General features: G+C 44.9%; 3 protein-coding genes and 1 pseudogene across 3 annotated transcripts; 2 read left to right on the plus strand and 2 right to left on the minus strand.

Moving 5' to 3' along the window:
• Positions 1–2,778: 2,778 nt before the first annotated feature.
• Positions 2,779–22,981, minus strand: SUDS3 (SDS3 homolog, SIN3A corepressor complex component). The gene is made up of 12 exons (XM_049788905.1): positions 22,805–22,981; positions 18,579–18,648; positions 18,151–18,206; positions 15,586–15,657; positions 14,873–14,892; positions 12,954–13,110; positions 9,510–9,616; positions 8,627–8,677; positions 8,419–8,440; positions 6,932–7,037; positions 3,689–3,773; positions 2,779–3,206 (listed from the first exon to the last, which is right to left on the minus strand). The coding sequence occupies exons 1-12, from the start codon at positions 22,944–22,946 to the stop codon at positions 3,108–3,110; spliced, it is 987 nt and encodes a 328-aa protein (XP_049644862.1). The 5' UTR covers positions 22,947–22,981; the 3' UTR covers positions 2,779–3,107.
• An 8,199-nt stretch (positions 22,982–31,180) lies between these two features.
• Positions 31,181–230,501, plus strand: TAOK3 (TAO kinase 3). Its single transcript, XM_049788899.1, is given in 24 exon segments — positions 31,181–31,277; positions 46,018–46,153; positions 106,121–106,222; positions 114,070–114,275; positions 118,857–118,928; positions 119,748–119,849; positions 122,340–122,385; positions 124,171–124,267; positions 127,570–127,683; positions 130,232–130,323; positions 137,612–137,705; positions 139,471–139,552; positions 142,700–142,867; positions 146,973–147,179; positions 167,644–167,778; positions 179,271–179,507; positions 194,256–194,384; positions 199,780–199,983; positions 210,500–210,739; positions 213,693–213,710; positions 213,712–213,906; positions 228,141–228,292; positions 228,294–228,321; positions 229,627–230,501. Coding segments are annotated over 21 exon segments (2,694 nt in total). The 5' UTR covers positions 31,181–31,277; positions 46,018–46,153; positions 106,121–106,222; positions 114,070–114,155; the 3' UTR covers positions 229,789–230,501.
• LOC126031732 (uncharacterized) lies at positions 205,809–205,908 on the plus strand (annotated as a pseudogene).
• Positions 230,502–252,020: 21,519 nt separating the features above from the next.
• LOC126030656 (phosphatidylethanolamine-binding protein 1-like) lies at positions 252,021–255,410 on the minus strand. The gene is made up of 4 exons (XM_049788879.1): positions 255,225–255,410; positions 254,089–254,198; positions 253,061–253,161; positions 252,021–252,239 (listed from the first exon to the last, which is right to left on the minus strand). Exons 1-4 carry the CDS (start codon positions 255,357–255,359, stop codon positions 252,022–252,024), a joined length of 564 nt encoding a protein of 187 aa, XP_049644836.1. The 5' UTR covers positions 255,360–255,410; the 3' UTR covers position 252,021.
• Between the last annotated feature and the right edge of the window lie 32,948 nt (positions 255,411–288,358).

Raw genomic sequence — 288,358 nt, forward strand, 5'->3', positions numbered from 1 at the left:
AGGAGCTATTTCTGAGCAGACAGCCAGGAGTAACCCCTGAGCATCGCCGGGTGTGGCCCAAAAACAAAAAAAAACAAACAAGCAAACAAAAAACACCTTGGAGGAGCTCAGGGGACTTACGGGATGCCGGGGATTGAACTTGGGCCCTCCAGAAACCACACTTCTAAATCTGGAGGAAATTACAAAAAACTTCCAGGCTTGGAGGATAAGAGAAGAGAAAAAAACCAAAACCAAAAGTAGTGTGGGAAAAATAACAAACAAACCCAAGCTCCCTTCCACCCCAATCCCATGTTAGGTTAAAATAAAAACAAAACAATAATAATAAATAATAATAATAATAATAATAATAATAATGCAACCAACTTTACTCTACCCACCCAAAAATGTCTTAAAAGTCACTTGTATCTGAATACGGGATCTCACACGGAACTGTGTACAGTTTGATTTGCAGACCGGCCTCCTCTGGGATTTAACAGTGCCCCAATTAAAAAAGAAACACAACTTTTATTCTTTAATTGTTATTAAAGATACCCATTGATACTGATATCCAGACAAAATGCAGACATCCAGACTCTGGTAATGGCTACTGGAAGCCCAAAGTTTTCCAAGAATATTCTGGTGCAGGGGAAAGAGAAAAAAGGGGGAAAGAGAAAAAGAGGCAGAGGCCTGGACGAAGACCAGGTGAAGAGCTCACAAAAGCCCAATGGGGACAGGACAGACACTGGACAGGAGGCTGGTGCCCCGAACACAGTAAGGCCAGTGTCTAAACCCAAACTGCACACACCGCGGATATGAACTGGAGTTACACTGACAGGATCTGAGATCAGAACCACCGGGGCTGACCTATTTAAGGTCACCCCTGCAGGTATGTGTGGCCCAGACTGTAGGGGGACAAGGGACAGGAGATGTGACGCTTCACGGGGTAAAGTCGGGAACAAAATCGTCCGAAGTTAGACAGACAATGCACTGGGGTGGGCCTATAAGCTGTCTCAAGTTCGTTTCCCCACAGTCCCCCACACCCCAGCTTGTGTGTCAGTCACTGTCATGGTGAGGACCTAATCAATGTCCCCTTGTGGAAACTCAAGTGCCCTCAAGAACCAGAGGAAAAGGCATGCATGCCCGTCCCCAGGTCTGGGCAAAAATGCATCCAGGAAGGTCAAAAACTGGAGAATTTTAGGTGGTGGCACTTGGGGGCCCGAACCCCAGGGTGGGGTTCTCAGTATCACGCTTCCCCCAAAATGAATTCCAGTCAGGAAGACAAAGATCAGTAAGAAGCTCCCTGCAGTGACACAATCTCACTCGACTTCTGACAGGAGCTCTGACGATGAAGGTCCAGGAGCAAAGATCATAAAAACAAAAACAACAAAAAAGAGATAGCACAGCAGGTAGGGAGCTGGCCTTGCAAGTGGCTGACTGGGGTTCGATCATCAGAATCCCATATGGTCCCTCAAGCCTGCCAGGAAAGTAATTTCTAAGCACAGTGCTGCCAAATGAGTGCTGCGAAATGTGGCTCCCAAAACAAACAAACAAACAAACAAAAAACACATACAAAAAAAAAGAGGGAAACAGAGCTGGGCAAGTAGAACTTCGCCGCAATATTAGGTCCGGGGTTTGATCCCTGGCAACACCCCCCCCCCCCAAAAAAAAAAGGCAAGAGAAAAATACAAGAATAAAAGCAGCTGGACAAATTGTCTCATTTTATTTATGAGACTCCAACACCAGAAAAAGAAATAAAAAAACCAAATCTCTATTCCAAGGAAAGGTTTTGGTCGCTGCTGATTGTGGCTTTGAAGAAGGTGGTAACTCTGTTGTGACTCCTGGGATAGGAAAACGTGCCTTGGGGTCCCTTTCACCACTGCACAGGGGAGCAAAGGCTAAAAGACAATGGACAACAATTTCTTGGGGGGGGGGCTGATTACATACACTGGGACACTAGAGAGAATCCCAAGAGGTCAAATGAACCTGGCACCAACATTCCCGTGTGCTCTGCCAGCCAGCGGCCCAGCGGGGGCCACTCATGAGGGTGTGGACCCTGCTTCTTCCCACCTTCCAGGGTGTCTTTGAGAGCAGAGCCACTTCAAGCCCTGTCCAACCATGCAGACTTGCTAGGATCTTCCCCCTGGTGGCAGAAGTGGGCATGGAGGTGGCGGGCTCGGGGAAGGCCGAGTCCAGTGGTGATGGGTGGCTGGGGTCAGCGGTGTCCGCTTGCTATGTCTTCTGCTCAGCCGGGCATGCCCAGAGAGTTCCACGGGCTCTGAGTGGCCGGTGTGCCAAGGCCATGGCTGACTCAGGTGCCACCTGAGGTTTGAAGGAGGCACTTCCCATCTCCCCTCCTCTCTAGCATGGCAACCCCAACTCAGGCTGTGGCACAGACCAGCCCACCTACTTCAGAGGAAGAAGTGGGCACCATGGCAAGGTCCGTTGTTCTCTCCAGCCTCAACAAGCGCTAGGAACCTTTGTGAGATGTTGACTTCATCACATTATGGGGGAGCCCCTCTCCAAGGTGCCCCCTCAACCCCAAACTTCAGTGCAGGCCTCTCCCTGATGAAAAAAAAAATTAGTCCCTGTCATTCAGCTAGTGGCATGGTGGTTGGCAAGGGCCAGAGGTTGCAGAAGGTGCTTTTCTTTCTTCTTTCTGGGAAGGGCCAGGAGGAGAATTCATCTCCTTCTTCTCAGATGGGCAAACAGTAAACTGGGCTCACCAAGGGGAGGCAGTGAGGAAAGCGAGTGTGAGAGAGACAGACAAGACAGAGACAAACAGACGGTCCTTCAGACTTAAAGTTTACAAAAGAAAAACCAAAAATACAACAACAAAAAACAACAAAACAATCGAGTGCGTCCTCCAACTCCCGGATCCCCAAAACTTGGGCAGAGTCTCAGGATGATGGATGGGTGGCTGGGGTGGAGGGAAGTCGAGGCAGGAAGAGGGGGTCACAGGTTGAACAGACATGGTTGAGACAACGCTCGCCACAGTCCCCAGCCAACGAGTCATTTGTTTCAGTTCCAATTTGTTCCAGGAGGAAGAAAACCCAACCAACCCCAACCTGCCCACCACAGCCCATCACGCTGGAGATGGGCCTGGGAAGCCAAGGAAGGTAGCAGGTGGGTCAAGCCGCTGAGCGCCTGCGGATCACGAAGAGCCCGCGCTGGAGCTGCCCCAGGTAGATCCGCATCTTGGTGCTGTCACTGGTCTTCCGCACCCAGATCTGAGGAGGAGGAGGTGAGTTTAGGCAGGGTGGGGCCCTGGTCACCTTGGGGAGGGGGGCTCTGTGTGGAAAACCCCACGGTCTTCTTGAGCTCCAGCTCAGCCCTGGACCTGAGGACAACCTAACACGCACCCCCAACGCCCAATTTCTTCATGAGTACCCACACTCTCCCATCCTGTGCTATGCACATAGCAGGAGACAGATCCCCTGAGAGCTGCTGCATGTTATGGGGTACTGGCAACCCAGAAAAGGACAGGACATGCTCTAAGGAGCTCCCAGGAGCTGGACTTGTGGAGCCTCCCACTTCTGCTGTCACTGAGCCCCGAGTCTCCCCATTAGCCAGGAGCACATACTTCCCACCAAGCACACGGGAGCCCATCTGTCCCTAAGGCAGGCCAAGCCGGGGCTTCTGAGCGGTGGTGCTTGGCCCCACTTGGGGGTGGCACAGGGCAGAGGGCGGGCAGCAGCGTCTGTTGGGTTACCTCATTGGCGCCCACGGAGCTGATGACGCAGCTCAGCTTCTGGCTGTCCTTGGACTCCAGGTAGATGGCCTGGCTCTTGTGGTACCTGCGGGAAGGGGAGGGGGGGGGGGATTTCCCTGAGCATGTGAAGAGCAGCCCTTGTTCCAGGGGTAGAGGTCACCGAGATGGGGGGATAGGGCAAGAGAGAGAAAAAGCCAAACTCCCAACTCACGCTCCTAACCACTGGGCACAACTGTCCTCCCATCCCAAAAATAACTTCATAAAAATATACATTATTAATTCTTTTTGGTTAATTAACCCATTTTACAAGCTACAATTCAGTTCTTCTGGGAAAAATATCAAACAAACACTTTAAACAGCCTTAGAGAGGGGCCAGAGTGGTGAGGCACTCACCACAGTGGTGAGGCGTTTGCCTTGCACATGGCCGACCCGGGAGAGACCCGGCATCCCATGTGGTCCCCCGAGCCTGCCAGGAGTGACCCCTGAGCACTGCTGGGTGTGGCCCAGAAACCAATCAATCAATCAAGTTTGAAAAAATAAAGAGCCTAGAGAACAGAACAGGCCCCGGGAATCAAATTGATTTTATAACCTATTTCTAATGGACACTGACCTGGGAGTCTCAACAATGAAGCCCTTAAGCTCGGCCTCGGTATTCAACGTACTGGACTACAACTGCCACTTTGGCTGGCTTTGATGACAAGACATTTCCTTGTCTTGTCCTTGTCCTTATTCCTTGTCCTTGTCTTAGGGGGTGGGGTGGGGTCACAGAGCGAAACCAGGAGGGGACAGATTGATATTGTGGGGGGAATCTCCAGGGAACCCTGATTTTAACATTTCGTTTCCAAAAGCAGCCCGGGTCCATTTCTACCGTCAGCTATCACTGTTTTAAATAAGTTGGGTCCTGTGTCAGTCAGGGGGTGAAGGAGGGTCAAATCCATGGGAGCACCTGGATGACATCACTTCTGACTCAAAGGGAGAAGAGAGAGAAAGAAGGGGAAAAAACAAAACAAAACAAAAAAAAACCAGGGTCCAGAGTAATAGGATGTTTGCCTTGCAGGCATGGGTTTGATCCCGGGCAACCCTTATTGTCCCTGAGCCAGCCAGAAATGATTTCTAAGGGAAAAGCCAGGAATAACCACCATTGAGCACTGCTGGGTGTGACCCAAAAACAAATGACTACAACAAGAGCAAAAAACATTCATTTTTTCCCCTAACAGTTACTTTGACATGGCTTGGTAAGAAAGGTCATTAGTGGGGCCAGCGCGGTGGAGGTAAGGTATCTGCCTTGCCAGCGCTAGCCTAAGACAGACCGCGGTTCGATCCCCTGGTGTCCTATATGGTCCCCCAAGCCAGGAGTAACCCCTGAGCGTCACCGGTTGTGACCCAAAACCCAAAAAAAAAAAAAAAGTCATTAGCCCAAATCAAAATGAAAGGAAAAGAGGCCAGGTATGGCCCAAAAGGCACACACACACACACACACACAAAAAAATGTCAGCACACCTTTCAGCTAGCCAGAAAAAGCCCTTAGTCAAAATGCTCCCACATGATGGGGCCGGAGAGATAGCATGGAGGTAAGGCGTTTGCCTTGCTAGCAGAAGGACGGTGGTTAAAATTCTGGTATCCCATATGGTCCCCCGAGCCTGCCAGGAGCAATTTCTGAGCATAGAGCCAGGAGGAATCCCTGAGTGCTGCCGGGTGTGACCCAAAAAAACAAAACAATAAAAAGTTCCCACGTGGGGCCGGAGAGATAGCATGGAGGTAAGGCGTTTGCCTTTCATGCAGGAGGTCATCGGTTCGAATCCCGGCGTCCCATATGGTCCCCCGTGCCTGCCAGGAGCAATTTCTGAGCCTGGATCCAGGAATAACCCCTGAGCACTGCTGGGTGTGACCCAAAAACTACAAAAAAAAAAAAAAGTTCCCACGTGCCATTGGAAGGACAACCAGTGATTTTGCGGCTCAGCCAGGACTATTGAGAGAGAAGGGCAAACAGAAGCCTCCCCCACAAAGTGTCAAGGACCTCCAAAACGAGGCCAACAGCAAAGAAACATGGGCTGAGAATGGCAAGGCTAGGTGGCAGCCAGGGCTCCTGGGAGGACCCTCTGACTACCAGTGGGGACAAAGGGGACCCATGCGTGAGGATCCTCCCCTGTCCCCCAGACTTAAGTAGCAGGAAAACTAAGGGGAGGCCTTCACCCCCCCTCACTTGTTGATACCTCCACGCCCAACAAGGCAACAATCTGCCAGGCACTAGGATGGCACCAGTTTCCACTGGGAGAGGAAGGGAAAGAGACAGGAAAGAGAGAGAGAGAGAGATCTGAAGCCACGCAAAGGACAAAATGAACGTGGGGTGCCCGTGAAACTGTTAGTGATAAATCTCCTCATTTCTGAAGCCTGTTCTTGGGCGCAGGCTTGATCTTTAAAGGTTATTTGGTTTCGTTTATTAGATGGCATTTTTCATCCGATGCCAGCCTTCTGGCTGCCATGAGCAGTTATGCCCTGCCACCTAGTGGGGACTGGCTGCACTGGTGGAAGAAGAGGTGAACCCACCCACACCCATGGCCTCTCCCGGGCCCTCCTGGCCGGGACCCAAGTGACCAAGAACAGGCAGATTATGTCCCGAACTCGGACCTGGGCCCAGCTAGAGACGAAAGTGGCTTTGGCAGCTTCAAGGTTAGGAAATAAGGGGTCTGGGCTATTTGTAAGTTCCAAATTTTTCAAGAAATTTTCATCATTCTAGGGAGACAGCACAGTGATTGGTAGGGCGTATGCCTTGGACTCGGTCAATGTGGGACAGACCTGGGTTCGATTCCCGGCAACCCATAGGGTCCCTGTGCCTGCCAGGAGTGATTTCAGAACACAGAGTCAGGAGAAACTCCTGAGTGTCTGCAGATGTGACACCACCTCCCAAAAAAAACCCACAAAAGAGAAAAGGAAAGGAGAGGAGAGGGGAAGGAAGGGGAGAGAGAGGGAGAGAGAGAGAGAGAGAGAGAGAGAGAGAGAGAGAGAGAGAGAGAGAGAGAGAGAGAGAGAGAGAGAGAGAGAGAGAGAGAGAGAGAGGAGAGAAAGAGAGAGAGAGAGAGAGACAGACAGACACACACACACACTGAGGAGAGACACACTGGGGGGTGGCCTGGCTGTCAGAGGCCTGGTGAGGAGGACCCACCACAGCCACACTTCCCGGACTGGGAGGACCCCACTTTCGGAGCCCGTAGGCCAAGTGCACCGCCCCCAAGTGGCACTTACCACCGTTTATCATAGTAGAGTTTGCCCTCTTCTATCCGAGCCTCGAACCGCTGGGCTGGGGACTCCGAGGGGGTGACTGGCAAGTGCTCCGGGGAGGACGGGGATGCTGGGGGAGCCAAAGAGACTGTCAGCAAGCATCCTAAAACATAAATGTGTGCACATACACAGGCGCGCGCGCGCGTGCGCGCATACACACACACACACACACACACACACACACACACACACACACACACACACACACACACACACACACACACACACACGAAGTCTCCCAACTAACCAGGCTCTGGTTCAAGTGCTCCCCACAGGTCAGGGGGGAGAAAGATGATCTGTGTGGGCTGAACATACAGGATAATAGACCTGGGTTCAAATCCCTGACCTAGCCCGGCCCTCCTGAGCAGAACTGGGAGCAGGTCTGGAGTGGGTGTGGCCAAATAAAAAGGAAAAAAAGGGGCCGGAGAGATAGTACAGTGGGTAGGGCATTTGTTTTACAAATGGTCAACCCAGGATCAATGGTGGCTTGAATCCCGGCATCCCATATGGTCCCCTGTGCCTGCCAGGAGCAATTTCTTAATGCAGAGCCAGGAGGAAACCCCCTGAGCGCTGTCAGGTGTGACCCAAAAATAACGCCCCTTCAGAAAAAAGGAAAAAAAGAAAAGAAATGCTTTCATAGAGGCAGAATTGATCATCAATTTACAGGCCCGGAGTTGATATGTGGACATGCCACAAAGTTTCTTTTTATTTTTGTAATTATTGGGGTGGGGGTGGGGAAACAGTCCATATCCGGGAGTGCTCAGGGCTTCCTCCTGTCTGCGCTCAGAAGTCGCACCTGGCAGGCTCGGGAGACCATATGGGATACTGGGAGTTGAACCAGGGGTTGGTCCTGAGTTGACCACATGCAATGCTAACACCCTACCACTGTGATATCGCTCCTGTCCCCCCTTCTCCCACCAAGTTCCTGTCGACCGGGTAGAACTTGGTCCTCAAAGTGACCCTGAGACAAGGGAGGAAAAAGGGAAAAAAAAAAAAAAAAAAAAAAAAACCTCCCCAAAGCATGGAGAGAATAACAAGACCTCGGGTAGACTAAAGTAACTGCAGAAAGCAGGCCATACAAATCCTGGGGGGTCCCAGGGAGCCCCGAAAAGATGGGAAAGGAAACGAGAGGGGGGTGTCTGGCCAACCCAGGCAGGGCTCAGATGGACTCCCCGGGATTCGACTCAGGCTGGCCACAGGCAACTTCGGTGCCCTCCCTGCGCCATGCTCCCCCTCTAACCCCAAACTTTGGTGCCGATGACGACCCTCAAGCAGTAGGGGAAGATTCAGTATTTGGACATCGCCAAGAATACCTGCTTGGCATTTCCAACCGCCTGGCTAAAGAGGCGACACATATGCTCGTGACATCAGACTAGGCAAATGCTAACGACAGACTTCACAGATGCGAGGGACATCGAACTAGACAGAGGCTAAGAACGTCATGCACTTACCTGGTGTCTTTGGCGACTTAAGCTGTAAGAAAAAAAGCAAAGAGAGAAGAAGGAAAAAAAAAACTTAGCCACAACTCATTGGAGATGCAACGTAAGACATCAAAGTGATTCAAAAATAAAAAATAAAAATCGAGATATAATGAGCAGCTGAAAGTCAGTCGAGCAAAAACCCCAACCTGCAAGGTGCTTCCAGCCGAGCAACAATTACCCTGTTTAAGGTCTTCAGGTCCTCCATGATCTGTTCATCTGTTAACAGATAGTTGAGCTGGGGTGCCAGGAGTTAAAGGAAATGAATCTGCGAAGGATGGTTCCCCACAAATCAAACACAAGTAGGGGCCCGGAGCGATAGCACAGCGGTGATGCGTTTGCCTGGCACGTGACTGATCCGGGATAGGCCTTGGGTTCAATCCCCAGCATTCTGTATGGATTTCCTGAACCTGCCAGAAGCGACTTTCTGAATGCAAAGCCAGGAGGAACCCCAAGAGCCGCCAAGTGTGGTCCAAAAACCGAGTAATAATTAAAAAAGAAAAAAGGGGCCAGAGTGGTGGTATAAGCCGTAGGGTGTTTGCCTCGCAAGCGGCTAACCTAGGACAAACCTGGGTTTGATTCTGGGCATCCCATATGGTCCCCCAAGCCAGGAGCAATTTCTGAGTGCAGAGCCAGGAGTAACCCCTGAGTCTCACTAGATGCGGCCCAAAAACCAAAAAAAAAATTTTAATTAAATAATAAAAATAAAAGCTGTGAATCAACACAATTAACCAAAAACCAGAGACAAAACCAAACCAAAAATGGGGTAATGCCTTGCACAGACCCAAGCCTGGTTCCACAGCTGGCATCACAAAGGTTTCCCTGAAAACTCAAGAGTGATGCCCAAGCACAGATCCAGGAGTACCTACCAGAATACCGGCAAGATGAGTCCCAAACTCCACCCCCATCCCCCTGTCCCCCAAAAGGCCACCTTTAGCTCCTGGACCAAGAAGGGACCCTAAGCCTTCTCTGGTCAGGTCAGGGGGAGCCATTGCCTGTAGGACCGAGGCTGTGCCTAGCCCCCAGCCAGCTGGGCACAAGGGCCCAGAGTCCTGAGGAAGCAGGCAGAGGATATCGGGGGCGGGCTTTCTGCGCTTGTCAGGAATGGGCACAGGGTCGTTGGGTCGCCGCCGCAGCTTCCGGGTCATGATGGGCTTCACCTCCATGGAATCTGTCACGGGCCAGAGAGAAAGGACAACATGGGTCCCAGCCAGCCCAAAGCAGGACCAGAAGAAACCCAGGGGCCAGAGACGCAGCACAGCGGGGGTGGGGGTGGGGGGGTGGGATGGACGACACCTGCTCACCTGCCTTATATGCAGCCAAGCCCCATTCGAGCCCTGGCACCCTGGTTCCCGGAGCACAGGGCCAGGAGCAAACCCTGAGGGTCCAAAAGAACCAGAGATAGCACAGTGGCAGGGCATTTGCCTTGCACTAGGCCTGCCCTGGACGAACCCTGGTTTGACCCCTGGCATCCAATATGGTCCCCTGAGCCTGCCAGGGGGCGATTTCTGAGCTCAGAGCTCAGGAGCTGAGCACACCTGGGTGTGGCCCAAAAGCCAATACTACTGCTAACAACTACAACTACTTAGTACTTAGTAGTAGTAGTAATAATACTAAGTCTTAAATTCAAAAAGAATTTCTCTATCCTCAGGCCCTTCTCAGAGCTTCCAACCACCAGAAATGACACCACCGGGACTCGGGGGGTGGGTGGGTGTGCCAAAGCTCCTCGAAGCCCCCCAAGAAACTGACCCCGTGGTCTGTCCCCAGCTGCCCCCTCCTCCCTCCTTGGGGCCCTGGACATTGGCCAGCCTGCTCCTTAAAATAACCAGTGACCCCTGGGGAAGGTGATCCTCACTCTGGATTTTCCATCACCCCTCAGAAGCTCCCCAATAACCGGTCCACCCACTCACACCCCACCCCCGTGGGTCCCTCCTGCATGAGTCATTTCTAACAGGCGGCCTCTCTGCTTCCCCCTTCTGTCCGTCCACAGACCCCACACCCAGCCCTGTCTCCCAGGACACGAAGCACCCCGTTCTGCATGGTGCTCCTGTAAATGGTATCCCTGAGGCCTAGGAAGCCCCCCAACTTCTAGCCTCCCTCAGTGCCTCAGACCAGATCCAATGCCTTTGCCCAGTGTGGGCGGAGAAAGACAGAGACAGATAGGCAGGCAGGCAGATACAACTCAGCCACAGCACGCTACCTCCCCACAAACGGCCCAGAGTATTTCCACAAAGCCTCCTTTCAGGGTTCCAGAGCAGACACTGTCCATATATCCACCCATACCTTGGACCCAGCACACAGCAATGTGGGAGGTGCCTGGTGGAGGGGTGAAGCGGGGTCCTGCCCGGACCTCTCTTGGAGCCCTCAAGCCTGTCTGAGGGACCTGCTGGCCCCAAAGCCTACTCTGAGGTGTTAGAGGCATGGGGATGACCTCGCAAGACCTCAACACCAAACAGCCCCAGGGCCCAGATTCTGGGCCCAAAGAGGCAGAACTAGCCACCACGGAACTAGTGGGGTGTGGGGGAAACCAGGGTCCAGAAGAGCCAACTCGCTCCAAATGCCTGGCAGGTCGACATCTGTCCTGAATCTATGATCGCAAAAATGCACAATGGGGTGGGGGCGGAGCGACTGCACAGCGGCAGGGTGTTTGCCTTGCATGCGGCCAACCCATGATGGACTCAGGTTCAATCCCCTGCATCCCACAGAGTCCTCCAAGCCTGCCAGGAGCTATTTCTGAGCACAGAGCTAGGAGGAACCCCTGGGTGCTACTGGGTGTGGCCCAAACAAAAACCAAAAAAAAAAAGGTAAAATAAAATAAAAAATACACAAGGCGGGGCCAGAGAGATAGCATGGAGGTAAGCCATTTGCCTTTCATGCAGGTCATTGGTTCGAATCCCGGCATCCCATATGGTCCCCCGAGCCTGCTAGAGGCGACTTCTGAGCATAGAGCCAGTAGTAACCCCTAAGCGCTGCCAGGTGTGACCCAAAAACAAAAAAAAAAAAAAAAAAAAAAAAAAAAACCACAAGAAATACACAAGGGTAAATCCTGCTTCTTCCAAAAGAAACTCATTCTCCGATGACGACAGGCGGACCTTCCATGGGAATCTGAGGGTGGGCGGAACCCTCAAGGGAGCCCAGAATTTACATGGCTGAGGCCTGTGGGGGGGAGGGAGGGGAGAGAGAGAGAGAGAGAGAGAGAGAGAGAGAGAGAGAGAGAGAGAGAGAGAGAGAGAGAGAGATTGAGAGAGAGAGAGAGAGAGAGAGAGAGAGAGAGAGAGAGAGAGAAGGTAGACAGGCCCACGGCAGGAGGGGACAAGTGAACTCCCACGAGACCACACCCATGAGAACTACGTGCCAAGACCCCCCATGGATTTACCATTCTGGTCCCTTGCACATCACCTTTCAAGCAACTTCAGCCCAAATTCCCCGGGAGCTGGGCACCCCCCTCAGGCTTCCCTGCTGTTATGCCTGCCACCCACAGCCTCTGCGGAACCCTCACAATGCTCCTCTCCCCACTTTCAATCCCAGCTGTCTTGAGCAAGCCCTGACAACCATGGTCCACTGCCCTGAGCACAGACTGGCCAGACCAAGTGCCCTTTTTTTGGGGGGGGGGGGGGAAGCCACACCCGGTGACCCTCAGGGGTTACTTCTGGTTATGTGCTAAGAAATGGTTCCTGGCTTGGGGGACCATATGGGACCCCAGGGAGATAGAAACTCGGTCCGTCCTAAACTAGCACGTGCAAGGCAGACACCTTACCACTCCACGCCACTGCTCTGGCCCCATTTTCTTTTCTTTCTTTTTTTTTTTTTTGAACCACACCCAGAGGTGCTCAGGGGTTCCTACTGGCTCTGCACTCAGAAATCGCTCCTGGCAGGCTCTGGGAACCATGCAGGATGCCAGAGATCAAACCCGTGTCCCTCATGGGTCATCATCCCTCAAGGTCTTGGCAGTGAAAGGTCCCGAGGCCTGAGACAGGCACTCCAGCAGCAGGCCGTAGCGACACTCAGTTTCCTTTTTCTTTCTTTTTTTTTTTTTTTGGTTTTAGGGCCACACCCGGCGGTGCTCAGGGGTTACTCCTGGCTGTCTGCTCAGAAATAGCTCCTGGCAGACACGGGGGACCATATGGGACACCGGGATTCGAACCAACCACCTTAGGTCCTGGATCGGCTGCTTGCAAGGCAAACGCCGCTGTGCTATCTCTCCGGGCCCTTCTTTTTCTTTTTTTGGTTTTTAGGTCACACCCAGTGATGCTCAGGGGTTACTCCTGGCTATGTGCTCAGAAGTCGCTCCTGGCTTGGGGGACCATATGGGACACCGGGGGATTGAACTTGGGTCTGTCCAAGGTTAGCGTCCAAGGTTAGTGCAGGCAAGGCAGGCACCTTACCTCTAGCGCCACCGCCCGGCCCCTCAGTTTCCTTTTTCCTCAGCCTCTGGGTCCCCTGGTCCCCAGAGTGCCTCAGAAAGCTGAACCAGAAAGTGGAGAGCCTCACACACCCCACGCTCTCACCCCCCGTCAGCTCCATCGTCAGCTTCTCGTTCTCGATCATCTTCTTCTTCTCCTCCAGCTCAGCAATCAGGTTCTCCTTGAGCTCCACCTTCTTGTCCTCGAACTCCTTCACAGCCGCTTTCTTCTCCTTGATGTAGTTTCGCTCCACTTGCTCGGTCTGGGCAGGGAAAATGGAAAGCTGGGCGGAGCCAGGTGTTCCCAGCGAAATCAGGGAGGCCCAGAAGACTCCTCTTTTGGGAGCCCCCACCCCCAGCACTGTTCCAGCCAGTTCCCCAGCACAGACGATCCCCTGGGCACCCAGAGGGTCATTCTTGAGGGGAGTTAGGGTGCTTGGGCACCTCCTCTCGCCCAATGAAAATCCATGTCACGGATATCGGGAAGATAAAAAGTTGGAAGAGAGTAAAGAACACCCTATAGCAAAGGACATGACTTTAAAGGAAAAAAATAAAATATTCAGAGGAACTATGGCTATGCAAAATTCCAAGATACAGGCCAGTGCATCGCATAGTCAATTGGGCGTTGGTTTGCCTTGCACATGGCCAAGCCAGGACTGACCCAAGTTCATTCCCCCAACATCCCACAGGTTCTGTGCAAGGCTGGGTGTAGCCCCCAAAAAAACAAAGCAAAACAAAAATATAAAAAGTGCTTATCTGCTGAGGCTCTATTTTATCTTCTGGTTCTATTAAAAACTGGAGCAGGAAAAAAAAGAAAGAAAAAAACTGGAGTGAAACAAAACTGAGTAGCTCCCCAAATCCCCTGGAAAAATCTCTACTATTAAGATAAAGGAGAGGCAGAAAATAAACCAAATAGTTGTTTTAAGTAGATAAAGACAGGTGCCGGGGTGAGAGCACAGCGGTAAAGTGTTTGTCTTGCACTTGGCCGACCCAGGACAGACCCAGGTTTGATCCCCGGCATTCCATATGGGCCCCTGAGCCTGCCAGGAGCAATTTCTGAGCACAGAATTCTGAGTGAAGAGCCAGGAGGAACCCCTGAGCATCATCAGATATGAGCTAACCCCTCCCAACAAAAAATAAAAATCAAAAGATATGGGCCACAGCAATCACAAAGTCAGTTAGGCATTTGCCTTGCATGTAGCTGTCCCGGGTTTGATCCCCAGCATTCCATTTGGTCCCCTGAGCACTGCCAGGAGTGACTCCTGATTAACAACCCTTGGGACACTGCCAAGTGTGGGCCCCTAAAAAAACAAATAAAATGGCAAGGTACCGTGCCCAGAGAGACCACGGCATTATCAGGCCATGTGCAGGGGTGCTCGAGGGTTGCTGGTTCATTCCCAGCCTGCCTGGTATGCTGGGGACCACACCAGGGTCAAGGTAAATGCCCTCCCCACAGTGCTCCCACCCTGGGCCCCCATACTAGCTTTGGAGAGTGCCCTTGTCTATGACTATGCCCTGGGTGCCAGTCTTTGGAACCAAGGGGCCCTGGCTTCAAGGTCCTGGCCCGTCCACCACGCAGAGAAGAGCCCGGCTCAGAGCCAGCAGCACAGGGGGTTCCAGCCTTGCATTTTTGTCTTTGGTGGGTTGGGAGGGAACCCAGGCCCCTGTCCATGCCAGGTGTGGGCGCCACCGCTGAACTGCAAACCCAGTCCCTTTCTGGCTTTAAGGAGAGATCATAATGGACCTAACACCTCTCTCAACCCCCTCCTCTTTTTCTCTCTCACTGTCTCTCTTCTCTCTCCTCCATCTCTTTCCCTCCCTTCCCCGCTCCCTCTCTCTTACCCGTGGGTGTTCGGTCTTATTGTAGACTCTGTGCTCAGGGGATCACTCCCCCACCACTCAACCCAGACGGGCCACCCAATGACCTGAGGCAGCCGGGAGCTGGCTGCCCATTGGACCCTGCTCATTGGTCCCTCACCCCAAACCCCCCCACCAAGACCCCACACAAACCCAAGAGGTACTTACTTCCAGCTGCAGGAACAGCTCTGAAAGAGAGGAAAAACCCAGTTAGACTCGAGGGGCCACAGGCATTTGAGGGCTCCTAAGAGAAAGGAGGGAAGGAGAGAGGGAGGGAAAGAGAGGCAGGAAAGAGAAAAGAAAGAAAAAGGAGAGAGACAGAGAGAGAGAGACACACACACAGAGATATGGAGAGAGATGGTCCACAACGGGGAGAAATAGCACAGGTGTAAGGCATTTGCCTTGCCTAAGGCCAACACGGGACGAACCTGAGTCTGATCCTCAGCAACCCATATGGTCTCCCGTCTGCCAGGGGCGATTTCTGAGTGCAGAGCCAGGAGGAACCCCTGAACACTGCTGGGTTTGGCCCCAAAACCAATCAATTAATCAAGCAACCAATAAAATAAAGTCAAAAAAAAAAGAGAGAGAGAAAGCTGGTCCTCAGGATCCCACTTGCCCCACGGGCCAGCTTGCCCGCACGGCCACAGAGCCCCAAGGCAGGCAGACCCCAGAAGGTAAGGTGATGTAAGGAAAGCCCCACTCACCCCTCACCCCCTACCCTCGATAGACAGTCGAGGGGCACCAAGTGGGGCCCCGAGTCTGTGCCCCCCTTGAGGGACCAAGGTCTTGTTCTAGTTTCAGCAAGGAGGAAGATATCTGAGGGCCGGAGGAGAGGAGGGTCTCAGCCCCAGCCTGGCCTCCAGGCAATCCCTAAGTCTCACCCGCATTCCGGATCCGCTCCTTGTACTGCTGGTCCAGCTTCTTCATCCGCTTCTGATATTCCTGCAATGTCCCTGCATGGGGATATTTGAAATTGCGGTTACTCTTGGGGCCGGAGTGGTGGTGCAAGCGGTAGGTTTGCCTTGCACATGCTAAGCTAGGACAGATAGCAGTTCGATCCCCCAGTGTCCCATATGGTCCCCCCAAGCCAGGAGCAATTTCTGAGCGCATAGCCAGGAGTAAACCCCCTGAGTGTCACCGGGTGTGGCCCAAAAACAAAAAAAAAAAGACAAAACAAAAAATAAAATTGCGGGCCCGAAGAGATAGCACAGCGGCGTTTGCCTTGCAAGCAGCCGATCCAGGACCTAAGGTGGTTGGTTCGAATCCCGGTATCCCATATGGTCCCCCGTGCCTGCCAGGAGCTATTTCTGAGCACTGCCAGGTATGACCGAAAAAAAAAAAAAAAAAAAAACCCCAAAAATTGCAATTACTCTCAAAATCTGTCCACGCAGCACTTAGCGTCCCAGAATTTTCTAGCACCCAGTGACACAAACATCAGAGTAAACAACCAAGGGGCCCCCCTGCACCTTGCATGGAGGTAACTGGGTGTCAGCTCTTTCCCAGGGCCCCCCACACCCACCCCTCATCCGAGCAGGACTCAGTCACTTCCTGCTATAGCTTTGTTTGGCTTGGTTTGGGGGCCACACCAGGCAGGTGGTACTCGGAGGTTCCTCCCGGCTCTGTGCTCAGGAATCGCTCCTGGCAGGCCTGGGGGACCCTATGGAATGCCGGGGATTGATGCCAGGTCGGTCATGTGAAAGGCTAGTGCCCTTACCCGCTCTGCTATTATTGATCCAGCCCACCCCAATGCTAGAGTTAGTTTGAAGCAAGGAGCCTTCCTTTGGGGGGTGGGGGGAGAATAATCCCTTCTAGCACTTGAAGCAGAGGTTCCCCCCCCCCCCCCCCCCGCTCAAGTGAACCATGCTGCTCCCTGGAGGGCGTTGGATGGTTATGGTGGGGGCAAGGGGTGAAGAGAGGGGCAGGGGCAGAAATCACCTTGGTATATGTATACTAAAATACAACTGTGAAAAACTTATAAAAAAATTTTTTTTAATTTCAGAAAATTTCCAATAATCAAAAATAAAATACCGTGGGTAAGTAAATTAAGGGAATTTCGAAGGAGCCAGACGTGGGTTCGAACCCTGCTGTAGAATAGTCCCGTCCCGGGGCCGGGCGGTGGCGCAAGAGGTAAGGTGCCTGCCTTCTCTGCGCTAGCCTTGGACGGATCACAGTTCGATCCCCCGGCGTCCCATATGGTCCCCCAAGCCAGGAGCAACTTCTGAGCACATAGCCAGGAGTAATCCCTGAGCGTTACCAGGTGTGGCCCAAAAACCAAAAAACAAACAAACAAACAAACAAAAAGAATAGTCCCGTCCCCCCCCCACACACACACTGAAGCAGGGACAGCCCCCTGAGCAGGGCCAGGTGTGTCACCCCCAAACTCAAAAACCAGCCCATTCTGCTGAAGGGCTTTCTGTTCATTTACAAAGCGCTTCTTTCTCTAGGGGATCCTGATTTCGGGAAGAGGGAGCAAGAGGCCGAGCACGTCAGGGAACCATCTGGGCCGGCTCAGTGCTGGCTGCTCAACCAAGTCTCCAAAAACGGTAAAATAGGTGGGACAGGCAGCCAGCCAAGAGCCCAGCCAGGAGGCTCCACTGAGCACTTGCCCTATGGTAAGCATAGAAGTGAGTCCTTCACTTGAATTCCGTCTACAAGGTCTCGTGTGGCTCAGAGACATGGGACAACACGCAGGAGGGCCTTCAACGTCATATGCCTTCCCTCAACCACCATGCCAGCCCCAACTTCCATTCACCAGAAGCATGGAACCAGGATTAAGTCCAAGGACTGCTGGGGGGTGGTGGTGGTGGGGTGGCTCAAAGATAGACCAAAAGTTTCTAGAATAAAAGAAGTTAGGGGGCTGAAGTGCTAGCAAAGAAGTAGGACATTTGCCTTGCATATAGCCGACCCGGGTTCAAGTCCCCGGCATCCCAGAGCCTGCCAGGGATGACTTCTGAGTGAAGAGCCAAGAGGAATCTCGGAACCTTGCAGGGTGTGGCCCAAAACCAGAAAACAAAACAGAAACAAAAAAACACGCCAGAAAAAAAAAATCTCTTTTTAAGGACTGGGGGCTAAAAATAAAAAGAACAAGTCCAACCTCAGATGTTGTGGTTCACATTTCACTTTTGTGTTTTCTGTTTGTTTGGGGGCCATACCTGGTGGTGCTCAGGGGTTTCCCCTGGCTCTGCACTCAGAGATTGCTCCTGGCAGGCTTGGGGGTACAACTAGAGTGTGTAAACGTGCCAGGGAAATGCCCTTCCTGAGGTATTATTGCTCCGGGCGACGCATTTGACATCAAAGGGCCTATGGGGGATTTTAGGAAGGCCTGAATGTCTGCCCCAACCTGAAGCCGTTCCCAGGGACGAGGGCCACTGGGGCAGCCTGGATTCCGGCGGCCTGGACCATCAGAGATATTTCGGAGGAAAGACCAAACCGAGCCCGACACCCACCTTCCTGCAGCTGCTGCAACTGTCGCTTCAGGGAGGCCAACTTGTCCTGGTACATCCTGGAAGCCGAGAAAAAGGGGAAAACCAGTCAGATAGAGACAGAAGCTAGTCGGACCCCGCCCCGAGGCCAGCACCCCCCAATCCAGTGGTTAGGGGTCACTGTGGAGGCCTGAAAGGCAAAGACTCAAGAGTCAGCCCACACACAGGCCAGTCTGAGGAGTGCACTGGTGTCCACAAAAAGAAAAATTTTTTTTTGGCTCCTGGCAGGCTGGGGACCATGTGGGATGCCAGGGATTGAACCCAGGTCTGTCCCTGGTTGGCCACGTGCAAGACAAATGCCCCACCACTGTGCTATTATCGCTCCAGCCCCCAGAGACACTTTCTTGCCAGTTCTGTCGCCTCAGAACACAGATGGCGGAGGCCATACTTACTGCTCCTTCATTTCCACGTAATCTTCCTCATCGTGTTTCGCCAGGTCGGTCTCGCTGGCATCCTCAGTGTCTAAATAGGGCAGAGAAGTGGATTTGTTAAAAATAAATAAAACACACACACAATTCAGGGGTTCGATCCCCAGCATCCCACAGGATCCTCTGAGCACCTCCAGGATCGATTTTTGAATGCAGAGCCAGGAGGAAGCCCCTGAGTTATACAGCATGGCCCCCAAACTAGACATAGATAAATTAACAAATAAATAAAATCCCAATTCAGGGACTGGAAATATGAAGATTCAGTGGGTAAAAAAGCATCTACCTCTTGTACTAGGGCCATACGAAGTCCATCCCTGCTGGCACCCCACACGGTGCCCAGAACTCACCCGGGGTCACCCCTGAGCACAAAGCCAGGAGCGAGCTGGTTGTGGCCCCAAAACTAAGATAAAAAATAATGACATCAAATCCCAATTCAATGAATTGATGTTCAATGAATCGGTGTCACCTGGCAGCAACTTCCAAGGTCTGTCTCGGACCAGAGCGACAGATAGCACAATGGAGAGGGTGTTTGCCTTACCCGGGTTCGATCCTACATGGTTCCTTGAGCCTGTCAGGAATGATTTCTGAGCTCAGAGCCAGGAGGAACCCCTGAGTGCCTGCCAGGTGTGCTTCAAAAACCCCAAAACAAAATAAAACCAAAGAGAACCAAGTGACAACCAGAGGCAGATGACAAAGGAACCAAATAGAAACTATTTCAGAATATTTTCTACACTGTTCCCCCTTGAACAAGCCATGGGTCGGTCCATCATCCGAGACCTCGGTGTCACTTCAGCCCTGAAAGTCCTGGTCCCAGACAGGCATTCGAAATCGCTGTCAGGTGGTACCGAATCACTGAATTAGGATTCGATTTTATTCATTTTCTTTCATTTATTTTTTGGTCCTTGGGCCACACTTGGTGACGCTCAGGGGTTTCTCCTGGCTATGCATTCAGAAATCGCTCCTGGGGGCCGAGAGAAAGCACAGAGGTAGGGCATTTGCCTTGCATGCAGAAGGAAGGTGGTTCAAGTCCCGGCATCCCATAGGGTCATCCCCCCCTCCCAGCCTAAAAGGAAGACCCCTTGAGCGCTGCCGGGTGTGACCGAAGAAAAAAAGAGAGAAATCGCTTCTGACTTGGGGGACCCTATGGGACGCAGGGTTATTATTTTTGGTTTTGGGGGGGGTCCCTACAACAAACCTACACTCCAGAAAAACTGAAGCTTGGCTTTGGGCTCCCCCTAGCGGATAGGAAGGGGCAGTGCAGGTGGGATATCACCACACAGAGGCAGGTTCAACCTTCCCAAGTTTTGAATTCAAACCTGTCAGTTCCTCAAGTTGGAAATAATAATATAATAATAATATCATTAATGATACAATTATCATAACTGCCAAGGATAGAAGCCCCCCACTGAACACCCCGGCCTTGCAACATTCTATCCCCAGAAGCCACCAAGAGTTAACTTTGTGACTTTTTTCAGGGTGAGTAAATAGTAACAATTAAGACCCCAATGCCTTTTGCTTTGGCCCTGTAAGTCATTGCCTTTTGGTTTGATTGGGTTTTGTCTTTTGTTTGGGGCCACACCGGGCCCCAAGTTCAAGTGCTTTTTGTCTTTTCAAGGCTGTTACAGATGTGAAATGAGATACTGGCTACGTTCTGAAGACATGGCATCACTGAGGACCTCGAGTCCCTCATTATCTGTACAAGTAAAATCAAGGAGCAACGTCCCGTGTGGGGGACATCACAGTCCCGGGCAATCCCGCTGTGCTGTGTCCTGGTGATGTCCGCACAAACCAGCCTCCTGTCTCCTAGTGAAGGACTCTTGGTGGGAGACAGTCCTGATCTTTGTGTCTTGTGTGTGTGTCTGCCTCTGTCTGGGGCACACCTAGTGCTCCTCCAGGGCTGTTCCTGTCTGCACCGGCTTGCTCTCACTGTGCTCAGGGTCAGGAATCAGACCCGGCCCCCCCTCCACATGCCTCTTCTCTCCTCTCTCCCCTCTCCCCCCTCCCCCCTCTCTCTCCACACACACACACACACACACACACACACACATAACACACACATGAGACTGTCTCTGGTTCTATTTCCTCTCCATAATCTCTCATGAATAGAAAATTTACCAGTGTCAGGTGGACTCTTAGTGGTCCTCAGGCTCCCCCCTCCCTCCGTACTCCAGCGGGGAGGTGCATAGGGAGGAGGGCAGGAAGACATCTGGCTTCTGGTTTCCTCTTTGATTCTGGAGACCAGCTCTTGCCAAGTATGGGGTTTGGGGAGGCCCCATACCAGAACCTTTCTCCCTAGCCTGGGGAGTGCTGGGAGGCTTGGCAGGCCCCCTGCCGTCCTTGTCTTTTTCCCCTGACTCCAGGCCTTCCCTGGGTGCCAGCTCAGATGGCCAGAAGTGGGTTTATGCACTTAGTGGTCCTCAGGTTCCCCCCTCCCTCCGTACTCCAGGGGGGAGGTGCATGGGAGGAGGGCGGGCAGACATCTGGCTTCCGATTTCGTCCTTGATTCTAGAGACCAGCTCTTGCCAGGTATAGGGTTTTTCTCCCCTGGACTTCAGTCTTTCCCTGGGCACCAGTCTAGGTGGACTCTATAGGGGTCAACAGGCTTTCCCCCTATCTCTCCCTACTAATGGGAATGCGCTCTGGGAGGAGGGCAGGCTGTTCTAGCACTGGTTTAAATTGGGACAGTCAGTGGAAATTTTTTCTCTTTGTTTTCATATTGATAGTATTGTGTGCATATATTCTATATATCCATAATATCCATCTTGTATTGGGATCTTGATACTGCCCTACATAGCTCATTTCTAATATTTTACTGCCTCAGTCCCAACCCTTACTCCCCCCCCCATCCTCCCATGTAGGTGCAGCTAATGACATGAAGCTCACCACATAGAATGATAAGTGCAGTTAGAGAAATAACTACACTGAAAACTATCATAACAATGTGAATGAATGAGGGAAAAAGAAAGCCTGTCTCGAGTACAGGTGTGGGTGGGGTGGGGAGTAGGTAGATCTGGGAAATTGGTGGTGGGAATCCTGCACTGGTGAAGGGGGGTGTTCTTTACATGACTGTAATCATACAACTACAATTATATTTGTAATCACGGTGTTTAAATAAAGATAATAAAAAAAAAGAATATTTACCAGTGGCATTTTTAACTTTATTTAAACACTATGATTACAAGATATTCATAATACAGTTTTTGTCCACAGTAAGTTATTTATGATTGAGTTTCAGTCATACAATATATGATAACCTTCACCAGTGCATATTTCTCTCCATCAATCTCCCCAGTTCTCTCCTCTCTTTTCTCCTCTTCCCTTCTTTGCCTCCTCCTCTTCCTTTTTCTCCTTTCCTCCTCCACCTCCTCCTTCTTTTTTCCTCTTCCTCCTCTTCTCTCTCCCCTCTCTCCCTCTCTTTCACCGAACCCCTTCTCTGTTCTTCTCCCTCTCCCTCCCTTCCCTCCTTCAATGGGAGCCCTGGCAGAGATGCCAGCCAGGGGGCTACAGAGCCCAGCGCATGGTACGTTCTCCTAGCTGGGCCTGGCTGCTGCCCAAGACCTGGTTTTGCACCTGGGATGGTGGGGGGATCCTACGTCCCACCCACCCACCCACCTACCCTCCAGCGGGCGTCTGAAACGAGTCTCCTTTTTCCTTCTCAGCTCCCACCAACCAACCAACCAACCACCCACCCAACCAACCAACCACCCAACCAACCAATCAACCAACCACCCAACCAACCAATCAACCAACCACCCAACCACCCACCCAACCAACCCGCAGCAACTTCACCCCTGCCTGGCAGCAGGCTGCTCAGAGGAGGAGCAACATAAAGCTGGGGTCAGAGGAGAGACAGAGAATCCAGCCCTGGGAGATGGGGGAGCAGTCGAGCTGAGCTGGCAGTGGCGGGGTGCGGCGGGATCGAACCCCTGAGAACCCCTCATCACCCCACCGCGGTGCAAAAACCAAGAATGGCTTTGGGGGTGTCGGGGTTCGAACTTGCAAAGGGCCACTAGAAACATCCAGCAGAGCGGGGGGGGGGGGTGTCCGAGCCGAGGGGATAAGCAGCAGCAACTTCAAAAGCCCCCCAAAATACAAAACCCCTTCTCCCTGCCAAGGAGCACCCCACGATGCTCCCCACTCTCCGTGCTCCCCGCGACGGTGCTCCCCCACCCCACTCCCCAGGCACGCACCTTCGTCCGACTCGCGGCCCCGGCAGCTGCGCTCCTCGTCCTCCGCGCTCTCCAGCTCCTCGTCCTCCTCCGGGTAATACTCCGGGGGCGGCGGCGCTCCCGCCGGGGCCGGGGCGGGCGCCAACAGCCCCGCGGCACTCATGGCGCCCTGGAGGAGCCGCCGACTCCGGCAGGGAGACCCGAGCCCGACTGCGCCTGCGCCTGCGCTCGCGCCTGCGCAACCCGCCACGGGGGCCTCGCTCGCGGCGACCCCTGGGGAGCGGGCTGTCCGCCGCGCGCCTGTTTTTTCACATTCGGGGGGGGGGAGAAAGGCCTCGAGGCTGCTTTTTGAAGCGCTCTTGGACTTCGGGACTAAGTTTTTTTTTATAAGAGAATTGAAAATCATAGTTCGGGTGGATAGAGGGATTGAGGGGAGTGTGGGAGAGGCGCGCCCTAGGGAGAGGCAGATCTCTGGGCAGGCCCGAACGCTGCTAGGACCCCGCCGCCGCCGTTGCCGCCGTTTAAAGGAGACGCTCCCGGACATCGCCGCCAGGTGGCGCCTGGGAGCCGAAGTGCGCGGCTTCCTAGGGGGTGTGACTGTCCTGGCAGGTTGAAGCAAAGGAAAAGAGCCCCAAAACCCTATCCAGATGGGTTAGGTCACCTGGGTGCTTGTTCATCTCCACCCAGAGACCCCTTCAATTCTTCTCCCAAAGGCCCAGTGCTCAATTTAAGAGTGCCAAGGCAAAGATGCTCAAAAGTCCATCCAAAAGGGAAATTTTATTCCCCCATCTGGGGGTGTCCTTTCTGCTCCTGGTGATGGACTCAATGAACATTGCTTGTCCCCCTTGTTGTATAGATGACAAAAGTTGTCACTTGCCTTTAAAGAGTCAAGGGTTGGGGCAGCATAGAAGGGAAGGTGCTTGCCTTGCATACGGCCCACCCGGGGTTCAATGCCCGGCCTCCCACATGTGGTCCTCTGAGCCTGCCAGGAGCGATTCCTGAGCACAGAGCTAGAAGGAACCCCTGTGCACTGCCAGGTTTTGCCCCAAAATCAAAACATAAAAATAAATATATGATTTTATAAAGATATATAAACACAGGGGCCAGAGTGATAGCACAGCAGGAAGGGTGTTTGCCTTGCACACAGCCAACTCAGAACCGACCTGGGTTCAATTCCCAGCATCCCATATGGATCCCCAAGCCTGCCAGGAGTGAATTCTCAGCATGAGCCAGAGGTAACACCTGAGTGTCTCCAGGTGTGGCTCAAAACAAACACGAATATTTAAGTGATGGGCAGGAGAGTGGCCAGGGCACTTGCCTTTACCCAGGTTGCTACCACATTGCTTCCTATTCTTGGCCCCCCCCCCAAAGACAATATGCTTTTTTAGGCTTCAGACCCAGGTGCCCACTGTGCCCACTATAGTCCAGTTACCTCCTATTTCTTAGAATATGGCTTTGTTCTGGGGCCATATCCAGAGGCAGGGAATGCTCAGAGGAATAAAGCACATACTTGGCATCTGGGAGGACCAAATCCAATTAATCCCGATGCTGATGTACCAGGAAAATCTCTATTGCCTCCCCCCCCCAAAAAAAAACACAAACAAAAACACCAAAGAAAAAAGAAAAAGATGCTCTGAGCTTAGTTAAGCATTAAGGAACTACTGTCCTTGGAGCAAATGGGCAGCTGATTCCAGGAAGCTCATTGGGCTGGTGGCAGGAGGGAGCTGTGTGAGGGTGGGGAAGAAGGTAGATGAAATTCTGCGCTAGTTCGTTGGTGCACCCCTGGGACTTTGAGGGGACCACATCTTGGAAACACGTTTAGGGTGTCCTCTGTTCTGGTATGTGGAGCAAGAGAGAGATTAAAGAGCCCAAAGCTGTACACAAGAACCCCCACATTCAGAGCTGAGGAAATGGCTCAGGGGCTAGAGACATATTTTGCAAATGCCGCTGAGTTGACTGGTTGACCGATGCCCTAGGATGGCATGATGCATAGTTTTCTCTCTCTCTCTCTCTCTCTCTCTCTCTCTCTCTCTCTCTCTCTCTCTCTCTCTCTCTCTCTCTCTCTCTCTCTCTCTCTCCCTCTCTCTCTCTCATACACACACAGAGGTAAATCAGAGCTGTCTCTAGCCCCAGAAACCTGTTTAACCTTACACCATAGAATAGAGGATTACTGTTATTTTATTTATTTATCTATTTATTTTGGTTTTGGGGCCACACCTAGTGGCGCTCAGGGGTTCCTGGCTCAGCACTTAGAAATCACTACTATCAGGTTCAGGGACCCAATGGGAAACCAGAGATTGAACCCGAGTCTGTCTTGTGTATGCGTGCAAGACAAATTCACAGAGCTCTGGCACCTACTGTTATTATTATTATTTTATTATTATTATTATTAAGCCACAGCTGCAGCGTAGGGGTGTGTGTGTGTGTGTGTGTGTGTGTGTGTGTGTGTGTGTGTGTGTGTGTGTGTGTGAGAGAGAGAGAGAGAGAGAGAGAGAGAGAGAGAGAGAGAGAGAGAGAGAGATTAGAGACTAACCCAGAGCCACACACCAAGACCTGATTCACAGATCTTTGGGTCGCAAATGTTTCTGCATTGGCCCCTTAAAATCTGCTCGAAGCACAAAGAAATTACTCTGGTTCATCCCTCCTCTTGTTATTACTCCATGTTTCTGCCGTGCCATGCCCAGGGGGTTGTTGGCTTATTTATTTGATAGTTCTTATTGGGACTGGAGTGATAGTACACCAGAAAGGGGGTTAGCCTGAATTGGGGCAACCCATGTTTGATCCCCAGCATGGCATATGCACAGGGCTAGGAATAAGTCCTGAGCACCACCAACAGGCACACCCTCCATAAAATTCTTTTTTTATTTAATTTTTTTTAATTTTTGGTTTTGGGGCCACTCTGGTGACGCTCTGGGGTTGCTTCTGTCTATGGGTGTTTAGAAGAAATTTGGGGGTTAAGGGTAAAGTAAAGTTGTTTTCTTCTCAGCCTCCTCTTCCTTTCTCAGTGGCAAAAACACCCAGCAGTGCTCAGGGCTTATTTCCACTTGTGCATTCAAGGATCACCTCTGGCTGACTCAGAAGAACATATGGGGTGCCTGGGACTGAATCCAGATTTACCACTTGCAAGGCAAGCGCCCTACTCACGGAACTGTCTCTCAAGCCCCTCAGGGATCACTTTCAGCAGGGCTGGGGGAGGAATAATCTAGGGGTAAAACCTCAAGGCCCTAAGATTTTTTGTTTGTTTGTTTTTGTTTTGTTTGGGGGCCTCACCTGGTGGTGCTCAGGAATTACTCCTGCTGGTGCTTGGGGGTCCATATGGGAGGCAGTGGATAGAACCCTGGTCAGCCTTAGGCAAGGCAAACATCCTACCTCTGTACTATCTGTACTCTGGCCCCAAGCCCTACGGTTTTTGGGTTTTGTTTGTTTGTTTGTTTGTTTTCTTTGGGGACCACACCTGGTAGTGCTCAGGAATTACTCCTGTAATGTAATATGGGAGGCAATGGATTAAACCCTAGTCAATCTTGTGCAAGGCAAACACCCTACCTCTGTACTGTCTGTCCTCTGGCCCCATGCCCTAAGATTTGGGGGTTTTAAAGCATCCTGAAGTCTTAATTTCTCTCAGATTGCAAATTACCTCTGCTGGGGCCAGAGAGCTCTAGCTCCAAAGGCTGACTGAGTACTTTGCATGCAGGAAGTCCAGGAAGACCAGACCTAGCCTGGTCCCCAGGTACAACTGGGTGTGACCCCGAAACAACATAAAAAAAAAAAAAAAACAACAACCAAATGACATCTGCTAATGGTCACTCATTAACCATGAGGTCAGGAGGGAAAACCCATTTTTAATAAGGATAAACACAAGTGAACACCCGGACAGTGACAACTTCCTCCTTTTTTTTCAAAAGCTACTTTGCCAAGTGCCAAAGGGCAGACGATTTCTTTTGGGCCATTCCTGGCAGTACTCTGGGGACCTTCTAGGTGTCAGGAATCAAACCCGAGTTCCCAGCAGGTAGAGTTTGTGCCCCAGCTCTGGAAATGAGTTGTTTGTTTGGGAGTCATTCCCAGCAGTGCTCCTAGATTACTCCTGGTTCTGTGCTCAGGAATCACTCTTGCAGACAGTCTTGGGACAATATGTGGTGCCAGAGATAGGACATGCTTGGGACACGTGCAAGGCAAGTTTCTTTGTTTTTGTTTTTTGTTTATTTATCTTTTTTTTTTTTTTTTGGTTTTGGGGCCACACCCAGAAGGGCTCAGAAGCTATTCCTGGCTCTGTACTCAGAAATCTATCCTGGCAAGCTGGGGAGGGAGGGAGGGGATGGACCATATGGGATCAAACCTGGGTCTGTCCTGGGTTGCCACATGCAAGGCAAAGGCCCTGCGTTGTGCCATCTCTCTGGCCTCTAAGGCGTGTCTCTTTGCCTACGCCCTAACTCTCTGGCTCCTGAAGAAGTCCTCACCAACTCTACAACAGCATTTCTCAAACTTTTTTCTTGCTGACTTTGCTTCCCTTCTGGGCTCTTACCCCCACTGAAATTTCCTGGAGCCCACAATTGATAAACACTGCTTTAGAGAAACCTAGCCCCAAAAGCAAATACCTCTTTGGGCATTATTTTACCTATTATAGTTGTTTAATCACTTTTGGACTGTGCCAATTGAGTTTCTTCAAAAGCAAAATCTGGAGGCTGGAGATAGCACAGCAGTAGGGCATTTGCCTTGCACGCAGCCGACTCAGGAAGGTACTGTGTTTGATTCCTGGCATCCCATATGGTCCCGGAGCCTGCCAGGAGTGATTTCTGAGTACAGAGCCAGGAGGAACCATTGAGCCGGGTGTGAGACATATTTATGATATAGTATCCTATTATTATATTAATAAAATCATTTTATTTTATACATTATATTAATATATAATAAAATGTTGATATATTATATGACATATAATTAATATAGATTATATTGTTAGGGGAAATATGCATAGTGTTTGGAATACAAACAAATCTTTTTTTTTTCTTTTTTTTGGTTTTGGGGCCACACCCGGCGTTGCTCAGGGGATACTCCTGGCTGTCTGCTCAGAAATAGCTCCTGGCAGGCACAGGGGACCATATGGGACACCGGGATTTGAACCAACCACCTTTGGTCCTGGATTGGCTGCTTGCAAGGCAAACACCACTGTGCTATCTCTCCGGGCCCCCACAAACAAATCTTAACAGAAGTTTTTTTTTAAGTTCCTGAATCAGGGCCAGGGAGTTCATACAGCAGGTAGAGATCTGACAGTGAATGTGGGTGACCCACATTAGATCCTCCACATCACACATGGTTCCTCGAGCACCACTAAGAGTTATAAACCCTGAGCATAGCGCCAGGAGTCAGCCAGTCCAGCAATGCCGGGTGTGGCCCTCAAACAGAAACCAAGAAAATCATAAAGTGAGTGAATCAGTGGAAGGAAGAAAGCGTGACTCATTCACGCATTTGAAAGCCTGGTTTGGAATCTGGGCACCCTTACCCCCAGTACCCCCACACAAACTTGTGTTGAAGGAGATTTTCCAGGAGCTAAATCCTACATATTTGACAAAGCTTATGCTCAAAACATTGTTTTTCAGCTAAGGGGAATGTTCAGCTGGTTGAAGAAAATTCTGTATACACCGGAGGCCCAGTTTAAATCCCAGGACCACATGGTCCTGATCATCGCCAGGAGCCAGGATTGCCCCATTTCACCTCCAAATATGCCCACTTAAAAATGTGTTTCTTGGGAGCTGGAATGGTAGAACAGCAGTAGGGCGTTTGCCTTGCACGCGGCCAACCCAGGACTGACTCTGGTTCAATCCCCATCATCCCATGTGGTCCCCTGAGCCTGCCAGGAGCAATTTCTGAGCACAGGGCCAGGAGGAACCCCTGAGTGCTGCCGCGTGTGGCCCCTAAACCAAAAAGAAATGAAAAAAAAAAAAGGCATTCCAGCTTTGCATGCAACTCAAGAGCCAGCCTCATGGAGCACCAGAAAGGTGTGCTGAGCTATGCTATGCTGGCACCACAAGCTGACTTGCTGTCCCTGGTGTGCGTGCAATGAGATTTACCCTTCCACACTGCTCACCTTAACATCAAAGACGAAGGGAAACAGGGTGGGCACATTCAGAGACTGGATTTTTTTTTTTCAGGTAAAGTGATCCTGAAATGAACTGATATCTTTATAAAGTGCTCCATGGTGGAAGCCTGCAGACTTTAGGGCTGAAGGTGGAATCATTATCTTCAGCCACTGTCACACACACAAAATATCAACCTGGGCTCAGTGAGGAGTGAGTAAGGAGGTGCCCTTTCTCCCCTGGCAACTTTCTCTGGGCTCTGGGTCTCCTTATCACAGGTTGCACCCAGGGCAAAGCTCAGGGTGCTTTCAGAACTAAACCACCCATGAGGTACTGGAAAAATGGGGTGGAGAGATAGCAGAGTGGTAGGACGTTTGCCTTGCACATGGCCAACGCAGGACAGACCCAGGTTTGATCCCCGGCATCCCATATGGTCCTCAGAGCCTTCCAAGAGCAATTTCTGAGCTAGGAGTAACCTTGAGTGCCACTGGGTGTGGAATCCCCCTAAAATTAAAAAATGGTCAAGTGGGCCCGGAGAGATAGCACAGCGGCGTTTGCCTTGCAAGCAGCCGATCCAGGACCAAAGGTGGTTGGTTCAAATCCCGGTGTCCCATATGGTCCCCCATGCCTGCCAGGAGCTATTTCTGAGCAGACAGCCAGGAGTAACCCCTGAGCACCGCTGGGTGTGGCCCAAACAAACAAACAAACAAACAAAAAATGGTCAAGTAAGCAAGTAGACATGTCGAATCTTAGCTCAAGCTAATCAGGGCTCCTATAATGCAGAGGCAACTCCTTCCTACTGTTCTGATCAATTCCCCTAAGCTGAGTCTTTTAATATATAAAAAATATATTTATATATCATTATATTTTATATGCTATATTTATTTATAGTATTTATTTATACTGTCTATACTATATTTAGTTATATTATCTTTATTTATCATATTATAAATTGCAAATATATAATATATCATATATTTTAATATGCTATAGATCTATATTATTTATATTGTTTATATTTGGTATGTATATATTTATATATTATACATTTCATATATTGTGTATGTTGTAATATATGACACATACTATCTATTTATATTTATATTATTTATTTATTTTTATCTATTATCTGTATTTATATATTATATATGTTATAATATATAACAGATAAATTGTTTTGCGGCCACACCCATCAGTGCTCAGGAATCACTCCTGATGGGTCCAGGGATGTGGGATGCTGGGGATGGAACAGGTCAGCCATGTGCTAAGCAAGTACCCTACCCACTCTGCCACGGCTCCAGCCCAGAGCTGAGTCTTTTTCTCAAGGGTCATCCCCTGTCACTCAACAGACTGAAGTGGAATGCTCCTAGAGTAGAGGTGCAGAAGAAACAGAGCTCAGGCCTGGCAAATCTCTTTCCCACCCACCCTGGCTCCACCCCACAGTCCCAGGGCCAGCCTTACCCTGACCCCTTCCTTTAACTGTGCAGGCAAGAAAAGCCAACTTCCTGGCCCCAAGATCCCCAAAGTTCAGCTGCAAAAAACGTTTCCAGGGAGGAAGGACCTGAGCCAAGAAATACTTAATTTAGGAAGAACTGAAAAATTTTGGCAAGAACTTGGAATAAATGGATTTTGGAAAAATTCAATGTGCAAGCTGTGCAAGTCCAAGGGGGAAGTTCCAGGGAGCTCCCCAGAGGCTCCCTAGCCTGGTGGTCCATGCTGGCACCCCTCCAGAACCTTGACCTCTGGGACAGTTTCCCAGGGGGACAAAAGAAAACTTCTAGAGGCCACGAACATTTTTTTGGGGGGGTCACACCCGGCAGCACTCAGGGTTTACTCCTGACTACGCTCAGAAATAACTCCTGGCAGACTCGGGGGACCATATGGGATGCCGGGATTCGAACCACCGTCCTTCTGCCTGCAAGGCCAACGCCCTACCTCCATGCTATCTCTCCGGCACCCTGGCCACGAACTTTGACCCCCGGCTGGCCCTGGGGAAACTGACTTGGAAACTGACAGACAGACCTCACCCGCATTTCCGCGTCCGCGGAAGCCCCGCCCCTCGATGCCACGCCTCTTCCTCGACGAGCCAATCGCTCGCCGCCATCGACCGCTCGGTCAGCGCAGGCACGCTCAATCGAAGGTCTATGTGCGGCCCCTTCCCGCGCAGGCCCATCAGGCGCGACGAGCCGAGCGCCGGTCGGGGGCGTGGCCTTGGCGAGGCGGGGGCGGGGTTTTCTCGGCGGAGCCGCGTGTGATTGGCTGCCCCTGACTGGCCCCGCCCCTCGGCCAGGGACAGGGACAGGGACGGGTCCTGCCCGGAGCGGAGCCGCGACACGGCGACACGACACGGCGACCCGCCAGGCCCGGCCCGGGACTCGGACTCCTCCGATCAGAGCCAGGGTGCGGCTGACAGCCGGTCGCAGGTGAGCGTGGGGTGTGTGGAGGGCGCCCCGGGTTTTGGGGGGACCCCTCGCGAGGACTTGGGGACACCCCCAGGTGAACGTGTCTGCGGGGAGGGGACCCTGAGTGCCGTCGGGAACGGAGGGACCCCCGGGATAGAGTGGATCTTGCACCGGGGGACCCCGAGACGGGCCGGAATTGGGGGTGCTGGAGAGGGGGGGTGGGGGTCCTGGGGCCATGCAGAGGGGGACCCCATCCCGAAAGGACATGTGGGTGCAGATCCGAAGGGCTGGGGGTCCTGGAGGATGAGGGACCTCATCTGTCCCTCGGGACAGAGGGAACATGCAGGGGGACCCCCGAGAGGGAACGGGATTGGGGGTCCTGGAAAGTGGGGGACCCCTGGATGCGTGCAAAGGGGGACCCCACCCTGAAAGGGGCTGTGAGAATGGGTGCGAGGACTTGGGGTGGTTCCTGGAGATGGGGGGGTGTTTGGGAGGGAGCCAGGGACAGAGGGAACGTGCAGAAGGGAACCCCGAGAGGGGACAGGATTGGGGGGACTGGAGGATGGAAGAGACCCCTGGGTTTGAGCACAGAGGGACCCCACCATGAAAGGAGCTGTGGGAGCAGGTGCGAGGGTCTGGAGGGGTCCTGGAGGATGGGGGGCCATTAGGAGGGACTCAGGGGACAGAGGGTCCATGCAGAGGGGGATCCAGAGAGAGACCAGGATTGGGAAGTCTGGAGAGTGGAGCACCCCCTTGAGAGACGGGGGGGGGGGAATATTGGGTCCATACAGAGGGGAACCTCAAGAGGGACCTCGGAAGGTCCAAGAGGTGCAGAGGTTGGGGGTCCTAGAGAGTGGGGGTTTGTAGATCCGTGCAGAGGGGGACCCCCACCCCAAAAAGAGCTGTGGGAGCGGGCCCGAGGGGCGGGAATCCTGGAGGATGGGGGGGTCTTTGGGAGGGACCCAAGGGACAGAGGGTACAAGCAGAGGGGAACCCCGAGAGGGGCCGGGATTGGGGGGTCTGGAAAGTGGAGACTCCCAAAGGGACCCGAGGAATATCGGGTCCATGCAGAGGGGGACCCTGAGAGGGGCCTGGGGAGGTCCGAGGGTGACCGGGATTGGGGGTCCTGGAGAGTGGGGGAACCCTGGGTCCGTATAGAGAGGGGCCCCCTCCGAAAGGGGCTGTGGGAACAGGGCCGAGGGCCTGCCTGGGGGATCCTGGAAGGCGAGGCCCCCCAAGAGGGACCCAGGGTATATAGGGTTCATGCCGTGGCTGAGGGTCCTAGTATAGAGCGCATCCGTGCAGAGGGGGACCCCGAGAGGGGCCGGGATTAGGGGATCTGGAGGGTGGGAGGGGAGACCCCTGGGAGACAACCCGGGATATATCAGGGGGACCCCCGAGAGGGGCTCTGGGAGCGTGTCCAAATGGCTGGGACTCCTGGAAGATGGGGAACCCCCGGGAGGAACCCAGGGTATAGGCGACCCATGCAGAGGGGGGCCCCACCCTGGGAGGGGCTCTTGGGGACCGCGGGTCCGAGGCCTGGGGGTCCTGGAGGGCGAGGGATCCCCGGGAGGGAGCCGGCCAGTGGAAACGTGCAGAGGAAAGGCGCTGAAGAGCCAGGACGGGGGGGGGGGTTGGGGGGGTCGGGGGTCCAAGCTAGCCCAGACTGGGGGTACAGGGAGGTGGGACTCCTAGAGGAGCCGGGAAAGCGGGTCCAGTCTGGTCCGGGGTTCTGGGTGCGGGTGCCTCCAGGGTGGAACTCAGACGGGGATTATGTAAGGTGCCTCTGGACTGGGGGGGGCCGGAGCCCGGAGCGCGCTCGAAGGGTGCAGCTCCCAGCCTCCCATCACCCCACTTTCCCTACCTCGAGGTTCCCCCAAGCCAGAGCCGAGTCCACCCAACAGCCCAGCGGGGTTCCGGGCCGCCCTGCGCCTTGGCGCTTTTGCGCTTTTGCGCACAGACCCGCGCGCTCTTGAGGACCCACCACCAGGACGGTCCCCAGCCTTGAACCTCAGATCTGTCTCGGCGTCTGGGACACTTTCCCCCTTCCCTTGTGGGCCCCATCGGCAACGGGTTGAAGGAACATCTGGCGCAGCAGGGCTGGTCCCACTTGGATGCGCTGAATGGAGACCTGGAGATCCGGAGTCGCCCGCCCACCCCGTGCCACTTGGGTCCTGCGAAGAGGCGAACCCCGATTTCTATCGCTCACCCGCCACCATCTGGCAGGACCCCAGGACAAGCCAAAGGGCCAGATGGACCTTTGGCACCCGGGTCAGGCCGGGTCAGGACGCGCATGTGTCCATTTTATGCTGAAGCTGAACCCAGGATGGCCTGGCTGGTTGTTTTTAATACTTAGGATATGTCTGTCTGTCTGTTTGTTTGGGGGGATAAGGGTCTCAGAGGTGATACTCAGGGGTGACTCCTGGCTCTGTACATGGGGATCACTCCTGGTGGTGCATCTTGTGGTTTTTGGGTCACACCCGGCAGTGCTCAGGGGTTATACCTGGCTCCAGGCTCAGAAATTGCTCCTGGCAGGCACCGGGGACCATATGGGACACCGGGATTTGAACCAATGACCTCCTGCATGAAAGGCAAACACCTTACCTCCATGCTATCTCTCCGGCAGGCTGGTGGTGCATCTTAACCCCCTAATACTGTCCCTGTCTCTCAAAGGCTTTGTCAATGCTACCTGGACTACTTCTCATATCCGATTTTCAACTGTTGGGGTTTTATTCAGAGATTTTTGGCATTTAAATATGTCTTTCTGGGCTGGAATGGTAGGGCATTTGCCTTGCATGCGGGTAACCCAGGATGAACCCTAGTTCAATCCCTGGCATCAATTACCCCCGAGCCTGCCAAAAATAAGAATAAATCTCTTTCTCTCAAGAAATCTCTCTCTGTCTCTGTCTCTCTGTCTCTGTCTATCTCTCTCTGTCTCTCTCTCTGTCTCTCTGTCTCTCTCTCTGTCTGTCTGTCTGTCTCACTCACTCACTCACTCACTCACTCACTCACTCACTCACTCACTCACTCACTCACTCACTCACTCACTCATGGACATTGCATTTCTGTAGTCTCTTCTTTTCTTTACTTTTCTCTTTTGTTATTTCTCAGAAGTTCCCTAAAAGTGATAACTTGGAGGGAAAATCATAAGGATGGTGACTGTCGCCTCTGTTATTTAGACATTTACTTTGTTTCAGATCAAGGACATAGCTCAGAATCCTTTTGCCCTTGTGTAGCAACGGGCACCTTAACCAAAGAAATAATTAATTTCTCCAGGAACACATTGTGAAGATACTGGTACAATTGCCTATCTATATTCTAGGACAAAAAAATTTCTAAAGTAGTTTTCAGTAGATTGATAATAAGTGGAGTACAATGTGCCTTTTATTTATTTTTGAGATCACATTTTTTTAAAATTATTTGTTAAAATACATTACTTTTGTGGCTTCAGAGTGTGGTACTAGGTACTTATGAATATTCTATCAAGTTTATTTATTTATTTTTTGCTTTTTGGGCCACACCCAGTGACACTCAGGGGTTACTCCTGACTCTGGACTCAAATTGCTTCTGGCTTGGGGGACCAAATGGGACGCTGGGGTATCAAAATAAGGTCCATCCTAGATTGGCTGTGTGCTATCCTACCCTACCCCTGTGCTAGTGCTCCGGCCCCAAAATTCTACCTATTTTAAAACCAATTCTAAAAAAATCTAGATATAGAGAAGAGAAGATTAACTGCAGCAAATACAAGTTTCAACTATACCATAGGAGCCAGTGAGATAGCTCAGTGGGCAGGGTGTTTGCCTTATAGTCAGCTGACCTGGCATCTATTATTGACACCCCATAAAGTCCCCAACCCACCCTCTCCCTGTGATCCTTCAGCACAGAGCCAGAAGTCAGCCCTAAACACACTGGGTGTGGCTCAACCCCACCAATAAAAAATAAAATATAAGACATCATGATTTATTTTATGTATGAAAATTCTAAATTCAATTTTTTTCTGAAACACTCTAGAATTTAAGGAGCAATATGTTACCTCATGAGGCCTATTACATATGTAACAAAATAGTCTATGGAAAGATCTGGAATCTCACTACCCATCAGTTTACGTAATAATAGGAATTTTGAACATCTAAAGCTCTTCATACTTCTTAGCTCATTTCTGGCTTGTAGCATTTTATTTTTGTTTGTTTTGTTTGGGGGGACCACACCTAGCTGTGCTCCGGGCTTACTCCTGACTCTGAGCTCCGCCATCACTCTTGGCTGGGTTTTGGGGTACCACACGGGCTACCAGAGATGGACCCCAGGTCGACCTTACCTGCTATCCCATCTCTGACCGAAATTCCTTCAGCTAAAAGATAAAAATATTTGTTAGGAAAGAAAATGTTCTCATATTCCCCTGAGTGATTATGAAAACAGGCATTTCAGCCACATTACATTACGTTATTGACCAAAGATGAAGAAGGGACATTCATTGTCATAGTTTTGAGTGATAGAAGGGCCAATAATAATAATTATTATTATCTTTTGAGGGGGGTACATCCAGTGGCCCTCAGGGGTTACTCCTGGCTCTGTTCTCAGAAATTGCCCCTGGCAGGCTCAGGAGGACCACATGGGATGTCGGGATTCAAACCACCGTCTGTCCTGGATTTGCTGCATGCAAGGCAAACACCCGACCGCTGGCCTATCTCTCTGGTCCACAGGGCCAATGCTTGGAGAGGAGGTTTGGAGGATAGGAATGCTGCGGAAATTTATTTTCTTTTGATAAACCATAAGAGACTTAAAAGTACATCAAGTCATTACCATATGCTATTTAAGCTATATTTTTTCTGGAGGTTCTCAGGAATTTATTTCTGGCTTGGGGAATCTCTGGGAGGGTTTTCATGGGGAGATCTAAGGGGATAATATAATATTGGATGCTGGGGGTAGAGCCCTGTTCAGCAGCATGTAAGGTGAGTGCGTTACCAGCCCCTTAAACTGTGTCTTTTAATTTGTTTGTTTTGGGGCCACAACCAGCAACACTCAGGGGTTACTCCTGGCTCTGCACTCAGAAATCACTCCTGTCAAGCTCAGGGGAACCATATGGGATACCAGGGATTGAACCTGGGTCGTGCAAGGCAAACTCCCTATTGCTGTGCTATCACTTCAATCATTTCTCATTTTTTGTTTTGGACTAAAAACCATAATTCAAAAAGCCAACAACTCCCATATAAATGATTTTAGCCCCCACCAAGTGTGTGCCGTTGGTCTGGCCTTCTACAACTGTTCTTCATCTTTTCTTTTTCTTTTTTTTTTTTTTTTTGGTTTTTGGGCCACACCCTGTGACGCTCAGGGGTTACTCCTGGCTATGCGCTCAGAAGTTGCTCCTGGCTTCTTGGGGGACCATATGGGACGCCGGGGGATCGAACCGCGGTCTGTCCTAGGCAGCGCAGGCAAGGCAGGCACCTTACCTCCAGCGCCACCGCCCGGCCCCTGTTCTTCATCTTTTCACAGGGTGCAAGCTCTGCCCAGGAAACACAATGACCCATTTTGCACTTTCTTCACCACCTCAGCCAGGTACAGGCAGGCCTTTGTGATGTCGCGCCTACCTGGATATCTCACTCAGTTGAAAATCCGAAGCCAGCCTCAATAGACCTTCTCATGGCTTGCCAGTCTTCACCTGGGCTGCTAGTGGTAGTCCGAGAAGGCATAAAAACCCACTTTTATTTTAGGGTCGGAGTTGAAAGTCTTTCTCTTAACTTGATTCTTTATTTGGTCCTTTCGCAAAAGAAATGAGAGAGGGGGGGGAGTGAGAGAGAGAGGAGTGAGAGAGGAGAGAGAGAAGAGTGAGAGAGAGGAGGAGAGAGAGAGAGGAGAGACAGGAGAGACAGAGGAGAGAGAGAGGTCAGAGAGGAGAGAGGAAGAGCAAATGGCCATCGAAAAGTGTTTTGTGGCTCTTGTAAAATTTCTTTCCAGAAAACTTTATGTTGTTGATTTGCTTGTTTGCTTGGGCCACAACCGACGGTGCTCAGGGATTTCTCTTGGCTCTGCACTTGAAAGTCACTCCTGGCAGGCTCCGAGGACTAAATGGGATGCTGGGAATTGAACCTGGGTCTGTCCTGGGTGGGTGCAAGGCAAGCACCCTACCAATGTGCTATCAGCTCTGGCCCTCCAGGAAACTTCTTTTAGGGCCAGGATGTATTTCAGCAGAAAAGCACTGGCCTTGCCCTCTGGGTTCCATCCCTGGCACAGAAAAAAAAGGACAAAATTTGCATTTTATTTTGGAGTTTGGGGCCACACCTGCAAGAGTTTAGGGATTACTCCTGGTTCTGCTTGTACTTAGGGCTCACTCTTAGAGGTGCTCAGAGGACCCCATTCAGCTCCTGGGATCTAACTCAAACCTGTTTTGCCAAACCTGTGTACACCAAGTACCTCAACTCCTGGACTCTCTTTGTTCCAAGAAAACTTTTTATCTGGCAGTGCTCAGGGGTTCCTCCTGGCTCTGTGTTAAGAAATCACTCCTGGAAGGCTCTAGGGACCTATGGGATGCTGGGGATCGAACCTGGGTTGGCTGTGTGCAAGGCAAAAGCTCTCCCCACTGTGCTATCAGTCCTGCCCTAGAAGATTTATTTTAATCTCCTTTGAAGCTTCTTTTTAAATTCTTTGGGGGAGATTTCTGTCCCAGAGGACAATTTTGAATAAGGAGGGTTTGTGTCTTGGGGTATTGTATAGTGGCTTTCAACTCAGGTACCTGGGCTTGTGATATTATTTCATTGTCTCATGCATTGAAATTGTAGCTTTATTATTTTGAAGATATGTAAAAAGTTCGTTAATGTTTCTTTATTTTATAATCTTGGGTTGGGTCAGTGCTTCTCAAATAGTGGGGCGCACCCCCCAGGGGGCGTTAGGCTCTATAAAGGGGGGCACGTTTGACCTCAGCAAACACTGTTATAACAAGCTAAGCCCCGTGTGTAGGTCTCTGTGTGTCTCTGGAGCTGAGAGTTGCTGCTTCAAATCCCACTTCGAAAAGCTGTGCATTGCAAACGTGCTCATTGTAGCCGTTAATTCAGACATCACCTCTGATTAAAAAATCAGCTCAAATTATTTGATATATTTTTGTTTTTCAGGTTAAAGTTTTTTTTAAATAAAGATACTATTTACAGTCACACGGGGGGGGGGCACAAAAATGTTTTCTTCTTCCTAGGGAGGCATGACAGAAAATAATTGAGAAGCACTGGGTTGGGTAAAGTTGGGACCACACTCAGTGGTGCTCAGGGCTTATTCCTGGCTCTGTGCTCAGAAGTGATCCCCAACAATGTTTAGGACATTTAGGACATATGCAGTGCTAGGTGGGGATCCAACCAAGGCTGGCCCTCTGCCAAGTCAGGTACCTCTTCCCTCTGACTCTGTCTCTGTCTCTCTGTCTCTCTCACATACACACACACTCAAATTAAAAGAAATATATATTATTAAATTAAAAATTATTTGATCAGGTCCAGAGTGATAGCACAGTGGTAGGGCATTTGCCTTGCATGAAGCCGACCCTGGATGGACCTGGGTTTAATCCCCAGCATCCCTTATGGTTCCCTGAGCCTACCAGGAGCGATTTCTGAGTGCAGAGCGAGGAGTAACCCCTGACTGAGCACTGCCGGGTGTGGCCCAAAAACAAACAAAAAAAATTTTATGGGAGCCACCAGGGCTAGGCTGAGTAATATTGGGGTGAAGGGCATGACATTCTATGCAGGATATCAAACTCAGGGCCTTGCACATGATAAGCATGAACTTTATTACTTAAGCTATCTCCCAGGTCTTGTTACTCTTTCTTAAACTCACACTCAGCTTAGGTTTTATTATTCTCCCTCCTTTTTATTTTTATTTGTTTTATTAAAAAATGGATTTTGGTGGAGAAATGTATTTTGGTGGAGGGCACTTTGGTGGTAGGTGTGGTATTGGAATGATAGATGTACGAAATTCTTGTTAAACATACTGCAAATCACTGTACCTCAAATTAAAAATGGAAATGAGGGGCTGACACAATATTTCAGTGGGTAGGGTGTTTGCCTGATATTCAGTTTACCCAGGTTCAATCCCCAGCATCCCAAAGGACCAGTCTCCCTGAGCCTGCCAGGGATGATTCCTGAGCACAGATCCAGGAGATACCCTTGAGCACTGCTAGGAGTGTTCCAAAAAAAAACAAACAAAAAGGTAATCAATGAAAAGGGAAACTTATCTGTATATATGACTAGAATTATAGGCTAAATATGTTGAATTTATGTGCCAAAAAGTCATCTCAATTCTTTCCAAACTATGAGAACCAAATTGTCTGCTATTTAGAATGTTTATAATAGGCACTAAATAGACAATTTTGTTGTCAGAGTTGTGTGTGGTTCAAGTTACCTAAATACTTTACAGATCAATCTAAAGCTTTTTGTTGTTCTTGTTGTTTGTTTGTTTGAGGGGCCACATTCAGCAGTGCTCGGGGGACACTCCTGGCTCTGAGCTCAGAAATTGATCCTGGTAGGCTCAAGGGACCATATGGGATGCTGGGAATTGAACACGAGTCTTGCTTTTTTGCTCAGGAATTGCTCCTGGTGGTGTTTGGGGATCTATCTGGGATGCTAGGACTCAAACTTGGGTCAGCCATGTGCAAGGCAAGTCCCTGACCCACTGTGTCTCGTTCGAACCCCTTCCCCGTCTTTTGTCTCTTGTACAAATATCTTCTTCTGTCAGCATATGGCAATTCCTTGTTTCCATGTTACTTTTGAGCTATTTTGCAATTTGTGAGTGCACGGGGGCAGGTAGGGGTCTTATTTCTTATTTCCTGCTGCAAGGCCAAGTTGTTTCAAGACAAAGTATAGAGGAAGTGTAGTGTGTGTGAATTAAATGAGTGACTGTTGCATCTCTGGCCAGGAAATAATTAGTCTAGGTGTCTCTTTACCTTTGTGTCTTGTCTTGTACTGACAGCTTTTATTCCATCCAAAGGGAGTCAAGAAGGGCTGGGCCAGAGTGATAGCACAGCAGTAAGGGCATTTGCCTTGCACGCAGCCAACACAGGATGGACCTTGGTTCAAATCCCGGCATCCCATATGGTCCATTGAGCCTGCCTGGAGCGATTTCTGAGTGAAGAGTAACCCCTGAGTGTTGCTGGGTGTGGCCCCAAAACCAAAAACCAAAATAAAAAAAAAGAAGAATTCACACATAGGGGAATTGAGACACAGTGACCCACAGTCACCTAGGTGGGAAACTTGGCCACTGTAGCAACATGAATCTGCATTTTCTTTTGCTTTTTTTTTTTTTTTTTTATACCCAGTGCTCAGAGGTTACTCCTGGCTCAGTGCTTAGGGATCATTTCTGGTGAGCATGAGGGACCAGATGGGATGATGGGGACCAAGCCTGGGTTGGCAGCATGCGTGCAAGGCAAACACCCTACCCACTGAGCCATTCTTATGCCCCCGTATGTGCCTTTTTAAACTCAGCCCATCTTCCTCTCTCAACCTTCCAGGTTCCAAGAGGGAGCTAAGGAGAACCTAAGGGAGAGTCCAGGGAAGACGTTCCCGAATGTTGTGACCAACCCAGTGATCATCCATGTCCTTCACCTTTAAGACTTCCCCGTGGCCCGTAAAATTCAAACCCAGCCTGGTTTATCAGCCTGTTTTTCAGTTTCCATCACTCCAGGTGATGGATGTAAAGATCTATGTCAGGTCTGCATGTATGCAGAATATTCGTGTGTCCTTATCTTTTGCCTCCATCAGACCAGCCTCTTTAGGGGCCAAGCCCTCACTGATTTGCTATCTGCAGAACTTGGTTCTTGCCCCTTTTCTTCCCCAAAACACCCTTTTCTCCCCCATTTTTCAGGCTTACCTCTAATGCCGTCATTCAGGAGGCCTCCTGAAGGCCTTCTTCTTACTTCTCTTTGTTTGGAGTCACCCAATTATTTGTTTTGTACATTTTTCTCATTAGACACATATTTTCTTTAATATGATATAATAGAGCTTCTACTTGTTTTATCCTTTATCTTTTCTTTTTTTTTTCTTTTTTTCTTTTCTTTGGTTTTCGGGCCACACTCATTTGATGCTCAGGGGTTATTCCTGGCTACGCGCTCAGAAATTGCCCCTGGCTTGGGAGGACCATATGGGACACCGGGGGATCGAACCGTGGTCCTTTCCTTGGCTAGCGCTTGCAAGGCAGACACCTTGCCTCTAGCGCCACCTCACCAGCATCCTTTTCTTTTCTTTTCTTTTTGGTTTTTGGGCCACACCCGGTGAAGCTCAGGGGTTCCTCCTGGCTCTGCGCTCAGAAATCACTTCTGGCAGGCTCAGGGGACCATATGGGATGCTGGGGATCAAACTTGGATCTGTCCTGGGTCGGCCATGTGCAAGGCAAATGTCCTACTGATGTGCTATTGCTCCAGTCCCATGTTTTATACTTTTTCAATGTTAACCTTTTCTTTTTTTTTTGGTTTTTGGGCCACACCCGTTTGACGCTCAGGGGTTACTCCTGGCTATGAGCTCAGAAATTGCCCCTGGCTTGGGGAGACCATATGGGACGCCGGGGGATCGAACCGCGGTCCGTCCTATGCTAGCGCTTGTAAGGCAGACACCTTACCTCTAGCGCCACCTTCCCGGCCCCAATGTTAACCTTTTCAAAGTATTATTTTTTAAACTTTATTGATTGATTGATTGGGTCACACCCAGTGGCACTTCTGGCTCTGTACTCAGAAATCTCCCCTGGCAGGCTGGGAGAACATATGGTATGCTGGGCATCTAACCCAGGTTCCTCCCAGATCAGTCGCATACAAGGCAAATGCCCTACCTCTGTGCTATCTCTCCAGCTCTTCAAAGTATTTTGAATTTGAGGTATCCATGATGCATAACCTTCTGCCTCAGGTATTAGTGTAGTGTTTTGCCATCTATATATCAAACAAGATTTTAGTTGTTATTTTTTAGGATCCTCCACGCTGTTTTCACACAGTGAAGTGTACCAGTTTACATTATCACTACCAGTACTCAGGTTCCTTTTTACTCTATATCTTACATAATATTTGTCACTATTTTTATTTATTTAGTTTTTGGTTTTGGGGCCACACCCGGTGACGCTCAGGGATTACTCCTGGCTCTACGCTCAGAAATTGCTCCTGGCTTGGGGACCAAATGGGACGCTGGGGATAGAACCCAGGTCCATCCTGAGTCAGCTGCGTGCAAAGCAAATGCCCTACTGCTGTGCTATCACTCAGGCCTGATCACTATTTTTTTAATGATAATAATTCTGACAAGTGTGAGATGATAATTCACTATAGTTTTGTGTTGTAAAACATTAATTATGGAGTGCTGGATGGAGGTGGATGATGGTGAGAGGGATAGAGGGTGAGGCCTTTCTCTACCAGACAGGGCCACACGCCTGCAAGCCCCTCCAGCCAGCAGGTCTGCAGGTTCAGGATAGTGTCGAGAAAATCATCCACAGCAATAAGGTTTCAGGAGACATCAGCTTTATTCAGGGCCCTAGCCAATAGGTGTGGCTCCTATCACAACCTTTTACACTGGATTCATAATAAGTCCTGCATTCAACATGTTCCTTCTCCCTCCATCCTGCCAGCTCTCTCTTCCTGTATCTCTCTCAATCTCTCCTCCAAAAATTTTCCTCTTCCTGCCTCTGAGGTAATCTTTTTGTTACCTCCCAAAGAACCCTCCTAGAAATGGGCAGGTCTTACTATCAGGTAAGGTTACATAGGAAGATGAAAGTGGGTGACAGTTTTGGTCAACATTTTCCAGATATTATGCATTGTTAGCATCTTTTCATGTACCCGTCGTCCATATATCTGCTTTTGAAAACTGTCTCTATAGGTCTTTTGCTAATTTGAGGGGTTTGGGTTATACCTGGTGGTGCTCTGGCATTCTGTTGGCTCTGTGCTCAGGGATCACTCCTGGCAGATTTAGGGAACCAGGTGGGGGTGCCTGGGGTGCCTGCTCTTCTAGCCCTCTGGCCCCATGCCCATGTTTTGGGGTTTGTTTTGGGCCACACCTACTGTTCTTAGGGCTTACTCCTGGCTCTGTGCTCAGGGAATCACTTCGGGAAGGTCTCTCAGATTTGGGAATTGTACCCAGGTCAGTGGTGTGGAAGGCAAGGACCATCTCTACTGTACTATCTCTCTCTGGCACCCTCCTCTGTCCATTTTTATTAACGTCTTTATTTGAAGTGTTGGAAAATGAAACCAGGGCCACACTACATATGGCGTGAGGCACATTTTGAAATCAGATAGTTGTTTTGCGATTACGTGATATGCTTGCTTTATATATTTGGGGCATTAATTAACCTCTTAAGATACCTCTTAAAATGGCTGATAATGTCTCCCATTCAATAGTTGGTCTTTTTATTTTGTTGATGATTTGCTCTCCTTTGTAAAAAAAAATTAATTTTGTTTGTTCTTTGGGCCACACCTGGCTATGTTCAGGAGTTACTCCTGACTCTGCATGCTCAGAAATCACTCCTGGCAGGCTTGGGGGGACCCTAATAGGTTACTGGGAATCGAACTCGGGTTCCTTCTGGGTCGCCAGGTGCAAAGCAAATGCCCTAACCTCTGTGCTATCTTTCTGGCCTCTGAAATCAACTTCTTGGTGTTAAAAAGCATAATGTTTTAATTTCATTCATCTTAAATATCCATTTGAGGCTAAAAGATAGTGTTTAGATATAATTATTGCTCCTAGAGAAAATAGCAAGAATTATTCTAGGAACTTACATCCTTGTTTGAAATATACTTCTCTGAAATGATCTTCCACTTGGGGTCTGTGGATTTATTTTGGTTTTTCCTTAGGTGATGTGTTTAGTGAGTAAAGGATGGACACTGCCAGGAGTTACCCCCAGTTTGATACTTGGAAGCTTGTTTTCCTTTCTCTAAATATTAACCACAATAAAGTAAGACCCCCTGTCATTTCAATCAAAGATGATATTCACTTAAATCAGAAATAGAACATAGGGGCCAAAGAGATAGCACAGTGGTAAGGCATTTTCCTTGCACACAGCAGATCTGGGACAGACCCAGGTTCTGACGTATCAAATATTTTTCCTAGTGCTGAAAATTGAAATTAGGTTTTATGAAAGCACAGTTTTAATTACATATATAATATATAATAATATAATATAATATATATATAACATAATATTATATATAATATATAGTATAATATAATATATATTATATTATTATATTATATTATATATTATATATATTATATATATATATATTTGGTGCCAAAGTTGGCTGTGCTCAGGTATTACTCCTAGCTTTGCACTCAGAAATCACTCCTGGTAGACTTGGGGTTACAAATAAAAAGCTAATCCTAATATCACACCATATATCCACATGATTGTGTCTCAGTCTGGATCATATGGGGTGCAGGGGTTGAACCCAACTTTTTTTTGTTTGTTCTTGGGTCATGCCTAACATGAGTAACAGGGGTTACTCATGGCAGGCTTGGGAGACCATATGGAATGCCGGGGTTCAAACCCGAGTTGACCACATATAAAGCAAATGCCCTTCCTGCTGTGCTATAGCTTCGGCTCCTGAACCCCAACTTTGTTCAAGGCAAGTGCTATACCTGCAATACTATCTTTCCGACTTTTATTGCTTTTCTTAGATGCTGATATTAACCCTGATAATGTTAATTCTGATGTTAATTCGGGGTTATCCATTTTTGCCATGTACAAGTAATTGGGTCTGAAATGTGTTTTAAGCCTTCATTAAATAACTTAGTCACTGGTGGTGACTCATGGTGAAAAGTTTTTTGCTTTCCCTACAGGAACATTGGCCATTGGCCTTTTCAAAACATTGAAAACATAAAGAAAAAAAAGTCTACTTTCATTTCCCAAGTTCTAAAATAGTTATTTTAGGTTTAACATGGCAACCTCAATGATAATGATTTTTTGGGGGAGGGAGGGTTTGGGCCACACCCAGCAGCGCTCAGGGGTTACTCCTGGCTCTGAGCTCAGAAATCCTTCCTAGCAAGCTCAGGGGACCATATGGGCTGCCAGGATCGAACCTGGGTTGGCTGCATGCAAGGAAAACACCCTACCTGTTGTACTATCTTTTCGAACCCTATGATGATAATTTTTTGGGGGAGGGGCCACACCCAGTGGCACTCAGGGGTTTCTCCAGGATGAACCTGAGTTTGATTCCCAGCATCCCATATGGTCCCCCCAAACCAGGAGTGATTTCTGAACACAGAGCCAGGAGAAACCCCAGAGTGTCACCGAGTGTGGCTCAAAAACCAAAATAATAATAATAATGAAAATAATAAAAATAAATAAAAATCTATTGGAGAGTGTACAAACGACCACAGGGATTTTATTCTGGTCATTATTGACATTCTTAGCGCTTGGCCCCGAGAAAGTAATCAATCCATGTTTGTTGAGTGAAATCACACATGTTTTTCCTAGCACCGCCTCTTAGCTAAAAAGTAAAAGTCTGATGAAATGCATGTCCCCAGGCCTTTCAAATGAAGTGATCAGTGGCTTGAAAGCCAACCCCATCTCTACCCGACTCTTGGTCTAGCTCCAGGTGTGTTATTTAAGTTCTAATGGCTCGTACGTAGCATCGATGGGCTGAACCCCAATGCTCCTTCCCTGCTTCACTCAGAAAAAAAGGAAGGGTGAATAGACTCTAGCACCCCTGGGAGCCAATGGGCGTCAAAGCAGGAAGTACTTCAGCTAGTACTGCTGATTGTAATTGTGCTGCACCCAAACCCAAGCCACACTGTTTTTTTAATTTTTTTTTTTTATTTTTTATCAGCAGTTCCTTATTGGGGTTGCCTAAGATTTCTCGACTCTTCTTAAGATAGAAGTTTAACATGCATTTAAAACTTGGATTCAATTCGAAAATCATCAGATGAATGATGGTTCTGGGCCTCTTCCTCACGATCCAGCAATCGGTGAGTCATCCTTCTTTTTTAAAGTCCAACCCTCACCCCCTTTTCTGGCGGTAAACCTGTTTCTAGTCCACAGGGAAAGGGGGTGCAGGAGGGAGTGGAGGGGATAGAAATGTAAAAAATCATTTCAAGCTGGTCTGACTCGTCTTGGCAATTACCAGTTCTGATCTTTACATGAGGTTACAGCTACTGGATTTTATCATGAATGGTGGCATGGATAGAATTTCTTTTTTTTTTTTTTTTCTCTAAGATCTGCTGAGCTGAAATAAATCACCCTCTTCTCTCAGGACTAGGGAGAAAAGATCTAGAATATGTTTCTAGAATTTTTCTTCCACCCAAACGTCAAAATCTAATACTGTATAAAGTGTGTTTGAGGTTGACTGTTTGACCAGGAAGTACCGGTACCTTTTTTTTTCTTTCTTTTTTGAAGTCTCCTTTATAAAACTGTCTACACTTCCTTTCTGAGCATGGAAGGTGCTGATATAGGAGGGCATTTTTCTTCTGGCTTAAGCCCACTCGAGTTTTTTGGATCCAAAATGAATTAGGATGGTGTTGAAAAAAAAAAGGCCACCTCTGGGATCAGTCTAAGGACGGGTACAGGGGGGAAATGGAGTTTTGAAGTTTTTATTGGAAATGTAGGATGTGCCTTTGAGAAGATCAACCGTGGGTAAGCCCGGCATTTTGGTTTTCTGCGTAATGTTGGAGTGTAAGTCTGGCTTGGGTGTGAACATCGCTAATAAATTGTTGAATTGCAGGTAGATATTTATGGCTTTAGCTCAAAGTCCAGTGAAGAGTTAAACATCTTCCCGGATTGATCTGTTTAATTTATTTTAATTTGGAGTTTGATAATCTGCATATAAATAATGGGAAAAAATTCCCCTCCCCTTATTTTTTTTAATTTTTGCTTTTCCTGGTTAAGTAAAGTAAATTACTTAGCAATCAACAAGATATCAAAATCTGCTCAGAAAAAATGCTTGCTTATATGTTTGTTTATTTATTTAGAGGGTGGCCACACCTGAAGGTACTCAGGGGTTACTCCTGGCTCTAAACTTATGAATCACGCCTGGCAGGCTCAGGGGACCATATGGGATGCAAGGATCGAACCCGTGTCAGCTGCGTGCGAGGCAAATGCCCTCCCTGCTGTACTATTGTTTGACCCCAGAAAAGTGTTTTAAATATGAATTTTAGGTAAAGACCATATTTATTATGTATGATATAGCTTATGGATGAGTGACAGTCACACTTTCAAGTATCATTTCATCCTGAAGTTACACAAAATGGCTTGCTGTTCATTCTAAAGATCTTAAAAAATAACAGTGTCACTTCCTAATTTTTCCTTTCAGAAAGAGAATATTGGGTAGAGAGCAGAGCAGCTTCTTAAAAACATTACTACATGTGCAGACAGAAAATGAAAAGGCTTGTGACTACATTGCCTTGGTTTTTGCAAATCTTTTTTATTTTAATAAATTAGGCCGGTTACTCAAATAACAGAATGTTTAGCTACATCATAATTCTGGGACTTCCCTAACCCTAAAAATGGAATGTGAGGATACAGGAAAGTGGATAATTTTTTTGTTTAATGTCTCATAGTTTGTATGTTAATATTAAACGCATAATATTTTATCAACCAGGAAAAGGAGCGCAAGAGTTTGTTACTCTCTCTACAAGGCTCTTGCAACAGGTGTAAATGAAATGTGTCTGACATATGTCTCACTGTTGATGCTTTACATGTCATATGTATAAACAGAGGACTAATACCTATATATAGAATGCATTTCCTCTCAGGGAGCTTTGCAGTAGGTTTCTAAATGGGGGGTTCGGTTCTTTGTCCTACAGAAAAGAGAAAGATTTTGCTGAAAGTTTTTTTCTTTCTGAAAATTGATGATAAAGATGTCAAACGACATTATAGAAATGGCCTGATCTGTAGAGTTCCCCTCTTGTTGTCTGAATGTCAGATGGAACATTCCAGAAACATCCCATTCTGTACAGATGAGGCCGGGGAAGAGGAACTGGGTGGTGTCAGATTATTGTAAGATTATATGGTTGCCTGACAAAATGCTGTTCGTTGGCAGGAAACATGGAAGCTATTAACGGCGTTTTATTTGTGCACTTATCGCATCATTGATAACCGTTGGTGGTCTCAAAGGTGACAGGTTTTCAACTTGTGAGTGATTTGCCTTGTGCTTTTGCCTCACTCTTGTGTCCTTTATTCCTGGTCATATTCCTGATCTGCAGTGTGCAAAGGTCACACTGACTCATGGAAGAACAGGTGATAATAGAAAACAGAGGAGGGAAGACAGCACTCTAAAACCATACATGCATGCTTTGACTTTTTTTAGCTAAAAGTATGGCAGAGGGGTCAAATGATAACACAGCAGGGAGGGTGTTTTGCCTTGCACCCACCAACCAGGGTTTCATTCCCAGCATCCCATTATTGGTTTTCCCCAAAACCTGCCAGGGGTAATTTCTTAGTTCAGAACTAGGAACAACACCTGAACACCCACTAGGTGTACCTACCTACCACCCTCCAAAACAACAACAACAACAACAACAACAACATTGCAGAGATAAAATATAATAAAGTTCTATTCTTTAGACAACTTATATAAAGGACTAATAAAATGATCATCTCTTGGGAAGGAGTTTGTAGCTCTCTATTGTTTGTTCTGGTTCCCTTTGTAATTGAGACTGTGACTATTTGCAATATAAAGGAAGCTTTGTGGGGGGCAAATATGATCTCTCTTCCCAGATGCATAGGGAGGGAACTTCAGGGCAGAGTTATTTGCAGAAGTGTTTTCTGAATCTCTTTTGGTGGTTAGAAGTAGTGTTTCAGGGGCCGGGAAGGTGGCGCTAGAGGTAAGGTGTCTGCCTTGCAAGCGCTAACGTAGGATGGACCGCGGTTCGATCCCCCGGTGTCCCATATGGTCCCCCCAAGCCAGGGGCGATTTCTGAGCGCATAGCCAGGAGTAACCCCTGAGCGTCAAACGGGTGTGGCCCAAAAACAAAAACAAAAACAAAAACAAAACAAAAAAAAAAGAAGTAGTGTTTCAAACTTTTTCTGTGGGGGCCAGAGTGATAGCACAAAAGTAGGGTGTTTGCCTTGCACAAGGCTGACCCAAGATGGATGCAGGTTCAATCCCCGGCATCCCATATGGTATCCTGAGCCTGCCAGGAGCGATTTCTGAGTGCAGAGTCAGGAGTAACCCCTGAACACTGCTGAGTGTGGCCCTCAAAACTAATAAACAAACAAACAAACAAACAAACAAACTGGGTCTCTATTTAGCATCCCCAGATGAGTCCTCTGAATTTTCTGCTGAGAAAATATTTTATAATGAATTTGGATCTCACGGTCTAATTAGTCCTGACCTGACTGGTACAAGAAGTAACATTGGTGTGTGTGTGTGTGTGTGTGATTAAATTGAAAAGATACATTACATTGAATTATAATGCCATTTAAGGGGTTTAGTAAAAGAGGGAACAGTTTAATTTCCAAGTCAAAAGTTCACTCCATTGATAAGAACGCAGTGTTTTGGGGGATAAGAAAAAGATTAGAATTAAATCACAGAATCTTACCCATGTGTGTCATGATATATTATATATATCAAAATATATATAAATATATATATCAATATATCAATATATCAATCAAAAATATATATTTCATAAAACTGTTACCTTTTCCTAACTTTTTTTCTACACAGTGAGTTGCGTGTCCAGGTGGCTTATTTATTATCAGTTACTTTTTGTTTTGGGAACATGTTTGAGGTTGGAAGGGGGAATCTACTGATCAATAAAGAACATGCCAGATAAATATGTCTTCCAACTTCGTAGTAGTTTACTCATTTTGTGAGGTTGCATGCAACCTTTTTTTTTTTTTTGGTTTTTGGGTCACACCCAGTGGTGCTCAGGGGTTACTCCTGGCTGTCTGCTCAGAAATAGCTCCTGGCAGGCACGGGGGACCATATGGGACACCGGGATTCGAACCAACCACCTTTGGTCCTGGATCGGCTGCTTGCAAGGCAAACACCGCTGTGCTATCTCTCCGGGCCCTATATGCAACCTTTTTTACTCTCCCCAAACCTCACTTTCTTCAACTATGAAAAGACCATTAGCATAGTACTTAGCTAAAAAGATTGGAAGACTGGGGCCGGAGAGAGCATGGAGGTAAGGCATTTGCCTTTCATGCAGGGGGTCATTGGTTCGAATCCCGGCATTTCATATGGTCCCCTGAGCCTGCCAGGAGTGATTTCTGAGCGCTGCTGGGTGTGACCCAACACCCCACCAAAGAAAAAAGATTGGAAGACTAAGTGGGATAATGTATGTAAAGTCCAACTTTGACCACACTATTTTGGGTTGGGGTGAGGGTGTGGTGGTGCTCAGGGTTTACTCCTGACTGCATTCAGGAGGGATCAACTGTGTGAAAGGCAAGTGTACTGCCCATTCTACTATCTCTCTGACCCCTGGTTATGCTTTTGCTTTTTAGGCCTCAGCTCTCTGCTTAGGGGGGGGGGGGGGCAGGTAGCATTGGGCATAAGTGAGCCTGAAGAACAAAAAATAAAAAAAAGAAAAGAGAAAAAGAATAAGAGCAAGCCTGACTCCTGCAGGCAAAGTGTGTTATTAGCTTCCAGAACTATATCTCCAGCAGAGGCCCCACATTTTATTTTATTTTATTTTATTTTATTTTATTTTATTTTATTTTGTTTTGTTTTGTTTTGTTTTGTTTTGTTTTGACACACCTGGAGGTGCTCAGGGCTTACTCCTGGCTCTGTGCTCAGAAATCGCTCTCGGCTCAGGGAACCATATAGGATGCCGGGAATTGAACCCAGGTCCATCCTGCATCAGCCGTGTGCAAGGCAAATGCCTTCCCACTGTGCTACTGCTCCAGTCCCCAATGTGGTTATTTTTGCTGCTTCAGGAAAGCTCAGTTCTCTATGGTTCTGTTATAAAAATGATCCTGGGAGAGATATAAAGTGAGAGCTACAATCATGCAAAGATAATCAGGGCTATGAAATGGAAATATTTAGCAAATGCCAGAGAAGCATGTGACTAATGCTATAGAACTTAATTCCATCATCTGACTACTTTTTTTTTTTCAATGTCCTATCTTTCTATTCATCCTAAGAGCAGAAGAGTGAAACATAGGTTTGAATAATTACTTATCAGGGCCTGGGGAATTAGATCTACCAGATCTCCTGCCTTTCATGAGTCAGTTCCTGGGTTTGAACCTCAGCATCTTGAAACAAAAGCAAATAAATAATTACCAGTCCAGAAAGTAGGTTAATATAGACAAATCCAGTTTTACTGACATTTACTTACAGAATTTCTTCCCCTTTTCAGGAAAGCAACACAACAACGTTGATCTCTCAATTCATTCTCTCAATTTAGTGTATGTGTAATAACTCTGTGTGGTCTATGTCTAGTCATTATTTTCTAGTACTTGATAATATCAAGACCCTTGACTGCTAACATGTTCCATGTGTGGCCAGAGCATTAGCAGAGCACTAGGGTGTTTGCCTTGCACGTGGCTGACACTAGATGGACCCAGGTTCAATCCTCAGCATCCCATATGGTCCCCCGTGCCTGCCAGGAGTAATTTCTGAGCATAGAGCCAGGAGTAACACCTGAGCACCACCAGGTATGGCTCCAAAATCCAAATAAAATAAAGTAAAATTGAAATGTTCTCGCAGCACCTCTCCAATTTGGGCTCTATTCATCTCCTTTCTGAGTTGTAGTTTTCTTTGGTTTCTTTAGACCAATTTAGAATTTATATCTCAAGATTTCCGATCATAGGGCCAGAAAGATAGCACGGCAGTAGGGTGTTTGTCTTTCACAAGGCCGACCCAGGAGGGACTCGGCTCAATTCCTGGCATCTCATGTGGTCCCCTACACCCCCCCCCCCCCCACAAGCCTGCCAGGGGAGATTTCTGAGTGCAGAGCCAGGAGTAACCCCTGAGCACTACTAGGTGTGGCCCAAAAACCAATCAATCAATCAAGTTTAAAAAAAAGATTTTAGATCACACCTTCTTTAACAGTTATTTTTATTTATTTATTTATTTATTTATTTATTTATTTATTTATTTATTTATTTATTTATTTATTTATGTTTGGTTTTGGGGACATACCTAGTGCTGTTCAGGACTTATTCCTGGTAAGGCTTGGGGACCAAATGGGATACCTGGAATTGAACCCAAGTTTGCTACAGCGACTCATCTCTGAAATGGTTGGATGAACTTTGCTGACAGTTTGAAAAGCACCAACCCGAATTCTTCCAGAAGCCAATTTCCATGTTTTGAGTTCTCAGCAGAGTAGATCTGAAACTCTGCATACCTGAAAGCAATGAAACTGCTCCAAGCAGACTTGACAAATACCTACCTGGGCTTCCGGAGTCAAGTTCTAGTGTTTGAAATGGCCTGGCCTTCATCTGAAGTATTTCCCTCTTCACCTACCACAGTCACCCATCCAGATCTCCTCCTCCTTCCTGTTAACATTAGAGTCCAAAAGTCCATTTTATTTGCTGCTAAAATATATTTTTCAGAATCTCACCACCTCCTTCCTGGACTAGCAGAACCACCTGTCTTCATTTCCATGTATTTTTCCCGAGACATCCCCATGAATTTTTTAAAACTTTATTCAAGGTGTTTAAATAAAGATATTAATAAAAAAAACTTTGATTGATTGATTGGTTTCTGAACCACACTTAACAGTGCTCAGGGGTCACTCCTAGCTCTGCACTCTAAATCGCCCTTGGCAGGCTGTGGAACCAATATGGATGCCAAGCGTCAAACCTAAGTCCTCTCGGGGTTAGCGTGTGCAAGGCAAATGCCCTACCACTATGCTATCTCTCTTGCCCCCCTTTTCCCCTATCATATTAACTTGAATTCCTCTGCCTAACTGGCACCAATCTTTCTAGTTTGTCCCTCCACTGCTTTGCTTTGGGGCCACACCCGACATTGCTCTGGGCTTACTTTATAGCTCCACGTCAGGTGTCACCCTAGGTGTGTTCCAGGGACCTTCTGGGATATTGGGGATTGAACCTGGGTGCACCCTACCCTCTGAATAGCTGAGACCTGGGTTTGATCTCGCAAAACCAATCCAAATCAAACCCTCATCCTTCACTCTGCCTCCTCAGATTTTTATCTTTTCTTCAAGACCTCAAGTAAAGTTTACTTAATATTTGAGGCTTTTTCCTATATCTTTTAGCTGGTACTGTTTGGCTGCAGATTCCAAGGTGAATTATTTTTACATTTGCCTAAATCTGTGAACAAAAATGAATATTTCATATTGTTTGTTTGTTTGTTTGTTTTATTTTTTTTTCAGTGCTCAGGGGTTATTCTTGGCAGGCTTGGGGGAACTATATGGGATGCCGGGGATTGAACCCAGGTCACCTGCATGAAAGGCAAACAACCTCCCTGCGGTGCTATTGCTCAGGCCTCCCCAAAACCAACTTTGAATGACATTTGTCTGCCTCTGCTTTACTGCTCAATCAGCTCTTATCTTTTGAAACAGATGCCTCCTTTGTCTTGATACTCCGAAGTATGCAGGGCACACAGATGGAAACTTTAAACATACAAGATGCTGTTTGTATGGGAAAGTTTGAGGAGTTAGAAATGTCTAGTAAATGTCATAAACTTTGGATTTATGTTGATGCTTAATTGTCCGCTCTGGTAACCTAGGAAGTTAATGATACCATACGCTTATTTGTTCAGTTAAATATTTGCTGAGAAGGGGCCAGAGAGATAGCATGGAGGTAAAGGCATTTGCCTTGCAGGCAGAAGGTCAATGGTTAGAATCCCTGCATCCTACATGGTCCCTGAGCCTGCCAGGAGCAATTTCTGAGCATAGAGCCAGGAGTAATAACCCCTGAGCACTGACGGGTGTGACCCAACCCCCCCCCCCCCAAAAAAAAATTCCTGAGAATGTACTTGTCAGGCCAACATATTAGAACAATAACTTGTTCCTTTACGAATAGCAGGAAATTGAACTCTGGCTACTGTAATGCTAATGTGTCTGGTTAATGTGTCCACATAATACTAGAACAACAGGGAGAGGATAGAAGCACCCCCATATAATGTCAGTAGTCAGTAGAAAACTCTTAAACTTAGTTCCGGGCCTTCCTCTGTCTGGTTTTGGAGACCATCTCCAGCAGTGCTCGGGCATCTCTCCTGGCTCTGCTCTCAGGAGTCAGTCCCAGAGGTATTTGGGGGACCATGTAGGATGACAGAGATCAAACCCAGGTCAGCTGCGTGCAGGCAAGCATTTATGGGCTGGATACTCTCTCCAGCCCCTGTGTGCCCATTTTCAGAACTCTCATGCCATACAGCCTCTTACTGTGACTATTGGAATTAAATTCTTCTGAAAGTAAAATTCTCTTTTGTAAAAAAGACCTTACTCCTGGCTCTGTACTCAAGGATCACTGGGGGGAAGGTGGGCTCGAGAGATTAATTGGAATGCTGGATGCAATGGCAAGGACTCAAATGCCCTCTATTGTGCCTCTGGCCTCAGAGCTTTCAATTCAAAATTTTAAATTTGTTTATTTTAAAGGGGATAGCATAGCGGTAAGGCATTTTCTTTAGGTGAGAAGGATGGTGGTTTAAATCTCTGCATCCCATATGGTCCCTCAAGCCTGTCAGGAGCGATTTCTGAGCATAGAGCCAGGAGTAACCCCTGAGCGCTTCCAGGTGTGACCCCCCAAAAAACAAAACAAAACAAAACAAAAAAAACCCAAAAAACTATGACTGATTGATTGATTGGTAGGTTGATTGGTTTGTGGGCCACACCCAGTGGCACTCAGGGGTCACTACTGGCTCTGCACTCAGAAATCAGCCCCCCAGCAGGCTGGGGGACCATATAAGATGCAGGGAATTGAATTCCGTCCCTCCCGGATTGGTGGCATTCAAAGCAAATGACCTACTGCTGTGCTATCACTCTGCCCCAGAGCTTTCAATTTTTAAAAAATGTGTTGCCAGATTTTACTCAAATGCATTTGTGTGTGCATATGTGTGTTCAGTCCCAGGGCCTCATTTCAATAATACCACCATACGAAACCAAGTTGTTAAAAGGACCATTCTCTTTCTTGTTGTTGTTATTGTTTTGGGAGATACAGCCCCACATTGCTCAGGGTGTACTGCAGATTAAAGCTGGTATTTACTAAATAGCAGATAAATACTATTTATTAAATATTAAATATCAGCTACGTGGTGTGGAACCCCTATATATTGACCCATTTCAGGAATATCATGAAACTTAGGAATTATTGTAAATCAAAAAGTTCAAAACATATAATAGGAAATCAGAGTTTCGAATGGTAGATTATGGGGAACCATTTAGGAAAACTAAGGGTTAGTCCAGATATTTCCTATGGATGAAATCCAATGACACTTGACCCTTTGTGTTTAGTTTGATGGAGGGAAATAGGTAAATAAGATGTGGAATCACTTGTCAGAGCCAAGCAATGAAGCCAAGATACATTTGGGGCTGCAGAGAGAAGAAAGGGCTAAGACACTTGCCACACATGTGACCAGATGTGACAGTCCTTTTTTTAATTCTCAGTACCACATTGTGTCCTCTGAGTACTATCAGGAATGATTTTTTGTGTGTGTGTGGGGGGGGGGGTGTGAAGTTTGGGCCACACCCGACAGTTCTCAGGGGTTACTCCTGGCTCTGCACTCAGAAATCGCTTCTGGCAGGCTCAGGGGACAACATGGGATGCTGGGATTTGAACCACCATTTGTCCTGGGTCGGCTGCTTGCAAGGTAAATGCCCTACTGCTGTGCTATATCTCTGGCCCCAGGGATAATCTCTGAGCTTGCCACAAAGAGTGGGAGAGGGCAGAGAAGGGGCTACTGTGACAACGAGAGTTCGGAATGGCCACTTTGGGCAAGAGCTGGGTGCTGAAAGGGGATAAAATGATAGGCAAGTATATCCCTTCAGTGACAATATTGCAAGTCACAGTGTCTTAAAGGGGGTGAGGAAAGGGGGAGAGAGAGAGAGAGAGAGAGAGAGAGAGAGAGAGAGAGAGAGAGAGAGAGAGAGAGAGAAAGAGAGAGAGAGAGAGAAAGAGAGAGCAAGAGAGGGAGAGAGGGAGGGAGAGACAGACAGAGAGAGAGAGAGAGAGAGAGAGAGAGAGAGAGAGAGAGAGAGAGAGAGAGAGAGAGAGAGAGAGAGAGAGAGAGAGAAGAGAGGTTTATTCCCATGGGCAGGTGGGGGGAGAGAAGAGGATATCTGGGGACATTGGTGGCAGGAAATGTGACCTGGTAGGGTGTTGTATGTTGTATGACTGAAACTCAATCAGGAACAACTTTGTATCTGTGGGAAAAAATAAACAATAACTATTCTGTACAAACAACTTTGTAACCATGGTGTTTAAATAAAGTTAAGTAACAACAACAAAAAAGAACCAGGAGTAAGTTCTGAATACTACCAGGTATCAAAGGAAGGAAGGGAGGGAGGGAGGGAGCAAGGGAGGGAGGGAGAGAGGCAGGGAGGGGAAGAAAGGAGGGAGGGAGGGAGGGAGGGAAGGAAGGAAGGAAGGAAGGAAGGAAGGAAGGAAGGAAGGAAGGAAGGAAGGAAGGAAGGAAGGAAGGGAGGGAGGGAGGGAGGGAGGGAGGGAGGGAGGGAGGGAGGAAGGAGATGGAAGGAGGAAGGGGAAGGAAGGAGTGAAGGGAGGAAGAGGGAAAGAAGGAAGGGGAATGAAGGAAGGAAGGGGAAGGAGGGAAGGAAGGAAGAAGGAGGAAGGAAGGAAGGAGGAAGGAAGGAAGGAAGGAAGGAAGGAAGGAAGGAAGGAAGGAAGGAAGGAAGGAAGGAAGGAAGGAAGGAAGGAAGGAAAAATTCTACCTCCCCCCAAAAAAATGAAAAGAAATTTTCATGACTTTTCAAAGCAAGGCAGAAGGCTGGGAAAATTACGCAAAGGCTTAGACTACATGCTTTGTGTGCAGGAAACTGGGTTAGGTCCCCAGTAATTCTAAACAGTCTCATAATAATAAGTAAACAAAAGTCAGGCAGGATGTCATCAGTAGCGCAAGAAGTCACTAATATATAAAGATAGAAGCAATGGCTTTGGTTCCCAGGACGGAAGTCCTTGGAGATTAAATCTGGAAAGCCTGGATTGGATCAAGTGTGGTATGGGACAGCCTATATTTGGGGGAGGGCACTTCAGGAACATTGTGAATTTATTATTATATACTATAATATATAATACTTGTTATATATCATTTTGCCATATATAATAATTATAATATATAATGATATAATCTATCATTATAGTATATATAATCTGTATAATAATTATTATATGTTATAATATTATTGTGCAATTGTGAATGGCAATAAGGATTATTGCAAATCAATGATCTCAAATCACAGAGTAGAAGTTTTGGATTTCGAATAATCCATTGTGGGGAGCCTTTAAAGGTGTTTGTGCGGAAGGCCCTGACATATCTCAGAGCATGGGGAAAAATGATGACATCAAGAATTTGTAGAATGACTTAAAAAAAAAAAGCCCGAGGTTTGGAATAAAAACTGGGATCCGATCCGGCAGAAGGTTCTAGAACTAGGGCGTTCCAAAGGGAAAGAAGAAAAGCTGCTTGTGATTTTTTGAGGGCACAAAGAGCTGGGAAGAGAAACCTGAAAGCCTAAGCAAGAATCAGATAAGAGAAGGAGGTGCTAGAAGGGCCCCAAGCACAGTTCCTGGTGTTCAGAGGTGATAGGAGGACAGACTAGAGGAGAAGATCACACAGTCAAGGGGACTCTCAGAAGCTACAAAAGATTATGCCCCCTTAAAAATTAGGGGAGGATGGGCCCAAGTAATAACACAGCAGGGAGGGCATTTGCCTTGCATGCAGCCAGCTAACCCAGATTCAACACCTGGTATCCCATTTTTTCCCCAGCACCACCAGGAGTAATTCCTGAAAGCAGAGCCGGGAGTAAGCCCTGAACATCGCTGGGTGTGGCTTCAAAACAAAATCAAACAAAAACAACAACAAAACAAAGAAATTAGGGAAAGATATAACCTGAGAAGAATCCTTCTATATTCAGGGATTTGTGAGTTTATGAGTCCCAGGATATCATTTTTTTCCTCTTCTCTTCCATAAGGGACATCTTGGAGGTAAAATAAATTTCCTGGAAGCCAAAGGAAGATTTAAGAAAGATGAGAAAAGTGAATTAATCAAGTGGGGTGATTAATCAACGGGGGGGGGGCGAAATTAGGGCACTGCTGATACTAGAGAAAGGAAGAAAGTTTGTCCCTCAGTTGGTACTTGGAAATGGGCTTCCCTAAGGTGACGTGTGACGAGACTAATTTTACCTGCCGCTTTGCTAGGGCCAAGAGTTAAGTGTCTGCCTCTTGTTTCTATTCACATCTCAATAAAAACCCCAAAGACTTAAACTTGAACACTAATTTCAGTCCCTGATCTTTTTTTGTTTTTATTTTTGTTTTTGTTTTTGGGTTACACCCGGCAGTGCTCAGAAATCGCTTCTGGCAGGCTCTGGGGACCACATGGGATGCCAGGATCCAAACCACCATCCTTCTGCATGCAAGGCAAAGGCTTTACCTCCATGCTATCTCTCCAGCTCATCAATCCCTGATCTTAAGTGGCCAGAATCTGTTCTGGCTGATCAAGGAGAAAGGTGGGTCCCACCCATCTGTCCATCCAGCATTGAGCATTGCTCTGCAACCCACTTCTTGTTTTTCTTGTTTGTTTGTTTGTTTGTTTTTAGTTTTTTGTTTTTGGTTTTTGGTTTTTGGGTCACACCCGGCAGCGCTCAGGGGTTACTCCTGGCTCTACACTCAGAAATCGCTCCTGGCAGGCTAGGAGGACCATATGGGATGCTGGGATTTGAACCACCATCTTTCTTTTTTCATCAAGCAAGGCAAACGCCCTACTTCCATGCTATCTCTCCGACCCTGCACACCCACTTCTTTTGGGACAGTGTAGGTGCACCTAAGAACTGACTGAACATTTTCAGGGTGTGAGAAGAAACCAGGGTACCAGAAGAACACCTATACACACATGGAGAGAAGCACAAATTCTACAGAAACTGGCCCAAACCAGCATTTTTTTTTCTTTCTCTCTCAATATCATACTAAAACAATGTTGGATAAAAACATTATACAGAGAGCTGTGAATAAATGTAGAGAGGTTATTTTTGTTGGTTGGTTTGGTTTGGTTGGTTTTTAGGCCACGCCCAGCAGAACTCAGAGGTTACACCAGGCTCTGTGCTCAGAAATTACTCCTGGCAACTCTGGGATGATATGGGATGCTGGGAATTGAACCCAGATTGGCTGCATGCAAGGCAAACACTCTCCCTATTGTGTTATTGCTCTGGCCCCAAGTTTTGAGTGTTTTATTTTTTTTAATTTTATAATTTTATATAATTTTGTATTTTAAATATATTTTTAAATTTTTCTTATTTTTTAAATTCAATAAATTTTTTTGAAACACTTGTGATCTACAGAGTCCTTCATAGTTTAATTTCAGATATACATTGAGTCAGGGCTCTTCCCACCACCAATGTCAAACTCCCTTCACCCCTGGCCTGCCACTGTCACAAGGTCCCTTTGAGTTTAGATGGTTAAAGTTTAGGTCCTTTGATTCTGTTGTCATTGACTTTGGCTTGGATATTTAGTTCTGTCCTTATTTATTTCCTCGCCAGTGCATTCAAGACCATTCGCCCCTGGCCTCCAGCCTTTCTTTATTCATTTTCTTCTTCCTAGTTTTATAGAAAAATTTGAGAATATGTGGTAAATTAAAGTAATCCGTGTCCCAAGGTTCTATGATAAAGGTGGGAGCCTCAACTTAAAAGATAAAAATAAAAAAGTGTGTGTGTGGCAAGTTTTTTTGTTTGTTTTTGCATAGGCATAGCAAAATATGGGGAAAATAGAATGGGAAAACCTTTGGTCCATAAAGCATCCTGGCATAAGACCAACTTTAGGCTCCAGGCATACTAAGTTGTCTAACCCCAAAGTTTTGAGTTATTTTATTTAATTTTATTTTTTGTTTTTGGGTCACACCCGGCAGCGCTAGGGGTTCCTTCCTGCTCTACGCTCAGAAATCGCTCTTGTCAGGCTCGGGGGGACCACATGGGATGCCGGGATTTAAACCACCTTAATTCTGCATGCAAGGCAAATGCCCTACCTCCATGCTATCTCTCTGGCCCCAGTTTTGAGTTTTTTAATGCAAATCTTTTATCTTCTCTGAAAGATACCTTAAGCTGTTGTTTTCTGTGGAATAAAAGTTTGTTAGCAATTCGTTAGATAGTATAGCAGGAAACAGCAAGATCTAGAAACTAGCTCAGGGGTCTAGAGCACAAGATTTTATATACAGGGACCTCTGGTTTGATACCAGGGGCACTGCATGGTCCCCAAGTAGGAATGACCTTAAGTACCACTGGATATAGTCTCCAAAGTAATAAAGATGCACTTGAAGTAATGAAGCTCCTGTATAAGGTGTTATAGGCCTGTTATTTATGGTTCCTAAAGCTGGAAATTCTTCACAAAAAGACATGTTAGTAGATATGTAGATAGATAGATAGATAGATAGATAGATAGATAGATAGATAGATAGATAGATAGATAGATAGATAGATAGATTTGGGAGCTAAGATCTTCCTTTCTTGTAATATTTTTTTCCTCCTTCCCCATAAAATAATGCTACTTCCCCATGCTATTTGGAAAAAGTAGTAAGAAGCCACATTCTTGTTCTAACAGTGCAAGTATTCTGTCAAGAAACCCAGAATTGTATTGGAGGTAGAAGAATTCAGGAGCTATTTGGAATAAAGGTCCCCATGACTTAATAGTAGGTTTTTTTCTTTCCCCCACTCACTAGAATAATCAGCTGGTAGTTGCTGGCATCTGTCGACTAGAGCTTTAAAGAAGACACACTTAGCTCCATGAAAAAAGCTCGTTCTTGACTTTATCTACTCTAGAGAACACAATTCTCCTTCAGTGAGACTGTCACTGGCCTTGCCACTTCTATACCTGTCTATTCGGGATTTTGATTTTCATGTTGTCTTTTTAAATCTTTTGGCTCTGAGACCATTATTTGAAGTGGGGTGACTCTCATAGGAATTGGGAGTTAGGTTCCCTAATTTAATTCATCACATGACATTCATACCCTGATTTTTTTTTTAACTTTTATTTTGGTTTTTGGGCCACACCTGGGACGCTCAGGGGTTACTCCTGGCTCTGTACTCAGAATCGCTTCTGGCTCAGGAGACCTTGGGATGCTGGGGGATCAAACCATGGTCCATCCTGGGTCAGCTACGTGCAAGGCAAACGCCCTACCACTGCACTACCGCTCCGGCCCCATACCCTGATTTTAGATATTTGTATCTGTCCATAAAAAATGGTGATATTTGAAAGAAAAAAAATAAAGATCACTACTGGTATGTGCCCAAGGTAACCAGTAAGTCATTTGACTAGTGAAGAATTCTTGTCTGTTCTTGCCAAGGCCATATGTCAGTCTCTAATTTGATCTGTTCTGGTTTTCTTTTTTTTTTTTTTTTGGTTCCTGCTGTTCTTTATTATTGCTATTATTCAGTATTTATTCATATTCTTTTGTTATCATTTATTTCGCCAATTTTTTTCTCCAGATTGAACCTGAAAAAAAAATAGATATTTTTATTCCCATTTACTAAAAATTGTGCTTCAGATTTATATCACTATAGTCAATATGAAAGGCCAGCTTAGACACGTCTTTCAAAAAAGAAATATGATTCAGCTGGCTTGGCTTTTTAGTGTATACTTAGTTGAAGCTAGTTAATGAGTAGATGATGGCATAGACTAACCTTATAAAATTTTCTAAGTGGTACTTAACCAGGATGCATCTTAAACATAGAAATTAAAGTTTCAATTGCCCTTGACAAGGTGCATGTGCATTAAGAGGAAGTTGACTCTTGATCCTCGATTGAGTGATTCAATCAAAGTCAAAAGCATAAATACAAGGGACTCCCAGCTTTAAAAAAGAGTCTGACAGGAAGAAAAGTAGTGTGGAAAGGGAACTATTATTATTCACATTTTAAAATCCACAGGGCTGTTAATGGTATCACTACATCGTTGTCACTGTTATTGCTGTAGTCTTTGTCATAATAGTTCTCATAGTATTAATTGATTGTGATTTGTTTATTTATTTTGGGAGGTGTTTTGGGGCCACACCCAGTGGTGCTCAAGGTTTACTCCTGGCTCTGCACTCAGAAATTGCTTGGGGGACCATATGGGATGCCGGGGCTCAAACCAGCCTTGTCCTGGGTCAGCCTCATGCAAGGCAAATGACCTGGCACTGTGCTACCACTCCAGCCCCTGATTGTGATTTATTTTGAGTATTCATTTGCCATTGTTTTTTTTGTTTTTGTTTTTGTTTTTTTCTTTTTTTTTGGTTTTTGGGCCACACCCGGTGACGCTCAGAGGTTACTCCTGGCTATGCACTCAGAAGTCGCTCCTGGCTTGGGGGACCATATGGGACACCGGGGGATCGAACCACGGTCCGTGCAAGGCTAGCGCAGGTAAGGCAGGCACCTTACCTCCAGCGCCACCGCCCGGCCGCCATTGTTTTTTTATTTTTATTTTTATTTTTTTTATGGTTTGCTCTATGCCTCGAGAGAAGAGGGAGAATGTGGGGCCTGGGAGAAGCCCGCAAGTGATAAAAAAAAATGAGAAAGTTCTAATTGCCACCAGTTATTGAGCATATTGTAAAGTGATAGCCCTGATCTCACATTTCTTTGATGGCTTTTCCATCATGGTCAGAATATGAATCTGGGCTGCTGATTGGAACCTGGCTGCTCCCTGGGGAGCCAGGTGAGAGGGATGACAGGGGAGAATGTGGGTTTCTGTCTGTTCTGTGTATTCCTGGAGATTTACACACTTTTATATAATAACTGAACAAATCAGGCCCAAAATTGCCTTACCTGAATCTAGTGGATAATATTTACACTAATACCCTGCTTTCTTTCTTTCTTTTTCTTTTTCTTTTTTCTTTTTTTTGGTTTTGGGTCACACCCGGCAGCGCTCAGGGGTTCCTCCTGGCTCTATGCTCAGAAATCGCTCCTGGAAGGCTCAGGGGCACCAAATGGGATGCCAGGATTCAAACCACCATCCTTCTGCATGAAAGGCAAATGCCTTACCTCCATGCTATCTCTCCAGTCCCCGCTTTCATTTTGTTTTAAAGAAATCAAGAGCTTGAATTTTTGTGAAGTCAATGTAAACAATAAAAATAAACAAGTATACCGGGGCTGGAGTGGTGGTGCAAGCAGTAGGGTGTCTGCCTTGCACGTGCTAACCTAGGACGGACCTCAGTTCAATTCCCCAGCATCCCATATGGTCCCCCAAGCCAGGAGTGGTTTCTGAGCACATAGCCAGGAGTAATACCTGAGCGTCACCAGGTGTGCCCCCCCAAAATAAAATAAAATAAATAAAAGTATTTGAGGCATTTTACTGTCGTGTTCTAAATTTGCAAGGTCTTTGCAGGGCTCCTTGTGTTATAGAATTTGGAACAGAGGGGTGTTAGGGATATTTTTTTTAATGTGTTTTTGTATTTTGGAGGTCCCACCTGGCTGTACTCATGACTTACTCCTGGCTCTGTGCTCAAGAATCATCACTCCTGGTGGGGCTCAGAGGACCACGATTCAACCTAGGTTGGCTGTGTGCAAAGCAGTTGCCTTCCTCACGGAATTATTATTCAAATCCCTCAAGTTTTTTCTTTCTCAAGGGCTCAGATGACAGGATGGAGAGAAAGTGTCCTGGGTAGGGTGAACCTGACCATCCCAGTTTCAATTTCCAGCTCTGAGTCTGATTCCCCAAGCCTACGAGGAATGACCCCTGAGCACAGAGCCAGGAGTAAACTCTGGAAACCCCCTAGGTATAGCCCTACAAAACAAACAAGCTAACAAAATATGGAGAAAAGGAAAGAACGCAACCACGTTTGCACTAGAAAATTACCATACAGTTATATTTATGATTTATCACAAATACATACGTAGGAGTACAGAAATGAAAGGAAATACTTAGTTTTCCCCAGAATACAGAATTTTAATTTATTACTTCCAAAACACCAACATTTTTAGTTACTCAAGTTCTAACTTAATGCTAAAGGTTGGTTTGTACCTTAAAAGAAATAATTTCTGAGTAGCGTGAATGACATGTAAAATTATCATTTATAGTGATCAGAATATTAATAAATTGATCACTAGCATCAATGTTTTGTGACTGAAAAGAGCAGCTTGTTTCAAAGATTTTGTAATCAATCACAATTGCAAGTTGAAAGCTAATTTTGAATAACATGCTTATATTGGAAGACTCTGAAAAAAAAAAAAGAGAAGCTACAATTACAAATAAAAATGGAAAAAACACACATAAAAAGTATCTCTTCCATAGCCCAGGACATGTTTCATTACATGGATTTCAAGATAATAGTTTTATCAGCCATTCATCCAATAGTTGCAAAGACTTAAATGCACTCCATTGGTGAATTATATTTTCTGGTAAATTGGATATTTTTGGAGAACTTTGAACTTTCATTCATTTCAAAGGCCTTATTTATTTTGGGGGGGGGGAATCATATCCGGCAGCACTCAGGGATTACTCCTGGCTCTATGCTCAGAAATCGCTCCTGGCAGGCTCAGGGGACCAGATGAGATGCAGGGATTTGAACCACCGACCTTCTGCATGCAAGGCAAAATGCCTTACCTTCATGCTATCTCTCCGGCCCCTCAAAGGCCTTATTTTGAAGTTTTTTTTCAGTTCCTTACTTCCATGCAAATTGCCTTTCTAAAAGAAAGATGTCATAATTATTAATATAAAAAAACAGTATTAATAACCTAATTGTCCTCATGACCATCTAGAGTGCTTTCATGTAGATATTTAGTTTCATTTTTGGTCTTTCCAGTAGAAATCGATAAACTCATTTTTTTTTGGGGGGGTCACACCTGGTGGCGCTCAGGGGTTACTCCTGACTCTGCACTTATGGGATGTTGGGGATCAAACCCTGGGTTCCTCCTTGGTTGCCGCATGCAAGGCAAATGCCCTATCTCTGTGCTATCTCTCCACCCCCAGGCAATTCTTTCATATGCCTCTGCTTGGGATATTTTTCATTCCCATTTTCCCCATCTCTTCCTATAAAACTCAGCTCAAAGATTGTCTATTTGAAAGTTTCCAGTCCCCCTCCCACCCAGATAATACTATTTATTTCTTCTTTTCTTTTGATAAACACCTTTCATCATAATACTACCTTTGTGGTGTTTTCTAAAAATATTTGATGTTATCACTCTTGATATTATTTTATTCATCATGTATTAATGCCTGTTCCAGGCACAGTTTGGACATTGGAGATAGTGGCACCTCACACAGTCCTGGTCTCTTCCCCCATTCCCTGTCCAGGGAGGCTGCATTTGTTAAAACTATTAGTCAGAGGGGGCTGCAGTGATAGCACAGTGGTAGGGCGTTTGCTTTGTATCATCCCACATGGTCCCTGAGCCTGCCAGGAGTGATTCCTGAGCACAGAGCCAGGAGTCACCGCTGAACACTGTCTGGTGTTGCCCCAAAACCAAATCAAAAGAAAAAAAAAATCATCGTGGGGGCTGGATAGATAGTATAAAGGTCACCAATCCCAGTACTATTTCCAGTACTACATATGGTCCCCTGAGCACTACCAGGAGTGACCCCTGAGTGCAGAGCCAGAGGTAGCCCCCTGAACATTCCTAAGTGTGACCCCCTAAGACCCTCCAAAATAGAGCCATCTGTGGACAGTTGTGGCATCAGTGAGTACAAGGCCTCTAGTCAGGGTATTCACTGTAGGTTACCCACTTTCTTTTATTTTAATTATTTTGGGATTTTTCCTGGCTCTGTGCTCAGAAATTGCTCCAGGCAATCCATATGGGATGCCAGGGATTGAACCCGGGTCAGTCACGTACAAGGCAAACGCCCTCCCCACTGCTGTGCTATCGCTCTGACCCACTTTCTTGCTCCTTGTCTCTACCCCATGAGCATGCAGGTCAATCTCTCAACCCAAAGAACAACTCACTAGAGTTCTAAAAAGTGATCAGTGACAGGGAGGTCAAATGACACAGTGGAGCGTTGAAACGCTGGTGCTGTTGGTGGATGTGGGAGGCACCAACAGAGACATGAAAATCTTACTGCTCAGTCTAGTCTCAATCACGGTGTGAAAGTAAATGAAATGGTAAAATATCTAACTCTAAGGAACTCAAAAATATATATTTGGTTTTTGGGCTACACCCGGTGATGCTCAGGGGTTCCTCTTGGCTCTGTGCTTAGAAATCATTACTGGCTTGGGGACCATATGGGACACCGGGGGATCGAACTGCAGTCCGTCTTAGGCTAGTGCCGGCAAGGCCCATATCATTGGGTTACCACTCTGACCCTTATGTGTATTTTTAAATCTACTCTATCCATCTTTATCTTTTAATATAAAACTGCTTTACAATTTTTTTGCCCGATAATTCCAACGTCTGATTCATCTTCATATTGGTGTCAATTTGATAGCCTTTCTTTCCATTTCAATTTAGGATTTTTTTCCCATTCAATTTATGATCCTATTAGCTCTTAGTATGACACATAACTTTTATTTTTGGAATTTTATTTTTTAGTTCTCCTTTTTATTTTTCATTTTTCGGTTGTCATTGTCCACAGTGCTGTGGCACTCACCAGTGTCACACGCTTGATTGCCAGGCGCTGAAATCACATGCTTTGGTGTGCAGCTGGAGAGCCCCCAACAGTCGTGCAGGCCAGGATCTTTTTCAGCCCACATGGGCTGGTGTGTATTCCCGAGCAAACTCATGACCTCAGGAGTCTATGTAGGTGGTTTTGCACATGAGCTTTCCCAGGACCCCAAAAGTACCTTTTATGTTATATGTTGCATTATTATGCATATCATGGCTTTATATTTGCTTATTTTTTTCAGGGGGGGCTTAGGGTCAGGGAAACATTGAAGCATCACATCCTGTGACGCTCAGGAACTACTTTTGTTCTGAGCTCAGAGGTTATTCCTCTGAGTTATTTTTTTGGAGGGGTGGATATGAAGTGTTAGGGATCTAACTGGGCTTGGTTGCAATACAGATTCAGAAGCCCCTTGACCTCTAGATTTTACTCTCTCAATTGCGCAGAATGGCATGTTTAAAACTGTCAGTCCCATATCAATCCTTTACTTGTCATGTGTACTGTTTAGTTTTACTGTGTAATTTTGTGCTGCTTTTGGGTATGATGAATTACATTTTTTTGAGGGGGCATACCTGGTGGTGTTCAGGGATTACTCCCGGCTCTGCACTCAGAAATTGCTCCTGGCAAGCTCAGGGAACCATATGGGATGCTGGAGATCGAGCCCAGGTCTGTCCCGGGTGAGTTACAAACAAACTGCATTACCGCTGTGCTTCGGCCCCTCAAACTCATGTTTAATGTCTGTGACATGGTCAGAGGTTTGGTTGAATTTGTTGGCATTTTAGTTGAATTTGGGATGTTTCATTTCTAACCTGTAAAATTTGCTATTTTATAAAAGTCTGATCGCTATGTTATGGAAGTGTATTTTATAAAAGTATTATTCCGGGCCCGGAGAGATAGCACAGCGGCGTTTGCCTTGCAAGCAGCCGATCCAGGACCAAAGGTGGTTGGTTCGAATCCCGGTGTCCCATATGGTCCCCCGTGCCTGCCAGGAGCTATTTCTGAGCAGACAGCCAGGAGGAACCCCTGAGCACCGCCGGGTGTGGCCCAAAAAAAAAAAACAAAAACAAACAAAAAGTATTATTCCATTTTTTTAATTTGATTTTCAGGGCCAGAGCACTGGGTTCAATCCCCGGCTTCCCATATGGTCCCCCAAGTCTGCCAGAAGGAATTCCTGAGTGCAGTCAGGAATAACTCCTGAGCACTGCCAGGTGTGCCACCCCCCCCCCCCCCCGCCAAAAAAAAAATGTCACTTTGGGTGTCTATGTGGATTAGAGAAAAATGATAACTTAGTCCGCTTTTTAATGTTTTGTTTAAATAAAGAAACTTGGATTACTTGATCGAATTCTAGCACTTACCCTCAGCATTGTGCAAGAGACAGTGCATACAGTTCCCTATATGGAAAATAATATCATCAAGCCAGGGGGAATGACTATTTGATTAACAACAGCATAGTTTCTGTGTATGTTAAGGAAGGAGTCCAGCAAAAAAAAATGTCTAGTAAAGATTATTTATTCTGACAGAACTCTAAACTTATGCTAAAAAATAAAGTACAAGATACACGGGTTCTACTGCATTGTGAGTTGACCTACAGAAAAATTTTAGTAGTGGTACTTTAAAAAAAATGGATTAATAAAAAAAAAAATAACAAGAAAAAGAGACTCCTATGAAACAGGTTTCTTAATGGGGGAAACTGTGAAACAAGAGAAAAGTATTTTCATAACAGCTTTATTTGTAACTCAAGTATGAGGAAACAAAATATAATAGAAACTACAGTTTATTAGTTTATCTTTGGTTCTCAAAAAAGAAATTAAACAGGACCTGAGTGTGTGAGTTAAGTGGCAGACCACATGACTGGCAAATGTGAGACCCTGGTTTGGGTTCCTGGTACGGTAAGCCCTCCCCACCCCTGCCCTGAAATGGCCTTTGTGGGCGCCAGCTCATAACTTTGGGATGAACATCATAGAAACCCTCTTACCCCCAGCACTCTTGGGCGTGTCTGCTATAAAAAAACAAAGTTAGGGGCCGGAGCAATAGCACAATGGAAGGGCGTTTGCCTTGCACGCAGCTGACCCAGGATAGACCCGGGTTCAATCCCTGGCATCCCATATGGTCCCCTGAGCTTGCCAGGAGTGATTTTTGAGTGCAGAGCCACAAGTAACCTCTGAGCATTGCCGGGTGTGGCCCCAAAATAAACAAAAAATAAATAATTAAAGTTAATATAAGCCCTATAATTTGTTTCTAATTTCTGTCCTGTTTATAGGTATTATTGATGTTAAAAAGAAAGTCGTTGGGGGTCCAGAAGTATAGCATAGTGAGAAGGGCATTTGCCTTGCATGTGACCAATGTGGGTTCCATACAGTCCACTGAGCCATGCCAGAAATAATTCCTGAGCACAGAGTCAGGAGTAACCCCTGAGCACTGCTGGATGTGAACCAAAAGACAAACAAACAAACAAACAAAAACCAACCATCAACCAACATCAAAAATTGGACTGAAGGGCTGGAACAATCTCAGATCTTTGGCACTGCCGGGTTCCTTGAACACCACCGTGGGAAGAAGCCCCAATGCAAAGTGTGTCCTCTAATAAAAGATTGATTTATATGCATTATGATGATCATGTTCTACCTGTGTTGGTTTCAAAATGCTTTTCCTTACTATGACCGAATTCTAGTCTCTGCAGTATTTATTTATTTGTTGGTTTGGTTTGGTTTTGGGGCCACCCCTGGCAGCACTCAGCGGTTTCTCCTGGTTCTGTGCTCAGAAATCACTCCTGGCAAGCTCAGGGGATCATATGGGATGCTGGGGATCGAATCTGGGTCCCTCCTCTCTGCATTGCTTAATCTGATCCCAAGTTTGTTATAAGGTCAGAAATTATTCTCTTATTTTAGGGTACCCAATTGAGCCAGTCAGAGGGCTTTCAATGGTGCAGCCAGGGGCTCTTTCAATGTCAGTCCAGTAATCCAAGGTTAACACATTCTAGACTACATTCTTTTTTTTTAACTTTATTGATTGATTGATTGATTGGTTTCTAGGCCACATCCAGGGGAGGTCAGGGGTCCTCCTGGCTCTGCACTCAGAAATTGCCCCTGGCAGGCTAGGGGACAATATGGGATGCCAGGGATCAAACCGGGGTCCCTTCTGGGTGGGCCTTTTCCCTACCACTATGCTATTTTCTCTGGCCCTTCTAGGCTAGGCTACATTCTAAAAGGAATTGAATTGGAATGACTTCTTCAGTTATTGCTCCCTCTTAAAAAATAATAACACTAATTATCTATTTTATCTATTTCACTAAATTCTTTTATTATAAAAAGAGACTCAAGAGCGTGGTGTACCATATTTATGTAGCTGCATTGCTAGTTTGACTTGATAGTCCTACTAGGTGGCAGTTGTGCCAGATGAAACCAACTCCACATGCTTGTCCTTCACCCCCAAGGAAACAGATGTCTTATATTTAACAGGGTTTATGGCCGTTGCAGACTCAGGAACCCCAGAAAGATAAATGCATCTGTCAACCACAAGGCTGATTGTTCATCCAGATTTCCTTCTGTTCTTTGGGTCCACTTCTGGCTCTGACGTCTTCTCCTCCTTTCCTTTCATTTTATCTTTTCCTTTTTCAACTCCTTTTTGTCTCAGGGGGTTTCTTTTTCTTGCTTTATCAACCAACACATTTCATATGAAATTAACAGCAGCCTCTGGTGATCCAGCCTAGGTGCAGGCGGTCTGCTTCCTTGCATGCTTTCGCTTCCCCTCTGTCTGACTATCAGCTAAGACCAGATACACACAGGCATGGGTATCTGCCTATATCTGGAAAATTCCTTTTTTTTTTTTTATGAATAATGATAACCAAGTTGGAGTCCAGAACCTAAATATTATTCAACAGCAGAGAAAACGTTTTTAGCATATTTTAAATTTTATGTACATGTGGAACTTTTGGGTCAGCCACCAATAGATAGTTATATTGGCATGTTTAAAAATATACATACTGGGCTGGAGAGATAGCACAGCGGCATTTGCCTTGCAAGCAGACGATCCAGGACCTAAGGTGGTTGGTTTGAATCCTGGCATCCCATGTGGTCCCCCATGCCTGCCAGGAGCTATTTCTGAGCAGATAGCCAGGAGTAACCCCTAAGCACCGAGGGTGTGGTCCAAATACATACATACTCTTCTTTGTAGACAAAAGTGAATACTAACTTACATATTCTAACTTAAGCAAACTTCAAAAATTCTAACTTAAGCAACTCACTTTGAAACAATTTCATTGGTGACTTTAATGCGATCTTTATATTTATTTTCTCTTTTTTTATATATTTATTTTTGATCAACTTTTATTTTGTTTTTGTTTTTGGACCACACCCGGTGGTGCTCAGGGGTTACTCCTTGCTACCTGCTCAGAAATCGCCCCTGGCAGGCACAGGGGACTTTATGGAACGCCGGGATTCGAACCAACCACCTTAGGTCCTGGGTTGGCTGCTTGCTAGGCAAACGCTGCTGTGCTCTCTCTGGCCCCAATCAACTTTTTTTTTTTTTTTTTTTTTTTTTTTTTTAAAAGCTCAAGTGGGTTCTTTATTCTGGCCCGCCAGGGTCCAATGCTCATTCAGAACTGAACAGAGGCAAAGGACCCCCCAATCAATTTTTATTTTGACTTTTTATAGTGAAAGTCTTTCTTTTTCAATTTTGTTTTCTATCTTGACATCTCTGTTTATAAATAATTTGTGTGGGGACAAAAAGAGACAGGAAATGATAGTTCAGGTTTTATTTTTGGACGTTAGTCATTTTCTAGAAAGCACATATCATTGAACCCCTAGTTTATTTTTCCCTAAATGTTAAACATAGCCAAATGTTTTTCTGTGGTAGTAGTAGACTTGTTGAAATTCTAACTTAATGGCAGAGATTGATAATACATCATCACTTTTCTTTAATCATGTATGCTAAATAAAAGTCAAATAATATATTACTCTTTTTTGTTTTTCTGTTCAACCAGAGTTTCTTTTTTTTTTTTTTTTTTTAATTAAGCTGTGAGTGAAATGGCTTTCAATATAGCCACTTGATGCTATACTGATTAAGGTGATTTTTTTTTTTAACCATATCAGAGAAGTCCCTTTGATCAGATTTTTTTAATGGGGGGGCGGGTCACACCCGGCAGCACTCAGGGGTTACCCTTGACTCTCTGCTCAGAAATCGCTCCTGGAAGGCAAGAGCCTGTATGGGATGCCAGGATTTGAACCACCGTTCTTCTGCATGCAAGGCAAACACCTTACCTCCATGCTATCTCTCCGACCCCGCTTTGATCAGATTTGATTAGAATTGAGAGAATATTTTCAATTCAAAGTGCATTGGTTTTTTTATTTAGCTCTGTAGTCGGTAATTTAATACTAATCTCATTTATAAAAAGACAAAGGGAATATTTTTTCCTACCATAAGCCAAAGTTACATAACCATGTGTGTGTGTGTGTGTGTGTGTGTGTGTGTGTGTGTGTGCATGTGCACACGTGTGTGTCTAGTGATCAAATGAGGGTTTCATATATACAAGGCATGTACTCTACAATGATCAACATCCCTAGCTGTTGGGTTGGGTTTTCTTTTTTTTTTTTGTTTTTGTTTTTGTTTTTTCGGGCCACACATTTAATGCTCAGGGGTTACTCCTGGCTAAGGCTCAGAAATATGCCCCTGGCTTGGGGGGACCATATAGGACGCTGGGGGATCGAACCGCGGTCCTGATCCTTGGCTAGCGCTTGCAAGGCAGACACCTTACCTCTAGCGCCACTTCGCCGGCCCCGGGTTGGGTTTTCTATCCCTTGAAGACTGGGGATGTAGCTCACAGATAGAGTATATACTGTCCATTATGTGAGGGCCTGGAATCAACAGCCCCCCCTTTCTCTCTTCTCTCTCTCTCTCTCTCTCTCTCTCTCTCTCTCTCTCTCTCTCTCTCTCTCTCTCTCTCTCCCTCCCTCTTTCTCTCTATAACTTTATGACTGAAACTTTGTTAGTATAGAACATAGCACAAGAAAATGATTAATAGTGTAAATTATAGTCCTTTTCTATATATCGTTCTGATCAAAGTTTGTCATAGCACATTCTTTTTTTTTATCTTACTTTTCTTATTTTATATTGTAAGGATTCATCTATTTTTAGGCATTGATGGATTTGAAGGGGGAAGGGTCACACCTAACAGTACTCAAGGGTTACTCCTGACTCTGTGCTCAGGAGAACAGTACTTAGAAGACTAAGAAGTGTCAAGACTAGAATTGGGTTTGGGTGCCATATAGTTGGCCAGGCAAGTAAGTGCCTTAAGCCGTGTACTTAAGCCCTCTATGGCCCCTGTTTTGTTGAATTTTTTTTTAATTTTTATTGTTTTGTTTTGGGATCTCTCCCTAGGGTGGTCAGGGATTACTCCTGGCACTGCACTTGAGGAATCACTCCTGGCAGAATTGAGGGACCATATGGGATGCCAGGGATCGACCCCAGGTTGCTTACAGTGGAAGGCAAATGCCCTATGTGTTGTGCTATCTCTCAGACTGCAATTCTGTTGAATTTTTTGCTTGTTTGTTTTGGGGCCATACCTGGCAGTGCTCAGAAGTTCCTCCTGGCTCTGCGCTCAGAAATCACTCCTGGCAGGCTCGGGGGACCATATGGGATGTCCAGGATCGGACCCGGGTCCATCTCGCATCAGCAGTGTGCTAGGCAAATGCCCCATTGCTGTACAATCACTCCAGCCCCAGTTCTGTTAAATTTGAAAAGTTGGAGAATGAATTCAAATGTTACAAACTGAATCTCCAATTTATGGGCTACCATTCTTCCCCGGCTCCTGAAACCTCACATCATGCTTCAAGACAAGTTTCAGGACCCAAATCTCTGTCTTCAGTTCTCCAGTCCTATAGGTGGTTTTTATTCATCACAACCTGTCGTGCTCACTCACCTCCAGCCATTGAGTTAAAACTACATCTTGCTTCCAAAAATAAATGATTTCTGTTGGACTCCCTTACTCATGACCCCTTTCACAGGACATGGGTTAGCTATGTTTCATGGATGCAGCTCTAGGCAGGATTTCCTTGAGGATAGAGGTGCTCACATATCTGTAATTGCAAGTTCGCTACCTGACGTTTAGCCAGGCAGATAATGGGTAATTAAATAACTATTTACTGAACAAATGAGTAAAACTACTGGGGGAAAAAATCACTTCGTTTCCTATTTCTTTCAACTAGAAGCGCCATAATAAGTCCCTTTTACTCAGACATTTGTCATCATGATTAACACTACCCGTCTTTAGATAAATGGAAAGTTTTCATTATTCAGTTCCATTTTAAATTTGCATCTGGCGAAATGAATTCTTCAATAAGAGATCTCTAGCTTTCCTCAAAGTAAAAAAAAAAAAAAGCTCATCTATCCAAAGGAAATAATTAACGTGCCATATTATCCATTCATGTGAATTTTGAAATAGTCGGATTGCTCAGATTTTGAATGTTATAAGCTGCAGAATTTGCTGAATGCTAGGTGAAATTTTGAGCTTGAATGGGAAGCAGGTTCTCATATTTTCCATCCCACTGGTTGGGGATAGATCAATAATTTATTGGTCAAATTGCTATTCTGTAAATTATGCAATCTCTTTGAAAGTGAGTTTTTTTATTTTGTTTCTTTTTTTTGACCTTAGATGTTCTTGAAAGTTTTTGTTTGTTTGTTTGTTTTGTTTGTTTTGCTGCACCCAGCAATGTTCAGGGCTCTTAGGCCATATGGGATGCCAGGGATTGAAACCAGGTCAGTTGCATGCAAGGCAAGTATCCTACCCACTGTACTATCTCTCTGGCCCTATAGAAGGGTTGGAACACAGGTTGGCCACATGCAAGGCAAGCCCTCTACCCACTGTACTATCATTCCACCCCCAAAGTAGGGTTTGTACCTGTCATATGGAGTAAATTCATGAAATTGGGAACATTATAAGTCTTAGTTCTTCATGTGATTTCTTTCTGGCTGGTAGAATGAAATTTTACAAATGGAACTGCTGTTCAGGAAGATCATTGTGCGATCCCAGGTGCCTACAAAGCAGAGCCCCAGTTCACAGGGTGCTGGTTGTGGGTCTGGAGGGAGGGAGGGAGGGAGGGAGAGAGGAAGGGAGAGAGAGAGAGAAGAAGAGAGAGAGGAGAAAAGGAAGGAAGGAAGGAGGGAGGGAGGGAGGGAGGGAAGAAGGAGGAAGGAAGGAAGGAAGGAAGAAAGGAAGGAAGGAAGGAAGGAAGGAAGGAAGGAAGGAAGGAAGGAAGGAAGGAGGAAGGAAGGAAGGAAGGAAGGAAGGAAGGAAGGAAGGAGGAAGGAAGGAAGGAAGGAAGGAAGGAAGGAAGGAAGGAGGGAGGGAGGGAGGGAAGGAGGGAGGGAGGGAGGAAGGAAGGAAGGAAGGAAGGAAGGAAGGAAGGAAGGAAGAAGGAAGGAAGGAAGGAAGGAAGGAAGGAAGGAAGGAAGGAAGGAAGGAAGGAAGGAAGGAAGGAAGGAAAATGTGATTTGCAAATCTCCAGTGTCCTTTCTGGCTGCTCTAGTCTCTGCCAACCCTGACTCTGCAGGTAATTGCCAGCCACACAATGACCAGAGCACAGTGGGTAGGGTGTTTACCTGGCAAACAGTCGACCCGGGGTTCAATCCCCAACATTCTGTATAATCCTCCGAGTCTGCCAGGAGTGATTTCTGAGCATGGAGCCAGCTGTAAATCCTCAGCATGGGGGCCGGGAAGGTGGCGCTAGAGGTAAGGTGTCTGCCTTGCAAGCGCTAGCGTAGGACGGACCGGACCGTGGTTCGATCCCCCGGCGTCCCATATGGTCCCCCCAAGCCAGGGGCGATTTCTGAGCGCATAGCTCAGGAGTAACCTCTGAGCGTCAAACGGGTGTGGCCCAAAAACCAAAAACAAACAAACAAACAAACAAACAAAAATCCTCAGCATGGTCAGGTGTGGTCCCACCCCCCCCAAATAACAAAAAAAAACAAAAACAAAAAACAAAAAAAGGACCTGACATCCTGGCAAGCCACACAAATTGTACCCAAGACGTGTGTAAGTTGGCAAAACCTGGGGAGCGTGACCCTTGATGAGTGCCATGACGAGAGAATTCTTTGTCTCAATTAAGAGTTCACACACACACACACACACACACACACACACACAAACCACAACACACAACCACCAAGCATGTTGTATAAACACCACAACTGAAAGAGGGCAAAAAAAACCTCTGTGAGCACCACAGTGGTGCCAGTACTACTACCTGGGGTGTGAACTCCCCTTCTTTTCTCTATCATAGCTAAAAATGCGTGGGCGAGTATCATGGCCCGGCTTGTGTACAACACAACAACAAAATCAAAACATCCACTTCAAAGACAGTGCAGGGAAGTGGGAGGAGGGAATAAAATCATCAAACACGCAAGTAGGACTGAAGGCCTAAACCCATCCGTGCTTTCTCGCAATAAGTCAAAGGATCATGTGAGTGGGCGTGGGAGCGATAGGACAGTGGGAAGGCAGGACAGTGGGCAGAGGGCATCTGCCTCGAACGCTGCCAACCTGGGTTTGATTTCTGGCATCCCATAGGGTCCTCCAAGCAACGCCAGGAATGACCCCTGAGTGCAGAGTCAGGTGTAACCCCTGAGTCCCACCAGGTGTGCCCCCCAAACAAATAAACAAACTAAAAAATCTTGTGACATTTGAACATGTGATTTCTGTTATGCCAACTTACTTTCAGGCAAAGGGAGTCTAACATGATCCATGTAGAGGGGTCATAGATTTATGTGGGTCAAGTTCTGGAACACATACATTCCTTGCTTAGGTTTGGTCTCCAATATCATCATGCTCCCCAACTATCACAGCCAGGAATAGTTCCTCCCTTCTTTCACCAGCTAAAAGGAATCAAAATGAATTCCTAGAATTAATGGACTTTCCAATGCAGATCAGGAAGTCATAAAATGGCCACACTAAAGCCACTCATTCTGGGCCTTCGTCATGAGCATTATTATTGTTATTTTTTGTTTTAGATTTTTTTTTTTAACTTTATTGATTGATTGGTTGGATTGGCTTTTGGGCCACACCAAGCGGAGCTCAGGAGTCCTCCTGGCTCTGCACTCAGAAATCACCCCTGGCAGGCTGGAGGCCCATATGTGAAGCCAGGAATCGAACCGGGTTCCTCCCTGGTCGGCCACATGCAAGTCAAACACCTGACCCCTGAGCCCAAGAGTTTTTCTAAAAGTTTCTCTCCAGCCAGAAAGGAAATTGGGGTTGGAGAATGAATCCCCAAGGACTCAATACAGAATTGAGTTTAATTCTTTGTCTTATACTGATGGATGATATTATTCTTGGGACTAGATCAAAATCATTTAGGCATGGCCTTTCTGTGAATGGGTGGAACTTTTTTCCTTATCTGCTATTATTGCTTAAAATATGTAAGTGCTTTTCCTCTGGGGTGATATATGCATATATTATATAAACAAGTGGTTTGGACTTGTTTTTTAGACTTTAGCTTTCATACTGTGATTAGGAAAGAAACAATATGAGGGCCAAAAAATTACCCTGGCCTACAGTCTTCATTGGTTGTGTATGCAGAGGCCTAGGCTCTCTGCCTGCCTTGCTGTGGTCCCCTGACTTCCCTAGTAGCCCCTGAGTACTGTCCGGGATGCCCCCCAAAACTTAAAAAAGTGAACTTTAGCTGGCTAGGATTCTTTCCTTTTGTATCTGGGCTCAACCCACTGGTGCTCAGGGCTTACTCCTGGTGGAGTTTGGGGGGCCCATATGGAGTGTTGGGGCAAGGCAAACATCCTACCCTGTCCTACCATTGCTCTGGCCCCTGGCTGTGCTTTTCTGAATCTTAGCCTTTTCCTCCTGTCTAAAAATGGAAAAATAGCGCCTCCCTCTTTGAATTCTTGTGGGAATTAATTGATGTATTTGACACAAAATCCTGAGTAGAAAGAAAGCAAAATCTCTAGACAAATGATGGTAGCATGGAGCCAAGATAATTTTTTTTATAATTAAAACCAACTGTCAGGATTGAGTTTTGGGTTTTGCTTGCTTGTTTTTAATGACAAAGGCTCTGACTTAATGTAAATATGTTCTTTTTACTGTAATGTTGGGGGTTCAAACCTAGGGTCTCACACATCCATCCCCAAATATGTCTTTTTTATTTTTTATTTGTTTTTGGCTGTTGGTTTGGGGCCACACCTGGTGATGCTCAGGGATTCCTCTGGCTCTGCACTCAGAGATCACTCCTGGCAGGCTCTTGGGACCACATGGGATGCTGGGGATCAAACCCAGGTTATCCGCATGCAAGGCAAATAAATACTCTATTCACTGTGCTATCACTCAGACCCCAAACATGTTTTTTTAAGAAGCATTAAAGACAAATATACTTGCTATGGATGGCCAAACATTAAAATTTTCTAAAGTTAAATTTTATTTTGTGTAGATCTTTCTGTTTTACTTTCTGTTTTTATTTCCCAGTGAAAAATACAGTTTGGTAGTTGTTCCTTTTATAAATACACTAACGAATTACTGAAGAAAGCCTCTTACAGGGCTGAAGAGACAGTCCAACAAGCAAGGCATGGGGCTGGAGAGATAGCACAGCGGCGTTTGCCTTGCAAGCAGCCGATTCAGCATCTAAGGTGGTTGGTTCAAATCCCGGTGTCCCATATGGTCCCCTGTGCCTGCCAGGAGCTATTTCTGAGCAGATAGCCAGGAGTAACCCCTGAGCGCCGCTGAGTATGGCCCAAAAAACAAAAAACAAAACAAAACAAAAAAAAAAAACAACAACAAGCAAGGCACTTGTCTTCCAAGTGGCCTACCAGGGTTCGGTGTCCCAGCATCCTGTCTGGTACCCCAAAGCTCACCAGAAGTGACCCCCGAGTGCAGAGCAAGAAGTAATCGCTGAGGGCCCGGAGAGATAGCACAGCGGCGTTTGCCTTGCAAGCAGCCGATCCAGGACCAAAGGTGGTTGGTTCGAATCCCGGTGTCCCCTATGGTCCCCTGTGCCTGCCAGGAGCTATTTCTGAGCACACAGCCAGGAGTAACCCCTGAGCACCGCCAGGTGTGGCCCAAAAATCAAAAAAAGAAAAAAAAAAAAAAAAAGGAAGTAATCGCTGAGTACCACCAGGGCTACTGCTTAGAGAATTTATACAATTATATCATTTTATATAGTTCTATAAATAATTTTATTTTTCTATAACTTTTATTTATTTATTTACTTATTTAAGTTTTGGGGTCACACTCGGTGGCACTCAGGGGTTACTCCTGGCTCTGTGCTGGGAAATCCCTCCTGGCAGCCTCGGAGACCATGTGGGATGCAAAGAATCAAACCCAGGTTTGTCTTGGATTGTCCACATGCAAGGCAAGCTCCCTACCACTGTACTATTGCTCAAGCCCTTATATAAATTATTTTAAAGAGAAATAAAAAACTGAACCCTCAATCATATCATGAAATAAAAAGCTACTTCTTTAAGGAAGTGTGCAACTCTGAGACCCATTTTTTCATCATTTTGCTTTGTGACCACACCCTTAGTTCCTGGCTCAGTGCTGAAGCGGTTCCCTGTGGTGCTTGGAGAACCATAGAGTTTTAGGGGCCAAATCTGGGCCTCCCTTGTACAAAGTGAATATTTGAAATATTTCTCTGGTCTTCTACATATATTATACATTTTTATCTATATATAAAGTTATATCATATAATATATTATATATATGATATATTTTATATATGGGGCCGGAGAGATAGCATATAGCAATAGGGCATTTGCCTTTCACACAGCCAATCCAGGATGGATAGTGGTTTGAATCCTGGCATCCTATATGGTCCCCGTGCCTGCCAGGAACAATTTCTGAGCACAGAGCCAGAAGTAACCCCTGAGTGCTGCTGGATGTGGAGGGAGGGAGGGAGGGAGGGAGGGAGGGAGGGAGGGAGGGAGGGAGGGAGGGAGGAAAGAAGGAAGGAAGGAAGGAAGGAAGGGAGGGAGGGAGGGAGGGAGGGAGGAAGGGAGGGAGGAAGGGAGGGAGGGAGGACGGAAGAGAGGAGGGAGGGAGGGAAAGAAAAAGAAAGAAAGAAAGAAAGAAAGAAGAGAGAAAGAGAGAAAGAGAAAGAAAGAAAGGAAAGAAAGAAAGAAAGAAAGAAAGAAAGAAAGAAAGAAAGAAAGAAAGAAAGAAAGAAAGAAAGAAAGAAGAAAGAAAGAGAGAGAGAGAGAGAGAGAAAGAAAGAAAGAAAGAAAGAAAGAAAGAAAGAAAGAAAGAAAAAGAAGAAAGAAAGAAGAAAGAAAGAAGAAAGAAGGAAAGAAAGAGGAAGGAAAGAAAGAAGGAAGGAAGGAAGGAGGAAGGAAGGAAGGAAGGAAGGAAGGAAGGAAGGAAGGAAGAAGGAAAGAGAAGAAATAAAAGAAAAGAAAAATAAGCCAGGAATCGAACCAGGTCTCTCCCTGGTCGGCAGCATGCAAGGCAATGTCCTACCTCTATGTTATGTCTCTGGCCCAGTGCAGAAACTTATTAGTTGTATAAACCGTATTTGCCGGCGTATAAGACGACTTTTGAAACGAAAAAAAGTCAACCGAAAATCGGAAACGTCTCGATATGCCGCTAAACGAAAATCAACTGGATATTGCCACTAAACGAATTTTCCAACTCGATCCTGCACCAATCACTGCCAGGCTGCTCGGACCGCCTCTCTAACTCAGCCAATCCAAGCAGCTTTTTATGCATGCAAATTAGACAATGTTCTGGACCCGAATCTACACTGTCAAAAGCCTGTTCAAATGGGCCAGTGTCAGAGAGGAAGTCTATGACAGTATAACCTTTGAACCTTTGCTTGTTGTGATTGGCTCACTGTGGTACATACAGTTGCAGCACAGGAACGTTCTGTCTGATACAGCGAATATAGGCCTAAACCTATGTTTTAGCTGCAAAATTAGGGGGTCGTCTTATACGCCGGCAAATACGGTAATCCTATCTGTTTAATTTTTATTTCGTTTCTTGGACCACAAAGTTAAAGTCTCGGGCCCGGAGAGATAGCACAGTGGTGTTTGCCTTGCAAGCAGCCGATCCAGGACCAAAGGTGGTTGGTTCGAATCCCGGTGTCCCATATGGTCCCCTGTGCCTGCCAGGAGCTATTTCTGAGCAGACAGCCAGGAGTAACCCCTGAGCACCGCCGGGTGTGGCCCAAAAAAAAAAAAAAAAAAAAAAAAAAAACAAAGTTAAAGTCTCAGACAGACACCTCGAAGTCATTGTTGGGCAAAGTTCTGCCAACAGTTATCTTCGATTTATTTATGGCTTTGGTTCTAAGTTGGAGTATTTTAATCCATCTGGAATAAACTTCTGTGTGTGTGGCCCAAAGATACTTGAGCCGGATTTTCCCATAGCAGTCATGTGAGTAATTGTACCATATTCCTTTTGGGTAGATATTTGGCTTGTCTCCAAGTGTTTTCTAGTACAAACTGTGGAATAATTACCATTCTAAATAGCAGTGTGATTTATTTTCAATTCATCTACTCTGACTCTAAAATATTCCTCTTTAGGGACCCTTTCCCCCCTCGAACTCCCAGAAGCTCTAGGACCCCATTATTTTGAAGCAGCGTGTGGACTGAAAGGCCTTTCTGGGTTCTGGTTTTGTTTTCTGAATAATAAATCAGTCCCCCCTATCAATGCACTTCAAGTCTCCAGAAGTTGGCCAGTGTGAACCTAATCAATCATAACATTACTAATTCTATTGTTTGTAAAATGTTTGTCATGGCTGTGAGTTGATCTCCATATTCGCGTTGGGCTTCCAGCGTAGGGTTGATGATCAAATATGTGGAAGAAAATATAGAAAATAGTAGCAAAATGCACTGGTGGCAAAACAGGTCTCTTATTTATTGGCTGGTTTATTTATTTTGCTTTGTGGATAACACCCCTTAGGGTGTGCTTAGGGGTAATTCCTGGCTCTGCATTCAAGAATCACTCCTGGCAGACTCAAGGAACCATATGGGATGCCTGGGTTCAGATGACATCATATTGAGTACGATATCTAAGATTTACTTTTTTTTAAACTTTATTGATTGATTAATTGGTTGATTGGTTTCTGGTGCTCAGGGGTTACTCCTAGCTCTGCCCTCAGAAATTGCCACTGGCAGGCTGGGGGACCATATGGGATGCTGGGAATCGAAACAGGTTCTTCCTGGGTCAGTTGCATGCAAGGCAAATGCCCTACCATTGTGCTAACTCTCCGGCCCCTGAAATTTTCTTTCTAACTTTGATCTTCTGAGGTTTTGGTAATAATGCCATATGTCAAAAGACAGAAGTGCTGTACATTGGATAAATGAAATTAGATCTAATAAAGAATTAATGTACCATATTTTTGTACCATAAGATGCGCTTCCCCCCCCCAAAAAAAGATGGGGTAAATATTTGTGCATTTTATGGAGTGAATGCTGCCTGGAGGTTGGGGTTCCCAGAAAACTAGAAGAGCCCTCAAAACTTAAACTCTCCCCATTTATTAATTGACAATAATGACTCTTACTGTCATGTTGACTGCTGTTCACTTAACATGGTTGGAATATTATTCTGCTATAGTTTATTAAATATTTTAGTACACCATTTGTTTTAGAATATTTTTCTCATTTTTCCTCATCTAAAAACCATGTGTGTCTTATGGTCGGTGCATCTTAGAGAGTGCAAAATATATTTGGTTTATTTTCTGCATTTTCTCCATCTTAATAATAAAGAATTTCAGGGAGGAGGGTGTTGATCAGGTTTGTTTTCACTCCAGGTTTTTGGTTTACTTTTTTGGTTTTTGGGTCACACCCGGCAGTACTCAGGGGTTACTCCTGGCAGGCTCGGGGGACCCTGTGGGATGCCGGGATTCAAACCATCGTCCTTCTGCATGCAAGGCAAACGCCCTACTTCCATGCTATCTCTCTGGTCCCTTCACTCAGTTTTTAATAGAAGGTCCAGAAGATAGAATAGAGCCTCAGCAGATAAGCACTTGTTTGTTTGTTTGTTTTGTTTTGCTTTGTTTGGGGGCCACATCCAGTGGTGCTCGGGGGTTACTCCTGGATCTGCACTCAGAAATCGTGATATATGGAATGAATGCTGGGGATCAAACCTCGGTTAGCTATGTGCAAGGCAAACGCCCTTCCTCTCTGCTGTGTGACTCCAGCTTTGAATAAGCACTTTCATTTGATGGAATTCACACATGTTTTCTTTCTTGGTCTGCATTTTTTTTTTTTTTAATTTTTCACCACTTTCATGGTGATTTTGTTGTGCTAGGTAGATAATGATCCGACAAGCCTCTGGTTAAGGTTCGGTGTTACTCGGGAGCTGAAAATAATTTCAGTGCGAGGTTGTGACCCAAGCTGTTAGACACAAACAGAAAACTCAGAGCAGAGGTGATACTCTCCTGCTTCTGCTGTTCCTGGAATATTCCACTTGAGCCTGGCTGCGGCTTCTTCATTGCTTCAATGAGCCTGACACAAACTGTCTTGTGGATTTAGCGAATAAATCATAAAAATCATATAAATCATCGTACCTCGCACGCTATGCCTTTTGAATTGGACCTCGCTAATAACCCCCTAGTGAACCATTTTAAGAAGCGATTTACTCACCATCTACTTTTCTTTAATTTTGTAATGTCTGACTAGCAAAATGTTGGCATTCTTTTCTATTTTTATTTATTTAATTATTTATTTGGTTTTTGGGTCACAACCGGCAGCTTTCAAGGGCTACTCCTGGCTCTATGCTCAGAAATCGCTCCTGGCAGGCTCATGGGACCAACAATATGGGGTGCGGGGATTTGAACCACCATCCTTTTGCATGCAAGGCAAACGTCTTACCTCTATGCTATCTCTCCGGCCCCCTATTTTATTTTTTTAAAACTTGATTGATTTATTGATTGCTCTTTGCGCCACACCCAGAGGCTCTCAGAGATTACTTCTGACTCTGCCCACAGAAATCACCCCTGGCAGGCTCAGGGGATCACATGGGATGCTGGGAATTGAACCCAGGTCTGTCCTGGGTTAGCTGTGTGCAAGTTGAACACCCTACTGCTGTGTTATTGCTCCGGATCCTCTTATTATCCTTTTTTTTTTTTTTTTCATGTTATAAGCTCTTCTTTGTTGTGCTTCTAGACAGAACTCATTTCAGTATTGGTTTTATTTATTTATTTATTTATTTTATTTTATTCTGTTTTTTTTGGGGGGGGGGTCCATACCCATCAGCATTCAGGAGTTACTCCTGGCTCTTTACTCAGAAATTACTCCTGACAGACTCGGGGGCTCACATGGAATGCCACATGGAATGCCGGGGATCCAACCCTCCTATCTGGTATCTCAGTGAGAAAGTACTAGAATATTGTCAGTGGCATAGGGAGCACTCGGGTAACCATGAGGCCATGGTCTTGGTGTCCAACCAGTCTGCCATCCATATTCCAGGACAATTGTGCTTGCTCTGGCCTCTGCTTTTCTTCTAGACCCTCTCACAACACACACAGGCATGATATTCTCATCCTGCCCATGGCTCTGTGATAACACACGGATAACACAATAGTGCCTGTTTCCTATTATGGTTCTCTTGGGTCCCTATTTAAAACCAGGATTAAAGAGCGAGAAAGAAAGATGACATCAGTGACAATACGGTTATCCCTCAGAGATTTCGCTAAGGAAAATAATCATTGAATTTTCCATAGGAGCCTAAGGTCAAAGCTAGGTTGCTCAGACTGTCCTTGTTTTGTTTTGCTTTGCATAGTTTTCAAAGAGAGATTATGAGGTCACCAGTGATGGTGGGGAGAGGGAGGAGACACCCCGGGGTGAGGCTGACTCATAAAGGGGTAAAATAGTTCCTAAAACATTCCTCCTTGTTGCACAATTTGTCAAGTGATACACCCTGAGTAGTTATGAGAATCATTATTACTCATTTTTATCATAATCACCAAATGTTTGTCTATATTAAACTGTCCGGCCACTGCGGTTCATTGCCAGAAGTCACTTTAGTTAAGATTAAAAATTCAAGGGCCAGAGAGATAGCATTGAGGTAGGGCATTTGCCTTGCATGCAGGACAGTAGTTCTAATCCTGGCATCCCATAGGCTCCCCCGAGCCTGCCAGGAGCAATTTCTGAGTGTAGAGCCAGGAGTAACCCCAAAAACAAAAACAAACAAACAAACAAACAAACAAAGATTAAAAATTAAGGGGCGGGAGTGATAGCACAGCGATAGGGCATTTGCCTTGCACACAGCCAACCCAGGAAGGATCCAGGTTCAGTCGAGGGCATCCTGTATGTCCCCTGAGCCTGCCAGGAGAGATTTCTGAGCACAGAGCCAGGAGTAACCAACCCCTGAGCACCGCCGGGTGTGACTCAAAAACCAAAGACCAAAAATAAAAAGAAATTGAATTAAATTTGGAAGCCAGTAGCTCAACAAGCGGTTAGTGGCTACTGTGTTGACTATTTCCATTTTCATGAAACACACTCCTTTTATTTTATTTTATTTTATTTTTGTTTTGTTTTGGTTTTGGTTTTTCAGCCACACCCGGTGATGCTCAGGGTTTACTCCTGGCTATGTGCGCAGAAATTGCTCCTGGCTTGGAGGACCATTTGGGATAACTGGAATCGAACCGCGATTCATCCTAGGCTAGAGCACGCAAGGCAGATAGATGTCTTATGGCTTGCACCACTGCTCCAGCCCCGAAACACACTTGTTTTAAAAAAATTGATCTGATATTAAATCTTGAGAGCCCAAGTTTACTGCTAGGTATATTTAGTTTATAATTCATGAATGAAGAAGTCCAGAGTATGAAAATAATTACTTTCTAAAGGTAAACCTGCCACTAGGTCTTACTTGTTCTAGGCATAAGGAATCATTCCAAAACAAACATTAATGTCTTCTGGATAAAAGGACTTAGACATGTTCAGTTTAGACACAAGGATTTCCATTTTATGGAATTTATAAAAGTTCCAAGTGCATGAAGGATAAAATGTCACGATGAGACATGATACAAATTATTGACATAATTAATGTCACCCACAAATAAAGAATAGACCACAAAAATCAATTCATGGTGCTGAAGGGAGTAAAGGGATGGAGGTGCTTTACCTTGCTTGCAGCCAATCCTGGCTCATTTTTTAGAGACCATTTGCAAACTTGTTAAATAATATATAGGAGTTATTTAATGTACATATGGATCACTATAATTTTCCTAAACTGAGTTATGAAGGAATCAATCAAATATCATACCGAGAAGTGTAGGAATAACAAAAAAAAATCCAAAGTCATAAATCAGAATGGCTCCATTAAAAATTAAAATTAAAAATTTTCAAAACTAACTCATATAATATCTTTATTTGAATTAATCTATTTTGTAGTCTACCACATTAAAACAATCCACGAGGTCTTTAAGTACTGTGGACTTCAGTATGGGAAATATGACTAAATGGTGACATTTCTGAAGAGTAAAAATAAGGAAGACAGCCCTACTTATGTGTTTTGTTTTGTTTTTTTAAGTGAAATTTCCCTCTCAGGGAATGAAAAATAATTCTGGCATTTGGATCACTGAACTATTTTATATAGTTCCTGGTCTCACCAAAGAATTTTATTTGAAAAATACTATTTGCCATTTCAACACCTTCAAAACCATCGTTTATTCAATCCTTTCCAAACAAAGCAGTGTGGAAAGCGACTTCTCCAAAACGGATCCAAAACTCCTTGGAAAATAGAGGTTGGCCATGATAGCAGACGAAAAGAGCAGAGTGTCAAGAGGACTTAACTCGGGCCCAGAGAGATAGCACAGCGGTGTTTGCCTTGCAAGCAGCCGATCCAGGACCAAAGGTGGTTGGTTCAAATCCCGGTGTCCCATATGGTCCCCCGTGCCTGCCAGGAGCTATTTCTGAGCAGACAGCCAGGAGTAACCCCTGAGCATTGCCGGGTGTGGCCCAAAAACCAAAAAAAAAAAAAAAAAAGAGGACTTAATTCTACTTAATTAGGTAGTATTAATTTATTGGGGTTTTTTTGGGGGGGGCACACCCAGTGATGCTCAGGAGTTACTTTTGGCTCTGCGCTCATAAATCACTCCTGGCTCGGGGGACCATATGGGATCGAACCCAGGTCCGTACTGGGTCAGCCATATGCAAGGCAAACACCCTACCGCTGTGCTATTGCTCCAGCAGCCCCCTTTTTAAATTAGGTAGTATTAGAATGATAAAACAGGAAGAAGAAAATATGTTCCTCCAGTTTCTATAAACACTATAAACTTAATCTGGGAAAAAAAACAACTAACCTACCAAAAAAGAAATCAATTGATCTGAAATAATATGATAAATAAGATATATAAATAAGATCTCCATAGTCAGATACAAGAAAACTGGGCTGGATTATTTAAGCCAAAGCAAAAGAAACATTGTTTTAGGGGCTAGAGAGTCAGTCAGTTCAAAGGACTGGAGCGCCTGCAAAAAACCTTTTTTAAAACTGTCCTTAAAAATGTTGATTTTCTAGAGGGCTGGAGACCCATTAGTGGATGGGGCTCTTGCTTGCTGACCCCAGTTTGATCCTCAGCATTCCATATAATCCCCTCGAGTCCTGCCATTAGTAATCCCTGAGCACAGAGCCAGAAGGAAGCCCTCAGCACCGTAGGGTGTAGCCCCCAAACAAAAACCGAAAGTTTACTTTCTTTTAGAAGAGGGAAGAAAATATACATTTAGTTAAGTCCAGAGTTGGAAAGTTGTCTATATTATGAAGTAAAAGCAGAGAAGACAGGGAATGAGGGTTTTTTTTTTTTTTTTTTTTTTTTTTTTTTTAAAGACGGGAAGTTAAAATATATCTGGGGTGGGAAAGATAGCACAACCATAAGGCATTTGCCGACCCATGATGGACCCAGTTTGATTCCTGGCATCCCATGTGGTCCCCTGAGATTGCCAGGAGCGATTTCTGAGCATAGAGCCAAGAGTAACCTCTGAGCATCACCGGGTGTGGCCCAAAAACCAAGCAATCAATGAATCAATAAACTATTTTGTAAAAAAGTGAAAAATTAAATATATCATGTATCTCCTATTAAAATGGTCTTGACCAGGGTCCAGAACAACAATGCAGGGGGGAAGGTTTTGTTTCCCCTGCACGAGGCAGACCCAGGTTCGGACCTAGTGCCCCAGCTGGTTCTCAGAGCCTGCCAAGAGTGGTCCCTGAGGGCAGAGCCCAAGCACTGCTGGCTGCAACCCTGGCAGGGAGCCAGGAGGAGGCACCTTGAGTGGAACCCAAAACCCAGACCAGAAGGGACAATGGAAGGGACAGCTTCAAGGTCTGGGGAAGAACTGGCCGTGGCAGGTGGAAGATTTCTGAGTTTTGTCCAGTGACATTTCCATGACATCCAGTCTCTCTCTCTCTCTCTCTCTCTCTCTCTCTCTCTCTCTCTCTCTCTCTCTCTCTCTCTCTCTCTCTCCCTCCCTCATTTCCCTCTCTCCCACTCTTTCTCTCTCTCCCTCTCTTTCCCTCTCTCCCTCTCTTTCCCTCTCTCCCTCTCTCCTCTCTTTCTCTCAAAAAAAAAAAAAAAAAAAGGAAGGAATATAAGATCTCAGAGTGATAGCACAGCAGTAGGACATTTGCCTTGCACACAGCCAACCTGGGACAGAATTGGGTTTGATCCCTAACATCCCTTATGGTCCCCCTAGCTTGCCAGGAGTGATTTTTGAACGGAGAGCCAGGAGTAACTCCTGAGTGTGCCAGGTGTGGCCCCAAAACCAAAAAAAAAAAAAAAAAAAAAAAAAGGTGATTATCTTCAGGAATAAACTTAACAACATGTGGAATCTTTTCTGTAAGGGCTTCTCAGAGGCATCAGAACGGTATTACCCATGTTCCTTTAAGAAAATGCCAGTTAGGGGCCAGAGCAGTGGCACAATGGTAGGGCATTTGTCTTGCAAGCAGCTGACCCAGAACAGACCATGGTTTGATCCCCTGGCATCCCACATGGACTCCCAAGCCTTCCAGGAGCAATTTCTGAGCAAAGAGCCAGGAATGACCCCTGAGCATCGCCAGATGCAGCCCCAAAAGACAAAAACAAAAACAAAAACTAAAGAAGGGACCGTCCTTTTTTCAAAGGATGGGGCAATGATGAGTTTTTCAACCCACTCCCAGCACCTCCAGGAATGCCCCTAATGGTCCCCCACATCGCCAGGCCCAAGCAGCGTTGCATCTCTAGCCTGCAGCCCTGAGCCAAGCATCACTAGCAGGACCCCTCCACAGCGAAGAGGGTGCCATTTGCAAGAGTGTTTGTACGTCCAGGAAATAGGAAGTCTTTATTTGTATTAATAATAATACAAAATAATAATAATTTGTATTAATAATCACAAATGTATCATGTGTATAGAATAATCATATATTATATTTTTATATAATATATATTAATTATTATATGATATACTACATAATTGTAATGCAATTACAATAGATCATATATTGTAAGATATCATATATCATAATATTGTAATCTATATTGTATATATACATAGTGATATGTTACACATTATGAGAAAGACACTAACTTGTGTGATCCTTAAAATAAATCATGAGGATAGGGTGTTCATTAATAAATTTAATTATATATTTATATATTCTATGACTTAAAATATTTACATTTTAAATGATATCTATTTATATTTTTAAATGACACATTAACAAATTTATATAATGTACACATTATATAAGTATAGATGATAGATATATAAAAACCTGTATCTTGTGTGAGCTTTATAACAAATCATGAGGATGTGGTGTTAATTTAAAAAAAAAATCCCGATTCTCCCATGAGAAAATGAATTCATGGAGAAGTTAGTTCAGTCCCTCGGCCTACACTGTGAGGCAGAGAGAGACACCGGGAGGTCAAGTTGCATTCGAGCTCAGCATCTTGTCTGGCACGCTTCACTTTCTTCAGCGCTTGGCATGACGACAAGCCAGGCAGTGAGTGCCAAAGGCTGCCAGTGCCCGAACCTGCAGGTTCTTTCAGCTCCTTCGTTCGGAAGTGCTGGGGCCCTCGACCTAGTTCTGCCAAGACTTTTGCTCTCCCACCCACCGCCTGACCTCACAGTGTGGACAGGCCCAAAATGTTGGGGACAGACAGCCAGCCCAGGTCACTCCTTTTGCTTCCTTTTTTTTTTTTTTGGTTTTTGGGCCACACCCAGCGTTGCTCAGGGGTTACTCCTGGCTGTCTGCTCAGAAATAGCTCTTGGCAGGCATGGGGGACCATATGGGACACCGGGATTCGAATCAACCACGTTTGGTCCTGGATCGGCTGCTTGCAAGGCAAACGCCGCTGTGCTATCTCTCCGGGCCCTCCTTTTGCTTCTTGATCCCTGCAGAATCATGCTTTATTGTTTTATTTTCACCCACCTAGAAGACTGGTGCATAGGGACAGAAGGACAAAAGAGAGCTACTAGGAAAAAAAAAATCAAGAGCACACATTTTAAAAGAGGCTTTTGAATTTTAAGTTTGTCCACTTACCTACAATTTGTGGAAATTAAAAGGGAACAGGTAGTTTGAGAAAGAAAAATTCTGATATATTCCGGCTATGTCTGTAGTTTTTAATACTGTATGTTTAAAAAAATGTAAGTATCTTTGTTCAGTCACCACTGATGAATTTTTCTAGCTTCAAGAAAAATTCTAACCATATAAGTAATATGTTGTCATATAGTGGTCAAAAATGTTTCAACATACTGGGGCCGGAGAGATAGCATGGAAGTAAGGCATTTGCCTTTCATGCAGGAGGTCATCGGTTCAAATCCCGGCGTCCCATATGGTCCCCTGTGCCTGCCAGGAGCAATTTCTGAGCCTGGAGCCAGGAATAACCCCTGAGCACTGCCGGGTGTGACCCAGAAACCACACACACACAAAAAAAGTTTCAACATACCATGTATAATATATATGAAATATAAGCTCTAGCATAATGTTTTATTCAAAATATTTCATAATATTTTATTTTATGATATTTTATAATATTTCATAATATGTATCTATTTTTTAGTTTCTGGGCCACACCTGGTGGCACTCAGGGGTTACTCCTGGCTATGTGCTCAGAAATTGCTCCTGGCTTGGGCGACGATATGGGACACAGGGGCTCGAACCCAGGCCTGTCCTGGGTCAGCCTTGTACAAGGCAAATGCCCTACTGCTGTGCTACCGCTCTGGCCCAATATTTCATAATATTTTATTCAAGAGTATCAACAGAACCCTCTGAGCTGTTTTTATTTACAAAATTATTTTTAAAAGTAGTTGTCAATAAATTTTTATAACTAGACTTCCTTGATTAAGAAACAAGAGTGATTGATTTTATATCCAAATTTATCATTTGATCATGGTTGGCGTATTAATTTATGATTTATTGTCATTTTCTACAATCTTATAAAATACACAGTATAAAGAATGAAATTTCATGTGTCTCTCTTAATTTTAGCCTTGTCACTAGAAAAACATTTTCTATGTCATATAATAAGAAAGACACTAACATTTCCAACAAAAGTTAAGCTAATTTTTATTGTCAAATTTCTGATGGATATAATGCACGCTATGCAGTGTATTTTATATATGTGTTTATTAACTTCCATCAAAAAGCTGTTTTGGGGGCTGGAGAGATAGCACAGCGGCGTTTGCCTTGGCAAGCAGCCGACCCAGAACCTAACGTGGTTAGTTCGAATCCCGGCGTCCCATGTGGTCGGTCCCCTGTGCCTGCCAGGAGCTATTTCTGAGCAGATAGCCAGGAGTAACCCCTGAGCACTGCCGGGTGTGGCCCCCCTCCCAAAAAAAAGCTGTTTTGCTTTCATGTTTCCACCACTTTGTCACTTTGATCAAATCTTCCTGGTGGTGACATTTTCTTCAGTTACTTGTGACATTATCATGTCTAATGTTGGTCAACCACCAGAGAAATCCCTGCATACGTGGAAAGAGCATAAAAGTGTAAAATTCACTACTGAACGAAGAACTGGATTGGTTTTTACTGGCTATACAAAAGAGAATTGGGTGTGGGGTTGATTTTTGTTTTGGGTGGAGTTTTTTTCTTGTTTCAAAAAAAGAAAAAAGAGGAAGGGAGGAACCTGAGAGAGTGAGGAAATCCATAGACCTTAGATAGATGCATAGTCGTTGAATAGAAAGCAGAATTCAAGAAGAAAAAGTAATTTTTTTTTAAATCAATGCCTAGGATACAAACAAAATGACCTTTAATCTACTAAGAATCTTGTAGTGTGTTTGTTTAATGTATTTACTGTGTTTGTGTGTTTAATGTTTTATGTTTAATTTAATGTTATGAGATAATTTAGAAAACTTGCTCTGGTTTCATTTTTTCTTTTTCTTTTTTCTTTTCTTTTTTACTAGATGAGTATAAGTTCTGAGTGTTTTCTGCCTGAGATTTCATTTTCTCATCAGTGGCATTCCACACTCTCTTCTCTCTTTCCCTCTCGCTTTCCCTGTCTTTTTCTTTCCTTCTCTTTTTCTTTCTCTCTGTTTTCCTCCTTTCTCTTTCTTTCCCTCTCTTCTTTCTGTCTTTCTGTTTCCTTCATTCTCTTCATCTCTTTTTTTCTTTCTTTTCCTCTCCTTTCTTTCACTTTCTTTTCCCCTTCTTCTCTTTCTTTCCCTCTCCTTTCTCTTTCTCTTTCCGTTTCCCTCTTTCTCTTTCCCCTCTCTCAAATTTTCTCTCTCTCCCCACCTTTTTCCCTCCTTCTCCTTCTCAGCATTATATCTTTTATCACTTGCTATTTGAGTTCACACTGCATTTCTCAGCCTTTCGGAAATGACCACTCAGACAGATGCAAATTCAACTGGACACCCGCCAGGCGGCTGAGCAGAACAGAGACTTTCTTTCACACCTTCTATCTCTGGAGCTTTGGGGTCCCCGCTCTTTTGCTCTTCTGACTCTGGGCTCAGTAGAAAATGGAACTATTAGGGCAGGAGAGATAGCATGAAGGTAGGGCTTTTGCCTTGCATCAAGAAGTACGGTGGTTCGAATCCCAGCATCCCATATGGTCCCCTGAGCCTGCCAGGAGTGATTTCTGAGTGCAGAGCCAGGAGGAACCCCTGAGTGCTGCCAGGTGTGACCCAAAAAATAAAAAAAAGAAAAGAAAATGGAACTATTGTTTTTCAGGGGAACACCCCTGCATTTGCATGGCTGATTCTTACTTGCTGTTTCCAGAATATTTGTGGGGTTTTTTTTTGGGGGGGGGGGAGATACACCCGGTGATGCTCAGGGGTTACTCCTGGGGTCAGACATTGCTCCTGGCTTGGAGGATCATTATGGAATCCTGGGGGATCGAAATACAGTCCGTTCTAGGTTAATGCGGGCAAGGCAAATGCCCTACCACTTGTGCCACCACTCCAGCCTTGTTTCCAGAATCTTCACAATTTTCTTATCAGCAGAAGAATGACCTGGCATTGCTTTGATGCTGTTTCAGCCAATATCCTAGAAGCAGCCTCAAAATAATTCAGACCCTGGTGCAATAAGTGTTTCTTGCCCAGTAATCCTATTTGATTTGTGCATATTAAGCTTTAATTATAGAGCTGAGGGAAGGGAGAGCAAATTATATTATTTATTATATTATATATTATTTAACAAATGATATTTGTTTATATTTTAACAGTATATTATTTATTATGTATATTAACATATATATAATAAAAATATCCATTGCCTCCGAATACAGTTTTCTCAACAGAGACCTTTAGGAATTTGTTTTGTATTGGAATTGATTGTTTTGCCCAGTTGTCGGCCACAAAAAAGTGAACACTTATGAGTTTTGTGTGTTTTATGTTTTGGTTTTGGGTTTCTCCATGCCCCAACAGTACTCACTCAGGGCATCATGCAGTGCTGGGGATTCAACTTGGAGTCCCAGAATGCAAATCATGTACATTAACTTTTTAAACTATATCCCTTACCCAGAAACACTTAAAAAAAAATTGTTTTTGGTCACACCCAGCAGTACTCGGGTTACTTCTGGCTCTGCACTCAGAAATCACTCCTGGCAGGCTCAGGGAACACATGCGATGCCAGGGATCGAACCTGGGTCCATCCCAGGTTAGCCACGTGCAAGGCAAATGCCCTCCCTGTTGTGATATCACTGGGGTCCCAGTGTTTATTCTTTTTTTGTTTGTTTGTTTTGTTTTGTTTTGGGGCCACACCTGGCGATGATCAGGGGTTACTCCTGGCTGTCTGCTCAGAAATAGCTCCTGGCAGGCACGGGGGACCATATAGGACACCGGGATTCGAACGAACCACCTTAGGTCCTGGATCAGCTGCTTGCAAGGCAAATGCCGCTGTGCTATCTCTCCGGGCCCAGTGTTTATTCTTTTTTTTTTTTTTTTCTTTTTTTTTGTGGTTTTTGGATCACACCCGGCAGTGCTCAGGGGTTACTCCTGGCTCCATGCTCAGAAATTGCTCCTGGCAGGCACGGGGGACTATATGGGACGCCGGGATTCGAACCGATGACCTTCTGCATGAAAGGCAAACGCCTTACCTCCATGCTATCTCTCCGGCCCCCCAGTGTTTATTCTTAATTGTCTCCTCTCCCCTAAAATTTAAGCTCCCGGGGCTGGGGTTCGGCTGGAGCAATAGATAGTACAATGGTGGGTATTTGCCTTGCACACAGCTGGCCTAAATTCAATCCCCAGCATATCATATGGTTCCCAGAGTACCATCAGGAGTGATTCCTGAGTGCAGAGCCAGGAGTCACCCCTGAGTGCTGCCAGGTGTGGCCCCAAAATGAACCAAAACTAAAATAAATAAAATAAAATTCAAATTTTACAGGATAAGACTTTTGTTTTTGCTGTCCTCAAGTGCCCAGGCCTTCTTATTTTCTCCCAAATACTTAGGTCTGCACATAGTAGGTATAGCATAAATAGTTGCTAATAAAAAATTAAATTGAGGGGCTGGAGAGATAGCACAGTGGCGTCTGCCTTGCAAGCAGCCGATCCAGGATCTAAGGTGGTTGGTTCGAATCCCGGTGTCCCATATGGTTCCCCGTGCCTGCCAGGAGCTATTTCTGAGCAGATAGCCAGGAGGAATCCCTGAGCACCACTGGGTATGGCCCAACCCCCCCACCCCTCAAAAAATTAAGTTGAAACTACAACTTAACTCAGCTTGTTTAAATCAGTATGTTTACTGTGTTTTTTTTTTTTGGTTTTTTGCAAAGAGCAAAATAGAAAAAGAAGGGACTGGGGATGTGACTTAGTGGTACAATCCAGGTCTCGCATGTTATAGGAACCTGGGCTTCATTTGGGAGTGGGGGGAGTGGGGGGATGTAGGGAAAAAGGATCACTTCTGTCAGAAGAAAAAGATCAAGGAATTTACTTTGTCATGAGGAAACAAAGATGTTGACAGTAAACTCAGTGAAAATAAAGCGCCATGGTAACTGAATTGCAAATGTCTGGGATAAGGAACAGAGGTGGAATGTAACTGGGTCTTAAAGGAGCAGAAGGATTTTGACTTCCAAAGGAGGAGAAAACTATTTTGAGCAAAGGAATAGGGGCAAGTGATGCCCAGAGATGGTGAAGACACCTTCCACATCAGGGGAATGTCTGGGGTGACCCCAACCTGGGATTGGAGCTACATTTTAGCACTGTCCATTGAATCATCTTCCCCACTATACTTATCACTGCAGCTGCTCTCGAATTTGGGGTATTTTGTTTTTGTTTTTATTGTTGAGTCACACCCGCCAGGGGCTCAGGGGTTACTCCTGGCTCTGCACTCAGAAATTGATCCTGTCTCTGGGACCATATGGGATGCTGGGAATTGAACCTGGGTTCATCCCAGGTCAGCAGCGTGCAACGCAAACTCCCTACTGCTGTGCTATCTCTCCAGCCCCTGTGTAGCATTTTGTTTCTGGAGGCCACACCTATTGATATTCAGGGGTTACTGTTGGCTCTGCATTCAGACACTACTCCTGGCAGTGCTCAGGGGACCATAGAGGATGCCAGGGATAGAATCCAGGTTGGCCATATGCAATGCCAACACCCTCATCCTATACTATCACACTGACCTCTTTAGTATATTTTTTGGGGGAGACTCTTTTCTTTTTATAATTTTTTTATTTTTTAAGTAATATCTTTATTTAAGCACCTTGATCACAAACATGTTTGTAGTTGGGTTTCATTCATAAAAAAAAAAAGAAAAAGAACACCCCCTTTACCAGTTCAACCTTCCCACCTCCAATGCCCCAGATCTCCCTTTTCCCCCACCCCCTGCCTGTCTTTGAGGTAGGCATTGTATTTCTGTTACTCCAGTGCCATGATACTTTTATCTTGTTTCGGGGTTACTCCTGGCTCTGCACTCTGAAATCACTCCTGGCAGGCACTGGGACCATATGGGATGCCAGGATTTGAACCACCACCAATCCTGGGTCGGCTGCTTGCAAGGCAAATACCCTACCGTTGTGCTGCTATCTCTCGGGTCCCATTATGATAGTTGTCGGTATAATTATTTCTTTAACTGAACTCACTACTCTTTGTGATAAGTTTCAAACCAGAGGGTGGTCCTTCCAGTCCTCATCTCTTGTCTCTAGGCATTATTACAATAATGTCTTTTATTTTTCTTAAATCTCGAAGATAGGTGAGATTACTCTGTGTCTGTCTCTCTTCCTCTGACTTATTTCACTCAGCATAATCATTTCCATGTCCATCCATGTCTAGGAAAATTTTATGACTTCATTTTTCCTGATGGCTGCATAGTATTCCATTGTGTAGATGTACCACAGTTTCTTTAGCCACTCATCTTTAGCATATTTTTGACTAAATATTAAGTGATACTATTAATTCTCTTCATATTAGAAAAAAAATAACTGGGGCCAGAGAAGGGAGGGTATATACAGGTTGTGGCCCCAAACCAAAAATTAAAAAAGAAAAGAAAATTTACCTTAGGGGCCTCGTAAAAGAAAGTTGGGAAGCAAGACCAAATTTACAATAGGAAATTTATCTGCTCTTCCCTCCTACACCTTAAGAATAAATTTTGATTGTGTTACTAACATACTTTTGAGTATTTTTAAGTTTAGTTTCTTTCTCTTCTTTCTCTACCAAATAAAGTGAATTTAAGAATTTGGAAATATTCCTAGCTAGTTGGTAGAAGACTGTTTGCTTTTTTGTTGAGAGAGAAGTTGGCCTTCTCCTAGTTGTGCTCCTGAGTGCTATAGTGCCAGTGGTCAAATTTAGGGCCTCGAATATGCAAAGTCTGTGTTTTACCAACTGGACCATGTCTCCAACCCAGGGAAACCAGGCTATTTCCTTTTTTCAAAAGAATTTACCATTGCAGGGAGGAGCAATAGCACAGCGACAGGGCATTTGCCTTGCACAAGGCAAACCTGGGATGGACCTGGATTCGATCCCTGGCATCCCATATAGACCCTCGAGTCTTCCAGGAGCGATTTCTGAGCACAGAGCCAGAAGGAACCCCTGAGTGCTGCTGGGTGTGGTCAACAACAACAACAAAAAAGAATTTAACATTGATTTTCCTTTTTTTTTTTTTTTTAACCATCTATTAGCTAGGAAAAATATAATTTCAAAAAAAAAATTTTTTTTGAAAGGGGGACATGGACATGGCAGAACTAGGGATCAATCTAGGTCAGTATGCAGGCAAACACCATAACCCTGCACTGTCTCTCTGATCCCAGGTTCACAGACTTTTGAAAAAGGTAATTCCCATGAAAAAGAATTGCAGAAACAGCATGAAGCAACTTCCAACAAAAGTCCACTGCTATAACATGTATTTTGCCAGCCCGTGTGGATGTTTGCCCGATCTGCCCGTGGCAAAGCAAAATTAAAAGTGAATGACTAAAGTGTTGGTTATCCTTTCAGCTTTAGAAATTAGGCAAGATTTTCAAAGTACTTGTGAATTTTTTTTTTGCATCTCCTTTTTTTTAAGTAAGATTATTTTTTTGTTTGCAACACTATTACTAATAATTTTTGATGGATACCATTCTACCACCTTCCCCATCATCCCATCACCACTGTACCTTTCTCTCAGGACCCCCAACTTCCCTCCCTCTCACTCACCCCCAACTCAGTTATGTGGGTCATTGCCCCATTATATGTTCCAGATCTTGTTGCTATCTCATGAAATGTTCACATGTGAGACTTAAAATAATTTCTAGGGCTTTTTTTGTTTGTTTTGTTTGTTGTTGGTTTATTTTTGGATGATACATCCAGGAGGTTCAGGGGTTACTCCTAGCTCTGTGCTCAGAAATCACTCCTGGTAGGGTTTGGAGGGAGGGCGCATATGGGATGCTGGGAATCAAACCTCGGTTTGTCCTGGGTATGTTGGGTGCAAGGTAAATGCCCTACTGTTGTGCTAGCACCCTAGCCCTGTGAAGTTTTGAGTTTTAGGTTTTAAAAGAAAACTATTTTAGGGCATCTCTGAAAGTCCCTGATCAAGACTGCCTCAGAAGAACATGGTACTATGCTGAGTTCTTCCCCACATGGCAACTTCCTTCTTTCCATAAACTTTTCTACCGTCTTAAAAAAATATTTTAGGAGCTGGAAATATAGCACAGTGATAGAGCATTTGCCTTGCATGCAGACAGATGGTAGTTTGAATCTTGGCATCCCATATGGTCCCCCGAGCCTGCCAGAAATGAATTCTGTGTGCAGAGCCAGGATTAACCCTTGAACCCTGCAAGGTGTGACCCAAAAACCAATATATATATAAAAGAATTTTTAGGCTTCTTAAATTGAAGTTCTTAGTGATAATGGTGTTGTTGTTTTTTTGTTTCTTTTTTATTTTATTTTGGGCCACACCCAGCGGTGCTCAAGGGTTACTCCTGGCTCTGTGCTACAAAATCACTCCTCATAGGCTCAGGGAAACATATGGGATGCTGGGGATCAAACCCGGGTCCATGTAGGTTCTGCCGCTTTCAAGGCAAATGCCCTACCTCCGTGCTATCTCTCCAGCCCTATGTTGCACATTAATTTTAAAGAACAAAATGAAAAGAAAGTTTTAGATGAAGAACTTGGCCTTCTGGTTTTGCCCTACACCTAACAAATCAAAGTGATTAAAACAGTTTGTGTTTTAGAATAACATAGAATTTTTTCTTTCTTTTTCTTTTGCGGGGATGTATTCTGGACCACACCCAGCTGTGCTCAGGGTATACTCTTGGCTCCATGCTCAGGGATCACTCAGGGAGGGGCTCAAGGCAACCTTATGTCATGCCAGGGATTGAACTTCTGTCAGTAGCATGAAGGCAAAAGCCCTACCTACTACCTTTCTGATTCCAATTTTTTCTCACTTATCAAACTATTTTTATTTCTGAAAATTTTCAGACACTTACTTAAGCAGAAACTGGAGTAACTCAGAGACTGGCCCAGAGGTGAGATGTCCAGATTTGAAATCCAGCTTTGCCACTGGCGTTCTGCAAAGCAAGGTCCCAGATTTTGATCTGTGAGAAGAGATCAATGATAGTAATTATCCCGAAGATTTGTGTTCAGGTTTAGAGGAGGTCAGGCACAGTGCCTGGCAGATGCTGAACATGGACTAAATGACATAGGTTGCCTTGTGTTGGTTAGACTGAACTGCTCATGAAAGTGACTTCTATCTTTAAAGACTATAATACATAAAAATAAGTGTTGATTCGTTTTTCCTTTTTTAATTATGGTTTTTCTAAATTTTCAGGGAGGGATGACTGGGCCACCCCTGACTGTGCAGTCAAGACTCACTATTCCTATTGCAGTGCTCAGGGATCATGCCTGCTAGTGCTGGGGGACCCACATGTGGGTCAAACCCAGGTTGGCCAAGTGCCTTACTCTGGCTCTAAAAGTAGTCGTGTTCAAAAGCAATAATGAATGTTCTTTAAAACATTTAAAAAAAAAAAAAGGAAAGAAAATGCTACTGCATAGCTATAGCGATTATTGACAGTAAACTTTTCTGAGATTTAGTTATCAAAAAAAAATTAATTGTGATGTCTGATCTTTTTTATTATTTCCACTATGAAGAATTCTAATTCTTACTCATTTTTATTGTCATCTGGACTTTTGATTCTAGGTAGTTTTAAGTTTCTTGTTGGATTTAGTGTGGTTTAATGCATTTAGTGTGATTACAACACCTAACATCTTCTGTGAATCATTTTTGAAAATTTCTGGAAAAAGGGAAATTAGGGGAAATATTTACACTTTTTTTCTTTCTATTAAGTACTCCTTTTTATATTAAATTAGAACGTTCTATGAAAAATAATTTATTTGATTATCTCTGTTGGCAAATTTCCATTTCTTTGAATAATGAGGGAAGAAAGTTATTTCAGTTGCACAGCTCTTATGAAATCTTCCACTTAAAGCTTAGCTGCATTGGCCCAAGGGCCTAAGACTTGAAATACTGCATTCTTGATCAGTCTTAGTTCTCATTACATGGATGTAATACCTGGGGTGGTAGGAGGTCAGGGAGGAGGAGGAGACATTTTTAATATGTAACCTTGTGTCTTGCATCTTCTGGAGTTGGTTGGGGGCGGGGGTACCTGTCATCTGGGAAGTTCATAGGGCTAGTCCTGGTTCTGTGCTTGGGGGTCACTCCCAATCTTGCTAAGGGAAACACCCAGATTAAACCTGGGCCTCCACCTAAAAAATGTGGTATCAACCTCTCATATCCCCTCATACCCCTTCAACTGAGTCTTTTTCTTTTTTTTATTTGGGGTCACACCAAACAGTGCTCAGGGGTTACTCCTGGCTTTGCACTCAGAAATCATTCCTGGTAGGCTTGGAGGACTTTATAGGATGCCAGGGATCAAACTCAGGTTGGACACATGCAAGGCACATGCCTGGCCCATAGTGATATCGCTCTGGCCCCTCTACTGAGTCCAGAATGCTGTTTTGGAGGAGAAAATGTCCTTATTCCTATTTTGAAGGAAGAATTAATTTAAAGATAATTTTAGTGTAAGACTTGAATGGAAAAGAAAGGATTTTAGGAAAATTTTCTTAGAGCATTTGCTCTCTAAAGATACCATAGGAGATGTACAGAGACATTTTCAAAGAAGAAATACAAGCAGCCAGAAGGCACATGTAAAAGGGCTCTAAATTTCTAATTATCAAGAAAATGCAAATCAGAACAATAACCTTATGCCACAGAGACTGATACACATCACAAAAAACAAGAACAACTAGTTGTGGCTGGGATGTAGAGAGAAAGGAACTCTCATTCACGGCTGATGGGAATGCTGTCTAGTCTAGCCTTTCTGGAAAACAATATGGAGATTCCTAAAAAAAAAAAACATGGAAATTGAGATTTCATATGATCCAGTAATTTTGCCTCTTGGATTATACCTCAAGGGCCCAAGATCAAAGTGGAGAAAAGACATCTACACCCCCATCTTCATGCCAGCCCAATCCACAACTTAAATGTCCAAGATGAATGGATGAGTGGATGAAGAAACTATGGTACATAGGCACAGGGGAATATTGCTCCACCACAAGAAAAGATAGCCATGACATTTGCTGTCCAGGGAGGGACATAGAGAGTATCTTGCTGAGTGAAGTTAGTCCTAGGGAGAGAGACCAACACAAAATTATCTCTCTCCGATGCAGGGTATAAAGAGCATAATGATGGGAAAATGAATGCCCAGACAATGGAAGCCAAGAACATGAGAATTGGTATTCAAGGGGAAATTGTCATTTGGATGGGCTGGGTGATAGGACAGGAGGAGAACAGAGATTATGGTGGATGAGGAGATGCTGAAAGGTGGTAAAGAATTCTATAAACCACAGTGAAAAATCAAAACCAAAATAGATCAATTTAAAAAGCACCTCTTGTAAAAACAGATGGGTGGAGAGGTGGACGGAACTTGACACCAGTGAAGGATCCATGTTCAGACGTAGGGCCTGAAACCCAATCATGAATAACTTTGTAAATTCACAGTGACTATAATTTGTGTTAAGGCTGGAGAGATAGCACAGCAGTAGGGCATTTTCCTTGCATGTGGCCGACCCAGGAGGGACCTGGTTTGATTCCCACATCCTATCTGATTTCCTGGGCCTGCCAGGAGTGATTTCTGAGCACAGAGCCAGGAGTAACCCCTGAGTGCTGCCGGTTGTGGCCCAAAAACCAAATAAATAAAAAAATAAAAAATATGGAACTCAGAACTGTGAACATTGGTGGCAGAAAATGTGCCTTGGTGAAAGGTATTATACGTTGTATGACTGAAACTCAATCATGATCAACGTATCTGGAATAAGAAAGCAACTGTATTCTGAATATCCTTGTGTCTTTGGTGTCAAAATAAAGTAAGTTAAGGGCAGGAGAGATAGCACAGCGGTAGAGCATTTGCTTTGCATGCAGCCAATCCCAGACGGACCCGTAGTTTGAATCCCGGTATCCCACAGGATCCCCTGTGCCTGCCAGGAGTGATTTCTGAGCACAGAGCCAAGAGTGACCCCTGAGCGCCACCAGGTGTGACCCAAAAACCAAAAGTAAATAAAGAAATAAAAATAAAGTTAAAACAATATGAGACTTGGGTTTAGAATATAGGCCAGAACTGTCCAGTGTTATAACTTGAAGCCATAATAGAAATTTGGGTAATTACCTGCCTTCAGAGAGAGGGATTTTTACAGAGGCATGGAGGAAAAACATTCATTTGGGCAACCAAGAGAAGATGAACTATTACAAGAACTGTTTCCAAAAAGGGAAGACAGGTGACATCCAAGAGACATTTAGGTCCAAAGAAAGGAGACAGAAAACAGAACAATTATGAGTCCAGTTACCAGCCTGAAGTGCAAAAATAGTATTTCAGCCAGGAACCAAAAAGTGAACAAAACAGTTAAGGCCTTCCTGGGGGGGGGGGGAGGGGGTCCACACCCGGCAGTGCTCAGGGATTCCTCCTGGCTCTATGCTCAGAAATCGCTCCTGGCAGGCTCAGGGGACCATATGGGATGCCGGGATTTGAACCACTGACCTTCTGCATGAAAGGCAAACCCCTTACCTCCATGCTATCTCTCTGGCCCCAAGTCCTCAAAATCTTACATAGAACCATGTAACTGGAAATTGAGAGGGCATATTTGAAGGTGATCAGATTTAGAGAGAAGAAAAATTCTAAGCATTCATGTCCCCAATTTAAGAAAAAAAATTTTTTTGTTTATTTTTGGGACACACCCAGTGATGCTCAGGGCTTATTCCTGGCTTTGCACTCTGGCTGGGCCCACTCTTGGTGGGCTCGGGGGTAGAGGGGAACCATATAGGGTGTCAGGGTTTGAACCCCGGTCAGTCCTACCCATGGAACTATTGTTGTTATAACTTTCCTTTTCTTTTTTTGGGGGGGGTTGGTTTTTGGGTCACACCTGATGGTGCTCAGGGGTTACACTTAGCTCTGTTACACTTAGCTCAAAAATTGCTCCTGGAAATTTCAGGGGACTGTATGGGATGCAGGGGATCTAATCCTGGGCATCCTGGGCCTATCCTGGGTCAGCCATATGCAAGGCAAATGTCCTGCCTCTGTGCTATCACTTCAACACCAGTTGTTTTTACTTTTCTAGGCATGTTTGTCACCGGTGTTTGAAATCATTCAGGACATGAGGTTGTTGGTCAATGTCTTATTTAAAACAACTTTCTTAGAAGTTGTGCAAGTGTTCTTTGACTATCACAGGAAAAGAAAAACTAGTTCATTGATTCTCTAGTTAGATTAGCTTAGCAGACTAGATACGCAGACTTTGTAGTTATTGATCTGCTGATGGTTAGGAAAAATGCCATGCTGAATTCAGGAGAGTTTTAAATTTCTATTTAACCTAAAGCATTCCATGGCCAGAGAGTCAGAGGAAAAATAATAGGAAAAAGAACTAGTTCCTAATTATAAAGATGGGAGAATATTAGTATATCCTTTGCAAGAAAATGTATAAATGGGACAGGTGTTTGTTTTTTTCCCTAGACCCTTCCATCAAGGCCTTCATCTCCAGAGTTAGTTATATATACATGAAGAACTTTTTTTTAAGTTTTTTTTTTTTTTTTTGTTGGTTTTTTGTTGGTTTTTTTTGGTCACACCCAGCAGCGCTCAGGGGTTACTCCTGGCTCTAGCTGAGAAATCACTCCTGGCAGGCATGAGGGACCATATGGGATGCTGGAATTCAAACTACCGTCCCTCAGCATGAAAGGCAAACGCCTTACCTCCATGCTATCTCTCCAGTCCCTTTTTCTTAAGTTTTAGGACCAAGCCCATTAGTGCTCAGAGATTACTCCTGGTTCTGTGCTCAGAAATCACTTCTGGCAGGCTCAGGGGACCTTATGGGATGCCGAGGATCAAACCCGAATCTGTCCCAGGTCTGCCACATTCAAGGCAAATGCTCTACCGTTGTGCTATCACTCTGGCCTACAAAGATTATTTTGATGTATAGCCCTTCAAATTGTTTTATTCTTTGGGGAGGTACACACCCAGTAGTGCTCAGAGGATACTGTGCTCAGGGATTGCTCCTGGCAGATTCGGGAACTATCTGGGATGCCAGGGATTGAATGTGGGTCAGCCGCATGCAAAGAAGACTATCTCTTTCACACCTCAAATGATTTAATCTTTACCCAATAATTTGACTTCCGAAAACCACCCCAGCAGACACTCTACAACACATTGCAGATCATATATAGGTGTGCAGAACAAAATGATTTTTCACTCCTGTTCCTTTTCCTTCCTGTATTTCTTGTCATGCCCAGAAGTGGCCCACTTGTGGTGTTTCCATATTTGGTTCCAGTATTTTTGGAGAGTGCACACTTAATTCCAGTACTCACACTCATACGGCTGTGATGCCCAGGAGAGGGCACTCTGATGGCATTGGTGATCCAACTTTTGACCTGTAGCTGGTCATGCATTCTACCTTTGAGATATATCCCTGCACCCCTAAAACAAAACAAGCTTTAATAATTCCAGAAAGCGCTGGATACAGTCTTTGTTTCCAATGGTGGGGGTGCAGTTGTGAGTGGTTGTGGCTCCTTAAAATATTCTTTGAGGATTACAGAGCTGAAAATACCAAGCCAGGGAGTGGACATGGGGTTGGGAAGAGAGGAACCAGAAGTAACAAGGAACATTGGTTTGAGGTATTAAGTGCTGTGATGGTGGTGGTGGTGAGTGAACAGCAAAACTGTTAACTAACACTATTGTAAATATATGACCAGAAATATAATAATTTAGTCTTGTTTGGTTTGGGGTTCATACCTGGCTGTATTCAGGACTCATTCCTGGTTCAGTATTCACTCTTATTGGTGCTTGGAGGCTATATGTGGGGCCAGGGATTCCAACTAGGGTCCTCAAAGTCTTAAGGACTGTGATTTTTCACTATCTGTTCTTTTTTTTTTAAACGTTATTATTTATTTATTGAATCTTTGATTGATTTCTGGGCCACACCTAGTGGAGCTCAGGGCTCACTCCTGGCTCTGCACTCAGAAATCACCCCTGGCAGGCTGGTGGACCATATGGAATGCCACGAATTGAACTGGGTCCCTCCCTGGTTGGCCACATGCAAGGCAAATGCCCTACTACTGTGCTATCTCTTCAGGCCTCATCTGTCTGTTCTTTCCTTCTGACTTCGCTCAGCATGGTGACCTCTAGTTTCATCCATGCAGCAGCAAGTTGGATGATTTTTGTCTGTTCTATAAAGTACGACATGATTTTGTAGTATTGCCTTTTGTGTTACGTGTGTATATATTTGAATAAATATATTTATTCTTGGACATTTAGATAATTTTCAGATAATTGTATCTCTTGTGAATAATGTTGCAGTGAACTTAGGAGCGCAAATGTTCTTCTGATATCATATTTTGGGGCCATGGAGGATATGCCATGAAGCAGAAGTAGAATTAAATTTTCACTGTGTTCTATGAAAATTCAATTCTTTTTTTAATTTTTTGGATGAGTCCTTTCAGAGTTTAAGCAAGTTTACATTCCCACCAATAGTGTTGATAAGGGTGACGTTTGTAATAGATCCAGAAAAAAAAAAAGAGAGAGAAAAAAGAATAATCATTGTTTCCAGATGTGGAGATTGGTTATAGAAGAACTTAGAAAAGGAAAGACAGATGCTTCAATATAAAGCATCAGGCTATTGGCAAAGCAATTCAAAGTATGACCCTTCCTGACAGACAGTCGGTAGCATCACACATGCCTTCAGATTATCCCTGCCTCTTGGTATAGTCTCTATTGAACTTTCTTGGATTCAGACAAACCAGCAGAAGTCTCAGTATAAATTCTGAAATCCAGTGACATGTTATCTTGATATCAGTTTGCAAAGGAGGAGCCTGTGTTTTTATTGGTGAAGTTTCACCTTTTATTGCCACCCATAAGCAGATGGAGAAAATATTTTTAATTTTGTATTAGTCCGGTAAATATTTAAATCAGCCATATTAGACCTTACTGATTTTCAAAACTGGCTCCTAAGATATGCTTTATTCTTTTCTTTTCTAGGTCCATTTCAATTGTAAAATACTGAAGGTATGAAAGAGAACACTCGATTGCTACTAAGATGAATCTGAATAATACAGTATATTTTGTGCCATTTACAAAAAGGTATGTCCACCAATGGACCATTTTCTCCTAGACAATGAAAATAAATCCTTTGTTCTGTGTTTTCTTTTTTTTATAATGAATGTTTCTGTCTGTTGTTGTTTTATTTTGAAGCCACTACTCCTTGCAGTATCCAGGGCATACTCCTGGCTCAGGGTTACCCCTGGCAGGGCTTAGGGGGGGACCAAGTGGGGTGTCTGGAATTAAACATAATCAGGTACATGCAAGGCTTCTGGCTTGAGTTTTTCTATTTGTGGGGCCGGGAAGGTGGCGCTAGAGGTAAGGTGTCTGCCTTGCAAGCGCTAGCATAGGACGGACCGCGGTTCGATCCCCCAGTGTCCCATATGGTCCCCCCAAGCCAGGGGCGATTTCTGAGCGCATAGCCAGGAGTAACCCCTGAGCGTCAAACAGGTGTGGCCCAAAAACCAAAACAAAACAAAACAAAAAAAGAGTTTTTCTATTTGTAAGAATAACAAACTAAAAAAATAAGGAGTGATAGAATTGGGATAATTTTTTTTTTTTTTTTTTTGGTTTTTGGTTTTTGGGTCACACCCGGAGGTGCTCAGGGGTTACTCCTGGCTATCTGCTCAGAAATAGCTCCTGGCAGGCACGGGGGACCATATGGGACACCGGGATTTGAACCAACCACCTTTGGTCCTGGATAGCCTGCTTGCAAGGCAAACACCGCTGTGCTATCTCTCTGGGCCCAGGATAAAATATTTTTTATAAAATGTTTTATTTGGGGGGCGCTGGAAAGATAGGGCAAGTGTGTGGGAGTACTTACCTTGCACATAGCTAACTCGGTTTGGGTATGCTCCCTGATATCATATATGGTCTTTAGAGCACTGTCTGAGGAGTGCAGAGCCAGGAGGAACCCCTGAGCTTTGTCATGCTTAGCCCCAAAACACAATCATTTCCTTATATTTTTATTGTTCTCAATCATGACCTACAATGTAGGGGATTCATGGCTTTAAATTTTTTCTTAGGGGGCCAGAGAGATAGCACAGCGGTAGGACATTTGCCTTGTATGTGGCTGACCAGAATGGACCCAGGTTCGATCCCCAGCATCACACATGGTCTCCTGAGCTTGCTAGGAGCTATTTCTGAATGCAGAGCCAAGAGTAACCCCTGAGCTCTAGTGGGTGCAGCCCCCCAAAAAACCAACCAATCAACAAACAAACAAAATTAGAAAGAAAATTAAGTGAAACAAAAATCAGAAGATTTTCTTTTCTGGCTAGGATTCTGCACAGTACTATGCCCAGCCATTTTGAAGATCTAGGTACTGTTTTCTTGAATCCTATCATATACTTCTGTTCCTGTAGTGGGGTATTTTTTTTAGAGTTTTAGCTATTCCAAGTGACAGATAATAAATAACATCCCTGATACTTCATAGTGGTGGTAAGCATACGTCCACCCATTAGATTTTGTAAAATAAGGACTTTTCCCATTCTTATAGACTTTTAATTTATGGCTTTTGCTTCTGCTATCTCACCTAGTGGTTCAGTGTTAATTTCTAATGTATTCAAGACATTTTTATGATCATCTTTGTACACTAATGTTTATTTCTTTTCTTATCTTAAAAAAAGAAAACTTACTAAGCCTTCTGCTAGGTATTAATGACTTTATTGAAGATATAGTAATTTCCACAAATATACTTGCTACTGAGCTTTCTCTTCTTTTTTTTTTTTTTTTTGGTTTTTGGGCCACACCCGGCAGTGCTCAGGGGTCACTCCTGGCTGTCTGCTCAGAAATAGCTCCTGGCAGGCACGGGGGACCATATGGGACACCGGGATTCCAACCAACCACCTTAGGTCCTGGATCGGCTGCTTGCAAGGCAAACGCCGCTGTGCTATCTCTCCGGGCCCTGAGCTTTCTCTTCTTTCTTTTTTCTTCTCTTCCATTTTATTATTTAGTGTTTCTATTTTCTTTCTATTTTTCTCAATAACTTTGCTTTCCCTTTTTCTTGAAACAAATGTATTATGATCAGTTAGGTCAACTATGTGATGCATTTTCTTTAAATAAAAAATATTTTTAGGGGCCAGCGAGGTGGCGCTAGAGGTAAGGTGTCTGCCTTGCAAGCGCTAGCCAAGGAAGGACCGCGGTTTGATCCCCCAGTGTCCCATGTGGTCCCCCAAGCCAGGGACAGTTTCTGAGCGCTTAGCCAGGAGTAACCCCTGAGCATCAAATGGGTGTGGCCCAAAAAACTTAAATTTTTTTTTAAATAATCAAAAAATGTATTTCTTTGAGAAACATCTTAATTTAGGGCCAAAGAGTAGTATTATGGATTAGATGCTTGCTTTGAGCACAGTGAACCTGAGTTCAGCCCTCAACATCATCGATAACTCCTCTCAATCCCACCAGAAATGATTCCCGAGGACAGCTGGATGTAGCCCAAAATTAAAAAAAATAAAAGAAAAGAAAGAAATTATTTTAGCCTATGGTGTAGCAGAATGATCTCAGTGTTTCCTACAAATGGAAACACTGGTTGCATAATTTTATTCATATTGAAGCCAAAATATTCTAAAAATTTAATGTATTTTAGTGATGAAAGGATTTTAGCTCTCAGAGATTCTGTTCATAGATCTGTGTTTTCTCAGAGGCAACCTCATAATTAATAATTTGGGGGTGGGTATTTTTGCATGATTTCCAAAAGTTATCTTTCATTTAACCCATTTTTTTTTTCTTTTTTAGCCTCAGAATGGCAATGAAGCAATAGAACGTGTTGAACTTTCTGTCCCTTATCACCCGACTGGCAGGTAACTAGAATTGTGTTCCATTTTCAGTAGCATCGACATGTTGACTTTGTGCCTGAATTTTTAGCATGCATGTGTTTGGCAGAATGACACGCCTGGGATGACAGGGGCAGTGCTTCAGGGAGGGTCCTTTATACTCTTTCAAACTATCATTATTGACTCTCCATTATCTCAGGGTAAAGTCCAAATTTCTTAATATGCTTAAAGAGGTCTCTTAGGACTTTTTTTCTCGGCTTAACACCAGCTCTTTATTTTCCCACAGAAACTTCTCCTTACATATTTAGTCACCAAATTATTTTTATTTTTCAATAAAAGCTTGCTTCTTCATAGTCAAGTGAAAATAGCCCTATCTCACCAAGTGAGATAGCTCTAGTATATCTTGATATTGAAATTGTTTGCTTTTTTTCCTCATACCAGCAGTTAGTTTTTACTGCTATCTCATCTTTAAGTTCTTTAAGAAGAAGAACTATGAGGCCAGAGAGATAACACAGTGGTAGGGTGTTTACCTTGCATGCGACCAACCCAGCAGGGACCCAGTTTGATCCCCAGCATCCCATATGGTCCCCCAGCTTGCGGAGGGTGATTTCTAAGTGCAGAGCCAGGAGTGACCCCTCAGCAATACTAGGTGTGGTCCAGAAACCAATCAAGTTTAAAAAAAGCAAAACAAAACAAAAACAAACAAACAAAAAAAACAAGAATCATATCCCCCTGTCCACTGACTCAGAAAGGAGCCTGGCTAGTGAAGGTACTCAGTCAAAGCACCTCTCTCTGGTTTGTTGGCTGAGAGAATGAATTAAGTGGACATATGGAGAGAGTTTTGTTGATGGCCTCCAAGTGTTAATGATTAAATTAGAAGCTCTATGAAATAACATACATTGTCCCTAAGATTGTCACATCATAAGAACAAGAGAGTCCCTCCATTTTACGTTCTTGTTGTTCTGGTTGTTGTTGTTTTCGGGCCACACCCAGCAGCGGTCCTCAGGGATTACTCCTGGATCTGGGTTCAGGAATCTCTCCTGGCAAACTCGGAGGACTATATGGGATGCTAAGGGTTGAACTTGGGTCATCTGTGTGCAAGGCAAACACACTAGCCGCTCTGCTATTGCGACAGCCCCTCATTTTACTTCTTAATCAATTATTCATTTCATTTGGGGTGAGGTGAGGAAATTTGGGCCACACCAGCAATGCTCAGGGGTCGCTCCTGGCTCTGCACTCAGAAATCACTTTTTGCAGTGCTTGGGTGATAGATCATATGGGATAAGGGATAGAGCCTGGGCCAGCTACCCTTACAATCTTTCTAGATTCAATGATTTATTTTTTAATCTTCTCATTGAGTGAAATTTTTTGAAAAATAGTTTGGCTATTAGTCACATTTCCAATTAAATATCTAGTGAATCAAGGAAGAAACAGACTATCCGTCCAGCAATGTTTAGATGTTGAAATGATTGGTGGTGGTAGGGTTATTTGTAATACAAACCTGGATTTGATTTCTATTTCAGGAATTATCCCCAAAGTAAAAGACTCCATGCTATATGGATGTGCTATTGGTAACTCATGTGATAATATCAAAATAAATCTTCCTAGTGTATGGGGCGGGTTGGGCCACATTTGTTGTTCTCAGTGCTTACTACTGGGATCACTTCTTTTTTTATCCTGGTTTTTGGGCCACACCCGGCAGCCTCAGGGTTACTGCTGACTCTGTATTCAGAAGTCATTCCCTACAAGCTCAGGGGACCATATGGGATGCCAGGAATTGAACCCAGGTCCTTTTATGTCAACAGCATGCAAGGCAAACACCCTATAGCTATGCTATCACTCTGACCCCCTCCCCCCCCCTTTTTTTTTTTGGTTACAGGGATTACTTCTAGTGAGGATTGGGGAACCATATATGTGGGGCTGGAAATTGAGCCTGGTTGGTCATGGGCAAGGCACACATATTCTACCCACTAATAATGCTTTTGTCCCCATTAATAAAAAATTTCAACTGATGACATTTTCATTTCTTGGTGGACATTTAGTATGGCATTCATATTATGGCAGTTCCTCCAATTGATTCATAAAGATTTGCAATATTTTTGCTCTTTAAGATGTACCTGACCATAAGAAACACATAGTTTTTAGATACTCTCCTACCCTGCACTTGGGCTTCAGCTCCAGGCATCATTCACTCTGCAAGATGCACTTGGGGAGGGGGGGTGTGCATCTTATGCTACAAAAACTACGATACTTCTAGTAGCCTATATGAGTGTATAAACATCTCTCATATTGATTCTGCTTGAGCTTTGCAATTTGAGCTCAGTTTGAGTCCCAGTTTTGACAAATACTAGCTTCCTGATCAGGATAAACAGTTTTACTTCACACATATTTTGTTGTATAATACAAAGATAATGAATTTTTGTATTAATGAAACATTGAGGGAATTCAATGAGAGAAATATATGTATACATAAGTTAATGTTATCTGATACTTTGGAGTGCTTAATACATGATTTATATTATTTAAATATTAGAAAAATATTTTTACTTTTTTCGGTCTTTGGCCAGGATAAAGGTTGAAGGTGACATGGATGAAAGAAGTAAGATGCAGGGCTAGCTAAGAATGGCATGTGTTGGGCCCGGAGAGATAGCACAGCGGCATTTGGCTTGCAAGCAGTCGATCCAGGACCAAAGGTGGTTGGTTCGAATCCCAGTGTCCCATATGGTCCCCCGTGCCTGCCAGGAGCTATTTCTGAGCAGACAGCCAGGAGTGACCCCTGAGCACTGCCGGGTGTGGCCCCAAAACCAAAAAAAAAAAAAAAGAATGGCATGTGTAAATGGTTAGCAGCCACATCTGTTGGCCAGGGCAATAAAGATTTTATCTCTCTGGAAAAAAAATTTTTTTACAAAACAGGTTAAGAAATTATTTATATTATCCCATTATTGATCTACTTAACAGACACAGTTTGGTGGTTTTAACCAAAAAATTAAACTGGGCAACCATCACCACAATCACTTAAAAATGTTTGCATGGGGGTGTGTGTGTAAAAAAATGTTAGCATCATCCTAGGCATCTAATTTATTTGTCTTTACATATTTGCTTTTTCAGGGTGTATATAAGTGAAATTACATGATATGTGTACATTTGTTGTGTCTGGCTTCTTACCCTTAGCATGTTCACAAGGTTAGCCCATGTTCTTTCCCTGGCTAAGTAATATTTCATTATATGAACATGTCACTTTGTTTCTTCTTCACCAAGTGAACAGTTGGGTTGTTCTCATTCTCAATGTTATGAATAATGCTTCTATTTATATCAGGTATAAGTTTTGGTGTGGACATCAATTTTTATTTCTCTCTTTTTTTTTAAACCTTATTGAGTGATTCTTGGGCCATGCCCAGTGGTGCTCGGGGTCACTCCTGGCTCTGCACTCAGAAACTGCCCCTGGCAGCTGGGGAGTCATATGAGATGCCAGGAATCAAACTGGGTTGGGCACATGCAAGGCAAATGCCCCACCGCTGTGCTATCTCTTCGGCCCCAATTTTTATTTCTCTTGAGCATATACCAATATATATGAGTGGAATTTGAGGGGCAATGTTAATTCTGTGTTTAAGTTTTCTGTGAAGTGGCATTCTATTTCTCAAAATAACTGTCCCATTTTGCATTCCTTTTCAGGAATGCCAGAGGGGTCTATTTTTTTTTTTTCACTTTGCCTTTGGCAGTACCAGGGGTTGAACCCCAGTCTCATGCTTCCAAATCATGCTCTTTTTAAAAAAATGTTTTTCAAAGTATGTTCTTTTCTATTGAGACACAACCCCAGATTCTAGCATCTTGAATCTTCCAATACTTACTGTTTGGCATTTTGCTAATTTCCATTTTAGTAAATAAGAAGCCACATCTCATTCTAGTTTTATTCATTTTTTTATTTCTCTGATTATGATATAGAACATCTTTTATGTATTTAGGGACTGGAGAGATGGCACAGAGGTAGGGCATTTGCCTTGCAAATCCAGGTTTGATTCCTGGCATCCCATATGGTCCCCCGAGCCTGCACAGAGCCAGGAGTAACCCCTGAATACCTCTGGGTGTGGCCCAAAAACCAAATAAATTAATAAAAAAAATTTTTTTTTTTTTTTTGGTTTTTGGGCCACACCCGTTTGACGCTCAGGGGTTACTCCTGGCTATGTGCTCAGAAATCGCCCCTGGCTTGGGTGGACCATATGGGACGCCGGGGGATCGAACCGAGGTCCTTCCTTGGCTAGCGCTTGCAAGGCAGACACCTTACCTCCAGCGCCACCTACCCAGCCCCAAAAAACTTTTCTTTTTTTTTTTTTTTTTTTTGGTTTTTGGGCCACAGATGCTCAGGGGTTACTCCTGGCTGTCTGCTCAGAAATAGCTCCTGACAGGCACAGGGGACCATATGGGACACTGGGATTCGAACCAATCACCTTTGGTCCTGATCGGCTGCTTGCAAGGCAAACACCTCTGTGCTATCTCTCCAGGCCCTAATAAAAAAATTTTTAAAAGAACATCTTTTGTGGATTTAATAGCTACTTACATATCTTTGGGAAAATCTTCTCATTTTTATTTTCGGTTCCTCATAAAACTCTTTATAAGACTATCTCATGGGCCGAAGTGATAGCACAGCGGTAAGGCATTTGCCTTGCACACGGCCAACACAGGATGGACCCTGGTTAGAATCCTGGCATTCCATATGGTTCCCCGAGCTTGCCAGAAATGATTTCTGAGAGCAGAGCCAGGAATAACCCTTGAGCATCACCAGGTGTGGCCCCAAAAACCAAAAACTAAAAACTAGGGCTGGAGAGATAGCACAGCAGTAGAGCATTTGCCTTGCATGCTGCCAATTCAGGACAGATGGTGGTTCAAATTCCAGCATTTTTGGTCCCCAAGCCTGCCAAGAGCAACTTCTGAGCCAAGAGCCAGGAGTAACCTATGAGTACCACCGGGTGTAACCCAACATAAAGAAAAAAATAATAATAAAGTAAGACTATCTCATGAAGTTATAAGGCCAAGATAGTTTCTTTCATCAATTTATATTCCTTCCAAACAAAATATGTTAGAAATTAATTAATTAATCAATGTCAAAACTTTTTTTTTCTACAGGTACTGAAAATTGACAGAAACAAAATTGTCCATGAAAAAGAAAGCCAGCTGTGATAGTGAAGGCAAAATTCTTGCAGCTGGCCATCATGCCTAAAGGCGTCCCAAAGGACCCAGAGATTTCTAATCTATTTTACAAGGATGATCCTGAAGAAATTTTCATTGGTTTGCACGAAATTGGACATGGAAGTTTTGGAGCGGTTTACTTTGTAAGTTATCACAAAGAGCAGCTTTACGAAGCTATGTAGAAGGTTTAACTGCATGCATCCCAACTCTTGCTTCTAAAATATAAGTTCTCACGTTTGTTCTACAAATTTGAAAAATATCTGCAGGAGAGATAAGTAACCATTGCTAAAAAGCCAGCCCAGAATTCTAGGCACTATTCAAGTCCATGGAAACTGACAACTGTCTTTGATCTTTTGATAGATTAAAAAGAAAAAATTAGGGGCCTGAGAGATAGCACAGCAGTAGGACATTTGCCTTGTATGCCTACCCTGGATGGACCTGAGTTCTATTCCTGGCATCTCATATGGTCTCCGAGCTGCCAGGAGAGATTGCCGAGCACAGAGCCAGGAGTAACCCGAGTGCCGCTGAATGTAGCCCAAAAACCAAAAAAATAAATTAAAAAAATTAAAGCTTGACATTTACTTCTATGCGTATACCCTAAAAGTCAAACCCTTTCCTCGACACCTTTGTATATACTTTTCCTCCTACTTAATAAACTCTGCCTATATCCTTTCTGGTTTTCTTTCTTCAGGTTTCAGCATGTTATTTCCACAGAATAGCTCCTTTTTCTTTTTTTTTTGGGGGGGTCACATTTGGCAGTGCTCAGGGGTTCCTCCTGGCTCTATGCTCAGAAATCGCCCCTGGCAGGCACAGGGAACCATATGGGATGCCGGGATTCGAACCACCATCCCTCAGCATGAAAGGCAGATGCCTTACCTCCATGCTATCTCTCTGGCCCCAATGTTGAGCCTTTTATCTAGAGTTGTCCTATAAGTAGATAGTACCTTAAAAATGGATTTTTCCCACTGCTACTCTTTTTACTCTGAGCATTACAACCAAGAAAAGTTTTGAGTCTAATATACATGACTTGAGCAGCCTCCAAACCAACTTCTCTGCCTTTGCACCATGATCATTCTGGCCTATTGTTTCATATGAAAGTGAAGTTGACAAAAAGAGAGGTGAAAAGGAAATTTGATCACATATTTTTATTTGGTGCTAAAGGCCTGCAGGGCTCTCCTCCATTCTTAGTCTGGGTTCATAATATTTACAGTCAACAGGTCCTTCATGCCCTTCATGTCCTTCATGACCGAGCCCTTATCTCTCCCTGAATTCTCCGCCTTCTCATTCCTCTAACTATAATTTTTTTTTATCATCTCTAATTGGATATTTTCTCTCTGAAATGGTTTCCCTCTTCCAGTTTCACCTCTTGTGCTGTCCTTGAGTTCTTAGCTACAGTCTCTTTTCTTCAGGGAAGGCTGACTCTGTCTACCTAGGTCACATTCCTTCATTTTTGCTTCTTAGACACCACTTCTTTCTATAAAGCATGTGTCTTCATTGTCATTTTGTAGCTGTAAATTACATATGAAAATATGTCATATGTACACAGTGTACATGTGTTTGTTACACATGTGTTTGTTTTATGGACTCCGTCCTGTTCGAGGGAACATTAGTGCTAGGCCTGTTGATTCATAATTCCAGTCAATGCCTGAAAGTTGTGAAACCTAAATAAGTACCTATTTCGGGGCTTGCCTTGCAAGCAGCCGATCCAGGACCTAAGGTGGTTGGTTCGAATCTCGGTGTCCCATATGGTCCCCCATGCCTGCCAGGAGCTATTTCTGAGCAGACAGCCAGGAGTCACCCCTGAGCAACGCCAGGTGTGGCCCCAAAACCAAAACCAAAAAAAAAAAAAAAAAAAAAAAGCACCTATTTCTTGAGTGAATGAATGAATGAATTGTGAAGAAGATCGTGATCATTAGTAGCTTTCATGAGTCGTAGTAATATTCTCAAGCCTTAAATCAGACTCTATCAAGCAACATTAACCACAGTAATTCTTTTTCTGGGAGGAAGCCACACCCGGTGGCACTCAGGGGTTACTCCTGGCACTGGGCTCAGAAATAGCTTCTGACAGGCTTGGGGGACCCAATGGGATTCCGGGGATCAAACCTTGGTCTGTTCCGGGTTGGCTGTGTGCAAGGCAAATGTCCTACTGCTGCGCTATTTCTCGGGCCCCAAGCCCAGCAATTCTTTGAGAGTCTTCCCAGTTTTTGCAGGGGAATAGCAAGAAATATATGAATTTTAAGCTGGCACAGATAGTCTTTGAGGAATCAGTGAACATAGTCTACTAACAAGATACCAACAATTTCTTTTTGGTGTTGAATTAAACCCAATCAGGCTTAGGGGATGCTGTGTTGGGGGGGGGGGGTGTCGCTACTTGCAGCTCTTGGGGATCTACAGTGTCTAGGATTGAATCCAAACTTTCAGCATGAGAATCATGTCCTCAGCCCTGTGAGTTAGTTCTCTAGTGCTCCAAGTTGATATTGTTAACTTGATAAAATAATACACAAAAGGGACTGATTACACTAGCAGTCCAGGGGGTTAAGGGTGGAGAAATGGGAGGCATGCTAGGAACTCTGGCAGAGGGAGGTCAACACTGATGGTGGGAATGGCCCTAGTTCATTGTATATATATATATATATATATATATATATATATATATACATGTTTGACTTTACATAAGTGATGCAAACATTACCAACACTAGCAAATGAGATAGTACAAAACTCATTCCTAAAGGAAAAGAAAAGGTTAAGCATATTCATTTTCATCTTTACTTAAAGACAATGAAATATTTCAAGATTTCTGGGACCAGAGCGATAGTACAGCGATAGGACATTTGCCTTGCACAGGGCCAACCCGGGTTCAATCCTGGACAGCCCATCTGCTCCCCTGAGCCTGCCAGGAGTAATTCTGAGCACAAAGCCAGAAATAACTTCTGAGTACCACATAGTGTGACCCAAAAATAAAAAATAAAAAACAAAAATCAAAAGAAAAAAACTCAAGATATTTTAATTTTTAGTGAGGTCTTGATGTTTTTAGTATTTACCTTTATCTAAAGTCTCAAAATTTACTTGTTTGTACTTTCTTTCAGTTAGCTTATGTGTCAATATGGAAAAGAGAAATTTCTGAGATGAGTCATGCTTTATAGCAGTGTGGTTATGTCACGCATAACTTTCAGAATTTCGTAACTTCTTATTATTTCTTAATTTAATAATTTCTTATGAAATCTAGATGGGCCAGAGATGTGGCTTAGTGGTAGAGCAACATTCCTGGTATGTGTGCAAGTTTGATCCTTGGCACCACCAAAAAAAAAAAATTAAGTAAAAGTAATTTTGAGAGTGAAGCCCCTCCCAAGATTAATCTTAGCTTCTGTTGCACTGTTGAATAGAGAAGGTAAGATCAATTTAATTTAGGTTAATTAAACCAAATAGCATTTGAAATCCATTTACTCAGTCACACAAGATATGTTTTATATGCTACCACAGGAGAGGTAGAGACAGAATATTTCCATCATCATAGATAATCCTATCAGTCAGCGCTGCTCCGGGCAATGTCACTAATATATATATTTTGGTTTTTGGATCACACCCGGCAGCGCTCAGGGTGACTCCTGGCTCTACGCTCAGAAATCACTCCTGGCAGGCTCAGGGGACCATATGGGATGCCGGGATTTGAACCACCATCCTTCTGCATGCCTCCATGCTATCTCTCCGGCCCCACTAATATATATTCTAAGGTTTAAATTAACGTCATAATTTTTCTACATATAATATACTAATGTTATTACCATTTTCAAAAATAAGATGCTATATAATTTTGTCAGCATATTATTGGCCACTTTTGATGTTATACTGTATACTATGTATTTATATACATATAACTGAACTAATTCTTTCAGGGGATAATTTATTGTCTGACTACATCATATTAAATTGTTACCCCATTGATGACAAATGGTAAATCAATAAAATAACTTATTTAGTTTGATTGGGTAAATGTATATGTTGGTTATATATTGACCATGTATATATATTATTTTAATTATATTATAAATGTAAATAAAATATAAAATTATATAATATATATTGATTTGGGGGCCACATTATTTATAAGTATTCTAATACACTACAACACATTTTATTTTAAATATTATAGGAAAGAATAGAGAACTATCCTTTTATTTTGTTTTGCTTCGTTTTGTTTTGTTTTATGGGCCACATCCATCGGTACTCAAGGATTACTCCTGGCTCTGTACTTAGAAATCACTCCTGGTTGGCTCAGGGGACTGTATGGGATGTCGGGATCAAACTCGACTCGGCCACATGCAAGACAAAAAACCCTTCCTGCTTCATTACAGCTCCAGCCCCAGAAGTTAGAGCATCTTCAGCTTCTGGCAGTGAAGTCTGAGGATGTTATTTAAAAATCTCTAGTCAGAAATTTCCATTAAGAGCTGAACATTGGGGCCGGAGAGATAGCACAGTGGTAGGGCATTTGCTTTGCATGCTGCTGACCCAGAGGGACCTGGTTTGATTCCTGACATCCCATATGGTCCCCCCCAAAGCCAGCCAGGGGCTATTTTTGAGTGCAGAGCCAGGGGTAACCCCTGAGTGCCGCTGGATGTGGCCCAGAAACAAATCAATCAATGAAGTAATAAATACAAAAATAAAGTAAAAAAAAAAAGAGCTGAAACATCATTCTTTTCATTTGTTTCTACTCCCTTAATCCAGGCCACCAATGCTCACACCAATGAAGTGGTGGCAGTTAAGAAGATGTCATACAGTGGAAAACAGGCCCATGAGGTAAGTTCCAGATAATCGATTATATGACATGCATAAGCTATCAGCATGTTACAAAATGGACAGTGGAAACAACATTCTTTCAACATTTTTTACCCTAATGCTTTTTTAGCCCAATTTTTTTACCCTAATTCTTTTCTCATCTAATATGATAAACATTCTTTTATTTGTTTGCTTGTTTTTTGGACTACACCCGGTAGTGCTCAGGGGTTCGTCCTGATTCTGTGCTCAGAAATGGCCCCTGGCTTGGGGGACCGTATGAGATGCCGGGTATCAAACCTGCTTCAGTCCTGAGTCAGCCAAGTGCAAGGCAAATGCCCCACCACTGTGCTACCACTCCGGAGCCATGATGAACATTCTTTTTTTTTTTTTTTTTTGGTTTTTGGGCCACACCCGGCAATGCTCAGGGGTTACTCCTAGCTGTCTGCTCAGAAATAGCTCCTGGCAGGCACGGGGGGACCATATGGGACACCGGGATTCGAACCAACCACCTTTGGTCCTGGATTGGCTGCTTGCAAGGCAAACGCCGCTGTGCTATCTCTCCGGGCCCCATGATGAACATTCTTAATAGTCTAACTCCACCATTTTGTGTGGCTGAGTGTGGGTTAGGTAGAGTGACTGATTCTGTTTCGTGAGATATTTATATTTCTTTTCATTTAGATGAGAGAAATAGCACCCACTTTATTTATAGTTTCTTTAATAAGTTTCATCCACTTTTTGTTTCCATCCACTTTTAATATTAAAAGCACCATTGTATTTGTGTATACTGACAAAAATCTATTCGGTTTTAAAGTCATGACCTTTTCTTTCTGATCTCAATAGAAATGGCAAGATATTCTTAAGGAAGTCAAATTTTTGCGAAAGTTGAAACACCCCAATACCATCGAGTACAAAGGCTGTTACTTGAAAGAACACACTGCTTGGGTGAGTCTGAGGACCCCTGTCCATTTTCCTTCTATTAAAATTCTTATTTCCCTGAAACAACACTGGGGTCAGCCTGGTGATTCCCCAGCACTGCTGGGGCCAACATCATGGCACGATCCACCTGCCCAGCCACTCCTAGAAGTGGCCTCTCGACTCCTGAGAGATTTTTGGGAGCCCCCAATAGTAAGTAAACAATTATTTTCTTCTTTTTCTGTTGCCCTTTTGATCAATAATATTAGCACCTCCATTTCCGTTTCTTTTTTTGTTTGTTCATTTTTGGTTTTTTTGGGGTCACACCCATTGATGCTCAGAGGTTACTCCTGGCTATGCGCTCATAAATTTCTCCTGGCTTGGGGGACAATGTGGGATGCTGGGGGATTGAACCGCAGTCCTTCCCAGGCTAGTGCATGCAAGCCAGATGCCTTACCTCTAGCGCCACCGCTCTGGCCCCTCTAGTTCCGTTTTATTTGACCTCAATATTGAAGATTTATCTGTTAATTACTAAGTATGCCATGGTATGCATGATATCCTATAGACTTAACAATATCCATTAAAAAAATTAACATTGGGACCTGAGAGATAGAACAATGGTAGGGCATTTTTGCCTTACCATGGATGACCTAGAATGGATCTGGGTTAGATTCCTGGCATCCCAGGTGGTCCCCGAGCCTACCAGGAGCGACTGCTGAGCACAGAGCCAGGAGTAATTTCTGAGCACCGCTGGGTATGACCCAAAAATAAAAAAAAAATAATATTACTTCACATTACTTACTTATAACCTAAGAGGCAGGACCTTTTTTCTTGTTACAGAAATTTTCTTTTTTTGTTTGTTTTTGTTTTTGTTTTTGTTTTTGGGTCACACTTGGCAGTGCTCAGGAGTTACTCCCGGCTCTATGCTCAGAAATTGCTCCTGGAAGGCTCTGGGGACCATATGGGATGCTGGGATTCGAACCACCGTCCTTCAGCATGCAAGGCAAATGCTCTACCTCCATGCTATCTCTCAGGCCCCTGAAAAAAATTTTTTTTGAAAATTTTCTTGATGTCATATATACATTGTCTAATTTTTACTAGAGCCTCATATATAATCAAAATGAGGCTTCAATTCTTCTCATATTTTTATTTTATTTTATTTTATTTGCTTGTGTGTGTGTGTGTGTGTGTGTGTGTGTGTGTGTGTGTGTGTGTGTGTGTGTGTGATTTTTGGGTCACACCTGGCAGTGCTCAGGGGATACTCCTGGCTCCATGCTCAGAAATTGCTCCTGGCAGTCATGGGGACCAAATGGGATGCCGGGATTCAAACTGATGACTTTCTGCATGAAAGGCAAACGCCTTACCTCCATGCTATCTCTTCGGCCCCATCTTCTCATATTTTTATATATTTTACAATTTTATGTATCACTTTTTATCTGGGGCAGTTAGCACCATTAAGGACAACTATTAAATGTTACACTTATACTTTATGACATATTTAAATTCATAATTTAACTAATATTTACTGAGCTTTTCCTCAGGTATCAAGTCTTTTCCTACAAGGAATTTTCAATTAGGAAATGGAATTTCCCCCCAGATGGATCTATATTAGATATAAACATTTCTGTTTAGTAACTCTAAAAAATATCTAGAGAAATCAGTGATGGAAAATATGCACATTGTATGACAGAAACTCAATCATGAACAACTTTGCAACTGTGAAAAAACAAAAACCAGGGTTAGAATGATAGCACAGTGGTAGGGCATTTGCCTTGCAAGAGGCTGACCCAGGACTGATCCCCAGCATCCCATATGGTCCCCTGAGCCTGTCAGGAGCAATTTCTGAGTGCAGAGCCAGGAATAATCTCTGAGCACGGCTGGATGTGACCCAAAAACAAGACAAAACAAGACAAAAACCCAACTGTATTATGAACAACTTTGTAAGCAAGACGTTTACATCAAGTTATTTAAGAGAAAAAACATGCAGTTATTTTGGGAGGGGTTGAGGAGAATTATCTAGAGCCATTGCTTCTATGGTGAGCAGAAAAATATTAATCAGCAAGGCATCTCATTATCTGGAAATCAGTCCTCTAGTAATCTCAACGGCCTTGAAAGGGATTTTGAGAAGACAGAATACATGTTACGAAATCAAGTGCCAAATCTCATGTGTTTCAAGTCTTCGGAAAATACTTTAACTCTTATTTGAACCCCTATTTACTTTTAGATTACCAAGAGTGCTTATAAACTTGGTTACTTGGTTTTCATTTGCCATGGGTTTGATAGACGAAGTAGGAAAGAAGAAGTCAGACTAATTTCAGTTGCAAGTAGGGCACCCCCCAAAACATGATCCAAAAAAATTATAAATATCAATGGGTGTCTGATGAACAAATTGAATCCAGGTTCATGCGGATCAGAATATTGATTCTTATAGTAGATCTTGGTTCCTTGTGTGGTTGGCTGATCTTCGAGGTTTCTTATTAACCTTTATTGTTCTGATTTTTATTTTCATTTGCTTTACAGTTGGTGATGGAATATTGTTTAGGCTCGGCCTCTGATTTATTAGAAGGTAAGAATTATTTATTTTATTTCATTTTGGTTTTTGGGCCACATCCGGCAATGCTCAGGGGTTACTCCTGGCTCTGCACTCAGAAATCACCCCTGGCAGGCTCAGGGGACCATATGGGATGCCGGGATCAGCATCCTGGATCAGCAGCGTGCAAGGCAAATGCTCTACCACTGTGCTATTTCTCCATTCCCCAAAAGTTGTTTATTTTAAAAGAAAATACTTTAAAACATTTTATTTAATATTTAAAAATGATTTAAAATAAAAGAAGATATTTTAAAATATTTTATTTACTAATTAAAATTATTTAAAATAAAATATTTTAAAATATTTTATTTGATACTGAAAATTATTTAAAACAAAAGAAAATATTTGATTTGATATTTTAAATTATTTAAAATAAAAGAGAATATTTAATTTAATATTTAAGATTATTTAAATTAAAATAAAATATTTTAAAATAAAAGGGAGAGAAATGTTCTCTCCCTTCTGTTTGACTGTGATAGAAGTCCTTTGCTCCTATATGGAAATGTCATGTGGACAAATGGAATGATCGATGGGCTGATGTAAGGGTCACAGGAGAAACTTTGCAAGCTTCATCTTTGCAAAATCACAGAAAATATCAGTGTAATGATTAACCTCGTGCTACCTTAGTTCCTGGCCCACACCAGGCGGGTACTGCTAAAATATTTGGCCAATGTGACAGATAGCCTGTGTAGGCAGAAACATCAACTCCAGAGATCTCTGTGCCAGAGAGAGGTAGATGATATCAGAGTCAGCTGATATTTAACCCTTTCCAACAACTCCATGGGCCCAAGTTGCCTCTGCCATCATAGAACCAGTGCCTAAGTTAAAAACAACATTCAGAGCCTGGAGAGATAGCACAGTGGTGTTTGCCTTGCAAGCAGCCAATCCAGGACCTAAGGTGGTTGGTTCGAATCCCGGTGTCCCATATGGTCCCCCGTGCCTGCCAGGAGCTATTTCTGAGCAGATAGCCAGGAGTAACCCCTGAGCATCGCCGGGTGTGCCCCCCCCCAAAAAAAAAAAACAAAAAAAAACAAAAAAAATCCTTAACATTCAGAAAAAAAAAAAAACTTTATCCTATCATGCCTGATATTTGAATAGAAATGGCTTATTAGCTGCTTTCAGAAATCGTGAAAACCTGCAGTTAGATGAGTAATTATAGATGGCTTTGTGGAAGAGGGGACAAATACAGCCCAAATGCCAGGTGGGACTGGTAAATGCCAACCTGGCCAATCAGAATTGATGTGACTTTGGTTTGAAATTTACTGACTAGTGAATTAGCAATTGGTTATTATGAAATACTAGGGGTTGGGGTCTTTTGGGGGGCTTGTTTTTATTACTTTGCTTTCTTGCTATCTGATTATTCTTTTTTTGGGGGGAGCCACACCCAGCAGCACTCAGGGTTACTCCTGGTTCTACACTCAGAAATTGCTCCTGGCATGCTCATGGGGCCATATGGGATGCCAGGGATTGAACCCGTGTCCATTCTGGGTCAGCCTCATGCAAGGCAAATGCCTTACCACTGTGCTACCACTCTGGCCCCTATCTGATTATTCTTAATTCCACAGCATGTACAGGCATGGGGGGTATGAATAGACAGTCACACACCCACTGTGCATTTAGGTGAAAGTGTTTTCCCAACTTGTCGTTCATGAACGTGTGTGAAATGTCCCTCGGTGGACTAGCTCTTTAAGATCCTAAAAGAATCATAAGATGATCCTAAAATGACACTGACTGTCTACCCCTTCACTCTTCTGTCTACAGTTCATAAGAAACCGCTGCAGGAAGTGGAGATAGCGGCCATCACCCATGGTGCCTTACAGGGCCTAGCCTACCTGCACTCTCATGCATTGATTCACAGGTGAGAGTCGAGACTGGTTCCATGTTTGCTGCATTCCCAGGGAATGTCGGGGCAATTTAGCGTGTCCATCGGTTTTTAGGCTCCTACTGGATTTATGGGAGGCCAGCCAGTTGCCAAAATCTTGTCCTGTCTCTTGGATTTCACCCATAATCTACACAGACTCACATCATCTCTGTCCTGTAGAAAGTCTTTGGGCAGGATGTTATAGGAGATTTTATTTTATTTTATTTTGATTTGGGGGCCACACCCAGCGGCACTCAAGGTTACATCTGGCTCTGTACTCAGAAATCACTCCTGGCAGGCTCATATGGGATGCTGGGGATTGAACCTGGTTTGTCCCTGGTTGGCTGCATGCAAGGCAAACGCCCTACTGCTGTGCTATCTCTCTGGCCCTGTTGGAGATTTTCAAGATCCAGCCACCTTTGATATTATGTCAAGAAGAAAAAAGAAAATTGGCCTGTGCATATTTTTTATTTTCCTTTATCTTTGCAAATAACAAGTTAGTCTTGCTGTTTTATTTTTTTTTATCAGTTTCAAATATTTTTACATTGTTGGCGCTGAGGAGATAGTTCATAGGGTTAGATACATGATTTTCTGCATGCCAGAGGCTTGAGTTTGATTCCCAGTATCTTTTGATTACTTCCTAGAGGAGTCCCTGAATAGATTACTGAGAGTAATCTCTGAACATTGCTGGTTGCGTCCCCATCTTCCCTCAGAATAATTGCTTGTATTTCTGTCATTTAGAGGGATATTAGAAGGGTCTTACTTTCTTTACCTCAACTCTATTTTTCTCCCTCCAACCTACTTTATTCCACTCAGTTTACCTAAAAGAAAAAAAGTGATTTTTTTTTTCTCTTGGTAAAGATCTTCTAAGTTGGTTACTTGAGTGAATGGGGATGGGAGTTATGGAGTCTGAGGAAGATATAAAGAATCTGAGGCCAGAGTGATAGCACAGCCAGTAGGGCATTTGCCTTACCTGTGGCCAAACTCAGGTTTGATCCCCAGCATCCTATATTGTCCCCCAAGCCAGGAGTGATTTCTGAGCGCAGAGCCAGGAGTAACCCTTGAGTACCACCGGGTGTGGCCCAAAAACCAGAACAAAAAACAAGCTAAAGAAAATCCTCGCGTTAGTTGGAACAAGTGAAACTATTAGTTCATAGATCCCTCTTTTACTTCTGTTTTTATCACTCTAAAATAGCCCGTCCCCATTGCTAGTTCTGAGAAACATAAAGAACTTCCTCACAATTCATAAACCAAAATTTCCCTCCTAAGTTTTACTCATGTATGAAGATGACAAGCGAACCAAATCCTGTCTTGATATATATTGATTAGATATTTATTAAGTCATTTTATCCCTAGTAGCTATGGATTTGGCAACAGTTTTTGGTATTTTGGTTTTTATTTGGGTTTTTGGGCCAAACCCGGCAGCACTCAGGGGTTACTCCTGACTCTGTACTCAGAAATTGCTCCTGGCAGGCTCGGGGGACCATTTGGGATGCCAGAGATCAAACCCATGTTCGATTGTGGCTATGTGCAAGGCATAAGCCCTCCCCACTGGCTATCACTCCAGTCTCTCTATGCTGTACTTTGTATTTTTACTATGTAAGAGAAATTGAAACCACTATGTTTTTTTGTTTTGTTTTGTTTTTGTTTTTGTTTTGTTTTGTTTGGGCCACACTCGTTTGATGCTCAGGGGTTACTCCTGGCTAAGCACTCAGAAATTGCCCCTGGCTTGGGGGGGACCGAATGGGACGCTGGGGGATCGAACGGCCGTCCTTCCTTGACTAGCGCTTGCAAGGCAAACACCTTACCTCTAATGCCACCTCTCCGGCCCTGAAACCACTATGTTTTATAGTACTCTTTAAAAATCTTGCCATCTCTTAGATTTTTTTTTTGTGTGTGTGTGTGTGTTTTTTGGTCACACTCGGCAGTGCTCAGGGGTTACTCCTGGCTCCATGCTCAGAAATTGCTCCTGGCAGGCATGGGGGACCATATGGGACACCGGGATTTGAACTGATGACCTTCTGCATGAAAGGCAAATGCCTTACCTCCATGCTATCTCTCCAGCCCCCATCTCTTAGATTTTTATGGTGTTTTTATTTCCAAAGCTGGTCAATGTTGTAACTGTAGATATAATTTTAAGAGGAATAAATACTGCTTTTTTAAATTTTAGTTCTCTCTGCCAGTGTTTAATTACAAGGAAGGAAACTTAATTTCAAAGGAAGGTTTTGGGGAACATAATTTTGCAGACAGATTTTGAGAGACTTGGAAAACATTTGAATCTTATTTTCAACCTGACATCAATTTTCCTCATTTTTCTGTCCACTGCCCATCAGTTTTAGATTATTAATTCCTAGAACTCATCACATCTCTTGCCTTTTTTTTATTTTTAAGAGAATCAGTAGTACATCCACCCATTCTCATTTGAGATGCCATACCAAAAAGGGAATTTAAGAAAGATTTTGCTGCATAAAATAGCGAATAACTAGTAGAATCCGCTTGTGGATTCTTTGTAGCTATACAATAAAAAATGCAATTTTCCTGATCCCTAATCCTTGTTTGTTTTGATCTTTCAGGCTCTTCTTTTTACTGTACAGTGCTATCTTTAAAATAACACCTTCTCTCTAACATGTACCCTCAGAATGCCTTAGAGTTGCAGTTACAATTAAAAGCAGAGAGAAAGGGTCACAGGCAAGAAAGAAAAGGTAGGTGTATAGACGAGGTTTATTGGTAGGTAGTCAAAAGAGATTCACTGGAGGTTTTATACAAAAAACATGTGTGATTTGGAAAAGAAAACCTATGATGCAGCTAAGAAGTTGCCTTTTGTTTTTGGTTTTGTTTTTTGGTAAGTGTAGCAACTACTGTATTTTTCGCTCTCTTAGACACACCTGGCCATAGATGCACCTAGTTTTTAGATGCTCTCCTCCCCTGCACTTAGGCTTTAGCTCCAAGCAGCATTCGCTCCATAAGACACACTATTTTAGGGGTGGGAAAGGTGCGTCTTATGGTACAAAAAATATGGTAAATAGATTTTCTTCCCTCCCATATCTGCCTTTACTCTCATTCTATCACCTACCACTGAAGGAAACTCTGCCTTTTAGTCAATACCATGGCCTCCCTGTAAGTCTACCCAGGAATCTGAGTTTCCCTTACATAGGCAGTCATTATTACTAACCCCCCTTTTGGCTATCTGAGCAGGGTTTGTTTGTTTTTTTAATTTGTCTTATTAATTGCATGCTCTGACCTAGTTCATAATCAAAATTGAAAAGTCTTTTTCTAATCCCCTTCTTTTATTCCTGTAGGGATATTAAAGCAGGAAACATTCTCCTCACAGAGCCAGGTCAGGTGAAACTAGCCGATTTTGGATCAGCCTCCATGGCTTCTCCTGCCAACTCATTCGTGGGTACTCCATACTGGTATGTAAAATCAAAAACTGTGGCCCATGTCCTGTTTTTTTTTTTTAATGCTTATTATTTTTATTATGGTGACAGCTTTGTGAATCTGTAGCCCAAGTTTTAAAATCAACTTAGGAAAACACAATGAGCTCAGAGTGCTTTGCATTCTGGGTATGTCCCATCACCTATCTCAAGGTGGACTTGTGCTCAGAATAGAAAACTCGACAATGAACAGAAACAGTTAAACATTTCCAGGGACTCTAAATTGTTTAAATAAGGTTTGATGTCACCATGTGTAAACTGAGCGGGATTCTCACCTCACTGACCAAGCTCAGGTTTTAAGTTTCATTGGAAGAAGTTTCTTTGAACTTTCGCCTAAACAGTCTTTAGACAGTAGCACCTTTAATGATTTCTATGCCATGAGTCTAAATATTGCCTTTGTTTATTTATTTTTTAAACTTTATTGATCGATTGATTGGTTTGGGGGTCACACCCAGTGGTGCTCAGGGCTTCCTCCTGGCTTTGCACTCAGAAATCGCCCCTGCCAGACTGGGGGACCATGTGGGATGCCAGGAATTGAACTGGGTCCCTCCTGGGTCGGCCACATGCAAGGCAAACACTCAACTGCTGTGCTATCTCTCAGGCCCCTGAATATTGCCTTTAAAAGAAGCACTCTTATGTTATTGCAGATTGGCAATATAAATAGTTAATTGGGCATATTTAATGCAGCATAATTTTTGGAATGATTTTTTTAAAATTTATTTTTTGGTCTGATACATCAAATGAGAATGCATGGTCTACCTGCTTATCATTCAGACTAAAAGTTTTTTTGTTTTTTGTTTTTTTTACCACATTCCAGTCCATATTTTTGTTTTGTCTTGGTGAGACCCAACAGTGCTGACTCTTGGTTCTGTGCTCAGGGATCACTGCTGGTGAGCTTGGGAAATCCTGGGGTGCCATAGATCAAACCTGGGATGGCTGCAGGCAAGGGGAGTAATCCTACACTTTGTGCTATCTCTCTGGTTCACTTTTTTTTTTTTTTAGATGCTATCAGTATTATGCCTAAGAGAACAGCATTTCCCTAGACAATTATTATCTATGAAAACAAATGCTAGTGTTTGAGTTTTTCCCATCCAAACTACTTACAGACTTGGGGACAAAGAGATAGTACAGTGGGTAGGTCTCTTAACTTGCATGCAGCATACTCAATTCACTTTTTAGCATCCCAAATTGTTCCCTGAGCATTGCCAGGAATAATTTCTGAGTGTAGAGCCAGGAGTAATCCCTTAGCATCACTGGGCATGGCCCCTCAAAACAAACAAATCAACAAACCAAAACTACTTACAGGTTAAAAGAAAACAAAATTAGGGCCGGAGTGATAGCACAGTGGTAGGACATTTGCCTGGCACACGGCCAACCCAGGATGGACCCAGGTTTGATCCCCGGCATCCCTTATGGTCTCCCACACCCACCAGGAGTGATTCATGAACTCAGAGCTAGGAATAACCCCTAAGCAACTTCTTGTTTAAATACATTACTTGCTTATGTTTCATATATGTATATATATATTATTATATATATTATTATTATATATTATATATATTATATATATAATTATATATATATTATATATATTATATATATATATATTAGTTCTCTACAAATTCCTCTGAGCAACTACTTACTAGAATTGTGTTTGTTTTACATCTAAAGAACATTCTGGGGCCAGGAGATTCTCAGTAGTAGGGTGTTTGCCTTGCACACAAATGACCTGGTTCGATCCCTGGCATCCCATATGGTCCCCATGCCTGTTAAGAGCGATTTCTGAGCACAGAGCCAGGAGGAATCTCTGAGCGCTGCTGACTATGGCCCCAAAACCAAAAAACAAGGACATTCTTATTTAAAAAAAGAAAAATTTCTGATAGAATTTAAGAAGCTTACCTATGCTCAAATTAATAAATAGTAAACTGTTAAACCAGGATGTGTCACTATGTATAGTTTTATGTAAATTATGAACTATATTCTTGATTTTTTTGTTGTTGCTTTTTTGTTTTTGGGCCACACCTGGCGTTGTTCAGGGGTTACTCCTGGCTGTTTGCTCAGAAATAGCTCCTGTCAGGCACGGGGGACCATATGGGACACCAGGATTTGAACCAACCACCTTTGGTCCTGGATTGGCTGCTTGCAAGGCAAACGCTGCTGTGCTATCTCTCCGGGCCCGTATTCTTGATATTTTTAATAAAATTTTCAAAGTTATGTAAGGAAATATTGTATCTCTTAGATGAAATTTCAAATTTTGTTCAAAAGTGATTATTCCTGGGGCTGGAGCAGTGGCACAAGTGGTAGGGCATCTGCCTTGCATGTGCTAACTTAGGACAGGCCTCAGTTTGATCCCCTGCCATCCCATATGGTCCCCCAAGCCAGGAGCGATTTCTGAGCACATAGCCAGAAGTAACTCCTGAGTGTCAACTGGCGGCCAAAAAAAAAAAAAAAAAGTGATTATTTCATTAATCACTGTAAGTAAATTTTGTCTTTTTGTAAACTAAGTTTGGACGTTTATCTTTGGCAGGATGGCTCCGGAAGTGATCTTAGCTATGGACGAAGGACAGTACGATGGCAAAGTTGACATTTGGTCGCTTGGGATCACCTGCATCGAACTGGGTAAGTCATTTTATTGTCCTTTTGAGAATCTGTCCTTATTTGGATTCTTCATTCATTCATCCAGTTGTTATTTTATTTAATAAATCACTGTTATTTGTGTGCTTATTCAAATAACAAGCATAACTGGTTATTTTTTAAGGCCTTCACTTAGCATCAAAAGACTGCTACTCTCTGCTTTATTTTGGTTTTGGTTTTGTTTTATTTTGTTTTGCTTAAGGCAAATGCCTTACCTGCTGCTCTATCTCTTCAGCCCTTCTGCTACAATTTTTGTTGTTGTGGACATATGCAAGATTCTGAACAAATCTGCTGGATAACAAATATATAAATACACAGCAGTACGTTCTCATGTTGGGAAAATAATCCATTCTCTTTACCTAATTTACCATTCTCTTTTCTGATTTACAGAAATTAGAAATAAATTCCTGATTTATTGTTGGGTTAACCGATATGAAAAAGTACGGGGCCGGAGCTATAGCACAGTTGTAGGGCATTTGTCTTGCATGTGACTGACCCAGGACGGACCGGGTTCAATCGCCGACATCTGTTCTGATCCCCTGAGCCTGGCAGGAGTGATTTCTGAGCACAGAGCCAGGAGTAAGACTTGAGTACTGCTGGTGTGGCCCAAAAACCAAAAAATAAATAAGTATTATTTTAAAGAAAATGAAAAAGTAAATCATTTAGGAAAAGTCCCTTATACCTCAATCTCCTTATTGGAAAAATAGAGATAACAATAGAACCTGATTTTTAGGATTTTTTGTAGATTAATGAATAAGTATATTAAAATTTCATATAACATAACCTCTATAGAATGCACACTATATAAGTGTGATTATTTTATCATCATCATTGTTATTATTACTTAAGAAATATATCTTTTTTGGGTTTTCTTGGGGTGAGGGTTTGGGTTTTGGGTAACACCTGGCGGTGCTCAGGGGTTGCTCCTGGCTCTGCGCTCAGAAATCGCTCCTGGCAGGCTGGGGGAACCCTTTGAGATGCCGGAATTTGAACCACTGTCTGTCCTGGGTCGGCTACGTGCAAGGCAAATGCCCTATTGCTGTGCTATCTCTCCAGCTCCCCTAGTAGAATTTTTTAGAAGAGTGACGGGGCCATTTGCCTTGCACGCAGCCATCCTGGGTTCAGTTTGTGGCATCCCATATTGGTCCCCTGAGCCTGATAGGAGTAGCTTTTGAGCACAGAGCCAATAGTAACCCCTGAGTACCGATGGGTGTGGCCCCCAAACTAAAAATAATAATTAAAAAAAAGAGTGACACATACAAAAATTTTGCTATTTTGAAATCTAAAGAGAAACAAAGAGATAGGCCCTAGACTATTCAAAAGCAGTTGAATTCTTTTTTTTTTTTTTTTTTTTGGTTTTTCGGGCCACACCCGTTTGATGCTCAGGGGTTACTCCTGGCTACGAGCTCAGAAATTGCCCCTGGCTTGGGGGGAACCATGGTCCTTTCCTTGGCTAGCGCTTGCAAGGCAGACACCTTACCTCTAGCGCCGCCTTGCCGGCCCCAAGCAGTTGAATTCTATCTAACCAACAACACGCATAAATTTAGTGTGTATAGAGAACTCTTACAAATTTCTTTATCAGGGCCCGGAGAGATAGCACAGTGGTGTTTGCCTTGCAAGCAGCCGATCCAGGACCTAAGGTGGTTGGTTCGAATCCCGGTGTCCCATATGGTCCCCTGTGCCTGCCAGGAGCTATTTCTGAGCAGACAGCCAGGAGTAACCCCTGAACAACACCAAGATGGTAAAAAATTAGGTAAAAAATATGATCAAGGATGCTGGAGAGTTAGCACAGTGGTAGAGCATTGGCCTTGCATGCAGCCGACCAGAACAGACAGTGATTCAAATCACGGCATCCCATATGGTCCCCCGAGCCTGCCAGGAGCAATTTCTGAGTGCATAGCCAGGCATAACCCCTGAGTGCGTCCGGGTGTGACCCAAAAACAAAAAAACAAAGAATATAATCAAGAAACTCACTGACAAGGGAACCTCAGTGGATACCAAACATCAAAAGAGATTTGCCTCATTAGGAATGAAGGAAATAAAAGCTAAACCATTTTCACCTTTATCACAAGCAAAAGTGCTATGTTTTGGGGCGCTGCCAGGAAAATGGGAGCTTGTACATAATTAGGAGAAGTAGACATTCCTATCGCTGCTTTGGAGTGCAAATGAGGAACGACTGGTAAAGTTGGTGAGGAGTGATTTTAATAACCCAGTATTTCACTTTTAATGATATACCTTAGAGAAAAATTTTTCCCTGCTTGTGGGACACACCTAGCCTTTGCGGGGCCTCTTCTATGCAAAGTGTGTGCACCTGCCTTTTGGGGGGCATCTCCCCCGTCCTCCCTAGATAAGTCTTAATCATGTATGCTGGAAAATGGGTGAAAGTCTCAGCCAAAAAAGGTGAAACTATCCTAAACTCTTATTCACAGAAGAAAGGACAGAGTATTTCCAAAGACCTTATCATAGTTAAAAAGAAACTGGCTCCACATTTTGACTCAGTCTCAAAAGAATCATGATATTTCTTGGGGCTGGAGCGATAGCGCAGCAGTAGGGAGTTTGCCTTGCATGCAGCTGACCTGGGACAGACCCGGGTTCGATCCCCAGCATCCTATAGGGTCCCTTGAGCCTGCCAGGAGCGTTTTCTGAGCGCAGAGCCAGGAGGAACCCCTGAGCACCACTAGGTGTGATCCAAAACCAAAAACAAACAAAGAAACAAAAAGGAAAACTATTTCCCATAGCATAGACAAACACAGATAGAGGGGGAGTGAGTTTTAGACTCCAGTCTCTTAGGTTTGAGCCTCATTCTTTACCATGAATAACTAAACATGTGCCTGCAGGTACACACATACTCCAGGATGTGAATAATACCTTCAGGAATTGTGTAACATGTTGGTTCTGACCTTGGACTACTTTCTTTCCTGTCCTGGGCCTCATTTTTTTGCATCTGAGTGGAAATCAAGAGACACTCATCATAGGGATGGTCAAACCAGTAAGATAACATCAACTATTAACTTTAACCTGGTACAGAGCAACTTTTCAGCTGTCATGTGTATTCCAAAGTAAACCCAAAAAATTTTTTTTGGTTTTGTTTTTGGACCATCCCCGGTAATGCTCAGCGTTACTCCTGGCTCTGTAGCCAGGAATCACTCCCAATGGTGCTTGGGGGGATCCTACAGGATGCTGGGAATCAAACCTGGTTGACCGCATAGAAGGCATGTGTCCTACCTGCCATGTTATTGCTCTAGATAGAACCAACAAACCCAATTTTTTTAAAGGTTTATTTATTCATTCATTCATTGGTTTGGGGGCCACACCTGGAGATATTCAGGGAATAATCTTGGCTCTTTGCTCAGAAATCGCTCCTGGCAAGCTCGGGGGACCATATGGGATGCCGGGAATTGAACCGGGTCCCTCCCGGGTTGGCCGCATGCAAGGCAAATAAATGCCTTACCGCTGTGCTTTTAGGCCCCAACAAATCCAAATTTTACATATAACACTGACACCATATTGGCAACTACTCAATTATGCTAATTAAATTTTTGTCCATTCTTCTTTTTTGCTTGTTTGGGAATTGAACTCTGAACCTGACATAAATAGGCTGAGCTATCTCCACTGCACTCAGAGATGATAATCAATGTAGCTTGAACTATATACCTTATTTTTGCTCTATAAGATGCACATAGTTTTTTGATGCTCTCCTCCCTGGCTTCAACTCCAAGCAGTATTCACGCCATAAGATGCACTTTGGGGGTGGGGGGGAGGCGCATCTTATGGTATGAAAAATATGGTAGCTACTTAGTGTTTACCCTTTCTTTGAGCCAGTGTTGTTGCTTACCAAGTCTTTCTATAATTTAATATGGAGTCTACACTTTCCAATCTTAAATACATAACCTTAAACATAGGACACTTTCATGCAATTCGAGATCATTATCACATTAGCTTTTTTAATTATAAGATAGAAAATTTTGTATTATGCAGGCCTAGGAATGACTCAAGTTTCAGTCTTTGACATTGACAAAATAGTAAACATTTAAGAGATCATTTAGTTACTTCCTATGTTGAGTTAGCCTATTACTTTTTTACAGTGGTGCTCAGAAATGAAGCCTAGACTGGATACTGACTTGGGTTCTGTACATGGGCTAACAAATGCAACACATGTTCCCCCAGCCCTCATGTTAGCCTTTTATAAGAATTACCGGGAAAATGTATAATAAAATGATCAGTTGACCCTTTTACAAAACGATTTATTGACTTAAAAAGCAATAGTCAGGAGAGGGTGGATAGGGTACGTGGCTTGTGTGTGGCCAATCGTGGGTTGATCTCTGGCACCTAATAGGGTCCCCTGAACACCACCAGGAGTAATTATTGAGTGCAGAGCCAGGGGTACCTTCTGAACACCACCAGATTTGGCCCCAAAATAAAACAAAGCAGAGAGGCCTAGTTACCTCAACTGATTGGAGAGGATGTTTTGTCTACAGGAAGGCTGGGTTCAATTCCTGGCACAATATGGTCCCCAGCCACCACCAGAAATGATACTTGGGGCTGGAGAGATAGCATGAAGGTAGAGCATTTGCCTTGCATGCACAAGGTCGGTAGTTCGAATCCCGGCATCCCATATGGTCCCCTGAGCCTGCCAGGAGCAATTTCTAAGCATAGAGCCAGGAGTAAACCCTGAATATGCCGCTGGGTGTCACCCAAACCTCCCCACAAAATACCAAAACAAACAAACAAAAAGCCCAACAAAAAATTATTTCAACATTTCAGATGAAACCAGAAATCAGATTGTGAATCACAAAGTGGGATTCTATATGTAAAAAAAAAAAAAAAAAATCCATTAGGACAGGCCTGGTAGAATGCAGGAAATTTTGAGGTTAGAGTGATAGCATAGGCCCAGATTTGATTCCTGGCACTCCATACAGTCCACCAAGCCCACCAGGAATAAATTCCTGAGCATAGTTGAGAGTGGGGAAAAAAATGACACTGTAATAAATAGCATAAATAATAGCGTGAACTCAATTCAAAAATAGAATCTTATTTTGTTTTATTTTGTTTCCCCTTTGGTCAACAAATGGTACATGTAACATATAAAAAAACTTATCTTTGCTTCAAAATAATAAATTAAATATATCAGGATTATAAGATCTTACTCAGAAAGTTTATGACTTTTAAGAGAAAAGATCTGTATGTTTCATATAAATATGGTAAATAGATGAACACATGCCAAATAAATTTAAAAGCTATAGGAATCGGGGCTGGAGAGATAGCATGGAGGGAAGGTGTTTGCCTTGCATGCAGAAGGTCAGTGGTTCGAATCCTGGCATCCTTGAGCCTGCCAGGAGTGATTTCTGAGCATAGAGCCAGGAGTCAACCCTGAGCGCTGCCAGGTGTGACACAAAAATCAAAAAAAAAAAAAAAAAAAAAAGCTGTAGGAATTTGGGGCTGGAGCAATATAGCGTAGTGAGGAGGCCTTTGCCTGGCATCCCAGATGATCCTCCAAGCCAGCTGGGAATAACTGATGGCATTTCTCTTTAGAATGGGATGCATCTATCTTGTTTATTGTTTTAAAAAACTTTATTGATTGATTGGTTGTTTTTTGGGGCCACACTTGGCAGTGCTCAGGGGCACTCCTGGCTCTACAGTCAGAAATCACTCCTGGCAGGTTCCAGGGATCATATGGGATGCTGGGAATCAAACCCGGTCCCTCCTGGGTCGGCCGCATGTAAGGCAAATGCCCTACTGCTGTGCTATCTCTCTGGCCCTACCTATCCTGTTTATTCTTCTTCCCCCTCCTCTCTCTTATTTCTTGTATTCAGTGAGTCTTTGGATTGGATGAGTCTTCAAATAATGTTTATGAAATAGAATTATTTAATCTCTTCTACTGTTAGTGGTTTTTATGATGTTGCATTTTGTAATGATTTTTTTAAATTTAATTCTATGAAACTATGCTTTCTGAATTTATTGATATGAACACTGGGGAAATTTTTGCTTGTTTCTTTTATTTTTCTGTGGTGTCAAGGATTCAAAACACCAAATATGTAGGACTTGTTCTCTACTTGTGAATTTATATCCCCACTCAAATGTTGACTCTTTTAATTTTAATGAAAATAGCATGAAAATGTTCATACATGTCATAGGATGTTAGCCAAATATCAATCAGCCTTTTGAAAATAAATGAAAAAAATTGAAAAAATTTAAAAAATACTTTGTTTGACTTGGGGTCACAAAAATCAAATTAAGACTTAAGACTTACTTAAGAAGTACTCCTTAGGGCCCGGAAAAATAGCACAGCGGCATTTGCCTTGCAAGCAGCCGATCCAGGACCTAAGGTGGTTGGTTCAAATCCCGGTGTCCCATATGGTCCCCTGTGCCTGCCAGGAGCTATTTCTGAGCAGACAGCCAGGAGTAACCCCTGAGCACGGCCGGGTGTGGCCCAAAAGCCAAAAACCAAAAAAAAAAAAAAAAAAAAAAAAAAAAAGAAAAAAAAAAAGAAGTACTCCTTTAAAAAATAAATGAATGAATAAATAAGGAATTATTCCTGTCTCTACACTGAGGAATCACTCCTGGCGGGGCTCGGGGGACCGTACAAGGTGCCAGGGATTAAACCCACATAGCAGTGTTGCAATGCAAACACCATACCCACTGTACCCATTCTGAACTGAAAAATATATTTTACTCTTTTGGGGGGTGTGAGGGCAGTAGGCCTACACCTAGCAGTGTTTGATGGCTACTCCTGGCTTGTGACTCATGAGCTACTCCTGGTAGTGGGTGGACTGAGACCATGGGCAATTGCCAGGGATTGAACTCAGACTTAACTTCCTGCAGCCAAAGCTGTACCCTAGCCCAGTAAGCTGTCCCTCCATTCTATTAGGAGCTTGGCCAATGTGCATACAGAAGACCAGTAGTTTTCTCTGCATGTCTATCTCGGGTAGACCTCAGAGATTAAAATAAGAGGATTATGGGACCTGAGCAATAGCACAGCCGTAGGGCGTTTGCCTCGCATGCTGCTGACCCAGGATGGACCTCGATTCCATCCCCGACATCCCATATGGCCCCCCTTTCCCAAGCCAAAAGCGATTTCTGAATGCAGAGCCAGGAGTAATCCCTGAGTGTCACCAAGTGTGGCCCCAAAACCAATAAATAAATAAATAAAGAGAGTATGTGGCATGATGCCTTTAACCAGCTATTGATTTAGAAGCAAAGCTTTGTTCATTACTCCTAATTTTGCTCTCTGCCTTACATCTTTGAAGACCCTCTTTCTCTCCTTCTCTTGCAGCGGAACGCAAGCCCCCTCTTTTCAACATGAATGCCATGAGTGCCTTATATCACATTGCCCAAAATGACTCCCCAGTATTGCAGTCCAACGAATGGTAAGGTGGGATTCTCATCAAAGGAAAAAAAAAAACTCAAATAAAAATCAACCTGTGTTTTGGGTAATTTGAGTTACCTTTGAATTATTTCATTTAGAAAGCATGGGAGTTGTTCATTGCATTTCTAAAGCGATGCTGATATTTGATCAACATAAACTGTCTAAAAACATACTATCGTTTATTGCTGCCCTCACTACAGTTGGTGTGATGTATTTTTGGTTTGTTTTGGGGTATTTTTGGGGTTTTGATTTTGTTTGTTTGTTCATTTTGGACTCCACCTGGCAGTGTTCAGGGCTTTACTCCTGATTCTGCATTCAGGAATCAGTTCTGGTGTGCTCCAGGATCATACGTGATGTCAACATCAAACCTGGGTCAGCAGCAGTAACAAGTCTATGTACTTTAGCTCTAGCACCAATGCTGTGTTTTTAATGTTTGTAGCCACTGATTTAGTTTTAGTTTTGTTTTTTGTTTGTTTGCATTTGGGCCACACTTGGTGGAGCTCAGGAGTTACTCCTGGCTCTGTGTGGTCAGAAATTGCTCCTGGCAGGCTCAGGGGACTATATGGGATGCCTGGAACTCAGGTCCATCCTGGGTTGGCCGCATGCAAGGCAAACACCCTATCTCTCCAGCCCTATTTGTAGTCATTGAAATCTTTCAGGAAACATGCTCCGATTGCTTCCTGAGAAATCTAGTCTCTTAAATTATATCTAACTGTGCCAGAGCGGTGGCACAGAGTGATAAGGCATCTGCCTTGCTGGTGCTAGCCTAGGACGGACCACGGTTCGATTCCCGGGCGTCCCATATGGTCCCCCAAGCCAGGAGCAATTTCTGAGCACAAAGACAGGAGCAACCCCTGAGCATCACTGGGTGTGGCCCAAAAACCAAACCAAACCAAAAAAAATAAATCATACCTAACTTAGAAATTCTTCATCTCACCTTTTACCCTTTTACAGCAGAGTTAAAGAATCATTTTTTGCTGTCATTATTTTATTAAGTGTCTTTATTTTTTTTTAAATTTGGCCTCATGTAAATTTAAGGGTATTAAAACAAAACGTTGATTTTTCAGAAATGTCCCTCAACTGAAGATTATGGCTTTTTTTTAATATATCATTTGGGCCCCAGACTTAGAGATAAAAGAGTGTAAAAAAAAATAGAATTTCCAAAAGAGGAAGTATTTTTTCCTTTTATTTACACACCGTGGTTAAAAATTTGTTCACGAATGAGTTTCAGTCTTACAATGTACGCAGCTCCTCACCCATGAACATTTCCTGTCCCTAGTATTCCCAGTTTCTTTCCCACCCTTCCCCCAGAGAGGAAATAGTTGTATCCAGAAAACAGGTTCTTAATTTCCCTGTTTATTACACTTCAAGTTTTACTACCTGGTTGTAGGTTGTGAGTGATGGAGGCATTTTCAGCTCATCATAAAGAATATACACTCGAGCCTTTGAGAGCTATTACCTTTTAATAGAAAAATGTATACCGGACTATTCTGCATAATTAGTATTCTTTATTTTCTAGTCTTTTTTATTATTTGACATAGTAATCCGTCAGTTATGTGTCGTATCTTTGAAACCATCCACACTTAATAGCTAAAAGAAGTAATTTCAGATTACTATACGTGTGAACATGATCTTCCCAAATATTCGTTAAAAAAAAAAATCTCCTGAAATAGAAAAATGCTCCGTTGAATGAAAATTGGTTTTAGGTAATTAGTGCTCGACATACCTGAGTTTTATTTTCATTTCGTGTCTTTGCACACACACAGGACAGATTCTTTTCGGAGGTTCGTTGATTACTGCTTGCAGAAAATACCTCAAGAAAGACCAACCTCAGCAGAACTTTTACGGGTAACTTTTTTTCACGTTTATATTTGAAGAGGGGTTTTTAAAATCATCGACATTGTAGTGAAGTCTGGTAACTCAGTCTTTGACAGATTCTCCAGGAAAACCGGATTATAATTTTTCTGAAGAAAATAGTATAGAAATAACCAAATTCGGGGCCGGCCGAGGTGGCGCTAGAGGTAAGGTGTCTGCCTTGCAAGCACTAGCCAAGGAAGGACCGCGGTTTGATCCCCCAGTGTCCCATATGGTCCCCCCCAAGCCAGGGACAATTTCTGAGCGTTTAGCCAGGAGTAACCCCTGAGCATCAAATGGGTGTGGCCCGAAAAACCAAAAAAAAGAAATAACCAAATTCAACCCAGACATTCCCCCATAGACACACAAACACACATACATGATCGTTTTTCCTTTTTCTCTACTCTCTCTTCCATTTATCTTATGACAAAAAAATTTATTTGTTTGATTTTGGGGCCACATCCGGAAGCACTCAGGGGTTCCTCCTGGCTCTGCACTCAGAAATCACTCCTGGAAGGCTCAAGGGACCGTACAAGATGCCGGGGATTGAAACTGAGTTGGCCACGTACAAGGCTAATGACCTACCCACTGTGTTACTGCTCCAAATGTCCAAATGACAAAATATTTGTGAGGGGAAGAGATTTGGGCCAGACCCAGCAGTGCTCGGGGGATCTCCCTGATTCTGTGCTCAGGTTTCACTCCTGGCAGTGCTTGGGGACTTGTGTATATTGTGCTGGGGATAAAACCCAGGGCAACTAAGTATCTTACCCCTGTACTATCTCTTCAGCTGGACCATTATTTCTCCTTTCTCTGAAGATCATGATGGTATTCCTAAAACTAATAGTTCAGGGCCAGAGCCATAGCACAATGGTAGGGCATATGCCTTGCAAGTGCTAGCCTAGGACAGACCTCAGTTCGATCACTGGCATCCCAGATGGTCTTCTGAGCCAGAAGTGTTTTCTGAGCGCATAGCCAGGAGTAACCCCCAAGTGTCACCGAGTATGGCCCAAAAAACAAACAAACAAACAAACAAACAAAACCTCAGTTCAGTATTCAAGCAAGGCAAAGCAATATTTCTTGGGTGTTAGGAGTCACTGACAGTATCTCAGGTCACTGGGGCATCCTTGGCAGTACTTACAGGTCCCTAGAGCTCCAGCCAGTAATGTTTGAGGGGCACTCTGTGGTACCAGGAATCCAACTCGGGGCCTCCACATGCCAGAGACACACTCCAACTCTTTGAACAAGCTCCCTGACCCTGAATAAACTTTATTTTTTAAAACATTTATTTATTTATTTATTTATTTATTTATTTATTTATTTATGTATATATGTATGTATGTATTTAGATTTTTGGGCCACACCTGGCTAAGCTCAGGGGATACTCCTAGCTCTGTACTCAGAAATCCCTTCTGGCAGACTCAGGGACCATGTGGGATGCCGGAGATCGAACTCAGGTTCGTCCCAGGTCAGCCTAGTGCAAGGCAAACACACTACCTCTGTGCTATTGCCTCAGCTCACCTGACTGAACTTTAAGACAGAATCTCCCAATAGTTCAATGGCCCACTCTGGAGTTTTCAGTGGCTGTTATCAAATCATCAGGTAATAAAGACATCTAATAGATCCTTATCCTATTTATATATTTGTGATGGGACCTTAGAGTCACCTGTAGTCATTTGATCTCAACATTATATTAACCACTCTTCCCCTGGAATATTGTATTAGTTTACACTTAGAAACTGTTTATCAATATAAAAATAACATGGAAAGTATTAAAATATCATTATCATAAAATACCGTATTTTCTGGCGTATAAGACGACTTTTGAAACCAAAAAAAGTCAACCGAAAATCGGAGGTCGTCTTATACGCCGAGTATATCTCGAAAAATGTTTCAATATGCCACTAAACGAAAATTGTCTGAATATTGCCACAAAATGAATTTTCCAACTCGATCCTGCACCAATCACTTCAAGGCTGCTCGGACTGCCTCTCTAACTCAGCCAATCCAAGCAGGCTTTTTATGCATCAAATTAAACACTGTTCTGCACCAATCACTGCCAGACTGCTTGGACCGCCTCTCTAACTCAGCCAATCCAAGCAGGCTTTTTATGCATGCAAATTAGACAATGTTCTGTACCGAATCTACACTGTCAAAAGCCTGCTCAGATTGGCCAGAGTCAGAGAGGAAGTCTATGACAGTAGAACCTTTGAACCTTTGCTTGTTGTGATTGGCTCGCTGTGGTACATACAGTTGCAGCACAGGAACGTTCTGTCTGATACAGCGAATATAGGCCTAAACCTATGTTTTAGCTGCAAAATTAGGGGGTCGTCTTATACGCCCAGTCGTCTTATATGCCAGCAAATACGGTAGTACAAATTGGTTTAACTTTTTTTTTTTCTGTGTCTATTTTTGTTTGTTTTAAGAAAAAGCTCAAAATTATATTGCCTAAATTTGGGTACCTGAAATTAGCTTCCATTGAGAAACATCTTGGCTCAGTCATGAATTCTTAGGTTCCATTTTCTCTTTTTTAAAACGCTTAAGCGTTTTTATGTTTCTTTCTGATTTGTGCATTTTGGAAAAGATGAATCTAAAACTTCAGATCTCTCTTTGTCTCTCTCTCCTTTCCTCCCCCCACTCTCCCTCCCTCTTTCTTATGTGCCAGGGATAGAACCCAAGTCTCATGCATGCCAGGCATGGCACCGAATCATCAAGCCACATCACCTACCCCTAACTTGCTTTTCTTCCTTCAAATAGATTTTATTTTACTAATGAGCAACAAACCACTAGAACATGGTGACCAAAACAACAGAGCAAAGGAGTTCACCTTCTTCCTCTTTGGGTTTTAATAACTGCTTCATGTTTCTTGAGAAGAAAAATGGCAATCAGAAAAGCATTTCATATGGTCTCCCGAGCCTCCGAGGGGTGAATTTCTGAATGCAGAGCCAAGAGAAACCCCTAAGTGCTGCCGGGTGTGGCCCAAAACTTAAAAATAAATAAATAAATAAATAAATAAATAAATAAATAAATAAGTCCTCAGAACTGCCTTTTGTGTCTGTTAACTTTTATGATCACATCTTGGACCGTAAAGAATATTGTTGTTATCATTTCTCTTATTTTTTTTCCTTCTCTTCCCTCAATCAGCATGACTTTGTGCGACGAGATCGGCCCCTCCGTGTCCTCATAGACCTCATACAGAGGACAAAAGATGCCGTTCGTGAGTTGGACAATCTACAGTACCGAAAAATGAAAAAAATCCTGTTCCAGGAGAAAAGGAACGGACCCCAGAACGAGTCACAGGAGGATGAAGAAGTGGGTTCAATTTATTTTTGCCGTCTCTTACAAAGTGCCTACTCGATGAAAAACTTGGGGACTGGGCACTATTGAAAACACTTTGGGTGATAAAATATAATTCATATTCTCTTCCTTAAGAGAATTGCAGGGTTGCAGAAGAGGCTTTCATGAAACAACTTTTTTTTGGTAAGGCAAAAGATGAAAAATATTATCGAGATAAATCATCACACCGGGGTCCTTGGGAGAGAGAAAATATAGCTGTTATTAAGGCCTCATGAAGGACGGGGCTTTTTTTTTTGGACAGGCAGAGGACAGTTAAATTTAAAAATTACTTTAGGGGCCAGAGAGATAGCACAGCAGTAGGGCATTTGCCTTGCACACAGTGACCCAGGATGGACCTGGGTTCGATTCCCAGCATCCCATATGGTCCTCTGAGCCTACCAGGAGTCATTTCTAAGTGCAGATCCAGGAGTAACTCCTGAGAACCGCTGAGTATGGCCCATAAAAAAAATGCAATAATAATAAATAAAATGGGGCCGGCGAGGTGGCACTAGAGGTAAGGTGTCTGCCTTGCAAGCGCTAGCCAAGGATCAGGACCACGGTTCGATTCCCCTGGTGTCGAATATTGTCCCCCCAAGTCAGGGGCAATTTCTGAGCACTTAGCCAGGAGTAGCCCCTGAGCATCAAACGGGTGTAGCCCGAAAAAAACAAAAAACAAAAAAATAATAAATAAAATAGTACTTTAGAAACACTTAGTAAAAATTGTTTCCCTTCAAAATTGGGGTAAAAGATAATATTTGTTTCTTGGAGTTGGATAGATAGTCTAGGATTAAGGTGCTTGCCTTGTATGCGACCCATCTACTCCCCAGCACCATCTCTCTCTTTTTTAAAAAAAAATAATATCTTTATTTAAACACTGTGATTACAAGTATGACTGTAGTTGGGTTTTAGTCACAAAAGAACATCCCCCCCTTCACCAGCCCAGCACCATCTCTAAACACAGCCAGGGAATAAAAAAAAAAATTAGTGTTTTACAAAGATTATTCAGATAACACAATATTAATTTGGATTGTATTTGGAATTGATGAACTTGCATGGGTGACAGCCATTCTGAATCCAAGTCCAAGAAAGAGGCCATAGAGTTAGGGGCAGAGGGAATGAGGAAGAAAGAAATTCTTTGAAGCAGCAAGTCTACAAAGAGTTGATCATCCAATGCTTCTTATTCAAATTGACAGTGAGGGCTGGTCCTATCCCTACCGATGGTCCCCCCTGAATGCCTCCAGAAGTGAACCCTGAACTCAGAGTAAATAGTAGTAACCCACCCTAAGGTCTACTAGTGTGACTTCCCAAACAAAACAAAAAAATGAAAATAACTAGAGTATGTCGATACCAAGAATGGAGAATGATAAGTAGCCAAAAGACATAACTCTAATAGTAGAGCAGATGCCAAACTATGGCTTCAGTCCTCAGCAGCAAAGTGCTTCCTGAGCACTGCTGCCATGGCTCCATCTTTCCTGAACTGAAAACCCTGACATCCTAGGCTACTAATATCATTTCTGGAAAGACTTTTCACAGGAGGAAGGACAGTCACAATTCTCTTGATATTGGGGCCAGAGCGATAACACTGCGGCAAGGCGTTTGCCATGCACGTGGCTGACCCAGAACCCAGGATGAACCTGGTTCAATTCCCAGCATCACATATGGTCTCCAAGCCAGGTTCAATTTCTGAGTGCACAGCCAGGAGTAACCCCTGAGTGTCACCAGGTGCGGCCCCAAAACAAACAAACAAACAAACCCCAATTCTCTTGATATTGATTTCCAGCCATTGCTTGGAACATGCAACTCTGGGATATGGGCAAGAGATCTAAGGCTAATCGGTTTGAATATAAAGTATTAAACTGATCACGGTTTAGGGCATGAGATCTAGAATGAAAAGGAGACTCGTGCCATGTGATGAAAGGGAGACCTAGAAGGTAAAGGCATTGCAGATTATAAGAGACCATTAGGGCATTGTTTAGATCAGTGGTCTTCTCAACCTTCTTTCCTTCCTGTGACCCCTGATTTTCTTGCTATTTAGACCACCTATTCTTGTGCCAGGGCCCTCCACTCATGAGGTTTTTAACTTGTGCCCCCCACCCTTAGAATATTCTGGAAGCCCTCAGAAAGCCAGATAGTCCCTGGTTGAGAAGCGCTGACTTAGATAAATAGTGGATTGCTGTGGAGTATAGAATTAATAGGAAGTGAGAACACATAATGTGAGAAATTCTCTTTATATGTTGAGCAGAAAACGTGAGGGCAGAAGCGCTGAAGACAGAGAGGAAAGAGGTGGTTGAGTAGCATCTTAGCATGTGCATAGAATAGAAGCAAGAGTAGATAAAGTGTGGGAATGAGCCTTGAACAAAAGAAAGGACATCTTATTCTCTGAAAGTAAATGAAAAAGAGGAAAAGGAAATGGGGAATTAATTGAAGGACTGGGCACAGGCTTTGCATACTGAAGACTGGCAGTCAGTCCATATTATCACATTTTTCTGCCAAGTGATGCCAAGAATAATCCCCAAACATCACCAGATATGGTGACTAGCCCCACCCCAATAATAAATAAAATTAAAAATGGAAAAGGCAGGAAAAAGGAATATAGTTTGGTTTTTCTGCATAAAAGAAAATAATTTGGGGCCAGGAGAGATAGCACAGCGGTGTTTGCCTTGCAAGCAGCCGATCTAGGACCAAAGGTGGTTGGTTCGAATCCAGTGTCCCATATGGTCCCCGTGCCTGCCAGGAGCTATTTCTGAGCAGACAGCCAGGAGTAACCCCTGAGCACCGCCGGGTGTGGCCCCCCCCTCAAAAAGAAAATAATTTTTTTTTTTTTGGGTCACACCCGGCTGCGCTCAGGGGTTACTCCTGGCTGTCTGCTCAGAAATAGCTCCTGGCAGGCACGGGGGACCCTATGGGACACCGGGATTCGAACCAACCACCTTTGGTCCTGGATCGGCTGCTTGCAAGGCAAACACCTCTGTGCTATCTCTCCAGGCCCAAGAAAATAATTTTTTAAGAGTATATGCAGCTAAGACCTTAGTTGGGTCAATTCTTTTTTTTTTTTATTGAGACCAATGTGAATTGCAAGTCTTTCACAGTTATATTTAAGGTACATAGTGAAAAATAAAATTATTTTATTGGTATTTATAAAAGTTAATTCAGAAATCTGCGTTGGAATATAAAGTTGTCCAATGTAAATCTCCTTTAATTAGGAGAAAATAAATCTATTCAAACTGTCATGCTTTATCTGCCATTTTAGACCACCCAGATTCCCCACACAACTGTTTCCTTTAATGGCAGATTAAGTACCATTTCATTAAAGTTATATATACACACACAATGATACAATGATTCTTTGAAAATAGGATTTATTTGGAGCTGAGTTGCTTTAATTATATTTTCCATCTTATATCAAAAGACATCCCACTGTGATAGATAAATTATAGATTCTGATTATTTTACCCATTCACGTAGTAGTCTTTGGGCCAGTAGTGATGAATGCCAATATTACCTAACAGATAACATCTAATAAGATTACAGCAGTAAGCAATTGCTTAAGGGAGGCCAACTTTCATTACCTGCTTAATAGAATTAATACCCTCATTTAGGTATGAAGTTACCCCAGAATGACTTGCCGAGGCCCATACTACCTGTTTGAGCTCTGAAAACTCTTTTAATGCTATTTGAATGTCCAATGGCCAGTGCCACCTTTGTGAATGCCTTAGAATGTCCTTGTGTTGGAGCCAGTTGTCCTTCACTGTCACCCCCATGTTCCTAAAAGTCGGTCCCATCTGCCTACTTAACAGCAATATGATGGTTACCTAGGCAAGAAGAAAGCCCTGGGTAGCCGCCTTCTTGAATCTTCCATCCCATATCCAGAACAGCCTCTGGGGAAGGCAGAGAAGGGAACTTGAGACATCTGGGAATGGCGTGACAAGAGTGGAGTCACTGCCTCAAAAAGTCTCCCTTGGCAAATCTGCCATTGCAAAACTGTGTGCACTTTATAGCTTGAGCCAATGGTTGACACTTGCTCTGCAGTCCTGCTAGGTATTTTTTGGCTTTTTTTAATCTTTGTGTCCCCTGTTGATAGGATGGTGAACATGGAACAAACTTGAGCAGGGAGATGGACAGCCTGGGGAGCAACCACTCCATCCCCAGCGTGTCCGTGAGCACCGGCAGCCAGAGCAGTAGTGTCAACAGCATGCAAGAGGTCCTGGATGAGAGCAGCTCGGAACTTGCCATGATGTGCGGCGATGGCAGTCCGGCCAACTCTGCCTCCTCGGTGATACACAGGAAGGTAGGTTTTCCCATCCCCTTCGCAGGCCCAGGCTAGCAGGGGTGATTTTTGGTGGCTGAAATCTGGAAGCATAGAGCACTTGGTACTTCTGGAAAGCCAAAAGAGAGGAAAGGGCTAGACAAGCTTTCTGTGTGCTGTACCTGTTTCTTTTTTCCTTCTTCCTCTCTTCTTAATTTTGTGGCTGCTAATATTGATCAATAAAAAGACACAGTTCGTAAATGCTCAAGACAAAGATATCAGCAGCGTTTCTAAACCAATAACCTAGACCAAAACAGTTTCCTTGAATGAAATCTCTAAATCAGGCCCTTTTAGAATTGTTATTTATCTTTAGAACAAACTGTTTCAATGACTTCTTCCTTCCCTCCTTCCCTCCTTCCCTTCTTCCCTCCTTCCCTCCTTCCTTCCTTCCCTCCTTCCCTCCTTCCTTCCTTCCTCCCTCCCTCCCTCCTTCCCTCCTTCCCTCCTTCCTTCCTTCCTCCCTCCTTCCCTCCCTTCCTTCCTCCCTCCCTCCCTCCCTCCTTCCTTCCTTCCTTCCCTCCCTCCCTCCCTCCCTCCCTCCCTCCCTCCCTCCCTCCCTCCCTCCCTCCCTCCCTCCCTCCCTCCCTCCTTCCTTCCTTCCTTCCTTCCTTCCTTCCTTCCTTCCTTCCTTCCTTCCTTCCTTCCTTCCTTCCTTCCTTCCTTCTTTCCTTCCTTCCTTCCTTCCTTTTGGTTTTTGAGTCACACCCAGCAGTGGCACTCTGGAGTTATTCCTGGCTCTTCCCTCAGAAATTGCCCCTGGCTGGCTTGGGGGACCATATGAGAAGCCTGGAATCAAATCACCTTCGATCCTAGGTTGGCTATGTGCAAGTCAAATGCCCTACTGTTGTGTTATCTCTCTGAGCCCTTTTTCTTTTCTTTTTTTTTTTGAAATTTATTTTACTTTATTTAAAGAAAATGCATCACATAGTTGATCATAATACATTTGTTTCAAGATAAGGGAAAGCAAAGTTATTGAATAAAATAGAAAGAAAAAAATAAAATGGAAGAGAAGAAAAAAGAAAAAGTTCAGTAGTAAGTATATTTGTGAAAATTATTGTATCTCCAATAAAGCCATTAATACACTAGCAGAAAGTTTTAATAAGTTCTTTTTTTGAAAAAGAGATTAAGGGCCGGCAAGATGGCGCTAGAGGTAAGGTGTCTGCCTTGCAAGCACTAGCCAAGGAAGGACCATGGTTCGATCCCCTGGCATCCCATATGGTCCCCCCATGCCAGGGGCGATTTCTGAGCACTTAGCCAGGAGTAACCCCTAAGCATCAAACAGGTGTGGCCCGAAACCCCCCCCCAAAAGAAAAAGAGATTAAAAAATACAATTAAAAAGGTGTGTGACTGTAAAAGATATGTAAGCCATTATGATCGAAATAAAAATTTAAAAAAAGGGTGTGTGTGTGTGTGTGTGTGTGTACGTGTGTGTGTGTGTGTGTGTGTGTGTGTGTGTGTGTGTGTGGCAGTTGTTGTTTGCATAGGCACAGCAAAATATGGACGAAATTGGAAGGAAAAACCTTTGGCCTAAAAGCAGGGAGACCTTATTGATGAAGTATTCTGGCATAAGAATAACTCCAGGCTCTAAGCATACTAGGTTGGCCAACCCCTTAAACAGTCTCTGTGGTCCCAGTAACAGTCAATCATGGTTGTTACTGTCAGGTTTCTATAGTTAGAGATCCTGGTTTCTGTACAGATCCTATATCGAAGTCAGGTATTCTATCTATCTATCTATCTATCTATCTATCTATCTATCTATCTATCTATCTATCTATCTATCTATCTATCTATCACCTGTCTGTCTGTCTGTCTGTCTGTCTATCTATCTATCTGTCTATCTATCTCTTTCTTTCTATTTATCATCTAGCTCTATTCATCTATCTATCTAGCCATCTATATTACTATTTTTCTTTCTTCCTATTACTTTTTTTGTGAAGCAAGATAATTTTCACTAAACAAAATAAAATTTACTGGGGCCGGGCGGTGGCGCAAGAGGTAAGGTGCCTGCCTTGCCTTGGACAGACCACAGTTCGATCCCCCGGCGTCCCATATGGTCCCCCAAGCCAGGAGCAACTTCTGAGCGCATAGCCAGGAGTAACCCCTGAGCGTTACCGGGTGTGGCCCCCCAAAAAAAAATAAAATAAAATAAAATTTACTTTAAAAGATGGGGGATCATCACCCCAGATCAGTAGTGCAGCAGATTAAACCCTTGCCTTGCATGCACTCAGTTTAATCCCAGTACCCTATATGGTCCCCTGCACCCACGAGGAGTGAGCCTAAGTGAAGAGCCAGGAGTAAGCCCTGAGCATTGCCAGGAATGGCCCCCAAAACAAACAAACAAACAAACAAAAAATATGAATGGAGAGAGAGAGAAAGAGGAAATAAGTTCCAGAGAGAACCTGGACTTCTCCAGAGTGGGAGAAAATGCAAGCAGAGACATAATGTTATCAAGGGAGAGGAACTGGGCCTTACAAGCGAGTCTTTCCTCTTTTCTGTTGTGTCCTGAATGTCTTTTTAGTCTTGTTATGTTTTTTATTTTTATTGTGGCTCAGGGAACACGGTTACAACAGTCTTCACATTGGTGGTTCTGATATGGACTTGCTGCCCCTACACCACCACCAGCCTTTCACAGCTGTTGTCAAGTCACTCTGGTTTGGGCCAGAGTGATAGCACAGTGGTAGGGTGCTTGCCTTGCATGCGGCCGACCCAAGATGGACCGGGGTTCAATCCTCAGCATCCCATAGGGTCCTCTGAGCCTGCCAGGAGCAATTTCTGAGCGCAGAGCCAGGAGTAACCGTGAGCACCACCAGGTGTGACCCAACAAAATAAGTCATTCGAGTTCACCTTTTCTTTTTCCCTACTTGTTTGTCCATTTTTTCTTCTGTGGGACACCAAGATATTTTTTTCCCCATTATACATAGTTTTCTATTTAGTGCTGCAGAGCTCTAGTCTTTTTTCTTTTCTGTTGTTACTGTTTTTCTTTGTTTTTGTTTTGTTTTGATTTGGGGCCACACCCTGAGGTATGAGAAAATCTTAAATCTTTTTGAAAAAGCAATTTCTGCTAGAATATTTCACATAATTATCAATAATTCTCTGGGCAAATTCCCCAAAATAGTTGGTTGACTTTAAGTAAACAAGCTAAAAGTATAGAATAAAAGGAAAATTTCTCATACTGGGATTTTTCCTTATTAGCTATATGTGTGATATATATTAAATAGCGGTGATGATTATCTAATTCCAGTCTATGAGCAGTTTTAAGAATTTTTTTAGGGCCAGAGAGATAGCATAGGAGGTAGGACATTTGCCCTGCATGCAGAAGGATGGTGGTTCAAATCCCGGCATCCCATATGGTCCCCTGAGCCTGCCAGAAGCGATTTCTGAGCGTAGAACCAGGAGTAACCCCTGAGCACTGCCGGGTGTGACCCAAAAACAAAAACAAAAAAATGTTCTTGTTTCACTTAGCCTTCTCTTGGCTGCGCATTTCTTTTCTTAATAAAAGGGGAAGGAATGCACATTTATATTAAGAACTGACTTTTTGCCTTTTTTTTTTTTTTTTTTGATTTTGGGGTCATACCAAGCACTACTCAGATGTTACTTCTGGCTCTGTGCACAGAAATCACTCTAGTAGACTCAGGAGACCATATGGGGGTACCAGGGACCAAACTCATGTCGGCCACATGCAAGGCAAATGCTGTTTCCATTGTACTATCGCTCTAGCCCTGACCTTTTTGCATTTCATTCCCTACAAATATTTTTGGGGACCCTGCTATAAGCCAGGAAATGTGATAGACTCCAGATAGTGAGGAAATAAAATAGATTGGTGGCAGGCATGTAGGTCTATGGGAGAATGCTTTTTTCATGTGTAAACCCCTGGGATTGATTCCTAGCACCATTAAAAGTTTTAATTAAATAAAAACAGGTATGTTCCATCATGGGATTTTATTGCCCAAGGGGAAATTAAATAGATAATCCCATAAATAATGGCACCATATAATTGTGACGCTTGTCCTGGGAAAAGGAGGGTGTAACCTGTCAAGGATTAAAGGAAAACTCCATCATCGAAGTGACATTTAAGCAAAAACTTCACAGATAAGCAGAAATTAGCTTATATGCAAGGGAAAAAAAGCTTTGGATACAAAGGCCCTGAGACCAAAGAAAGAGGAAAAAAGCTGGAGAAGTTAGAACATGGTTTTCTGGGTAAAGAATGAATAAGAGAGGGGGCTGTAAAAATAGCGTGGAGGTAGGGCATTTGCCTTGCAAGCAGAAGGAAGGTGATTCAAATCCAGCCACCCCATATGGTCCCCCAAGCCTACCAGGAGCGATTTCTGAGCATAGAGCCAGGAGTAACCCTTGAGCGATGCCAGGTGTGACCAAAAAAAAAAAAAAAAAAAAAAAAAAGAATGAATAAGAGGGCTAGAGAGATAGCACAGCGGTAGGTTGTTTGTCTTGCGCACAGCCATTCCATGATGGACTCAGGTTCGATCCCCGGCATCCCATATGGTTCCCTGAGCATGTCAGGAATGATTTCTGAGTGCAGAGCTAGGAGAAACCCCTGAGCACCACCGGGTGTGGCCCTAAAATCAAAAATGAATGAATGAATGAATGAATGAAAAGAGAGACAGCAAGGTTCCAGTCTCTCAGAGCAGGGAAAGATTTTGAGAAATGAAGCCTGGCAGATGCAGAAATCAGCTGAAGGTCCAGCACTGCCATCTAGCCTCAAGTGATGCATCTAAAAGGATAGAGAAGCTTTTACTAGACTTGCTTTGGGGAAGAAGTGATCTTGAATGGTGACCCCTGACCTTTATTGTGTCTGGTGCTCTGTGGAAAGAGAGAGAAAAAGAGGAAGACTTCTGCAGAGAATAGAGATAGAAAACAAGAATTCTTTTTTTTTTAACTCTCTGAAAGGCACCCAGAGTTAGAAGATGCTAGTAGTGTATTCAACCAAAAACAATTAAAATTCCAGCTCTTGAACCCAGTAGGGTCCTAACTAACATAATTGAGTAAAGATAGCATGTGATGACATGTGATGACAGGGCCTTCCAGGCTTTATTATTCATGGTGTAATCTTTTCAGAAGTTGTTAACTTATATTTTGGGATAATCTTTTCAGAATAGTTGTTAATTTATATTTTGGAATAGAAGGTAGCTATATTTCATCCAAAAATAATTGTTTGGAAATTTCACATTATATTATGTTTTCTATTTTATTAAAAATATATATTCCGGGCCCGGAGAGATAGCACAGAGGGTGTTTGCCTTGCAAGCAGTCGATCCAGGACCAAAGGTGGTTGGTTCGAATTCCGGTGTCCCATATGGTCCCCCGTGCCTGCCAGGAGCTATTTCTGAGCAGACAGCCAGGAGTAACCCCTGAGCATCGCCGGGTGTGGCCCAAAAACTAATATATATATATATATATATATATATATATATATATATATATTCCTGGGGCTGGAGAGATAGCATAGCGGTAGGGCATTTGCCTTGCACGCAGCAGATCCAGGACAGATGATAGTTCGAATTCCCGCATCCCATATAGTCCCCTGAGCCTGCCAGGAGCGATTTCTGAGCACAGAGCCAGGAGGAACCTGAGTGCTGCTGGGTGTGACCAAAATTTTTCTAATAATAATATAATATAGTATAATATAATTAATATAATACAAAAATATATTAGGAAGAGCACTGAAAGATAATTATCATTTGCATATTAAACTTTGAATTTGTTAACTTTAAACTCTAACCAGAGACATATTAACAGTAAAGAAGAGATATCACATAGAGGGGATTTTGAAAATATGTAGAAACCATATCTCTAATAAGAGATTAATACTGGGCTATGTAGAGTACTATGAAAATGAACAATAAAAAAATTGAATTCTCCAAATTTTTATGAAATGAGCAGAGAACTTGAAAAGGCATTCATCCAAAGACAAGACTTACATGGTCAAACTTTAGAAATACTCAGATTTACTAATCATTAGGAACATACAAATCAAAACTACTTCAGGCCCATTAAGAAAACTACCATCAAAAATTAGCAGAATCATGTCTGCTAGTGAGGATGTGGAGAAAATGGAAAGTTGTGCACTATTAGTGGGAATGGAAATGGTGAATGAAAAATTACTGCTGTGGAAAACATTGATTTCTCAAAAACTAAAAATTGAATCATCACGTGATTCAGAAATTCTACTTCTGATATACACTCAAAAGAATGAAACTGTGTCTCAAAGAGATTATATTCCCATGTTCAGAACAATATTATTTTAATTAACTCAAATTTGGGTTGGAGCAATAGTATAGCAGGGAGGACGTTTGCCTTGCAGGCAGCCAACCTGGGTTCTGTCCTCAGCATCCCATAGAGTCCTCAGAGCACTGTCAGGAGTCATCTCTGAGTGCAGAGTCAGGGGGAAGCCTTGAGCACCATTGGGTGTGGCCAAAACAAACAAACAATAAAATGAAATCTTAGAACTTTACTTTTCAATTCTGACTCTATCATAATTTGTGATTCTTTTTTTAAAATCTTATTTTATTGAAAACATTGTATTTACAAAAGTCCTTCATAGTTGGGTTTCAGATAATTGATTCTCTACAATGAATCAGGGCCAATCCCAACACCAGTGTCTACCTCCCTTTACCAATGTTTCCCAACTGTATTCCCTACCACTCCCAATTTGTGATTTTTGGTGGAATGGTTTTGGGCCACACTTGGTAACACTTAGGGATTCCTCCTGGCTGTGTACTCAGAAATTGCTCCTGGCTTGGGGGACCATATGGGATGCTGGGGATTGAACTGAGAGGTCAGTCCTGGGTCAGCTACGTGCAAGGCAAACCTACCGCTATGCTATCGCTCCGGCCCCCATTTGTGATTATTTTTTAATAAAACCAATTTATTTTGTATTACAAGACATTCTTTGATTAGGCTCATCCCACAATTTTAGAAAAGCTTACAGACCTCTAAATTATTACAAGAAAGGGTCTTTCTAAAATCTGATTAGTCTCTTTTCTTTTTAATACTTAGCACCATGTAGAATTATATGGATGCTGTAAATATAACATATAATCGACCTTTTAAAATTATAATATAGGGGCCAGTGTGGTGGTGCTAGAAGTAAGTGTCTGCCTTGCCAGCGCTAGCCTAGGATGGACCTCCGTTCGATCTCCCGGCGTACCATATGGTTCCCCCAAACCAGGAGCAAATTCTGAGCGCATAGCCAGGAGTAACCTCTGAGCGTTACCGGGTGTGGCCCAAAAACCCAAAAAAAATTTTTTTTTTAAATTAAAATAAAAAAATAAATAAAATTATAATATATATTGGGTTTATTTCATAGCTAGAATGTAAAATCTCTAGAGCAAAAGAATCAACCTGCCTTGTTCTGCACCATATTTTAGCAAATAACTATGGAATGAATGAATAAATGAATGAACAACAATTTGAAAGAATGACCACAAAAAATGAATTTATTTCCATATACAGAACATCACATTGTTTTTAACTTACATATTACCTTTATGGTTGTTAAGTTTCTCTGATAAAATACCCAATAGCAGGGCTGAAGCGGTAACACAGCAGGGAGGGTGTTTGCCTTGCACCTAGCCGACCTGGGTTCTATCCCCAGCATCCCATATGGTCCCCTGAGCCTGCCAAGAGTGACTTCTGAGCGCAGAGCCAAGAGTGACCCCTGAACACCACTGGGTGTGGTCCCCAAACCAAAAATAATAATAATAATAACTGCGTTTTAAACAAATATCAGAAAGATAGGAACATTTTTTGTTTTGCCTTTGGTCCACACCTGCTGTGCTTGGGACTCATCTGACTAACCCTTGATGGTGCTCAGGGAACCATGTGCAATGTTGGAGGGTGGAAATAGCTGCCAGCAAGATAAGGCCTTACCTGTGGTCCTGGTCTTAGGTCCCAGGATGGGGAATTTTTTGGCTTTGGTTGTTGCAAGTAAGTAGACATAACAACCTAAAGTAGCTGAATCATAGATATGAAACGTTACCAGTTTATAAAGAAAACAAACTCACCTTTGAAGGTTTTTGTAGAGGGGGGAGATGGGAGTGGTGGTTTGGAAACATATCCAGTGGTGTTGGGGTACTATTCCTGGTTCATTGCTCAGGGGACTGTGCTTGCTGCTGAGATCCAACTCTGTTGGCCTCATTCTAGGCCAGAAGCTTACTTCCTGTTCTGTCTCCAGCCCTAACTCAAGTTTATTTCATTTTGTTTTATTTTATTCTATTTTATTTTTTTGTTTTGGGGGCCACACCCAGTGATGCTCAGGGGTTCCTCCTGGCTCTGCACTCAGACATCATTCCAAGCAGGCTTGGGGGACCACATGGGATGCCGGAGATTGAACACAGGCCCTTCCCGGGTCATCAGTGTACAGGGCAAATGCCCTATTATTTTGCTATCACTCCTGACTCCCCCAACTCAATTTTTAGACCATATGTGCCTAGAAAAATGTACAGTTAACACTTCTCCATCAGAATAAAGTTGCCTTTTATTTTTTTATGAGCAGGACAGGATTTTTTGTCGGTTTTTTTTTTTTTTTTTTTGGCTTTTGGCTTTTGGCTTTTGGCTTTTGGCTTTTGGACCACACCCGGTGACACTCAGGGGTTACTCCTGGCTCTGTGCTCAGAAATCACTCCTGGCTTGGAGGACCATATGGGATTCCAGGGGATCAAACTGAGGTCCATCCTAGGTTAGCGTGGGCAAGGCAGAGACGCCTTATCCTCTAAGCAGGGCAGTTTTATCCCAAATCCCAAAAATAAAGTGGGACATTGAAATGTTTCCTTTGACATAAGAATTTTGGGTTTCTCCCCCCTCCTGCCCCCCAGTCTTTGCTACTTCTCTGGCACTTTCAAAGCCCTAAAGGGATTCTATCCTGATCTTTCTTTTGAGCAAGAATGATCTAATCAGTGTAAAAGTAATATTCTGGCAGCAGAAACTTTGAACGCTTATTTCTTTGCCCCTTCCTAACATTGCCACAGTGCTTTTTCCAATAATAAAAATATGATGTCGAAGGCCACAGTGATAACACAGTGGAAGGGCATTTATTTTGCATATGGCTGACCCAGGACGAACGCGAGTTTGATCCCCAGCATCCCTTATGGTCCCCTGAGCCTGCCAGGAGTGATTCTGAGTGCAGAGCCAGGGGTAACCCTGAGCACCGGGTGTGTCCCAAACAAAACAAAACAAAAATATATGATGTCTGGTGTCTCAAGACTGGTAATTTCTTAAGGTCCATCGGTCCCTGCAAACAGATTTTTATTATTTTCCAGATTAACAAAGCTATTGTTGTTTTTTGGTTAATCAAAAGTTTATTTATTTATTTATTTTTGGTTTTGGGGTCATACCCGGAAGTGCTCAAGGGTTACTCCTGGCTCTGCATTCAGAAATCGCTCCTGGCAGGCTTGGGGAACCATATAGGATGCTAGGATTCAAACCACAATCCATCCTGGTTTTTTGGGCCACACCCTTTTGACGCTCAGGGGTTACTCCTGGCTATGCGCTCAGAAATCACCGCTGGCTTGGGGGGACCATATGGGACGCCGGGGGATCGAACCGTGGTCCGTCCTACACTAGCGCTTGCAAGGCAGACATCTTACCTCTAGCGCCACCTTCCCGTCCCCCAAAATCCATCCTGGATCAGCTGAGTGCAAGGCAAACACCCTACTGCTGTGCTAGCTCTCTGGCCCAAAAAGTTTTATTTTAAGAGCAGGGCACTTGAGGCATTTATTTGCCTTGCATGTGACCAACTTGGGTTCTATCTATCCCCAGTATCACACATGGTCTCCCCATGTTTCACCAGGATTGATCCTGAGTATAGGGCCAGAAGTTAAGCCCTGAGCATAGCTAGGTATGGCCAAAAAAAAAAAGAAGAAGAAGAAGAAGCCCAAAGATACCCAAAGATTTTCTCTTTATTTGTTAAAGGCTAAACTTAATTCTCTTTGCCTAGTGCTGCCTTCTATTAGTATAAATGAGATTGTCTATAATAACAAATCAAATATAATAGTACTAGTCTAATATTATAATTAAACATCAACAATATTATTGTAAGGAGAGTATTTGAAGTATTAATATTTTTGTTACTGTAGGTATAACTACTGAATAGGCATGTTTGCCTCATTTGGATTTTTTTTTTTTTTTTGGTTTTTGGGCCACATCCAGTGACACTCAGGGTCCTGGCTCTTGGGGGACCATATGGGACACCAGAGATCAGAGACCAGATCTGTTCTGGAACAGTTGCGTGCAAGGCAAATGCCCTATGATGTGCTATTTCCCCGGCCCCCATTTGGATTATTTTTTGAAGAAACATCATTCTCTCCTACTTCCTAAAACTTTATGTGGTCTATTTTCCACCACTTTTGTGGGAAGAGAAAATTATGACCTTGAGCATATAAGAAGTTGCACATTAATTTTCACTTACTGTATTTTTCGCTCTATGAAACGCACCCAAGGGGCTGGAGCAGTGGCGCAAGCAATAGGGCACTAGCCTTGCACGGGCTAACCTAGGATGGACTGCGGTTCAATACCCCCGGTGTCTCATATGGTCCTTCAAGCCAGGAGTGATTTCTGAGCACAGAGCCAGGAGTAACTCCTAAGTGTCACTGGGTGTGACCCAAAAACCAAAAACCAAAAACCAAAAAAAAATAAAGGACGCACCTGACCATAAGACATACCTAGTTTTTAGATGAAAAAAAAAAAAAAAAACAAGAAAAAAAAAAACAAGAAAAAAAATTCTAAAGCAAATAGGGTACTAAAATATTTAATAAACTATAACAGAATAATATTTCAACCATATTACGTGAACATTAAAAATTATCATGATATTATGTCTCTCCTTCCCTGCACTCAGGCTTCAGCTCCAGGCAGCATTCGCTCCATAAGATGCACTTTAAATGGCCTTTTATTATTTTTTCTGGAAATGGGGGGTGGGACACTTGCCTCTGATTCACCACTGACAGAGTAAAAATACATTAACACCTGAACAGAATATTTTTTTAAACTGAGCAGTCAGACAAATGATCTCTCTTTTTAACATCAGAAATTACTCCAGGCAGACTTGGGGAACCTGGCAGGCTATGGGATGCTGGGGATCGAACCTGGGTTGGCCTTGTGCAAGGCAAATGCTCTACCTACCGTGCTATTGCTCCAGACCCCTCTTTGTAATATCTTTATCCTCGGGATCCTACTTATCATGCTAGGTTGTTATCCTCTCTTCTCTTCCTCTAGCTTTTGATAACTATATCTGTTTAGGCAATTTTATTTTAATACTTTTAGAAGGATCAAAACAAACTTCCCTACAGTGTGAAATGTGGGAGTCTATTTAAAAAAAAGAGACTCATCATCAGAGAAAAGCCATTTTTATTTCCCTGTCTTCCCCCCCCCCCTCATAGAAAGGTGCATGGGGTGTGCTCTGTTTTATGACATTTTTTGGAATAGAGTGGCAGGTTTTTATGAAATACCCATTTTTCTGTTCAATACAACATCAGAGGAAGTGACTTTTTCTCAAAAAATCTTCTCATACCTACATTCTGGAATTTATTTATTGGACAAACTTTTACTGAACAACTTCTATGTAGGAAGCCCTATGCCATGTGCTGTTGAGTGAGATTTTTCAAGCTACATTAATTTGCCTAAAACAAAACAGAACAAAACAAAACAATGGGGCCAGAGCAATAATACAGCAGTGAGGGCCTTTGCTTTATTCATGACTAATCTGGGTTTGATCCCTGGCATCCCATATGATCCTCTGAGACTGCCAGGAGTAATCTCTGAATGTAGAGCCAGGAGTTACCCCCTGAGTGCTGCCAGGAATGGCTCCAAAACAAACAAACAAACCAAAAAATACCAAAGAACCCAGCATCTTATCTATGACAGATAAGTTTGATAAGTCATATAATAAAGGTATCCTCAAAGATAAGAGCCGAGAGAAGTGGATTTTAAGGCCAATTTCAAATTCATCTAAAAATTCTTTTTGATTTGTTTGTTTTTTGTTTATTTGTTTGTTTTGGGGCTACACCCATTGACCCTCAGGGGTACTCCTGGCTATGCTCTCAGAAATTGTTCCTGGCTTGGAGGCACCATATGGGACACTAGTCCATTTTAGGCTAGTGCTTGCAAGGCAGACACCTTTAGTGCCACTGCTCTGGCCCCTTGAAATTCTTTTTTCTTAGGAGGGGGTCACCAGGTATTACTCCTCGCTCTGTACTCAGATTGCCCCTGGCAGGCATGGGGAACCATATGGGATGCCAGGATTTGAACCAGGGTCCTTCCTGTGTTGGCCTTGTGCAAGGCAAACCCCCTACTGCTGTGCTATTGCTCTGGCCCCTCATCTAGAAAATTTAAGTAAAGTGAGTGTATCAGGAATCTTTATTTTGAAAGCACAAAACATCAGACATTTTGGATAAAAGCTGCTAACAAACTTTCTTGTCTAGATTGTAATAAAGTTTATGTCTTGAGCCTCACTTGTTTCAGTGCATTACATGAAAGCTACCAATTTGGTAGTTGTTTTTTTTTTTTTTTTCTGATTTGGGGGCTACACTCTACAGTGCTCAGGAACTACTCCCAGTTCAGTGCTCACAGGGTGATGCTCAGATGCCCAGACAGTGCTGAGGAAGGGGCGGGTGGGGTATCAAACCAAGCCTCTTCCGTGAAAGTTTGCACACTCTCCCTTTGATCTGTCTGGCTGACTCCCAACATTCTGTTCTTTTTATTAAGGATATTGAGCAAATTTATATTGATGAATGATATTTTTAATTCTAAAACAAAATTTTATGATAAAAAACATTATGGGGCCCGGAGAGATAGCACAGTGGTGTTTGCCTTGCAAGCAGCTGATCCAGGACCAAAGGTGGTTGGTTCGAATCCTGGTGTCCCATATGGTCCCCCATGCCTGCCAGGAGCTATTTCTGAGTAGACAGCCAGGAGTAACCCCTGAGCATCGCCGGGTGTGGCCCAAACAAAACAAAACAAAACATTATGGACTCATCAAGTTTATATACGTCTGTCTTTGGGTTGGAGACACATTATAGGGCTTAATTTGTTTTTCACTGTTGATACTTGGTACCACATATGGTACCCCCAGACACACCCAGAAATGATCCTGAACATCAGGGCCAATAGTAACCTTTGAGTACCACTGGATGTGGCTAAATAATAATAATAATAATAATAATAATAATAATAATAATAATAATAATAATAATCCTCGGTCACACAAGACATTGAGAAGTACTATTTTAATTAGTGATAGTTTTTTGGTTTTTTTTTTTGGTTTTTGGGCCACACCCGGTAACGCTCAGGAGTTACTCCTGGCTATGTGCTCAGAAGTTGCTCCTGGCTTGGGGGACCATATGGGACACCGGGGGATCGAACCGCGGTCCGTCCAAGGCTAGCGCAGGCAAGGCAGGCACCTTACCTTTAGCGCCACCGCCGGCCCTTTTTTTTTTTTTTTTTTTTGGTTTTTGTATTAGTGATAGTTTTAAAATAAATTCAAAGTAAGTTAAACAGTTTTTCTTCTGGTAAATAAGAACATGTTAATTGCTTTTTTTTGTTTGTTTGTTTGTTTTGTTTTTTTTGTTTTTTTTTTGGTTTTTGGGCCATACCCATTTGACGCTCAGGGGTTACTCCTGGCTATGAGCTCAGAAATCGCCCCTGGCTTGGGAGGACCATATGGGATGCCGGGGGATCGAACCACGGTCCGTCCTACGCTAGCGCTTGCAAGGCAGACACCTTACCTCTAGCGCCACCTTCCCGGCCCCTTGTTTTTTTTTTTTTAATTGAAACAATTGAGATCTACAAACTCCTTCATAGTTGAATTTGAGATAGACAATGTACGTGTCAGGGCCCTTCCCACCACCAACGTCAACCTTCCTCCACCAATGGACCCAGGGTGCTTCCTGTTCCACCACCACCCCCTGCCTGCCTGCGTAACAGGCCCTGGTCAAAGTTTAGGTTCCCTTGATTCTATTCTCATTGACTTTGCTTGGATATTTAGTTCTGTCATTTATTTCCCCACCAATGCATCCAGAGACCATTTGGCCCCTGGCCCCCAGCCTTTCTTTGATTCTTTCTTCTTAGTTTAATAGAAAAATGTGGAAATATGTGGTAAAATAAAGTAATCTGTGTCCTAAGGTTCTTTATTTATTTATTTTTTTTTTGGTTTTTGGGCCACACCCTGTGACGCTCAGGGGTTACTCCTGGCTATGCGCTCAGAAGTTGCTCCTGGCTTCTTGGGGGACCATATGGGGCGCCGGGGGATCGAACCGCGGTCCGTCCTAGGCTAGCGCAGGCACCTTACCTCCAGCGCCACCGCCCGGCCCCTGTGTCCTAAGGTTCTATGAAAAAGGTGGGAGTCCTGATTTAAAAGATAAGAGATAGAAAACAATACAATTAAAAAGTGTGGGGGGGCAGTTTTTTTTTAAAGAACATGTTAATTGTTTTGATCTTCTAAAATTATTCTTGTTTGTTTGTTTGTGTTAGGGCCACAGCCCCACTGTGTTCAGGAGTAACTCCTGGTGGGCTCAAAGACTATGTGGAATACAAGGGATCAAACTCTGGCTGGCCAGGTCCAAGACAAATGCCATTACCCACAGTGCTCCTGCCCTAAAAATGACATTGGCTCTTTCACTATTATTTATAAATAATTTGCAGCTGGGACCAAGCGATAGCACAGCGGGTGAGGTGTTTGCCTTGCATGTGGCCGACCCAGGTTCGATCCCAGCATCCCATATGGTCCTTCAAGCCTGCCAGTAGCAATTTCTGAGTGCAGAGTCAGGTGCAGAGCACCACCAGGGGTAGCGCAAAAACAAAAACAAACAAACAAAAATACAAATCTGCAGCAGTATCTAAAGCATAAAATAGTCAAATGACCTAAGTCAAATGACAGAAAGATAAGTAAGGTACCCACCTTAGAAACGGCTGACCCGGGTTCCATTCCCTGTACCTCATTTAGTACCGCCAAACCCAGACAAGAGTGCTCCCCAAGGACAGAGCCAGAAATAAGTCGAGCACTAGCAGGTATGCAGATGGAAGGAAGGAAGGAAGGAAGGAAGGAAGGAAGGAAGGAAGGGAGGGAGGGAGGGAGGGAGGGAGGGAGGGAGGGAGGGAGGGAGGGAGGGAGGGAGGGAGGGAGGGAGGGAAGAAATAAAAAAAATAATAAAATGGGGTCGGAGCAATAACACAGCGGTAGAGTGTTTGTCTTGCATTTGGCCAACCTGGGAGGAACCCGGTTGATTCCCGGCATCTCATATGGTCCCCCATGCCTGCCTTGATTGATTTCTGAGCTCAGAGCCAGGAGTAACCCCTGAGCACCACTGGGTGAGACCCAAAAACCAAAATAATAATAATAATAAGATGGCAAAAATGACTTTTCCTATTATAAACTTGAAACTGTGATCTGTTCAAGTATTCTGGGATCCAGGTAGAACGGCCATTTTTCAAAAGTATTACTGCTTGAGGGGCCGGGCGGTGGCGCTAAAGGTAAGGTGCCTGCCTTGCCTGCGCTAGCCTCGGACGGACCACGGTTCGATCCCCCGGCGTCCCATATGGTCCCCCAAGCCAGGAGCGACTTCTGAGCGCATAGCCAGGAGTAACCCCTGAGCGTCACCGGGTGTGGCCCAAAAACAAAAACAAAAACAAAAACAAAAACAAAAAAAAGTATTACTGCTTGAAATAGCAGGATAGTCAACAACATACCCAGAAAGTTGATCATTTAATGTGTCCCATTTTTCTCAAATTATATTCCCCCTTTTTGGGAATTGCTTTTTGCTACAGCATATTGAAGTCTCTGATGAAACATAATCGAATATTTTAAAATTCATTCCCAATGTGCTTGAAATAAACCAGGGTTGGACTCCATTGTGGCTCTACTTTGTGATCTCTTGAGTAGCTGAAGACTTTAGTATTGGTGGGCTCCAAACTGTTCAGGAAATAATTTTCTTTAAAAGGGAAATAAAACTAAACTTTGAATAAGATTACTACTAGCAATATTTATTGTATGCAAAGAATATGTACAAGAATTACAATAGGACATCTTTTCTTTTTTTTCATTTTTCATTTTTCTTTTTTTCCGTTTTTTTTTTTTTTTTTTTTTTTTTTTGATTTTTGGGTCACACTCGGCAACGATCAGGGGTTACTCCTAGCTCTATGCTCAGAAATCACTCCTGGCAGGCTCGGGGGACCATATGGGATGCCGGGATTCGAATCACCATCCTTCTGCATGTGAGGCAATGTTCTACCTCCATGCTATATCTCCGGCCCAGGGTATCTTTTCTTAAGAATAATTTATTGGGCTGGAGAGATAGCACAGTGGTAGGGCATTTGCCTTGCATGCTGAAGGACGGTGGTTCGAATCCCAGAATCCCATATGGTCCCCGGAGCCTGCTGGGGGTGATTTCTGAGCATAGAGCCAGGAGTAGCCCCTGAGCGCTGCCGGGTGTGACCCCCCCCAAAAAAAAAGAAAAAAAAAAGAACAATTTATTAAAGCTGGAGAGATAGCACAGCGATAGGGCATTTGCCTTTCATGCCTGGTTCGATTTCCGGCATTCTATATGGTCCCCCAACCTGCCAGGGGCAATTTCTGAGTACAGAGCCAGGGGTAACCCCTGAGTACCACTGGGGTGACCCAAAAACCAATCAATCAATTAATAAATGATTATATGAAGTTAAAACAACTTATTAGCTTATAGGAGTTTTTTAATTGTTGGGTATTGTGTTTGATTTTTGATGTCAGTGATGGGACATAAGCCTCCTGGTGCAAGTCATGAATTTCAGCCTTTGCACTCTCTCCAACCCAGCACTATTTTTTTTAAAATATGGACTACTGATGCAGGAGTGATAGCACAGAGGGGAGGGCATTTGCCTTGCATTCAGCTTACCCAGTTGGATCTCCAGCATGCCATATGGGTCCCCATGCCTGCTAGGAGCAATTTCTGAGCACAGAGCTCAGGAGTAACCCCTGAGCATGGCCAGTGTGGCATCTCCCCCCAAAAATACATATGGACTACTTTGTGAATTTGTGTGCCATCATTGTGCCAGGGTCGTGCTAATTTTTCATTCTTGTTCTAATTACATTTTTCAAATATTCCTTAGTGGGTTTTTTGATTAGTAATGTCGAACTAAACTCAGTAAAATTTTGAATTTTAGGGGTTGGATAGACAGCACAGTTGTAGGGCGTTTGTTTTGCATGCAGTTGACCCGTGAAGGACCTGGTTCAATTCCCAGCATCCCACACTGGGTTGGCCCAGAAACCAATCAATCAAGTTTAAAAAAATTAAGAATATTTTTAAAATTTTAACTTTCCCACTATATGTCAGTATCCTTGAGTTTTAAAATGTAACAAATATAATATGACTTTTGATAAGCAGGATCCTACCTGGAAATACTAATTTTTATCTGAAGGAATAAACAGATAATATCAAATTACACATATTTTGCATGTTGAGTTTATTGTGGTTTTATGAACAGTATGAATTCTGGTGTCACTGGTTATCTTTGTCAACCAAGTTCTGAGTCAAACTTAGCACTGTTGCATGGTTTTTTTAGATATCCCTCAAAGTCAGTGTCCATAATAGTTAATGTCTTGTATAGTAGTAACTAGTTACTGGTTAAATTAACTATTAATATTGTTATATTAGCTATTATATATTTATATTAACTAGTTAATATTATGTATGATAATAACTAGTTAAGGGCCAGACAGATATCACAGCAGAAAGGCATTTGCCTTGCACACAGCCGATTTGGGACTGAATGAACCTAGATTGGATTCCTGGCATCCCATGTGGCTCCCTGAGTCTACCAGGAGCACAGAGCCAGGAGTAACCCCTTAAGCGCTGTTGGGTGTGACCCCCCCAAAAAAAACCCACAAAACTAGCTAATAGTTAATATTCATTGAAACTATTACTTGTAAAAGCTTCTTATAAAACTACAGTCTTCTCTTATATGTATGTCTCACTCTCACCTCTTTCTCTTGAATATTAGCATAAAAACTTCTTTCTTCTCTGGGACTGCAATAGTCAGTGAAATTAGTTTTGGAGATAAATGAAATGTATTCATAAATATTCACCTAGGGGCCAGAGAGATGGCATGGAGGCAGAGCATTTGCCTTGCATGCAGAAGGATGGTGGTTCGAATTCTGGAATCCCATGTGGTCCCCCGAGCCTGCCAGAAATGATTTCTGAGCACAGAGCCAGGAGTGACCCCTGAGCACTGCCGGGTATGACCCCAAAACCAAAAAATAAAAAATAAATAAAAAATAAATATTCACCTATTTACATGATAGTAGATTCATAGTACATTCCACTTCATACCCTTAAACATCGTTCCAATTCCATCCATAATCTTTGCCTTGCGATAAGAAATGAACTTAGGTTTCCCAAACCATAATGTAGAAAAATATTATAAACAATCATCTGTTTTCAAATTTTAAACCTCATGGTTGAAATACACACTCAAACATTCTACAGGAATGGATAATATCTGATTGTTCATGCATCCATAAATAATTGCTTCCTGGAAGATGAATTTTACATTGTATTTTAATTTAAATATCCACTGGACTAGTGGCTATATTTTGGACCATATAGCAATTAAATATCCCTCGAATTTGGTATACCTGCCCTCGGTGATGTTAAAGGCCTTCATTATTTGAAAACAAAATAGTCCGCAATATAATAAGTTGAAAAGATAAACCTCTAGTGATAGAGGTGATGGTTTATCTTCCCAACATTCTGGACATTCTAAATTTTTTAAAGGAGAAAGAAAAGAAACCCATTGATAAATTTAATTTGAACCTCAGAATTTAACATTTTTAAAGAAATATGCATATCTTAATTATTTTCAGAAATTTTCACTGCGTAATAAAATGTTGTATTTTATAAGCCAGTCTATGTTTCCTGAGAAGGAAAGAAAAATGAGGAACGATTTAAAATGCTCACACCCAAAAATGCAAAACAATTCTTACATATTATTTCTCCCCAATCCCTAGGGCAATACAAGACTTCATGTCTTCCTCCCTAGCTGATCATGTACTATTTTAACCCCCCATTTTAATATATGTGTATATATATATCTTTTTGAGCTATTAATTATGTATTATAATATCCTTCCCCCCCCCAAAGAACTAGAAACTGAACTGACCCCTGCATTTTTTTATGAAAAAAAAAAAAAGGCATCAACCTTTGAAAGCATTTTCTCCTAAAAGTCATTTTAGTTGCATTTAAGAACCATCCATTACTATCCTTCCCAGGAATGTTATTTTTCAACCCTTCCCCCCAATACACACAGACACACACACACACACACACACACACACACAGCATTCTCATCAGACTATAATTCATCATGGCCTTAGCAAATAAGAACAGGTCGGCTTCAAGAAAGCAAGGACATCAAAATTCAAAATTGCAGCTGGACTCATGCTGGCTGGGTGTGGGGTGGGGGGAACCCTCCAGAGAGAGACAGAGAGACAGAGAGAGACAGAGATAGAGGAGAGAGAGAGAGAGAGAGAGAGAGAGAGAGAGAGAGAGAGAGACTGAGTTGAAGGAAAAATTGGTGGGGAGGGAAGGGAAGAAAAAAAAAGTAGTAGCCTTTGGTAAAAGCATGCGCCTGTCTCTTTAAATCTTAAAAAAAAAAAAAAGCCTTTTCTGAAGCTGGAGAGAGAGAGAAGGTGCTAGAACTCTATACGATCATGACTGGAAAGCAGGATCCCTCAGTGCCTGCCGACCCTTCTTCCCAGCACCAGCCAGAGAGGCAGCTGAGCATCAGCCTGCCCTGGGTCTAGGAGAGCCAGCAGCAAGGATAAGGATGCTCCTGCCCCAGCCAGCTGCAAGGAAAGGCCATTGAGAAGAGCAGATCTTTCAAGGGAATGAGGCGGAGGCTCGCTTTTATGTCCAAAGCCACTATCATCCTCCTTGCAGCAGACGGACATGCCATTTTCAGAGGGATTCTCCAGCCACTGCCTGGCCAGCCACCGGTGCTAAGAAGTCTGCACCTGCCATTGTCTTGCTGGCACCTGGCCTTGCTCTCTTCCTCCTCCTCCTCCTCCTCCTCCTCGTCCTCCTCCTCCTCCTCCTCGTCCTCCTCCTCCTCCTCCTCCACCACCACCACCACCACCTCCTCCTCCTCCTCCTCTTCCTCCTCCTCCTCCTCCTTTTCCTCCTCCTCGGCCTGGGCATAGATGGCATTCTGGAGGTAAAGACAAAAAAGGCTGCCAGGAGGATTTGCAGGCATATCCCACTTGCGATCAGCTGACATCCCTCACTGAAGGCGGCCTGCGATGTCTTGCTTATTCATTTCGTACCCTGGGAGCTGCGGGGACTAGCAGCGTGCAAAAAACTATGCATTTCAAACAGCGGTGCTTGTGCAGAAAGAGGGGTGACAGAGAGGCAGCCAGCCAGGCCAGAGCACAGCTGGATTTTCTCCTGGTTTTTATCCATTTCTGCAGGATCATGTATTCGTAAGGGATGAGGCGGGCCACGGCGAACCCAGGCCTGAGCCGCGGCCTACCCAGTCTGTCCAGAGCCAGGCCCTCCACTACCGGAACCGAGAGCGCTTTGCCACAATCAAATCAGCATCTTTGGTAAGCAGACACCCCTCTACCCACCTTCCCTGCCTGCCTTCCCCTCCTCCCCATCTGGCATTCCTCTCCCTGGCTCTCCTCCCCAGCTCAGCCTCCTCTCTCTCTCTCTCTCTCTCTCTCTCTCTCTCTCTCTCTCTCTCTCTCTCTCTCTCTCTCTCATATTCTCTCTCATATTCTCTCTCATTCTCTCTCTCATTCTCTCTCTCATTCTCTCTCTCTCTCATTCTCTCTCTCACTCTCTCTCTCATTCTCTCTCTCTCTCTCTCTCTCAAGGCTTCATGGATGGGGAGGACTGGTTTCTCTCCCTCTTGATCATTTGATTCATGTTAGGAATCGAAAAATAATAATTCTTTTAGGAAAAAAAAATCTGTTGGCATAGCAACCTGATCTGATGTTTTTAGCATTGTCTATGGCATGGGAAATGTAAAAAAAAAAAAAAACCCACCTTTTTTTTGGTGTGTGTGTGTGTGTGTGTATGTGTGTATTTATATTTGTCTGTATATGCAGAATAAAAGGCCTTTCAGATGAAGTTGCTAACCCATCCAAAAATTTTTTAAATAAAGCTATTCATCTTTTCATTGAGATCGTGCAAAAAAATTTTTTTTAATTGATATCTATGTATGCAGGGTGTACACTGCTTTTTTTTTTTTTTTGGTAGAGCTGTCTGAATGTCTTAAAATGTAGACATACACATGAAAAGAGAAAAGGCCATCTTTTGAAATATCGGGCTGCTAGCTGATGTATAGAATTCTAGAAAATAACAGAGTTGGAAAAAAAAAAAATAAAAGAGCTGCTGTCCAGGGATGGATTGCTGGTTTGTTCTGGTTCATTCATTTATTTATTGCAACAATGGTAGTGGCTCCACTTCCCCGTTTAACCCTTGAAGAATTTCCTGGCACCCCGAGAGCCATCAAAAGGTCTTGCAGGAAAGGCCAGGAATGGTTGTGAGAGAACAGGCACTGTGGGAGCCCTCAGCATTTTTACTATTGCAAATGTGATTGCTGGATGCCCTTGTAGTAGCGAAAGGGGTGTGTGCAGGAAGAGTTAGTTTTCATGCCTCCTCCCCTTGGCCCCCCACGCGTGCGCGTGCGCGCTTGCAAACACACACACACACACTCTCACACACACACACACACATACACACACACACACACACACACACACACACACACACACATTTTCATCCTTTCATCCCCAGCCCTCTAAACTCTCTTCCATCTTTTTTGCCACTGAATCTCACTTCTCAGCTCCCCCACCCCACCCCCAAACAAAATTATGGGAATAGGAATAGTCGTTGTTTTTGCCCAAATTGATGGTAGAGGTCACATGGGCAGAAAGAGTTAGTAGACACAACCCAGCTATTACATTTAGAACCCATGATGACATCATTTGAGGCCGAGCCAGAAATGATTTTTTTTTCTTGTCCTATTTTTTTTTTAAAAGAAGAAAACACCGATTTCCACTTTTATTGCCGGTGTCTGAATGCCTCGGATGCCATGTGGAAGCGAGAATGCTTTGTGATCTTTAAAGGTCCAAGTATAAGGAAAATGGAAGTTAAAGTCCCCACGTACTGTGCTGTGTCTTCCTCTGTTTCATGCAGGCTGCTTACAAACAAGCTTGCTTTTGGAAATGTCTTTATTAGAAGTTTCTTTGTCATCTCTTATTTTAATAGACAGGGTTTTTTGTTTTGGGGTTGGTGGGTTTTTTTTATTACTATTATTTTAAATTGATACCATACTATGTACTAGAGATCATAAAATGTCCACTCTCTGTGTTTGCTCACGACTGCTAAGCCCCTTAAAAAAAAAGGCTTCTGGGTCTAAATAAAAGCATCGTGAAACTACAAAATATGATCTTAATGCCAGGAGAACTGACAAAAGAATGACAATATTTATGGAATAGTATCCCTACTTAACACCAAACTCTTCGAAGACTTGTGCCTTTAACAGATCTATTCATGTTGAAAACAGAGGGAGAAATTATGAACCAGCACTATGATTCCAAGCACGATAAGCATTTTATTTTATTTTATTTTATTTTATTTTATTTTATTTTATTTTATTTTATTTATTTTTTGGTCTGTGAAACAGACACTAACCAAGTGGATTTTCTTCAGCTGGGACAGATGTTTCCTTCTTCCTTGCCACACCCTCATTTCCACAGCAGAGATCCAAGATTTCCTATGCCCAGTCAGATAGGACTAGTTGCCATCCCAGATTTCTGCCCTCCCAGCTGGTACTCGTGAACTCATTCATGGCTGCTCCTCTGTCCACATCAGCCATCAGAGACTTCCTCGATGGGGAGGGATCTGCAAGCTTGTGGAACTGGGCCTCCTCTCTGCTGGGAGAAACCCAGAAACTCCCACAGGCTTCATGGTCTTCATGACTTCGGGTTTATTCAAAGGGCCCTGCCCAGTGTTAAGTTACAGACCGGAAGGAACGGATCAGGTGTTGTCGTGACCACATAATAAGTTGTTTTACATGGAAAAAAAAAATCCCTCTCTAGATGACCCTTTGGGGAATCATGGTATGATTGATGGGGATTTCTCAGAATTCAGTGGTATGTGGTTCTCATGGGTTGGCGGGTGGGGAATCACAAGAAGAGAAAGTTAGTCTGATACTGTGGCAACATGTGATGGTTGGACAATATCATCATGAATATTTTCATGTGTGTTAGCAATTGCTTATTATAAAGGCTAATTGAAGAGGGATATAGGAACTAGCACATTGGACAGCATTAAAATATATATATAGCTAATTAAATATATATATATACTATTTCTTCAAGTTTTTCATGAATTTTGACTCAATTAAAAAACACCCAACTTAATTGGCACAAAAGTAAAAAAAAAAAAAAATCAAGGTCTAGTGTATGAAATCACTAAGTCGTCAGAATTTCTCTTCCCCCAATAGGTGACAATACTGTATTCACTTATTTCTTTGCCATTTTCTAGCCTAAGTTCCCAAAACCCACAAAGTGATTCAAAAGTAAGCAGCAAGAAGAGAAATAGTCTATCAATTTGTTTTTCAGTGAGTGATAGTGTATATTTTTAAGAAATGTACAAACTAACCAAAATATTATGGTCTATTAGTCACTTTTTAATCACCTTTTCAACATCAGTTTAAAAAAGGTCTTATCCTGTGATTTTTTTTTCTCCCTTAACATTTTCATTCGACATGTGCTTTTGAATGGGTTGGAGTTATTGACAAGTGTATGGAGCCCATGGGCTACAAATTTTTACTGCTAGATAGTTTTTATCACTTTGGTACTTACACACTGAGATTTTTTACGATATTATGCACTACTGCACAATTGCACTTGAAACAAAGGAAAAGCAAGGACTGTAAACCTTGATACCTGAGGAAACTTTAGAATTATAATGACTTCATTATAATCAATTAAGGACGAGAATTTGTTTTGCCTTATTTTTAGGAAACGAGAAAGCAGAAGGGGATTTCGTAGAATTATTTTCGTCTTATCTGCTTCTCTTTGATATAAAAGTTCATTTAGGGCCAATTCACTCTCTGAAGGCCAATAATGGTTTAATTCACCCTTCAAAATTATTTATCTGACTTATTCAGTCTTTGAGATGTGTCTTCCTTGACTGTTGGTGTTTTTGTTTGGTTTTATGTGTGAAATGTTAATATTTTGACTCTATGAGTTGACACAGTTGCGCGTGTTTTCAGCTGTTATTTCATCTAATGTCATTTCTTCTTCAAATTTCACTTTGTCCTTTGTTCCCTTCATTAGATGTCCCCATAGTCAGAAGAGTTCCAAAGCCATATCTATTAGAAAATATAGCTTTTGGGTTTTTTTAGGATTCTTGCTGGAATGTGGTTTTCTTTCTACAGAGGTTAATTTATGTTAGGATTTGCATTAAAAGCAAGGGATCTGAAACTTTTGCTTTTTAATCTCTAAGAAATTATATCATAGAAAATGACTGTTATGTCCATTTAAATATGTTGTTTTACCTTGATTTTGCTAGATACAGTAGGAAAAAACAGGTAAAAATGTAATCTTCCTTTCAAATTTTAAAAATCTAACACAGTTATTCAACAGCTTGTGAAAATAGTTACCTAAAAAAGTTTGAGATTTTAGAATCAAAATGTTGGCATCTCAGGAGTAAAATGCTACCGTTTAACCTCTAATAAACCCTTATTTTCTTTAAATATTTGAAAACATAGGTTTTCCCCTCCCCCAGATAGTGTATCAAAAGATATTCATCAAAAAAAAATCACATGTTTTCTTCTGTTTGATTTCTAAGTCTCACTGAGATCATTGATAGTAATAGTGTTTTCATTTGATGACAAATGATTCCATATGCCAACTTCCATGACTAAAGTCTATAAAAACTTTAAGTGGACTTTGATGAGTTTGAGATGGAAACATTGTTAAATGCCTTTCTTATAATGCCTTTCTTAAATGCCTTTCTTTGTTCAGTAAGTTGCTTATACTATATTTCAGATAAAGTGGAGGCTTGGGTTTTTTGGTTTTGGTCTTTTTTGGAGTTTTTGGAGCCACTCCTCGCAGTGGTTAGGGTTCACTCCTGGCTCTGCTCTCAGGAGTTTGCACTTCCAGTGGGCTTAGGGGACCATCAGAATTGTGGGGATCAAATCCGGGTCAGCGACATGTAAGGCAAATGCTCTGTCCACTGTACTATGGCTCCAGCTCCTGAAATGTTTTATTATGTGGCCAAATTTTGCTGACATTAGATGTAAAGGAAACTGTAAAAAAAAAAAAAAAAAAAAAAAAAGGTCAGTCCTCCTTTCTGTTGTCTTTTTTTTTCACATATCATTCAGATCTATGAAATGGTTAATAAAATAACAATTTTATTAAATCCATATAATTCATACAACTTGGGTACAAAGTTTTATTTTATTGTGAAACTTGTTCTTTCTCCTGAGTTCACTTTTGATATAGGGCTCCCCATCCTCTGAATTACTTATTGAGGGGGGAAAAATTAGTTGCTACTCCTGGTGGAAGGACACAGATCAACATAGAAGGACATGCTGGTCCCCTGTGGAAGTTAGCTGTCCGGCCTCTTTACATATAAAGAAACAGAGTTTGAAAAGTTAAGTTAGTGGCCCCTGGTTTGTTCTTTAAAAAAACAAAAACAAAAACAAAAACTTTATTTATTGATTGATTGGTTTTTGGGCCACACTCAGCGGTGGTCAGGAGTTACTCTTGGCTCTCCACTCAGAAATTGCTGCTAGCAGGTTCGGGGGACCATATGGGATGCTGGGAATCAAATCGGGTCCCTCCCGGATTGGCCGCATACAAGGCAAATGCCCCACTGCTGTGCTATCTCTCTGGCCCCTACCCTGGTTTGTTCTTGAGTGAGGAATTATCTCCAGGCAGCATGCTTGGCATGCAATATGCTTCTGTTCCACTTTTCATCAGTCACATTTTTGAGGCTACCCACGTGGAGCCCCAATGTCACTACATTTCTCTAACTAGTTGATTCCCACGATGACTCACTCCTTCCTATTTTAGTCATATGGTTTTCCTTGAGCCAATGAAGAGGCCCAGGACCTTCTTTCAAATCCCAGACTCTGTGAAAAGTTGACAGGTAAATTCTGGAGAAAAGCAAATTGTAAACCATAAAGGATGATAAAAATATTATGAGCTATTTTTGGGAGGGGGTTTGAGCCACACCCAGCAGCACTCAAGTGTTACTCCTGGCTCTGTGCTCAGAGATCACTCCTGGAAGGCTCGGGGGACCCATGGGATGCCGAGGATCAAACCCAGGTCCATCCTCATTAGCAGTATGCAAGGCAAATGCCCGCTGTGCTATCACTCTGGCCCCAGAGCTATCTATATTTTTATAGTCTCTGAAGCAGTAATGTATTTGTAAAAAATACACTATTTGTATCATATTATTATACAAATACAATATTTGTAAGAGATACACAGCTTCAACTTAAAACTCAGAGGTATAAATAATTATGTTGATAATACATTTTTCTAAAATACATTTTCTATGGTAGACTTCATAAAAATACAACATCTTGGTGCTGTTGTGTTTAAATTCATCTTTCTAGCTTGAGCAGAGCATTCTAAAGTATACTGTCTGTCACTCTGGGAACCTAGAAAAGATGATCACTTTGAAATTTTGAAAATTTCAAACAAGAGGAATTTCTAACGAGTGGAAGATCTGAGGGGTTTGTGAAGGTGTTTATTCAACTTACGGGGAACATTTCAAAGCCATCCATCAGTCTTGGAGGTACAACTGGGTATCATAAAGTATAATGGAAGTAGGCCAAGGTTTCTGTGAGGATCATCTCTTCCCAGGATGCTGGCTGTGGATTCATCCAAAAACTGTTTTGGATCTAACTCATTTTTTTTTATTTGGGGGGGTGGGTCACACCCAGGCAGGTTCAGTGGCTGGCTCCTCCTGGCTCTGCACTCAGAAATCACCCCTGGCAGGTCGGAGGACCATACGGGATGCCAGGATTCAAACCACCGTCCAATCTAGATCGACTGCATGCAAGGCAAACGCCCTACCGCTGTGCCATCTCTCCGGCCCAGACCTAACTCATTTCTTGTTGATCTTCAGGATAGTTTAGGGAAATGACCATCCTGAGAATATTTTACTGACCACAGTCAGTCAAACTTTCCGCTGGTAAGTTCCTTTTATGCATCGTGATAGTCTGGAAATGTGTGTCAGCTTTTGGTCATATGATTAAAGAAGGAATAATAGACTAAGAAAAAATAAGTTTTGGGCAAGACAGATCTCTACGTCTTTTCACCCTACGAGATTTTATTGCCACGTTTGTCTGAAAAAAAAGAAAGTTAATTTGTCTAATAAGTGAAAAGATCCAAGTACTATCTTTTTTGTTGATTGGAATTGTTTTGTCATTACAGTTGAACTTCAGGAAAGAACAAGTGTGAGGAAGTAAAATATACATATTTACATGGGCCAGAGCAATAACACAGTGGTTTGATTTTCCAGCATTTCATATTTTTCCCCAGATCATAACCCAGAGTAATTCTTGAGTGCAGAGCCAAGAGTAACTCCTAAACACCACTGGGTGTGGCTCCAAAGATAAATATATAGATAAACATATTAAGATAACTTCTTTCTTCTCTTTATCATGAACTAATTGTGTATTTTTAAAATATGCCTTATTATGAGGATAGACTAGATTGTTTTCTTGGACTTCTTAACTATCTCTTTGGTAACGATACCTCTTTTTTGTCTTAAAATATTTTTCGCTGACATTTTTCAATACATTAAAGAGGATTGTCCTTTAGAAAAGTGGGAATGAAACCTAGCATTCATTTCAGTTGGAAAGCTTTCAGAGTTGGGTTAATGTTGAATGGCGCACTCTGATAATATTATCTGGCCACAGAGCAGTGTTCTAAAAATACAGACTCAGTCTCCTGTGCTAGAACCCCTTCTGCAAAAAGTTGAGAAAGAAATATTCTTTGTACAAGGAGCACTTTGACCCATAAACTGGAAGGAGTAGAGAATGAGAAGCCTGAAGTTTTCCTGAAAAACTTATTTGGACCTCTGGTACAAGGGGAGATACATATAATATATATGTGTATATATATATATATATATAATATATATGGCATTTTAATATATTATTATATAATATATGATATTGTATGCATTATTGTATATAATATATCATACAGATTATATATAACATACATATATAATATGGCTTTATGTGTGGTATAGAAATACAGTACAGGGATGTACATGAGATTGCATCTCATTTAACCCCCAATGCTCTGGCATTTTACCACCCTAAACACCAAGAGTGATGCCAGAGGGGGAAAAAAGAAGTGGGAGAGAGAATGAGAGAGAGAGAGAGTGACCATAGTGGCAGGCAGGTGCCAGGGTTAGAGGGAAACTGGGGACACTGGTGGCAGGAAATGTGCCCTGGTGAAGGCTATTGGACATTGTATGAGTGAAACCCAATCATGAAAAACTTTGTAACTGTGGTTTAAAAAAAAACTATTATGAACAACCTTGTAACCACAATGTTTAAATAAAGTAATTTTTTAAAAAATATTATAAAAGGAAAAGAATAATCCCAGAGCATAGATCCAGTAGTAAGCCCTGAGCACTGCTAGATGTGGTCCATAAATAAACAAGCAAAAAAAATCTTGTTTGAGAGGCTGAGGCTGGAGCAATAGTATAGTTGATGGGGCGGGGGTGGGGGTAGGACGGAGAACCAGGTTCAATCCCCAGCATCCTGTATGCTCCCTGAAGCTTGCCAGGGGCAATTTCTGAGTGCAGAGCCAGGAGTAACCCTGATCACCATTGGGTGTGGCCCCAAAACAAACAAACAAAAATAATATAGTTGATAGGGCACTTCCCTTGCACTCAAATCAATCTGAGTGTAATCCTGGCACCACCTATGGTCCCCTGAGCCCTGCCAGGAGTATTACCTTGGCACAGAGCCCTGAATGTTGGTGTACCTATCTGAGACCCGCCCATTAATGGGAGGGGTCTTGGGAACTGAATATTAGGTGTGACCTTACCTGAAAGACCCCGCCCATTCCTGGGAGGGGTCTTGGAATAGGTAGATAAACCCTGAAGCCAGGGGATTAGGGGTCAGCCCTGCTGCGCTCTGGCTTTTGGGTCTCTGCCTCTTTTGGTCTTGGACCAGGATGGAGGCCAAAGGGAAGATGGCTGAAAGGGTTAAGACGCAGGGCTAGCAAAGTATGGCTGTGCTTGAAAGGTTATGAGATAGGCCACACACATGTGGTGAATAGGGTATGAATAAAGCTGATGGTTCCTGATGCCTGCCTGTGAGTGAGTCTTGATTACGCCGATCACTTGGGCCTGGGACCCGCTGGCTGGATGGGGTTGCGGAGCCACGTGGCCTGGGATGGCAGAGAGAAATCCATCGCCATCCACCGCCATCCAGCCCCATCGTTAATTATTTGATTCTACACCTGAACACTGCTAGGTCTAGGGGGGAAAAGACACTATTGGGGTTAGATTAAGGAGAGGTAACTTGTAGTAAACAGGAATGACTAAATTACTAAACTCGAATTATAATCTTGTAATTATTTTTTTTCTAAAGTAGGAAAATGAGAAAGTAGGGATGACCAGAGATCTTAATAGTGAGTCAGAAGAATGGATTGATTGAAGAATAACTGGAATATTAGGAGAAGTGATTCTATGACAATTTGCAAACATCTCTTTGCAGTGGAGAGGAAAGAGATGATTTTAAAAAAAAGAGTTGCGTCTGTCACCCTACACTCCTCTCTCAGTGTATATTAATTGGAAATAAATCTTTTTTTTTTTTTTGGTTTTTGGACCACACCCGTTTGATGCTCAGAGGTTACTCCTGACTATGTGCTCAGAAATCGCTCCTGGCTTGGGAGGACCATATGGAACGCCAGGGGATCGAACCGCGGTCATCACCTTACCTCTAGCGCCACCTTCCCGGCCCCAAATTGGAAATGAATCTTTTTTTTTTTTAATTTTTTTTTGTTTTTGGTTTTTGGGCCACACCTGGCGGTGCTCAGGGGTTACTCCTGGCTGTCTGCTCAGAAGTAACCCTGGCAGGCACGGGGGACCATATGGGACCGGGATTCGAACCAACCACCTTAGGTCCTGGATCGGCTGCTTGCAAGGCAAAGCCGCTGTGCTATCTCTCCAGGCCCGGAAATGAATCTTATTCAATCTTTTAAAAGTTATATTAAAATTTTTCTATGGGAGTCAGAGAGATAGCATGGAGGTAGTTCATTTGCCTTGCATGCAGAAAGATGATGGATGGTTCGAATCCTGGCATCCCATATGGTCCCCCAAGCCTGCCAGGAGCGATTTCTGAGCATAGAGCCAGGAGTAATTCCTGAGCGCTTACGGGTGTGATCCAAAAACCAAAAACAAAAAAAAAATTTTTTTCTATGACCCAGGCTGGAAAGATAGAACAGCAGATAGGGCTCTTGAATTGTCCTTTAGAAACAACCTGGGTTTGGGCCCGGAGAGATAGCACAGTGGCGTTTGCCTTGCAAGCAGCTGATCCAGGACCAAAGGTGGTTGGTTGGAATCCCGGTGTCCCATATGGTCCCCCGTGCCTGCCAGGAGCTATTTCTGAGCAGACAGCCAGGAGTAACCCCTGAGCACCGCCGGGTGTGACCCCCCCCCAAAAAAAAAGAAAGAAACAACCTGGGTTTGATCCCTCGCATCCTGTAAGATCCCCTGAACCTGAGTGCAGAGCCAAGAGTAGGCCCTGAGCATTGCTGAGTGTGGTGAACTCCTGTTTCCTAACAATTCCTATGACTGTTAAAGACTATTGGGTTGGGGGCGGAGCAATAGCACAGCGGTAGGCTGTTTGCCTAACACGCAAAGACAGATCTTGTCTTTGGCATCCCATATGGTCCCCTGAGCCTGTCAGGAGCAATTTCTGAGTGTAGAGCCAGGAGTAACCCTGGAGCGCTGCCAGGCGTGGCACATAAGACAAAATAAAAGGTTAGTTCTTTATTTTTTTCTATAATATGTAAAAACTCTCTTAAAAAGCTAGCTGATATATTAGTTTATGCATTCCAAAAAATGAGTGAATGCATAAACAAATCTATCAGTTAGCTTTTAGCATTAGTGATAAGTTAAATTTAAGTAAAGGATGCAGCTCAGAATACAGTTCAGGAGCTCGTACGCCAATTGACTATGTCGCTCAGAATTAAAATTCTGGTTTCAGTTGTTCTATTTCTCTTTTTATACCCCCCTTCAGCAGTGCAACCCTCCCACCACCAATGCACCCCCATCTCTCACCTCCCCCACCCTCTGCCTGTCTTTGAGACAGGTATTCTACTTCTCTCACTCATTAACATTGTCATGGTAGTTGTTAGTGTAGTTATTTCTCTAACTGTATTCATCACTTTGTGGTAAACTTCATATCGTGGCTGGTCCTTCGAGCCCTCATCTCTCTTGTCTTTGGGTATTGTTACAATATTGTCTTTTATTTTTCTTAAATCCCATAGATGAGTGAGACTATCCTATATCTCCTCTCTCCCTCTGACTTATTTCACTCAACATAACAGTTTCCACATACATCCATGTGTAGGAAAATTTCATGACTTCATCTCTCCTGATGGCTGCATAATATTCCATTGTGCATATGTACCAGTTTCTTTAACCATTCATCTGTTGAAGGGCATTTCGGTTGTTTCCAGAGTTTGACTTTTGTAAATAGTGCTGCGATGAATATAGGTGTGAGGAAGGCCTTTTTATGTTGTGTTTTTGTGTTCCTAGGGTATATCCCTAGGAGTGGTCTAGCTGGATCATATGGGAGCTCTATGAGCCGGACGGTCCTTCCAGCCCTCATCTCTATTGTCTCTGGGCATTATTACAATACTGTCTTTTCTTTTTCTTAAATCCCACAAATGAGTGAGACTATCCTGTCTCTCCCTCTGACTTATGAACTAAGCTCCTGAAAGCACTTCCTCCCATCCCTGAGCCCCAAAGTGGCTCTCTGGCCAACACACTCACCTGAGCTTTGCTCCCCTCTCACCCCCCCCCCCAGGTCACCCGGCAGATCCACGAGCATGAGCAGGAGAACGAGTTGCGGGAACAGATGTCAGGTTATAAGCGGATGCGGCGCCAGCACCAGAAGCAGCTGATCGCCCTGGAGAACAAGCTGAAGGCCGAGATGGACGAGCACCGCCTCAAGCTGCAGAAGGAGGTGGAGACGCACGCCAACAACTCGTCCATCGAGCTGGAGAAGCTGGCCAAGAAGCAAGTGGCTATCATAGAGAAGGAGGTCAGTGGGCGCGGAGGGACAGGGACAGACAGACAGACAGATGCCATACCTGTCTGTGAGCGTGCAGTCTGGATTTGCAGAGCTGCTTAAAACTGCTCTGGAGGGGCCAGAGAGGTAGTACAGTGGGTAGTACTTGCCTTGCATGCTTGCAGCTAACCAGGGTTCAATCCCAAGCATCCAACATGGCCCCATTCCATCACTACTGGGAGTGATCCCTGAGTGCAGAGTCAGGAGTCAGCCCTGAGCACTGCCGGGTGTGGCCCAAACATTAACAAACAAACCAATTATCATTGAGGGCCAAGAAAGATAGGACAAAAGGTAAGGTGCTTGCTTTGTATGTGGCAGATCTGGGTTCAATCGCCTGTATCCTGTATGGTCCCCTGGCAATGCTCAGGGGTTACTCCTGGTTCTGTGCTCAGAGATCACTCCTGAGCATTGCCAGGCATGCTCCTATCCCCTATAAAAAAAAGTTGTTGAAAGGTAAATTCATGCATGATATTTTATTACGTTGATTGCTGCTCAAATATATCTTGAGTATTATCATATTACCTTGATGGTAATATGGGTATATATTAAAAGAAACAAGATGGAGGGGGGTAGACAGATAGTACAGCAGAGAGGATGTTTGCTTGTACTGGCCCAGGTTCAGTCCCAGCATCCCTGAGCCTATCAGAAGGGATTCCTGAGCACAGAGCCAGGAGCAAGCCCTGACCACTGTTAGGTGTGGCCAAAGAAAAGAAACCAGATAAATAGATGAATGGATTGAGGGATGGGTGGCTGGCCGGCTGACTGGATGGATGGATGGATGGATGGATGGATGGATGGATGGATGGATGGATGGATGGATGGATGGGTAGATGGGTGGGTGTATGTGTGGGTGGATGGGTGGGTGTGTGGATGGATAGATAGATGATTAATCTCGCTGTTGCTTGGGTGTTCTAGCAGTATCTCTTTCCCCATCCAAAAAAAACCAAACACAGGAATGGTAAGAAAGAATAAAATTTTCAATCACCTTTATTGCTGAGGAAGGTTAGATGAGAAAAGTGATATGATTACAGGAACCTAGACTTAATCATATGAACAAATTAGGGGAATCATATACCCTATTAATATTTTTTAAACTTTATTTGATTGATTAATCAACTGATTGGTTTTGGGGTCGCCCCTGGCAGGCTGGGGGACTATATAGGATGCCAGCAATCAAACCGGGTCCTTCCAGGGTTGGCCACATGCAAGGCAAACACCCTACCACTATGCTATCTCTCTGGCCTCTGTCGTATGAGTATATCATATAATTCATATATTGTGATTATTTCATACTCATATACCATATGCATATATTTGTATATTCATATATCCCTGATAGAAAGATTATTTCTGGGAAGAATCCTAATTCTGGGCCAGACCTCTATTTCCTTTCTTCCATGTGGCTTAAGGAAAAAGGAAACTTCTGTCTGTGCCTTAAAGCTTTGCTCGACTGACTCCAGTTCAAGATTGAACCATGTGGCAAAGTGACATATTTTGGGGAGGCCCAATAACAACACACATGTTTTGGGAAGGTCTCTCTACTATGACTCTGTCCAAGCATGTCTTCACAAAGCTTGTGGCATGTTAGTGCCTCTTGTAGTCCCAGCTTTCCCTTGCTCACTTCCCAAGACCCTTGAACACAGTATAGGACACTCAGAGCTTCTAAGTTCTTGGGGTCTGTCTCTGAGTCAAAAGATTGTCCTCCGGGCCGGGTAGGTGGCGCTGGAGGTAAGGTGTCTGCCTTGCAAGCGCTAGCCAAGGAAGGACCGCGGTTCGATCCCCGGGCGTCCCATATGGTCCCCCCAAGCCAGGGGCGATTTCTGAGCACATAGCCAGGAGTAACCCCTGAGCATCAAACGGGTGTGGCCCAAAAACAAAAAAAAAAAAAAAAAAAAAAAACAAAAAAAAAAAAAAAAAAAAAAAGATTGTCCTCCACAAAGCTTAGGTTTGTGCCGTCTTAAATATTTTTGTCTTTTTCTCTTACTGGAAGATACTTGGTCTCCCAAAACTTGTCTATTCTGACACACTCAAAAATAAGTAATCTTACACACTTAGAAGCAACATTCACTGGTTGTCTATAGTGCTTAAATCAGATGGAAAGTATATTGCTTTTTATGTTATTTTATTTGTTTTTTTTTTGTTGTTGTTGTTTTTTGTTGTTTTTTTTTTTTGGTTTTTCAGGCCATATCCATTTGATGCTCAGGAGTTACTCCTGGCTAAGTGCTCAGAAATTGCCCTGGCTTGGGTGGACCAATGGGACGCCAGGGAATCGAACCGTGGTCCTTCCTTGGCTAGCGCTTGCAAGGCAGACACCTTACCTCTAGCGCCACCTCGCCAGCCCCTATTTTATTTGTTTTAAGTCATACTCAAAAGTGCCCAGAACTTACTCCTGGTTTTGTGCTCATGGGTTCCTCCTGGTAGGGACTCAGAATACCATCTGGAGTTCCAGAAATTGAACCCAGATTGACTATATACAAACCAAGTGTCTTACCTGCTGTACTATTACTCTTGCCCCCCCCATTGCTGTTTATTTTAATTATAGTTCTATCAACTATAATTATATTTAATCCTTATAGAAGAAGTTTATAATGTTAAAATATGAAAAAATAAGATTGGGGACTAGCAAGAGATAATACAGGTTGTAATATGCTTGCTTGTAAGCAGTTGACCTGGGTTTGATCTCCAGAACCTTAGATGGTCCCTTGATTCCTGCCAGGAGTGAACCCTGAGAACAGAGCTAAGAGTAAGCCCTGAGAGCACAGAGCCAGGAGCAATCTGTGAGCACCACTGGTTGTGGCCCCAAAACAAACTCTGTGGCTCTCTCTCTGTCTTTGTCTCTCTCTCTCTCTCTCTCTCTCTCTCTCTCTCTCTCTCTCTCTCTCTCTTCACACACACACACACACACACACACACACACACACACACACACACACACACAATTAAGCAGATTTGCTTACCCAACTGCCATGGTTAACCTGGATCTTTTCTGTGACCATACAGTAGCAGGAAATATTATATATTATATATATCAGTATTTTATTTACATACTATTTATTATATCTGTGTTATAGTTACTGTATTTTCTGGCAAATAAAATGACTTGTTTGTTTGTTTGTTTGCTTTTGGGTCACACCTGGCAGTACTCAGGAGTTACTCCTGGCTCTATGCTCAGAAACCACTTCTGGGATGCTGGGATTCAAACCACTGTCCTTCTGCATGCAAGGCAGATGCCCTACCTTCATGATATTTCTCCAGCCCCATAAGATGACTTTTTAACCCATGAAAAACTTCTTTTCTTTTCTTTTTTTATTTTTATTTTTTTGGTTTTTGGGCCACACCCAGCAGTGCTCAGGGGTTACTCCTGGCTGTCTGCTCAGAAATAGCTCCTTGCAGGCACTGGGGACCATATGGGACACCGGGATTCGAACCAACCACCTTTGGTCCTGGATCGGCCGCTTGCAAGGCAAACACTGCTGTGCTATCTCTCCGGGCCCCCATGAAAAACTTCTTAAAAGTCAGAGGTCATTGGGCTGGAGCAGTGGTGTAAGCCTTGTGTGCGATAGCCCTAGACAGTGGTCAGCAACCTTTTTTTTTCAACTGAGCCAAATCTCGCCAAAACCATGAATAAAATTTATTTTGAGAGCCACATATTTTTTGATTTTGGTTTTTTTTTGTTTTTTTTTTTGTTTGTTTGTTTGTTTTGGCAGCACTCAGGGGTTACTCCTGGCTCTATGCTCAGAAATTGCTCCTGGTAGGCTCAGGTGACCATATGGCATGTCGGAATTTGAACCACTGATCTTCTGCATGAGAGGCAAATGCCTTACCACCATGCTATCTCTCCAGCCCTGAGAGCCACATTTTTAAAACCGAAAATACATAGGATGGTACACTGTTTTTAGTTTCAGTAAGTTTTTATTAAGAATATTCTGCATGCAAGTATTCACATAGGTTGGCAGGATACAAATAACACAACTAATAAAACAAAAACTTTAGAACAATATTATTTATCAATAACGTTAACTTTCATAAAATTTGCCTTACAATGAAGAGAAAATTACATCCTGACAATGACTGACAAAGTCACAAACACAAACACAAATGTGAACATTGGCCTTGCATTTTCTTGGATAGTTTGAGTAAGCCAGGTTTGTATGTTGTTGTTTTTAATTTTAGGTACAACTCCAGATTCTCATCAATGAGACGATTTCTCAATTTACTCTTGATAAGATTCATGCTTGAAAATGATTGTTCACATAAACATATAGACCCAAACAAAGAAAGAACAGCAAATGCTAGCTAGTTGATTATATGAGTCAGGAATACTATTCCAAGTGTTAAAAATCAACATATCTTCCTTCTCCAGCTCTTTCATTTATTATTATTTTTTTTTTGTTTTTTGGGCCACACCCAGTGGTGCTCAGGGGTTACTCCTGGCTGTCTGCTCAGAAATAGCTCCTGGCAGGCACGGGGGACCATATGGGACACCGGGATTTGAACCAACCACCTTTGGTCCTGGATCGGCTGCTTGCCAGGCAAACGCCGCTGTGCTATCTCTCCGGGCCCCTCCAGCTCTTTCAAAGCAGACCACTTGTGCTGTGAACTAAGTTCACATTTGTGTTTCTCCAATCTTTCTAAATTAGCACAAAGACGTTCAAATTTCGAGCTCCACAGTTCTTTGTTTTTTAAATACAGAAATTGCATTTCAAAGTTGCCAATATCGATATTAAAGGGAGAAACATTTAATTCTATTATAGCAGCATCCAGAGGTTTTTTTGCTTTTTTTTTTTTTTAACAAAAGCCAACGTCACTTTGCTGTTTCTGAAATCCTGAAACCTCTTGAGAAAAGCTTCCCTCATATTTAAAAGTGCTGTTTTAAAATAGGTAATGTCAATATCAGAATTATTTCCTTGGCGATGTTTCAACAGGCTTGGAAGGTGAATCAAATTTTCTCTGTCAAAATCTTGAGCAAAAACAGATAATTTGTTTTCAAACGAAACAACTTCTTCTAACATTCAAAAAAAATGTGTTTCCTTTCCCCTGTAGTTTATGATTAAGCTGACTTAGATGTGAAGTAACATCCACCATGAAATACAGTTTTTGAATCCACTGATTGTTAATTCTGGATAGTGAACACCTTTCTTAAGAAAAAATGCTTTTATTTCTTTTTTTTTTTTTTGGTTTTTGGGCCACACCTGGCGGTGCTCATCGGTTACTCCTGGCTGTCTGCTCAGAAATAGCTCCTGGCAGGCACAGGGGACCATATGGGACACCAGGATTTGAACCAACCACCTTTGGTCCAGGATCGGCTGCTTGCAAGGCAAACACCGCTGTGCTATCTCTCCTGGCCCAAATGCTTTGATTTCTGATAAAAAGGAAGCAAAACGTTTCAAAATGTTTCCTCTTGCTATTTATTTATCCTCTGTTATTTATCTGTGAAAGATGCACTGGTATTTATCAGTGGATGACGCACTGTTATTTGTGGATGACGCCCTGTTATGGGGGATCTGTGGATGATGCCCTGTTATGGGGGAACCGAGGATGACGCACTGTTATGGGGGGATCTGTGGATGACGCACTGTTATGGGGGGGGATCTGTGGATGACGCATATATGGTATCTTATGTGTGTGTAAATAGTATTATAAAATTAATGGGGCTCATCATGGATATTTTAAGCAGGGTTCACTGAAATAGTCCTCACTGGTACTGTTATATATTGACCTCAGAACCACTAACTTATTTTGCTGGCTCCTAGATTAAAAAAAATGTGTGAAGCTCTGGCTCACAGGGCCCCAATACATATATTGTCCCACAGAAGACAGGGGGTCCAGGCTGGACAGTGACTCACCAGGCACCACGATGCAGCCACTGACACACACACACACACCACTCTCCTCTGTTGCTCCTCAGTCTGTGGTGCGGAAAAGTTGCTGCCTCAACGCCATGGAGCCAGACAGAAAGTCACACACCCCCATACCATATGACCTGAGTGGACCTGTGTGGCACCACACAGAAAGTCATGCCCCCCATACCATATGACCTGACTGGAGCTGTGTGGTTCCACACAGAAAATTACGCCTCCCCCCATACCACATTACCTGACTGGAGCTGTATGGAGCCAGCCCCCGGGGCTGCACACAGGGTGGGTACTGACAGAGGCTAGGAGTAGAGTCCTGACTCCTGGAGTAGCTGCCTGGCACACAGAAGAGCCAAATTAAAAGTGTAAAGAGCCACATGTGGCTGGCCAGCCACAGGTTGCCGACCACTGGCCTAGGACGGACCGCAGTGTCTTATATACCTGTATACTGCATGCTAAAACTTACTCCAGCTTTAGGGATGAGTGATCTGCCCTGCTCTTACCACTGCATCCCATCCAGTTGCCTGGCATCATCACACAGTCCTCTGCTTGTCCTGATTCATCTTTCAGGACACACAGGGGAGCCGAGTTACCGAGCGCTGCATCCCATCCAACTGCCTGGTATCATTTCTGGTATGCAGCTTTCTGGGGCTCAGTCCTCTGTTCAGCGTTGATGGGACACAGAGGAGGCACTCTCTCTCCCTCTAGCTGTCCTATTAGTCAGCTGCTCTTGGAGGAGCCCCCTCTCCCTGCTCTCAATGTTGATCACGGTTTCATATTTACATGTTTGATGACATATAGCTTTATGTTTGTTTGTAAGTGACAGTTTCCCAGCTAAGTATATACATGACATAAGCATTTGAATTAAAATTTCCATATTGAGGGGCCAGAGAGATAGCATGAAGGTAGAGTGTTTCCTTGCATGCAGAAGAATGGTGGTTCGAATCCTGGCATCTCATAAGGTCCCCTGAGCCTGCCAGGAGCGATTTCTGAATATAGAGCCAGGAGTAACCCCTGAGCACTGCCAGGTGTGACCCAAACACCCCAAATTTTTTTTCTATATTGCAATCAAATCTTTCGTTTTTTCTTTTTTTTTTTTTTTGTTTTTGTTTTTGGGTCACACCCGGCAGCACTCAGGGGTTACTCCTGGCTTCATGCTCAGAAATCGCTCCTGGCTGACTTGGGGGACCATATGGGACGCCGGGATTCGAACCAATGACCTTCTGCATGAAAGGCAAATGCCTTACCCTCCATGCTATCTCTCCGGCCCCAAATCTTTCGTTTTTTCATTTCTATTTGATGTGCATTAAAAGAGAGACAGTCTTATATGGCGAATATAGCCCAAACCCTATATTTTAACAGAAAAAGTTGGGGTCGTCTTATATGCCCAGTCATCTAATATGCTGAAAAATATGATAGTTGGTTAGCAAATTTGAAAGTTTCAAACATATCCAGAATCTCTTTACATGCATTTTGAAAAGATATATCCATTAAGTTAAATTAATGACTTACTCTGAATCAATCTTTGATTAATTATTGATCCCATTAGCAACTCTTCAACCCCTCCCATAAATAAAACCTTTTACATTTTTACTTAGAGCCTCTAGATTTTATTCCAGCACACATTGAAATATTGCAAGTAGAGCAGAGTGTTTCTGTTAATTATAATTAAAATCGTGTTTTTCCTAACTTAAAAACTTCTAAACTCATTCTGCATCTTTCTGTGTGAAAATGTTCTAAAATAGGAAGAAAGAGGCTTTTTATCTCTTCATTGAACACATCAGGTACTTTTCAAACTAGAGATTCTATTTTCCATTTATCCAGTATGCAACTTCATTCAAATGGCTTATTTTCTTTTATTTACTGCAGTGCTTCTCAATTTTTTTTATCATGCCCCCCCAGGAAGAAGAAAACATTTTTTGCCATTCCCGTGCTACTGTAAATAGTATCTTTATTAAAAAAAAACTTTAACCTGAAAAACAAAAATATATCAAATAATTTGAGCTGATTTTTGTTTTGTTTTTTGTTTTTGTTTTTTTGGGCCACACCCGTTTGATGCTCAGGGGTTACTCCTAGCTAAGCGCTCAGCAATTGCCCCTGGCATGGGGGGACCATATGGGACGCCAGGGAATCGAACCGCGGTCCTTCCTTGGCTAGCGCTTGCAAGGCAGACACCTTACCTCTAGCGCAACCTCACTGGCCCCGAGCTGATTTTTTAATCAGAGGTGATGTCTGGATTAGTGGCTACAATGAGCATGTTTTGCAATGCATAGCTTTTTGAAGCGGGATTTGAAGCAGGACACAGCAACTCTAAGCTCCAGAAACATCCAGAGACATAAACACGGCGTTTAGCTTGTTATGACAGTGTTTGGTGAGGCCAAATGCGCCACCCTTTATGGAGCCTCGCACCCCTCCCTGGGGGTGTGCCCCACTATTTGAGAACCACTGATTTACTGATAATAGGACCTTTTTTTGAGTGCAGTCTCTTGCTTAAAACTTTCTAGTAGTTCTTGATTTTGCTTTATTCAATATATTTACAACTTATTCTTTTATGGTTTGGGGGCCACACCTAGTGACACTCAGGGGTTACTTCTGGCTATGCACTCAGAAATTGCTCCTGGCTTGGGGGACCAAATGGGATGCCAGTGATCGAACCTAGGTCTGTTCTGGGTCAAACAAAGGCAAGGCAAACACCCTACCACTGTGCTATCACTCCAGTCCCTACAACTTTATTTTTTATGAGACATAAATCTGTTTTACAAGTCACTTCTGCCCACTTCTCTAAACAGAGTTCCAATTAACATCGCCTGTAACATTCAACCATAACAATTACATTCTTCCTACGAGTATCTCATCATTCCCTATCTATCTACTGAAACTCTTACTCTTTTTTTATATCTGAATATCAATCCTAGTGCAGATAACAATAGTTGCTAGGAACTTACCCTAGAATATTAGACTGAAGCATGATATACTACCATTGTATTGCCAGTTTCAATTGGATTGACAATAAAAAGCCTTGTAATTTGATTTCACCAAGATACACATCTACCCTCAGAGATGAAGATAGTTCAGAATGATGGAGTGCATGCATGGAATTTGATTTTCAGGACTACATGTCTTCTGAACACCACAGAATATGGGCTTGGTGGTCCCAGAACAGTGGTACTTTCTGAGGTGGAGGTGAAAAACTTCAAGCAGATGACCAAGGCCCTGGGCCCAATCACCATCCAGGATATTGCTAGAGAGGCAGGTAAAGCTACTCCAGAGCCTTGTCTTGAAGTCCACCCTCATCACTGATGGCTCCATCCCTACCAATCTCTTCAGCACAGCCTTTGGCCTGCTGGGGCAGGGACGTGATGTCCAGCCCCCAGCCCAAAGGCGGACAAGGAAAGCTATTCCCAAGAGGCTCATGACCCTTTTTAAGCAGCCACAACTGTTTAAGCCTAAGCATTCATCAGTGACCAATACTGTTGGGAAAAACACTATTGAGGAATGGGTACTTTTTCATGATCTTAGAATCATATTTTTGTACATAATAGACAAAAATAAAATGATTCTTTGAGGTGTGATCTGCCACAAACTGATCAACTTGCGAGGCTATCTTACTGTGATGCTTTTTTCATTAAGAGGGAGATACCTATGGGAATTCTAAGCCACATTTGGATTTTAATTCTAATCTCTCCTTAATGTTAGAATTTTCTATATGCTGACCCTGAAGATAGGTTTAAGCCATTTACAGCGTTGCATATGGTGCTGAGATGCTACCTATTATATTAGGTAGCATTCTTATGTTAGGAATTATATTGATGACACTGAAGAGAAGCAGGGTAAAGTTGGTGAAGAAGAGTGACCTGTGCATAAATACAGAAAGACAAAAATAACCAAGATTCTCTACAAAATGCTTCAGTGGAAGAGTATGATAATTAGCTAAAAGCTATAAAATTATCTTCAAATTATTCAGTTAACTATTTTCTTTCAGGAAAATTTGATAGTTAGAAAGAGGCTTCTTTCATTCATCTATTTGAATTTAGAGTCACTATAGTTCCTTAAAGTCCTATAATCATGTTTGGGGAAAGATCTATAGAGTACCAATTTCATTTATTTCTGAGAATAACTTACTCATTCTCTATTTCCTTTTTGTCTCTTGTCATGATTGCCAATTTTATTTTTTGGGTTTTTTTTGGAGGGTGAGAGAGGAATAGTCACACCTGGCAGAGGTCAGGGGTTACTCCTGGCTCTACACTGAGAAATCGCTCCTGGCAGGCTTGAGCCACCATATAGGATGCCGGGATTCGAACCACCGTCCTTCTGCATGCAAGGCAAATGCCTACCTTCATGCTATCTCTCTGGCCTCATGTTTGCCAGTTTTATTGGCCTTTCAAATATTTTGTTTCATTGGCTTTTCTCATTGTTTCTAAATTTCCTATTTTATTGTTCTGCTTAACTAAGATTTAGTTATGTGTGTGTGTGTGTGTGTGTGTGTGTGGTATGCATCTAAAGATCATATATGTAAAATTAGGATATTGCTTTGAGCCTCTTATTTACTTAAAAATCAGGGTAAATGTAATGTTTCTTTGAAATACTTTGATCATAATCTTTAAAATTGATGGAAATGGTATTGTTTAATATTGAAGTATTCAGAAAACTTTGTGACATTCTTTTCTCATTGAGCAGATTAATTCTAATGTTTATGGAGAATAGTTATGAATTGAACTAAGAACAATATTAAAAGGTAGAAGAGAAAATTGCAATACAAAACGTACACATGGATTAATTTTCCTAAAAATATACCCTAACGTATCAGTGTATTGTGTTAGAATATCATGTTTCCTCTTTATTAGTATATAGAGAAGCACATAAAATTACAATGTTTTGGTTGCCTTGAACTGATGCTGGTGTTATTCAAGAAAGACATCTGCGTCCAATTCTGGGCATCAGGTTTTATTATTTTTTAGAGGCTAAGCCCAGGGGCAACCTCTCAGATGGCTTTTTTAGTATTAGGGGGCATATTTCTAAGTAAAGATGTCTTTGGCTAATCCACAAAGTAGACCCTCTTTGCATTGACTTTTTTTCTCTTCTGGCTGCAGCAGCAGCATAAGCTTAGCAGCATTTGCTTGGCTCTGTTGCTGCGAGGGTTTGATGCCCAGTAAGACTTTCTCCGCAGGATGACCCTCAGTGGTGGAGCTGGCAGATTGAGGTACCGAGGGCCAACCCCATCTGTCTTCAGGCAGGTCTCAAGTTTGAGGCTGCAGTCCTGGGAGACAGTATTCTCTGGGGGCTGCAGGTCATCAAGCGGAGAAAGGTCATTGAGGGGCCAGAAGACTAAGACAGGGCTGGGGGTCTCGGTGGTCTTTCGCCTGCCAAGACACAGAGCACAAGTATTTGTCCCAATCTCGGGCTTGTGATATCACAGTACCCCAAAGGCCACATGACGTCATAGTACCCCCAACTGCCCCAGGGCCACCACACCTAGGAAATTAATGAAAAAACAAATCATCAATTGGAAGGACTCATTTAAAAAATCATAAGCACATTTGTATATATTGTGTATGTGTATATTGCACATATATAACATGCCGTATTTTCCAGCATATAAGACAACTTTTTAACCCATGAAAAACTTCTTAAAAGTCGGGGGTCCTCTTATACGCCACTATGTGGCATGCTGACACTCCAGCTTCAGGGACGAGTGATCTGCCCCACTCTTACCGCTGCATCCTATTCAGCTGCCAGGCATCATCACTCAGCCCCTACTTGTCCTGATTCATCTTTCAGGGCCCACAGAAAAGCTGAGGGTTTTTGTTCATTCGTTTTTTGTTTTTTGGTTTTGGTTCTGGTTTTTGGCTCACACCCGATAGCGCTTAGGGGTTACTCCTGGCTCTATGCTCAGAAATCGCTCCTGTCAGGCTCAGGGGATCATATGGGTTGCCAGGATTCGAACCATCATTCTTCTACATGCAAGGCAAATGCCTTACCTCCATGCTATCTCGCTGGCCCCAGGAGCTGAGTTTTAGCGCTGCATCCCATCCAGCCACCAGGTGTCATCACTGGGATGCAGCTTTCCAGTGCTCAGTCCTCTGTTCAGCTTTTAGGGGACACAGAGGAGGCATTCTGTCTCCCTGTAGCTGTCCTATTGGTCACTGCACCCCAGCCAACTGCTCTTGGAGGAGCCCCCTCTCCTGCTCTCAATGTAGATCAATTTAAAAAAATCACAGTCATGGAGCCAGAGAGATAGCACAGCAGTAGGGCGTTTGCCTTGCAAGCAGCTGATCCAGGACCAATGGTGGTTCGAATCCCAGCATCCCCTAGGGTCTCCTGTGCCTGCTAGGAACGTTTTCTGAGTACAGAGCCAGGAGTAACCCCTGACAGCCACCAGGTGTGGCCTAAAAACCAAAAATAAATAAATAAATCACAGCCTCACTACAAATGACAAATATGACAAATGCTTTTTTGTTGTTTTGTTGTTTTGTTTTTTGTTTTTTTTTGGGGGGGGCCCACACCCGTTTGATGCTCAGGGGTTACTCCTGGCTAAGAGCTCAGAAATTGCCCCTGGCTTGAGGGGACCATATGGGACGCCGGGGGATCGAACTGCGGTCCTTCCTTGGCTAGTGCTTGCAAGGCAGACACCTCTAGCGCCACCTTGCCGACCCCTACAAATGACAAATGTAAAATGATTGTTAGCACTTCAAAATCTAGCTTTATTAAACACATACTGTTAAACTTTGAGAGTTCTATTCTTTTTCTCTTACGTTTTCTAATTTCCATTTGGTGTGTGTTACAAGAGAGGTAGACTTTTTTTTATAATTATCTTTATTTAAACACCGTGATTACAAATATGATTATAGTTGTATGATTACAGTCATGTAAAGAACACCCCCCTTTCACCAGTGCAACATTCCCACCACCAATTTCCCAGATCTCCCTCCTCCCCAACCCCCCACACCTGTACTCGAGACAGGCTTTCTACTTCCCTCATTCATTCACATTGTTATGATAGTTTTCAGTGTAGGCATCTCTCCAACTGCACTCATCACTATGTGATGAGCTTCATGTCATGAGCTGCACCTACCAGCCCTCATCTCTCTTGTCAAGAGAGGTAGTCTTATATGGCAAATATAGCCCTAACTTTATATTTTAAAAGGAAAAATAGGGGGCCGGCGAGGTGGTGCTAGAGGTAAGGTTCTGCCTTGCAATCGCTAGCCAAGGAAGGACCACAGTTCGATCCCCCGGCGTCCCATAGGGTCCCCCCAAACCAGGGGCAATTTCTGAGTGCTTAGCCAGGAGTAACCCCTGAGCATCAAACGGGCGTGGCCCAAACCCCCCCCCAAAAAAAAAATTATTCCCTTTGCCATCAGTCTAAAAGTCAGTCCAGCCAGCCAGCCTCTGCCCAAGGTGGAGTGATGCTGGTGAAATTATTCAGAAAGATCCTTTCTGGAACTCTGACTTTATAAATAGGTAAGCTTTTTTCAGAAAAAGAATATTTTTTGGAAATGGAAGATAAATGTGAAAAATTAACCCTGAAGCCTATTCATTTCCTCTTTTTTTCTTACATGCCTCCTATACATGTATATCGTTCCCTGAAACTTAGATTCAGTCACTTTTATGAGTTGATTTTTTTTTGTCTTTTTGTTTGGGGTTTCATTTGTTTTAGGACCACACTGGTGTTGCTCAAAGTTTACTCTTGCCTCTCCACTCAAGAATCACTTCCAGGTGGGGCTCAGTTTCAAAACTATTTGGGGTGCTGAGAATCAAGTTTGCATTAGCCATGTGCAGGGCAAGCACCCTACCCACTGGATTATCTTTGAGTTATACTTAGTAGTCTGTGTTGTTCACTCAGGAGTTTCCAAAATATTCTGGTGTCTGACTGTTGTGAATGATAGTAAATAAATAAGGGTGGAGGGATATCATTACTTTTGCCTTAAGTGTGTGTGTGTGTGTGTGTGTGTGTGTGTGTGTGTGTGTGTGTGTGTGGTTTTTGACCAAATTCTGCAATGCTCAGGGGCTACTCCTGGCTCTGCAGGTTCTGGAGACCATATGGGATGCTGGGGATCAAACCCAGGTCTGTCCGTGGTCAACCACATGCAAGGCAAACAAATGCCCTACCACTGTGCTATTGCTCCAGTCTCTATGGTTTTGCCTATTATATAAGAGATAATCCCACTAGGAAATCTTATAGTTGGAATAAATCTTTTTTTTTTTTTGGTTTTTAGGTCACACCGGCAGCTCTTGGGGGTTACTCCTGGCTCTAAGCTCAGAAATCGCTCCTGGCAGACTCGGGGGACCATATGGGATGTCGAGATTTGAACCACATCCTGCATGCAAGGCAAACGCCTTACCTCCATGCTATCTCTCTGGCCCCAGTTAGAATATTTTGTTGACATTTGATTATTGAAATAAAACTGACCATCCATGATTATTTATTCATTTATTACTTATCATTTATTAGAGATAAATATTAATATAAGATTTACTACACTAATTCATTATAGTTCTTGATTCATCTCTCACCTCATGTATTTTTTGTGCCTAAAATAATATGTTTGGGGCCAAAGTAATAGTACAGCAAGTAGGTATTTGCTTTGCACACAGTTGACCATGGTTCAATTCCCAGTATCCCATATGATTTTTTGGACACTGACAGGAGTGATTTCTGAGCATTGTGAGTCATGACCCCCAAAAAAGAAAAAAAAAGGATGTGTTTATGGTTTATATTTAAATTTTTCATAGGCAATATAAATATATTAACCAACACTCACAGATTCTTCCTTTTTTAAATTATCTTTTCATACTCTGTAGAACATGGGATAAACTGAATTCTTTGTGAAGAATAGTTTATTTAGCATCGCATTTGTTATTTTTTCAGGCAAAAGTAGCTGCAGCAGATGAGAAGAAGTTCCAGCAACAGATCTTGGCCCAGCAGAAGAAAGATTTGACAACTTTCTTAGAAAGTCAGAAGAAGCAGTATAAGATTTGTAAGGAAAAAATAAAAGAGGTAAGAAGGCTCAAAGATTTGCATTAATAAGTTATCAGAGTGATTGGGATTTTTTGGTTTTTATAAAATCTTTAAGCACCATGACTACAAGCATGATTGTAATTGGGTTTCAGTCTTGAAAAGAACACCACCCATAGGGCCAGAGTGATAACACAGCAGTAGCACAGTTACCTTGCATGCGGCTGACCCAGGATGGACCACGGTTCGATCCTCTAGCATCCCGTATGGTTCCCCAAGTCAAGAGTGATTTCTGAGCGAATAGCCAGGAGTAATCCCTGAGTGTCACCGGGTGTGGCCCAAAAACAAAACAAAACAAAAAAGAATACCCCCTTCAACAGTGCAACCTTCCCACCATCATTGCCCCATCTTCCTCCTCTCCCACCCCCCTGCCTGTATTCGAGACAGGCATTCTACTTCTCTCACTTATTAATATTGTCATGATAGTTCTCAGAGTAGTTATTTCTCTAACTGCACTCACCACCCTTTGTAATGAGCTTCATAAGATGAGCCAGTCCTTCCAGCCCTGGGAATTATTCCAATCTTCCAGACTCTGGGAATTATTTCTTGATGTCTTTTATTTTTCTTAAAACCCATAAATAAGTGAGACTATTCTGGATCTTGATCTTTCCCTCTGACTTATTTCACTGAGCATAATGGTTTCCATGTACATCCATGTATAGGAAACTTTCATGACTTCATCTCTCCTGATGACTTTATAATATTCCATTGTGTATATGCACCCCAGTTTCTTTAGCCATTCATCTGTTGGAGAGCATCTTGGTTGTTTCAAGAGTCTGGCTATTGCAAATAGTGCTGCAATGAATATAGGTGTGGGAAGGCATTTTTGTGTTCATATGGGAGCTCAATTGCCAGGTTTTTGAGGAAAATCCATACTATTTTTCATAAAGGCTGGACTAGATGGCTTTTCCACCAGCAGTAAATGAGAGTTCCTTTCTCCCACATCTTCGCCAGCACTTATTCTTTGTATATGTTCAACTATTTCTCTGGCCTCTTCATGAGTCTTTTTATGGGTACAGATATTGAATTATCTACAGTTTCATAGACCTTTCTTTTTATTACATTGAGAATTTTTTGCATGCAACTCACCCTAGTTCAATCTTCGGCATTTCCTATGGTTCCCTGAGCCTGCCGAGATTAATTTCTGAGTTGAGAGTCAGGAGTAACCCCTGAGTGCTGCCAAATGTGGCCCAAAAAAAACAAGAAGAAAAAAAATCACTTTTTATCCTACAAGTACTACTGTAATATGTTTTAATAAAATGAAATATGAAGCATTTTTAAGATATCAAATCATTTGAATTCATAGATTTAATTTATAATATATCATGGATCTTCTCTTATTTTTTCTTGTTTTGTTTTGTTTTGTTTTATTCGGAGGCCATATCTGGCTGTGCTCAGGGGTTATTCCTGGCTCTGTGCTCAAAAATAATTCTTGGAAGGCTTGGGGAACCATATGAGATGCCACGATCGAACACGTGTCAGCTGCGTGCCAGGCAAACAAACGCCCTACTGACTGTGCTGTTGCTCCAGCCTTTATCATGTATCTTAATATTATGGATCTAAGCAAGGTTCTCTCCTAATTATGAAGTGAAAGCTACTAGTCGGGGTGCATCTCATGCTATTTTGACTTATCTAGATAGATAGGCTGCTGGTAATTGTTGAACCTGAGAGAAAATTATATTTGAGGGGTCTGGAGAGATAGTACAGTGGGGAAGGCATTCATGTTGCCTATGCTGACCCAGTTTCAATCTCTGGCACCCCATACGGTCCCCAAGCTTGCCAAGAGTTAACCCTGAGTATTGCTGGATGTGACCCAAAAACTATAAATTTAAAAAAAGATAAAAATAAAATCTTATTTGATCCACATTGCCTGAATATAAAGAGTCTTTGACACTTTAAGATCTAGAAAATTAGGCAATAGAGGGGCCAAGAGAGATAGCACCGTGGGAGAGCTTTTGCCTTGTACACGGCCAACCCGGGATGGACTCCAGTTTGATTCCGGCATCTCATATGGTCCCTGGAGCCTGCCAGGAGCGATTTCTGAGCACAGAGCCAGGAGTAACCCCTAAGTGCCTCCAGATGTGGCCCAAAATATAAAAATAAATAAATAAAATGCCCTTCATAGTTAGTCCTCAATAGACTTAAAGCCTCACTACTGACAATAAAAAGGGTATAGATAATACATTCTGATAGGTGACCCAGAAATAATCTTTAGTTGTTGTTTTGGGGCACTCAGGTGTTACTACTGGCTCTGTGCTCAGAAATTACTCCTGGCAGGTTCATCTGGGCCTAGCCTAGGTCAGAGGCTCATGCAAGGCAAACACCCTCCTTGCTGTGCCATTGCTCTGGCCCCAACTAGAAATAATTTATTCTTGGTTTGGGAGTGATTTTTTTTTTTTTGGCAGGGGGAATAGGCCTCTCAAGCAGCATTTATGGCCCAAGACCACTCCCACTCCCACATGTCCTTGGCCAACCAAGCCCTATAAAATAAGGGTCCTAGGGGGCTGGAGAGAAAGCATAGTGGTAGAGCGTTTGCCTTGAGCACGGCCAACCCAGGATGGGCCTGTGTTTGATCCCTTGCATCCCATGTGCCCCCCCTCCCCCAGCCTGCCAGGAGCGATTTCTGAGCACACAGCCAGGGGGAACCCTTGAGCACAGCAGGGCGTGCCCCCCCCCCCCAAAAAAAAAAGGCCTGAGAAAGCAGTGCTGCTTTGGCCTTGAGGTACTGTACTCAGTACTCCCAAAGCCCTGTGATGCTGTGGATCAAACCTGAGTCGGCTACGTGCAAAATTCGTGACCTCACCTTGTACTCTCTCCCCAGCCTCCGGCCGTGAATTCTTATTGTCCTGTTCACCTCTGGTCTAAAATGTTGAGGTGAAAGCCAGCCCAGCATGGGGCTCATAGCATCTGGGCTGAGTCCTCTTCCTGTTGCAATCCCAGCATTCTCCCTGTGAGAAACAGCTCTGACTGATTCAAATATGCGACTTAAAACTTCAGTGGCAGGAGCAGGACTGATAGCACAGGGCAGGGCATTTGCCATGCTTCCTTGCATGCAGCCAATCCAGGATGGACCTGGGTTCAATCCCCCGCATCCCATATGGTCCCCCAGCCTGCCAGGAGCAATTTCTAAGCACAGAGCCAGGAGGAAACCCTGAGCGCTGCTGGGTGTGAACCATAAACTAAATAAATTCAAAACTTCAGTGGCAAAGGACAGTCAAAAGTTGATTTATAAGCATATCTTGACCAAGTTCCTCTCCTTTTCCATTAACAGCTAGAAAACCTTTCACATTTCAGCTTGGCTACTACCAGAATTAGAAATATTTTTAATTGTATTATTTGGGTGTTTTTGTTTTGGTTTTTGGTTTTTGGGTCACACCCGGCAGTGCTCAAGGGTTACTCCTGGCTGTCTGCTCAAAAATAGCTCCTGGCAGGCACGGGGGACCATATGGGACACCGGGATGCGAACCAACCACCTTTGGTCCAGGATCGGCTGCTTGCAAGGCAAATGCCGCTGTGCTATCTCTCCAGGCCGGGTGTTTTTTTTTATTATTATTATTATTTTGGGGTCATACTCAGTAGCACTCCGGGGTTACTTCCAGCTCTGCGCTCAGAAATAGCTCCTGACAGGCTCAGAGAACCATATGGGATGCCAGGGATGGAACCCAGGGTACATCCCAGGTCAGCTGCATGCAAGGCAAATGCCCTATCGATGTGCTTATCTCTCCAGCCCCTAATTGTATTATTTGGAAGTGAGAAACTTGGGCCACCGCCAGCAGTGCTCAGGGCTTATTCATTGCTCTGTGTTCAGGGGTCATTTCTGGCAGTACTTGAGACTCACTGTAGTGCCAATGCTCAGGATTCACTATTCTTTTAGATGATTTTTATTGAGACCCGTGTGAACTACTATAAATAGCCTTAGAGAATAGAGTGTTTCACCTCTATAGCATCTGTCACCATGGTGACTTTCAGTTCACGTATGTGCCACGGTTGTTTCCAGGCCAGAAAACACGCCCTAAGATACAGATCACATTTGTTTGTTCACGATTGTTATTTTTATTTATTTGGGGGTGGTTTTAGATAACATCGGGCAGTACTCAGGACTTCCTCCTGGCTCTGTGCTCTCCAGGCAGGTGCAGGGATCAAACGTGATGCCGGGGATCCGACCCAGGCAGCCAAATGCCAGGCTGTCTTTCTTATATACACACACCACTGTGTGTGCCTTGCACGATCCCTGAACACTGCTGGATTTGTTCCAGAAACCAATTAATCAATAAATAAAATAAATAGGGGAACCAGAGAGATAGCACAGCGGTAGGGCATTTGCCTTGCACACATCTGATCCAGGATGGACAGTAGTTTGAATCTTTGCATCCTATGTGGTCCCCTGAGCCTGCCAGGAGCTACTTCTGAGCGCAGAGCCAGGAGTAACCCCCGAGTATTGCCAGATGTGCCCCCCCCCCCAAAAAAAGGAAAAGACTACAGTAAATCCAAGTCAAAAGATCCACAATGAGGGCTGGAGCAATAGCACAGTGATAGGGCATTTGCCTAGCATACAGCTGACACAGGACAGGCTTGGGTTCGATTCCCAGCATACCATATGTTCCCCTGAGCCTTCCAGGAGTGATTGCTGAGCACAGAGTCAGGAGTAATCCCTGAGTTCTGTTTTTTGGGTGTGACCCAAAACCCAAATAAATAAATAAATAAATAAAGTTTTTTTGAAAGAAAGAAAGAAAGAAAGAAAGAAAGAAAGAAAGAAAGAAAGAAAGAAAGACCGAAAGAAAGAAAGAAAGAAAGAAAGAACGAAAGAAAGAAAGAAAGAAGAAGAAAGAAAGAAAGAAGAAGAAAGAAAAGAAAGAAAGAAAGAAGAAAGGAAGGAAGGAGGAAGAGAGGGAGAGGGTGGGAGGGAAGAAGGAAGGAAGGAAGGAGAGAGGGAGGGAGGGAGGGAGGGAGGGAGGGAGGAAGGAAGGAAGGAAGGAAGGAAGGAAGGAAGAAGGAAGGAAGGAAGGAAGGAAGGAAGGAAGGAAGGAAGGAAGGAAGGAAGGAAGGAAGGAAGGAAGGAAGGAAAAGTTGATAAGGGAAATCCTTCAGAGATCTGAAATGTTTGTTCTGCATGCAAGACCCCTGGCCTCCATCTCCGTGACCTCTCAGTCTCCCCGGCACTGCTAGACTCCACCCCTGCCCAGACACTACACCAGGAGTCACCCCTGAGCAGCATCAGCTGTAGCCCCAAAACCAAACACACATCCCAGATGTTTGCATGACCTTTCTACTCTTCCATCTCCCTATACTTCCCGGAATCTTTCACCCCGGGTTGTCGCGTTGTGGGCTGGGTGTTCCCTTTGCTTGACAAAGTCCCTGTTGTCTCTTCCCTGGGAAGGAGATGAATGAGGACCACAGCACCCCGAAGAAGGAGAAGCAGGAGCGGATATCCAAGCATAAGGAGAACTTGCAGCACTCGCAGGCCGAGGAGGAAGCCCACCTCCTCACGCAGCAGAGACTGTACTACGACAAAAACTGTCGTTTCTTCAAGAGAAAGATAATGATCAAGCGGCATGAGGTGGAGCAGCAGAATATTCGGGAGGTATTTATTGCCCTGGTCACCCCCTCGCGCGTCCTAGTTAGTCTCAGGCAGCACAGTGGCCAGCACATGGGAGATATTGAAACCACACACACACACACACACACACACACACACACACACACACACACACACACACACACGTTTGGGGCCAGAGCAATAGAACAGTGGAAAGGCTTTTGCCTTGCATGTGGCTGACCCGAGTTCGATCCCTGGCATCCCATTTGCTCCCCTGAGCACTGGCAGGATATGACCCCTGAATATAGAGCCAGGAGTAACACCTGGGTGTGGCCCAAAAACAAAATAAACAAACAAGCAAATAAAAAAAAGTCCGGATGAATTGGCCACCGATAAGAGTCTATTTGCAGAAGCATCATTTTCTAATGGAAGGGACTATAATTTTCTTGAATGCCTACTCTAAGCTGTCATGTAATAAGGAATAGAATAGAGTAGAACAGGGGCCGGAGAGGTAGCACAGTGGTAGGGCATTTGTCTTGCACAAGACTAACCAGGGGTGGACATGGATTCGATTCCCAGCATCCCATCTGGTCCCCCGAGCCTACCAAGAGCAGTTTCTGAGCACAGAGTCAGGAGTAACTCCTGAGCACCTTCGGGCATGGCCCAAAAACAAAAAATAAACAGAATAGAGAAACTGGAGCAATAGCACAGCAGTAGGGCATTTGCCTTGCACATTGCAAATCTAGGATGGACCTCGGTTTGATCTCCCACATCCCATATGATCCTACGAGCGAGCGAGTGCATAGCCTGTGTGTCACCGGGTGTGGCAAGAACCAAACAAAATAAACAAACAAACAAGCAAACAAAAGTAGCGGATAGGGGCCAGAGTGATAATAGAGCAGATGAGGCACTTGGCTTGCACGTGGCAGAGCCAGATTTCAATTCATGGCATCCCATAGGGTCCCTGCCCACTGGCAGAATTAATTCCTGAGTGCAGAGCCTGGAGTAATCCCTGAGTGCAAAATCAAAGGGAATTAGAAGGAAGAAGCAAGAATCAAAAAGATCAGATGGCAGAAAGACAGGGTAAGGAGAAGGATGATGTGGAGTTTGGAACATCTTAAAGTATAAAATAAAAGAAAATTTGATTTACAGAGGAGATGAAAGAAAGGCTAAGGGTAGAATCAAGAGTATTTCTAGGGGGCAAGACCTGGAAAATGATGAGGGATGTGGCTCGGTGGTAAAGCACTTGCCTTGTGTGTGTGAGGTCCTGGGTTCAGTTCCGTTCCAGGCACTGCGTGGTCTTCTAAGCATAGCAAGGATCAACTTAAGTGAACCAAGCCAGGACTAGTCCCACTCCCTCAAAGACACAGCTGGGAGTGACCCACAAAAGCAAAAAAAAAAATTAAAAAAGAATAAAAGGATTTGAAAAAAAATGTAGATTAAGGTAGAAGCATCAGTTTAGAGGTATAGCTAAGAAATGGATTAATTCAGTACTAGCCATGGTGAGATTATTAGAAGGTAAAAACTCCAGATGAAAAAAATCCTAACAGGGGCTGGAGCAATAGCACCGTAGTAGGGTATTTGCCTTGCATGCAGCCAAGCCAGGACAGACTTGGGTTCAATCCCATATGCAAACCCCCACCCCCAGCCTGCCAGGAGCGACTTCTGAGTGTAGAGCGAGGAGAAACCCCTGAGCACTGCCGGGTGTGGCCCAAAAACAACAACAAAATCCTAACAGCAGACAGAAGTAAGGCTTGGGGAGTCTTTCCATCAATTCTTTTATTCTTTGTTTGTTTGTTTGTTGTTTGGTTTTTGGTTTTTGGGTCACACTGGGCAGCGCTCAGGGGTTACACCTGTTTCTAAGTTCAGAAATTGCTCCCAGCAGACTCGGGGGACCATATGGGATGCCGGGATTCGAACCACCGTCCTTTGCATGCAAGGCAAATGCCTTACCTCCATCCTATCTCTCCCAGGCCCCCAATTCTTTTTTCCTAATAGTACATAGTTAGAGGAACTCTAAAGAAAGGACAATTAGTGCTAGTAAAAGCTAGAGTCTCCGGATGCGAGAATATAATGATTTCATTAGTATTAAAATAACTGTGGGGTATATTTTTTTTCTTTTCTTTTCTTTTTTCTTTTTTTTTTTTTTTTTGATTTTCGGGCCACACCTGACAATGCTCCTCCAGGGGCTGCTCTCAGCTTGAGGCTCCTGTTTTTCTCCCGGGGTGTTGAGGCTAGAACAGGAAGTGCCCGGACTCCTGTCCTTTCTCTCTCCAACCCTATTTTCCTAAAAGTCAGGATTATCCTCTGTTGAGTTTCTTTCTTGCTCTTTATAAAAAAAAATCACTTTAAAAAGACAAATATAGACAAACAAAATCTAACCGTGAAATTCTTTTTTTCATTTTAAGACATTATTATTAGGTTTTTGGGCCACACCCAGCAGTGTTTAAGGGTTCCTCCTGGCTCTGCGCTCAGAAATCACTCCTTATGGGATGCAGAGGATCAAACCCAGGTCTGTCCTGGTCAGCCACATGCAAGGCAAATGCTCTACTGCTGCGTTAACACTCTGACCCACAGAATGCAATTCTTGAGATTCCCTTCGCTCCAAGCTCTAATCTGAGAGAGTCACCATTGATTGGGCATATAAATTCATATTTTCCTATAGATGGATATGGCTGTAGGTCAAAGACAACATCAATGTCTATGCATTGGATTTGTGAGCAAAAGAAACAAATTCTGGCTGACATAGAAGGAGAAAGGAGTGGATGATGAAATTGAAAAACCAAAGAGTAAAGGATGAAGACTCTGAGGCTAACAGAGCTAATTCTGTTGACCTAGAGAGCAGAGATCAAGGGACATTCTTCCCTGTTTTGGTTTTCAGGCACACCCTGGGTTAGTCCTGGCTCTGAACTCAGAAATCACTCTTGGCAGGCTCGGGGCAAAATATGGGATGCTGGTGTTCAAACTCAGGTCAGCTGCATGCAGGGCAAATGCCCTCCCTGCTGTGCTATTGCTCAGGCCCCAAGAATTCTTTTTTTTTTTTTGTTTTTGTTTTTGTTTTTGGGCCACACCCGGTGGTGCCCAGGGGTTACTCCTGGCTATCTGCTCAGAAATAGCTCCTGGCAGGCACGGGGGACCATATGGGACACCGGGATTCGAACCAACCACCTTTGATCCTGGATCGGCTGCTTGCAAGGCAAATGCCGCTGTGCTATCTCTCTGGGCCCCCCAAGAATTCTTTTTTGTTTTGTTTTGTTTGGGGCCATATCTGATGGAACTCAGAGTTTACTCCTGGCTCTGGCTCAAAATTTCTTTGTATAGGCTCCAAGGACCATATGGGATGCCAGGGACCGAATCCAGGTCAGCTGCATACAAGACAAACACCCCTACTCTGTTATCACTCTGGCCCCATAGGTTTTGGGGTTGTTGTTTTTTTGTTTTTTTTTTTTTGTTTTTTTTTTTTGTGGCAGGGAGAGTTGGGCCATATCCAGAGGAACTCAGGAGTTCCTCCTGGCTCTGCGCTCAGAAATTGCTCCTGACAGGCTCAGGGGACAATATGGGATACTGGGAATCAAACTCAGGTCTGTCCCAGATCTCCTGCTTGCAAGGCAAACATCCTACCACTGTGCTCTCTCCAACCCCTAAGTTTTGTTTTGTTTTGTTTTGTTTTGGTTTGGTTTGGTTTGGTTTTTGGGTCACACCTGGAGATGCTCAGGGATTACTCCTGCTACACTCAGAAATCGCTCCCAGCAGGCTCCGGGGACCAGATGGGGTGCCAGAATTCAAACCACCCTCCTTCTACATACAAATGCCTTGCCTCCATGCTATCTCTCTAGCCCCAGCCCCTAAGTTTTTAATAGAAGTTACCAAATTACCCTCCTAAGGATAGACACTCACTTTTTCCCAGCATCTTTCCAAAACTCAGAATAGCCATGCTTTTAATTAAGAAAAAAAGGAAAAAGAAAAAGAAGAGAAAAGAACATGTGAAAAGGATTCCCACAGAGCAAATAGTCACTTCAGGCTAGACTGAGGCTCTACCTCTTTTTTGTCACTTGACACAGATTTCCCCCAGGTTCTAACCAGTCCTATAACTAAAAATCAAAAGCCAGAAAGCAGCAAATATCATAAAATGAACATCTCCAGTTTAAGTGTGAATTCTAGTTCTTACTCACCCTGGGCGAGCTGGGATGGGATGGGGGGAGGAGAAGGCCAAGCGCCCTGTCTCACGCTCCCTCCAAGGCCCCTCGGTTGACTGGGTGCCCTGGTGGGCAGACCCAACTGTCCCCACCATAGGTCTCTTTGTCTTTGTTCAGCTCAAGTTCGAATCTCCATGAGGTCAGGGTCTATGTGTGGTGAATCTGCACAGCACTAGGACTGACTGGAGCAGAAACTTCCTTCCAAAATATCACCTCACAGGCCAGGAGTTTGCACATCGTCTCATGGGCCTTGTTGGCCTTAGTTTTAGCCTCTGTTCAACTCTGTAGACATTGTATGATTCCGTTTCATTTCATCTCTCAGTTCCCAAGTTTCTTACTATGATATATGACAGGGGCAAATCCATCTGGTAGAGTTGTAGTGACAATGACATGGAATATAAAATCACCTTTAAAATGTGAAGCAGGGGCTGAAGAGATAGCATAGCAGTGGGGTGGTTTTTTTGGGGGTGTGACCCCCCCAAAAAAAAACCAAACAGGCCAAACAAAAAAAAAAAGATCTAATGATTCATGATCTTTGTTGTGGGCATTATGTTTGGAGCATTTGCTCTGCAGATTACATTCTGGGGCTGAAGAGATAGCACAGCGGTAGGGCACTTGCCTTGCACACAGTTAACCCAGAATGGATCAGGTTTCAACTCCCGCCATCCCATATGGTCCCCAGAGACTGAAAGGAGTGATTTCTGAGTGCAAAGCCAGGAGGAACCCCTGAGTGCTGTCGGGTATGGCCCAAAAACAAACAAACATTTTTGAAGCAGGACTGGAGAGAAAGCACAGTGGTGAGGCATTTGCCTTGCATGCTGCCAAACTAAGGACAGACCCAGGTTCTATCTCGGTATCCCATATAATCCCCCATGCCTGCCAGGAACGATTTCTGAGCACAGAGCCGGGAGTAACCCCTGAGCGGGGCCGAGTGTGGCTCAAAAGCCAAAAAAAAAAAAAAAAAAAAAAGAGGGAAAAACTTTCTTTGTAGCACTAACAACAACAACAACAAAAGGCAGTTCTGTACCATGAGTCCTTCACTTTCAAAAATGACTAGATTTAAGATCTTCTATGCCAGATACTCACTTCTAAATACAGAAAGGTAATGAACCATTCATATATCCTGAAGTATTTTCTCCAGGTCTGTCACTTTCACAAGAGTAGTAGCTTGTGGTGGGGACGTTATTCTCACTTTACACCTGAGAAAATGATAGTGTCGACTCAAGAGTTTTGCCCAACACCTACATGATGAATCAATGCAGCTAAAATGGACTCAGAGTGAATTTTTTCATTGATTCTCAAGCTAGCAGAGAGTAGAGTTAGCTGGGTGACTTGTTATTAAAATAAAAAAGCTATTCAGTGTAGTTCTTTTTTTAAAATTTCTTTTTTTTAAATTCCTTTTATTTATTTATTTATTTATTTATTTATTTATTTATTTATTTATTTATTTATTTATTTTTGGGTTTGGGGCCATACCTGGTGGCACTCAGGGGTTTCTCTTGGCTCTGTGCTCAGAAATCCTGGCAGCTTTAGGGGACCATATGGGATGTCAGGGATCAAATCCAGGTCTGTCCTGGGTCTGCAGCATGGAAGGCAAATGCTCTACCACTCTGTTATCACTCCGACCTCCTCAGGGTAGTTCTGAGGCCATTTTATGGAAGTATCTGGAGCATCCCGTTAAAACAAAATTACTAAAATTGGAATGATACAGAGAAGATTAGCATGGCCCCTGTGCAAGGATGACACGCAAATTCGTGAAGCGTTCCATATTTAAAAAAAATAAACAAAATTAAACAAAAACAAACATTCGATTTCTTCTGAAAAGTCGTCAGCTTCATGTCTTATGCTTCTCTTCTTCCCTCCATGAGTTTCAGGACTGCAGATGATCCAAACTCAGTTTGAGGTTCTCAGTGGAAGGAAAATGTATAAATGGCCAGTATCAGGGTCCTGTTACTCAGGAGGTTTAAAATAATAGAATAGAGCTGCAGATTTAGGACGGAGAGCAAGATACTTACCTTGCATGCAGCCAACCCAGGTTCAATCCTCCGGCACCACTTTTGGTCCTCTGAGCACTGCCAGCAGTGATCTCTGAACACAGAGTCAGGAGTAAGCCCTTAGTCCTACTAGATATGGGCCCCAAACTGATAATAATAATAATAATAATAATAATAATAATAATAATAATAATGGCCAGAGTGATAGGTAGCAATAGGGCATTTGCTTTGCACATAGCCGACCTGGAGTGGACCAAAGTTTGATCCCCAGCATCCCATATGATCCCCGAGTCTGCCAGGAGCAATTTCTGAACGCAGAACAAGCAGTAACCCCTGAGCACCACCGGGTGTGGCCCCCCCAAAAAAAACAAAATAAAATAATAATAATTTAGTGGCATTGGGGCAGGACCTTCGCCAGTTTCCATGCTTTTCTTTTTCTCCCTTATTCTTCTAGAGTTGGGTTAGTGCCCAGGAAAGACATGCTGTACATGCATGCCACCTAGGGGCTGGTTCCTAATTACTGAAGGATAATATTTGGTAATCTGAGTCAAGAGAAAAATAATAAAAAAAAAAAAAAAAGAAAATTCTAAGAAGAGGTGGGAGGGGCCTACAAAGATAGCATACTGTAGGGGCATCATGTTTGCCTCACATGTAGCTGACCTGAATTTGAGCCCCAGCACACCAACTCTGTCAGGAGTCATCCCTGAGCACAGAACCAGGAGGAAGCCCCAAGCACTGCTGGGGGAAACCCCCCAAAAAAGTAGAAGGTTGGGGATTGGAGAAGATTCTCAAAGCATTATCTATTTCTTAAAAAGTGATAATAGTGGGGCTGGAACAGTGGCGCAAGCATTAAGGTGTTGGCCTTGTGCACACTAGCCTAGAACTAACCACGGTTCGAGCCCCCTGTGTCCCATATGGTCCCCCAAGCCAGAAGTGATTTCTGAGCATAATATAGCCAGGAGTAACCCCTGAGCATCACCAGGTGTGGCCCCAAAACCAAAAAAAAGAAAAAAAAAAAGATAATATTGAGGCCCAAAGCAATAGCACAGCCAAAGGGCATTTGCCTTGCACACAGCTAACCCAGGACTGACCTGGGTTCGATCCTTGGCATCCCATATGGTTCCCGAGCCAGGAACAGTTTCTGAGCACAGAGCCAGGAATAACCCCTGAGCATCACCGAGTGGCCCAAAAATCAGTGTGTGTGTGTGTGTGTGTGTGTGTGTGTGTGTGTGTGTGTGTGTGTGTATTTATAATTCTTGTATTCTAGAAAAGTGACCCAGGAGAGTACGCCTCACATATGTCTGACATATACTAAGTGCTCAATATATATTTTCTGGTGAAATGATTAGGAGCCTTCTGCAAGTAATAGATTCTGTTCTATTGATTTAGAGGACACGCCTTCAAGTGAGTACAGGGTTTAAGTATGCAGGGCTGGAACCAGAACTTGCCTTGCATGCAGCTGACCCAGTTCAATCCCTGCACAATTTATGGTTTTTATGGTTCCCCAAGCCTGCCAGGGTGCTCTCTGAGCCAGGAGTAAGCCCTGTACACTGTCAAATGTGACCCAAAGTTCTCATTCTCTCTCTTTCTCTCTGTCTCTCAAATCCATCTCCATCTCCCTCTCCTCCATCTTCCTCCCTTCTCTCTCTCTCACTCTCTCTCTCTCTCTCTCTCTCTCTCTCTCTCTCTCTCTCACACACACACACACACACACACACACACACACAACCACGACTTATGCTGCTGAAAATAAATAGCAAGACATCTGTGGATGGAAGTGGGTCCTGGTGAAGGAATTGATCCTGGAACATTGTATGCCTGAAAGGCAGTAAGTTTGTTGTTCATGGTGACTCAGAGACAAAAAGAAGGAAAGAAGCTTTTAATGTTAAGGGAGTTGCATAAATTCTGTGGCTTTGGATTGCTTTGTGTAAGAAATATTATAATGTACTACAATCTGGGGGCTCGAGGGACAAAGTAAATGTACATGTTAAAATAAATAAATAAATAAATAAATAAATAAATAAATAAATAAATAAATAAATAAATAAATAAATGCAGGGATAAAAAGAGAAAAAAAGAAGGAAAGAAAACATAGGCTACCATTTCCCCCAAAATAAATGAATATTTATTTTCTTTTTTTTTTTTTTTTTTTTTTTTTGGTTTTTGGGCCACACCCGGTAACGCTCAGGGGTTACTCCTGGATATGTGCTCAGAAGTTGCTCCTGGCTTGGGGGACCATATGGGACACCGGGGGATCGAACCACGGTCCGTCCAAGGCTAGCGCAGGCAAAGCAGGCACCTTACCTTTAGCGCCACCGCCCAGCCCCCATGAATATTTATTTTCATTTTCTCCCCCAGGTGAATGTCATCAGGGAATAAAAACATTCTATATTTCTGGCATAAGGGCCAGTCCCAAGGTTTTCTCCTTTTCTGGGTCTTATTAAGAACAACTTCATCCTCCCTGAGAATCTAACAGCATAAAATCTTTACCTCTTTTATGCTACACATCACTTCCAAACTTGTTCTGTATCTCTCTATTCATAAAACTTATTTCTCTATGTTAGCCTAGCTAAGCTGATTTTGCCTGCCAGTTACTGAATTTTATTTGTGCTAGTTAAAGCTAACACCAGATATTGGTGACAGATCTACAATCATTTGTCCCCAAATCCAGTACCCAAGTACAACTGAGGTTATAAGAGAACTGAGAACCATTAGGAACTTTGGGCAACAATATATTCCCTGCACTTACTTCTTTTCTGTTCTTTTTTTTTTTTTTTTTTTTTTTTTTTGGTTTTTGGGCCACACCCTGTGACGCTCAGGGGTTACTCCTGGCTGTGCGCTCAGAAGTTGCTCCTGGCTTCTTGGGGGACCATATGGGACGCCGGGGGATCGAACCGCGGTCCGTCCTAGGCTAGCGCAGGCAAGGCAGGCACCTTACCTCCAGCGCCACCGCCCGGCCCCTTCTTTTCTGTTCTTAAAGTCCTGAGACTGTCTTTAATTTTCAGCTTTTATAACAGTAAGTGGAGAGTGGATACCACATATTTTATTATTATGTCACTTTTAATATAAAGATAAAATTTAGGGAGATAGGGCCAGAGCAATAGCATAGCAGTAGGGAGTTTGCCTTGCATGTGGCTACCCAGAATGGACCCAGGTTCGATCCCCAGCATGCCATATGGTCCCCTAGCCTACCAGGAGTGATTTCTGAGTACAAAGCCAGGAGTAATCCCTGAGCATTGCTGGGTGTGGCCCAAAACAAAAAAAAAAATTGGGGAGGCCACATCCAGCAGTACTCAGGCTCACTCCTGGCTCTGCACTCAGGAAGGCACTCTTGGGGGTTCTCAAGGGATCATGTGGGATGCCAGGGATCCAACCCAGGTTGGCCTCACTCAAGGCAAACACTCTGCTGTACTATTGCTCTGGCCCCTGGGGTAAAATAATTTTAAAATAGTGTTATATGTATGCTTTGGGGTGCTGAAGCAAATCCCGTAGGTAAGGCATTGCCTTGAACTTTGCCAACCCTGGTTCCATCCAGGATTCGGTCTCCCAGGTAACACCAGGAGTCATTCTGGAGCACAGAGCCAGAAATGGCTCCTGAGTATCCCTGGCATCACATTGCTGTGCACTGCTGCATATGGCCCAAAGCTCTCTCTCAAAACATGTACAAAATACACACACACACACACACACACACACACACACACACACACACACATCTAACAGGATATAACGGACACGATGAAAAGGAAGCAATCTCATTTACTTTTTCCTTGTGTGTCTAAAAAATAGAAAATGAAGAGATAATGCAGGGGATGGCACTTGCCTTGTGTGGTCCCTTTCCTGGCATCCCACAGGGTCCCCCAAGCCTGGCAGGATTCCTGAGAACACAGAGCCAGGAATAACCCCTGAACATTGCCAAATGTGGCCCCCAAACCAAAAATAAATGGGGGGTACAGGAGAATGAATAGCATTTTGTAGCTGAGATGGGTGTGGGTTGCCCATCTTATTAATGGTGGACCCCAGGGTTGGAGTAATAGCACAGCGGTAGGGCGTTTGCCTTGCACACGGCCAACCTGGGATGGACCTGAGTTTGATCCCCAGATCCCATATGATCCCACTAGGAGAGATTTCTGAGTGCAGAGCCAGAGCCCTGAGCACCGCTGGGTATGACTCAAAAAACCAAAAACAAACAAAGAAATAAATGGCGGGTCCCAGGCAGAGCCCAGATCTCCAGGGATTGCTTTCCTCCTGTATGACATCACGAGGAGACAGGGCTGGACAGTCTCTGCCATCTCTTGTTGAGCGGCCCACTTAGCCTGTCAGCTCACTTCCACTCACTCTTGCCTCTTCTCTCCTGCCCCCCGAATCCAGGAACTCAATAAGAAGAGGACGCAGAAGGAGATGGAGCACGCCATGCTGATCCGCCACGATGAGTCGACTCGGGAGCTGGAGTATAGACAGCTGCACATGCTACAGAAGCTGCGCATGGACCTGATCCGCCTACAGCACCAGACTGAGCTGGAGAACCAGCTGGAGTACAATAAGAGGCGAGAAAGGGAACTGCACAGGAAGCACGTCATGGAGCTGCGGCAACAGCCCAAAAACTTAAAGGTGAGAGGGAGCCGCAAGGGTCTTCTTCCCATGTGGTGCCCCCCCATCCAGCTCAGAGCTGGGCTTTGCACTCGAGCTTCTGACCCCCGGATGGAATTGAATTGTTCCAAGTTAAGAATCCTGGATCCACCCCTGCGGACCCTGAAGCTCCAGAGCTGGAATGGAAGAACATGTGTGTGACATGCTCCACGAGAGAGGCCATTAGGCCCCGCTGATCTGGAGCCCGTGATACCAATATAATTGCTCTATGTTTCTGTAGGCCAGTTCTTGGGCCTTCATCATGACCTGACTTTTAAACATTGTAATTTGGAGGGTGTCTGGAGGGATAGCACAGTGGTAGGGTGTTTGCCTTGCAAGAGGCGGACCCGGGATAGATTGGACTTTGATCCCTGGCATCCCATATGGTTTCCCTTTGCCTGCCAAGAGTGATTTCTGAGTGCAAAGCCAGGAGTAACCCTTGAAAGCCACTGTGTATAGCCCAAAAAGTAAATAGCACAGCTGTGAGGGTGTTTGCCTTACACGCAGTCAACTCAGGTTCAGTCCCTGGCATCCCATATGGCCCCCCTGAGCCTGCCAGTATGGTACAAAAACAAAACAAAAACATAATATGTGGACCAGAGATAGTTCAGAGTTTAGGGCACTTGCATAGCATGTGATTGACCCCAATTGGAATCCCTAGTTCCAATAATGTGTCCATCACTGTCTCCATCACTCCTGAGTAACAGAGCCAGGAATGGCCCCTGAGCACAGTAAGGTATGTCCCCCAACACCAAATAACAAAAAACAAAGTTGTCTGTACACAAACCAGTCCCTGGTTCTAATTACCCCTCCTCCAAAATAAGTGAATTATTTGGCAGAATAGTTTTATTATTATAGTAATTTTTACCTTAATTACTGTGCTATTCAGACAGACCCTAATATAAAATATAAGGGGCTGGAGACTAGCATAGGGCATTTAGCCTTGCATGTGGCTGACCTAGGATGGACCTCGGCTCGATCCCCGGTGTCCCATATGGTCCCTCAAGCCAGGAGCGATTTCTGAATGCAGAGCCAGGAGTAACCCCTGAGCGGCACTGGGTGTGGCCCAAAAACCAAAAAAAGAAAGAAAGAAATAAAGAAAGAAAGAAAGAAAGAAAGAAAGAAAGAAAGAAAGAAAGAAAGAAAGAAAGAAAGAAAGAAAGAAAGAAAGAAAGAAAGAGAGAGAGAAAGAGAGAGAGAGAAAGAGAGAGAAGGAGGGAGGGAGAGAGAGAAAGAAGAAAGAAAGAAAGAAGAAAGAGAGAGAGAAAGAAAGAAAGAAGAAAGTTATAAAGAAAGAAAGAAAGAAAGAAAGAAAGAAGAAAGAAAGAAAGAAGAAAGAGAGAGAGAAAGAAAGAAAGAAGAAAGTTATAAAGAAAGAAAGAAAGAAAGAAAGAAAGAAAGAAAGAAAGAAAGAAAGAAAGAAAGAAAGAAAGAAAGAAAGAAAGAAAGAAAGAAAGAAAGAAAGAAAGAAAGAAAGAAAGAAAGAAAAAAGAAAGAAAGAAAGAAAGAAAGAAAGAAAAAAGAAAGAAAGAAAGAAAGAAAGAAAGAAAGAAAGAAAGAAAGAAGGAAGGAAGGAAGGAAGGAAGGAAGAGAGAATGAGAGAAAGAAAGAAAGAAAGAAAGAAAGAAAGAAAGAAAGAAAGAAAGAAAGAAAGAAAGAAATGAAGGAAGGAAGGAAGGAAGGAAGGAAGGAAGGAAGGAAGGAAGGAAGGAAGGAAGGAGAGAAAGAGAAAGAAAGAAAGAAAAAGAAAGAGAGAGAGAGGAAGAGAGAAAGAAAGAAAGAGAGAAAGAAAGAAAAAGAGAAAGAAAGAAAGAAAACTGAACTAAGTGGAGAAAGCATATGACTTTGTATAGATGTGACATCTCCCATGGGCATGGGAATGATGCATGTCCCAGCAAGGGGACTTAACTCCTGTTGACACATATAGGAAACTGACCTCAGTCCAATTGGCGTGATCCTCTCTAGCCACGAATCCTCACCTGTTATCAAAACTCTTCCAAACATTCATGATACGCCCATGTAACCCTCAGGCAGGGTAGCCCTAGACCCTACCTTCTGCATTTGTTATCTACCCTATCATCATTAGCCAACATGCATACATGTTACATATAGCAACATGCCAAGATTTTAACACACAAAGCCTCAGAATATTCCACCCTGCTTAGAATGGCATCCCACTGCTGAAATTCATCATTTCCAATCCATTTGTCAATTTAAAAATGTTTGTATTCACTTCATATAAAACCTACAATATTGGGGCCAGAGCAGTAGCACAGCGGTAGGACATTTTGCCTTGCATGCGACCGACCCAGGATGGACCCAGGTTCTATTCCCAACATCCTATATGGTCTCCCGAGCTGGCCAGGAGCAGTTTTTGAGCACAGAGCCAGGAGTAACCCCTGAGCGCCACAGGGTGTGACACAAAAACAAACAAAAAAATGACAATATTGGGGCCAGAGTGGTAGCACATTGGTAGTCATTTGCCTTGCACATGGCTGGCCCAGGATAGACATGGGTTCAATCCCTAGCATCCCATATGGTCCCCTGAGCCAGGAGCAATTTCTTTTTTCTTTTTTCTTTTTTTTTTTTTTTTGTGTGGTTTTTGGGTCACACCCAGCAAGCAGTCAGGCTCAGTAATTGCTCCTGGCAGGCGCCACCTGGACCTTCTGCATGAAAGGTAAACGCCTTACCTCCATGCTTATCTCTCCTGGCCCCAAAAAAAAACAAAAATACAACCTACAATATTCATAGCATCAACATGCATATCCAGGTCAAATGTATTTGCTGTCACATTGATTTGCTGCTAACACAAGTCACTGCATGAAAATGCGGTGACCCCAGCATCTAGATTTGCGCCATTAGGATGAAAGCCTCTCTCTCCCATCACTCACGAGTCTTTCTCCTTCCTCTTCTCATTTTTCTCCCCCAACACCAGGGCATGGAAATGCAAATAAAAAAAACAGTTTCAGGACACTTGCAAAGTACAGACCAAACAGTATAAAGCACTCAAGAACCACCAGTTGGAAGTTACTCCGAAGAATGAGCACAAAACAATCTTAAAGACACTGAAAGACGAGCAGACGCGAAAACTTGCCATTCTGGCAGAGCAGTATGAACAGAGTATAAATGAAATGATGGCCTCACAAGCGGTAAGTGGGTAGGTTCCGTGCCACGGCTGCAAAATCTCTGGGTGCCAAGGAAATCAAGAGCCCACCTTTGGTTTCCAGGACGAGGCTGGCTCACTCGCTCGCACATGCTTGGGATCTTGGTGTTTTTATCCACCCCCAAGAAACGAAGGAAATGCTGACCCTGAATAAAGTCAATTTCATGTGGATCTTTGCCAGAATGTACCTTAAAAAGATGGAGTTCAAGGAAAACCATGCTAACTCAGACCTGTGGCACTTAGGGACCCAAAGGGGGGAAATGTGATGGCTTCTGCGTACATGACATCATGTGTTCATTCATCAGAGGTTGCCAGGCATGAGTGAATAAGACACACAGACACAAGGGCCAGAGAGATAGCTCAGTGGTGAGCATTTGCCTTGCATGTGGCAGACCCGAGACAACCTGGGTTCGAATCCCAGCATCCCATATGGTCCTGTGAGTGCCGCTGGGTGTGGCCCAAAAACAAAAAAAGATGCACAGACATGGCCACTTAATAAACTTTAAACGTGAAGTTTAATAAACTTTAAGATGAGAGCAGTGAGCTAGGGGCCAGAGCAATAGCACAGAGGTTGGGTGTTTGCCTTATACATGGCCAACTTAGGACAGACCAGAGTTCAATCCCCAGCATCCCATATGGTCCCCCAAGCCTGCCAGGAGCAATTTCTGAGCACAGAGCCAGGAGAAACCTCTGAGCACAACTGGGTATGCCCCCCCCCTCAAAAAAAACAAAACAAGATAAAATTTTTAAAAAAGAGCAGTGAGCTAGAGAAATGGCACTGGGTCCCCAGTTTCTCAGGTTTTTGCTAAGCAAGCCAGGATGTCCATTAGTGAAGAATTTTCTAAAAACATTGTGCTTTAAGATAGAAGGTAGGGTCAGAGTGATGGCGCAGCGTTAGGGTGTTTTTGGTAGAGTTTCCCTTGCATAGAGCTGACCCAGGACAGACCACGGTTCGATCCCGCAGTGTCCCATATGGTCCCCCAAGCCAGGAGTGATTTCTGAGCACCTAGCCAGGAGTAACCCCTGAGTGTCACCGGGTGTGACCCAAAAACCAAAAAAGAAAAGAAAATAGGAGGTACCAAGGATTCTGTGAGAATAAGTAGAAGCAACTAATCTGGTCTTAGGAAACACATTTCTCTAAGAACCAAGAAGCTTATAGGAATTTATTCAAGTGATTTTCTACAGAAAGGAACCTACCAGGGCAAAGGCCTAAACCGTGGACAGTGTATTTGGGGACAGGACTGAAAAAGTTTATAAGAACCCAGATTTGAAAGAGGAGGCTTGTGGGACCCCCACATAGGAAGGCCATAAAGCTTGGGGTTTGTGTGTGGCGGGTCTTTCCTGGTAACTCAGTGAAAGTTTCTGCAGGAAATGAGTCTGATTAATAGTTGGCCAGTCAGAAGAGGCAAAGTTGATTCTACCAAGCTTCCAGTGTAGACTTAGACTCAAAGGCCTGAAAGAAGCTGGTACACTGGAGAAACACTGAGTGGCTGACTTTTATAGGGAGTATTCAAAGAAACAGGTGGATAGTCATGGGTCAGGTCTTCAAAATCCAGGAGTTATTTTCATTATACTCTAAGCACTGGAGAACAACTAAAGTCTTTTTTTAAGAAGGAAAGTGGCAGGATCATTTTTTGTGTTATTGAAAGATAGTGACAGTATGTGGTAAGTACAGCAGAGACCTGTTAGAAAGTGATTAGAATAGTCTGGGAGAAAGTAATGAAGACCTCAAATAAGGGAGAATTTCCTCCTAAAATGGGGAAGGATTGGGGAAATATTTCTGCAGCAGAAGAGACAAGACTCAGTATTCATTTTGAGAGGTTAGCAGCACAAGTAGGTTGGTTAACAGGAAAAGCATTATTTTACAAAGATGAAAAGCAGGTGGGATACTTTTCTATGTTTGAAAGAGGATTGAGTCTCGTGGGCATGTTATCTGAGCAATGTTTGTGTCCAAGGACAAAGGCCCCATAACATATTTCTAGTCCAGGGAGATGGCAGAAGAAATGACAAAAGGTTAGTTAGGCCTGGGGGCTGGGAATATGGCTCAGTGAGAACATCTGCCTTCCACAGGGTGTGGGGGAGATTCTGGATTCAATCCAGCACCCTAAAAAAAAAAAAGTCTAGAAACCATTATTATATGGAGCGGTCATGAACTGTTAAGAGTAAATGAGGTTTTCTAAGAAAAGGAGAGATTGTTAGAGAGGAAGGAAGCTGAGGACCAATTTTGTCCTCAAATGTTGGACTTTTTTTTTTGTTTTTTTTTGGGGTCACACCTGGCAGCACTTCAGGGGCCACTCCTGGCTCTATGCTCAGAAATTGCCCCTGGAAGGCTCGGGGTACCATATGGGATGCCGGGATTCGAACCACCATCCTGCATACAAGGCAAATGCCTTACCTCCATGCTATCTCTCCAGATCCCAAATGTTGGACATTTAAGGGCTGAACGGAAGTAGGCCAGAGACAGAAGGTCAGTGACTGGGGATGTTGTAGGGGATGGGAATGGGCTAGTGATTATACATAAAAGAAAACAGAACAAAATAAGTTCCTAATCGGTTTTCCGCATCACAGGAAGACCAATTGGATGTGATGGTAGATTCGTCTATCAACAGAGTGGGAGCTTGAAACAAAGTATATTGAAAAGTGATTTTTTTGGGGCCAGAGACATAGCATGGAGGTAAGGTATTTGCCTTTCATGCAGAAGGTCATTGGTTTGAACCCTGGCATCCCATATGGTCCCCCGAGCCTGCCAGGAGGAACAATTTCTGAGCATAGAGCCAGGAGTAACCCCTGAGCGCTGCCGAGTGTGACCCCCCCCAAAAAAGTGATTTTTTTAAGTGAACTAGATACAGAATATTACACAAGACTGATTTTTCCATATCTTTGTGAAGGAAGGAAGGATTTTTAAAAAAGCTACATCTAGAGGAAAAGCTAGATAAGGGAGGATTTCTGTTACTCACTGTTAAGTCTATGTTCCTAGGCAGAGTCTATGAGCCAGAACATTCTTTCACCCAACAAGTGTTTTATTGAACATCTACACAGTGCCCTGGGCCTCATACTATCGACTGTGGTGGGTAGGACAGTCATGAGCCATCTTCATGGAATTTCTAGAGGAAGTTCTAGAAGGAAACAGGTTGAAGTAGTCTGCTCAGGGTATCAGCCAAACAAGAGGAAATGTGTAAACTGTATGTATACCAAGGATGCTCTCCTGGTCTGAGAGTGAAAAGGAAAGTGTCTCAATCATATATGCCGATTATTTAGGGGACACAAAAAGGTGGGAAAGACATTGTCCCTTTTAAAGAACCTATAGACTTTTATCACATTGAAAATGTGGAGGATGTGACAGAAAATTATTGTGAAAGAGTCAAAGTGGGCACTAGTTGGGGGGATTTGAATTCTTAAAAGTTTAGTCAATTCTAGGCTAGAGTGATAGCACAGCAGAAAGGACATTTGCCTTACACAGCTGACCCAGGTTTGATCCCTGGCACCCGGTATGGTTCCCCTGGCCTGCCAGGAGTAATTTTTGAGTGCAGAGACATGAGTTAACTCCTGAGTGCCACCAGTTGTGGCACAAAAACAAACAAGTTTTCTCATTCTCCTGAAAGTTCTGGGAGGCCATGGGAAGGACAGTAAGGAGGCCCTGGCATCCCATTTATATTTCTTTTTTTGTTTTGTTTTGTTTTGTTTTTGGGTCACACCCGGCAGCACTCAGGGAAATTGCTCCTGGCAGGCTCAGGGGACCATATGGGATGCCGGGATTCGAACCGATGACCTGCTGCATGCAAGGCAAATGCCTTACCTCCATGCTTTCTCTCCGGCCCCCCCATTTATATTTCTAAGTGTGGATTCCAGAAGCATGCGGAGAATGGCCTGGTAGGTGGCAAGAGCTGAGGAATGGTCATTTATGAAGCGATTGCTGTGACTTGGGCACTATCAAGTGGTGACTAGGCCAGAGAGGGGGCAGTTAGGAGGGAGAAGGTGGATAAATGCCAAAGACAAGAAGGAGGAGAAATGGGCAGCATTTAGTAAGAGAGTGTACGTGACAAAGTGAGGTGTTTAAAGTGAAGAGGACTTCCAGCCTATAGTTTGAAGACAATAGTGCATAATGGCGCCACTTACCTACATGTTTAAAAAAGGGGAAAAATAGGACCGAGAGATAGCACAGCAGTAAGGGTGTTTGCCTTGCATGTTGCCAACCCAGGAGGGACCCGGTTCGATTCCCAGCATCCCATATGGTCCCCCAGCCTGCCAGGGCCAATTTCTGAGTGCAGAGCCAGAGGAACCCCTGAGCGTTGCTGGGTTTGGCCCAAAACCCAATCAATCAATCAATAAAGTTTAAAAAAAAATTTAAAAGGGGGGAGCAGGTTGGGGAAGTAGGAAAGGAAAATTGATGTCAGATGAACTGGAACTGGATGGTCCAGGCAGGACTTATCTGGAAGAAGATTTCTCTAGTGGACTGGTCAGGCTAACCTGGAGAGAGAAAAAGAGAGAGATAGAGAGAAGGGGGCAGAGACACAGAGACAGAGACAGACAGAAAGACACAGAGACAGACAAAGACAGAGAGACAGAGAAAGAAAGGAGAGAGAGAGATCCCCAACAGAGGGATAGAAGTAGGAATCATGCTCAGAGATGCTTATTGAAGCTTCTGGAATAGATGAAATTCCATAGGCAAAAAGTGAGATGAGGGGATTCCCCCCTCCCACATTTGTTGGCCTAGAAAGTCAGGGAGGAGCTGGCAGGGAGGGACAGAGCCAACTCAGAAGGAAGAAGCAACTTTGACTCCCAAAGATTCAAGAACAGAGAAGGAAAATACCCTTCTAGGGGCCTGAGCAATAGCACAGCAGGTAGGGTGTTGGCCTTGCATGCAGCCAACCCAGGTTCAATCTTTGGCATCCCATATAGTCCCCTGAGCCTACCAGGAGTGATTTCAGAGCTCAGAGCCAGGAGGAATCCCTGTGTGCCACAGGGTATGGTCCCAAACCCCAAAAAACAAACAAAAAAAAAACTCTTTTAGATACTCTTCCATGACTTTACTGTGCACAATCTGATTAGAAAAGGAGTGACAGAGTGAGCTAAAGGGAAGTCAGCAGTCGAGACAGCTGGCTCACAGGGGCCTTCTCCACCTTTGCAGCCAAACATGGCATCGAAGTGCCCCATCAGTGATCAGTAAGATGGGAGAGGACTAGAGGGATGGATATGGGCTCCTGATTGCCTCGGATGGTCCGGAACAGTGGCCTTTCTTCTGGGGAAGGGACCAGTAAATTTTGGTCACTACAGCTGTCCCTTACTCAATGGCAACCATATGCCAGGTACTGTTCCAAATCTTTATCTCTTACCTCATTCCACTTATTGTGAAACCCCTTTGAAGTTGTTTTTTTTTTTTTACCATAATTTATAGCTAAGTTGGGGCCGGGCAGTGGCGCTGGAGGTAAGGTGCCTGCCTAGCCTAGGACGGACCGCGGTTCGATCCCCCGGCGTCCCATATGGTCCCCCAAGAAGCCAGGAGCAACTTCTGAGCGCATAGCCAGGAGTAACCCCTGAGCATCACAGGGTGTGGCCCAAAAACAAACAAACAAAAAAAAATTTATAGCTAAGTGAGAAACTAAGATTTAAGGTCGAAAATGGGAGTTTTTTCCCTGGAAAGGAGCAGATAATACTTTAAAAAAAAACCTTTATTGATTTATTAATTGGTTCTTGGGGCCACACCCAGCAGCGCCCAAGGGTCACTTTTGACTCTGGACTCAGAAACTGTCTCTGGCAGGCTGGAGAACCATAGGGGATGCCGGGAATCAAACCGGGTCCATCCTGGTAGGCCACATGCAAAGCAAGCGCCCCACCTCCGTGCCATCTCTCCGGCCCCCATATAATACTTCTAAGTTGTATAAACCTTAAGGTTTCTGGCCTATTACTATTCTGGCCTATTACTCTGCTCTGAAAATGTAAAAGCAGCCAGAGACAATATAAACATGTATGCGATTGTCTCTGTCCAAATCAAGTTATGCAAAAACTGGGGGGGCCAGAGCCTTAGTACTGGGTTCAAGTACTTGCTTTGCACATGGCTGACGCTGGCTCAGTTTTCTGGCATTACATACGTTCTCCTGAGCCCCGTTAGGATAAGGGACCCCTGAGCATTGCTGGGGATACCTACCCACAAAATAATAATAATAATAATAATAATAATAACAATAATAATAATAATAAATATTTTTATTTATAAACAGAAAGCAGTCATGTAGAGGCCTTGGGCAAGAATGTGCCCATTTCTGGCTTAAAGAATCACTTACCTCATTTTTATGGGATTTATTGGTTTGTTTGTTTATTTATTTATTTTGGTTGAAGGGCCACACCCGGCGGTGCTCAGGGATTACTCCTGGCTCTGCACTCAAAAATCACTCCTAGCAGGCTCGAGGGAGCATATGGCATGCCAGGGATTGAATCTGGGTCTATTCCCAAGTCTGCACCAAGTGTAAGGCAAATGCCTTACTGCTGTGCTATCACTCCAGCCCCATTAACTTATGTTTTCAAGGCCTGGAAGCTTATGCATTGCTAAGTCATGCTGCCTTTTTTTACACGTTAGATGAACTCACTTTATGGAATAAACATAATATTTACCCCCACTTTGAAGGGGGAGAGTGGAGAAGAAATGCCCTGCAGTGCTCAAGGACTATTCCTAACTCTGTGCTCAGGAGTGACACCTTGCAGTGCTCACGGGAACTATATGTGGGGCCAGCGACCCAAACTGTGGTTTGTTGGGTACAAGGCAAGTGCCCAGGCCCTTCTACTGCCCCTCTGGCCCCTAAAATATTGATTTTGGTTTGGGGGATTGCACCCTGCAGCACTCAGGGGCTAGTTCCTGGCTCTGTGCTCAGAAGGGACCCCTGGAAGTCCTCAGGAGACCAGATACAGCGGCAGGGAACAACCCAGGGCCGTGGCCATCATTGCCCTCTGCAAGGCAAGTGCCTTAGCTCCTGGATGAACCCTCCGGCCCCCTGAAACTTTGCAAGCCTTTGGCCTGTGTGGCTTTTTGAGCAATGAATACCAATAGCTACTAGAATGTCTGTCTCCTAGGCTGGCATCAGGCCTGGCACGGAGTGAGATGGTCACTGGCATTCATACAGATGCCAGACGAGGTATCGGGGGCCTAGGGTGAAGCACTCACTTTCTTGGTGAGAGCAACAGCCACTAATGCGGACACGTAGGAGAGACAGACATCCATTGCCTTTATAGATAAGGAACTTTTTTTTTTCTGGTTTTTCAGCCACACCCAGTGATGCTTGGCTATGTGCTCAGAAACTGCTCCTGGCTTGGAGAAACCATATGAAACGCCAAGGGATCAAACCGTGGTCCATCCTAGGCTAGCGCCAGTGAGGCAGACGCCTTACCGCTCCGCACCACCACTCCCGCCCCTATGGATAAGGAACTTAGCAAGAGAGAATGGAGATAATAATAGTCTTCCTGGGAGCCGTCAGCCCCTTTGGCCTTTCTCAGTCAGGCTGTTCTTGCTTTAGATTGTTGGTATTTGGAATCTCTTCACTCTGAGTTCTAATTGGGATAAGAAGAGGAGAGGTTGAATAGTGAAAGCTGCTAATAATAATAATAGCAAAAGTGTAATAGTGAATTAGTGAAAGCTGCTAAGGTTAGAAAGCATTAGAAAATATTATTAGAATAATATAAATAATAATATAATATAAATGATATAAATAATATAAATAGTAAAATATTCTAATAAAATAGTAGAAAGTATTAGAGAATATTGGAGTGAAATATAAATAAACTAGTAGTCTAGTAAAATATTAGAAAATATTAGCAAGTATTATAATAATTATTCTTAGAAAGTATTCATAGTTATTATTATCTAGTATTATATATACATATATCTATTATATATAATATTTCTATTATCTAATAATTATTAGAAAGTTTTTTCAAAGTCTTATTACAGCCTTTCTTTTTTTGGGGGGGGGTTTTGGGCCACACCCGGCGGTGCTCAGGGGTTACTCCTGGCTAAGCGCTCAGAAATTGCCCCTGGCAGGCACGGGGGACCATATGGGACACCAGGATTCGAACCAACCACCTTTGGTCCTGGATCGGCTGCTTGCAAGGCAAACACCGCTGTGCTATCTCTCCGGGCCCAGCCTTTCTTTTTTTGGGGGGGGGGGGTTTGGGCCACACCTGTTTGGTGCTCAAGGGGTTACTCCTGGCTTTTGCCTTGCATGCAGAAGAATAGTGGTTCGAATCCCGGCATCCCATATGGTCCCACGAGCCTGCCAGGAATCCCAGGAGTGATTTCTGAACATAGAGCCAGGAGGAACCCCTGAGCGGTGCCGGATGTGACCCAAAAACAAAAACAAAAACAAAAAGATACTATGCTCAAGATATTTTTTTTCTTTAAAATGTTTTAGTTACTGTGATCTACAATTTCAGTTAACAATAGAGTTTCCGGGGCCGGGCGGTGGCGCTAAAGGTAAGGTGCCTGCCTTGCCTGCGCTAGCCTTGGACGGACTGCGGTTCGATCCCCCGGTGTCCCATATGGTCCCCCAGGAGCAGCTTCTGAGCACATAGCCAGGAGTAACCCCTGAGCGTCACTGGGTGTGGCCCAAAAAAAAACCAAAAACAAAAAGAACAAAAAAAAAAAAAAAAAAACAATAGAGTTTCCGATACACAATGTCTCAACACGACCCCTCCCTCCACGGTGTCAGCAGAAATAGCTGTTTTTAGCTCCTCTAATAAGATTTTCAACCATCATTTTGCACTCAAGACAGTGAGATAATCGCCACAAATTGTTAATTGTCCCCAAGTCTTATGTGGTAGGTAAAGAAGCATAAGGTGAAGGAAGCGGAAGTATCTGTGCAAAAGGGTCTAAACAGGGGCCAAAGATAGCACAGTGGTAGGGCATTTGCCTTACACGCAGCCGATCCAGGACAGACAGTGCTTGGAATCCCATATGGTCCTCTGAGCCTGCCAGGGGTGATTTCTGAGCACAGAGCCAGGAGAAATCCCTGAGGGCTGCCAGGTGTGAACTAAAAACCAAAAACCAAATAAATAAATAAATAAAGGTGGGGGGATTAAATGGTAGGGATAGAATTTGCTTGTTGATTATTGCTTTGGGTGGGTGAGGGGGACCACACACAACAGTGCTCAGGGCTTACTCTTGGCTCTGTGCTCAGGAAAGCACTCCTGGTGGTGCTCAGGGAGGATCCTAGGTGGTGCTGGAGATTAAATTAGGGTCAGCCACCTGCAAGACAAGCCCTTCACTCCTGTACTGTCTCTCTGGTCCCCAAATGACTCATGTTCAGCTGCCTCTCCGTGACCAAGGGCTGGCCCTCCACCATCAAAGGGGTGAGAAACCACTAGCCTACAGGGGAATCTGCAGCTAAATTCAGACTAGATTCAAAATGTCTCATTGAAGGATTCAGATCTTCGTGCTTCGCCTAAGTAAAGGGTCTGTCAAATCTAGAATCTATCAAGCCTGTAACAAACAGGAGGCTCATTGTCCCCAAACATAGTCCGATGACTTCCTATTGGCTGGCTTGGATTTTCCTCACAAGCACAGATATAAATTATGTTATATACAATATTATAATATAATTATATATTTTATTATATAAATAATATATAAAATACATTATTATATAACTGTATGATTATGTTAGTTGTCATATCAACTAACATATAACTATAATGTATTATATAACTATGTTTTATGTCATTATATAATTAAATATCTTATATACTAATATGTAATATATACTACAAAGTCAGGAGCTCTAATATTTAAAAGGAAAATTTTAATTTTAGACTCTGAACTTCACTGCTTCCAGCCAGAATATGTTCTTTAAGATTAATATTAATGGAGGGCCAGAGTGATAGCATCATGGTAGGGCATTTGCCTTGCATGCTGCCAACCTGGAACAGATCCGGGTTCCATCCCTGACATCCCACATGGTCCCCCAAGCCTGCCAGGAGCTATTTCTGAGCACAGGGCCAGGAGTCAGCCCTGAGCACTACCAGGTGTGGCCCCAAAACTATAAAAAGTTTAATATTAATGGAGGCAGATATATCATACAGAGATGAACACACTTGCCCTGCTTGCATTGGATTCTAGCTTGATCCCCAGCACCAACTAAGGCTCTCCACGCTTGACCAGAGCCACCCCTAAGCACACCAAAACACCCAAAAAGCTTCCTAAGTCTCAAGTTGAAGTTGTAAGGCATCTTGTGATGCCCTCCCTTTCCTTCCTGTGGTTAGTCTTATGACAGGAGAAAGCACATTTGGCTTTGGTGCTCTGGTGCTCAGCCAGGTGTGTGGCCTGCTCATGTGCTTCACCATAGCTGGTAGTCTTCGTGGAGGGACCCAAAGCATGCTGATGGCATTTGCCAGGGGTCACTCCAAAGCTTACTCAAATGCTCACCACTTCTTGGCCGTGATACTAATACTTATTAGTTGTGATACTTGACAGAGTTACAGCTCCCCCACTTTTTTTTTTTTTTAAATAAAAAAGCTTAATATTTTAATCGGTCTGCCAAAAAGCTCCCACACTGGCCAGCCAGGGTCATCTCCCAAAGGAGATGAGCCCCACTCAAGGTCATGAGGAAGATTCTATAGGGAAAGGATAGAGGGAGGTTCCAGCTTTCTGATCATCTTTAAATGACGGGCTATTGTGCAGGGGCACCTTCTTTCTGCTCCCTTGTCCTTCCCCAGTAGGCTACTTGGTACAGCCAGCTAGCTTGGGGTGGTATCAATAGAAATAGGCTTGTGAAGACCTAGCATGTGGCTTTCACCATATGGTCCTTACAAAATGGTGTCTCTCCCTGCTCAGAATCTGAGAAGCCTGCCATGTGACCTTCACAAAATGGCATCCCTCCTTGTTCAGAATCCAGGTCCCAACATTCCCTCCTCTTCTTATGGATTGCTCTCTCTCTCTCTTTTTTAAATTATTTGATTCTTTTTTTTTTTTTTATTGATTTGGTTGCTTTCTGGGCCACACTTGGTGGCACTCAGGAATTAATCCTGGCTCTGCACTCAAAAATTGACCCTGGCAGGCTGGGAAACCATATAGGATGCTGGGAGTTGAACGGGGTCCCTCCTGGGTTGGCCGCATGCAAAGCAAAAGCCCTACCGCTGTGCTATCTCTCTGTGCTATCTCTCTGGTCCCGATATCTCCTGTTTTTAATGGTGCTTCCACAGACCTGTTTGCAATGTGGCCAGAAATCAAAGAGTCGGGGGTCACAAAGAACAGGGCTGCCTGGACCATGCTCAGCCCATCTGGGACACCAGGGGATTGGCCTCCCAAATGGACACATACAAGACAGTGAGTGTGTCAAGCCACAGTGTTCTTTCTTGGGCCCAAAGCTCACTTCTCCAAGAGATCTTGAACTGCGTGACTTGGAATAGACTTTTTTTTCCTGCTGACTGCAAGATAATATGTAATAGTCAAGAAAAGGGAGGGCCTACACTGCTTGCCAGGAATATGAACAATATTAATAGTACAATGGTCTATTTCTCAAGTTTGATGGAAATTGTGATTATTTTTTAGATTTAAGAATATCCAGTTTTGGGGCCAGAGATATAGCATAGTGGTGCTTGCCTTGCAATCAGCCAACCAAAGACCTAAGAGAGTTGGTTCGAATCCTGGCATCCCATATGGTTTCCCGTGCCTGCCAGGAGCTACCGTATTTTCCGGTGTATAAGACGACTTTTGAAACAAAAAAAAGTCAACCGAAAATCGGGGTTCGTCTTATACGCCGAGTATATCCCGAAAAATGTTTCAATATGCCGCTAAATAAAAATTATCTGAATATTGCCACAAAATGAATTTTCCAACTGATTCTGCACTAATCACTGTGAGGCTGCTCGGACCGCCTCTCTAACTCAGCCAATCCAAGCAGGCTTTTGATGCATGCAAATTAGACAGTGTTCTGGACCCGAATCTACACTGTCAAAAGCCTGCTCAGATTGGCCAGAGTCAGAGAGGACGTCTACTACAGTAGAACCTTTGGACCTTTGCTTGTTGTGATTGGCTCACTGTGGAAGATAGAGTTGCAGCACAGGAACGTTCTGTCTTATACAGCAAATACAGGCCTAAACCTATGTTTTAACTGTAAAATTAGGGGGTCGTTTTATACGCTGGAAAATACGGTATTTCTGAGTAGATAGCCAGGAGTAATCCCTGAGCACTGCTGGATGTGGCCCAAAAACAAAAACAAAACAAACAAACAAAAAGAATATCCAGTTTTAGGTAAGGTGTCTGCCTTGCAAGCGCTAGCCAAGGAAGGACCGCGGTTCGATCCCCCGGCGTCCCATATGGTCCCGCCCAAGCCAGGGGTGATTTCTGAGCACATAGCCAGGAGTAACCCCTGAGCGTCAAACGGGTGTGGCCCAAAACCCAAAAAAAAAAAAAACAAAAACAAACAAACAAAAAAAAAAAGAATATCTAGTTCTAACTATCTTTAGGATGTGTTTTGTTTGTTTGTTTGGTTTGGTTTTTGGTTTGGGGACCACACCCAGCAGTGCTCAGGGGTTACTTTTGGCTCTGCACTCAGAAATAGCTACTGGCAGACTCAGGGGACCATATGGGATGCTGAGGATTGAACCTGGGCCCAACCCAGGTCATCTGTGTGCAAGGCAAATGCCCTACCACTGTGCTATTACTCCTGTAGGCCCTGTAGGATGGTTTTAATATGAAAGATATCTAAATATGGAACTCGTCCAAGTCCAAGTTGGAACAGCTACTACTATTCATTGAACACAGGATATGCATCAAGAACTATGCCTAGGATTTTATGTGATTTCTTTAATCCTCATTAGTGCCAGACAGTAAAAATTATTATTGAGGGACCGGAGAGATAGCATGGAGGTAGGGCATTTGCCTTTCATGTAGAAAAACAGTGGTTCGAATCTCGGCATCCCATATGGTCCCCCGAGCCTGCCAGGAGCGATTTCTGAGTGTAGAGTCAGGAGTAACCCCTGAGCACTGCCAGGTGTGACCCAAAAACAAAACAAAAATTATTATCGAGGGGTTTTCTTAGGGGGGTTGGTCTTTGGGCCACTCCTGTGGGCACTCAGGGGTTATTCCTGGCTCTACACTCAGGAATCATTTCTGACATACTTGGGGAACCCTATGGGATGCTGGGGATTGACCCAATCCTCTGTTCCTCCGTGCTATCATTCCAGCCCCTATTATGGGTATATTCTTGAGATTGAGAGAGAGAGAGAGAGAGAGAGAGAGAGAGACAGAGACAGAGACAGAGAGAGAGAGAGAGAGAGAGAGAGAGAGAGAGAGAGAGAGAGAGAGAGAGAGAGAGAGAGAGAGAGAGAGAACTTTTGCCTCATATACAGCTGACCCAGGTTCGATCCTCGGCATCCCATTTGGTCCCCTGAGCCTGCCTGGAGTGATTTCTGAGTGCAGAGCCAGGAGAAACCCCTAAGTACTGCTGAGTGTGACACCCCCACCCCTCCAGAAAAAAAGAGGGAGAAACTTATAGAGATTAACTAAAGTCCCAAGGTCATGTATTAAATTAAAAGTGGGGCTAGTGGGGCCGGAGTGATAGCACAGCAGTAGGGCATTTGCCTTGCATGTGGTCAACCCAGTATGGACCCGAATTTGATCCCCAGCATCCCATATGGTCCTCAGAACCTGGCAGGAGCAACTTCTAAGTGCAGAGCCAGGAGAAAGCACTAAGCACTGCTAAGTGTGACACACACCCCAAATTTAAAGTGCCAGGGTGATATACCTAAATTAAAAGTGGGGCCGGAGCAATAGCACAGCAGTAAGGCATTTGCCTTGTACATGGTCAACCTGGGACGAACCTGAGTTCAATCCCCAGCATCCCATATGTTCCTCTGAGCCTGGTAGGATTGGTTTCTGAGTGCAGAGCCAGGAGGAACCTCTAAGCGACACTGGGTGTGATGTAAACAAACAAAAAACAAAACAAAAAGTGGGGCTACAGGTCAAGTTCAACAGAGTCTGCCTTGAAAGTGTTGTGTGTGGTCAAGAAACCTGGGTTTTCATCAGATTGTCTTTAAATAATAAAATAATAATAATAATAATAATAATAATAATAATAATCAGAACATGAGAAGACAGCACTCTGCTGGATTCCTCACTGAATGTGCCCAGGTCTCTGTTCTTCTGTCTTCCTCTGCACATGAGACCATCTCTCATAGTAACCTGTGTGCTGTGAACTCGGCGTGACTTACAGTGAATATCTTCTGTGCCCGCAGTTACGGCTAGACGAGGCTCAAGAAGCAGAATGCCAGGCGCTGAGGCTCCAGCTCCAGCAGGAAATGGAGCTGCTCAACGCCTACCAGAGCAAAATCAAGATGCAAACCGAGGCACAACACGAGCGTGAGCTCCAGAAGCTAGAGCAGAGGGTGTCTGCGCAGAGCACACCTTGAGCAGAAGGTACGAAAGGTCCTGGGTCTTCATGTGCCACCGGGGTGGGGGTGGGGCAGAAGGGACAGGACTGGGTGGCTGGCATGGGTTTGGCCCTGGCTACACACTGAGCCATCAGACTAGGCCCTGGCTCACAGTCTGTCCTTCGTTCTTGTTCTGCCGCCACCAAGAGGGAGAGAGGTACCACACCACGGGCAGGATGCTAGGCTCAAGATGGTTAAATCCCTGGCAGATAACTGATCCCAAAGCTTAAGCTTTGTCCCCTGCTCAGAAAGGGTCACAGGAGAATGGCACAAAACCTACATGTTATTGTGAGCCAATACCATGGCTGAACTAGCAGGAGAAGCCAAATACATTCTGGTCTTGGATTGGGTTTTCTTATTTTTTTTTTAATTTGATTGATTGATTGATTTTTGGGCCACACCACGCAGTGCTCAGGGGTTACTCCTGGCTCTGCACTCAGAAATTGTCCCTGGCAGGCTGGAGGACCATGTGGGTGCCAGGAATCAAACCGGGTTCCTCCTGGGTCGGCCACATGCCAGGCAAATGCCTTACTGCTATAGATGATTGATAGATAGATAGATAGATAGATGGATAGATAGATAGATAGATAGATAGATAGATAGATAGATAGATAGATAGATAGATAGATAGATATCGGTGCTATCTCTTCGGCCCCTAATCTGGGATTTTGATGCTTTCTACATTGGGAAAACTCACTGGCAGCACTTTTAAAATTTGAAAACAGAAAATAAAAGAAAATATTTAAATGAAGCCAGGCTGATACTGCTGTGCAGAGAATTGAAATATCTATTGCCCTCAGTATTGCTGCAGAATTTGAGGCAGCAAAGATTTCTGAAAGTTCCCCACCATTCGTTTGCTTAATTGGTTATTTTTGTGCTTTCTCCCCCCAGTTCCTGGAGACCAAGCAGGGAGGACTGATTTCCCAGCTCCTGTCCTAGAACCAAATTGCTAATGACTGGAAGTGGTGGCATATTGGGGCCCCTCTCAAAGCATCACAATCTCATTGTGCTTGAGTCACTTTTATCTTCTCCTGCTGAGATGGGGGTGCTGATTTTTTTTTTCAGGGCCCAGTGCCACACTGGCTAAAATGGTGGTACTCGTCCAAACATTTTTCTAAATATTTTTCTTCTTTGGGCCAACTTTGAAACCCAGTGGATCAACTACAAGGTTTTGATTGATCAAAGGCCTTGCCCAAATTAACTCTTTAGTTACTAGGCGCTGTTTGGTTTTGGGGTGAGGCTTTGGAGCATGGCTTTTCCCATTAAGAGCCAGTCACTGTGCTTCTTTCAGATTGAAGAGGAGCTGGCTGCCCTTCAGAAGGAACGCAGCGAGAGAATAAAGTTCCTGTTGGAAAGGCAAGAGCGAGAGATTGAGACTTTTGACATGGAAAGCCTCAGAATGGGATTTGGGAATTTGGTTACATTAGATTTTCCTAAGGAGGACTATAGATGAGATTAATTTTTTTTTGCCATTTACAAAAAAAAGAGAGAAAAAAAAACAAAAAAAAAAAGAAAAGAAAAAGAACAAAAAAAAGGAAAGAAAACATAAAACAATTCCGACCTTGCAAAACTACATTCCCCATTTTGACGGGCGTTGCTCTCTCACTCTCTCTCTTTCTCTCTCTCTCTTTCTCTCTCTCTCTCTTACTCTTACTGACATCGCGTCGGACTAGTGCCTGTTTATTCTTACTCCATCAGGGGCCCCTTCCTCCCCCATGTCAATTCCAGTGCTGGCCAAAGCTGGCTCTGTTTTCTATTCATAGTACACATCACAGTATTAACGTGATTCAAAAAAAATGTTTCAGTGAGAACCTTGGAGATCATTTTAACAGAACCAATAAAAAACCAATATGGAACAACAACAACAACAACAACAACAAAAGTGGATGTATATTGCTTTAAGCAATAACTCATTACCACTGATCTGTGAAAGTAGAGCAAAAAAATCAATAATAAATAAATAAATAAATGCCAAGGGGGAGAGAGACAATATCCGCAGCCTTACACCTTAACTAGCTGCTGCATTCTCTTATTTTATTTTTATTTTTTTGGTAATTTATTCATCAGGAATTAAAAAAAACAAAGTTTTATTAAAGATTGAAAAATTTGATACATTTTACAGAAAACTAATTGTGATGTACATATCCGTGGTGACATATTATTACTTTTTTGGGGACAGGGAGGGTGGGCGGGGTGAAAGAGATCTTGTGATTTTTAAGAAGCTGCTGGCAAGAGTGGATCTTGTCTCCAGCATATTCTGATTGTATCATAATCATTTTCTGCTGTTGCAGAAGATGTGAATACACTTAAAGGCGCTCACAAAATCCCAGTAGCACAAATTGGGCTTTGGCAAATCGTGTATTTTGTGTATAGAAGGAATTTAAGGAGAGGTATTACTTATTTTCATATTGTATTTTAACTGTTTCTCTGATCAAAATTTTTTTACTTCCTCCTCCTCCTCCTCTTCCTCCCTGCCTTCCTCCTTTTCCAATTCAGTATTTGGAGTTTCAACACTTGTCTCTCAGTCAGATCATCTCGATCTTTTGATCTTTTTTGGTTTTTTTTTTGTTTGTTTGTTTCTTTATTTCCCTTTCCTTCCCCGCCCCACCCTTATGTCCCATATCTTGATCATAAATATCACATTATTCACACTTTCAAACTGTGTATTTTCTTACAATAAAAAATGATGAAAAAAAAAAGGCTTTACTTCTTTTGCATGCACTTTAAAAAAAAAACCAACGACAACGACACTTTTCAGGTTTCAAGGAAGAGCATGATGACTGTCAGAGCTTTTAATTATATTTGTAAATAAAAGTGTTCATCACATCGCCTTGCTGTGTTATTGTAGCAGGAAGCTTCCCTTCCAGGTTCGCCAGCTCATCCATCATTCAGAGAGAGAGAATGAGAGAGAGAGGAGAGAGAGAAGAGAGGAGAGAGAGAGAGAGAGAGAGAGAGAGAGAGAGAGAGAGAGAGAGAGAGAGAGAGAGAGAGGCCCTTCCAAAACTCTTCTTCCTAGTCTTGCTCCAGGAAGAGTGAATCAAGATTGTAAGTCTGCCCAGTTTCCTCAGCAGATCTCAAGCTTGAAAGGCATCTTTCTACCCTCAATGATAGCAAAGGACATCTATGCATGGACACACACACACACATACATACATATCACACACACACCACACACAGACACACACAACTGGCCAGTCAACATGTGTAGCTGAAGAGAGTCATTACACATCATTAAAGAACAGCGTGTTGGGGCCGGGCGGTGGCGCTGGAGGTAAGGTGCCTGCCTTGCCTGCGCTAGCCTAGGATGGACCACGGTTCGATCCCCCGGCGTCCCATATGGTCCCCCAAGAAGCCAGGAGCAACTTCTGAGCGCATAGCCAGGAGTAACCCCTGAGCGTCACAGGGTGTGGCCCAAAAAAAAAAAAAAAAAAAGAACAGCGTGTTAAGGGAAGACATTTTAACTAAATATTAACTCAATTGTTTGTTTGTTTGTTTTTTGGGCCACACCCGGTAACGCTCAGGGGTTACTCCTGGCTATGTGCTCAGAAGTTGCTCCTGGCTTGGGGGACCATATGGGACACCGGGGGATCGAACCGCGGTCCATCCAAGGCTAGTGTAGGCAAGGCAGGCACCTTACCTTTAGCGCCACCGCCCGGCCCCTCAATTGTTAATATTAACTAGATATTTGATGAAATTAAATAACTAAGTTTTAACTAAATATTCTGAACAATCTCCTAATAAAGTAGGTACTTCCCATATTCTGCCTTTGCTAGAATTTTAGGTATAGGATAGGTGAATATATAATCACATATATGAATATATATATAATAATTACCGGCATTTTCCAGCATATATTTCCGGCATATAAGATAACTTTTCAACCCATGAAAAACTTTAAAAGTCGGGGTCGTCTTATATGCCAATATATACAGCATGATGAAACTTACTCCAGCTTCAGGGACGAGTGATCCAGCCCCCTCTTCCCACTGCATTCCTCTGTTCAGTTTTTTTTTTTGGGGGGGGTGGGGCCACACCCGGCGATGCTCAGGGGTTACTCCTGGCTGTCTGCTCAGAAATAGCTCCTGGCAGGCACGGGGGACCATATGGGACACCGGGATTCGAACCAACCACCTTTGGTCCTGATAGGCTGCTTGCAAGGCAAACACTTCTGTGCTATCTCTCCGGGCCCCTCTGTTCAGCTTTTATGAGACACAGAGGAGACGTTCTGTTTCCCTGCAGCTGTCCTATTAATCACTGCACCCCAGCCAGCTGCTCTTGGGGGGAACCCCCTCTCCCTGCTCTCAATGTAGATCACAATTGAAAAAAATCAGTCACTCACAACAAATGACAAGTGTAAAATGATTATTGGCGCTCCAAAGTCTAGCTTTATTGAACATCTACTGTTAACCTTTAAGGGTTCTACTGTTTCGGGGCCAGGCGGTGGCGCTAGAGATAAGGTGCCTGCTTTGCCTGCGCTAGCCTTGGATGGACCGTGGTTCGATCCCCAGGTGTCCCATATGGTCCCCCAAGCCAGGAGCAACAGCTTTTGAGCGCATAGCCAGGAGTAACGCCTGAGCGTTACCGGGTGTGGCCCAAACCCCCCCCCCAAAAAAAAAAGGTTCTACTGTTTTTCTCTTACGTTTTTTAATTTCCATTTGATGTGCGTTAAAAGAGAAGTAGTCTCATACGGTGAATATAGTCCAAACCCTATATTTTAACAGGAAAAGTAAGGGGTTGTCTTATATGCCCAGTCATCTTCTACACCAGAAAATATGGTAGTTAGCAACTTTGAAAGTTTCAAAACATATCCAGAATCTCTTTACCTGCACTTTCAAAGAATATATCCATTAAGTTAAATTAATGACTTGTTCTGAATCAACCTCTGATTAATTATTGATCCCATTAGTAACTCTGCAACCCCTTTCCTAAAAATAACCTTTTATGTTTTTCCTTAGTGCCTCTAGATTTTATTCCAGCACACATTGTTATATCGTGAATAGGGCAGAGTGTTTCTCTTATTATAATTAAAATCTTGTTTTCCTATCTTAAAAACTTCTAAACTCATTCTGCATCTTTGTGTGAAAGTATTCTAAAATAGAAATATGAAGGCTGTTTATCACTTCATTGAACACTCCAGGTACTTCTCAAACTAGAGATTCTATTTTCTATTTCTCCAGTCTGCAACTTCATTCAAATGGCTTATTTTCTTTGATTTACTGAAATAAGACATTTTGACGAGTACAGTCTCTTGCTTAAAACTTTCTAGTCGTTCTTGATTTTGCTTTATTCAGTATGTTTACAACTTATTTTATTGTGGTTCTGAGGCCATACCCGGTAACACTCAGAGGTTGTTCCTGGCTATGTGCTCATAAATTGCTCCTGGCTTGGGGGACCAAATGGAATGTCAGTGACCGAACCTAGATCTGTCCTAGGTCAGCTGCGTGCAAGGCAAATGCCCTACCACTGTGTTATCGCTCCGGCCCTTACATACTTTATTTTTTATGAGACATAAATCTGTTTTACAACTCACCTCTGCCACTTCTCTAAACTTAGCCCCAATTAACTTCACTCGCAACACTCAACCATAAATTACATTCCTCCTACAAATTTCTCATTATTCCATATCTACTGAGGGTCTTATTCTTTTTTATATCTGAATAACAACCCTAAGTGAAGATAACAATAGTTGCTAGGAACTTTCCCTAGAATATTAGACTGAGGCATGATCTACCACCTATGTATTGCCGGTTTCAATTGGATTGACAAGAAAAAGCCTTGTAATTTGACTTCATCGAGATACACAACTACCCTCAGAGGAGGAGATAGTTCAAAATGATGGAGTGCATGCATGGAATTCGATATCCAGGACCGCATGTCTTCTGAACACCAGAGGATGTGGGCTTGGTGGTCCCAAACAATGGCACTTGCTAAGGTAGAAGTGAAAAACTTCAAGCAGATGACCAAGGCCCTGGACCCAGGCACCATCTGGGATATCCCTGTGACTGGATTAGAGAGGCAGGTAAAACTACTCCAGAGCCTAGTTTTGAAGTCCACCCTCATCACCAATGGTTCCACCCCTACCAATCTCTTCAGGACAGCCGTTGGCCTGCTGGGGCAGGGACGTGATAGCCAGCCCCCAGCCCAAAGGTGAACAATGAGCCATTCACAAGGCGGCCTATGACCCTTCTTTTTTTTTTTTTTTTTTAATTTCTTGGTTTTTGGGTCAGAACCAGCAGCGCTCAGGGATTACTCCTGACTCTAGCTCAGAAAATGCTCCTGGCAGGCTCAGGGGACCATATGGGATGCCGGGATTCGAACCACCGTCCTTCTGCATGTAAGGCAAACGCCCCACCTCCATGCTATCTCTTTGGCCCCATCATGACTTTTCTTAAGCAGCCAAAACTGTTTAAGCCTAAAATAAAAAATGTTTAAGCCTAAGCATTTTATCTGTGGACCAATACTGTTGGAAAAATCACTATTGAGGATATGGGTACTTTTATCATGATGTTCTTAGCATATATTTTTATATGTAATAGACAAAAAATGGTTCTTTGAGGTGTGATCTGCCACAAACTGATCAACTGAGAGGCTATCTTACTGTGATGCTTTTTCATTAAGAGGGAGATACCGGGGCCCGGAGAGATAGCACAGTGGCATTTGCCTTGCAAGCAGCCGATCCAGGACCAAAGGTGGTTGGTTCAAATCCCGGTGTCCCATATGGTCCCCCGTGCCTGCCAGGAGCTATTTCTGAGCAGACAGCCGGGAGTAACCCCTGAGCACCACCGAGTGTGGCCCAAAACCAAATATATAAACAAAGAAATAAATAATAAAAATAAAAGGGGCAGATACCAATGAGAAGTCTGAACCACATTTGGATTTTAATTCTAACCTCTCCTTAATGTTAAAATTTTCTCTATCTGAAAAGATAGGTTCAAGCCATTCAGTGTTGTATATGGTGCTGGGATGCTACGTATTTACTAGGGAGCATTATTCTATTAGGAATTATATTGATGACACTGAAGAGAAGCAGGATGAAGATGGTGAAGAAAAGTGCCTGTGCATGCAAAATACAGAAAGACAGAAATACAAAATGCTTCAGTGGAAGAGTATGACAATTAGCCAAAAGCTATAAAATTATTATCAAATGCTTTAGGTAACTATTTTCTTTCAGGGAAACTTTTGATAGAAAGAGGCTTCTTTTATTCATCTATTTAAATTTAGAGTCACTGTAGTTCCTTAAAGTCCTATAATCATGTTTGGGGGAAGATCTACAGAATACCAGTTTCATTTATTTCTGAGAATAACATCTCCTTTCTCTATTTCCTTTGTCTCTCTTGTCATGCTTACCAATTTTATTTTTTGTGGGTTTTTTTTGGGGGGGAGGGTCATACCTGGCAGCGCTCAGGGGTTACTCCTGGCTCTACACTCAGAATTCACTCCTGGCAGGCGCGGGGGGACCATATAGGATGCTGGGATTCGAATCAGCGTCCTTCTGCATGCAAGGCAAATGCCGTACCTGCACGCTATCTCTCTGGCCCCATGTTTGCCAATGTAATTGACCTTTCAACCTTATTTTGTTTCACTGGCTTTTCTCATTGTTTCTAAATTTCCTATTTCATTTTTCTGCTTAACTAGGATGTGTGTGTGTGTCTGTGTGTCTGTGTCTGTATCTGTGTGTCTGTGTCTGTGTCTGTGTGTCTGTGGTATGTGTCTAAAGAGTCTAGAGGTAAAATTAGGATATTGCTTTGAGCCTCTTACTTGCTTAAAATCAAGATAAATGTAATGTTTCTTTGAAATACTTTGATCATAACTTGAAAATTGATGGAAACGAAATGGTATTAATATTGAAGTATTCAGAAAACTTTGTGACATACTTCTTTTCTCATTGTGCAGATTAATTTTAATGTTATGAACTGAACTAAGAACAATATTAAAAGGCAGAAGAAAAATTGCAATATGAAATATACAAGTGGATTACTTTTCCTAAAAATATGTCCTAATGTATGTGTATTTCGTCAGAATATCATATTTCATCTTCATTAGTATATAGATAAGCACATAAAAATACAACGTTTTAGTTGTCTTGACCCGACGCTGGTGTTATTCAAGAAAGACATCTGCGTCCAAATTCTGGGGTTTGGGGTTTTATTATTATTTTAGGGGCTAAGCCCAGGGGCAAGCTCTTAAGAGCTTTTAGTCTTTCATTCCCAAGTAAACTTGGTTAGGGTCTTTGAAGTGGACTCTTTTTTTTGTTTTTGTGCTTTTTCTGCTGCTTTTAGTGCTGCAGCAGCAGCACAGAAAGCACAGCAGCCTTTGCCGGGGCTTTGAGGCCAGCTGGGAGTTACCCCTTAGGATGCCCTTAGGTGGAGGAGCAGGCAGGATGGGGTACCCACAGGGCTGGGTGGTCTCTCGCCTGCCAAGACAAAGCACAAGGATGTGTCCCAGCCTCGGGCCTGTGAGGTCACGGTACCCCAAAAGCCACATGACCCACAGTGCCCCCAACTGCCCCAGGACCGCCACACCCCGTTTCCATGGCTCCCCCCTCCTGCCCTGTGCAGGCCAGGCCTTGCCAGGCCCTGAATCCTTCAGGGAGAATAGTCACCTGCTGGGGAGGTCGCAGCTCTTAGAGGAGGGCTCCTCTTCGGTGTCAATGGCCCCCTCTGCAGGGAGAAGGGTGCAATCAGGGGGCAGCAGCAGAGCTTCTCTTTGGGGCCCAGGGGTGACCCCAGCCAGCTCTGAGCCCCCAGGATCTGCCCAGCCACCACAATCACCCACAGCGGCGCCTGCTTCTGGCAACGGTCTGTCCAACCATCTTCAGGGTCCCTAAGCCCACCCAGGGAGCCCCAAGGACACAGTTCTCTCAGGGGACCCATCATCCTCTCTCAGGGAATGTGGCCAAGTCGAGGCCCAGTTCCTGCCCCTCCACGCCCCACTGGAGGGCAGCAGCCACTGCCCAGCCCATCCTTCATGCCCAGGGATGGGTCAACCTGACGCCCCAAAGTTCCCCAGGATCTGCCTTTCCTCCCACTGACCGCTCCTTTTCGGGCCGGGTTCTCTGGGAGACAGTGTCTACACTGCCATCCTCAGAGTTCCTGGCCTGGGACTATTGGCAGGAGAGGAGGGTGCCCCTTGGAGGGCTCGGAAAGCGGCTCTTACCCGTGCGAGTGCGGCCTGTCTCCTTCAGGAAGGCCCTGACGACCTGAGAAGAAAAGGGGGAGAGGTGGGGCCTCGGGGCTTCTCAGAGAAGCCTCACCAGAGCAGCCAGGACCACTTCAAGCGTCTCAGAGTCAGGTCTCTGCTTTGACTACTCACAAAGATACGAAAACCTCTCCTCAGAGTGAGGCCCAGACTGTTGGTGCCGGCAGAGCTCTGACAAAGAAGCTCTAGAACAAGGTCCTGATCCGTGTCCTTCCTCGGGGAGCACCCTGGTCCCCTCTGCTGAGAGCTTCTCAGAAACCCATTCCCACTGTCCTAGAAGCTCAACAAATTTGAGCCCCCACATGCGCCTGTGGCTTGTGTTGTGCAGAGCTGAGCCCCAAAGAAACAGCCAGTTCTCTAGCAGCATTGCCTGTGGGGGCTTTCTCTCAGACCCTGCCACAACACCCAAATCGTCTCTGCACTTGGGTGAAATTGGCTCTCCCTTCACCCCTCATCCCTGCCCCTTGAGTCTTTGAGAGAAGTCAGAGTCTACCCTACTTCCAGAGTCCCAATCTTGGTGTTTCTTTGGTGTTTCCATCTTAGATCCTGGCCCGCTTCTAAACCCCAGCGACTGTCCCCATGTCCTTACCTTATAAAAGAAAGTCATAAAGAAAATGAACAAAACAATACACACAATTTGGAACATCATCTTCCAAAGCTCCAATCCAAAATTTTGCCTATGGCAAATGAGCCTAGAACCTGCAGGGCCCGCTTATATAGGGTCCATGACATCATGGGCGCTGAAGTCACAATGACAGATAGGAGACACCATAGTCATGGAAACCACGGGCCCTACCACTCTACTACTATTCCTACTACAGTAGTAATATTATTACTATTAATAATACAGTAATTATTATATAATAATCATTATTATTAGGGGCCATCCTATTTCCTGCCTTTTCTTCTAGCTCCCAGCTCCAAGCCTTATTCTTTCAGGAAGCCAGAGCTCTCCTGAACCCTCTGGACTCTGTGTGGCACAGGCCTTAGAATCTTTAACTATTGGTTTTCCTCTACCTGCTATACATTTAATGAAATACCAATGCACTTCATTCATCATTGAAAATTTCATAATAAACTGAGCCTAAAATGTTGTCATTTAAACAAGATGGAGAAGGAGGAAAAGGAATGTCATCAGAAGAGATAGGACAAGGCTCCCAAATGTATTTTTCCTACTACTCCATTTGTAGAAGAAAAGAATTTCACTCAGTGACACCCTCAAATTCCTTCTTCATTAAGAGCACACCCTCACTGTACTGATAACTAGTTGCTACTCATGATTTTTTCCGAAGCTACATAGGCAACAGAAGTATTGTCCACTCTGGGGAACTTTGATAGAGGAAGAGAGAGAAAGATGCTTGTATAAGTTAAGAAATAAGTCAGACTTTGAGAGCAGATCACCGGACGTTGAGTGAAAGTCATGGTGGAGACCCTTTTGTGTCCTAGTGGTAACCTCATTATTTTGAATTCCTAACCTTCAGGATTTCAAAAAGTGAATTTCTTTGGTCGACTCCACAGACTCTGTTCTCTGAAGATGTATGAACAAACCATGAGAAGTTATGGGTATCCTTGCCCCACGGCTGAAAGCTAAATGATTTTCAGAGGAAAGAGCAATCCAAGTCCCCACCCTGTTGAAGCCACACCTGTGCAGCAGTTGTCTGATTCCCCAACTGCTCTCCTTCATCATTCTTCTATGGCTCTCCTCTGAAGAGACACCGATCTGACAAAACTCTAGGTAGGACAGTCTAAGCGCTGACAGTACCAGGCTTTTTTTTTTTTTTTTTTTTTTTTTGCCTTCTCATACTTTAGGAAGACCTAACAGCTTAAAACATGCACCTCCAAAACAATATGGTCAGTTTAGAGGCCATGTAACAACTCCAATATTTTAATACTGGCATCCCCATAGGAACACACCACTTGAAACTCCAATGTGCATCTGAATCCACCTCATATTCAGAAGCAAAAGAAATCGCAGAATATTCAACTAGCAATAAGGGCTTACTAAACCTTCTGACAATGTCTTATTTTTATTTTATTTTTTTGATTTGGGATCACACCCAGCAGCACTCAAGGGTTACTCCTGGCTTTACGCTCAGAAATCACTTATGGCAGGTTCGGAGGACTATATGGGATGCTGGGATTCGAACCACCATCCTTCTGTATACCAGGCAAACGCTCTACCTCTATGCTATCTCTCCAACCTCTGATAATGACTTATTAACCTCACTGTAAGATGCGATTATTTTCACAAAATCTTTGATGCTATAGTCTTTATAATTTCTTCTTTTTGTTGATGTTTTTTTCTGATTGTTCATTTATTTGAGGGGGTACACCAAATGGTGCTCAGGGGTTACTTCTAGCTATAAATCTCAGAAATCACTCCTGGCAGGCTCAGGGAACCATATGGGATGGAGGGGATCAGACCCCCAGGTCTTTCCAGGTTATCCATGTGCAAGGCAAATGGTCCACTGCTGTGCTATTGCTCAGGTACCTCTTTTTATTGTTTTATAATAATTTTGCTCCTACTTATGTGTGAACATGTGATGTATAATCCACTAGCTTATCCATGGCATTTAAATAAAGTAACTCATATTATTTTTATTTCGGGGCCAGAGAGATAGCATGGAGGTAAGGCTTTTGCCTTTCATGCAGAAGGTCACTGGTTCGAATCCCGGCATCCCATATGGTCCCCCGAGCCTGCCAGGAGCAATTTCTGAGCATGGAGCCAGGAGTAACCCCTGAGCACTGCCGGGTGTGACCCATAAACCAAAAAATAAATAAATAAATAAACTTCATTGCTCAATCTGTCTAATTTTTGTGGCACTATGTTATGAAAAACATGGCAATCTAATACATCTTATATGCTATATTACTTAGAGACAACAAATATTAAAATAACATAAATATGAATATATTGAAGGTCTCCTTTTTAATGTCACAGGAAATCAATGAAAAACAAATAATCCATTGGAAGGACTCATTTAAAAAGTAGAAGTGCATTTGTATATATTATGTATGTCTATATTGCACATATATAACATACCATATTTTGGGGCATATAAGACAACTTTTGAACCCATGAAAATCTTCTTAAAAGTCAGGGGTCTTCTTATACACTATGCAGAATGCTGAAACTTCCTCCAGCTTCATGGTTGAGTGATCCACCCCCTCTTACCTCCGCATCCCATCCAGCTGCCAGGCATCATCACTCTGTTCTCTGCTTGTTCCGATTCATCTTCCAGTGCACATAGAGGAGCTGAATTACTGAATGTCACATCCCATCCAGCCACCAGGTGTCCTCGCTGGGATGTGGCTTTCGGGTGCTCCATCTTCAGTTCAGCTTTTATGGGACACAGAGGAGGCGCTTTGTCTCCCTCCAGCTGTCCTATTAATCACTGCGCCCCAGCCAGCTGCTCTTGGAGGAGCCCCCTCTCCCTGCTCTCAATGTAGATCACAATTAAAAATCAGAGTCACCCTCTAGAAATGACAAATGTAAAATGATCATTGGCACTCCAAAGTCTAGCTTTATTAAACTTTTACTGTTAACCTTTGAGGGTTCTACTCTTCTTCTCTTATATACTAAATAAATACAGTATATATATATTCTGGGAAAGTGGTTCTTAGGTCTGTTCAGTCTCAGTAAGGACAGAAGATATGGTTCACATTGTTTTGGATATTTAAAGCCTCTTGAGTTCAATCCCCAGTGCCACAGAGAAATTATCTCATTAAGATGTTGAAAATTGGGCCTGGAGAGATAGCACAGAGGTGTTTGCCTTGCAAGCAGCCGATCCAGGACCTAAGGTGGTTGGTTCAAATCCTGGTGTCCCATATGGTCTCCCGTGCCTGCCAGGAGCTATTTCTGAGCAGACAGCCAGGAGTAACCCCTGAACACCTCCGGGTGTGGCCCAAAAACAAAAACAAAAACAAAAGATGTTGAAAATTGGGGGCCGGAGAAATAGCACAGCAGGAGGCATTTCCTTAGATGCAGAAGGACAGTGGTTCAAATCCTGGCATCCCATATGGTCCTCTAAGCCTGCCAGGAGCAATTTCTGAACAATGAACCAGGAGTAACTCCTGAGCGCTGCCGGGTGTGACCCAACAAACAAACAAACAAACAAAAAGATGTTGAAAATTTAGGTGTTGGGGACCTGAGAGATAGCAAACCTGTAGAATGGACCCGAGTTTGATCCCCGGCATCCCCGATGGTCCCCCAAGCCTACCAGGTGCGATTTCTAAGCACAGAGCCAGAAGGAACCCCTGAGCACCACCGTTGTGTCCCCCCCCCCAAAAAAATAAAGAAAATTTAAATGTTCAAAATAGATTTTTAAGATTTTGTCTCAGATCATTCTTGTAGCTTACAAGGTATTTGGTTATCACAGACAAGTAGGCCAGTCATGTTTACTGTAATATGCCAGAGCAGGGAGGTACACTGAGGGTGCCAGAGTGAGGGCACAGAGGGGAGGGGTTTGCCTTGCACAAGGCTTACCCAGGTTCAATCCCTGGTATCCCACAGATCCCCTGAGCCTGCCAGGAGTAATTTCTGAGCACAAAGAAGAAATGACCAGTGAGTGTGGTTCCAAAATATACAAAAAGTAAGTATATTGAAAACAAACAAACTAGTGTTCAGCTTGGGTTGAACCCAACTGGAAAAGCTTTTCATAATTGTCATTCCACTTCCGAAGCAGCATAGTGCTGCGGACGTGTTTGTGTCCCTAAGCAAAACCTTAGTGGGTCAGATAAATCCTCACTGGGAATAAGCAGGTACACAAGACAGATGAATATAAAATATGAAATAATGATACCACACACAGTATATGTGGGGTCAACACATCTCTGGCAGGAGTGTGACAAAATTTAATCTTAAGCAAGGGAGTATATAAAGGAGAAAAAAAGAGGCAGTCATAACATGAAAGGAATGTAATGTACATTGTTTGATTTCAGAACAAATACACATAGCTTTTGGTGTTTTGTAACCTTAGAATAGAATAGGTTTCAGTTAGGAGTTAGAGAATAAAAGGAAGACTAAATTCTTACATATCAAAGAAGTTCCTGGCCCTAGTTGTCATTACTGATGTAAATTAAGAAATAGCAGGAATCCTGGTTTACTCCTGATAACAAATATTCTTAACCTGATGGAAATAGTATTCTAGCTAGGGGCTAAGACCCACTTTCTATGATCTGGTAATAGAAAGAGAATAACACTAAAGAAAGGGGTACAGAATACACCTAATAAAATAATCTAATTCTACACTGACCAAACCTGTTTGCAAGCAGGTATTCAAAGTGACAGGGAGAGTCATTCTGCTGTGATGTTCAAAGGCAGGGAGAGAAGACCATTGTCTTGAAGATGTTATGTTTTGACTTGGCCTTCAGAAGTGAGAAGGCTGACAGAAAGAGAAAGCTGGCTGGACTTTAAGTCGCAAATATACTAAGCCAGCAGGGAACTTCTAGCAGCTTGCTTTGGTACTGAAATTCCTTTAATGACTGCAAGATAGCTAAGGCCGAATTTCTGTAGTGGCAAAAGAGACAAAATTCAAGTAAATAAAAGTAAAAAGAAAATGTAATGTCACAGCTGTGTCAGAATTATAGCCAATAATCCACGCAAAGGGTCAATCATTGACTTCTCTGAATGGGCCTTTTGGCAGATAATTTTTGGGAGGAAAATTAGGCACTGCACCAGGAAGGCAAAAGCCATGTCTGGTGCATGCTTCCTTATGTGGGTGGTAACAGAATAGTCCACTTAAGTTTCTATGTTAGGGCCGGGCGGTGGCGCTAAAGGTAAGGTGCGACTGCCTTGCCTGCGCTAGCCTAGGACGGACCGCGGTTCGATCCCCCGGTGTCCCATATGGTCCCCCAAGCCAGGAGCAACTTCTGAGCACATAGCCAGGAGTAACCCCTGAGCGTCAAATGGGTGTGGCCCAAAAACCAAAAAAAAAAAAAAAAAGTTTCTATGTTAGATAAATCTGAAAATATTGGAAAGGCCTGGAATTAAGACGTAATGAACTAAGAGAAACAGGTGACACCCATAACCCTCTCGGGCTCCTCATGTGACAGAACACTAAGACAAACAGTTCACAGGTAAGGGCCAGATGAGAGCAGTGAGGTCTTATCAGAAACCATACTCAGAAACATAAATCACACTGCCAGTCAGAAGTGCATTAACTTCAGGAAGGCAGGAAAACTTGCTGTAGTTATTGAATTGGATTATTCTCTCCTGTGAAAAATAGCTTGTAAAAAAAGGCTTAGTTTAAGTTCTCTCCCCACAAGTCATCAGTGGTGCCTCCTGAGGTTAAGTTAACCGGAAAGAAGTATTGGGGACCAGAGAAACAGTACAGTGGATAGGGCATTTGCCTTCATGCAGTCAACCTGGGTTTAATTCCTGAAAAAGGAAGGAAGGAAGGAAGGAAGGAAGGAAGGAAGGAAGGAAGGAAGGAAGGAAGGAAGGAAGGAAGGAAGGAAGGAAGGAAGGAAGAGGGAAGGAAGGAAGGAAGGAGGAAGGAAGGAAGGAAGGAAGGAAGAGGGAAGGAAGGAAGGAAGGAGGAAGGAAGGAATGAAGGAGGGAGGGAGGAAGGAAGGAGGGAAGGAAGGAAGGAAGGAAGGAGAAGAAATGAAGGAGAAGGAAGGAAAGGAACGAAAGGAAGGAAGGAAGGAAGGAAGGAAGGAGAAGAAAGGAAAGAAAGGATGGAAGGAAGAAAGGAGAAAGGAAGGAAGGAAGAAGGAAGGAAATGAAGGAGAGAAAGGAAGGAAGGAAAGGAAGAAAGGAAGGAAGGAGTAAGAAAAGAAAGGAAGGAGAAAGCAAGGAAAGGAAGGACGGAAGGAAGGAAAGGAAGGAAGAAATGGAAGGATGGAAGGAAGAAGGAAGGAAGAAAAAGGAAAGAAGGAAGAAAAGAAAGGAAGGAGAAAGGAAGGAATGAAGAAAAAAGGAAAGGAAGGAAGGAAGGAAGGAAGGAAAGAAAGAAAGGAAGAAAAGGGAGGATGGAAGGAAGGAGGAAGGAAGAAAAGGAAGGAAGGAAAGGAAGGAAGATAGGAAGGAAGGAAGGAAAGGAAGGAAGGAAGCAGGAAGGAAAGTAGGAAGGAAGGGAAGGAAGGAAGAAAGGAATAAAGGAAGGAAAGGAAGGAAGGAAGGAAAGGAAGGAAGGAGAAGAAATGAAGGAGAAGGAAGGAAAGGAACGAAAGGAGGGAAGGAAGAAGAAAGAAAGAAGGAAGGAAGGAGAAGGAAGGAAAGGAAGGAAGGAAAGAAAGGATGGAAGGAAGAAAGGAGAAAGGAAGAAGGAAGGAAATGAAGGAAGGAGAGAAAGGAAGGAAGGAGGAAGGAAGAAGGAAGGAAGGAAAGGAAGAAAGGAATGAAGGAGGAAGAAAAGAAAGGAAGGAGAATGGATGGAAGGAAAGGAAGGACGGAAGGAAGTAAGGAAAGGAAGGAAGAAAAAGTAGGATGGAAGGAAGAAGGAAGGAAGAAAAGGAAAGAAGGAAGAAAAGAAAGGAAGGAGAAAGGGAGGAAGGAAGAAGGAAGGAGGGAAGGAAGGAAGGAAAGGAAGGAAGGAAGGAAGGAAAGAAAGGAAGAAAAGGGAGGATGGAAGGAAGGAGGAAGGAAGAAAAGGAAGGAAGGACAGGAAGGAAGGAAGCAGCAAGGAAAGAAGGAAGGAAGGGAAGGAAGGAAGGAATAAAGGAAGGAAAGAAAGGAAGGAAGGAAAGGAAGAAAAGGGAGGATGGAAGGAAGGAGAAGGAAGAAGGACAAAAGAAAAGGAAAGAAGGAAGAAAAGAAAGGAAGGAAGGAAGGAAGAAGGAAGGAAAGGAAGGAAGAAAGGAAGGAAAGAAAGGAAGAAAAGGGGGGATGGAAGGAAGGAGGAAGGAAGCAAAGAAAGGAAGGAAAGGAAGAAGGAAGGAAATTAAGGGAGGAAGCAGGAAGGAAAGAAGGAAGGAAGGGAGGGAAGGAAGGAAGGAAGGAAGGAAGGAAGGAAGGAAGGAAGGAAGGAAGGAAGGAAGGAAGGAAGGAAGGAAGGAAGGAAGGAAGGAAGGAAGGAAGGAAGGAAGGAAGGAAGGAAGGACTCTGTGCTTGCCAGGAGTGATTTCTGAGCGAAGAGTCAGGAGGAACCCCTGAGAAAGAAAGAAGAAAAACCACTTCTGACAGTCTTGGGGGACCTTCTAGCATGCAGGGATGGAACACAGGTCAACTGTGAGGTAAATGACCTTCTCACTGTGCTATTTATTGCTCTGGCCTTTCACACATCTTCCTTTCCTGTACACTCCACCTGGTCTGGGTTGGACTACCAACGTTTTTTTTATTTTTCCTGAATCATTTGTTTAAATTTCTTTGATAAGGAAATTCATAGGTTACTTATAAATCACTTTATCTTCAGACTATGGTTTTAAAAGTACTATGAATAATAAATGCACTCTCAAGGAAAACAGGACTTCAACAGATAAATTAACTTTTTGTTTGTTTGTTTTGTTAGTTTTTGATTTTTGTGCTACACCCGGTAGTGCTAAGGGGTTACTCCTGGCTCTGCACTCAGAAATCACTCCTGGCAGGCTCAGGAGACCGTATGGGATGCTAGGGATCAAACCCGGATCTTTCCAGGTCGGCGGCGTGCAAGGCAAGCGCCCTACTGCTGTGCTATCACTTCAGCCCATTTGGTTTTGTTTTAGGGCCACACCCAGTGGTGCCCAGGATGAACTCCTGGCTCTGCACTCAATAACCACACCTGGTAGGTTTGGGAGAGATTTTATGGGATACTGAAGATCAAAACCAGCATATACAAGGAAAAGTGCTCTCCCCAAACTGTACTCTGGGACCCTGATGTTGGTGGTGGGAAGGGGCAGCATTCTCAGTCAAACAGGCTGAAGATAGACACCAAGGCTCAGTGCCCCTGGTGCCAGGGCTCACCACCCCAACCATACTCCAAGGCTTCCCCCCAGAAATTGGAAAGGTTCATTGTGGAACAGCCCTCGCACAGTATTTGTTAAGAGTAATGATGTGAATGGTGATAAACAAGTATGACGGATATTTGAATATTCATCGGCAGAACTGTGTACAGCAAGATTTTCAGAGGAAACTTGGTAGGAATGTACTATATTTATATTTACATTTTCTCCTTTTATTTAAGAATATCTTTATTTGAACCCGGAGAGATAGCACATCGGCGTTTGCCTTGCAAGCAGCCGATCCAGGACCAAAGGTGGTTGGTTCGAATCCCGGTGTCCCATATGGTCCCCCTTGCCTGCCAGGAGCTATTTCTGAGCAGACAGCCAGGAGTAACCCTTGAGCACCACTGGGTGTGGCCCAACTCCCCCCCCCCCAAAAAAAAGAAATATCTTTATTTAAGCACCTATGATTACAAACATGTTTGTAGCTAGGTTTCAGTCCTAAAAAGAAAATTCCCCTTCATCAGTGCAACCTCCTCACCACTAATGCCCCCATCTCCCTCCTCCACACCCTCTGCCTGTCTTTGAGACAGGCTTTCTATTTCTCTCACTCACTACCATTAATATTATAGTTGTCGGTGTACATATTTCTGCACTCACCACTTTTTTGGTAAGCCTCATATCCTGAGCCAGTCCTTCTGATCCTCATCTCTGGGCATAATTACAATTATGTCTTTTATTTTGCTTAAATCCCATAGTTGAATGAGACTATTCTGTGTCTCTCTCCCTCTGACTCATTCCACTTGAAAGGTAAAAGAAATAAATGTCCATCCATGTTACATTTTCTCCTGAAAGTAACCCCTGATTACTGGCAACTGCCCCTTGAGGTGCCAGGAAAGTGGAAGACATTTTGTTCCTGGGCTGCAGGCTTCATCTGACCATGTTCTTTTTTTTTTTTTTTTTTTTTTTTGGTTTTTGGGCCACACCCATTTGACGCTCAGGGGTTACTCCTGGCTATGCGCTCAGAAGTCGCTCCTGGCTTGGGGGACCATATGGGACGCCGGGGGATCGAACCGCGGTCCGTCCTAGGCTAGCGCAGGCAAGGCAGGCACCTTACCTTTAGCGCCACCGCCCGGCCCCTGACCATGTTCCTATATACCTTCTTTCTCTCGTATTGGTTGGGGTGGGGCATCCCCAGCGATGCTCGAGAGACCTGGAAGTGCTGGGGATGGAACCAGCAAGAAAGCGTATACAGCACATGCTCCAAGCCTCTTCACATTGATGCTTTCCTTTCTAATATCCAATTGAGACAATATTGAAATATCTGGGGTCAGAACCATAGCACAGTGGCAGGAGTAGCTCCTTAGCTCTGCCGGATATGTCCCCCCAAAAATAAATAAAAATATCTAAAGATCGGGGGCTGGAAAGATAGCATGGAGGTAAGGTGTTTGTCTTGCATGCAGAAGGACAATGGTTCAAATCCTGGCATCCCATATGGTCCCCCAAGCTGGCCAAGAGCGATATCTGAGCATAGAGCCAGGAGTAACCCCTGAGCACTGTCAGATGTGACCCCCACCCCCAAAATCAAAAGATCAATGTTAGGGGCCACAGAGATGAAAGCCCCTGACTTGAATGCAGACAACCCTTCTGATCCCCAGTATCACACTGGGGTGCAGCCCTGGATGCTTCTCTGAGCATTGCTAGGACACCCTCAGCACCGCCTCCTCAGGCCAGCGCTTAGAAGTGTCGACCCAGTTGGCCAAGAGTCATTGAGAGGCTCCTGAGTACTGTTTGGGAGGAATTCCTCTGCAATAAAATATGTTCAACCAGGGGGTCAAAATGATAATACAGCGGGGAGGGCTTTTGCCTTGACATGGGCCCAAGCCGACCAGGATTCAATCCTGATTCATCCTATGTAATAGCATCCTGAGCCTTGCTAGGAGTGAAACCTGAGTGCAAAGCCAGGAATAAATCTTGAGCACTGCAAAGGATGACCCAATTAAAAAAAAAAAAAAGGTTTTAAACCTTCAAAAAACATTTTTTTTTGGCCACACCCTGCGGCACTCAGGGATTACTCTGGCTCTGAGCGCAGAAATCGCTTCTGGCAAGCTCCAGGGACCATATGGGCTGCTGGGAATCAAATTCAGGTCAGTTCTGGTTTGGCCGCATGCAAGGCAAACATTCTGCCGCTGTGTGATCGCTCCAGCCCCTAAACATTTTAAATTTTAAAGTCACAGTTTTAAAATGACACACCAAAAACTCAAATTCTCCTTTCTCCACCCAACAAGATTAAGCTGACACCAAACACCACCCTTTCCAACAGTCCCAGGAAGCAAGGCCTGTGGCATATAGGACAGAAATCCTGGCTTTGCCTGGCACCCACCACCCTGCATCATGGCTTTCTCCCCCATCAGAGGTCAGTGATGGGGACCCGCAAGCACCTTTCCTTTCAGTGGGGGCGGGGGTGTTTCCCGACTGACTCTTCTGAAGACAATTTTTATATAGTGGGGAGGAAGTCCAGGATATGCTCAGAGATGGCTCCTAGTGTTCAGGGGACTGTGCAGTGCCACGACTCAAACTGGGCCCTCCCCTGTTCAAGGCCAAAGCACCTTCACCCCTGTATTCTCTCTCACTTTTTTGGTTTGGGGAACCAAACCTTGACTCTGCACATAGGAATCATCATTCCCAAATGGCTTAGGGAACGCTATGGGATAGCAGGGATCAAATCTGGGTCAGATGTGTTCAAGGCAAGAGTCCTACACACTGTTCAATCTCTCCGCAGTACTCACTTTTTTTTTTTTTGGTTTTTGGGTCACACCCAGCAGCACTAAGGGGTTACTCCTGGCTCGATGCTCAGAAATTGCTCCTGGCAGGCTCGGGGGACCATATGGGATGCCGGAATTCGAACCACCGAACTTCTACATGCAAGCCAAACGCCTTACCTCCATGCTCTCTCAGGTCCCCCCAGTACTCACTTGATGGTGCTGAACCCCAGACCCTGACGCGATGAGCAACAAACCTGTACATACCAGCTTGACAGTTGGCTCACCCCTTCCCTCCCCAGATACTGCTCCCCCTCACATTCCCTGAGAAAATAAGATGTCAGCTTGTACCCTAGAGGGGTCAAGGCCTCCTGGTCATAAAGGCCATTCTGTTTTTTGGCCCAAACAGTTTCAGAGCAGATAAGGAAGGTGCGGGGAGGTGGGAGTTGGGACTCTGAGATGTGAGAACCAGTCATGTATACTGTGGAAGTTAAACTAGATTAACGAAATGCTTGGCATACTAAGGCCTTTTTTATTTTTATTTTTTTTAAGATTTCCCCTTTTTAATGTGCCTATGCAAAAAGGAACAAAGCCACATGGTTATACTGTTGCATCTGGGGTAAAAAATAACAGGCTAGGGCCCGGAGAGATAGCACAGCGGCGTTTGCCTTGCAAGCAGCGGATCCAGGACCAAAGGTGGTTGGTTCGAATCACGGTGTCCCATATGGTCCTCCGTGCCTGCCAGGAGCTATTTCTGAGCAGACAGCCAGGAGTAGCCCCTGAGCATCGCCGGGTGTGACCCAAAAACCAAAAAAAATAAAAAAATAAAAAAAAATCGCAGGCTAAACAATCCCTATAAACTGGTTCTAACATGAACTCAGAACACTGGAGAAACTTTACTAAAATCACTAGTAAATAGATCCCAGAAAATGGGGGAAATTGCCACTACATAAGATAGACTATAAGAGTTATACCTAGTAAGGAAATACATCTAAAGAAATATTTGGAGATATTCATGTCCCCTTAAGTCTTTTGAAATAGTCTGGGGTGGGGGGATAAAATCCAGAGCATAGCTTCAGCCTATGATTTGGTCTGTGGAGTCTAAAAAAATGGCTCCCAGCAGTCACATGTCAAGATATGTCCTCGAGCTGGGGGTGTCTCAGAAACTGAATCTGGTATTGCTAAGGCCTGTTGGTCCTATATAAGTGGCCTATTAGTTTTACGAAGGGCCTTTTGTCTTCCACGACAAGGGGCACAGCTATAGCTGAATAAACTTGAAGTGTCAAGTTCTTTAGGAGACTGGTTAATATTTGATTCCCACCGAGCTCCCAGACAGGAAAGGCAGTTCCCATTCCCCTGTCTGATTAGGCAGGGGGAACAGTTTCAGTTGTAGAGATCTGCAGAAAATAATTCACAGTGAAAGGGTACAAGAATGGGTTCAGAAAATCCAGTGCTCAAGCAAGGAATTCAAACCACAAAAGCTTTCTGCTCCTAAGATGGAGTGCAGCTCAGTGGAAGACTGAAGAATAAGCCCCAGCCTTCCTCAGACTCTTGCTTTTATTGACAAGAATCAGGTACCTCCCTAGGGTGGGAGCAGAATACCAAGTAAGGAATAATCCAATATACCATCACTCTAGGGTGGAGTACAATTATTGATTAGGGTAGGATCAGTAAGGCAACAAAACTCACTTTTACAATTGATATTATCAGAAGTGGTCTTTGACTTTCTGCGCTGCTCGGGCCCTAGCAATGGTAAGAGTCCAGCAGAGGCTGAGAAAGGTCAGTGACTGGTTTGGAAGACGTGTTCAGGTAGCTTTGTCCTCGTCAAGAAATCACTTACCAAAAAAGAAGTGTTTTGGGGGTAGGACAGCAGCCTAGAGTCCTTCGATTTGTTTTGAATCTCGAGTCTGAAAGGCTGCTTGTTCCTGATTCACTTTAAGTTTAAGCAGAGACCCTCTGGCAGCTCCTAAATGAAGGCTGAGCGGTGACCTATTGGCAGCCAGGGAAGGGGGGTACTTAGCCTCACAATCAGTCTCTGACCTCCCCCTACTCACAAAGTCCCACCCCAAAAAAGCTCAGAACACCTGGAGGCCTTCAGTCACAATGCTTTTACTTTTATTCAACTACAAGGAAACAGCAGGAAGAGCACACTCTCAGCCACCCCAAAATGATCTTTTTTCTCATGTGCTTGAACAGGGTCCAATTTAACATGACTGAGTGGACACTTTTTCACCCATCCCAAAGCATCTCTGGAGGTCCTGACTAGCCAGCAACTGTCCTCCTCTCCTTCACAGAGCCAGTGGGGGTCCCCACCCCTTCCCCCCAATCAGCCCAGGCCCCAAGTTAAGGACCAGCAGACCAAGGAGCCTTTCACTGTTATGGGTAACAAGACAGGACTATGAGATCATTTCTCAGAAGCTTCCAGAATACCCAGCTCTAAAGTGGCCCACAAAGGCAGAAAGATGGGGAACATTTTTATCGGAGATTCCCTGAAGAGTTCTTGGGGGGACTTTGCTCCGTGACGGTGACCTCAACTGTGTCTTGAAATGCTGGGTGGCTACTCAGACATGAACCACCTAACTCTTGGGGTGACCCAACTGTGGTTCCAAAACATCCCTTCGCCCCCCCCAAAAAAAAACCTGGAATTTAAACTCAATCAAAACGGAAACCGAGCAGGTGCTCCCCCCCCAAGGTCAAATGGAGGCAGAAAAGTCAAGTCACCCGAAACCACTTGACCTGGGTGACCGGAAACAAGGAACAGGGAACAAGGGGAGACAGAGACATGGAGCACTGAATTTGAACTGCTCGGGGGATGAGGGATGGGGGGAGACTGGGGGGGCCGCTGTGGGCAACTCACGGGGCCCCTACTTTCCCGCCAGCTGCTCGTAGAGCTTGGGCACATAATCGTCCCACTCGGCCTGGTAGCAGGTGCCCGCCACAGGAGCCCCCAGCCCATACTTCTTGCGGAAAGACGCCACCTTAAATTTGCCTCGGTGATCTCCAGAGCGGTTGCTCAGGACGGGCTTGTCACACTTCAGTGGCCCGTCCTCCTTGTAAACCAGCCAGACGTAACGGTGCAGGCCTGCGAGAAAGCCAGAAAGGAAGAGGGGGCCAGGGGAAGCAGGAGAGAGAGAAGGACTCAGGGTTATGGGACTCTCAGTGTTGAGTCGATCTGTTGGGGGTGGGGGGCAGGTACTGAACCACACATGGCAGTGTTCAGGACTTACCCCTGGCTCTGCACACAGACTTTGGGACACACAGGGTGTCAAGGATCAAACATGCAAGGCAAGCACTCTCCCCCCTGATCTTTTTCTATGCCTCTAATAATTTGTTTTGGTTGGGTTTTGGGGACACACCTGGCAGTGCTCAGGAATCACTCCTAGCAGGTTCAGGAACCCATATGGGATGCTGGGGATCGATCCCAGGTTGGTCCTGGGCCTGCAGCATGCAGCGTGTAAGGCAAATACCCTACCGCTGTGCTATCACTCAGGACCTCAGGAGTGACTTCTAAGCGCAGAACCAGGAGTAACCCCTGAGCACTGCTGGGTGTGCCCCACCCCCACCCCCATCCCAAGAAAAAACATACACGCCAAAAAAAAAAAACCGGAACAAAATTAAGAAATCTATTTCTGTGAAAGAATTTGGAGGAGCCAGAGAGAGATAGTACAGAGAGTAGGAAGTTTGCCCTGTACCCGTTGACTGGGGTAGATCCCTGGCATCCCGTATGGTCCCTAGAGTCTAGCCAGGTGTGATTCCTAATGCAGAGTCAGGAGTAACCCCTGGGCACTGCCAGATGTATTCGTAACCCCCCCCCCATAAAAATAATTTGGAAACTGGGGCTATTGTGAACCATTTTATGGAACTGGCCAAGACACCTCCCCCCCCAACGCAACCTGTACTGACCTGTGCCCTTGGGGGGACCGGAGCCTACATAGTCGGAGAGGACAGTGCCGCTGCTGATGTCGCCGCCCTTCATGTTGACCACTAGGAAGTGGTGCCATTCCCTGAGTGGAGGAGCACAGGGCCATGAGCACCGAGAGAAATTCCAGACCAGGGCACAAGGGAGCAGCATGCACAGGAGAACCTGCTCCCAACCACGCAGGACACGCAGGACACACACACACACACACCATCCCACCCCACTACACGGAGAGAAATTCCACACACACCCACACACCCCCACCGAGAGAAATTTCAGACCAGGGCCTGCACATGCGCAAACGCGTGCACACACACACCCCACCGCACCTCACCCCACTGAGAGAAAACACACACACACACACACACACACACACACACACACACACGCACCGTACCACCCGCCTTCCCAGCTGGCCCCAACACTTCACGTCCACAAAAGAGAACAGCCAGCCCCAGGTCACCCCGATTTAGAGTGGTAAGTCCTTCACAAACCCTGCCCTCTGTGCGCCCCTGGAGGAGCAGTCTGAGGAAGTATTTCAGACTGGCTGTGTGACACCAAAATGTAGCAAACACTGAGGTTTAAACTTCACGAATTTTCCCCAGGCCCCCAAGTTGTCTTCTTTCCAATTTCCACAATTATTAAAAAAAGTGTCGGCTTTTTTTAAGGCATTTCGAACTAAGGAGATTCTGAACCTCAAGGAGACCCTGCTTAGTAGCCCAGATACACCACTCTCCTCCAAATACCAAGCTGGGCGCAGTCCCCAACGCCAAAGCAAAGGCCTCTGTGCCTGTGATGTTACCCAGACTTAAGCAGGTCTGGCACAGATATGGCTCTGAGTAGTGAGTGACCTGTTCCAGAAGCAGGGTGGGCCGGGCTGGGCTCAACCCTCTTGGATGCCTTAAGACTTCGCCTGGGTGTGAACAGGCCAGTTTTGCATGCTTCTCAGCACCAGCCAAGTGACGTTTCAATTGGGAGCAACTACAGCTTTCTCCCTCTCTGCCCAACTTGCCTGAATTTGGGGTCCTTCCTGCTTGGAGCATCGGGATCTGTTAAGACCAGGGTGTACAGATTCCCAGCATCCATGCCATCCCACGAAATGCTGGTGGGTCGGTTCTTCACCTGTACCAAAGGCCCAATGTAAAAACCAAGTCAGAAACGTGGGAGGAAAAACAAAACAAAACATTTTCTTTGACCTCAAGTTCCTCCGCAGCAGGAAGACAATAAAGGTGAATAATAAAAAGTATATAATTAATCAAGCTTATTACGCCCCATGAAGAGCTCTAGGGCTACTGAATCACTAACACACACACACACACACACACACACACACAAAATCTTACGCCAGCTTTGGCTGGGGTACAACTTGTTATTCACAAAAGAAGCCTTAAGGTTGGGGAGCTGGGGTGGAATTTCCAGCCCACACTGTGGCAAAAACCAGGCCTCCAAGACATTGTGACTCAAAACCTGTTCTGGGGCAATCTGGATTCAGGAGCCACTTCCAAGTGCACAGAGACGGGGACCCCAGCATCTAGACTGAAGGGCTGGCACGGTTTATTCTTTCTTGATTCGAAGGCAATAAACAAACGGTCGATGGCGAATGAAGAAGTGAAACCCCAGTGCACAGTGGGGTGCAAAACAAAAATCTGCAGCTTTCAGCAGCGGAGCAAGAGTGGAACCCCGGTTCACCCTGGAACCTTCGGGGTGTCTTCACCCCCCAAACCCCGCTGAGACCCAGGAGGAGGCCTTGAGGACCTGGGCCCGCTTACACAATGCATCCTACTTAGTCCTAGCTAGTAGGCCTTATGCTGCGGGGTTGCAACCGCACAACCCAGAGGCCTGCAATGGAAAGACAGAACTCAGGAATCCGGGGGCGTGTGCAGGGGACCCCGAATTCCCGGGCACAGCCAACCAGGCACCCCCACCAGGCCTTGCCAACTGTTGCCTCCTGATTTGCAGGCCTAGGGCCCCCCCTGGCTTGCACCCAGGGCCCGGAGAACGGGGAGCACTTCTCCCGGAAGCACCCCGTGCAGATTTGGGGTACGGTGGGAGAGGCCAGGGGGGTCCCAAGACCTCGCCAGGCATTGCACGAGTTCCCCAAGTCCCGGGCCGGTTGGTTGCAAGGTCGAGCCCCGCACCCCCGGGCACCTGCGTGGGCGTGAGCACTTGGCCCAGCGAGTCGACGGCCGCCCCGGAGTATTGCACGTGCAGCGCGCCCTGCGGCGCCTCGTCCACCTCCTGCAGGCTCAGCGGCCCGCTCCACTGGCTCACGTCCACGGGCATGGCGGCGGATGGCGGTGGATAGTGACCGAGGAACGACGACCGAGACGGACCAGTCCCGGTGGGCGGTCGCGGCGGCAAATACGCATGCGCCTGCCGGGGCCCCGCCCCATACCGCGAGTTCCACCAATCAGAGCCCGAGTTTGCCTCGCACGCCTCCCGCTTTGGTCCAATCGGAAGGCTCGGAGCCGTCTCGCTCTAGGGGGGGGGGGTGGGAAGGGGAAGGGAAAGGGTGCAGCGGGTTTTGTTTCCCGTCTTGCCCGGAGGGAACCCGCACTCCGCGCCAGGTTCAATTCATGGCATCCCATAGGGTCCCTGCACACCGGCAGAATTAATTCCTGAGTGCAGAGCCTGGAGTAATCGCTGAGCGCAAAATCAAAGGGAATTAGAAGGAAGAAGCAAGAATCAAAAAGATCAGATGGCAGAAAGACAGGGTAAGGAGAAGGATGATGTGGAGTTTGGAACATCTTAAAGTATAAAATAAAATTTGATTTACAGAGGAGATGAAAGAAAGGCTAAGGGTAGAATCAAGAGTATTTCTAGGGGGTAAGACCTGGAAAATGATGAGGGATGTGGCTCGGTGGCAAAGCAATTGCCTTGTGCGTGTGAGGTCCTGGGTTCAGTTCTGTTCCAGGCACTGTGTGGTCTTCTAAGCATAGCAAGGATCAACTTAAGTGAACCAAACCAGGACTAGTCCCACTCCCTCAAAGACACAGCTGGGAGTGACCCACAAAAGCAAAAATAAATAAATAAATAAATAAATAAATAAATAAATAAATAAATAAATAAAAAATTAAATTTAAAAAAGAATAAAAGGATTTGAAAAAAAATGTAGATTAAGGTAGAAGCATCAGTTTAGAGGTATAGCTAAGAAATGGATTAATTCAGTACTAGCCATGTTGAGATTATTATTTATAAAAACTCCAGATGAAAAATATCCTAACAGGGGTTGGAGCAATAGTAGGGTATTTGCCTTGCATGCAACCAAGCCAGGACACACTTGGGTTCAATCCCATATGCGAACTCCACCCCCCAGCCTGCCAGGAGCGACATCTGAGTGTAGAGCCAGGGGAAACCCCTGAGCACTGCCCGGTGTGGCCCAAAAACAACAACAAAATCCTAACAGCAGACAGAAGGCTTGGGGAGTCTTTTCATCAATTCTTTTTTTCTTTATTTGTTTGTTGTTGTTTGGTTTTTGGTTTTTTGGGTCACACCCGGCAGTGCTCAGGGGTTACACCTGTTTCTACGTTCAGAAATTGCTCCCAGCAGGCTCGGGGGACCATATGGGATGCCGGGATTCGAACCACCGTCCTTTACATGCAAGGCAAACGCCTTACCTCCATCCTATCTCTCCCAGGCCCCAAATTCTTTTTTCCTAATAGTACATAGTTAGAGGAACTCTAAAGAAAGGACAATTAGTGCTAGTAAAAGCTAGAGTCTCCCGAATGCGAGAATATAATGATTTCATTAGTATTAAGATAACTGTGGGGTATATTTTTTCTTTTCTTTTTCTTTTTTTTTTTTTTTGATTTTCGGGCCACACCTGACAATGCTCCTCCAGGGGCTGCTCTCAGCTCGATGCTCCTGTTTTTCTCCCGGGATGTTGAGGCTAGAAAAGGAAGTGCCCGGACTCCTGTCCTTTCTCTCTCCAACCCTATTTTCCTAAAAGTCAGGATTATCCTCTGTTGAGTTTCTTTCTTGCTCTTTACACAAAAAAAAAATCACTTTAAAAAGATAAATATAGACAAACAAAATCTAACTGTGAAGTTATTTTTTCATTTTAAGACATTATTATTATTACTACTACTACCATCATTATTATTAGGTTTTTGGGCCACACCCAGCAGTGTTCAAGGGTTTCTCCTGGCTCTGTGCTCAGATATCACTCCGTGGGCCCGGAGAGATAGCACAGCTGCGTTCTCCTTGCAAGCAGCCAATCCAGGACCAAAGGTGGTGGTTCGAATCCCGGTGTCCCATATGGTCCCCCGTGCCTGCCAGGAGTGATTTCTGAGCATGGTGCCAGGAGTAACCCCTGAGCACCACAGGGTGTGACCAAAAAACCCCCCCCCAAAAAAAGAAAGAAAGAAATCACTCCTTATGGGATGCAGGGGTCAAACCCAGGTCTGTACTGGTCAGCCACATACAAGGCAAATGCTCTACTGCTGCGTTAACACTCTGACCCACAGAATGCAATTCTTGAGATTCTCTCCGCTCCAAGCTCTAATTTGAGAGAGTCACATTGATTGGGCATATAAATTCATATTTTCCTATAGATGGATATGGCTGTAGGTCAAAGACAACATCAATGTCTATGTATTCGATTTGTGAGCAAAAGAAACAAATTCTGGCTGACATAGAATGAGAAAGGAGTGGATGATGAAATTGAAAAACCAAAGAGTAAAGGATGAAGACTCTGAGGCTAACAGCGCTAATTCTGTTGACCTAGAGAGCAGAGATCAAGGGACATTCTTCCCTGTTTTGGTTTTCAGGCACACCCTGGGTTAGTCCTGGCTCTTAACTCAGAAATCACTCTTGGCAGGCTCGGGGCAAAATATAGGATGCCGGTGTTCAAACTCAGGTCAGCTGCATGCAGGGCAAACGCCCTCCCTGCTGTGCTATTGCTCAGGCCCCAAGAATTCTTTTTTGTTTTGTTTTGTTTGGGGGCCATGTCTGGTGGAACTCAGAGTTTACTCCTGGCTCTGGCTCAGAGATTTCTTCATATACGCTCCAAGGACCATATGAAATGCCAGGGATCGAATCCAGGTCAGTTGCATACAAGGCAAACACCCTACCTGCTCTGTTATCACTCTGACCCCATAGGTCTTTGGGGGGGTGTAGGGGGTGGGAGGGTTGGGCCATATCCAGAGGAACTCAGGAGAATTTCCAGGGCCGCTCGCAGGAGTTCAGCGGGCCCTGCCCCAGCCTGAAGGAGACAGAGTGGAGAAGGCGGGATCCATTCTGGTGCAGGCCAGCCAGTGAGTGGGCGGGGGATCTCATTCCTGGACTCTCTGTATGTGTGTGGGGAGAGAGTGAGAAAGGGAAGTGAGTGAGTCTAGGAGTGCATATGAATGTGTATGAATCTGTTCAGTTGTGTACATATGTGTGTGAAGTGTGAGTGAGTTTGTGAGTCTGTACTCTCAGTATGTGGATGAACATGGCCAGGGTGAATGGGGGCAGCTAGTAGCTCAGCCCCCCCCCAAGGAGGCTGTATTGAAACTGTCCCCTGCCCTGTCCACATGCCCTCCCTCCCCCTCTCTCTCTGCTCACCGTGCTCTCCCTCCCTCCCTCCATCCCTCCCTCCTTCCCTCCTTCCCACCTTCCCTCCCTCCCTCCCTCCCGCCCTCCCTCCTTCCCTCCCTCCTTCCTTCCTCCCTCCCTCCCTCCCTCCCTCCCTCCCGCCCTCCCTCCTTCCCTCCTTCCCTCCTTCCTTCCTTCCTTCCTTCCTTCCTTCCTTCCTTCCTTCCTTCCTTCCTTCCTTCCTTCCTTCCTCCCTTCCTCCCTTCCCTCCTTCCCTCCTTCCCTCCTTCCCTCCTTCCTTCCTTCCTTCCTTCCTTCCTTCCTTCCTTCCTTCCTTCCTTCCTTCCTTCCTTCCTTCCTTCCTTCCTTCCCTTCCTTCCTTCCTCAGGCCTAATTTTTGAATTGCATACTAGAGAAGATGCTAGATATATTTTTTCCTATTACTTTTCTCCTTCCTTCCTTCCTTCCTTCCTTCCTTCCTTCCTTCCTTCCTTCCTTCCTTCCTTCCTTCCTTCCTTCCTTCCTTCCTTCTGTCCTTCCTTCCTTCCTCCTTCCTTCCTTCCTTCCTCCTTCCTTCCTTCCTTCCTTCCTTCCTTCCTTCCTCCTTCCTTCCTTCCTTCCTTCCTTCCTTCCTTCCTTCCTTCCTTCCTTCCCTCCCTTCCTTCCTTCCTTCCTCAGGCCTAATTTTTGAATTGCATACTAGAGAAGATGCTAGATATATTTTTTCCTATTACTTTTCTCCTTCCTTCCTTCCTTCCTTCCTTCCTTCCTTCCTTCCTTCCTTCCTTCCTTCCTTCCTTCCTTCCTTCCTTCCTCCTTCCTTCCTTCCTTCCTTCCTCCTTCCTTCCTTCCTTCCTTCCTTCCTTCCTTCCTTCCTTCCTTCCTTCTTCCTTCCTTCCTTCCTTTTTCTTTTTCTTTTTCTTTTTTTTTGCCACACCTGGCAGCACTCAGGGTTACTCCTGGCTCTGTACTCAGAAATCACTCCTGGCAGACTCGGGGAACCAAATGGGATGCTGGAATTTGAACCACCGTCCTTCTGCATTAAAAGCAAGTGCCCTAACTCCATGCTATCTCTCCGGCCCCCACCCTGCTATCTTTCCAGCCCCTTATTTTAATCATTCTATAAAATTGTACTTATTTTATGATACAAGGGCTCAAACCCAGAGTCCCAACTGGGTGTGACCTAATTTCTTTTTTGGGGGGGGGTCACACCCGGCTCCTTTCAGGGGTTACTCCTGGCTCTACACTCAGAAATCGCTCATGGCAGGCTTGGTGGACCATATGGGATGCCGGGATTCAAACCACCGACCTTCTGCATGCAAGGCAAACGCCTTACCTCCATGCTATCTCTCTGGCCTGGATAGTCAAATTTTAGTGGAAGAACAGATGCTGGTGTGATACTGCAGAGGGCACTCATCACCACTAACTCCCCCCTCCTCGAAAAACTCATTTGAAATTTGGGAGTGATGGACCTGTTGCAGCGGCCAGCCCAGGCTGTTCACAGTAATCCCCAAAGGGACAGGGGTGGAAGGAGGAGGAAAGAACCCAAGAACACTTCCTGCAGGAGGCAGCATCTGAGTCAGCATCAAGTAGAAAGGACACTGGCTTCGGGCAGGGTCTGTATTGGACTCTGAAGGACATTCGCCTTGTGTCTATTTCTTCTGGGTGTAGGTCTTGGATTTCTATTTCTGCTAGTTTCCTTCTGTCTATTGCCATTTTAGTACTCCCTCATTTTTAGTTGTTACTTAAAGGAATTTACTTTAACATTTTTTGGTGTTTCCTATAAGAATTTTAGGTTAGTGGTTTTGCTGACCTGTTGAAATGATCCCAAATGATGATCCTTGTAAACTAGCAGCAATAAAGGTGCCTGGGCTCAGACAGTGCTCACCCGTCTCCTCTTCTAGCCACCCAGGGCTCAGTCTACTTAATCTCTGCACATCTACCAACCAGATCTGGTTCACGGGGTAGCGGCTACACTGCCAGGGCCCCCTCCCTGGTCTCTGCTGGGAACGGGCTTGTGCCTGACCTCCACGGTTACTCTCCCCACATCAACAGAAAATGTGGGGGCCAGAGACGATGTCTGGTGGCTAAGGCGTTGGCTGGCATTGCCCATATTAGAATTAGAGTTACAGGTACCCATCAGTTCAGAGAGACAGAGACTGTCAATTTGTGATGCAAATCACATCAGGGTTTTATTCATATGTTTATTAAATAGAGCCCTCTCCCATCCACCCAGATGAGCCCTGTTCCCACCACTCTAGGAGGGGCTGCAGTGTGGAATCAAGTCCAGGGCCATCAGCGTAGACCCTCCAGGACCCTGGACATTCGCAGCCCCTGGTTCAACAAAGGAGGAGGAGGTGAGGCCGAGAGAGGGACCGTCATCTGTCCCACATACAGAGTTAAGAGGTAAGCCTGTTCAGTGCCCTTGTGGTGAGTGGGTGGGCTTTCCAGTGCTCACCTCCAGTGCTCACCCCAGCAAGAGCCTGCCCAGGACTGAAGAGACTGAGGTGCTCCCAACGAGGTGCGTTTAACCCTGGGCTCTAATGGCCGGAAAAGGCCACGGCAACTTCTGCTTCTCTTGCAGGAGCCCAGATGGACACTGGAAACTCCCAGCGACCCAGAAAACAGGGCAAGATGGGCAGGACCAGGGCAGCGAGGCCCAGCCCCTCTTGTTGAGGGCTGTGGGAGAATGGTATCCCATATTACCCCCCGAGCCTGCCAGGGTCGATTTCTGAGCATGGAGCCAGGAGTAACCCCTGAGTGCTGCCGGGTGTGACCCAAAAAACAAAACAAAAAAAAGTACATCCTGGTAGGTAAGTTGATCTCTGGGGTCATTGTTCCTATCATCTCTCCCATTGGTCTTCCAGACTGAAGAAGAGTCAGAAGGTCATTGAGTGCCCGGTGTTGGTTGATGGAGAGAGGAATACATTTGCAGATCCTCAGCTGCAATGAACCCTAGAGTAGGAATGGGAAGGTGCTGTGCAGATTATGAAGCATTCCTCTGCAGGAGTGCATGTGCCACAGTGAGAAGCCATCAAGGTCGATGTCAACACGGAGATCGATGTCCAGCAATGGGCAACACCCACATCCAGGCCGGAGCAGTGGAGCTTCTGGTCTTTCGAGGAACAGGCCCATGCTGAGCACAGTCCTCCCCCTGGGGACTGCTCAAGGGAGGCAGCCCCAGCAGCCCAGACAATGTGGTGCAGTCCTTTGTCAGGGCCAGGTAGAGTTGTTTCTGGCTCAGTTGGAAAATTGTACGGTTTCTGTCAGCCACCCAGCATTTTCCAGGCATTCCAGGATCATCCCTGAGTAAAGAGGCTTGGGAAAGCAAGCACAGAGGTGTTTTGGGAAGGCGTTGCACCCCTGAATCAGTGTTCCCTAGAGAGGCATGGCTATGCACGGCAGAGCCTCGGATGGTGCTCCTTGGAGTTCATTGGGAATAAAGCCGGAAAAAGGTGGCCTACATGTCTGCCGCTCTTTCACAGACTTTCCATATGGGGACCAATGACATTCCTGGAGACAGAGAGCACTACGTTTCTTGCCTTAGCGTTTCCCAACCACGTTCTCTACCTTCAGAAAAGAGTTGGGGACCAAATGGACAGACTTGTTTGTTCCATTCTCCCGGGGCTGAAACGCAACGATGACGATGATGTTTTCTGTCTCTCTTGTGGGCAACAGAGCAGGACCAAAGAATGGGGTGGGGGATTGGGGTCTTAGGGTAGAGTAGAAAAGAAAAACAGCTTTCGTTGGCTGGCTGCAGGAAAGCGTGCCCAGGTCCCTGTCGGAGAGTCCCTGTGTTTGATACTCTTAGGGGATCGCCAGCTCACCCGGGACGAGAAAGAGGCCATCCTGGATGACTTGCTCCAGTCCCTGCCTCCCCTCCCACTGGCCACAGAAGAACAAAATCAGGTAATTCATTCACCCAGCAGGAACAACTTGTCTCCTCCCTTGTTTAATGGGAGGATCCGTAATTGTCCTCTACTTGCTGTTGCCCTGAGACAAACATGTCTCCCACCATGAGTGTCTGCACCTCCCCTCTCCCCAGGATCTGCCCTTATGGCCAGAGTCCTGAAGGAAGCTGAAAGTCAGAAACAGCGCCCCATACACTTTGTGCCATCTGGCATCACACCCCTGTTTTGCAACACTAGTTGATGCCTCTATTCTGGTCCAAACGAGCTCAACACATCCTGGGCCAGTTCTATGGGCACAATTCTTTGAAACTAGGTTGCAGCATCCAAGGAGCATGATGCCTCTCCATCTTGCTCTTGGGTGTTCCGTCTCCAGCAGTGATTTTCTCAACAACTTGTGTGTCCCCTGGGGAGAAAGGTCCTTGCGCCTTGGGGCGCTGAGACGGGCACCACCCTCCCAGGGCACGGCCAGTACATGGGTTCCTGGAATCCTTTCTTTCTTTCTCTTTCTCTCTTTCTTTCTTTCTCTCTCTTTCTTTCTTTCTTTCTCTCTTTCTTTCTTTCTTTCTTTCTCTCTCTCTCTCTCTTTCTTTCTTTCTTTTTCTTTCTTTCTTTCTCTCTCTATCTCTCTTCTTTCTTTCTTTCTTTCTTTCTTTCTTTCTTTCTTTCTTTCTTTCTTTCTTTCTTTCTTTCTTTCTTTCTTTATTTCTTTCTTTTTATTTCTTTCTTTCTTTCTCTCTCTATCTCTCTTCTTTCTTTCTTTCTTTCTCTCTCTCTCTTCTTTCTTTCTTTCTTTCTTTCTTTCTTTCTCTCTTCTTTCTTTCTTTCTTTCTTTCTCTCTCTCGCTTCTTTCTTTCTTTCTTTCTTTCTTTCTTTCTCTTTTTTTTTTTTTTTTTGGTTTTTGGGCCACACCGGGCAGTGCTCAGGGGTTACTCCTGGCTGTCTGCTCAGAAATAGCTCCTGGCAAGCACAGGGGACCATATGGGACACCGGGATTCGAACCAACCACCTTAGGTTCTGGATGGGCTGCTTGCAAGGCAAACGCCACTATGCTATCTCTCCGGGCCCCCTTTCTAAATTGACGTCTCTGAAGGCGTGACTGTGCCACAGTTCCACGCTCCCGTGCAGGCTTCTCTGCGCGTTCATAGCCACGAGAAGGGAGGCACCTGCCTATGTAACATGGGCAGGATGTCTGGTTAGAGTAGACAGGCCAGGGGTCAGGCGGTGTCAAGGCATGTGATGTGAGGGTGAACGCAGGTTTCACCAGAGCCAGGCAGGATGGTTCAGACAGGGGAAGTCTTGTTGCCAGACTATGGCCAGTCCTCTCCGGCTACCGCCCCCCCCCACCCCATCACCGAAAAAGGAGCCCATAGACAGCGTGCATCTGGACATCAAAGCCAGGCTCTATGCCCTATCCCCGAATGGCTGCAGGCAGCAATGTCTGCCCTCGAGCATAGACTGCGTTGGCCCACTACAAGATACAGGCGGCTCACCAAATGCCAACATGTCTTTCTATCTGCAGGATCCCACCACACCGGGATGCTCATCTCCCATGCCGGCAATCCCAGCCGATGGCAGCCCAACCCGAAAGAGACCCTCATCACTGGCACCAACCAGTGATGCCGGGTTAGTGGAGACACTCCCGGCTCTAGAAAGGCTGTTGGGTAAGTTGATCTCTGGAGCCAGCTTTCTTAGCACCTCTTCCATTGGTCACAAAATGAGGAAGAGTCAGGTGTTCTTCTCGAGGAGATGTCTGATGCTGTGCGTTGATGAAGAGAAGAACACCTTGGCAGCTGCTCAGCTGCAGTAAACCATAGAGAGGGAAAGGACGGGTGTCGTGAAGGGCACAAAGTGTCCCTCTGTGGGAGCACATGTCGCACAGTGAGAGGCCTCCTTGAGCCACACCCAGATTCCAGCCAGAGCAATGGAACTTCTGGTCTCTCCAGACATAGGGCCCATGCTGAGCAGTCTTCCCCCTGGGGAGCGCTCCAGGGAGGCAGCCCCAGCAGCCCAGGCAACGTGGTGCAGTCCTGTGTCAGGGCCAGGCAGAGGGGTTTCTGGCAGCCACCTGGCACTTTCCATGCCTTCCAAGGTCTGCCATGAGGCAAGCCGCTGGTGAAAGGCAGCTCAGAGGTGGTTGTCGCGGGTGCTGCGCCCCAGCACTCAGTTGGGGTTCCCTTAAAGGCTCGGCCATGCATGGCCAGGGCCTCGGGTGGGGCTCCTTTAGAGTTCCTTAAGCCGAAAGCAGTGACAGTCCCTGGACGTGGGTGTTTGAAAGAAGTTTGCCATCAGGGGCCAGGAACGTTCGTGGAGGCAGAGCGCAGCGCGTTTCTTGCGCCGGCGCTTCCGAACCCAATTCCCTGCCTCCAGAAAAGGGTCGGGAATGAGACACACAGGCCTGTGTGTGCCATCCCCCGCGGGGAGAAATGCCATCTCGGTGGCTCGATGCTCTGTTCCTGCGGCGGGCACTGAAGAGGGACCAAAGGGTGGAGGCAGGGTTGGAAAAGAGAACGAACTGTGTGGTTGGGTGCACAAAAGCGTGCCCAGTCCCTCTTGGACAGTCGCTGTGTTTGATGTTCTTAGCAAAGCACAGGCAGAGACAGTCTCCATGGGCCTTGACACCGCAGCTGCAGGAGCAAGTAAAGGCTTTGCTCTGTTGCCTGAATCATCATGGCTTGGCCGATCCCAATTCCACAATCCCGTGCTTTGCCCTCACGGGAAACACTTGTCTCCTCATACTTGTCCTCTGCTTGGCTTTGCCTGAGAGAAGCCTGTCTCCCTGTACCTGCCCCTCTCCCCAGATCCTGCCCCTCTTCCAGAGTCCCGAGAAGAAGCTGCCAGTGGGCACCAGAGGCTCCCCGTGAACCCTGTGCCTGGTGGCATCACACCACTCTGCTGTCACCCTAGTCCTTGCCTCCATCCTGGTCCAAACCAGCTCTCCACACCCGGGGCCAGCTCTCTGGGAACAAGCCTTTGCCACTGGGTTGCAGTACCCAAGGCGCACGACACCTCTCCATGCCTCTGGGTGTTCCCTCTCCCTGGGGCGTCCAGCAGGGACTTTCTCAACCACCTGTGTGTGCCCTGGGGAGAAAGATCCTTGCACCCTGGGTCGCCGAGGTGGGAACCACCCACCCAGGGCACGGCGTAGACATGGGTTCTGGAGAGCTTTTCTGAATTGACGTCACCCATGGTGTGTTCCATGCTCCTGTGCAAGTGGACTTCTCTGCGCGTTCATGGCCACGAGATAGGAGGCACCTGCCCACGTAGCATGGGAAGGATGTCTGGTTAGAGCAGACAGGTCAGGGGCCAGGCGGTGTCAAGGCGTGCGATGTGAGGGTAACCGCAGGTTTCACCAGAGCCAGGCAGGATGATGCTGGCATGGGAAGTCTTGCTGCCTGGACTGTGGCCTGTCCTACCCGCCTATGGACCCCCCGCCCCCACACCGTAAAAGGAACCATTAGACAGCTTGTGTCTGGACACCAAAGCCAGACTCTTTGCCCAATTACCAAATGGCTGCAGGCAGCAATGTCTGCCCTCGAGCATAGACTGCTTTGGCCACTGCAAGCAACAGGCAGCTCACCATACGCCAACATGTCTATCTGCAGGTTCCCATCGCGCCGGGACGCTCATCTCCCAGGCTGATAACTCCTAAAGCTGGCAGTCCCAAATAAAAGGGACCTTCATCTTCGGCACCAGACTGGCTCACCCCAGCAAGAGCCTGCCCAGGACTGAAAAGACTGAGGTGCTCCCAACGAGGTGTGTTTAACCCTGGGCTCTAATGGCCGGAAAAGGCCACGGCAACTTCTGCTTCTCTTGCAGGAGCCCAGAGGGACACTGGAAACTCCCAGCGGCCCAGAAAACAGGGCAAGATGGGCAGGACCAGGGCAGCGAGGCCCAGCCCCTCTTGTTGAGGGCTGTGGGAGAATGGCAGTGCTGCCACAAGAGGGAGGAGAGGCCGAGAGAGGGGTCCCCCATCTGTCCCCAATCACGGAGTTTAGAGGTAAGGGTAGGCTTTCCAAGGCCCAGTGCACACCTGGGTGAAGGGGAGCCCCTTGGCCCTCCCTAATGTGACAGTACTCACAGGCTGGGCTACAATAGCCAGAAAATAGTGAGAGGCTGCCTAGGGGACAGAGGGGGTGGGGAGCCCTGATAGCAGGCACGGAAGGGGGAAAGTGCCCCCACCAAGGGGCTCCTGCTGCAGTCACAGCCCAGGACCCCAGAGAGCCCTGTGGGTGGGCGGGTGGGCCGGGGCAGCTGTGCTGGGCCCGGAGTTCCCACCTTCACAGGTCTCTGATTTTTTTCCAGAAGGAAAAGACCTTTCCCTGGTGGCGAGTTCCAGAAGGCGGTCACTTGTCTTCTTAGACATGAGGCCCGAAGACTGGTTAAGTTTGGTGTCTGCGCTGAAGGTCTCTTTGCTTCTTAGAGTTGGAGAGGAAGCTGTAGAAAGCAAGCACAAGGGCAGTAAGGCACTGGCCTTGCTCCGATGGTCTCCCCAGCAGTGCTGTGAGTCATCACTGAGCAGGGCCAGGAGGAAGCCTAGAATACCCCGGCTGTGCACACATGTCTTTCCTATACGGTATAAAAGTATACTATTATTAAATAGTAGACTAAGATAAAGTTCTCTGAAGCACTCCAACGGCAGTGTGTTGATTCTCTGCACAGACCCCAAAATGAGGTTCTAGGACTAGGTTTGAGTTGAAAGCATCATAAGTTTTTTTTTCAGCCCCTCACAAGCAGGGGGCACCCTCCCTGGGGCTCTGTCAGGTGTCCCGGGACTGGCCCCACCCAGAATTCTCTGGTGGGGGCAGCCTTCTGTTGCCTTTCTGACCACCCTCTCGAAGCTGCCCCTATGGTGGCTGTCCATGCAGTGGGACACACTAACTCCCTAGGCTAGTCCTCTAGGGAAAGAAAACCAGGCCCTGGTCCCCTGCCAAAGCCCCGCCAGAAGCTGCATTCCTGGTCTGGGCATAGCCCATTCCTGTCTATCCTACTCTCGAAAGCATCCCTCCAGCTGCTGCCCTCATTCGGTGAGGGGGAAGTTTGATGTCTTTGGGGAGGAGGAAACTATGGTCATAGCCCCCCTCCACTCCAGTAGCTTTGCCTTTTGGGAATGCTTCCTATAGAAGCTCATTCCAAAGACACCTCCCAGCCCCTTCCCTGGAGCTTGGGATTCGCTGCTGCTGCTAGGGGGCATGTGGGCCCCTTCAAGAAGCCCCAGCTCAAGAGACTTTGGCCAAGTTGCCAAGGTGGCAGCTCCATGTGGCCTGGGCCTGGGGCCAGTCCTGCGGGGGTGCCAGAGCCATGCCCCTACCCCCAGTTTCTGACCGAGGCAGGACTTGGGAGTGGTACCATCAGTCCCAAGGTGCTGGGATCCTAAAAGGAGCTCTTGGTGTTAGCTTTTGGGACGTCTACGTTCTTTTTGGTTTTTGGGCCACACCCTGGCTCTGTGCTCAGAAAATGCTCCTGGAATAGGGACCAGGCATCTGGCTTAAAATGTGCCTCAGGTGCCCAGTGGTGCCCAGGCATGTCGGGGGCAAGTGACCAAGGCAGTACAACGACAGGCAGCTGTGGTGAGGTGGCATCTGCTTGGTTGACAGGCAATGAATCCAGGGCCTCATTACATGCAAGGCATGTCCTCTACCATTGAGCTACATACAGCCCCAGTCACAGTAGGAGAAAGACTTGCAATTTGAGATCCCAGAGTTCAAAGACTGCCAAAATGTTGTCCTCTGCCTCGTCAGTTTATGGCTCCTGACAGTCGGACTCTTCCAAAAGACTGTGCTCCACTGCCTATGCTAATTGCCTCTGCAACTCGCAGATTGCTAAGTTGCTAATGTGCATGACAGTATCCCTGATGAGCTTGACAAAGAGGAAAGTACTCATGATTCTGTATCTCCAGAATCAGAGTCAGAAGAAGATGGAAGTCAGATGGAAGATAGAGATTCGCAAAAGGCTCTTGCTCTCAAAGAAAAGGCGGTTGGTGGTTGGAGTGTTTGTTAGATCTGGTGGAGAAGGAGGTGAGTGGTGGTTTAGGGCTGTGTCTGGAGGAGGAGGGTGCTGGTTTGGGTTGTGTTTGGCGTGTTTGTTGGAGAAAAGTCTGGTGGAGGAGGAGGGATGCTTACTTTTGAGTATTATGGCAGATTCTTCAAAGATGATGGAGAAGGACATGGAGGGCACTGTGTCTGACAGGATCTTCAAAGATTTTCTGAAATCACTTCAGGATGTGACTATGTGGTCAGATGAAGATATCTATGAAATCCTCAAGAAGGTGAACAGAAAAATTGGTGGCCTGGAATGGCAGTATTCACAATGCTGGAAAGTTGCCCAGGAAATTATGTTCTTGAGACAAAAGACACCGAGCAAAGAACTTGAGGAGCTATGCACCACCGTGCTATATACAGGTGGGTTACACTCATCATATGTTATTGAGGGCCTGTTGGACATCAAGCAAGCTCCCTGAGGCCTCTTGCATGCTGTCAGGAAGATCTGTGGCTGCGATGGGACCAATGAAAACATCCTTATGATATGGGACTGAATCCTGCACCTCCTGTCAATTAGCTGGGTTAAAGAGGACACGTTGGCCACCTTTCAATTGCTCAAATCAGTGATCACATGTATCCCAAAATATGAGAATCTGAGCGAAAAGGGACAAGGAAGAGAAGAAGAGCATGCTGAATGATTTGGCAATCAAGGTCTTTCACACCCATCAAGGACTGCCAGTGCCTGACCAAAGACAGAGAGGTGATAGAGGAAATGCTAGCGATATTAGGCTTCCTCTTCTTTCTCCTGCATGTGTCAAAACTGAAGGAACAAGTGAAGGACTGAGTTTCAGAAAAGTTACCAGCTTTGGTATCAAATGAAGTGATCTCCATCTGTATTTCAGAAGTGAGTGGGTGTGTACACAATCTATTAAGAGCTCTGTAGCAACACGGGACTGGAGGGTTCGATACTGAAGGCCAAGTCCTTGAGCTGGGTACTTAGTGTTGTTGCGATCTGGCTCAGGGCGTTCAGGTAGCCCAACTTCAGGGTGGTATCCTTTGCAACAATAGTGCCTGTGTAGTTTTTTTTTTTTTTTTTTTTTTTGGTTTTTGGGCCACACCCTGTGACGCTCAGGGGTTACTCCTGGCTATGCGCTCAGAAGTTGCTCCTGGCTTCTTGGGGGACCATATGGGATGCCGGGGGATCGAACCGCGGTCCGTCCTAGGCTAGCGCAGGCAAGGCAGGCACCTTACCTCCAGCGCCACCGCCCGGCCCCGCCTGTGTAGTTTTTAATGGTGACTTCCAGTATACCATCTACATATATCTCAATGTATCCCTTGTGTTCAAGGACTCTGCTGAAGCTGGAGTAGATGGGGTCACACACCAGCCCCCATTCACTTTTCTGAAGTTCCTTTGTCCTTTTCAGGACGGATGAGTTCATATATGTGAGTGCATCACTCTGAGTTCTTAGCTGGTCCTGGACTACCTCCAGGTGGACCTCCAGGTCCCAGGTGGCTCTGGGACGCAACACTGAGTGCCTCTGCAATGCCCTTCCTCTTCTCCAGGTCCTGACGGGATGTATGGAGAAGGGAGACGACCATGTCTCTACCAGATGTCTTGTGTTTGCTGTCCACAGGGCAAACCAAATAATTGGTTCAAGAAAGCCTTGTCACTTAAATCGTTGTTTGAGTCACTGAAGTTTTCTATTAGTGCTTGGAGTAGTTGTTGACAGCAGTTAAGTATTCCCTTAATAACTTGAGTTCATTCTCCCACTCTGGCTGTTTCAGGGTACCACATCATGTTCATGCAGGATACTCAGATTACTAATTATAAAAACACACACACATTTGATAGCAGGTTTCGGGTAGGTCAGTGGTTGCATGGTTTGTAGTAACCTGAGGGAAACTAACCCCCCCTCCCCCGTTCAGCTTGCCCAGATGGATTCCTTGCTCATTGCAAAAGATTGATCAAGAGTTCTGAGGTGGGACTCAGGGAATAGCTGCCGAGGTAAAATACGTGGCCCCAAAACCATCCTTTAATACACTTTGTTTGCCCACAGGCACAAAAATGGTTTGGTTCTTAAGATGGCATACCACCACGATCAATTTGGGTAAAGAACCTTCTTGAACACTTTGGAACATTTTATCCTGATGTCTGTCCAACTGGTGGTTTATTATCAATGATTGACTTGATTTCAATCAGGAGGGTGTTGCCCTCGGGTGGTACCAAGTAGTCTAGCTTCATCAGCACCACAGTGAAGTCCAGAAAGATAGACAGCACTGCTTCCAGATCCTGGTGAAGCACTGCAATGGCTGTCTGCACCGCCTCTCTCCACCTCATCGCTCTGTGGCACCACTTGTAGTACATTTATGAACACCTTTGGGGCCGAAACTATTCTCTCTGGGTCTTTTGAGAGAATGCCGATCTCCAGCACAGGTAGGACCCTACTATTTTGTAAAGATATCAAAATATGAAAAGATTCTATGGTTATCCTTTCAGTTTCTTCACAGAGTGGGTCACTAAATTGATCTTCTCTCGTCAGCTGTTTGAAGAGTAAGGCCATTAGGATGAAGGCAGTCAGTGTCATCAGTCACATAAGGAATTTTTCAGAAGAACTGGCAGCACTATACACATGCTGAGAGAGTGTGCTGTCCCATCCATCTGCATACATCGATAGCAGGAGGGCTCTGACCACATGGAGGGAAAGGCCATAGTGGGTCTCTTTAGGAATATTCTGCAGTCTTTTCTGTGCCTAATGAAGGAAGTGGTTGCTAAAAAGCCCTCTAGGGTTGAGCACTTTCTTGAGGTTCTCAACGACTCCATAAATAGAATGAATCCCAAGCAGGAACGTGCCATGTGGTGTGCCGCACATATTCTGCAATATGCTGTGCATATGAATTGCTTTACCACGGAAATTACCTTCAATGAACTTGAACATCTGATGACTGTGCTGACTGTGCGCTGCCACGATGAATTGGACGTCTGCTCCCTGGCTTCCCAGTCGCTCTACCTTCTCTACCATATTCTTCTGCAACCAAACGTTGCCACGCCGAATTGGACAGCCTCTGCTCCCTGGCTTCTCAGGCTGCCTCCCAGCTCTACCATATTCTCCTGCAACCAAAGCATATAAAGTTGGGCTTGGAGGAAGAGAAGAGAAGCAGTGAGGACTACAATCCCTGCAAAAACCACAACCAGGTCAATGACTCATCGACCGTTGGCAAGGTGTTTGCCCAATTTTTTACCGAGCCGATTTTTTTTTGCCCAATTTTTTACTCCAGCTGATGAGTGCCATCGTGAAAGAGCGGGGCTGAGACCTGATGCAGTCAGCACGCCTCAACAGTCTGGCTCCTTTCTTAAGAAACATCAGAAAAAATGAGGCCATAGTTGCTGTCGAGTCCATAGACAGTCTGATGAATACGATCAACTAGCAAGCACAAAGGGAAACAACTCTATTTCTGCACCATTGTAAAAGATGCAAGAGGCACGAAAAGAGGTGAGGAACATAGCCACCACCGTCCTAGGCACTGTGCTGAGAAGGATCTGTGTGTGGAAATTGCGATGCAGTTTGAAAACAGAAATACAAACATTCATGCATCCACTTTTTTTGAACGTACAAGAAGAAAGCATCGATATGGTTAAGGTGTGCTGCGAGAGCCTTGAGCCATGGGCAGAGGCCACCGGGTGGTCATCACTAGCTCGCAAGGAGAAGCATGTGGACGCGAACAACTCCAGGAGGTCTTCGAGGGAACCATCGAACATCTGGTGGGCAAAAGGAAGTAGGAGCGGTTGGGGTGCTGCTGCCGAAGAACTTCGAAAGGATCCTGAGCCCGCAGACAGACCTCCGTGCGATTGCTGCCCATGGATGACAGATAGGCCTCGTTCCGACCACTCCGCCAGGTATCTTGTGGGGAGATGCAAACTGGCCGGACACTGCTCTTGAGCAAAGGCATGATCCAGAGCCATTCCTCAAGAATCTGAGAGATGAAAATCTTAAAAAAGTCAGCAACCTCAGAGGGAGCACCAAAAAACAAACAAACAAGAAACTCAGCATCCTTTCTGCTCCCAGCCCCAAGGCAACCGCCGCGCCCCCTCGCCTCACGCGCCTGCGCCAACGGCGGGGCACGTGACGCGACGTGACGCGCGCCCGGGGACACGCCCCCTCGGACGTGCCCGCCCTCCCCTCCATCCCCCCCTCCCAGGCGTCCCAGAGTCGCTGAGCTAGCTAGGTTCTAGGGCGGGGAGTGGGGCCGCGGCGCCCTCGGAGGGGGTGGGCGCGCTGCTGGGAACAGCGGCCGAAGAGGCGGGGACGGGGAGGGGCGTGAGAGCGGTTGCGCACGTGCACGGCGGACGAGGCGGTGCGAAGGGCGTGGTCCGTGGGGGCTCGTGTGCGCGTGCGCCTGCGCTCCCGTTCTCGCGCCCCTCCCCTCCCTTCCCGGCCCCGCCCCGCCCCTTTGGCCGCTGTTCCCGGCAGCGCGCTCACCCCCGGCTCTCCCGCCGCCCGGCCCTCCCGCCCAGCTCGGCGACTCCGGGACTGGCATCCCTGGGCCCCATCTGGACCCCAGGACTTCTGCTCCCCACCTCAAGCCAGGGCTCTGGGCTGTCGGCCTCCTGGCTCAGCGGCTCTGCTTAGGCCTAAACTCACTCAGGGCGCCTACGTGCAGGCACTGGGCCCTGCAGGTGCCTGGCACAGGCTGTCAGTTCACACTTGGGGACGTCACCCCGAATTGGAGCCCGGGAGCCGGACTGGGGTGCAGGGTGCAGGGGTCTGGCTGGAGAGCTGCACAGGGAGATGGTGGGGCTGAGTCTTGAGCTGCTCTGGCTAGCTGCCTCAGCTGGAGGCCGGGTGCTCGCCTGACTCGGGTCTCTCATAGGCAGATGTGTCAAACATCCTCAAATACGTGTAGGCGCAAGAACTTCTCTCCCTAACTCATCTTTTTTGGGGGTGCAGCGCTCTCTGGCGCTCAGCCAATTACTCCTGGCTCTGCACTCCGGAATCACCCCCGGTAGGGCTGGGGGGGATCATAGGAGGTGCCAGGTATATGTCAAGCAAGGCCCCTCCTCACTGTATATTGCTCCAACCCCGACCCTGCTTCTTCTGGGGAAAAGTTCTCCAACATGTGCTTCTTTCATAGCTATGTGATAGGCCTGCGCCTTGTTCTAACCGCTGGGGTACAGCTCTTAGTAGCTGACTAGCCCCCAACTTATCGCAGCCAGTATATAGATCAAGAATCGTCACACAGCTGTTTGTGGGCCAAAGCCAGCCAGCCACCTGTTTGCAGAGATAGTTCCATTGGAAACACAGGTACTTATAAATAAAGTTTTAATTGAGGCGTTGTCACAAGTAAATAAAGTTTTATTGGCACACCGTCATGAGCATTGACTCTTCGATTGTCGCTGCTGCTTTTGTAGCTGAAAAAATTAAATGAAACATTGGGGGCCACAGACTGGGTATATAGTCTCTGAAGTCCAAAATACTGACCCTGTAGCCCTTTCAAAAAATTTTGCAAGGGTCTGACATGAGTGAGTGTGTGAGGAACTCCTCCTGGGCCAGAGAGAGAGTACAGTGGGTACCGTCTTCTAAGTGGCCAACCTGGCTTTGATCCCTGGCACCCTGGGACTCTCATGCCATGCCAGGAATGGCTCAAAAACAAAAACAAATCTTTCTGACTAGTCCTGATCTTTCCTTCATTCCCGATGTGTAGAATGGGCGATAGAGGTATGACTTAATTGTGTTTCATTGCAGTGGCACAGAGACGCACAGTGTGGGTACTAAGGGAAACAGCATTGTTTTTTATTTTATTTTATTTTTGGTTTTTGGGCCACACCTGGTGACGCTCAGGGGTTACTCCTGGCTATGCGCTCAGAAATCACTCCTGGCTTGGAGAGACCATATGGGACGCTGGGGGATTCAACCACAGTCCGTCCTACACCAGCGCTTGCAAGGCAGACACTTTACCTCTAGCGCCACCTTCCAGCCCCTGACTAACACTCTTGAGCTGTGTGTGTTTTTCACAAAGCCGGTGTCATAACTCTGGTGCTGTTTTGTTACTATTGTCCTAATAAATGTTTGCTAGGGTAAGGGTGTAAAGGAAAAATTTCCCCTGAGTTCCCTGACTGCCCTGATCACCTACCCCACTTCACAATTCTGGGACCGTGTAGACTCCGTTACAGTTTAACTTTCTCTCTGTTCTGACGTGGTTCTGACCTGGTCATTGTTAACCCTGTAAGCTTGCACCTAAACCTTGCAAAAATGTGATTGAGCAAATGCCAGATGTCATGTACTTCCTAAAGCAAATCAATTTACTGTAACTTTCTATTGTTTGAAATGCTATATACAGCTTATAAGCTCATGGCTCGGGACTGGCAGTTTCTGGCTTATGCTGGATTCTAGCACAGCCCCTGCAGATGCTTGTAAGAAAATAATAAAACCCCTGCTTTTGCACGAGACTGTGGTCTTGGTGTCTTTGAACGGCACATCGTTCTCCTGGACTTAACAAGGGGACGTCTCTCTGCGAAGGAAAATGTTCTTCCTGAATATCCTTTCCACTGTGTTATTCTGTCTTGGCAGAAACTCCACTGGTCTGTATCGAATTGACACTGGGTCATTTCCATATTTCACGATGAGCATTTGCCCTCAGGGCGCATTTTTATTTATAAAGCTTGGGAGCACATCTGATGATTTTTCTTTGTGTTGTTTTCTTTGCTTTGGGGAATCACAATCTTCTGATAGTTGGAGACTGCTCCCAGCTCAATGCTCAGTGGAGCTGAGAGGATCCTGCAGTTTCAGGAGCTAACCTGGCCCTCCTTGTGTGCAAAGTGAGTTGTCTCTCTGGCCTCTGAGCCGTTTCTTGTGATAGACCCTAGTGTAAAATAAAATTCGCAATGGCTTGGAGTGATGGCATAGTGGTAGGGTGTTTGCCTTGCACGCAGCTGGCGCAGGCTGGACACGGGTTTGATTTCCGGCATCCCATCTGGTCCCCTGAGCCTGCCAAGAGTGATTTCTGAACGTAGATCCAGGAGTAACTCCTGCACAGTAACCCCAGGAGTAACCCCAGGAGTAACTACCGGGTGTGGCCCAAATCTCCCACCCAAATCCGTAAGTTGTGAGATCACATCACTCGCCTTGTTCCTAACCCCTTAGGTGATGGATCTAAAGAAGCATGGTAGGGGTAACAAAAGAATAAGCCAAGCCAGTCAGGAAAGAGCCTTGAAGCCACTTTGCTTTCGCCTCCATGTCTCTCTGCCTCAGCCAAAAGCCAGAACTGACTTTTCTTTATTATCCCAAACCAAATCCATCAGGACAGGGTGGGGCAGGACAAAGTGACCTCAGGCAGGCTTTGACATAGCAAAGGAGAGATAGGTGGGAAATTGGAAGATGGAGAAACGCCTTTGTTTTGGGTTAATAGCTGGATATCATCTTACATTGTGGAACTGAGTCATGAAATTGGGGGCCCGGTGCTTGCTTCCCCTGTCAGATCAGGGTTGGGCTTGTCTTCATGGGGCTCCACATCTGTCTCTCCAAAACAGTGGGTACAGAGCTGCCGCCTTGGGGTCTGGCTGACATGTCAGTGGTTTTTGTGCAAGATGAAGGCTCCAGTTTTACCCACATGACTTAGGGTGTGTCGACGAGGCCCGTCTCTAAACCAGTTTTTCCTAGATATTTTTGATCATTTTCAGATATTTGAGCTCTGCCGAGTCCCTTGGAGAAAACTGGGATAGGTGAGGGCATGTGGTGCTGGGGGTTGGCAGGACCACTGAGCTCCAAGTTTGAGAAACCCCAGTTCCACCCCACACTTTGCCTCTAATGCTCTAAGCTGTGCCAACTAAGACACCAAGAGTGACTCCTTGGTGCCAGGGATCCTCACTGGAGAGGCCAGTGCCCACTTCCATCCTCACTGTGGCACCTTGAGGTGCCTTTCACCCCACCCACCCCAGTCCCCAGGGCACAGTGGGATGTTCTCTATAGCAATGCCATCTTCTAGAACATTTTGTGCGGTGGACAGCTCTAGAGGGCCACATGAGTATTCTTCCCATTGTTATACTTTCATGAGCTGGAATTTAAACTGCTTCAGATGGACTTTGGGGGCAGAGAGGGAGAGAGAGAGATGGAAATACTGGGGTGGGTGAGTGAGGTTTGTGAGGGATTGTTGAGCTCAGAAAAGGCTTTCTGGAGGAGGAGATATCCAAGTTGAGTCTGAAGGGCAGCTGGAAGGTGGGGGCAGCTCCATTGGCCTGGAGGAAGGGAGGAGAATGTCCAAGGGACTAAGGCAGTGAGGGGGTAAAAAGCTGGAGCAGATGGTGGGGGCAGAGGAGGGCCTGGGGAAGAGGCACTCTTGAACCCCAGTAATGAAAGGGCCACAAGTAACTTTAAGGTGTCTGGATTTTACCCTGAGGTGACTGGGGGGTCTCCAATGTGGGTGGAGAAAACTGTTATGTGAAGGGAGCACTGGGGGCTGAGTGAGGGGCAGGGACACCTGGCAAGACTGGCTGAATGTTCCAGAAGGGCGACCAGTGTGTTGATTGGGGGGGGGGGGTCAGAGTTGCAGAGGAGTCAGATGCCTCCTGACCCCTGAGTGTGCCCCTGATCATTTCTGCTCGCCCTCCCGAAGCGCAGCACACATTGGGCTCGGAAGGGGGCCTGGGTACTGACTGACATCTTTGAAGGCAGGCAGCTGCTGGGGCCCAGCTCAGATGTCCCCAGCCATGCCTGGTCCTGCACAGAGGGTCAGTGGCCCTGGAGGGCAGCACCAGCCAGGCCTGCCCAAGTGGGGATTGACTTCACCCCTAAAACACGCCACGGCTCTGCTCCTGGCCCCATTCCATATTTTCATATACACACAGTGCACTCATAAACATGTGTATGTACACATGATATGTGTAAAACAGGCAGCCACACACACGCTGACTCACTAACACAACCACTCATCCAGTAACACATATATGCAGTCACAGGCACACACGTGCTCATATACTAACACACACATACTCACACATGACATGCAAGCATACATACTAACAATCCCACAAAGACACACTAAAACATGCACTCACACACTAATATTCAGGCATGCTTAGACACTCGTTCATTCACACATATGCACTCACATCATCAGACACACTAATACATACAGTGAAGTATGCACACTAACACATAGGCACTCCCATGCACAACCAGATTCTTCAGCCACTTGCCCCAGGTCACCCCCTGATTGGGCAAAACCCTGAGGTGCAGGCTGCAGGAAATGTGGGGCCCAAGGCCTCATCTCTAGGCTGGAGTCTGTTGTGTTCCCAGATGTTGGATGTGGGCCTATTTGCTTCTTCTCTCGGGTTCTTGATGCACTTACCTGTAAAGTGAGGGTGCTGGGGGCAACTTATATGCCCCGTTGCAGAGGAGGGGGCAGCTCATAGTCCCCGTTGCAGAGGATTGCTACAGGCCCGGCTTAGCCCGGTGACCTGTGAGTGTCTGAGTTGACACCCTGGTGAGTCGGAGGCCCCAAGGGCTGACAGGGCCCAGGGCTGCGTGAGGGGTCTGGGGATGGTTTGGATGCATTAGGATGGCTGCTTTGGCAGGGAGAGAGTTAGAGCTCAGCTGCAGGATGAGGCAGGAGAGAGAAACATGGGCTGGGTTCTGTGATACCTGGGCAAACTTGGCGTATCTGGGTCCGGGGCAGTGGCAGGGCACTTTCCTTGCACGCGGCCACCCCAAGTTGGTTCCCCGGCATCCTATCTGGTCTCCTGAGCTCAGAAAGAGGAGTAAACCCCGAGCATCTCTGGGTGTGGCTGACGGTCCCCAAAGCTCTGGAGTGTTCATCTTCCTACAGAGATGGCAGTGCCAGCGGCTTTGCCTCCTCTGAGACAGGAGGGTGCCAGGTGTGTTTGGGCCATGCAAAGCATCAGCCCAACCCTCGGGTCCTTCTTCCCTCTGCAGCCAGCTGAAGCAGTATTTCTGCCCTCGGACGCCCGAGGCCAAGGACACCGACACCCTTGTGCAGCAGGCTGAGAGCCAGGATGGAACGTGTAGGGGCCAGCGCCAGAGGAGTGGGGAGAGGTAGGGCTGTGTGGCCGGCCCGGAATGGCAGCTAAGAAGAGGAACAGGATGTCTGTCTCCCTGCGGCCTTTTCTCCCGCAGCCTCTTCATGGAGAAGTGAAGTGCTGAAGCTGCCGTGGGCCCATTCAGGCAGCTCATGACCTGGGTAGGAGACATTTAGGGAGCCCAGATGTGACCAGAAATTGCCCAGTGAAATACCAGGATCGGGCATCTGAGTCGGGAAAGAAGGCAGGTATGTGGTCCTGGGGTGGGAGCAGAGAAGGGGGGAGCTTAAAGGAACCGGGTTTCTTGTCAGGGGATAAGGGAGGATGCCTCAGAGGGACATGGTGGCAACATCACAGGACATGGTACCGAATGTCACCGATGAGAAACTGCATTTGTGTGTATTGTTCCACAAAAGCCTTTTGTAATTACATCTTCCCTTCCACCCTCCCTCCCTTCCCTCCCTCCCTCCCCTCCCTCCCTCCCTCCCTCCCCTCCCTCCCTCCCTTCCTTCTTTCCTTCCTTCCTCCCTCCCTTCCTTCTTTCCTTCCTTCCTTCTTTCCTTCCCTTGGAGGAGGTAACACTTCAAAAAGCAGCCAATGTTCATGGAATATGCATAGAACACTTGCTGGCAGTCAGAAGCATCAGCATTGTTACCCCGTCTTACAGAGGCACAGGCAGTGAACCCACCACCCAGCAGTGTTGAGGGGGTACCTTGGCAGTCATTAATAATTTTATTTGATATTTGGTGGGGGGGCCACATCTAACAGTGCTGAGGGTTTACTCCTGGCTCTGCACTCAGGAATCACTCCTGCCAGACTCTGGGGACCAAATCGAGATCAATCATGTGCAAGGCAAATGTCCTCCCTGCTATGCTATGGCTCCTGCCTCTGTCTGTTGTTTTAAATGAATCATTTCCCTTGTCCCACTCAAACTGGATCTGAGGCCGCACTCTGCTAAGACGGGTTCAGGGAGGTCCCTGGATAACAAGATGGCCCTCGGGACCACGGAGAGGGTAGACAAGGTTTCTCGCTCGCTCGAAGGGAATCCTGAGGAGGAGCTGAGTGAAGCTTGAAGGCCTGAGCAAAGGAACCAATAAGCGAAACTTCCCATCTCTGGCCCCTGCATAGATCCTGCCCTCTTTTGTGTGTGCACAGACCGCATCTGGTGCAACACACGTGTGTCATGTTACACAACCCTGCGGCCACCGCAGAGGAGCAGGTGAAATGGAACCATTTCCCAGGTGCTGTTTCACAGGTCCCAATAGCCTCCACAATACCAGAATACTGTCCTGTCGACACGTAGTCTGCCCCCCAAGAAAGCTAGTGATGTACTCTTGGCACCACGTTGCCATCTCAGAGTCCATGGCAAGTTTGGTGTTTTGTTTGTTTATTTGTTCCTGGGCCACAACTAGCAGTGCTCAAGGCTTGCTCCTTTCTTTGTGCTCCTGGTGAAAACTGCTTTGCAAACATCAGTCAGCAACATGGAATATCTCTCTGCCCCCAGGGCAGTGTGTGTGTGTGTGTGTGTGTGTGTGTGTGTGTGTGTGTGCACGTGGCGCATGCTCATAAAAAGTGAGGTGTAGAGGCTGGAGTGATAGCACAATGGGTAGGGATTTGCCTTGCATGCAGCTGACCTGGGATCAATCCCAGGCATCCCATATGGTCACCCACCTACCAGGAGTAATTTCTGAGCCGAGTAAGTTATGAGCACCATCAAATGTGCCCCCCAAAAACAGTGGGGTGCAAGCAGACTGTGGAGCCCTTTTCAATATCTTGGCCATATTATTGGGTGACGTGTGGCACCAATGAGGGTCTGGTGTCCTGGGGATGTTTGCTTTTCCTCCAGACTTTGGGGCTCAAGCCTGTTTTCCCACACAAATCTCAGCTGCACTCAGCAAGTGGGAAAGGGTCACAGGGGCTCCCCAGTGCAGGGCTGGCACCGTCCCTAATGCCGAGGAGCCCAGCTGGGTGGCAGAAGGTCACCTGCTGCGTCAGCCACAGCCCACCCTACAGCGATATCTCCCCTTTTCCTCTAGCCGGACCCCCGAGTCCCCATTTCCAAACGGCAGTGCTGTGCCAGCACGCAAACAGTCCCCAGCGGCCACCTGTCCTCTTTATCCTCCCAAAGGGACCCAAGCTGAGTGGCCGACAGCACCGAGAGCCGCAGAGTGCCAGCATGGATCGCTCTAGCACTGAGCTGGACTTGGCCGATGGCACTGAGGTGCCAGCCCCGCTGGACAGTGACACCACCAAGACCGTGGACGATTTAGCTGGCATCGATGTGAGTGGGCCCTCCCGGAGACGGTGGGGGATTCCTGTGGGCTTGTGTGTGTGTGTGTGTGTGTGTTGGGATGGAAGCCAGCCCGTGTTGGGCATGTAAGGTACTGTGGCAGGGCTGTCTGTGTGTAGTCTAGACCCAGAGCTGTGACTCGGGGTGCACGTCATCACCTTGCTGAACTTTCTCAACTGCCGGGAATCAGCGCAGGGGGTGCCTCTTCCAGGGCCTTCTAATGTTTTCCATGGCCACTGAGCAGAAGGGTTCGAGATAGTACAGCGGGGAGGGCACTTGCTTGGACACAGCCCACCTGGGTTCGATCCCTGGCATCCCATATGGTGCCCTGAGCACTGCTAGGAGTGACTCCTGAGTGCAGAACCAGGAGTAATTCTTCCTGAGGAGGCAAGTCTGTCAGTCTTGCTGATCTAGAGGGTCTGTCTGTTTAGGGGCCCAGGTTGAAGTTGCCTGGAATCCTTCAGAGGAAGACCTCAGGCCCCTCTCAGTATGGTCAAGGTCTCTGCTGGCCTCTCTGGATGGGGACAGATAAGAGTCTGCATCCAGGCACCTCATGCTGTACCCCCATGCACGACCGTGTGTCTCCTGCTTTTATATACGTGCAAACATCAGATGCCCTGTGATGCCACTATCCCAGCACAGGGAAGTTTCTGCTCCTGGTTCTCTATGAACCACCATCATGTGTGCACTGACCGGACCCAAACTCAGCTTTAGGACAATGTGACCAGGTTGTGACTTGGGCCTGCCAACCCTCAGTTCTGCTTTAGCTGCTTTCACACAGGCGCTGAGGCTTGTGGGGATTCCGGAGGCCAAAGGAATTGTGTCCTTGCTATAGCGCTTGGGGACAGGGTTTCCATCACTTCCCCTGCAGACTTCAAAACCCCCGAGGCATCAGCCATGTGCCAACTCTGGACCCTAATGGAATCAGCCCCTTGAGGCTCACTTAGGCAAGGACATTTCTGGGACTTTCCTGAGCTCAGCCCTCCTTCCCTGGCTGCCCCAGGGTGGCAGCATGACCTTCTACCTCTTTCCTTCCAGGATCCTTTTGAGCCCACCCTGGGACCCTTCACTGGGGTGAGCCAGGGCCCTGGGACCCATCACTGACCCTCCAGTTGCCTCTGCTGCTAAGGCATTGCCCCGGGTACTGCCCCATGGCTTCATTCCCTCTCGCTGCCACTCTGAGTGCCAGCAGAGCCCGGGCCACACCAGGAGCCCAGCAGTACTCAGATCCAGTGCTCAGGTAGCTGAGAACTGACTTGGACTGTGCGGTCAGTTAGTTGATCAGCAAACATGTCCTGTTGATTTAGGGCCACACTCAACAGTGGTGGTGGAGAGGGCACTACTTCCAGCTTGTGCCCAAGGGTTGCTCCTGGGGTTTTGGGGAAAGAGGTGTCTGTTGAATAAAAGCCCTGGAGGAGTCTTGATGGTGGCAGATGGTGATGGAGGAATGAGGCCTTTCTCTGCCAGCCCAGGCCACGTGTCTCCAACCCTCTCCAGCTGGCAGGTCTGCAGGTTCAGGGTGGCGGCGAGGAAGATGGTCCACAGACAGGTTTCAGGAGACATCAGCTTTATTCAAGGCCCAAGCTGCCACATGTGTGGCCTATAATCTTAAACCTATTTAAGCATGCTCTCTTCAGCTTACCCTGCTTCTTCCTCCATCTCTCTTGCTGAATCTCTCACTCTCCTCCTCATCTCCTCCATCAATCCTCTCAAATCCCTCTCCTGCCTCTCAGGTAATACTATTCATACCTCCCAAAGACCCCTCCCAGAAGAAGGCAGGTCTTACCCTCAGTTAGAATGGGGAATGGACTTGATTTCTTTTCGGTTTTTGGGCCACACCATAATGCTCATGGGCCACTCCTGGCTATGCGCTCAGAAATCGCTTCTGGCTCAGGGGACCATATGGGATGCTGGGGATCAAAAGAAGGTCTGTCCTGGATCAGCCACGTTCAAGGCAAACACCCTACTGCTGCGCTATCGCTCCGGCCCTGATTTTGATTTTTTTACTTTACGGCAACTATCCCCACCAACCTCCTCCTCCTGTTCCTTCAAACCCCCAAGGCTCCACAAACACCTCAGATTTGGTGGCTTCCCTGCCAGGAAGATGTCCTCATAGACAGATGCAGGAGCAGGTCAAAGGGCGGCTGGCAATGGTGGGGTTTTCTGACGGATCTGTGCCCACATCGATGATATGGGGGCCACATGCATGAACGCAAGCCCTCCTGCACCTGCCTTCATGGGAGCTGAAGATATTTCTTGTTAAATTGATTATTTTTCCCAAATGGACTTTTGTTCCCAGTGTCTCCATTTTTGGACCTGGGCCTGGGTACAGCAGGCCTTAGCACTTGGCCCTTCTGGGTTTGATCCCGATACCCCACATGGTTCCCCAAACCCTGCCAGGAGTGATCCCTGAGCACAGTTAGGATTAACTCTGAGCACAGTTGGGTGTGTCCCCAAACAATCAAAAATCAAAAACAAATAGTCTCCATTGATCTCTGCTTTGCCCCCCACCCTTTATCATTTTCCACCTCCCATCCAGTTCCTTGCCTTCCACTCCTCTTCCCCCGGTCCTCCTGCCTCCTTTCTCCTCTTCTCTCCTGGTTGGCTTTGCAAGATGTCTGCTCCTGGAAGTTCAGATGCGGGTTTGCTTCAGCACCACGGACAGGGTCTGCGGTCTCTCAGTGCCCGCTGATTGCCACGCCTCCATAAAATTTTAGGGGAATTCAGCCCACCAGATGTATTCTTAGATTTTCCTGGTGGGGTAAACTGAAATATCCCCCACGGGATTCCTCAAAAGGCCCGCTGTGGACGCCTTTTTCCCCTGCGTGGATGGTTGAGGAATTTCGTTAGAGATGCTTGGCATTACATTTTTAGTTATTTGACTATCTCTCCTTAATAAATCTTAATAAAAAAATGTGGTCTCTATTAAATAATTGGCTAAAGAAATTCCAGCACAAAAGATTACAATAAAACCCCTTTTAAGACCTTATAAGTTTTTTCTTTCTTGCAGCTGAAGTTCTGGGGCAAAACTGAAGTTAAATTGATATAGCTGTTTGCTTCGTTACGATGATTAGTATCATTAACACCTGTGACTGGCGTACCCTTATAAAAACCTCTGTCTCGAGAAGAAAGCCGTCACACTCCTGCCAGAAGATGTGTTGACCCCACATATTCTGTGTGTGGTCATTATTATTTCGATATTATCCCGTTCGTCCACCCGTGCTCCGGCTTTCTTCTCGTGAGGACTTCACCCCCACTAGAGCTGCTGAGACGCAGGATGCCTGCAGCAGCTGATGGCACTTGCTGAAGCCCTTTGCATCTAGAGGGCTCACATATCTGCATCAGGAATTTGATGCTTTTGGATTCCCTTCATTCCTGTCCATTCTCTGTGACTTCCACTGATTTCCCCCCTCTTTTTTCTTTCTTTTCTTTTCTTTTTTCTTTTCCAAGATCCAGTTTGTGCATATGTGTAGTGTTCCTATCGCTTTCCAGAATGCAGGGCCTCTGTGAGCACTCTGATGCCAATGAGCACCACCAAAGGCTCGCACTTGGATGTGGCTTCATGAACACAAATTGCTGCATCCCCGTTAGTGTGTTCAAATGGCCTGACTCTTCTAGCTTCTGTCTGTCTTTCCTCCAGGTTGGCACCATTGTGGGCAGTAGAAACAGGCCTCTGTCTGTCCCAGGAGTGTCTCCAGCCTCACCCGGCACAGCTCACCATGCCATCACCCCATGACCTTCCTGTGTCTTGCTTGGATGGGAACAAATCCACGGACTCCCTTGGTGACTCCGGCAATGAAAGTCCAGCCCTGACACGCCTCCTCTGCCCCCTCCTCTTCGTGCAGCCCCCTCTTGCCTCCCCGAGGCAGACAATCACAGGGGGGTCTGAGCCTCCCTTTTCCTTCAGCCTCCTCTCCCAGCCCTGGACCCCACTTTGACCAGTGCAATGAAGTTGAAAGTGGCCGATTGAGCAGCCTCAGTTGAGAGCCAGGCCACGGGGCTCCTCATTTCTCTTCTTGGCACCCAGGCCACAAGTTCGGGGGGGCTCAGCCAAGAGGTGTTTGCCAGTTTGGGCAGTTTCCATGGAACAACCTTTGGAGAAACCTCTTTGACACTAACAGAATATGCCTTAATGTTTTATGTTTTATGACTTAATGCCTTATGTTTGTATGTAGCTCCCCCTCCCTCTCCCCCCACCATCAGCTTCTTGCTGCTGGGCTTTTGATGCGTCTGTATCCTTCTCCCCCAGTAAAAACCCATGAAGAACATGCTTCTCTGACTGATAAAATGGAGAGAGCCCCGGGTTGTGAGTGCATCGTGGGCCTCATCTTTAGTGTGGTGCAGAGAGAAAGGAGCCCTCCGGGGACACTGGGCAGGGGCACCTCTCGGGCTGTGCCTTTCGTCAGGAAAGGCCAGCCTCAAGTCGCCAACAGTTCAGGGAAGAATCATTGGTGCGGGTGAATGCTTCTCCAGGGGCAGGATGAGACACACCTACTTGCATTAAGTTTCCCTTGGACACACACTTGTAGCACGCAGGCAGTGGGGAGCTGGAGTGGCATCGTCTGAGCTCCAGGGTGGGCATCGTCTGAGTGTTCCTAGTGTGATTTCCCAGAGTGGCAGCTGCTGGTGGTTCAGACCTTTCCGTGTCCCACCCTGAGTCCCCCGCTTCCCGGGTCCCACAACCCCAGAAATGCCAAAGTGCCAGTGGCCCCCCAGCACTGCAGCGAAAGTCTGTGCTCAATCCCAGCGGTCCCCCAGTTGACTACTCCCACCCTGGTGTCTGCTCGCCTCAATCCCATACCTCCTGCACCCCACCCTGCACCTGTCTCTAATCCAGCAAGCCACACGCCTGGTGTCTCTGTGCCTGTGTGCATTTTCAGGCCAGACCCGGCCAGTGAAGTGGGGGAGACTGGGAGACTCTCCCCGCCTGCTCCCAGTTTAAGCCATGGCAAGTCAGTCCAGAGCTGGAGAAGCTTCGGCAGCTCTGGGCGGTGCATCCTCCGACATGTGGTGAAGTGGGTGCCAACATCTCAGCCCAGAGGGACAGCACTGAAGGGAAAAATCTACACCCCAACACAGCGAGGGGCCGGGAAAAGGGTTAATCTCAGGCTGATGGGGCCCAGCTGGGAGGCACCCATTAGAGTGGGTGGGGAAGGCGGTCCAGGAACTGGGGAGGGCAGTCAGCCAGTCTCCTGAAAGCATCGCCCCCCCACACCCCACTCAGCTACCACACACACGCGACATTCACCACAGGTATCATGCACATACACACAACACACACAAACACGTGTTACACCACACACACACACTGCTCTTGCATGCTTTGTCCAGGTTGCCTCCAGAGGAGTCTAGGGTTGGGGGCACAGAAAACCAGATTCTGGATAGAAAACCCAAGCATTTTGGCAAGTTTCCCATCTGTCCTTATAGAATGTTCTAGAACAGCGACTTTCTTACTCAGCGCCACACACCTGCCACAGAGAGTTCTGGCACCCTTTCATGGGTTCAGGGTGTCATCCTGCCTGCTTCTGGGGATGGCCATTGCCTACTAGGAACATGGGCCTATGTCCCCACGTCCCCCACAGCCTTATGTCCCTAAATAGGGGCTCATGAAAGCAGACCTTGGTGTCCCAGAAGAGGCTCTACTCATACCCCGTCTTATAACCCCTCCTGGGCCCTCAAGGTGCTTTTATGATTTTTGTTTTTGGGGGGGTCACACCTGGCTGTGCTCAGGGGTTACTCCCTGTTTTGTGCTCAGAAAGTGCTCCTGGCAGGCTTGGGGATCAAACCACCATCAGTCCTGGGTCGGCTGTTTGCAAGGCAAACACCTTACTATGATGCTATCTCTCTGGCCCTCAAGGTGCTATTTGTAGGTCGTGGGAGCCGAGATCTATATATGTTACTTCGATGCCCATTCCCCCCACTCCCTAGAAGACACATGAGAGTGATAGAGGGACCCACGGCATGGGGCCATGTCCCATCTGGTACCCCTGGTTCCTGACCGCCTTCTCTGACTCATATCCTGGAGCCAGAGCAGAAGGTGGATGCAAGCTACAGTCTCTAGTCCCAGCTAGGGCCCCACTGATGTTCCAGAGATTTCCATCGAGAAAGCAAAACCCTTATTCATACAGTCAAGCCAAGGGGGGTGCCCTGCACTTCCAAGAGCTCAGGTCGTGATCAGCAGAGGTTTCACTCACACACAGGAGGCATGGGTTGGCTCTGGCTCTCCCAGACTGCCCTTGGTGTGGACAGAAAAGCTGCGTTTCAAGCTACCAAAAGTAGCAGATCAATAAAGAAAGCTGTGACGCCTTGGAACCACCATCACAGGGTGGGGGGATCAGTTGGGGACCCCGGGAGAGGGATTGGAACCCTCATCCTGCCTCTTACCCCCCAGCTGTGGGAGCTCCTGTGGCTGGTTCTCCACAATGGGGGTTCGGAAAAGTGGGCTGGCAAGAATGGGAGACAGTCTTAGTAACCACCAGAGAACAGGGTTGCCCCAGCACCTTGAAGTAGAGACTAAGATGCAGAAACCATCGCCCCACAGAGACAGCAGCAGTGCTCAGCTCGAGATGGTAATCGGGGTGCTGATAGTAAAAGCACAGAGCAGCCCCCCTGGAATCCTGACATATGAAGGGAGGGAGCCATGCCTGGAGCCATTCCCAACTTTCCTCCAGTGATAGCCCTAGTAGGTGGCAGCTGCCAGGCCAGTGACACCCACTCTGGTGGCCCTGGGGAACCCAGTTCGTGGCTTGTAAGTATGCTCAGCATGGGACCCCCTCCATGACTCTGGGTGCTCAGCTGAAAGCTTCCCACTTCCGGGGCCGGGTGTACAGAGGATAGGGTGCACACTTGACCCAGAGTTATTTCCCACGCAGCCCAGGTGTGGTCTTGGGTCCTTAAGCAGCGCTACAGCTTCTGTTCGACCCTCACAGTGAGCCATCAGCCTGATGAGTCGAGTCCCCAGGAGCGGCCCTGAGCTCTGCTGGGCCACCCCCAATAAGTAATGTGCTCCCATCCCCAGGCCCTCCAGCTCCCAGTCCAAGAGAAATGTCCCCCCCCCCCACAGTCCTTCCACCCCTCCAGCAAGGTGGGGCAGCTGGCACCGGGCTCACTGTAGGGTTTTCTCGCAAATCAGTCCTTGGCCAAGTCCCCTTCACCCTTTCCCCATTTCCTTCACTCCAGGATCCCTCAGACCACAGCTCGGACACCAGAAATACTCACCCTCCTTCTCCTCGTGGGGCCATGGTTCATGCACATCTCCCACGGGGCTGAGAGCTGGGCCTGGAGCAGGACCTCCCTGTGGGAGACCGAGCACCCCACATATCAAAAGAACTCTGGATGAATTTTTCACCGCCTGCCTGATTCAAGCCACAAAGTTTGCTTAGCCCCGAGCCAAAAGGAAACTCTGCAAATAAATTTAGCCCAGCACACAGAATCTGGCTTAACCAGATTCCTTAACCTTTCCATGGAACCTGTTTTTGTAACTGCTCTCAAACACGTAATTATAGATAGGTTTTTGTAAAGTTTAAATTATGATCCTTATTGCTTGCACAAAAGAA

Source organism: Suncus etruscus, chromosome 15, assembly GCF_024139225.1.
Source record: "Suncus etruscus isolate mSunEtr1 chromosome 15, mSunEtr1.pri.cur, whole genome shotgun sequence".
In the NCBI taxonomy this organism is placed as follows: Eukaryota; Metazoa; Chordata; class Mammalia; order Eulipotyphla; family Soricidae; genus Suncus; species Suncus etruscus.

What these genes read in the sequence shown, in the direction of transcription:
- SUDS3 (XM_049788905.1), bottom strand. Translation starts at nt 22,946, where the DNA reads ATGAGTGCCGCGGGGCTGTTGGCGCCCGCCCCGGCCCCGGCGGGAGCG. An exon ending in TACGTGGAAATGAAGGAGCA is followed by an intron (nt 18,207 to 18,578) that starts GTAAGTATGGCC and finishes CTCGGCTTCCAG; the next exon opens with GATGTACCAGGACAAGTTGG. An exon ending in GCTCCGTGGGCGCCAATGAG is followed by an intron (nt 3,207 to 3,688) that starts GTAACCCAACAG and finishes CCTCCTCCTCAG; the next exon opens with ATCTGGGTGCGGAAGACCAG.
- LOC126030656 (XM_049788879.1), bottom strand. Translation starts at nt 255,359, where the DNA reads ATGCCCGTGGACGTGAGCCAGTGGAGCGGGCCGCTGAGCCTGCAGGAG. An exon ending in AAGTGCTCACGCCCACGCAG is followed by an intron (nt 254,199 to 255,224) that starts GTGCCCGGGGGT and finishes CCTTTGGTACAG; the next exon opens with GTGAAGAACCGACCCACCAG. An exon ending in CGGTCCCCCCAAGGGCACAG is followed by an intron (nt 252,240 to 253,060) that starts GTCAGTACAGGT and finishes GCTTTCTCGCAG; the next exon opens with GCCTGCACCGTTACGTCTGG.